Source organism: Nipponia nippon, unplaced genomic scaffold, assembly GCF_047370975.1.
Source record: "Nipponia nippon isolate SJK-2023a ecotype South Korea unplaced genomic scaffold, ASM4737097v1 scaffold_4, whole genome shotgun sequence".
Lineage (NCBI taxonomy): Eukaryota > Metazoa > Chordata > Aves > Pelecaniformes > Threskiornithidae > Nipponia > Nipponia nippon.
The window spans coordinates 35526826-35776401 of record NW_028262358.1 but is presented as its reverse complement, the minus strand read 5'-3'; the positions used below and the strand labels follow the sequence as shown (position 1 = coordinate 35776401).

The window sequence follows — 249576 nt, the reverse complement described above, 5'->3', positions numbered from 1 at the left end:
TATCTGTTGATTGCTGAAATAAGGCCCCTGATTATCTTTGGAAAAAGCTACTTGATTGCTCTTTCAGGATAAAATCAAAGTTAAGTAATTTAAAAAATTCTTTGTACTGTCTTACAATGAATGCATAAAACCAGGGTTGCATCTAAAGTAGGCAAAAATAGTAGTTTAAGCAGATCTTTTGGGGAAAGTTTTGTTTTGTTGTTTGACCCCCCCCCAAAAAAAAAAAAAAAAGTCAGGAAAATAAAAAGTGGAGCAAAGAGTAAAAAACAGGAGCATGTTTCCAAAAGTATAATTTTTTTTTAATCTGAAAACAATAGATTGGAGAATTCTTCCAGGTGTCTTAGTGGCACTCTGATCAGAGGTCAAAGAACTGGTAGGTTTTAAAGCCAGGAGGCGTTATTAATATCCATCTCTTTCAGCTTTCCTTTCAGGACAAACCATAGAATTTCACCCTGCAGTTCTTGGTTTGTGCCCAGAACATTTGAGCCAGGTGTGAAAAAATTCAATATTGACACAGACTTGAAGTCATGGAGAATTTACTGCATCCTTTCATAAGCTGTTTAACTGCTTAATTTCCTCACAGTAGAAATTTGTGTGCTTTACCATTTGAACTTATCTAAATTCATCTTCTAGCCATGGGATCTTGTTATGTCATTATGCACAGCATTAAAGCATCTGTTTTTGTAATGTGAACACCAGTGCCTGCACTGAGGCAGGGATGTCTGCTCAGCAAAATGAGGTTAACACTAAAACGTGTGTCACAGCTCTGAGTGCATGAACATTTTCCCCAAAGTGAGAGTAGCTCATCAAGCACGGAAATGTTGAGTTACCAGCAACAGAGGTGAAAGACCAGGCAATTTTAGTACCAATTACTAGTTTCCCATGTGCCTCTCCTTAGTGGTGATATCCTATGAGACACTGTGATTTAACACAGCCACCACACTGACACATAAGATGGCAGAGCTACATCTAAGAGGGAGAAGACACTGGTTCAACTGTTTGTCTCATTGTCTTTCCAGAGCTGAGAGTATGTTGCCTGACAGAGACCAAATATTGGTCTGGTCGCTTCTGTCAGCCAGCTGAATATGAGCCAGCAGTGTGCTCAGGTGGCCAAGAGGGCCAATGGCATTCTGGCTTGTATCAGGAATAGTGTGGCCAGCAGGACTAGGGAGGTGATCGTGCCCCTGTACTCGGCACTGGTGAGGCTGCACCTCGAGTACTGTGTTCAGTTTTAGGCCCCTCACTACAAGAAGGACATCGAGGGGCTGGAGCGCGTCCAGAGGAGGGCAACGAAGCTGATGAAGGGTCTGGAGCACAAGTCCTATGAGGAGCAGCTGAGGGGGTTGTGGTGGTTTAGTCTGGAGAAGAGGAGGCTGAGGGGAGACCTTATTGCTCTCTACAACTGCCTGAAAGGAGGCTGTAGCCAGGTGGGGGTCGGTCTCTTCTCCCTTGTAACAAGCGATAGGACAAGAGGAAACGGCCTCAAGCTGCGCTAGGGGAAGTTTAGGTTGGATATTAGGAAAAACTTCTTCACCGAAAGGGTAGTCAGGCACTGGACCAGGCTGCCCAGGGAAGTGGTTGAGTCTCCGTCCCTGGAGGTATTTAAAAGACGGGTAGAAGTGGTTCTTGAGAACATGGTTTAGTGGTGGACTTGGCAGTGCTAGGTTAACGGTTGGACTCGATGATCTTAAGGGCCTTTTCCAACCTTAATGATTCTATGATTCTATTACCAGAAGCACAATCTGTCATTTTTGCTGAAGTCATGAAGGTGACTAACTTGATTCTGTCTCTTCTATGCCTGGCAATACATTTTGAAAAACATGCTTGATATTTCTTGTCTCGTTCTAGCATACAGAATCAGCATAAATATGAAGGCTTAAGCGAGCGACATATTTTGATGGAAATTCTCCATCTAGAGAGAGGGAAAAGGCAGAAAACTACTCAAGAAATTGTTATAGTGATGTTTTGATTTTGAAAACAATTTGGGAAAATATATTTACAGCATAATTCAGATAAAAGTATTTATCACAACAAAGATAGATGGTCGCATTTGAAGGAGAAGCATTCCTATCTGGTAACACGTGCAAGATACTACTGCAAACGTGGAGCTTCAGGCTCAACCCCACAAAGGGCATAGGCGCTGAACCTGGAAATACCAAAACAGAAAGCCAATAAGTCCTTACTTTGGTGCCTCCCAGTCCTATAATCATCAAGTCCCTCCCTTCTTGATGTGCCTGGATTTCTATACCACACCTCCAGTTGAAGCCTCAAGAGCACTTCCTTTTCTGGCTATGCTTGGGGTGGTCCTGCAGCCCTCAGAAAGGACCCAGTGCAATCAGCAAGCTGAGAACGTATTTAACACACAGACAGGTGGATCAGGCCTGTACAAACACAGATATGGTTCCCTCAAAATTTAAATAGTGCTCATTAGTACCATGTACCACTTACCACAATAAGCTGAGAGTACCCACCCTCAGCAAATGCTAGGCCAAAACTCAATTAGTTAAATATATATATATATGCCTATATATGTATATGTGTATATGCATATGTCTGTTGTTTGTTAAAAAGAAGCTACAAATGATCTCTGGTGCAGATACCAAGACTAGAACTCTTTCCTCCCAAATGAATGCCCTGTCCACTGAGATAGAGATAAGCTCTGTCCTGAGCTTACTGTACATGACTTGGCTTTCCTCAGCCTGAGGAAAAACTGAGCTTGTGTCTGACCTCCTTGGCCAGGTGCTCCCAGAAGGAGCATGGCAGGTGGCGTATACCAATGCAGCACTGCATGGACATCTGACGTCCTGCTGTCCCTGTTCCTCCAGGTTCATGGGTAAAAGCCTCTCTGGGAGCCAGGACGGCTGGAGGATGCCATTGGACATGTGGCTCTGAAGAGGTCAGGTCAAGTCATGCTGGGCTCAATAGCTCTCCTAGCATGCTGGTCCCACGGGGCAGCTCTGAATCACTGCCTAGACCTCACCAGCAGGCTCCCAGGACATGTTAGCTGGGGTATCTTGCTGTCCAGGGTCTGAACATGAGGAGGTGGGCAGCAGCTTTTCTTGCTGCCCTCAAGCATGAAAGCTCCTAATTTCCAAAAAGGAAAGATCAAATTGTGCAGTTCCAACATTTGAAAGTGGGGAAGAGGTGGAGCATAGTGAAAAATGGGGAAATTACAGCCTTGTGGCATGTGTGGGTCAATCTGCTTGTTTGTTTTCAACCACTTAATTAGAAAAGAAAAGGATACATTAAAATTGTTCAATCATTCCAAGACAATGTGTTCTTCCATTTTCAGTGGAAGTTTGGAGAAGTTCAGGTGACAAGTTAAGTTTAAATCATAGCCATGTGGATTGAAGTCCGAGGGTTTTGCCTCCTACAAGACATCTAGCATAGTGTCATTATTTTTTTAGTAGAAATGGGCCTGTTTACTTGGGGACCTTGGCTTTGTGTGTGTATCTGCAATGTATCTACGCATCTGGTGTTTGTCTCTGCAATCGCTTTTTGCTAGTTTTGGTCTAACACGTCTACTGATAGCTATGGTATCCACTGTCCTGTAGCAGGGAAACAGGTAATATTTTTCGGTTTGCTAAAGCTCTCTCCTCTTGTGCATATTGCTGCTTCCTTTGTTGCTCCTTTAGTGCAGCAGCATTCATGCCAATATAAAATAAGAAAGCATCAAAATTTCCTAGCACAGGCAGCTCTGCACACAATGACTAAACTGGATTTGTCCAAACTTTTGCCATTTCATTCTTTCTCAGATGTTTTGTGGGGAAGTTGTTTGTGCTCTGACAAGCAAACTATTGTGTTTGTTTGTTTGTTTGTTTGCTTTTTAAGCGTTAGATATTTTAAAAAGTTCATTTTTATGCTCCAATGACTACACAAATTGCTACTATCTATTAGTATTTGCCTGGAGGATTAGGCCTAACGTTTAGAATAATGTACCCGGTGTGTCTCTTTGATTATTACAGAACTGCCACATGAAGTATTATTTGGTGGCAATTTTATGATGTGCCCAAGTGGAATAAAATGTCTATTTTATTAAAAAAAGAATGTACCCAAGGACAGTGCAATGGGACCCCGATACAAATGTTTTGCAATAGGACACATTCTCATGAAGTGATTTAGTGTCTCAGCTGGGATTTAACTCCCAGGGAGAATTCCAGAATTGTCACTTACTGACACTGGTTTATTTTCAGTGGAGAATGCTGACTTCTCAGAAAAGGAGGAGGGGAGTGAAGAACCATCTCATTTGTTTTATCCCTGTGTTTGGTGGGTCAGGGCAAAGTTATTTGGGGGCAATTCTGCTGCATTCCTTGTCAGATACTCATTCCTCAAGTGCTGAGCAGGGAATTTTATTGCTTTCACTTGGGGTAGTTAAAAATAATAAATTGTATTTGAGAATAGGAGATGCATTTTATATGTCTCTCGTAAACTTTGCCCTCAAAGATCTCCATCAGCTGTGCAAATGCACCAGCAATCCTGTTAACATCTGGCAAGCAGCAAACAGGGGGAAAAAAAATCAGTTTTAAAAAACTTTAGTGTAATATTCCAAAGCAAGTTTTTAATTAGGTTTTTTTCCCTCTTATTTTGCATACTCCTAAAGTGATCAGCAATTTCTTAGTGAGAAAATATGCTGCTTCCACTGACAGTTCCAATTACGGTGTAATTGGTAACTGCAACTACTGGACCGTCTTGTTTGAACTGAATTGTCATTGCTGCATTTTGGAAAAATGAGTTCTTAAGCTTGAGAAGAGTGGTGCTTGCAGGACTGTGTGTGACTACATGTCTGCAGTCAGCATGTGCCAGTAGGAGACATAAAAGCTAAACGACTCCTTGAATTTTAACTGACATGGAATGTAAATTGGGTAAGTAATAGGCAGAAATACTCATTTCTTGAGAGCTGTGTTTATAACTGGAAATCATTTGAGTTCTAATTAACAAAATGGAAAAAACCATTTTCAGTATTATTTTCCCATCGGAGGAATTTTTTTAATGATAAAACATGTTACGACTGCCGTTCTTGTATGTAGGTGTGTCCATGTGTACACATACATAGGCACAGAGGAAACTGATCCATTTCTTCTGGTTTTAAGTCATGCCTGAGAAAAAGCCAAATTCTAACGTATAAAATAGACACACAAATGCAACAATGTGTATTTTGTTTTGGTCTGCTAGCAGTGGCTCTCAGTACTTCATGTCTTGACAAGAAATGCAACTTCGAGTTAAAACATACTTTGAAATTTTTCAGTATTTGTAACATTTTCTGAGAAGCTGTCCATGCTTCATGCTCAGCAAATTCAGAGATTATTTAAGTGTGCTTTCTCGCATGATAGAAAAACTTTTCAGATGGATTATCTGTTGCATCTCAGGGGCCCTGAAGATTGCTAGTATCTATTTTACTTATGTGTGTATGCCTCACTGGTACGCAGAACTATCCATTCCCTTCTTTTCAGTGAATTAATGTTTAACTTTAAGCCCAGCATGGGTATGGCAGGGCTCAAGCTGGACACTCGCCTGAGTGACACGCACACCCGTGCGTGAGGTAACACACTGCAGTGGTGCCGCTCTTTCTAACAGGAGTCACTGGCTGTGACACGCAGGTGGATATTTCTGGCAACCCTAATGTGCCATATCAAGTTGTAAAGTCTCTGACAATTTCTCTTTACATAGCAATACTTTCTCATGATTTTAAGGGAATTTACTGACAACATGAAGATCAATTAATAGCATTTTAAATGTAATATAATTGCCAAAAGCTATGGGCAAGATTCTCTCTTGCATCTGTCCTTGAAGGGGATCTACAGAAAGGGATGATTTTGGTTTCTCCATCTGCCTTGTCTTCCCTTTTCAGCCTTGCAGACAGACTCTCTTCTTCTGTCCCTCTTGTATGGCTGCAGAGGGATGGCAGAACCAGCAACTGCATGGTGGAGCGCAGAGAGGGTTGGGCAGAAGGGCAAAAGAAGAAGGGGGGCAGACTGAAGGAAAGTGAGCGTTACTTCCACTGCCTGCAGCCCTCTGTGAGACAGGAAGCATTTTGAGAGGACCCCAGCTCCTTGAAGGTGTTTGACTTCTCTGAAGGCTCCTGAGAGAGAAAGGGAGAAATGGAGACGACCTGCACATCCCTACCTAAGGGAAGGTCTGACCTCGATCTTGGGGGATGTCTCAGTTTCGAGTGTCCCTTGGGCAGCTTAAAGATGCTGGGAACTCCAGTGCACAGGCATTAGGGTTTATGGCTTTTGGGTTTTGGAGTAGGTAAACTCCAAACTAAGTAAATTCCAACTAAGCAAGCCGCTTGTGTACATGTGTGGTATCCTTCTTCCTTGAAGGTGAACATGTACCTAAACACTCTGATTAATCAGGAGCTAAATTGTCACAAAATTAGTCAGTGATGCTCTTGTTTCACTGAAATGGAATGTGGTATGACCAGTTCAATGTATATTGTGATACACTGAGTAACTGATGGACTGGAACCACATAGAGTCTAGTGCTTAAAGTAGCAGAATGCAACAGAAGTATTTGGGAGCTGCAGTTCTTGGAAGAAAACACTCTCCAGTGTGTCTGTGTTTAGGCAATTTCTTCTTCCTTTTCTCTCATCATCCACAAGTTTCTGCTGTGATAACTGTGAGGCATATGCTTCCTTCGTTGGCTGCTGCCTCTGCAGAGCCTTCTGAGCATCCAGATCGGGCAGGTATATCTGTGTCAAGTCACAAAATATGGGGGAGTTTAATCAGGACATTCTAAAGGTCTTAGCAGATGCCAACCAGCCATATTCAGAATTGCCAACACCTTTATTTTTATCTTACTGAGTTTGTTTTCATGCTTGAACATGTGTGTACCCTAAGATTAGAATTATTTGCATGCCAGGTTTCAGAGTTCAGTTATTTTTGAGTTAACCCCATAAAAATAAAATTAAAAAAAAAAGAAAGTGGGTGGCATTTGATCAGGAGGAGAAGGGGAGAGGATTTTATTTAAGGCAGAAATAAAAGACAATTTTTCTTTCAAATCAGTTAATAAAACAAAGAGAAGGCAAGGCTATGCGGGGAGATCAAGCACAGGAAAATCTGATTTCCTGAAGAAAGTATTCTGTCTTCCTCCCTTCTCCAAAGGTAAAAATTAATCGCGTTTCTGGATCCATGAAAGCTGGTCCTTATAGCCATGTATGGGAGGTCTGCTGCACAAGGAATCTGCGGCACTTCAAGGGAAGTTATGGCCAATTGCACTAATGTCCCATGCTTCTACACCAGCACTTACTTTTTTTTTTTTATTTATTTTTCCAGTTCCCAGCTAGATTGAAGTGCATTTGAATTAAATATCCAGGCAAACTTTTCTGATACATAAGATATTTAAGGGGTAGATTCCATATGCCTTACCATTAACATCTGCTTGCAGACGTAGGTTGTATGTTTGTGCATGTAAGAACAGGGCCTTCCAGACAACTAATAGATTGCTTAATAGGTCTACTGATGGCATAATCTAGCTTTATAAAGTCCAGTGGCTATTAATTCTCCTTAGTGCTAATCCGGAATCTGTGGCATTTTTATGTGTGAAGGTCAGAAACAGTAAGAAATCTTCTCCGAATTCAGAGAAGCAGTAAAGCTGGTCTCTGCGGCTGCTGCTGCATTAGCCACACTGCAGTTACAGCCAAGGCCCTGTATCTTTCTCTTGGTAGAAAGGGGTCTCAATTTCTATTTAGCTATTAAAAGCAGTGGTCCAGATGCAACATCTGGCTCAGGAAATCCCTAAACTGCTGATTGTCGGAAACAGGGAGGATATTTGGGGGGGGTGGAGAGGGAATCACTCTGCACACACCCTGTTCTTATATTCTTTTCCTAAGCATCTGCCTCTGCTGCCAAAGGCAGGATATTGGGCTGGATGGATCTTTCATCTGACCCAGGATGGCAGTTCCTGTGTCTCTGGGGGGTGGAGTGGGGTGTGGCTGTGAACCTCCATCTTCCAGGATCTGAGGATCCCAAAGATGACTTTCCCCTCCGGCCTAAAGCTTTATGGCTGTGTATCTATCATCCGTTTACCCTAAATCCTGCTCACAGCAGAAGTGCAGCATAGGGGGAGAGCTGGCTCCCTCCTCAAGGGCTGTGTATTTTTATGTGTTTATGTATTTATTTTGGCTTGGATGGAGATTGGTGGGGTTTTTTTTTCCCCCCCTCTGAATATGGAATTCAGAAAAATGACAGCATTTTTAATCCTTGACAGTTTATGGACTTTGAAAGAGATTCTGGATAACACTGAGCAATTAAGATGCCATTTTAATAGTTCTTTCAAGTGAAATCAAGTGAGTAATTAAATAAAATTGAACGAGGACCATGTCAGGCCACCCACAAGCTCTCATATCCGCTACAAATAGATGAGTAAGTCAGGGTGGGGGACAAATGCTGTGTGCCTAAGTGGTCCTATTTATGTATTACTGGGTGACTCTAGGAATGAGGCTTTCAGCTGGAAGATCTGTTTTCTTTGTACAATGTTTCCAAGCAAGAACATGCAAGATTGTCAATTGCTATTCAAGCAGCAGTAACTTTCCTGTCTTTTAAAATTCTGTATGGTGGTGGTAATGTCATTGTTTTGTATAGATGGCCTACTGTAAAAGTCACAGAACATAAACGGGATTTTTTACATTAAATGCTGGATTAGAATTTCTGCTGCCTTGTTATTTCTATGATTATATATGGATGCTTGTCGAAAGTTGTGTAAAGACCGCAAGCATGGGGTATGGTATTACACATTTTGCATTCATTTTACACAGATAAAAAAAGCAAAGTGCAGGCAAAGGAAAAACAAGTGCTTTTGAGATTTACAGTACAGTAACTAAGTAGATATTGATGAAAAGTGATATCTCTCTGTTGTATATCGGTTCATTTTCTTAGGGGAATAAACCCTTTTTTTTTTTTCTTTAAGCTTTTCCACTCTTATATGTTAAATTTTGTGCCAGGAATTCTCACTATAATTAGAAGTATTAACTGGAAACTGTATTTCTGAAGTGTGTTCTTTGTATTGTAGCTGGGATGCCTAACCCTGTCTTAGATCTATGCAAAATGTCGATAAAAAATTGACAATTGAAAAATGTCCCATTTGAAATTAAAACAGAGATAGTCATATGATGACACTCGATAACAGTTTTGACATCTTGACTTGCATCTACAGCATTACTTTTCCTGAAATGAACATGGGGGGAGGCAGTGGTTCAATACAACAGCCAAAATAATCTCATTGTATTTCACATACAGATTCACAGAAAAACTCGTATTATTTCTCAAGAATTTTCTCTGTAGGATACTTTCTGTGCACAGCTGATAGAGTGGGTACCAGGCAGCACTCCCTGCTCACCCCACATAAACTTGTTTTCCCTTCATCTCATCGGTGTGTTGCAATCAGCTGATCATCGCTCAGTGCCTGTAGGTGCTACCCTAGTACAAATGGATTTGCTGTTTTCTTCCTCTTCTAAAACATGATTTTCTGTTTTTACTGTGAATCTGGGACAATGCAGGCCCCCTCTGGTGGTCAAAGCAACATCTGTACATTTCTACAGGCTTTCACTCTGAAACTATTTTGCTGAGGGGCCAAAATGTCTGCTTTACGTTTTAAAGTCATATGACCGTAGTTTGTTCATTTTTCTAAGAAAACCACCAGAATGAGCCAAAACTGGAGGAGAAAAATGCGTAGGAGAGGTGTTCCAGCGTGTGTCAGGTCCCAGGAATGTGGTCGGTGACACTGACGGGTGCACACAGAGAGCGGCTGCAAAATTCATTGCCCTGATTCTCCCTGCCCGGCTGGCACACGGGAGGAGGGATGGCGCTTGGGATGCCAGGACTGGGCCCGCTGCTGGAGACAGGACAGAGCATTAGGGAGAAATAGGAAACAAATTCTTACTGCTGAGAAAAAATACGTGCCTAATGTCACAGGCTGCTCTTTCTCTGATCACTGGAAACTACAGGGCTACTGGATGTAGCATATTGAGGTACAGAAAGCAAGTATAGGTTGATTTACTGGTTTCTATGGCTCCCTTTTAATTTGGTAGAGTTGGGATCATGATAACAAAAACATTTGGACTCACACAGAGGATTATGATATGCAACTCTTAAATTTAGAGGAAGACTCTCCTAATCGCTTTTCCTTTTCCTCTGTTAGCGTGTGAAAAAGTGGCATTTCCCTTCGCTGTTGTGAGGATGTTTGTTGTCCTCTCTGGCAAGTTATTTCAACATCATCTGACTTCCTGGAGGTTGAGATGGTTTCTGAAACTGCTGGGAAAACCAAACAATGTTTGAAATCACTATGGCATCTTTAAAAGCAACTATCAGCCATGTCATCAGGAAGATAACACAAATGGCTGTCCAAAATCAGTCTTACAGTCACTAGCCGGGACCTCTCCTTGCCTTCTGAATCTGGCTGATTCTCACACATTGCACAAGCTTCCACTGGCATTTCTTAGCCTGTCCCCTAAGCCCTCAACTTGACTTTCTGTCTGCTGCCTCCCAGCAGCAACACATACCATCTGCCACTCAAAGGATAAAAGAGTCCTGTCAACACAACAGCTGACCAAGAAAAAGAGTATTTCACCAATGTGTTTATTCACAGAAGAGCACGCGATCAATTCTATCAATGGTGACAAAGAGGATTTAATTGTAACGTACAATAATTCTGTTGTTGTTTTAAAACCCCACTAGCCACAATAATGGCTACTGAAGTGCTCATCATTGTCATGTGATTCTTATTAGCCTATTCTTAGGGAAGCTGAGAAAGAAGGATTATGATGTTTCATAAAAATACATTTAATGTTATTTAAGGGTTTGTAATTGAGAGGGTTGGTTTCCCAGAATCATCTGCTTTTCTTCATCTCCTAGTAGCTCTACTGCATACCTGTAGACTGGCTGTATGCCATAATACACTGTGAAGTTTTAAAACTCTGCTAGTAAGGGTCATCCTGGCCAAGGGCTTCTGAAATGTTTTTTTTTTTTTTCTGTAGTAAGTCTGAAAGCCCTGCACAATTTGCTGGTAAGTGTACACTGTGGCAGCTACACACCGCCATCAGAAAAGAGGTGAGCTGCCAGAGTAGCTGGACTGCTTAGAGTTTAGGGTATATTTTTTTTATTCAAGTTTATGAATTCCTATGTCATAAATAGATATTTCTAAAGTAGAAAGTTAGAAATGGGTATGAGGATTTTTATTTGTTCTTTTCAATACAGCAAAAAAAAAGAACAATTTTTATGAGATTTCTTTTAGGTGTATGACTACAGTCATTCACCATGTGAATAAGCAATACTTGTGCACAGGGTTGTGCAGAGGAGAATGGCTTTAAGAAGAGGAGTTTATGGCTGCCTCAAGCTTTCTTTTTCAAAATGCCGAATGCTGGATTACATTCAAAAAGAGTTTGTTCACCTTAAGAAACGAGGATACTATTCATAAGCAACCTGCAGAGTCCTCTTCCTTTGCTGAATTGAACAGTGGTTATCAAAGTCTTGCTACTCATGTGTCAGTCTCTGAACATGTCAGTCCTTAACCTTCTTTTTGATGAGCTAAGTAGTCTGAATTCATGCTCTTTCTCATATATGATGTTTATTTTCCAGGTGGCTAACCAGCAGCACTTGAGCTACATGAAATGCAAGAAGTTAAGGTGCAATCTCATGCCAGAACCACAGCATGGCTATGGAAGAAGGTGAGTCACCAGCTCATTTTCTATCACGGCCTCGTCTCATCTTTCATGCAGTGAGCAGTGGGACTCCTGGGGGACCAATGTTGTCTTCTACCGATTGTTCATGGAGTTTCCCTTTCCTGGCTTTTGAACAAACAAAGATTTTTGGTACAGGGCTTATAGGACAAGGAAGATTGGTCATGTCCATGTTAATCACTGTTGTGGCTTTTCTCTGAACTTTCTATAATTTATCAACATCCCTTTTGAACTGCAGGCACTAAGCCTGGACAGTGTTCTAGCAGTAATTGCTCAGGACTGCATGCAGACATACGATAGCCATCCTACTTGATATACACTTGGGTATATGCTTGTGTATCCAAGAGCAGCATTGTCTCTTTTAGCAGTGTGTCACATTGGGAGCTCCTGTTCAGCTGACAAAGCAGCATGACTCCAGTATGTTTCCAGCGACCTAAAGCTCATGAAAGAGATCCCTTTTTTTTCCTAGCTGCAGTTAATCATGAAGGGAAACAAGATTACACTGAGGTCTTTTTAACCACTTCTTTTTTCCTGGGGACCAGCTTCATTCCTGTGCCCCAGAAACAAAGACCTTAGGTATGAATTGCTAAATGGCTGAAAGGACCCATTCTCTTTCTTTGTTCAGGCAATATACAACAGATGCCAGCAAAGGTATTGAAAGAACTTTTGGTATGGGCATGCATTCCTTTGACGGGGTGCTTGCATGCAAGAAAGTTTATATAATTATAATAGTAAGAGCTGATATTTGAATACTATCCTTGGCACAAACTACAAATTAAAGTTGAACGGGACTACCTTATTCACGCTGCTGCTGATACTGAGAGCCGCTCCAGAATGCTATTCAAAAGATCAGGAAAAAAAATGCTAAGAAAAATACAGTATGCAAGTGAGTTGTGGGCAGGTGTAAAGGGCATGTATATCCAAGCTGCTAGGAGGTCCCTAATTACTCTAAGATATTATATTCATGTGACAGCATCTGGCTAAGATTCTCCATCCCTCTTCCTCATTACTACTGCTGGCAGCTCCCCAGGCTCCTGCCAGGGAAATCCAGCCTCAAGCTGCTGTGTGCTGTACGCCCAGCAGCCTGAATATCAGAGGCTGATAAAGACGGCAGGTCATGATCAAGGGACAGAAAGAACTAAGTGAGGAATTTCACAGCCACACACAAGGGTAGTGCTGAGGAAGACGAGATAGAGGCAAACAGGATTTTTCAGCAGGAAGAGCCCAGTTTACCTGCAAGATCAGCTGAGGACAGAAAAGGAAGATGAGCTGGTAGATCTAAACAAAACAAGCCAGGAGCTGGGCCATAACATAAGGATGCTCCTCCATAGCAGCAAGAAAACGGAGGCAAAGAAGCATGTGCAGGCTTCATTGCTTCATTACAAACTCCCTCGTAGTGCTCTGTACTTGGCAGGCTCCTGGCTCGCCCTGTGTGCCAGAGGATTTTCCTGGCTAAAGAAGTCTGCTAGCAGATGCTCCCCCACCTCAGACCCAGAGATACCATCTCCCAAACAGCCTGTGTGACGAAGAGGAGGCTGACTATATTATCATTATGGTATCCTGAAAAATATAGATAGGGGCAATGGTTACAGGAAAAACTTCAAACATTGCCGTGCTTGCAGGAACAGAGTGCTTTATTGTGTGAGGTTACTTACAGTCAGATTTTCCCTTAAACTGAGGCTAAAAGAAGAGGCTTACTTCAAACCATTGATCTGTAAGATAAAAGTAGGAAAAAGTAAAACAAAACCCCCTATTAAAACTACATTTGGTAAGCATCCTGTCTAGGGTCTCCATGGGCTCAAGAGGCTGCAGGCCACTGTGTACTGTGTGTACCCAGCCATGGTGTGCGCTGGCGGGCGCTCAGAGATGTTATATGTGGCTTTTAGGCCCAGGCAGAGCCGCTGCCTCAGTGGAGACAGCTTTTCCCAGCCAGGATGGCAGGACTACTCTCTTCCTGTCTGTCTGTCCGTCCCATTTTTCAGGGCACTGGAATATAACATGGTTAAGGGGATTATGTCATGTCTTCCCCCTTCCTCCTGCCTCCTTCCAACCCCTAAGGTCACTTGGTTAATATTTCTATTGTATAGTTTAATTAGCACATTCCTGGCTGCAGGCTACCTTCTCCTGTTCCTGGCCTCTTTAATACACAGCAGTTTATATAATATTTTTAAAATGTTAATTGTGCAAGGACCTTTTAGGATTTGTAATGTTTAGCTTGCTGTGACCTTTGCACAGGATCTGCCCATGACATACACACAGCAAACACTGGCTTGCGGCGGCAGGCTGCCAAAACTCCCCGGCCTCTTGTCACCTTGTCCCCCGCTTACAGTTTGTTAGATTTCTGGGGAACCCTGCCACATGTGTTAATGCAGCGAAATCCTACCTGTATCTGTTCTTTAACACCTATTCTGTGGTGTGCCAAACTGAGACTAAAAGGTTGCCTTTGATCGGCATCTGAGGGAGTCTGCATTTATGGCACAGCAGAGTCTGAGAATAAGGACTAGCCCAGCGAACTGGAGTAGGTTTCCATTTCTCAGGAGGGCTGCTCAAGAGGGGCTCACGTACCCAGAGGGGCTCGCTAGCCCTCGAGGCAAGACGTGCCTCTGATGACTTTCTGCTGCTATAAACTCCGGACTCCTACAGCAGCCTTGGCCACACTGGTGGGTGCAGGCGTCAGCAAGCCCACTGACCCAGCTCACTCCAGTTCGGGTACCACCCATGAAAAACTACAAAGCCAATGACTATCCCTGACCTGAGAGAGATACAGGTGGGATCTTATCTGTAAAGTGAGTACCTTTTGAGAAGTATCAATGATAAAGCAATCATGACGATGACAACTACATAATTTCACAAGGTCAACCTAACCATGCAGTGACAGAAGTAGATCTCAGAGGAGGGTAACCTCTGGCAGAGGAAAAAAGAAAAAGCAATAGTGAGCAGCTGGGAGAGTGCCCAGGAGCTTCAGTCTCTGACCGCATTCAGCTGCAGATAGAGCAACACACCCAGGCGAAGCCCCATTAACAGCTTTCTAAATTTCTGCAATATCTGGGTGTTGTCTGAAGGTTTCCCTTGAGCATGCCCATGCGATCTGAGCCTCAGTCAGTACAGCTATAGAATATACAGGAAAAAGTAACAACGCTTCTTTTGAAGAAACAGATATCAGCATCTGAAATAAGTCACTGTGCTTGACTTAGCCAAACCAAATTCCTGATGTCTGGAGTTTTGTCTATCTAGCGATAGCAGGATTAGATGCAATATGCATGAATATACTGCGCGACCATGCAAAACCAAATAGTGCTGCAAAGATAATTGTGGTTTAATTAATACAGTCTGCTGCTCCATGCTCCACCAAGTTTTTGATTATTTGTCCATCTTTAAATTTCAACAAAGCATTCCTGCACAGTCGGATGCCTTCAGAAAAAGAAGGCAAAAATGTATCTTCCTTTCCATTTTGGAAGTTTGGCTTGTTTTCAAGCCATTTCATTCAATAAAATATATTTTTTGGTTTATTAACAACATATTTGGCATGTCCATTTTTCAAAACTTTTTGAGATTCTAAATTTCTGTGGATTTCATAAGTGAAGAACATGAAATATTTTTACATATGGCATAAAAAACTAAAGCAATTTGGAAAACATGTTTTAGTTAAGGACATAAACATGTTTCTGAAATACTAAGCTTACTTGTTAACTTTGTTCAACAATTTCACTTTCATGTCTTAAACTCCAGCTTTTAAAAACCTATCTCTCTCAACTACAAGATGGTACTTTCGCCCACTCACAGCAGTTGACACTGAGGATTTTTTTCATGGTTATTTGGTGTAAAAGTCTAAAAATAAAAACATATTGTTCTGAGCATTGTGGACAACTTTTCCAGACAGGGAAAACAGAGGTTTTTATGACTTAGGAAAGCAGTGTTCCCAGAGGGCTGGTCTGCTTTTCTTCCACTCTTCCCTTTAGGATTTTCTGAAAACATTTCACTTACTTTTGACTCTGAAGTACATTTATAGCCTCTTATTTTTAGGGTTTTGTGCGTACCTCCCGTGTGCATGTTCCAGCCCTGCCTTCTGCCTTGTTTTCCCATGCGCACAGAGGTATCATGGCACACTTGTTTACATTCACTCGCTCAAATGTGACCAAAGATTCAAAGTGGTGGGGGTGCCTGGTTTTGGTTTTCCCCTTCCCAGCTGCTAGGCAGAAATTTGCTCTCTGCTTATAATGGGTTAGGCTGGATGTTCAGCTTCCAGGAGGGAGCAGCCCTGGTGATGAGGGGAGTCCTTGGAGGGGCCCGCTCCAGCCCAGAGTGTTCCCTCATGCAGCAGGAGGAGGAGGGGCAGCGAAGCTGGCCTGCAGCCCCCAGCTTCCTCGCCCCACACTGCGTTTCTGTCCTAGTCTGTGCCCATGTGGACGAGTGGGCAGGAGCTTCAAGGAAACGGATATCTCTGCCCATCAGCTCGCAGGGGTATCCCCCAGCCAGCAGCCCGTGCCCTCCCTTCATTTCCCAAAGCAAAAGCTAAGCAGTAGCAGTGCAGCAAGGTCTGAAAGGGCGAAACATGCCTTTGTCTGCTCCCTGGCTATCCTGAACAGCTGGGTTAGAGCCACACACAACCCACGGCTGTGAATGGCAATATTAACTTTAAAAAGAAAATCCTGGTTTTGATTGGCTGTGCCAGCTGTTTGACAGCACAGCCTTCCAGCAACTCAGAATTTCTTTGTAAATAGCGAATTGTTACAAAATGGGGAACAACGTTATGTGAAGACTGAGATTTAAACTGGGATGGCCAAATTTACCTTCTAGTTGCGCCTAAATTAAGAATCTAATTTTGAAAGGAAATCAGAACCTAGCAGCTGCTGGTAACTTTCTTTAAATTGTTTTAGAAAGAGTCAGAATATGTTTTTTCTGAGTATTTGGATGCATATGCTATAAAAAATTGATAGCCTATTCTTAGAATATATTTCTGTTCATTGTTGATGTTTTTTTGACCTAGCAATCTAACTGCTAAATGTACAAATGCCTTAAAACTTAAACCACATAAAAAGCATTTGTACTCAATAGAGGGGCCCACTGTGAATTCTTGTTCAACACATGAGCTATGATGAGATTAATTGTCAAGTAACTATGCTTCCCAATATTTCATGTTTTTTAAGCTGATAAGCTTCACCGTCAGACCAAACTCTGTGTTATTTGGTGTTCTCTAAAAAGTTATTTAGAAGTGTGCTGTCTCTAATGTCTCTAATTATTTAAGCCTTAATTCCATGCTATTTAAATGTTTTGTTACAGCTGTGTTATTTAAACGTTTTGTTAAGGCTAAAGCTTAGTTATTTAACTGATAAATTTGTTAGTTTGCTTAATAATTCTTAAACATCACACGTTTGTTAGTGATTTAAGTCAAGAAGATTGTCTACATCTCTGTAAAGGAAATTAATGTTTTATATTAACAATTGCAAGGTGTGAGGAAGTACACTAGTTATATAGTCTTTCTCTTACATCCAGAACTGCGATCTTCTAATACAAAGTCCGGTATTAACATAGCAGTTGTTACTAATCCGTAGGTGATGTGCCAATAGACTTGCAGTTAACTCGACATACCTGTTATCCACTCAGAAAAAGCCCCAAACTTTGCTAAGATCAAAAGAAAATTCTCACACCAAAAGCAGGGAGTCGATATAAAGTGGTGATGGATAAATAGAGGCTGGAAATTAAAAGAGGGTGTCAGCCTTACAAAGAAGTGGTGGGGCAAAAACTGTACAGGCTGTGAAAATGAAGCTTGATATACCTCTGCACCACGGATGATGGGGTTGCTCCTAACAACGAGGACTGCACTGTTGGCCCATCTAACCCTGGGATCTTGCCTTATGGTCCATTTTGTTCTCGTGTGATGATAGGGGCTTGGCTTCCTGTTCTGTTAAGCTTTCATTTACCTGGGCATGGTAATCAGGAGAACTGGACTATAAATCTGTGAATGTTTCCAGTACAGAGCAGGAACATGGACAGATGTCTACGTGGAAAAATGTTAAGACTGCAAAAGTCATACACCCAAAATAGGGAACTCCAGGCTTAAATCTGCCTGCACACCCTTAATTCACATCTTGCCAGGTGCAGGTGCACACTGTACCTCATTTGTATTCCAGCTCCCCAAATTCAAAGGACACTTAAGCGATGCTTAGGTTTTTTGCTGGATCAAAACTTGAGTGTACGAGGTGGAGAGTGTCCCCCCTCTCCTCCTTCCCTGAATGCTCTTTCCCTCACCGTCCTGGAAGTTTCTGTAGTGTGTCCTCTCCTCCTTACACAGTCTCCCTCTCCCCTTCACCTTCCCTCTGACCCCATGCACTGGCCTTTCCAAGGTTGTGTGTCTCCCTCCTCTTTATTTCTGCTGATCATTGTAATGTGGGAGCAGGCTGTGTTTGGGTGTAGCGGATGTGCTGTGCCCCGGGGCTGCGGCGGGAGGGTGCTGCCACACTTTTGGGCTGAGCCCCCCGCACCCAAAGCACAACCAGCTGCGCCTGCAGGACGTGTGGCAACCCTGCAGGGCCTTCAGCCCCATAAATGGCTGCATGCTTTAAGTCCACTGTGGCTAATTAAACCTTTTTCCAGCACACCAGAGGAAAAAACCAGTATCTGTCAGCTTCTTGCCACCCAAACTGCAACACGCGTTAGAAAGTCCAGTGTTGTCCTTGCTTTCCTTGACTTTACCCCTGTATAAAACAGGGGTGCAGCTGTACCTGTGTGCTGTAGTCTATAAATGAAAAGCATTGCATAGGTGTGAGTATTATCAGCTGCTTAACAGAACTAGACAGCATTAGAAATGAACCTGAGGCAGACAGTGAGCCACAGCAGTGTCAGTTTAAACCCAGACAGCTGAAGTTTTTGCTGAGAACTACTAAAGTGCAGGGGAAAAAAAAATTGCTATAGCATTCCTGTAACTGTCAAATGCTTCTGTCTAGCTGAGTCAAATGCAGCAGAGACCACGGAAGTCCTACAAGGCTATAAAGATCACTTTTTGGCTCACAATTTTCAATGTCTCTCAAAAAAATGTCATTTTGACCAGCTGAGCTGCCTTCTTCTCCTCTTAGAGCCTTGCAGAGAGATTTCCTGACAGGTCAGCACGTCCTCTCATACTGCTGGCAGCTCAGTGCTCAGTGCAATCGCCCCACACAGGTGCTTTCCTTGAGTCAAGATGACAAGGTCAGTTTTGGACACCAGGAAAAGAGAGGGATGACTTCCCATCAACAAATATGCTTCGAATGAACATGTCACCAAAATCTTTCTGTCTTACAACTGCTCACTGAGGAGTGGCCGTATGCAGAGGTGGCTGGACTGTGATCCCTGCACTGTTATGGAGGGAAAACCTGGGAGACTAAGCTGGGAATACCTTTGGGGTTTTCTGAGTGAACATCTCTGGGCTGAGGAGCACCAGCATATGTGCAGTTATACAGCATATATTGCAACTGCACCCAGCACAGGAATTGTCTTCTAACAGGGACAAATGTGGGTTTTTTTCTCCCCTACCTTGCACTGTTACTTTTTGATACAGTCCCCCAACCCCTTTTCCTCTGACTCTGTAACACCTCATAAAACAAACTGCTTGGTTGACTTGGTGGTTTGTAACAATGAAAGTGGTATATATAACTCAGAGATTTTATTAGAAAGCCTATGTATTTGTTTGTTTGTGTTTTAGTGTTCCACCTGCAGTTTCTGAATCCACAGGCTACCACAGTGTTTCCACTGAATTTCAGGTTTGGCCCCAGGTGCTAGCAGGTAAGTTGTGCCTAAGCTTTAATTTGAAGATTTTTTTTTTTACAGTATTATAAGTAACAGCTATATTCAGAAATAATACACTGAATACTTTTCTACAGTACCTAGAGAGGTAATATCGTACCAAAAAATCTGTACTGATTTTTCATAAAGAACTTGGAAACAAAACAGTGTGGCTATTGTATTTCAAACATTAGAGCAATTGTTCAGTACACGTGGTGCAACCCCAAATTTCTATGTCAGAACACTGTGCCAACTCTGAGTCTCTGTAAATTATGGTACTGTGGGCATGTGCATGTTTAAACAAGTGCTTTCCTATCTCCAGGTTATATAGTCATATTTATGTGTATGGTTTGGAAAAGCCAGACAACACTCTAAAGCAATAAAAGGGAACCTAAAACGTGCTTATTTTTCACACCATTGTACTTTTAAAACAAAGCAAAACCTGTTATGGGGCTAGGATTTTTCCTCTAAGTACACTGGCATTTGTTATATATAAATCCTAATGATGTTTATTCTTGTATATCATAAAACCTGTAGGTAGAAAAAAGAGACCTAGTAACACAAATACAGATAAACAAAAAATAATTAATTGCCTGCAGTTGAAAGTGTTTTGCGTTACAGTTTGTGTTACTCCAGTATACTCATAAACCTGTGACTCTAAACATCTTTCAATTACAGGTTTAGGCAGCCAAAATATTAGTGTAAAACTCCTTTTGGATTCAACAGGCTACCTAGTGGCTTAACCTACTACTGAAGGTCAGGAGAATATAATTCATCTTGCACAATGCCTAGACATCACCAGCTACACTTCTGGAGATATCCTGGAAAATGAAACTGTGAAAACATTCCAAGCGCTTCAGTGGGATTATTGTCTATGACAAGATCCTCTTGGACAATACACAGACCATTGTGCACGTATTGCCATAATACCAAATAAAAATCAAAGCTCCCCCTCAGGACTGCTCTGCTTGCTGTGCACGGTATTTCAAATGGGCTGGTTATATGTGGAATCAGCACTATCAGTGACGAAAACTAACTCACGGCTTCTCACCCACATTCTCAGTTTAAGCATTCATTGTTCTTTTGAATATGTTATTTTCTTACTTTTGAAGAAAGGTTTCCCATGTACCAATCATAACACCTAGCCCTGGAAGAGGCTAATCACTGTGCTATATTTCCCTGTTTGGACAAAACAGGTTATTCTCTGAGACACTATTTCTGTTTTTTTAAGTCACTAAAGTAAAAACATTTTCTTATTTATTGTTCTTACTGGAATTACCCTGTGGAAACAATGGTTGTATAGAATAGTTGACACTGTGCAAGATTAATTGATTACAGGATCAGCCAGTATGCTTAAAGAGCATTAGCTTTTCCCAAGATAAGAATCTTATTACAAATTAGAAGTGGACTGTAACAGGCGGTGCTAGCCCTTGAACCCAGGCTCGGTGTCCACCCCCACATTGCTGTTGATTTCAGTCTAAGGCTTATGCAGTGGAGCGCTGCAAGAATGATCGCATGCGAACAACATAATTTCCTAATGCAGATACTATCAGATAGTATAAGAAGAGAAGAGCATCTCCCTGACCAAAAAACATTAGGAAGACTGGTGGCTGCTTTAGAAATAATCAATATGGGAAACCTAAAAGGTAAGCATGTTGTTTTGATTAGAGCGCCAGACCTAGGAAAACAGCAAGAGGAATGGGAAAGTGAAGAAAACTGCAGAAGGAAAGGAGGCAAAAAGTTTGGTTTGTAACTGCAGAGGGCTTTTATTCTTGTTAGTATTAGAGGTTAGTATTCTTTTCAGCTATAAAGGATAATTTGGGCTACGCTGATATCGCTAAGACAAGGAGCTGGACAGATTCTGCAGAAGAGAAGCGTGTGACTCATGGAAAGAGTAAATAGTGAAGAACTTGCTCGACTTGAACTCTTGCTTATAGGGATTTTATTCACCCCTGGGGAAGGGTGAAATTTTCCAGTCTGGCATAGAGCTAAACTACTTTACCAGTGAGAGAGAACTTGAAGTGTCCTTTTCTGAGAAGATAAGCTTTCATGATACAGGATAAAGGCTGACATGTACTGAAGATTACTGCACAGCAAGAGAGGAAAAAGATGCCTTAAAGCATGTTTCTTTCAACTGTGAAAACTAGCTAATGGAGTATTCAACACATATGTCGTACTTAACTAGATGGTCACATTAACTCTTTTTCAATACACAAAATAAACTATCATAGATTTCTTTACAGCAGACACACTTACCAAAAATAAAGAAGAATGCTGCTTCGAGGAACTGAGAATCCCTAGTAGCTCTTTCAACAATATGATACCCATATTCTCATTCACAAAAAACTCCATTAGAGAATTCAGTCAAAACTCTCTTTTGATTTTTATTCCTAATGTGAATAATAAGCCACCCGCCTGGTGACAACATTATGGGCACTTAAAATTTGCTGTGGAAACATTTGGAAAGAGTTACATCCAAGAAAATTACTTGCTGAAGAGGTTTAGTTTAAATGCACATTCAGCCTCAGCTCATCTGTACAAACATGTTTTAAACGAAAGGGGAAAAAAACCCCACTTCCCTAATGTACTGATCGGAGCTCTTAATAGCAGTCTAAAACATGCATAAGTTAAGCAAAACTCCCCGGTTTCTCCAGAACAGGGCAGAACTTAGTCCTCAGGCGCTGTCTGCCTGAAAACTGGAAGATCAGAGAGAGGAAGAGAGATGAGATGAGATTTGGATGCAGATTCCAAACAAACACTTCTAACACATGAGTTATGAATATGGATCCTCTTTTTTATTTTTTTTTTTATAAACTTATGAGGAAACATTTAAACTGCAGTTGTGAATCGTTTGTTCAAAGTAACTAACTATTTGTATAGTTTTGTAAAAAGACTTTGTTCTACCTAATTGTGTTGTCAAATCATCTAGATCCTCTCTGCAATAAAAACAAATCTTAAGTTCTTTCAGAAGGAAAAAACCCACCTCATTTTAAAAATAATAAAACATAATAACACATAGTAGGAGTGAAAGTTCAATTTATCAGCCCTATCTTTGAGCAGAGCTAAATCATTTAGTAGAAATCTATTCTAGTCTTCGAAAGATAGATGATAACGTAGATGACAAGAGAAGACTGAAGAACTGTACGTGGCTTGCAAAGGCTGCTTTAAATTATGAAACACTGAAGTTGAAAACGTCGGTATTCGATGAACTGAACTGTAAAGAATCACAAGAGATTCCCGCAGACCCTGAGAATGTTATGTAATGTATCTTAAGCAAAACTGGCAAACACTCAAAAAACCCACTGGTGTTTTTGCCAGTCAATGCTAAGGACTTACTTACACACGGTCTTTGTTCCGGTTCTCTCAACTGGAGAGGGTTTCTCTCCATTTACATAGTTGGCAGTCATCATTTCTAATTTTCATAATTGCAGTTGCCTTTAAATCAACTCTGCTTGAAAAACTCCTCCAAGGGACCTTGCTGGAAACCATCAAACTTACCGTCCTGGAGAAGAATCCCGATCCTTGTCAGCCACGGCTACAGCCCCACAGAAAATGAGGGGCAACACAGATGAATTCAGCTTAGAAGGAGTATAAGAATTACTTGATCTTAGGTGAGAGATGGCCATCGATGTGCACTGAATAGGAATAGACGAGAACCTTCTGTACAGAGGTAGATCATTCTTTTTGTCTTCAGATTACATCTTTTCAGTTCAAGATGGTACATACTCTGATAGGTCAAAACTGTGGTCCTTGAAAATGCCATGCTTGTCTTGAAAGGAAAGGATAGAAATCTGCATTTTTTTTCTGAAAATTTTAAATTTGAATATGAACAAATCTAGCAAATTCACCTGTGCGTGGATCCTGAATCTAGAGAATTTTCCAGATTTTCTGTATGCTGCTGGCTAAAAGTCAACACAAGTAAAATGAGAAAAAGAAAAAAAGGGCTATCTGAGCTGAAACTTCTTGCTACAAATGCTTGCTTTCCCAGATGACCCTAGTGTGGACAGATAATGGCTCTACTCTTTACACCCCAACTACATATGATTCAGACAAGAATCTAACGCACAGACAGACTATTTAGCACTGAGGCACATCTTCGGGTTATTTCCAGGTAGGAATACAGATGTGTGTAGCTAAGACTCTGTGCATGCTGCTCCTATCTGCTGCACGTAATATTATATTGCCCTGCAAATCTGTGTATTCTAATAAATCTGCCTGCAGATTTGTAGCGGGAGTGCCTGCTTTTGTGTGCAAAAGGCTTCTGAAGAGTCCATCAGGACGCCTCTGCGGAGACGCTGCCTACGCTGGAGACTGGAGCCCCACTGGGAGAAGTGAGCGAGCACCTGAACGAAGGAAGGAGTGAAAGGCTGCCCCTCAGGTGGGCTCCCCTTGCCGGCAATGAGGAGCTGCGGTTGTGTGACTCACCAGCTGGCCATCACGGGAATGTCTGTGAGCAGGATGATGTCGTGGGCATGCTGTGGACAGACCACAAGCCGTGCACTGTTTAGATTCATCTGCTACTGCTTTAGGGAAGCACGGTAAATTATGATGGCAAGCTTAAAACAATCTGACAATTATAGAGACTTATTTTAAACACAGCTGCTAAGGGAGAATACAAATTTATAATTTTCATAATCATGCTTTGTTTAGGCTCAGTGCCCTGAGCCCCACAGGCGAACACTGCAAAACTGACTCTAACCAACAGGAACGGAAAAAGATCTGGTGATCTGACAGACTCTGAGGCAGGTTAAAGCCATTGCACAAAATACTCTACCCTCCACATATGGGCTTCAATCCAGACACCAGCAAAATCAGTAGGAAGTCTTTCCATTGATTGCAGCTCACTGAGATTGAAGCCTTTTGAGAAAAATACCGTATCTGTTTGTTTATGCCCCTGCTCCACTCCTTTGTGGAGGGTGGTGGTCCACTGCACACAATTTAGGATCACAGTCCTTGCTGAGAACTGCTAGGCAGGTCCTTCCCCCATTCTCCTTCTTGTGTCCCAGGAAGACCACTCTGGAGCAGGGCTTCTCATTGCTGTCCCTTTGCACAGGAGTATGGCAGCATCTGAACTACTTCAGGGCATATTTAGCCTACCTCAGAAAAAAAGCTCTTACTTAGGAATCATACGTGAGGCTAGTGTGGTAAGGACAAATCAAGTCACTGGCTTTCCCTGACCTCTACACGCCTGTTTTGCTCAGGACCTTGCAGGCTATTTGGGACAGCTGCAGTTCATCTGCTTTGGAAGTAGTCACTCACATCACTTTGATTTGGCTGTTTACAAACCATGTTTTAATTATCTGGTGTTGTCAGCCCCTACCAGGCCCTTCTTGGCTAAGCCCCTTTGCTATAAGGCCAGACTGAATTTCTGTTCTCTAAACACAGGTGAGGCTCTGTGCTGGGCTAGCGTGTCTCTACGGTACTCTTCTGTTACAACCTGCCTGGTGGCACGATCAGTTCAGGCTGTGCCTGGCATCGTGTTTGAGCCCAGGTGTTTAGCCTTTTTCTGGGGTCTGCTTCATCGCTTCTGGCATGTCCTAGCTCTTCCAGCCTTCACGCTCCTTCCCACCTGCAGCCTACACCAGGAAGCCTTGTACATTATTACCCTGCAGGCTTAGTTTCTTGAAACTGGTTTCTGTCCCACCCAAAATTGGGCACAAACTGTGCCTATTTCCACCTGAGGCTGCTTGTTGGGCACGATGCCAAACCTCATCACAGACTCACATGATAACTGAGGGTGGAGGGAACCCTCAGAGGTCCTCCTGCTCAGACCAAGGTCAGTGTTCAAGCATCCTGATGCAAAGCACAGACAGACACACTGCAGACTGACATTAAACACCTCTGCAGACACCTTTTGCTATTGGAGAAAAAGTGATGGAAATGAAAGCCCAGCATTTTGCTCCCTACCTACTTTAAAAAAAAAAAGCTTGTAATTTTCATTTCATCACCTTCCACCACAAACCTTGAAAGAGCAGCAGACAGAGGACCTATACACATACTCCCAACCTCTAACATTGGTGTGGCTGGGAGCTGCTCCAAATGCATCATTAGAAGTAGTATTCTGCCCTTTTTTTAATCCAGAGAGCCAGGATCTGCTGCTCTGTGTGCCCAGCTGGTCTTTAAACAATTGTTTACCCTGACAGTCAAGCTCAGGTACTAGTTTCTAGCACAGCAGTCTAAGCGGGGCTGGGTTTCTCTCTTTGTGACATGGAGAGCAAGGTTAAAGTGGACAGCAGATGCCCAAGCCTCCCACCTGGCATCATCCCAAGCTGTCAGAGGGGGAGACCAAGCACAGACAAGGAGGTGAAAACATTACCTTTCAGGTTATTAAGCAGTTGCTGCAGGGGTAATTATGGCTGGTGTTCCCACGAGCCGTGGCTCCTCTTTCCATAGTCTCATAGCACTTCTGTCTGCTTCTCTTCCACTTATGCTGATGGGCTGGTCTGCCTGGATTATATATAATTATGAAATCTTTAAGACATTCTTCGATTCTAATTCAAGTCAGGAGGGGCTTTATTTTACACAGACGCTTTTTCCTTCAGCTTTCGTAAGTCTGAGCAGCACACAGTGCAACAGTGAAAAATCCAGATCCACCACTGAAGTTTATTTTTGTAGAGGTTAGTGTTCTTGGCATATGACATAGCCATGCTGTGAGAGTTTTCAAATATTAGTTATAATATTTACTTTGCTTTTGAGAAGAATGTGTTAGTTTAAACACATCTTCTCCTAAGGTGAAGTGAAATAATTAAAAGTATTTTCTCATTTTTGTGGTCCTTTCCACCTAATTTCCTCTGCAGTTTACTTATTTTCAGTGTACACGGGGTTGTACAAAGAAACAAACAATTGCAAGGAATAGTATAATAAAAAAGCTCAATGGATATTTTAATTGTTTTGTAGACAAGAGATATTTATTTCCTTGAGGGGAAGAATAATTGCAACAGCACAGTGTGGAGATTTTCATATCTTCACAAAAATCTTGTATTTCTGAATTGGTTATTTTATGGATGTGAGGATAACTGTGAAACTGCCAAATATTCTAGTAGAGATTTCTGCTACTTCAGGAAAGTGGAATTCAAGATCATGCAAATCCACACAACTTCTTTTACTACGACAGTTATGTCAGCAGCTTGAAAAGAAGCCAACTCCTACTTACCTTAAGCATGTATTTTGTTGGATATGGTGGTGGTCAGTAGTAATAGACTGGCATTAGACTTTTGCCAAATGGATCCAACTTTCAGTGTGACTTAATGCAAAAAAAAAAAGTCCTTATGGCAATCTCTTTTGGTAGTAGTTCGAGGGGGAGCGGTGACCGTTCCCCTGGCTATCATTAGTCTGTCTTCTTTACCCATCTAGACTTGTAGCTCTGGACTATCTGTATGCTAATCTGACTGCTTCAGACACCCAGTGCCACACAGGACCCGTATTGCTCCAAGATACGAATTCATATACAGACCAAGCTCTAAGTCTCATCATAAAAGTTCCTTCATCCCTGAAAAGCTAGTCTGCTTCAGGACTGTGTGACTCCCAGTTAGAAAAGCCGGTATGATTTACCTGCTGGCACGTGTGTCTAATGCAACAGAGCCCTGATCGCAGTGGCAATAACGATGCCTTGGGAGACGATGACTTCTTTCAGAGGTGCTGGGGAAGGCGCTACAAAGATGCATTCATGGCAGCAAACCCAAGGAGGGGGAGGGAGAAGGTTGTTTACCCAAGGTAATGTAGTGTGAGTCTGGAAACACCGAGACGTGCCAGGGTTGATCATTACAGATCTCCAAGTCACAAAGGAAGGCCACTGGTAGCGAATGGCTTCAGCAAAGCTAAGCCACTTCCTTCCAAGTCTTACACATCTGTCCAGACCTAGTCTGACTCTCTGAGGTCCTTGGAAGTGAATGTAGGTGCCTACAGGAATAGAATGAGTAAGGCTTGTCTTTTTGTGAAATGTTATTAATGATATTTATACTGTGGTAACACTCAGGAACGGTTGAGGCCTCAGGATATTAGTTGCAAACCGTAGAGTAATTACAGTTTCTGCCTGAAGGAACAAACAACAGTCATGGTCGGAAGGTACAGTTCTGTTAAAAAAATAGCATGTAGAAATTATATTAACATCGACACAGTCTTACTCTGCAAATCTACTTCATGTATGTATTTAGAGTCACGTGTGCCATATACTTTAGTGACATAATAAAGGTCAATTACTTCTTTTCCCTACTCTGATGACAATGCGACTAAGCTGTTCTCTTTTGTTCAAAAGAAATACCTTTTAAATTAGAGTCATGTTACCTGTACAAAGCTGTGGCTAAAGGTATAATTTAGCGTGCAAAGTACTGGGGTTTTTTGCAGATACTTGTATAGTATGGAAAAGGAAAAGAGCAGATACAGGTCTCCAGCTGATTCTCACCTTACAAGAAATTATAGAGACTGCTTTTCCTCCTTTAGCTCAGAAGTCTGAAGTCATATTACTGAAGATAATGGTGCTACACTACTGTAAAAGTGCTCTTCTATAGCCAAAATTGGGGCTGGACACAGCATTCAGCCTTGCCAGACTTCAATATTGTTAACTGTGAGCTCCCAACCCAGCGTTCCTTGCCGGCTGAGGCTTGCTGCCTGGTGGATCTACAAGAGCACCAGGGCCACTTGCTGGCCCTGTAGCCCGACACATCGGGCATTGCCGATCATTCAACTTGCTGCCTGGCTAACCTGGACATCGGGCGACAGGGAGACACTGTGGCACTGTGCTGCATAAGGAAGGCTGAGTGATCACCTCAGATGACTTCACCCTCAACATAATGTGCATCTTCCCTGAAGCATCCTGCGAAGGTCCCTGCTTTGCCCTGCGAGCCTACGCACCAGACACATCCTCCATGAGACACGCAGCCACAGTCCTGTCTCCTTCATTTGCTGAAAAAGAGCTGTGGAGGTGTGAGTGCTGCCAACTTTGATGGCTCAAAACCAATTGTCCTTCCTCAACTCATGAGACTTGGAAAAAAACCCATATACAGCAGTTTAGTTCTTGCTTTCATTTTGGTTTGAATAATGCTATTTTGGTTCTTGTTGCAGATACTCACACTGTCAAAGTGGCTTGTCCCCTGTCCATTAAGCCTTTAATGCTTGAAGCAATCCTGTCATCTCATCAGGCAGCAATTCTGCCTCCTGCTCCCAATCTTACAGCCACTTCTGCCCTTCCCAGCCTCAGCTACGCCCTTACAGCAGAGCACCCAGAGGGCTGCCCCTCTGGCGGGAGGCGTACAGCCTAAGGACCTTTCTGTACGTTTCCCTATGTTCGCCCTTTAGTCACAAACCACGGGGGAAAGGAACAGAAACAGCGTGAACTGCTTTCCCAACTCTTAAAGAGTGGTGTGCCTGGTCGGTGGTGTGAGGTACTAACTCCTGCTTCTGACTGCAAGCTCAGCTGGTGCCTTTTCCACAGGAGCTGGGGAGGCAGCCAAAGGAGGTTTCTTACGAGCAGTGATACCATTTACTAGAAGATCCTCAGGAACTTTAGTAGCCACTTGGCTTGTTTTTGAAAGGCCAGCATCTAGCTGTTTGGTGCTAGACAGGTGCACTTTTTGTCCTTTGGAAGCAGGGACTCTACATGTGAAGAAAGTTTGAGCTGAGCTTTAGACCACAGTGGCGGTTCACTGAAATTCTCTCTCTCTTAGCTGCTAAAACTTCTACAGCCAACCCAACGTGTTACTGCAGCCACACTAGGTCCCTAACACCCAAGACCCTCCAGACCTGGGGAGGAGAGGAGAAAAAAAAAAAAAAAAAAAGTGACCAAACCCAGACAAACAGAGAAGAAAAGTGTGGATTTCCTTGCTAGAGGAAAAAAAGAGAACACTGAAAGTCAGATCTGCCATGTAAATTTGTGAGGAGTGCTTGACCTCAACCAATTAATCTCAGCTAATACTTAACATTTTTTTCAGGAATGTTTTTGAACCTAGATCATTTTATGCAAGGCATCCACCTTTCTGGATATATTTCCCTTGAGGTCCCTTACCATTTGCTGTACAGTAGCCAGTAATGCCCCGCATTTGCCCCCTGCTTGACATGACTTAAACTCCACATTTCTTAAAAACAACTGGCTTCTGCTGTGGAATGATGCAGTTTTTGCCCTCCGTTCAACAAACCCAGCCACACACGTAGCTGTGATCTCATCCTGGAAAACTTCTGAAGGACAGCGGCCTTGTGCAGAGCAACAATCCTGAGTACCACATCAGTTTCTCTCGACTTACTCAGTCCTCACCCCACTTCTCTGGTTGCAAGGTATTTTTTGTTCCCTAAACACAGCAAAAACATTCAGCGTACTCAGGATTGACAATAATTAGCCTTCGGAAGACGGAACAGTTCAGTTGCTGAGAATGTCTTCCAAGGTAAAAAAGCAACAGATGTATACGTTTTCTAAGAGAGGAGGGAGCGGTCTCACAGTTAACTTCTTAGTTATCTTCAAGCTGGAGCTACTTTCAGGCTTTATCTCAGGTTTTTTTCTGAACCACCACAGAGTTTCATTCTAGTTTAACCCAGTGTGGATTTACAAGCCCCCAGCGCTAGCGGCATTTTCTTTTCAACACTGGGTTTCGATTCAGAGCGCTGGAGGCACAGGAGCAGAAGCCTTTAATGCCAGCGTGGCTCCCTTACGCTCTGACTAAAGCAAGCTCCAAACTCTCATCTATTTAAAACATCTATTTATTTTTGAGCAGTTTTAAATAGCTGAGAACTAAGGAGGAAGGGACCGTTGTGCTCGTAACACTGGCTCTTGCCTGGAATCCTGTCAATGTAAAACCCTCCTGCTCCCCGTGCCGGCTGCCCAGCTGCGCCAAGAGCATTTAAGAACAAAATCTCACCGGTCTGGAGCCAGGGTCAGTGTCCTTAAAGCTCTGGAAAAGAGCAGAGGAGAACCCAGGGAGGAGGACCTGGATTCCAAGCTATTGGATCTGCAAACTCTTTGATTCTCCGCAAAGTTTCTTGGAAAGAACTCGGACACATCAGCTTCTGAGTATTTTAAAAGATGTAACCTCTGGGTTATTTTGTGAACTTTGTTTTTTTTTCTTTATTTATGATGCTGAAGGGTGACATCAGTTAAGACACACTGGAGAAAAATGTAGGCAGTTTTGCTTATATATTGATTCCAAGTGTACAACTGCGGTTTGTATTTTGTTCTTTAGGAATACATACTGCTTTACAAACATAAAGAAAAACAAGAAAGAATATGGTCCCTCCTAATCCTGCTAGGCTTTCTGCTAAGAGCAATCTCAAATCTATGGCTCTCACCAGGAAGGGACTGAGGGATGTGCTTACCTTTAAGGTAAGTGCTTTCATTGAGTTCCTACCTACAAAGTGAAGCCGGTATACAAAGCTTTTGGGGCTTTAAAGCCTTACCTCATCTGACATCACTGCGCTACCCAGGCGGACCCTTCATCTGTTGCAGTGAGCCCCACAGCACGACGCGGGCAGCGAGTAGGGCGCTACCCTTTTATTCTTCAGCTCCCCCACGTCCAAGGGCAGAGAAACGCTCCGCTGCTGCAAGCGCCCCGGTGCGCTCCCCCAGCGGCGCCCGTGCCCGAGGCCGGCTGAGCGGCGCGGGGTCCGCCGCAGGCACCGACGGCCCCGCGCGGCGCCGGGACCCCTCGGCCGCCCCGGCCCCGTCACCTGGCCCCGGCCCCACGCCGCGGCCCCCCGCGCCCCGGGAGCGCCGCCTGACGTCACGGCGGCCCCAGATTGGCTGCGCGGGGCCGGCACCGGGGCAGGGGCGCCCCCGCCCCCTCCCCTCCCCTCCCCTCCCGCACACGCTCACTCGCGGAGAAACTCTTAAAAAGAGTTTTGGTGGTGGGTTTTGGGGTTTTTTTATTTCCAGCCCGGAGTGGCTTAAGGACCGTTCCTTACACGCGCACGCAGACCCCTGGCAGCTCCGGCAACCGAAACATCTGCTCTCCATTGCGACCACCCCCCTCCAGCAAACACCCGTCCCCTGCGGCTGCTGCTCCTCCTCCCTTCCCGCTCCCGCTCCGGCTCCGGCTCCGGCTCGCAGCTCGGCTCGCGCCCGCCGCTTCCTTTCTTCCAACAATGTTTTCCTGCTCCACGGGGCGACGTGTTTGCTGAACTTTTCTAACAGTTTGGGGGGCGGGTGGGGGAACCTGAGGCTTTTTTCCTTTCCCCCCCCTGGAGCAGGTTGGGGGGCAGCGGGCGGAGGAAGGATCCGCACCGGGGGCGCAGGCAGCGGGTCGCACGCTCACGCGTCCCTTGGAGGAGAGGAAAGCCGTGCACCGGGGGTCCGCGAAACTCGGCGGCCGCAGGGACTCCCGCTGTGGAAATGGCTCGGATCAGATGGGGCTCCCTCCTCCTCCTCCTCCTCGCTGCCTGCGCGCTTTTGTCACCGGCGCTCGCTGCCTCCGAAAAGGGCAGGCTGAGGAGGATCACGTACGTCCTGCAGCCCGGCCGGGCGGGCTCCTCCGGCAGCCGGCATCAGCGCCCGACCCTCCTCGGGGGGGGGGAGCAGCAGCAGCAGCAGCAGCAGCAGCGCACGTTTAACGTACAGCTGAACACGCGGTACAGCGGCGGCGGCGGCGGCACCCTGGAGCGGACCCGGCGGATGAGCAAAGCGGGCGGCGCGGGCGTCCAGCTCCGCTTGAGCCCCGCCGGGCAGATCCACCCCAACTCCGCCGCTCACGCCTCCTTTGCCAAGCCGGCCCGCTTCGGACCGCGGCCCAAGCCGCCGCCGGGCCCCCACGGCAACAGCAGCGCCGGCCTGCCCCTCCGCCAGAAGCACCAGCTGCCGCCGCTGCCGGGGTAAGGCGCCCTCCCGCCCGCCGTGCCCCGCACGTCCCCCGCTCCCCGGCACGGCTGAGGCGACGGCGGTGCAGCCTCCCGCCCGCCCTGAGAACCTTTGTCGCGGCCCTTGTCGCCTCCCCTCGGGGCGGGGGATAGGGGCAGGGGGAGCCTGCGGCGGCGTTACCTGCCCGCCGCCGGTGCCCCCCTCGCCGTTTCTTTCCCGCCAGCTCCCCCCGCCAGGAGCCCGCGGCGGGTCCCGCGCCCGGGCTGAGGCGTCGAGTGCGCGAGGAGCCCCGCAGCCGCCCTCCTCCCGGCCCTCCGGCCCTGCCAGGGGCGAGCCGCGGCCTCCGCCTTTGTCGTTCGCGTCCCTGAGGGCAGTGCTCGGGGTGCCCGTGTCCCCGGCCCTCTCTGGGAGGCGCCGGCCGCCTTTCCAGTCAGAGCCCGCGCCGGGCCAGGAGTTTCCTCAGACGCTCCTCGGGACGTTCAATTCTTCCCGCCTTTTCTCGCCCCGGCCCAGCGCCCGCCCCGCGGCCCGGCTGGGATGGGGAGCGGGGCCGGCCGCCGCCGCGGCGCCGGAGGGGGCCCCGCCGGACCCTCGCCCCTCTTTGCTGTTCCCGCAGGGTCAATGTCTGCGGGGGGCAGTGCTGCCACGGCTGGAGCAAGGCCACGGGCTCCCAGAGGTGCATCAAACGTGAGTAGCCCTGCGGGTCTGGGGGCTGCGGGGACGCCGCTGCGGTCAGTGCCGGGGGGGACCTGTGGGGACCGCGCTAGCATCTGGTGAGGTGGTGGATCCCGCATCGACATGGGCTGTGGGCAGAGAGGTGCCAGCTGAGCTACAGGTCCCGCCTGTGCTGCACTGGCTAGGTTAACCAGCGCGCTTGCCCAAGCCCTTCTCCCACAGCATCGTGGTGCGCGGCAGTTGTAACCCTCCGCTTTTCATCTCTAAATCCCGGCTTGCTAACCTTCAGCTTTGCTAAAGGATGAGCAGCAGGTGCTTCTTGTGTTTATTCTCAGCATAGATAGTGGCATTTTTGGAGAGAGCTTTGCAAAGGTTATTTTTTGTGGAAAAGAAACCCCCCACACATTAATGCTTGGGTGTTAGGAGGTTTTTTTGAACAGAGGGGCTTAATAGGGTAAAGAACCTGCCAGAGGAGCACAGGTGGGGAGCAAGGAATTGCTGTCTACCCGCGCTGTCCCTTCACCAGCAGCACAAGTGATGCTTCCGTGCCTAGGGCGTGGAATTTTTGAAGCGTTGAACAAGGCAAAAGAAATGGGTTTGGAGAAGCACCTGTACAGGGAAGTACCTTTACTGGGATATCTAGAAACACAAAATATGTGCAAAAAATAATACTGATCAAGTCAATACTATTATACTCAGGTTGTCCTTTCTAATGTGAAACAAGAAGTAACTCTGCTAATTTAGGTAGGATTCAGGATGACTGCAAATGTCTAAACTGGAGTGATGTTGCCATGAGGTCATGGAAGGCTGATGTGACAGGCCTCTTCAGGAAACCCCTTTAGGTGTCAGCGAGACTGGGCAGATCTTGGAGCATCGCTTTCGTTCTGCAGGACAGACTTCTGTCCCTGAGAGAGCTGAAGTAAACAATGCTTTCAAGATGCAAACTCTGTTTTTTTTGGTTGTTTTTTTTTTTTTTTTAATAGTGGCTTTTGTCCCTGTGGGGGATTTTTCACAATAGGGAGCAATCACATTTGTAATCCCCAGTAAGGTCAAGTACCTTTGACCTGTATGGAGCTGTTGCTAAGAAGCAAAAACTTTATTACAGTAGGCTGTTAAAACTTCACAATTTCCCAGACCAACTTAGGCATGCATTTAAGGCAGTCTTCTAAATTAACATTTTCAGCTTAAAATACATGCTGCTGTGTTAGGTTAGTCACCTTTTTTGCTTAACACACATTACAAGTACTAGAATGATTTCCTTCAGCTTACATTGTTTGAGGTGGTATTTTGAGGCTAATTGCAGAGCTTAATAAACACCTACCTTAGCTGAAACACTAATCAAAATGAAAAAAACTCCTAATAATTTCAGGAGATTAGAAGTCAAAAACTATTTCAACTGCAATGCTATTGTCAACCAATTTTATTTTCGCTATTTTGAACAAAACCCAAACAATTTTCTTTTTTGTGGCTCTTTGTCTTCTAGTAACTTTTATTTCCAGATAACTTCATCCTTTTTAACTTTTGTTTATAAATTAAGTAGTTTGCTTTCTGTCCTTTAAGTTTCATCTTTTTGACTTCGCCCGTTATCATCCGACTGTTCTCTCTTTTTTGTCTTCTCTTTTTTTACTCCTGTTTTTAGGGCCTTCAATAAGGACTAAGTCAGCAAATTAGATTTTTATGGGATAACTGTGTAGAATCTCATTTAAATCCATGAATTACTTGGTTCATTCATATAGTTATTGTAGGAATGGAGTAGCACAGAAAGAGTTAAAAGAAAGGTGTGTGTGGGATTTTCTCTTTGACTTTTCTTTCTCATTTTGTGTCTCTGATATTGGGCTCTCCTTCGCATTAAATATGTTTGCTGCCTGCTCTGATGCCTCTTAGCAGTGGTATAATACACTTGGCTTGGATCTTCTCAGTTTTACCCCTCTCTTGGCAAGCCAAGGGAAGCACTAAATGTACTAAAGTCATCTGTTTTGTAACTTAGGTGAACCATGAGATAGCGTTGACTTGATTTAGCTGTGGAAGATTAGTCTCACAGTCATAAAAGCCAGATATCTCCTTTTCTTGAACCTCCCAATGTTCCTTTCAGAAGAACAGAAACCCTACAACTGAACAAAAGTTAACCCCTTTGTTTCCTGTGAAAATAAGTGATTTTTAAATTCAGACAGTAGACTCTCAGTTGTTTTTGAGTGGATTATTCCAGTTGTGGATTAATTGTGCCACGGATGCAGGCACACCTGAACTGACTTCATGCAGAGTCAGTTTGGATCTGTCAGGGTTTATTAGCTCAGGCTCAGTATCGCTTTAATAAGCTATTTGGCCTCTAGGGCCAGTTTATATTCTTTTGCGTGGTGCAAAGCCTAAGCTAATAAACCCCAGACCCATACTGGCTCTTTCCAGAGCCAGCTTCCATTTGTCTGCATCGTGCTTCCAGAACCAGAGTGCTGAGAGCCAGCTCTGATCAGCAAGGCTTATTAGCTCAGGTGTAATCCCAGGCTGGAACAAGTACCATGTGTTTCTGCTCTGCTGCACCTGTGTGAAAAAGCCTGCCTGTAACCCACAGAAAGAGGGGTCGAAGGGAAGATGTACGGTCTTGCAGTCCAGGCTTTGTTAATCTGCCCCTCTCCCTTTCTCTTGCATGGTGGTGTTTGCTAGCCCTACTTTCCCACGCATGGGGCTATGGCTGAGGCTGCCATTCCCTTGGGTGACTTCCATCCCAGGCGGGTGGCAGTCTGGCTGTGAGCAGTGGCAGCTGCGTGTCATTTCCCTTGGTAGCAGCAATAGGGGGTATTTGAAATGTTTCTGTGCAGGTCAGAGGGCAGCGTCTGTATGGAGGAGGCAAGTGGACTTTTCAAGTCTTTTTTCTAAATTTTAGTTTGAAGCTGAACTGCCTGTTGTGTTTACAGTATGCATGTTCTGTTGGAAGCCTTACTGTGTGTCCTCAGAAGGCAAGCTTCTGTTTTCCTGTTAACTACCTGTATGAGAATGCCTACTGTATCTGACTTTAGGCATATAGGTTTTCCTCCTCTGTGCCTAATACTTAAGTTTTACATTGTAAAGCTTTATCTTAAGAACTTTCTCAAACTTGGTGTGACTTTGCTTATGAAGAGCTGCATCATTCGAATTAAAAAGATGAAATCATAAAGCTCAGCGTTGAAAGTATTCAGAATTGCTTTACGTTGGGAGAATGATATCTAACAATCAAAAACAACCTTTTTGAAGCGTTCAGAACATCCACCTTTGGGTAAAGACAAAGCTGGGAAAAATTCAACCACAGCAGTAAACACCTTGGAAAGTTATAGGCATGTGAAAGTTTATGACAAAGATTGTTTTCCAGTCATAGTTATCATAGGTTATAATCTGTGTAAGCGCAATAAGATACCACCAAGGCTGGAGACATCGTGTTTTGTTAGTACTTGTTGCATTACCAGCGCATTATACAAACATTAATTAGCTCTATTACATGGCTGTAAGGCAAGTAAAACCTAGAGTGTGGGTTTTTTGTTATTTATTTCATTTATGGAAATTGAACCATAGGTTAAATGCAGCCTTGGACAAGTTATAACAACTGAGTAGAAGGCCAAAGCTGGAAATTAGGAGTTCTTGCCTCTGAAATGCATGTTTATCCTATTGAAACCTGTTGTCTCCTACTTTGTTACTTGCTACTAAATTTCTATTAGTTAATAATACTTCCTACAAAATGCGCTCTTCTATTTTTGTTTTATTTTTCTTAATGATTACAAGGAGCTGTTTTTCATGTTGGGAAGTCAAGAAAGAAATTACCTATTGTGTGCAGGGTCTGATATCTAAAAAAAATAATTAACAGAGCCACCTTATTGTAATAGTAGACTCCTAAAATGTATAATAATATATTTTGTCTGCAGTATTAATATAAATTGTTTGTGAGTGTTCTCAACGTAAACTGGATAGGTCAAAAAATAGCATTGCCTGGAGGAATTCTAAATTTCACTAACATAATGATGAGAATTAACAAATGCTGGTGGGAAGGAGAGAGTTGGATGTTAATGGAGTACTGAAGTATGAGCTCCTTATTGCAGAGGTGTAAGGAAGGCTCATAGGGGAAACAGGTGAGGAAGTGGATTTTGCAGGATTATGCTTAGAAGTTTCTTATAGGGAGAGGAATTAATGTCTGTGTCAATGTAGAACCCATGTACACCATTCTTGTCAATTGAGAGAAAAACGATCTTGCATCTTTGTCAGCTGAAGGTGTTGTATGTGTGCAGGCATCTATTCCATGCATGGGCATAAGGTGAGGATTTTGGAGTTGGAACTGGACTAGAGTCTTTGAGTTTGGTCATGAAGTTTTATCCTGTCTGTTGTGTGCTCAGGCACCTTGGAAAGGTCATCAGAAAATAAGACAAACTGTCTGTTGTCTTTTTTGTATTAAAAGATGATCCTGTTTATTCTCTTCTCTTCTATTTTGAAAGACTTCCTGACTCAACATTAAATAGATGTGCTATAGATAAACAAGGTTTAATTTATTTTTCAGAATAAGAAGATATACAACAGTAGAGTCTTCCTGCTGGACAAGAAGGAGCCTAGAAAGTTGTCTTAAGACTTGCCCAGAGGAAGGTCCCTTTTGTTCAGTTCCCAAAATTGCACGGCCTCTGCTTGTGTATTGCTATTCAGTTTGAGACATCTGATCCCTAAACCTCCAGAGCTATACTTCTCACTGTTGCTGACTTTGCATGCTACAACTTTGTGTCTCCTTCAGGACAAGGGCACTTCACAATGTGACCAGTGGTTCTAGAGCCCCAGTCATCCAAGACCGGGATGGAGCACATCCTAGGTTGCTTCTAGCTTGTGCTCCTGAATTTTCTTGGGGGAGGTGAGGGAAAGGTTGCATGCTTAGGTCTTGTTCTGATATAGGGTTAGGATTTAGACCTGGAAAGTTAGAAGCATACATGGGTCCCCCAGTTTAGATATAAAACTCTGTACCACTAAATACTTCAATATTGGTTGCTCTGAATCTACTTTGTCTTCAGTTCAGCTCTTAAAAATGGTGGTATCCAGGAGAGCTGTAATTCTCATCATTGGAACTGAGTACTTCAAATGTTTGCAGCTGTGCTTCATGGAGATTTTCTGGTCATAAGCGGTTCCTGAGGCTTGTGCTTAATCAGTTTTGTGGCTTTGAGTTTTACCAAGTTATGTTTTTTTACGTTGTGTATACAAAGCCTAACTATAACATACTCTCCCCAAATGTTGTCTGTTCTCATTCTAAGACCATCAGCTCAGTAGAAGCAGTATCAATCTCCTTAAAATTATGCCTAAATCAAAATTAAATGTCTCAGTTTTAAAGAGACATAACTACTTTGACCTCATGTAACTGACCTATACATTAGTCCTTTTTAATCTATTCTCTGATGTTGTTTTTAAACACTTCAAAATTGAAAAAACTGAAAGCCATTACTTGAGTAGCTTGGTTTTGCCTCTGCTATGCTTGCTACTGTAATATGTAAATAAAACTTTTGAATTTCATATACAAGGAATAGATTGGCTTTTGTAGTGGGAAAGCTCTTGTTAGCCCTCAGTGGTAGTTCCACTCTGCTATATTTTCACTTACTGTCCTTGGGAAGGGGGAAGAATGAGAGGACCCAGGTTCTTATAAACTTTGGCTTTGTCTACATTAGCAAGCAGCATGGACTAATGGGAGCAGATCTATAGACCAAAGCCTTTGGTTTTGATGACCTGAGGTATGTGTGTTTCAGGGCTTAGTGTTTTATTTTGGACTAGGTGTAGTCTGGTCTCATGGAATGAATGCCAATATGAGGCTGAAATACATTAGGTGCATTCTTGGAGTGTTCACGTTTTGGTTTGGTTTTTTTTTTAAGTTTTTTTTAAGTGTTTTTTTTTTTTTTTCTCTGCATCTAAAAGAAATACAGTGCTTGTGCATTAAGATGGCCCCACAACACGAACCAAACCTTGGTGAGTGTGATTGATAAGATTTGCTTCAGGTGAGAATCCTGACCCAAGCTAAAGCAGTAATGCAGGCTTTGAGCACAGTGGCTGTCTCCTGGCCATTGATGGCAGCCAGCCTCCCTCCTGCAGGAGGAGGCAGTAAGAGCTGTGAGAAGATGGGGAGCTGTTAGCTGCTCTTTGCTGTGCAGATGTGACCATGCCATGTGCTGTTGCCACATTTCGGTGAGGAAACATAAGTCTACAATTAGTATGAGGTGAAACCTACCCAGACTTTTCTTTGTGAGCCATTTGGGACTTTACTGGAAACAAGTAAGGTTATAATGATACATAGTCTCTATTTTACACAAATACTACATGTGTGTCTAGATTTAAAAGAAAACAAAAAAAAGAACATTAAAAGAAACTTCTCAAGATGTTGTGCTCCTGCACTGAAGCAGATGACAGATCAATAGTGAGCCTGTTCAGCTCACTGCAGCAGTTAGTGTTAACAAAAGAAGCAGGACATGTAGTAAAGTTGTAAATCTACAGTGGATAAAAAGTCCTGAGCACTTCCACTGTTAATATAGTATCAGAACGAATCTCGAAAACTGTGGGGTTTTTTTTTTCCTTCCCCTTCCCCCTTTCAATGTGTAACTTGGAAGTGGTGTAGAAAGCTGTGTAGGTGCTGGGGGGACCTGTGGTTCATTCAGTGATTGTGCAGTGTTCTCCTGGTTCTGCACATGCCAAGGAACAAAATGATGCGTTGGTGGTGAAGTGATACTTTGATACTTACAATACTAGTCTTACACTTCTCTTCTGTAGGGCTGCTATGCCTGAGTGTGGAAAAGGGAAGAGCTGGAAGCAGGGCGTGGTCCCCTCTCCTTCCTCTCCAGCAAAGTGAGAGAGCAGGGCAAAGTATCTCTGTGTCCAAGATCGGCAAGCTTCCCGGCCTTTGGGAAAGTGGGGATGTAGTGAGGGGTGGGGTCTGCACTCTGCAGGGCCTTGAGAAGAAGTTGGGTGCAGCACCTCTAACGATACCCTTCTTTGCAGCCTTCAACATGAAGGGCTGCTTGTGCCAACTGATCCTGCCTTAAAGCAAGCTTTGATTGCCTGGGAGCTATGGGGTTAGTGTAGGGTGGATGGAGAGGGGCACACACCTCCCTTAAATGGCTCCGTGTTCAAATACTGCAGTACTGGTTGTTAGAAGATTGTGGGTGGTTCGGGTTGTCCGGTGAGTCTGTGTTCTGTAACTAAGGTGGACTGCTACTGGGTTGGGTTTGAGGTTTTTGCTTTAGTTCTTTTGTTCTGCCTTTAAAAGCACCAGTACTTGACTTGCGTAGCCTAATTTATTCCTAGAAAACAGATCCTCTCCACTGACTGCAGGAAGAAAGCAAAGCTTTAGCATCTCTCTGCGTTTCTGGCTCCACACAGAACAGGAACAAGGGTTTTACATGTTAGCCAGGCAAGATGTTCATTTAAATACAGAGCTAAAAATAGTTCTGCTTGGCCATGTTCTTTTTTGTGAAATGCAGATAGCAATCCGTGCATATAAACCTAGCGTTTGGGAGAGCTGCTTCCTGATAAAGGAGGATTGTTTTTTGTCCTGTGGCAAGATTTCTTTTTTCATGATTCAAATAATTTTTTTTTTTATTATCTCTAGATGGCAGTTTAGGCCTGGATTTTTGGAGAAGCTTGACTAAAGGGTGATCTCTTACTGAGAGTTGGTTGGATTTAGGAAAAACTTTATTGTTCTTAGCATTTTAATTACTCTGTTATGATTAATGGTCTTTTCTCTGGTATTTCTTCTCTGTAATGCTTTGGTTGTCTGATTCCTGCATCCAGTTAAAATTTTTCAATTGTCTTTTTATTGAGTTTCTCTTCATTTGTTCAGTTTCCTGCGTATTTCTTACACAGTATTTTGTAACAAAATGAATAAGCACTGTAATGAGAAAGGTTAAGAGAATGAAAAGGATTGCAGACTGGAGTGTTAACCACTCCAGCAAGCAGGAACAGCGTGTAACATGTGAATTCGCTGGTTTCCTTGGCTTAGTCCATTCTATAGTGAATGATTTTTTTTCCTGATACTGAAATGATAGAAGGATCTATAGCATGTGAAATGTTTATACTGTCAGAGTATGTATAATTATGATCTCATATAATTAAATACTTTAAAATGTCTCCCAGATTGTACAGTCTAACTTAAGTATTTATACTATATAAACTCCAGTAAACACAACATTAATGAAAATGCCAAGTATCAAGCAGCATGTTATATTCTTATGACTGATAAAATAATGTGTCCTTTTGCTGAAGTTAGGCTTTTGAAGTATTTGAGTATAGCTGCTATTAAATTCTAATAAATCTTAGCATTTAGAGATAATACTATGAAGATAAATAGAAAATAATCTTAATAAAGTACATTGTGTTGTCATTAGGTCAGGAGAGAAACTCTGTGATTTTTGTTCGTTTGTTTTAAAAGAAATATGTATGCCAAAAGCATTGTTTTTTGTTTCCCTCCTTACTTGGAGGTCATGTTTACGTAGCCATCCACACCAGTGTGGGAATGTATCAGATGTTTTGAAGTGGACCAGTGAAGAATTTCAAGAGTGACGCATGCTTTTATTTGAAGTATATTTAGGGAAAGAATTCCCGAAGACCATATAATTATGATTAAAAAAAAGTTCCTGTGTAGGAAGACAGAGGTGGTCGTAATACTTCCTCCATTAGTAGTGTAGAGGCTATACAGGTTTTCTGCAGTTAATGCCATTTCTTCTGATTATTTAAGTAATTTCAACTTTTTTTATAGAATGGTCTTACAACATGGTTGTCTCACTCTTGGTCACAAATTCCTCTCTCCCCCATTCTCAATGACTGTGTAGCATTGTTGGATACACTTCTGCTAAAATTGAACTTTTGAAAACTGTTTTGAGAGAGATACTCAGATGGAGAACTAGATCCCCAGAAAAGCATTAGATGGTGAGCACCAAGTGTTCCTTCAGTTTCCTTTTGAGTTACTAGTCTCCATTAAAAGACTCAAAATGGTATCCATAATAAAAGGGTAAAAATAAGTGGCGAGCTAATCAATAATGCAATTCAGAGAACGGGAAATGATTATAAACTTTGCTGTTCTCCAGGATGTTGGCACCATATTCAGATTTTTCTGAGGGAAACTGGAATATGCCTCTTTCCTTTCAGAACCCGCAGCTTGTTCCTCTCCAGAGAAAGTGCTTTACCGCTTTTCTTTTGAAATCGGTGGGGGTTCATCACACTGTCTTTCAACGCAGCAGGAGTTAAAGGTGCCTTTGTATCACAACTTTTTGTTTAGGATGCGCACTCAACCAAGATGAGCTTTGGTTTGATTTCCTTGTGTGCTTGAGGAATAGAAATCTTGAATTAATTAAATAAGAAAGACAGTATTCCTACATTGCATGTAAAGGAACTTGAAGTTTCTGCTCTAGCACAAATACATTCCTGTCGCTGTGTCGGTTTTTCCCATTTCTGTAACCTCGATGCATGCATCACTTCTTGACTGTTTTATGCTGGAATCTGAACGAGCCCTACACTTCTAATCCTCCTTCCAATGACTATATTTTCTATTATTTGCCCTCAGGCATGTATTTTACCTGGCAGGATTTATGCACTCCTATGGGAGAAGTTGATATATACTGTGCCAATGTGCGCAGTGATGAAATTTGTTAGAAGGCAGTGCATTCTGCTTAAACCTATGCTTGACTATGTGTGATTAAAAGGAGGGAAAAAAGATACGCTCTGTTTTTTGTGGAAATGGAAAGGAAGAATCTAGTGGATGGGCTGACTAGAAATAACAGAAAACTCACAACACTTTGTTGTAGTGTAATGATTGTATCAAAGTATTAGAAATTCAGGAATGACATCGAAAAATTTTTGTGGTCATTTAAGTACTAACCAACAGCAGTTGCTTGATAAAGGAGATGCTTAAAGGTGGAGCTGAGGCTAAAAGATGAGAAACTTTTAGGTGCAGGAAACTTTTGGGATATAAAATGTTTATTGTGAGTTTCTCACTGAAAATTATGCTTTTGTGAATTTCAATTCACAAAGGAAATAAACAGACACAAGGAAATAAACTTGTAAATGAGGTGTTACAGTCTGAAGAAGGTAATTGTGAATCAAGGTAAAATCAATATGATTAGCGTGGGAATCGGATCTTAATGATCATATTTAAAGAATTATCAGGAATTTAATATAAAAGTTTTTTTGGGACAAGTGGAGTTAGTTATACCTGTATTTTGATTCTTTCAAAAGGTCTGAAAAAGCAAGTTTTACCTAAATTTCTTCAATATATTATAATATTTTATGCTTACTGATTTAATATAATGAATTACGCTTAATTTAGTATGTATTAAAGCAGAAATACATTCTGTATATGTAGAAGTTCTAAAATATGTAAATATTTTAAAACTGTTATAAGCCTTATATGTTAGGTCTTGCTCCTGCAAATATTTATATACCCTTTAAGCAAAATAAGATGAACACACGGACTGAAAAGTGTGTGTGTTTAGATCAGTCCCAAACCAACATACAGGTGTGTTGGAAGGGGTCTGTTTAAACCTAATGGTAATGTTATTATTTTATACTTGCTTTTCTGAAAGAATGTCGTAAATACAACCATACCAGGCCTGATAAGTGTCCCTGTAACATAGTATTCTGTCTGTGACGGTGGTGAGCAGTAGTTGATTAGGGAAAGATGCATAAAAAAAGATGAATGTGTTGGGATACAGCCAGAGGAAATGCTTTCAGCTTTTTGTGATTTAGGGACTTCCAAAGCAAATGTGGCACTCTGGCTTTATTTTTTAGTAGATACAGATTGCGTGGTCTTAAAACACAAAAACCAACCCAGAAGAACCCCGTGTTCCTTCACCACACTTCTGGAAAGTGAGGGGAGGTTGGTTATGTTGTCTACGCCTGGCCTTCCAACGTGGCTAACTTCCTTGGCATAGCAGGTTTTGGATGCTGAAACTAACAGGTTCAAAAAGCAGATCAGTGAACTCCTGACAGAAAAATCTGTTGAGGGTTATTAAACACAAAAACAGCACTCTTGCTCAGGAATTTGCTGAGCCTCCAGTTCTTGAAGGCTGTAGTGGTACAAACTTCTGCTGCTTCTCATCCTGTCCTTATACATCCACCTTAGTAATGGGGAGAGGAGACTGGACTAAGTGGATCTTTGATCTGACCCACTAAGCCTAGTCTTGTTATTTGCATCTCTCTGAAGCTCCATTTTGAATTTCCAGTCATGACCTCCTTGAAATGGATAGGACCAAGCCTATTGCCTTTAACAGGAGTATACTGGCCTGCTTTTCGGTTTTAAACTTAATACTTCCACACTCCAGTTTTTGGAATCTTAGCTGTGTGGAAAATAATGGTGTTTTCAGTTAGATGAGCCATTATTGTTGTCTTTAAACGAAATAATTAGGTCATACATTTGGCATGCTGCAGCGGTCTTGAACATTTTTAAAACTAAACTGCTGTATTATGTCAATTAAAATGTTCATTTTAATTCTTTCCTAAAAATGTGATCTTTCATCCTATTTTGTGATCTTCTATTACACAACATTAATGAAGAACTTCAATCAAAGGGTGCATTACTGTGAAGATCTAATGAATCAGATTTTTAACCTGTTGTCACTGTTCACACGATTTGAGACAAACTGGGTCTTTTGTAACATAGTTGCTGGAACTACTGATGCTTGTTTCGTTATAAGGCCCGCTAGAGTAATGCAGTTTGTTCTGCAGAGCTTCGTATGCTTTATGTATATGCAAAGGTGAGAAACTTTCAGGGTTTACATTGCTGTCAGTGAAGTAAGAATCTTCACGTCTGTCTGGGTGAAAAAGATAAGGTCATTTCAAAACAGGTATTTTCAGCTGCATAGTTTTAAAGTCATTGCAGCCTTATTGGGTTCACTTTAAGTGGAAACTTAAGCTTTCTTAGGCTTCTGAAGCACAGCTTTGGTTCTTGACTACAGGAAAGAGAGTTGCAGTTTTCTCAGGGTTGTCTTTTGTGTGTGCATAAATTGTTATTTCACTTTGGAGAGTTAGCAGATACAGTGGTCAATGTCCTAGCAGAGTGGATATTTTGTTATATTGACTTTTGGGGTGGTCTTGTTACTTTTGTGTTTGATTTTTGTTTTTTAAATAATTGGTTGAGAAGCCTGGAGGTTAATATAGATGCATGTCCATAAATCTCCAGAAATATATGTTCAGTATGAATGTTTTTTTTAATGTTGTAAAAATGGAACTTTTGAAAATCCTGATTTTTTTTTTTTTTAAACAAATTTTTATGTGATGTTTTTCTAAAGCATTCCCAACTGTGCCCAAACTGTACCTCTGTGACCTTTGCACATTTTCTACAGACGACCTGGATGATGGGGTCACTGTTCTGGTCTTAGTCTCTCCAAGGCCAATGAAACTTAATTAGAATTTAAGGCTCCTTAATTTATTTTCCAAAGATTTGCTTGTATGCACATGACTGAAATTAAGTATATTTTTACTGTTCATAGCAAAATCTAGGTCTTTAAAGCAAGGTGCAAGAAAGAGTTGGCTTGTATATTACAACATATGCTTGTTGTAAATCCCTTCTCAAGTTTACAGTGAAAGTGGTCTTAAGTCTTCCAGCAGTCAAAGACAAAATATAGACTCAAAACCAAACAGAAATATAAGTAAGCAGATGATTACTTCTTTGTTGCCAGGGAGATGCATAATATGCAATTAAGGTAGCTCAGCTAAGTAGTCTTGAAAAGGAGATATGTTGCTGAACACCATATGGAAGGGGGAAGTATATGTGAGAAGAACCCCATGCAAAGCTCAAGTTAAAGTCGTAGGGCAATTCTGGTGTCGTGTACAGGTGGTATACGTGACACACCCATATCAGATGGTATTATCAGTTGACAAATTAGTCCTCCAAATTAACACAGTCCCATCCTAATAAGTTATTTCATATGTATGCTTGCGTGTTTATTTTTATATATTAATCTATGTATTAAAACTTGATTGAAGTGCCAAGTACTCCAATTTATTTGGACCAGGGCTGTGGACTGGCTTTTTTTTTTTTAATAAAATAATTGTGCCATTGGATATACCTGAATATGGTGCAGAATCACATGTCATGGTTTAAGATATGATCTTACCTATTTTAGTAAAACCTGTAGACTTTATGATCTGGCATATCATTTTGTCTATGTTAAAAGATCTTTAACAATATTAGAAGTATGCTTAGTTTGAAGGAGCGAAGTAGCTCAGCAGTGATTCTTCTTATAAATGCTTCATCGTATGCTATCTCTAATGGACTAATGAAGAAATTATTTTGATAGCTGTTTTAATTAGAATTATATTTTACTGATAAATTTTATCCTCTGGATAAGAGAATTAATTTGTTTTACCATCTTTATGCTATTTTAACATTTTCTAAATACAATAGCATTGTAAGTTTAAGCATCCAAAATAAATCCTCAAATTAGACATACCTTTGCAGTATTATGTATACAGATGATCAGCAACTGCTTTTGCTTTTTTTCACTTTTTTGGTGGGATTTGCTTCTTCTCAAAGCTTCTTGCTTGTTCAGAACGGAATTGATTCTGTGTTAACTAGGTCCACAAGCTGGGTGTCGATTCTAGGCTGATTATTCAGACTCCCTCTATAGTCAGTGGACAGAGCGACACAAACAGTGTAATGAATCCTATCTGAAGGCAGGTAGCTGAAAGTGAATTGTCTTTTGAAGAATCTGATCCCTTTTCACTGGTGGTATAAAGAATGTATAGAAGCTAGTTCAGGATAATCACAAGCACCTGTCTGTTTCTTCAAAGCATGCAACCCCTAGCTGTAGCTATGTCTTTGTAGCAGCAGTTTATGCATCTCCTTTTTTATGTTATTACAGTGATAATATCGGAGGGAATTTCATTTGGGCTTTAGAGGGGGAAGGGTTGAATAATTTCATGCTTCTCTGCATCATTTTTGTCATCTATAAAGTGACTGTAAGGATTCCTTCTAGGTACCTACAGAGGATCTGTGATTTTTAAATAGCAATAGAATGAATCCAAGCCTGGATCAGTAGTAAAATTCTGTAATCTGCATAATATTATTTCATTGGATGCAGTTTGGTTGTTAAAGTATCAGGAGGGAGGATGCAGGGAAGGAGAGTATAAAAGGCCACTAAGAGGAAGATTTGAAATAATGCTATATTTCTTGATTTAACTTGCGCATTTCCTCTTTTTTGGTTCACCAGCATTTTACTTTTTGAAGTTGTTCAAATGTTGTGCATGTCTTGCGTAGGAAAGCAGTAAAAGCTATACCAACTTACATACTATCTTGTGGAGCTTAGCCATGTTGCTCTCTCCTACTCCAATTAACATCAGCAATTAACGTCTTTTTTTTTTTTTATTGTGGGGAGGATTTGCATTTTCTTTCATGCTTTGTTTCACGGGTACTTATTTTAAAATGTCTTTTCTTAGCTAACTGTGCACCACCATGCCAAAATGGAGGGATGTGCCTGCGACCTCAACTTTGTGTGTGTAAACCAGGAACAAAAGGTAATTCCTGTGAGGATACAGTCATTCAAGACACCTCTTCCACTGGAGGCCGGAGCCCTGTTGTTCCCCCATGGCCCATACCCCAGCAGGCTGCCCAGCAGACCTTCTCTCAGAAAGTGCAGGTCCCACCGAAGGCTGGCCCTATGACTCAGAGGGCATTCACCATCAAGCAGAAGCCTCCTGTTGGGTTACCTCAGCAAATGCAACCACAGTAAGTGCTTTCTTTGCTTTCAAAGAAGTCCAGTATGTTAGATTTATAAAACATTGTTCCTTGCAAGTGTTTTCAAATACTTGGAAACTTACACAAATTTTTTTTTAAGAGGTTTTTATTTTAACTCTCAGACTTCAGTGGATTTTTAAACTTCTATTACTTATGAGCCAGATTTCCTCACCTGAACAGAATATCCCTTAATATCAGTCAACTTTATTTTCCTTAGAGTGACAATGCTGTACTAATTTCAGAAGAGTTATTCTTAATTTACACTAGTGACTTTTTGCGTTTAGCCTAGAACAGAGTCTGGCATGGAATTTCAACACCTCACATAACTGAAAAGAGGAAGATTTGGTGCTTGTGTTGCATTATGGTTTCTTTCTTCTATTTGCATTATGTTTTCTCTTTTAAAATAAGTGTGTATGACTTCAGTACAATGGATACTTCTGCTCACTTGCGTTTGAGGTTCAGGATTGTATCTGCCTGTCATAGGTACCAAGGAAACACCCTCTTGTTTGAGAATTTTTTTCTCTGCCTCTTTAGTGGCTGGTGACTTAGCCAGACTTTGATATTGGTTTCATTAGTTTAAATACTTCAAGCGAGTCTGAAATTTCTCCAATTCTAATGTTGTTTTTACTAATGTGTCTGACCTTAACTTGTTTCAGGGCTGCATTTGATATGGGGGGAGGATGGTGCACAGGAGGGTGGCAATGAGATTGAATGTGGACAGTTTCAGGTGTCTGCAGCAACTACTGTCCTTCCAGTTTCAGGTGAAGTCAGTGACAGAAAGTGGTTCTGTCCTATAACAGTTGTTGCTTTTGGTTAGCTGTAAGCAGGGTGCAGTCTGTCTTGCTTCTAGCTTCCAGAGCAAGATAATCAGGACTGGGAAATAAACTGTGTTTTCCTGTGCCCAAAACTATAAAAATGAACCCAGAAGGGCTGTGTGTGATTATAGAAGTCTGCACCTGAGTAGTTATATGCTCCTTACAACAAAGTACATCCTGCCAGCCCTCTCCAAAGCTGCATCTGAGAATAGAGATCACTGGGCACTGCCAATGACATTTAATGTTTTCTGGTAATGTCTTTATCATTTTCATTCCTCCTGAACCCTTCCAATTCCTTTTACTGTTGTCCTAGTTCATCTAATTGTGGAGCCACAAGTAAAACTGGGTTCATACATGTCTTGTGTAATAGGAAGAGGAATTTGCCTGAATTCCCTTGGAATTCTAAACCCTAAGCCAGTATGCTCTTTGAGGAAAAGTAGAAGGTGGGGCAGAGTGGGCTTTAGGAACAATGCATCCACAGTCTTAAAGGACAGAGAAATTGCTACCCAATTTTAATGTTTTATAGTACTCTGAGCCCAGTTTCATTCCTACCAGTGAAGCAAGGGTTATTGAAGTGACTAATATGAAGGGGGAAATTACTGGTAAAATCAGCAGGCTTTTTTTGTGCTCCCTCCCATTCAGACCAGCAGGACTGCTAATCCTCAGCACCTGGCTTCTCTGCTTAGCCTCACAAAGTGTTATAGCAAATCAGTACAAAGAGGCCAGACAATTCCTGTCTTATCAGTACTAATTCCTGTAGAGTGTACTGTGTGTCTTTTTCTTTCTTTCTTCCTCCCCACAGAAGCATTCTCAAGGAATTCTTCTTCCTGTTGTGAGAAAGGCCAGTTGTCCAAATTGGGTAGTGAAATATATTTCAAAAAAGGAAAAGAAAAAAAAAAAAAGAATGGGGTTCATTCTCGCCTGGAAAAAAAAAATCTGTCTTCTTCCAAGCACTCTGAAACTGTGCTTAGAAGGCTCGTGGATGCCTCTAGAGAAAACTTATTTTCCATTATTCCTGGAATAATGTCATGCTTCACCAAAATCCCTGTTCTTGCTTGCATGAGACAACCTCCCAGATGTAGAGGAAGCAACTTCAGACTAACAAAACCAGTCATCTGCTATCCAAAGTGCCTCTGCATGCTTCCATAAGCAGTGTTAACCCAGGTGGGCTTTGTTGTTCATGTGACCCTTCTCAACCTAAGGATTTTCTCCTAGATGTAGAGACCTTTTCAGGTAGATAGGACTGTTAGTCTTTGAGATCACATGAAGATAAATCTATTTCAGCCAGCTTAATAATAGAGTGGGAAGATGGAAAACTGAGTCTTTGAAGTCATGAGAAAGCCAGCCTACAACCTTGGCAGGAGCCAGACATGGGAGCATGAGATGGAGAGGGAATGGGCTGTTTCACAAACCAAAGCAGTCGTATGAAGTGCAGCAGGACGAGGTGGGTGTTTAGATACAACTGTTGAAATGAGTGCTAGCAGTAGTTCTGGTGTAGACTATTAGGACAATTTACGGGCCTGAAAGGTCCTTCTGAGGTCAGGTCTCTACCATTGGTGGAGAGCAAATGGGATAGTTCCTGCTTCAGTTCTTCTTTGAATGTCTTGTGATCTCGTGTGTTATGTGAGGCTCCCTAGGTATTTTTGGAATGGCTTTTTTCTGTTCCCACTCCTAGAAACTTAGGGAAGGCTATCGCAGGAGTGGAATCATCCATTGTCAGTGCAGCTGGTATGCTGATCTGGACGCTCTGCTATGCAGAGCTGTCAAGGACTGGTGAGATTCAGGGCAGAGCCCAACCTAGAACACCAAAATAAGCTCCTAGAGGAGGCTTGTCTCTACAGCGCTTCTGTTTTGCCATCCTCTGTCAATTTTTTTCCGTTTTGTATATGAACGCAACCTTTCCAACTTCAGTCATTGAGATGTGTTCTTGCATGTTTTCTTAGGGTCATGGTGGCAATGATATTTAGAGAAGCAGGGAATTCATTTATTTCTTCCCAGAAATCTTTTTTTGAAGAATATGGTGCTGAACAGAAGGAAAACTGGAGAGCGATTAATTTCCTGGAATATCCTGGATTTAGACCACAGGCACTTAGCACTAGCAAAGTCTGTCATAGCCCTGGGCTGAAGATGGATATTATCAGGTACAAGGTCTCATCTCAGAAGAATGTTAGCAGAAGATGTAGATGGCTGTAATTGAAAACAAGTGGTGTCTCAGAAACAAAAATCTGCTTCTTATTGGAACCTGTTGGGAATTCTGATCTCAATAACAGACATGCTTTGTGGTCCTGAATTCCTGTGATAGCTCTCCAGTAACTCTGGGTGTCCCTTTCACATCTCATTCTCTCACTTGTTGGCAACAGTGTAGCTCAAACAGCTTGATTTTCTGCATGTACCAGCTGTGCGAGCAAAATTTTTTTTTTTAAAAGGAACTTTCTAGTACAGTTTTGGAAATGGTCACCAGAAGGAGTTACAGGATCAACCAGCTGGAGCTCAATAATACACTGAAGTGTCACAGCATTGCTCCTTCAGCCTCTTTTGGACGCAGTTGATGAAATTTGAAAGTTTGCTTTTGTGTTGGGCAAAGCAAAGCTCATCAAAGGAGAGGTAGATGCACAGACTTTAGGTGACAGATATGGACTTACTGGTATGTCTGCACCTAGAAATGGTTTCTAAGAGGTCCCCTCTGAACCTGTATTCCTGGATCACTGGGTCTAGTCCCATGCTATTACAGGCAGGCATATCACCTACTAATTTTAGTGAACCTATCAACCTGTGTCTTAAAACTGTTTCTTCCTTCTGTTCAAGGATGTAGTATTTTTTCCAATAGTTCCCCAATTTTTACTAATTGATGTGAGATTAGTGTGAATTTAGATGGAAAAAAAAAATGAGAGAACTGGGCATGCTGTTTTGACCCTACTGAAATCAGCAATGTAACGCAATCAGTTGTAACTGAAAATGGAATATATTCTTTATATAATCTATAATTGTAAGTTATAGATTTACCTATCTATGTAAAATAATCTGTAAACTGACTTTGTGTTGTACAAATTCTTTGCTGAGGTTTACTGCAAAATATAAGAGACCTCTCTTTTAGCTCTTTCCTGTCCTGCATACTGGTTCATTTTTGTATCTTTGACGGTATATAATTTAGTTTTTAGAACATGGGGTTCTAAGATGCGTTGACTGACCAGGTGATGGTTTAAAAAAAGAGGAGAGAAATGTTTTTTGATGGTTAATAGCTAGTGTGAGAGTAAATATTTCTGGATGACATCCATTTTCATCATCATTATGACAGATTTTTGTACTAAAGATGTACAGAGCAAGTGAAACTTCACTACTTCTTAGTTAGAAGAGCCCTACACTTGAACTTAACTGTGAGGTCTGTTTAAAAATACTTTATGGAGGCTCTTTGTGATGGAAGATTGGGTTTCTGTCCAAAAAGACCTTAACTTTTTTTTTTTAAAGGAAACTTTTGTAAGGAAAGCAAGGACTTAGGGGTAGTGTTGGTGTTAGAAAAATTTAGGTTGGAAGTAGAGGCAATCTGGTCCAACCTTCTGCTTAAAGTGGGATCACCTGTAAGAGGTTGCTCGGTGCTTTGTGCGGTTGAGCTTTGAAGATTTTCAAGGCTGCAAGGCTGGAGATCTCACAATATCTTTGGGCTCCTGTTGCAGTGTTTGACCACCCTCAGAAAAAAAAAAATTCTTCTTATCTGGTTGAAATTTTCATTGTTGCACATTGATTGTTACCCTTTGTCTTTTTGCTGTATGTCTCTAAGAAGTCTGGGTCAGTCGTCTGGCTCAGTCTTCTCTATATATTCTCAAGAAGCAATTGTAGGTTGCAGTATCATCCCCTTGAGCTGCCTTTGCTTGGAGCTGAACAAACTCGCTTCCCTCAGTCTCTCCCCGTATGCTGTGTGCTCCAGCCCCTGACAGTCTCGGTGGCCCCCTGCTGGACTCGCTCCACTGTGGCACTGTCTGTCTTGATTTGGGGAGACCATAACTGGACACAGTACTCGAGATGCAGTCTGACAAGTGCCGGACAGAGGGAATAATCATTCCTTTGACCTGCTTGGCTCTGCTGTTGCTAATGCAGCCCAATATATGATTGGCATTCTTCACGTGGGGGCACGCTGCTGACTCAGTTTCAGCTTGTCCACCAGGACCCCCAGATCACTTTTTGCAGGGCTGCTTCCCAGCTATTTCAGTGCCAAACCTGCACGGTTGCACAGAGTTGCTGTATGTGAGATACAGGACTTTGTGTTTGCCTTTGAACTTTGTGAGCCCATTTCTCCAGCCTGTCAAAATCCCTCAGCCCTTCAGTGTAACAACCACTCCTCCAAATTGGAATTGTCTGTATAATTGCTGAGACTGCATTTTTCCCCTTCTCTGGGTCATTAATAAACTTGTTGAACAATATTGGTCCCAATACTGATCTCTAAGGAAAGCAGATAGTTACCCACTTAACCTCCTGTGAGTTGGATTTTGTATCACCAAATGCCACCTATTCAGCCAGGCAGTTTTTGCACCCACTTTATAATCCAGTTATTCGTATTTCACCTGTTTTTTTACGTAAGGAGACAACTTTGTCAAATGCCTTGCTAAAGTCCAGGTTAAAAAGATTCATCATGTTCCTTTCATGCGCTGAGCTAGTCATCTCATCATAGAAGTCAAACAAAATCCAAGCAAACAAAACAAAAAAACCTGTAATCCAAGCTAAAACTAGAAAGTCTGTGATGACTTCTTAACTTCTGAAAGTTGTAGTTCAGTTGTTTTCATTCTCTGTTGGTGATACTCTTTCCCTTCAAAGCTAGGAACTTGTATCATACGCTGCCTTCTTTCTTCAGGAGTGGAGACCATCTCTTCTCTTGGGCTACACAGGGGAGCTGGAAGCAACTGAACTATAATTCCAGTGATGGTATCTTGGAAAATTAATATTTTTTATTCTAGGCAAAATATTCCATATTAATATTCTTAAATCTGATTTTTTGCGGTTCTTGGTGCAAGTTGGGGTTTAATCTGTGTTCTGAGGCACATGGATGTATGCGTGCTCAGGGCTGATGCACCTAAGCACGTACTTGAGGATATTGAGTGTATAGAGGAGTCTGAAGAAATCCTCGTTTGAGTGAGCCATGACTACACTGTTAAGATACAAACACAGACCATTACCTTGGACTTCAGAGCTTTTGTCTGTAAGTCATGGGCTACTAGGTTCTGCCCTCCTAGAAACTGGTGCCATGGCTGTTTGATTTATTCTAAGAAAAGAACATCTAAATCCTGTGAGCTTTTATCAGCACCATGTGCTTTGCAACATCAGGATGTTACTGCTTCTCAGGCTTCAAAATTTAACTCCAGTGGTCAGAGGTGAGGTTTTTGCAGCAGTTCTTCAGCCCACTGGTTTGTATCAGAGAGGTGGAAAACTGGCAGTCTGTCTGCAGTGTTAAGCTGATGACGGTATCCCTTCAGTGTAGTCTTCTAACATGTAATGAACTCATGGTGTACTTGTTACAGGTTCACTAATGCAAGGTGGCTCCAGGAAGAATCAGGAAAGTTAATTTTGCATTGTGAGCTATTTGGGGTGGATTCTGAGGTGCCTTTGCACAATGCTTTTAACAAGAGACCTGCTGCAAGGAACTGTTGTGTACCCTATTATCCCTCATGTTGTTGATTTCTTCCTGATTGACTTGAAAACCATTTATTCAGGGCAGTTATCCATATTGTCCTGTAAGGCACTTTCCTTTTGAGAATGTCAATGTAGCCTTGCCTCCCACAATCGCAGGAAATTGAACACACTCCACAAGGTAAACTCAACTTTTTAATTTACTTGCCATCAAGTTATTTGCTTTGAGTGGTACTGGAATATGTTCATGCTAATGTATGTTAATAATAGCAAAATAGAGACATAACAATTTAGACATACTCCACGTGTGTAGAAATCATTGCCTCTGCTTTTGAGGAACTGCTTTTCAGGAAAGTAGATTACTTCTAAAACTATACCGATGCTTTCAGCTTAGTTGAAAAGAGGATTGATTGTAAGCCACCATTTCAAACCATAGTGTTTTAATTTTTTTTTTCTAGCTTAAAAAAACATGTTCCTGGCCATCCATTGTTTGCATGGAGATGTGTAGTGATGGCTTTAATGAGGAGTTTTCAGTGTTATTTGTTACTGTGTTGTGAACTGGTATGTTTTCTTCCATTGTGGCTTTTCCAGGGTTTTTTTGGTTTTTTTTATGTTTGTTTGTTTTTTGTTTTTTAAATTGTACTACTATTGAAACTTTTACCATTTATCATCAAGGAATTATTTCAGGAGATGTTGGGAAACAATCAGAAGAACTTTACTTCTTTCCAGTGGCTTGCTGGGGACTGAGGGAGCACAGGTTTTCATGGATAGCATGACAGTGTGTTCTCAGTTTTAGAAAGGAGTATTTGTATTGTTAAAACTTGGTTTGACATAACGCTGTTGTCATGTGGCAGAAAGTCTTTCTAGGCATTCAGAACATTTACTTCTAAAAAAGGGTTGCTGTATTAGCAAATGTTTGTGATACCAAAACAACTATGCAACAATTTTATACTTGACTGAGACTTTTTACCCAAACAGGTAAAAGTAACCCACTCAGGTTAAAGTTAGTTCCTCTAAGCAAATTACTGTGTGACAGTAGTGATTATAGGATGTGGCTGAAATAAAAACAACATTGCAAGTAGCCATGTCACTTGGAGCATGTATGATCAATAAGCTAATGGAAATAATTTTCATGTCATTTTCATTCCCCCCCCTCTTTAGAGCCGTGGGAATAGATCTCAGTAGATTGATCTGGAAAACTAATGTCTATTGTGAAAATACATCTGCACCTTTAACTTCCAAAGGAAGAAAACCAAAGTAAGAATAGGGTTTATTACTGATTTGGGGTATAGAAATATGATATAACAGTATTCTGTCTTTAGAAAAACCTAGGTGTTTTTGTTTAGTGTTGTAATGATCGCTGAACCAGGGACATTTTCCTTTGTTTTAGATACGTTGAACTTGGAGAAAAGGCTTACTGTTTGTAGATGTGTCTGCCTTTGGTCTTTGTATCAGAAATCTTGTTTAATATTTCATCTTCAGCCCTTTAAAAATAAAATTAGCTGCAACTATTAGCTGATTTGTATGTCCAAAGTATTAGTATAACTTTTGGTATTGTCTTAACATTCCCAGTCTATATTGAGAATTCATTCTTAATAACCTTATTATATAGATAACAAAGATCCAAAGAGCCCCTCTTCAGGGGATTTACTTAGCAGATAACTAGATGCTTCAAGAATCTTCATTCAGAGAATGATGTGGGCTGGCCTTCAACAAAGGCAGATGTATTTTCAGGATTCAGCCTGTTTGATTAATTACAAATGCCTTATTGATTCCTCATCTATGAAGAGCCTGTTCTGCTCATGATTTAGGAACCCCGAGAGACATATACTTCATCTCCAGTAAACTTATTTTCTTCTTCAGTGCTAGAGTCTGAATACTTCACTGAGAAGCAGACTTTTTCCTATTGAGAAGCGGTTTCCACTTTACCTAAGCTCCATAAGGGTTACATATGACATGTATCCTTGTACTTTGACAAATTCCTCCCAGGAATCCAAAATTATTGTTTTACACAATGTCTACTCAGTCGCTAATCTAACCACTAACAAGGAGATTTATTACTCGTGTCTTCTTATGTTGAAGTTTGGGTGTTATTTTTCATCAGTATCTGGTGAGCGACACGTGTGGGGATTTTTTTGTTTTGTTTTGTTTTTTTGTATGACTGGATTTAAGACATGAGTGTAAATGGTGAAGAACACTGGGCAGTTGGAGAAAGCTGGATCTTCCTCTGATGCTGTTGTTCAAATATTGAGCCTTTGTAACCAGCCAGTAGTCTATTAGAGGGACTCTGCAGTAAATCCTTGTCAATTTCCTTCTTTAGCAAACTTTTGCTGAATTATCTCATAGGGCCTTAGAGAGAGGTGTTGACTAATTTGAAGTGTCTAGCCCAGATAGCACTGTATGTGAAGATAAGTCTGCTAGTGTGCTCAGAAGTTATATAGGCAATTGAATCGTGACTACTTGACTTTGTAAAGCAACTTCCTACACTAAGCAAAGGACCTACTCTTATTCAGAAAGGACTCTTTACATGTAGTATGTTAGGAAAATAAATACGTCCAGGCTAATGGCTCACTGAAGCTTTGTAATTATTGAAGAGAATTTCTCCATGCTGGAAAACAAAAAGAAGCATTGTTTCTGCTGTTAAGACATGGAATTTCCAGGACAAAGGAAGTATTTGCAATAAACCAGCCTTCATTGCGGCCCTGTTTTGTTACTAATGCAATCTATAGCTTTAAACATATCTCCTCCAGACATGTGTACAGGGGAAAAAATATTTTCTAATAGGCTTTATCTATTGTAATAATTTTTTTTTAGCTTAAAGTACTTTCTATACAGAAAACTGATGCTGCAGCTGAGGACAGACTTTATTAAAGCCCATAGCACCACTGGAGGATATTAAAAGGAATTCCTTGTCAGTTTGGATGCTATGATAAATGATCTTTCAAGCTTGCCAGGGATTTTATAAGCAGTTTAAAACTGGTTTAAAGGAAAATACTGCTTTTGGATATTCTGTGCATTGGCTTTGTGTTTTCTGGTTTATTAAAAAGACAATTGAAGGTGCAATTCTGCACATTCTATGTCAGGGAAATGAGTTTCAAAGGCAAGATAGTCTGTTAAAAGGAGATAGACAATACTACTACATACTATTATGTCATTGGGCAGTAGGTGGCAAGCTTTGCTTTTTCTTCTACTTAGGGTTTATTTTCATATTGCAGAATGTCAGAATTTTGAAAAGGGTGGTTTGAATTCACTGGAATATGTCATTTATTGGCAGCACATTTTTTTGAATCATCTATTTTGTTCATTGTGCATAATTCTCTCTCTACTGAATGCTGAAGTGAAGCCCCTCTTCCTCAAATGACAGAGGGACACAAATCAATGCATGTGAGCTCTGTTGTATTCTCTTACGGCTTCAGTAGGCAGATTACTAATACACAAATTAAAAACAAATGAGTTGCAGCCGCAGTCAATCCCTATTTGGGACCCTCCTGTTCAACTTTTATTGTGGAGCACAGTACAGTTGGGGGGAGCAGCCACAACACCCTCTTTAAACACAACATTTTCCCAAAATGGGACTTACACTTCTAGCTTTGTAACTAATAACTGAAAAGGAAAAATAACAGAATGTTTATTTTGCCTGTCTCCTGGTGTGTTGTGCCCCATCTTGTGTCCCAGTCTGTCTGTTCCTGCCTTCCCCCCCACTTCCCCCATGAATTGCTAGTCTGGTATAGCTCTCCTCACAAACCCAGCCTGCTCTGCTGATGTGTAGGGTCAGGCACGGGGACAGTAAAGCAGCAACAAATTGCCTAGCTAAAACTAAGGGTGTGTAGAAAGGGCAATGCTTGAGTGCTTGTCCTTAGGCACTTTCTGTTGTGGGTGATTGTTAATACCCTTTCTCTGCTCAGACTTCTTGAGTAGAGCCAATCACCTGACATCCGATGAATTAGCAGCCAGCTGTATATCTGTACCAAGGATACAGGGGGCACAGCACCTCTCCGCCCGTGCAGTTCCTCTCAGCTGTTGTCCGGCTTAGACATCCTCAACTGTTCCCCAGAACACATTTTTACCTGTTAGCTAAGTTAATTCTTTGTTGAGTTTCCTCACAGTGAGTGAGAGTTCTTCTTGCTTTGCTATTAAAGTTTTTTTTCTGGATTAAAAAAATGACACTCCTCTCATTCTCTCTCACTCTGTCCTGCATGTACTTTATAATAATTGTTCTGAGGAAGATCAGTTATCTTGGATCTTCTTGATCCCAAACTTAAACATATTAATATTGATAGCTATTTAATTATGTCATCCTAGAAATTCTAAAACTGTAATTAACATTTTTTTTTCTTACTGTGGCAGGGCATTCCGCACAGGGGTCTCCTTATGTAAATAGAGGCTGCATATGAGTTTACATTTTCACTGCTGAGGCTTTGTGTCCTCACACCTAATGAAGGTCAGAAGCATTTTGGGACTAGTAGTGCGGTTCTCAGCTGTCAGTTGAGGGCATGGTTAACTTAATTGCTGCAGCAGCGCTAGGCATACGTAAAGGATCTTTGGCATCAACTATTGGTAAGCTGAGACCAGTGTTTTGAGATTCTGATACTGCAGCTATTCTCACTTCTGTAGTCTTTGGCAGTGCTATTGATGTATGTGCGCTAGAACAAAAACTGGTTCAAAGGTAGTTACTCATCTCTTTGTGCTGCCAGGCACTGAGTCAGCCCTCAAGAACACCTCTATTCATCATTCTAGGGGAATGTAGTCATCGGGCTGAAGGAGCTGAAGTCACTGTTTAGTTGAAATGACTGGTCTCCCTCAGGACTGGGATCATTTGTGTTGGCGGAGAACATGGAGATGACTTTGATGACAATGATATCAGTCTCAGTCCTGGTGTCCTTTTTGAGCAGTGCTGGTGCACACTTCAGTGCTAGTCCATAAGCTAACAGATAATTTGTAGTTACCCCTGTTGGATTGAGTATTCTTGCTGTTAATTGGGTTCTAACAGACCTGGGCCTAAAGACCATGGCTTACTTAAGGTGGTGTCAGAGGTAGGAAAACATTAATTTATTACAAAATAGGCTAGTCATTTGATACTATTGTGAGCTAACAGGATCCGAGAAGTGGGCAGATTGTTGTGGCAAACTGCCTTGAGGGAAGCCTTGGGTGTTTTGGTGGACAAAGTCCAGTCTGCTGTTACGACTTGTTTATAAGACCTTTTGGATGTGAACATTTGTGATTTTTACCACACCTGTTTTGATTGAAATCTTTGGGGCTGCAAGTATCCACTTTACTTGGGTTGAGACTTCAGCAGAGACTTCTTTCAATGGACTGGAGCTAGATAGCATCTGGCCACGTCAAGTGCTGTGCATATGCAGTGAACTCTCAGCAGTACGTTGACTTCTATCCACCAGAAAAGTAGAGATATCTTGGAAAGAATTTTGAAAATATGAAGTATTGCCATTGCACTGCCACACAAGACATTCATGAGATTCAGCTGCGGTGTCCTATACTTTGGATTATTGAAGTTCCTGAAATGACGCAGCCTACCTTTGCTTGAACATCTCGTTTTATCCACATCTGACCTATCACCTAGTGAAGGTTTCACAAACAGGTGTTAGAGGATGTTCAGTGTTTTCATTAGTATCTTTGACAGGAAAAGGATTCTCAGAAATAGAATCTCCTTTTGATACAGAGGCTTAAATTATATGTAGCCAACTGGGATCTGAAGCCAGCCAGAGCTTATTCCAGACAGGAGGAGGAAGCTAATCTGTGTGATGGCAACAGCCAGTTGGCTTATGGTTTTATGAGGCTAAGTAACACCACTTGCCTGAGTAAAGCTTTGGTGCAAGAAAAGGGTGGTCAGTGTTGGAGTAATATTGGGGAAATTGTTGCCTGTCTCTACTATTGTACAATTTCCTCTACTAATCCCATCTTTAATGTGATGGAAGGATCAACTAAATATGTGTAGGAGAGTCCTCCACTCCCTCTCCTATCATTCAGCTATAACTCAGCTATGTTAGGAAGCCAACACAGACAACCCTCATTACAGTGAGAGATAAAACAACTTGGTCAAGATTCTGGTCAGTCTCTAAGAGCTCACTGTGTTTGATTCACCTCTCCAGGCACTGTGCTTGGATTGTAACAAACTGTATCAAAAACATGTTCCACATCAACAGTAAGGCAAGTAAAACCCATTGTTTTTGGATGAAAGTTACTGTATTCTTCGTTGAATTCTTTTGTGCCCAGAGTACTACATAATAGACAGGTGTGGAATCTTGCTTAACTTTTAGAAGTTTTGGGTGAGAATTATCTGGTCTAATGACCTGTGGTGTTGACTGACTGACTGTTCTGTCACCTTCTCTGTCCTTCAATTTGAAACATATCATGAGAATCCCTCATAGAGAAAGGCATACGAACCTTTCTAAGCTCCTTCATGATGAACACAGATGGGAAGAACTAACCGAGACTTTGTTCTCTGGCCTTTTCTTCTCTGTGTGTTCCTTTAATATGTTGCTTAATTGGTTCTCAAGGCTTTTGGACAGTTTTTCAGCTCATTAACTTTTTTTCAGCTAGCTTCCATTTTATGTTCATTCTCCTGTTCTGAAACTATGAACTGCTGTAGTGAATCTTTGATTTTTGTTCCCCCTTCAAGGATGTTAACTCTAAGTAAGTTTTACTCACTCTTGCAGCGTCTCTTCAGTGGTAACATTTGAATTGGATCCTGTACACAGGTTAGGCCAAAACAAGATTTTATTCTTTTCTTCTAGGTTCCTGATGAGCTGATCCATGAAGATGATGTTGATTGCATCTAAAAATTTTGTTTTACTGTTTTGCTGTTGTTTGGGGGTAATTGAAATTACATATTATTATTGTTTCCTGTCTTTGTAGCTTCAGTGATATGGTAGCTGTTACCATCTTAGGCAGCCAGTAATATAGTCCTAATGCTGTTTCCTCTACTTTGCATGGAAATTACAGTTCGCAGAGATGCTCTGTTAATGATTGATATGGTTAATTTGCTGATTTAACTTGAGAGGCTACTCTTTGAGAAGTAGCATCACTCCTCCACCAGGTGGTCTGTTTCATATCCAGGATATTCCTTGGATTTTTCCCAATCCTGCCATTGGTTTTCCTTTCCCAAGGTAGGAATGATTCCTTCCTAATGGTCATTCTTTCTCCATTCTATTTCTTGAACTTGTAATGTTTCATGTAGAAGCACAGATACTTCTGGTTTGGTTGCCTACTCTGTTAAAAAGCATACTGTTTAAAAAGCATACAGTTTGTTCTCTTTCTCACTGTTACCTGTTTAAGTGTTACCAGCTTTTGCTTTCTTCTTTACTTGAGCGTGCTGCCTTTGCTAAGAGTGACTGCATCATTCAGAGCTGTATACGTTCTTTCCCAGTCTCCAATTTAAAAATTCTTCTACGATATTTGTAAGTGCCGTTCAACCTAGTTCCATTAAGCTTTAAATGGGGTTGTGTCTTCCATAGAGCTTTCTGTGTTCCAGTTTCTGACAACTCTGAAGTCCCCTATGTTTATACCATTTTCTGAGCCATGCACTGGAACTGTTGACCTCTCTGGCACCTTGTTTGTGCAAACTGTTAGCAAAAAGTATGAAGTTTTATAGCATGAGACAAATGCGCTGTCATTTGGTACTTCCACAAAATCACAGAATGGTTTAGGTTGGAAGGGAACTTTAAAAATCATCTAGTCCCACCGCCCAGCCATGGGCAGGGACATCTTTCACTAGACCAGGTTGCTCAAAGCCCCATCCAACCTGGCCTTGAACACTTCCAGGGATGGGGCATCCACAGCTTCTCTGGGCAACCTGTTCCAGTGCCCCACCACCCTCATAGTGAAGAATTTCTTCCTTACGTCCCTCTTTCAGTTTAAAACCATTGCCCCTTGTCTTTTCAATAGTTAAGGTTGTGATAACACAGAAAAACTAAATACCTTTATATAATATACGCGATTCCAAAATATTTTTATAACACAAAGAATGCTAAGTTCTTAAGAATTAGTCTAATTAAAGTTGTGGTACAGGAAACAGTCAACCAAGATCTAAACTTGCAGTCTGTAGGCAGTACTCTTGTCTTTACATCAGCTTCACAGTTAGAAAATTTACAATCTTAATACTTTTTTTTTTTTTAAATCTCACTGTGATTCCACACACCCCCAGGATGCTTCTCAACTACTTTCTGAACCACACTCCCAGATCACCTTGAAGCAAAGCTAATACTTTTGTAATCATCTTCAGTGATAACCTCTGGACAGCAATATCTAAGTCTACAATCCCTTTAGCTTTAAGTACTTTTTAAAGCGCTTTTAGAATGTGACAATTTTGGGGAGCATAAAGTTAGACTGACTTACCTTTGTATGGGTTTTACACTGGGAGAGCTCTTTCCTTGGACCATTTTACATTTATAGCCTGTATATGCTTCTGGAAAAGGTAGCAATTAGATGTAAACCCTGTACAATTGATGGATACTCTGATCTTAATTACTACTTTGATATAGATTCTGTTCTGATTTCTGCATGGTGGAGAAGGTTGGTTGTAGAACTGATGCCGCTGTCAAATTAATAATTATGGTGAAGCAGAAATATATTTATATATTTATTTACTGGAGCAAAAGCTCTGGTGTCTCTCTTGCTTCCTGCACTAGAACCTCGAAGCTCTAAAGTGGAGGACAACTGCTGGTCACCACAGTCCCAGCTGTTCCTCCTTACTGCTTTGAGCAGCTTTTGTTGTTCTTATATAATGCCTGTTTGGGAATTCCAGCTGTTGCACACATGCAGATCCTTAACAAGAAGCCAACTCCCCCTCATCCCCCCTTTCACTATTCCAGCAGCTTTTCACCACAGGGTATGTTTTGCATCCTGAAGTATTTTCCTTCTGTTGCACCCTGGAGGGCTGTATCTATAAATTTTTTTTTTGATGGACTATTTAGGAATCCAGTGAATTCCTAAATTGGATTGTCTTTTGATGTGCTTCTGGAAGTGAGATGAGAAAGAGATGTAACCCGCAGCTGTACACTCAGAACATTTCTAGTGGGAATTCAGGTGATGAAGATTGAAGAGAATGAGGTTGTAAAAGGAAAAAGAGGTGTATAATTCAGTGGAGGGTTTTTTGGTTTTGTTGGGGTTTTTTGGTTTTTTTTTGTTTGGTTGGGTTTTTTTGTGTTTTTTTGTTTGTTTTGGGTTGGGTTTTTTTTTTTTTTTTTTGCTAATGTTTCCCCCTCTTTCCTCCCATTCATTGCCAAATTCTGCTATTATTGGAAGAGTAGAGGGGGAACTGCTAATTCTGTGTGCAGTGCTCCTGGTAAGGAGATCATTCGGGGGTGACTCCAGAGCAGTCAGTCTGTCAGGCCTTTCTGTAATAGCTAGTCTGTTCAGAGGGATGGCATGTCACCCCCTTTCCAGGTTCCTGCTGGAGAAGGGAGACACGCACACCTCCTAGCTTCCTATTCCTATAGCTGGGATGCCATTTTTTCGGAGGGAGCAGGTTTTACTTCTGGCTGCTTTGGCTGGTCAAGGTTCAATGGTTTATTTAAAAATCTTTTTGCCCTGTAAATACGCAATTATTGTCCTGCGTCTACTCCGTATATTTCCATGATTTGGAAGTGAAAGCAGCCAAACCCCAATGTTATCACTTGCTGGATACATCAGAAGATTAACAACACTCATCATACCCTGGTCCTGTTTAATATCTTTATCAATGATCTGGATGAGGGGATTGAGTGCACCCTCAGTAAGTTTGCAGATGACACCAAGATGGGTGGAAGTGTCGATCTGCTGGAGGGCAGGAAGGCTCTACAGAGGGATCTGGACAGGCTGGATCGATGGGCCGAGGCCAATTGTATGAGATTCAACAAGGCTCAGTGCCAGGTCCTGCACTTGGGTCACAACAACCCCATGCAACGCCACAGACTTGGGGAAGAGTGGCTGGAGAGCTGCCTGGCAGAAAGGGACCTGGGGCTGCTGGTTGACAGCCAGCTGAACATGAGCCAGCAGTGTGCTCAGGTGGCCAAGAAGGCCAATGGCATCCTGGCCTGTATCAGGAATAGTGTGGCCAGCAGGACCAGGGAAGTGATCGTGCCCCTGTACTCGGCATTGGTGAGGCCGCACCTCGAGTACTGTGTTCAGTTTTGGGCCCCTCACTACAAGAAGGACATCAAGGGGCTGGAGCGCGTCCAGAGGAGGGCAACGAAGTTGGTGAAGGGTCTAGAGCACAAGTCTTATGAGGAGCGGCTGAGGGAGCTGGGGTTGTTTAGTCTGGAGAAAAGGAGGCTGAGGAGACACCTCATTGCTCTCTACAACTACCTGAAAGGAGGTTGTAGCGAGGTGGGGGTTGGTCTCTTCTCCCTAGTAACAAGCGATAGACAAGAGGAAATGGCCTCAAGCTGCGCCAGGGAAGGTTTAGATTGGATATTAGGAAAACCTTCTTCACCAAAAGGGTAGCCAGGCATTGGAATAGGCTGCCCAGGGAAGTGGTTGAGTCCCCATCCCTGGAGGTATTTAAAAGACGGGTAGATGTGTTGCTTAGGGACATGGTTTAGTGGTGGACTTGGCAGTGCTAGGTTAATGGTTGGACTCGATGATCTTAAGGGTCTTTTCCAACCTTAACGATTCTATGATAGGTCTTAAAAGAAGAGGACATAGGCAGTTTTTTCATAGTCTTCCTGCCATTTTGCCTTCACGCACTTAACACATCTGTGGAGAACTGTTTTGGGTGGATATTGCCATTTCTTCTTGAGTGCTATGCTATTAGTGCTCTTAACTCCACCTGCATGTGGAGTCCTTCAATCAAGTGAGAGGAAAGTCCTGGCTTCACTGTTATGAATGCAGCTTTTCCTGAAATGTTTGCATGTTTTATGGCAAAGCTCCTTTTGGACATGTCATAGGGGTTAATCTTCAGCCTACTGGATTCTCTGGTGGAATATGAAGTGAAACAGGGTAACTGCATAAACACTATATAGATTCTGTACAGACTGCTTTAACTTTATCCAAAGGTGAGATAGAGCGAGGCCTGCTAAGTGCGGATGGAGACCTAAAGTCCTTTAATTTACACACCATCCAGGTTGCTCTGTACAGGGTAGAGCTGCTAGCAGGATGTTGTCGTGTTGTCATGTCACATGAACTGCAGCTGCTTTTTCTACATGACACGTAGTCTTTTCATAGCAGGATGAGATGTTATAGCTGCTGTCTACTTAGTTGATATTTAATTGTGTTGTCATTGTTGAAAATGAAACAAATTATTTATAAAAATGACCTGGGGGAGGTCTGGTGACTGATTCTTTTACTCATCCTCTCTTTCACTGTGGGAAGTCTGTTCCTCTCTCTTGGAGCTCCTCTTTCATTCCTACTACTTGCAGTGTGTATTTAGCCTGTAGGATCCTTGCACTGTAATTTCTGCCTTGCTGTCTGTTTTTGAAGTGTTTCACGTGGCAAGATTGGAATCCTGGTTCACATATCTAAGGCTTACCTTTTTCGTAGTATTATTACTAGTAATATAGTGTGAATGTATTATCTGCTATTTGTTTGCATTTTAACACTACCTATTTGTCTTTTAAAAAGTTTAAAACAGCAGCCACTATTAATTATTGTACTTTTTTTGTAAATGGTTTCACGTAGCTTTTTCTGAGAACAGACATTTGTAAGTTATTCATAGTAAACAAGGTTGTTCTAAGAAACGATAGAGCTTACAATTGTTTAAAAAGTAGCTATGGAAACTAGCAGATGATTCTCAATTTAAAATGAGCATTCTTTGCTTTCATTGGCTGTGCTCCCTTCATGAAAACGTCATGCTTCATAGGCACTCTACAACATTTTCAATTAATTTAATTTTCTTTAAATAGGCAAAATATTCATCCTCGTTAAGATATGTTAGAGTTTTAAAACATAAAGCTGCTCTTTGCTTGTTTTTTTCTGTTTTTCTTTGGGGGGGTGTTTTGTTTTGGTTTGTTGTGGGTTTTGGTTTTTTTTTTTGCTTGTTTTTTTTGTTGTTGTTTTTGTTGGTTTTTTTGTTGTTGTTGTTATGCGATCATAAAAAGAATCTTTTTTCTCTTCCAAGCTGGAAATGCTAAAATCCACTCCTTTTCAAGTCTGGCAAAAGAAAGTTTCCTTCTTGAAACAAGACCAAGTATGCCAAGTTTCAGCTTTAGTCTTTTAAGCCGAAAGATTCTTCTCAGCAAATGTTACAAAACATGTCCTGAACGCTGTGAGAGTTGTGTACCTGGGCTTTGAGGTGCAGAGTTTAGTAGGCATAACTTTCAGTTTGTTAGATTCCACTGTAGACAATGCATCTCTAACACAAAAGGTTACACATTGCCATTTTACTTAGATCATGGCATTTAAAAAAATACTTGAATAGTCTGTTATTTTCTCTTTAAAGAGAAAAAGGGGAGGGGAGATTCCTCCGGCCTAAAAGAATGAAACCAGAGAGGCAATAAAAGCTGGTGATTGCTACACATTTCTTTCTATTCAGTCTTTGGTGGCTGTACTGTTGTAGATACAAAATTCTGTGGGAAGGCTTGTTAAATGTTTCTCTTCCCACAAGTACAGTTCAGAGGCAAAGTTCCTTTTTGATGCTGAGGGGAGTAGATGATAAGCTCTGTGCATAATAGTTGTCAAGTTGCTTCACCTATTGAACTTGGTATGGATTTACTAAGTTTGCATCTCTTGATAATATTCACGAAGTTCTAAAATACCAGTGACTCATATCGGAAGTAGTTGCTATTCTGATTCAACATTCTCCTGGTACACAGAATATAATGCAGTTATAGTAATTGAAAATAGTTTGAAAACTTTCCTACCTGTATGGAAAACAGTATGCGTGTGTTCTTAAAATCTTTAGCTTCTTAACATGATAGTGCTTGCTAGAAAAGACTTACTTTTAGAGACTTTCAGCATGCTTGGCACAAGCTTTCAGAATGACTTTTTCAGCTGTACCCTTAAACACATGCTGTGGGGAGCCATAGCTGGTTTTGACTGTGGTTATGTAACTCAGGTAAATAATTAGTGTCAGATTCAGTTAAACTATGAATTGCAGTGATTGTCTTCTGAAAACATATAATTTTAATTGTAAAACTTGTTACAGAGAATTGACGAAGTAATATGGGCCTATGTTATAAAATTCAAGTGTCAGCTCTTGGCTTTTCTGTTGCTTCCTGCTTCTCTTCCTCCCATCCCTCCTATGTTATTGGGGGGAAAAAACAAACCAAACCAAAAAAACCCTATCCTGTATAGTTTAAGTCAGTTGTGATTGTTGTGCAGTATGTGTAATGTAATTGTTTTCTAATGGATTTAAGATTTGGTAAAATGAAATGATCGCAGTTTGCATGCAGTTCTGTGTGTGTCAGTTTCATACAAAATGTTTTGGCATTCGTAGCAGCTGTAGTTAAGAACTCAGTGATCAGTAGGCAGGAAAAATAGTTATGGCTGGAAATGCAGCCCAAATTTTACCCTTTAGTATATTGTTTTGAAATATTGCTCCTTTTTATCATTATGCATTATTTCACAATTCATAATAAAGCACTTGGAACGGCGAAACTGCAGAGCCTCATACAGTACAGAGCGGCGCTAGGAACTACAGCAGCTCATGCAGTAAGCTACAGAACAGAGAATGCAAAAAAAATTTAAAGGTACTTTTAAAGTTAAAATATTCTCAACATCCTGCTGATTAACTTTAATTTTAGTAGGATATCGCTGCGTGCCCTGTACATCTGAAATTGGGTATTATTTTTCAGGTGCTTGTGGGTTTTTGTCTTCAGTTCTGTCAAGGAAGATACTTGGGATGTTTCTTAGCTAAGTGTTAAGTGCATTTGTGCTGCATCAGGGGTTAAGCTGAACTGGAAAAAAGCTGCTCTTTAAGAACAAATATGCACAGGAGGTATTATTTTGGTGTAACTAGATTGTTTTAATTGTGAAAACAAGCCTCTCTACTATACCAGTTTCTATCTCCACGTATGTAGAAGTCTGTTTATGAGAAAAAGCTCCTTATAAGCTAAGAAGCAGCAGGCTGTAAGGATTATAAAAGGCCTGCCAGTCAGTTCTGCTCATCACCATCCTAGGCCCGATAACATAGTCATACTGTGGCTCCTGTGTGGGGGCTTTTTTCTTTTCTTTTTTTTTTTTCCTCTTCCAACCTTTTGTCTCATCCCCCCCCCCTCCCATTTGTTCAGTTGTGGAGTTAATATTGGCAGCAGAGGATCATCATCTGCCTACTAATAGTATCAGTACAGTCACCTGTCATCCTCCTGAGCAGGGGTACTTGGGCAAACTATCTCTGTGGGTAGGATACTCACTGTATCTCCCCATTGCTGATTGTTACAGAAAGGGAGTGGAGTGTTAACACCAATCCAACTTTATATATCTCCCCTGGAAGGCAGGCTGCAGATTTAGAAAGCACCTATGGATGATTCAGCCATTTCCTGCAGAAGAACAGGAACCGATCTCAAGATGGCGGGCTGCCTGGCCAACAAGTACCAAGGAGAGAATGCAGGACTTCTGTATTCTCTAGTCAGCTGAAAGGGCAGAACCAAGACTTTCATCACTCAAACCTGTTGCCTGTGGGTGTGCATAGTGGAGCTTACAGCGTTTGCTCATTGCACACGTTGTACGTGATCAGGTGTACCTATAAACTTGGATCCGACAAGAGAGGACGGAGGCATTTGAGCAAGCTAAGCCCAAAGTAGTGTTTAAAGAAGTGGAGATGAGCAGCGACTGCTCCATCTTTCACTCTTTGTTCAGAAGTAATGTGTTAAGCCCAGGGGTTCCAAACAGCTGTGCCTTTTCATCATTAAGTGATGTGTAAGGGTAGGTACCTACGGTAGCTGTTGCTGGAGTTTCTAAAAATAGCACTGAGCAGCAAGTCCTGCCAAAGGTCTCAAAAAGTGCCAAGAAATACCAGGCAATTACAGGAACATTTAAGTGCTGGAAAGAGGATGAATGTGCTCAGCATCATCATGATTCAAGGTAGTGAAGTGACCTGGAAATGTGTAATGATGTCGGTTTCACAGTAGTATCCACAGCTTTCTGAAATCCTTGTTGCTTTACTAAGGTAGAGGTGGATTTGCTTCATGTAGAACCAAGGACTCCAAAGTTTCTACAAGCTATTTGGATGGAGGGGCTAAACACAAGCCTCAAAAAGGTCTGTTTGGCAGGAATGCCAGTTTCCAAAAGTTCAGTGGAACAAGTTCTGCTGGGCTGCTGAGGATGTGTAATTCACAAACCAGCTGGCACCACAGAATAGGATGTTTTCAAAATACATGCTTTTATCAGTGGTCCTGAGACAGTATTGAGTTATTTTGCTTATATTCCTACCATGAAAAATTATCTCAGTAGATTTTGTTTGCAAGATGTATATGTTTTAGTATGTGCATAAGGTGGTTTGATCTGTTTTGTGATTCAACATGTATTAACCTATGCAAATATTGTGAAAAATCAGTTTTGTGTTGGTTTTGGCAGTAAGTTGTCACTGTCAATCATCTGATTTGAAAATACAAATTTTGATTTAGTTTATAATTGATACCTATTTTAGTACAGAATAATTTTGTCTTTTTTGTTCTTTAAAGCCCAAAATATAGCTACATTAAGGATGGTTTTTCAGTTCTGCATATGCTTTTTAAAAAATTGAAATCTGGTTTTAATTTTCAAAAATTCTGTAATAGAACTCATCCCTGTAGAGGGAAGCGCTGTACTCTAGATTTTTGTTTTTTTCATTAAGTTAACAAACCTAGATATATCAGATGCTAGTTAAAATGGTACCATCAACTGATGAGTCTGTAGATTTGAATTGCACATCTGAATTGCTTCATTGTGGAAGGTGCATAAATGTTTGCTTTTGTCTTTTTTTTTTTTTTTTTTTTTCCCCACCAGGAAATAAAGAGCATAAATGGTATGCCATGAAAACCTTTTTTAAAATAAAAATTTTAAAAAATTAGGTACTTTTAGGAGTTTTTTTGATTTATGTTTCTGGGTTACTGTGATGCTTTAGCAACTTTAACAAACTCAAATTATATGTATATGTGTATTGCTGGTAGTCTTTAATTAGATGTGTTTATTTTTTTAATTGATTGTGTGTGCAGTTCACTAACTAAATAGCCTGTTATTTCCAGAAGCACAGTCTGCTTTTTCTGGTTTGCTGAGCAGTCACTGGGTGTTTTAAGATAATTTAAATTAGTTTGATATACTTAGGAGTTCAAGCATGTATTTCTTTGAAGTCATTAATGAGGAAAGAAAAAGAACTCCAGCAGACATTTCAATAACAAAGGACGCAAATCAAAAGAATGTGAGGAGAAGCTTCTAAATTGAGCCCTAAGGATATAATTTCAAACACCTTATAACCTGTCCTTTTTATAGTTTAGACTTGTTGGAATGACAGTATTCAGCTTATGTTTAGACGAAATCCCTTATGCAACAGAGGAAAAAAATTTAAGTACTGTGAAATGTGGTTTACTGTTTTGCCTGTGTATAACACAAACCTGTAAGTCACAAACCTCAGTGACTTAGAATGTATGCATAATATATTGTACCAAAACCAAGGACTGGGATAGTATCAGAAAGAAGGCATGTGTAGCAACTGCATTTTCTCAAAATTCAATCTGAAAAATATTTCTTACAACAAAGCTTGTAGTTCTAGGGAAAGCAAAATTTTACATGTAGAGAACGAAGCAAAGTGAATTTTTGAGGAGAAATCGGAGACATCCTTAAAAACCGGAGGAATGCCTCACAGACTTCAAATTTACCTACTGCAAATAGGAAAACAAGCTATTCCTAGACCTCTGGAATGCAGTCTGGGCTTTTGGTCACAGTATTTTTTTTTTTTTTTTTTAAAGTAGGCAAAGTGGTTTGGAATAGGAGATCCAAGCTCTTCCAGACATTGTTGGTTCAGCCGTATGTCAGAAATTCTTCATAGCTGCTTTCTTGCAAGCGGAATTGAACTGTAGTTGGACTTACTTTTATAATAAGGAATTAGATTACTTTCACATACTTTATCCCTGTGTTGATCATAGGCTGAAGTCAGGGATACAGTGTTCTTTAAGTTTGTTTGCATTTCACTGCCTTCTAGGGTGACAAATGTGGGTTTCAGGAAGTAGAGTCAGGAACCAAGAGGAATCTCTACTTTGGCATTCGAAGGCAGGGTAAAGGCTACTGAACATCTACGGGTTTTAAGTCCAAAGGTGCAAAGCTGTGTTTGACAAGTAACTTAAGTCCTGGGATGAAACCATGGCCAGCAATGAAATAAATGAGAGTTCTGCTGTTGACTTCAGTGGAATCAGGATTTTATGCTAGTGTCTGGGCAAACAGATTGTATTAAAACCAATTTAACCGTTTCAGTATTCTTTTGCATGTGCACTGAGCACTGTACAATCTTAAAACCTTTCACTGTTAAATACTTTGCAGCGTCTTATTAGATTGTGATGTCAGTCATTGTTTTAAAGATACAAGTGGAGAGGAGAAAAAGTATATGCCTATTCTATCCTTTTTGTGCTAACTTCTCTGTCCCTGGAGTAAACTGTATTGCTCAGTATGGCAAGATCAGTAGTAAAATTGAGGTTTCAAACAGTTCAACTTTCATTATTGGCCTCAGTGCACTATATAAGCTTACTTTCTACCTAATTAACAACAGTGCATCATTGTAATATTAATTATAATTATAGCATTCGTTGGGCTCATTAGCAGTGGAATGGTGAGTCACTATTTAGTTGAAATCTACGCTTACCTTTAGCCCTGTAATTTTTGCTGAAAATCATGAACCTTTCTCATACAAAAATATTACTGTCTTTATATTATCTGCATTTGCTTTCTGAAAGGTTATTTTAACACTCAGTTTTCAAGCAACCAATCCTTTACTGGTAGGATTAAGTTAAGCAAGTAAATGAGAAAAAGACAGCCTATTTTTAAATCCAGATTCTTTGCGTGCTCTTTTTAGATTTACTTGCTCTATGAAATGTTGTAGTGATCTATATATATGCAAAGAGTTAGTGTTGATGTACTAAACTTACTTTTTCTTCCTTTAATGTCCGAAGTTAAAAGGTATGTATTGTACCTCTTCTGATTCTGGGACACTAAGCCAATAGACATACTCCTAAAGTGCTGCTCCTGTTAAGCCTTAAAGCAATTAGTCAAGTAGGTAAAATCAGCTATATCTGGTCTCCATTATTTGATAAGCTGATAAATAGTGTTTTGCTGGGGTGTAATTATTTTTTTTGTGGTATTTGTAATAGAAGTATAAATAAAGCATGTTGATTTTTGTTAATCTGTTGTCAGGGTTCTTTGTCAAGGTTCTTTCTGCAGAGGAATTTCCCAGTCACGAGAGTGAAAAAATGCTTTATTAGTTCTGTTAGCTTTAGTTGGTTCTTTAGCTCTGCTGAAGTGACTTTTTTACATCAGGGATCTTATACCAACACAAACAGGATTAGAGCTACATTCTATCTATCTTTTTAAGACATTATACCACATAGACACAAACACGCAATTTCCCTGAATGTTATTTACCTGAAAATCCATGATGATGAAAACATAGTTATACTGCATCGTATGTATGCAGTTTTAATGAACAAAAAGTTCAAGAAACAACTAAAATGCACTAATAACGTTTGGAAAGTGCTGTCCTCTGATCCTGCATGAATTTACTACCTTAATTACTTAGAAAATGGTTTTTGTGTGATGTTATGTTCAAACTATTTGTAGATGTATGTCACGAGGCTGGGGAAGCTCCTGACCTCCAAAGTTAGACTCCTGGTAAGTGTCACTGCTTGCTATTGTCCCCCCTTTCCCTGGTTCTGCCCGCAAATGGAAACATTCCATTTTTTTGTGATGACTTAAAACAAAGGTTAATCTTTATTACTCAATGTTGTGGTATGAAAAAATAGATCTTATGAGTTGTTTATGTAGTTCAGCTAAGAAAGAAGTTGTACATTTTAAAACGTAGATGTTAAAAGTGTTCTTGACCTAATAAAAATATTATTTCTACCTCCAACTTTTCACCACTTATCTTTTCACCATGGGGGTACAGCACAACATGTACTTCTGTTTTTGTCTTGCATCACTTCCAGGCTTCCCAGATGTGGCAGGGAGCATGCTGTTGTTGCATCACTTGCGTTTAGGTGGCCACTGTGGAGGAGGACTTGGATAAACTTTTTGGTTTTGCTTTTTTTCCTGACCTCTCCATCTTTAGGATTGCTAAATTCTGTGGCATAATTTAGTAAGAGCAGTCCCTGGGGCGTTTCAGGGAGTGTATCTTCTAGCCAGGACAGTCTGTCAGAGCTGCTTGCTGCTGATTTAGTATACCAAAAAGAGCTTCTGCTGAGAAATACACATACTGAAGATGGAGTCTGGATTTAATCTTGAAATTTTCTAGGCTTGCCTTTCATAAAGTACTATGTATTTTATGCTTCTTGTCAAATAAATTTAGAAAGCCTTCAGTAAATATGGTTGATGGTTATTGTGCAATAACCATCTCCCCATTCAAACACATGAAGACATAGTTTATTCTCATATAATGAGCACATGGGACTTTTTGTGTATAATACTTGGGCAAAGCCAATATCATACTACATCTGCTAGTAGTTGCTTACGTATGAAATCAGTGTGTATTACAGAGGGATAAAGTGCTCTGACTTGCACACTTGGCACTTCCTTATGAGGAGAAAATTAAGGTTTGTTTATGTTGTTTATTATGTAGAAACTGATATCCTCAAGCACAGGGATTTCTGATTTTTTTTTTTCTATGATCTCATAATTGAATTTGAGGTGTGCTCATCATCCATTTACATTGGCATCCTTGGAAACAATTATGATCCATAATATCTTGTGATAGTTCTTTCCATAAACTGATTCTGCAGTATGTAGAAAAAGTATTTCCTTTTTAGTCTAGAATTTATTGCCTTTCATTTTGAATTAAGGCTTATTTTGTATCTTTCTGTCATACATTCCCTAAAAAATTTTCTCTGGAACCAAATGGAGTCTGGCTTTTCCCTTCCTGGGCACTTCATGGACTCTTCTAGCTTTGTGGGTATCAGTGCCTCTAAAAGCCTTCCTTGTTATTTTCCCGCAGCTCTTTACACTCAGTAATGCTTTGAGTTTTATCTTTTAATCCAATTTTGTATGCTGGAAACTTTCACTAAGCTGATGCTAGAGTCTCTTGGTTGGTCGGCTGCAGTCAGTGTAGACATCAGTAATGGTGTGACAAGTTCTGGTTGCTTCTGATGCATGTTGCCATGTTCATCAGTGCTTGATTTCATCTACAGTCCAGGTACTCTGAGTCCTTCTCTTTTCCTGTCTGGCCATTATTAATTGTCTTTGTCTTTTTTTGTGCCTTTTTCTACTTGTACATAAGTCTAATTTATAAACAGGTTATAAACCTGTTTGCATTCCCTATTTCTGTATGCATTCCCTATTTCTGACCCCTTCTGAGAAACTCTGCTTATACCAGCAAGGTCATGCTTTAAAACATTTCCTAGACATAACAAGCTGTAGTGACAAAACATTTTTGCTAATCCATCTGCATCTACACAAAAACTTGATGGTGTAGTTACTTGCTCATTGTGTTATTTTTTTCATAATCATGAGTTAATCTGTCAGAATCTCAAGGGTAGACCAAGGTTTTAGGTTCTTTACTGGCATATTTACTTTAATTTAGTCATTAGATTCCTAAATTAGACTTCTGCTTAATTCAGACACGGCCGTAAGTGTATTCTCAGAATGAATTTATTTTGTGTAAATATATGCTTGTTAGTCTGGAAGACCAAATTAGATTTGAGGGTTTTCCGAATTACTGTAACAGAATTTCATATAATTCTAAGTTACTTATGTAACTGAAGTGAGGTATTACCAAACCACGTATGTTTTGGTAGACTTTAAAAGGACATACCATAAGTAATATATGTCCGAGAAAAAAAAAATCTATCTGTTCTGTTCCATATCTTTGCCCATTTTAAGCTTGCAACACTTTTATAATTCAGAGTTTCTTAGTAGCCTCTTCTAAGATAAGTCTTCAAAGTCTTTTTTGAATTTCAAATAAATTATATCAACCAACTGGGCTCTGTCTGCTGTTTTGTTTAACATGCTCAAGAATTTGAGTAGATTAGTGATGCATGGTTTTCCTTTGCAGCAGCTGTGCTCATTTGCCTTTATCTTTAACATCCATCATGGGAGTTTGTTTCTATTTTTTAATTGTCATTTCAGCATACTTTTCTAATACCAAAGTCTGTCTCATGGGTGGACAGATTAGAAATTATCACTAGTTAATGTGTCTTTGTCAGAGTAATTTTTTTATTACACAGTGTCAGTGTAATATACAGTAACATGCCACTAGCCCTATGAAAACAAGTGATTTTTCTGTAGAAAATGTAATGTGAAACAGGGAAGGGATATCATATGTTAATTCTACTAATGCTTATGTATTGAACTTGCTCAGTGCTCTGGTTAAGTAAGTTTGCCGTTAACTAGCGAATTTCATCTTGACTCACTGTTGCAACATAGTGAATGCCTGAAGGCCAAATTTTTAATGCAAATATTTGTGATACTGGCAGCCACTCATGAAAGCTGAATTATTAATGAGTTTGATACCCTCCCTCATTTCCAAAAGACACTCACAAAGTATCATACGTGAATGTAGTATTATCAAATGTGGTGCCCTGGAAAAAAACCAACAAAATCGACAAGAGCAGGTCAACAAGAACAAGTCAGCAACACATCTAGATTTTTTGGTTTGGCTTTTTTTTTTTTTTCTTTTTGCCTCCTTGAACTTTGCTGGTAAGAGGTGCCTGACAAGTTGAAGGCATATGTATGTCTGAGAACCTGTATAAAATAATCTGGATATCGAATTAATTCATCTGGATTCATGACGAGCTTCACTGGTTAGGTGTTGGTGAAGGTATGCATAAGATAATGAATCATTTGTAGCTTCTAGTTGTTCGTTTGATGCATGGTGAAAAGAGGTTTGTAAGTTCCTGTTACTGTGAAACTACAGACTTGTATCCATTTCTTGTTCATTGTTGTCTCGTATTGGATTTTCCTAGCCTTCATGCATACTGTTTCCTTAAGTGTTGGTTTACTTTGAGGATAGTTAAGACTTAATACGCTAAGAAGATTTTTTTTTTTTAGATTTGCATCTTGATGGCAATTTGGGAGAGGGGTGGAACAAACTTTCTGTGCACATTCTAATGAAAAGATCTAGTAGGCAAGCTTTCCTTTTTCTCACTCATAGAATTACCATTTATATAATTGAATTCCTTTTCAGGAGGAGTATTCTTCAAATTTAATCTCTAAATGCTCTATTATATGAGAAATGCTTGTCTGCTGTTGCATAACTTGCAAGAACTGTAGCTTCCATCAAGTTGTGTGAGTGAGCATCTGTATTTTTGCTCTGTATCTGAACATTCAACTAACAGATACATTTCTTTTGCCTTAAGATCTTTTTCTGCTTTTTGACATCTAGGAAATGAATCATTGCTTGTGATTCTGGAAAACTCAGTGTACCTCTTCTCTTTAGAAACCTGGAAGAACGTTTGTAAATCTACACACTTCAGTTTATTGTTTTGTATGCAGAAGATGGAATGAGTCAATGGAGTCATAGTTGCGCTTAGTTTGGAAACACTGTTGTTTCACAGAGCTTTAGTTCAGCTATTACACCAGCTTATGCTGGCAACGAGCAATTCAGTTGAGTCTGCAAATACAGGGCTAGCTTTATTAGCAAACGCTTCAGAGCAGATAATCCCTGAAAGTGTCTTCAACCAAGGATTTTACCACAGAAATTATATTTAAATTGGGCAAAACTGGTAGTTGTGGATAAAAGTTAATGCTTTACATTTCTGTGGGAAACTTTATAAACAATTTTGATTCACTGTTTACCTTTTTTTAAGCTTGGTGTAGATTAAATATCTTTATTAAGATTTGTAGTATTACTTCCTTTACAAATCAAATCAACTTGATTATGATCAAGTAAGATCTTGTCTATGGTATAAATAACATCTTAACCTTTTAAAAGGGTAGAAAAAGTAAAAATTAATAACTTGAAGGTATTGTTTGAAAACAAATTAGTCGTATCCAAATCATGATCTTTGCAAATTTTTGCCTGAGGAAAAAATGTATCACAAAAATACAAAGTCAAAGCAGCTTTATAATGAAAATACTAATGCAACCCTAGTTATTCTAGGGCAGGCAGGTCTCAGTGCTTGTTTTGCAGTGTTTGCACTGTATTTCAGGGACAGGATTTTTAATTATGCATTAAAAATACATTTTTGTACACAAAATCAATTTTGTGCAGAATTTTTGCAATGATGAAAAGAAAGAAAAGCTCGAACACTTCCTCTCTTTCATCTCTTGTGACTGGTAGGACATTGTGAAATAGGCCATGCTTGATTAATGTTGGGTATGATAATGTAAAGGGCTTTGAAGACATCCCATCTGTTCATCATCAGCTGGGAAGTTAAACTTTTTCATGTATCTTAAAAAAATCAGAGAAGCAATGTAAGGAGGAAACAGCTGGCAAAGGTCAGGCTGAACTAGCAACTGAATTTTAATAATTTACAGGGTGGGGGGGATTTAGTTCTATTTTCATGCCTTTTAAACTGCATGTTTTCTTTATTATCTCATGATTTTAGAGAATGATGGATTTTCTTCTCCTTTTGACTATTCATTGTGAGTTTGAGAGGAGGTAGTGAAGAAGGAATTAATTTGTAGGTTTGTATAAAACGATCATGTAGCAATTTAGAAATTTTTTTTTATTTTAAGTATTACTAGCTAGGAGCCAAGCATGGGAGCATCAGACTTACAGTAAATAAAATGAAGAAAGCAGCCTGAGTCAGGCTAGTCTTATTTAGTCTAGACAGTACTTTTTATGCCAAATGTTGCTGGTCTCATTTCTGCTTGCCAGAGTTACTCTGATACATTGCATTCCTGGTTTGCTTTTATCAAGCAAGAGAGCATTCTTTTGCATGATAGTTAGCTGCAAATGTTTGTTCTCCCTCTGCAGTGCCGTTGTAGCCTTATTAGTATTTATCATATTGTTTGTTTGTTGAAAATGCAATCAGGTGTTTGTTTATCTGCCTAGTGTACACTTAAGCAATGGAAAGTTTTTGTCAAGTTTACTAAGTTAATGTCAGTTTTGAGAATCTAATTACAAACTACCAGATAAATTAGTGACATAAGCCTGTGTAATGCAAAAATCTTGTGTAGTCTTGGCTGTTTCATGCAAAATCTAAAGATTGGAACTAACAATTTGCATCTTTTTAACTAGAGTTACAGGGAGCATTAGTAGTGCTTGAATATTTTGTATTGCAACAATGCCCAGGGGTTCCACTGAGTTGTGCAGTGTTCAAATGTGCAGTAAGCAACATGCTAAAGTTGGAAGCAATAAAATACCTTCAGCTGCAGTGATGGTTGTTACTAAGAGATAAGAATTATTTATCTCTTAATATTAAGTATAGTGGCCATGAGTTGTTGAGTATGCCTTTTGTTTCTTTGTTTTAAATTATAACCACCTGGTTTAGAGTGTCTGTGACCTACTTCGAGTATCCTCTTGTGAGCTCTGGTAGCAACATGGCACCAACTATTCCTCGTGGCCTTGAAGCTTGAGTAGTGTTGTGAAGAAATCAGTCTGTCCTGCTACTTATTTATTAATTTGGATATTCCAGCACCAGGAATAGATGAAAACACTCTGTTCAGTGCTGAGCATTGCTACCCTAGTGTACTCTGAATAGAGATTAAACTACCTGAATGATTTGCCTTGGGACAGCTAAATGAATCTGAGCATAATAGCAGGCTTGGCTTTTGCTTTCTGCCAGGGGCCCCTGGCACAGGTGATGTGACTGTGGATACGGCACCTGGGTCCCCATGCAAAGACAGGACCAGCGTGAGGGGCTCAGGCAGAGCTCCAGAACAGGGAAGGGAAGAAGCAGTAGTACTCCAGGACTGGTGGGAGGATTGTTTGGCATGCTGACACCCACAGTCATAGCAACAACCACTGCTTTTTAGAGAATTGGGAATACACTGTTAGAGCTGTTAAGATAATTTCCAAAGGCTCAATAGGGACTGGGGTGATGCTTGTTACCAAACTAAGCCTGAAATATTTTCTTGTAACATCTTACATTTGTATTAATCATTTTCAGTGCTGACATATTACTTGCCTTCTCTCTGAGTCTCAGGCTGTCCTCTGTCTTCTGAGGTCAATTAGAAGGGATAGTTCTGAAGATTTCTTTCACACGGATCAATACAAGGAGAAAAAAATACCCCTCACCGTGTTGCTGAGCCCACCAGAAATCATCTCCCTATTTAGAAGTCACGCAGTACTGAAGGACTCTCTATGTGCTGGTCTAGGAAGAAAAAACCGGGATCCCTCACTAGTGTTTATGCCCAAGCCGTTGATAGAGCTACGTGACTGGTCTCGTACAGGTCCCATGATGTAGCTAGGGGAGTATCCTTGATTCTAGTGGAAGATGTAGCATTGCAGTTAGCTATGCAATATCCTTTTGATTATGGTCTAACATCTTTAAGAACTAATTCATGTTGAGAAGAATCTGAATATCAAAAGAACAGTCAGAGCAGAAGGATCTCATAAATGCTTTGATGTTTGACCATATTAGCTCCTACTGCAACTGCACTTCTTGTAAGCAAGATCAGTTGAGCTGGTCGGATGGCTGGCAAAAACCTGCTGCCAGTTAGCTCACATCCACATTAGCAGTGGATGTTCAATACTGGGCAACTTTTAAACATTTGGAGTACTTTAGTGCATACCTATACTCAAGATCTTTGGAAGTTACACACGAAGATCATAAAATCAGGGTAAATGTGCAAGAAAGAGGGTCTAGACAACTCTGAACTTTGGTCTCCTGCAACTATTGTAAGCATACACCTTGATATAGATGATTTACTCTATTGAAGCTAAGATTAACAACTCGCACATCAGGTGAAGGTGTTTCCTTTTAAAGAACTGGAGCTTCTAGAGTAAAGATTACAGCTTTCCTGTGTACTACTGAGTAAACCACTCTGTTACAAAACAAAGCTTACTCTTATACTGCCTTAACAATAATTAAGTAACATTAATACTTAATGCAAGCTAAATTAAGGAAGAAAATTACATTACCTGAGAAGGAAGGAAGAGGAAACTTCTATAAATTCTAGTGGTAAAACTTTCAGCCTCCAGCGTATGGCGTTCCTGTCTTTGGTGTGGTGCGGTGGTGTTTTTTTAATGATTTTTAAAATTTTATTTCAACTTCAAGTGTTATGATGGACTCTATTGTAGGTTGACAGGATTGGGCTACAGTGTGGCTGGATATGTGGCAATGTAAAAGGTAATACTTTACAACATGTTATAGCCTCAACAAAAAACAGACAGGCACTTAAATGGCAGCATCTGCCTGTGTCCAGTCAAAGAAGATAACACCATTAAACTTAAATATATTTAACTTCTAATAGATCGCTGTAGTGTCAACTTCTGTAGCATTTTGACCTCTGTTGTCATGACCTGCTAACACATAAGACAGGAAGAATTCAGTATAGACCCTCTTATGTCCAGGTACAGAAATGGATGTCCTCATACATAGGTGTGAAATGAGATCTGTAGAAAAAACAGATTGTGCAGGAAGGATTGTAGTGACTCTTCAAAGAAATGAAATTCATATGTAAGCAGTACTGAAGGCAGTGACTTCAGCTTCATCGCAGGCTGGGGTCTTCCTGGTGATACTTCTTATCAGACTGTGCTGAATTCTGAGCCTGACCTCCAACATCCCTGAAGCCTCTCTTTTGATCTGCTGGTAGGCAACCTAAAGACAACATAGAAAGTACAGTATTCTCTCTTAATCTGGGGAAGGGGCTTTTACTGAATGTAATGAGACTGTGTAAGCACTGTATTAGAAAAATTTGACTTGGAGGTAGTCTGAGGAATTATGTTTCTGTTGTGTGTAAGAGTCATAGAATGCCTCTGTTAATGAATGCACTTTTTCTCAAACTGATCCAAGTTAATAAGAGCATCTGTGTAGGACAAAAACCCATTGTCTGTTCTAACCACAAATCCATTGGCTACAGCAGTTACTAAGCATCCTCGAATAACATGACTAAGGAATCAGGCATTGCTTTGGAGATAGGGGCTGGCTCAGGCTCCACATGTCAGAAAACAATACAATAATCGTCTGACTTCTCACTCAGCTGAAACTCTTCAGTCCCACCACTGTGGTGAAGTGCTGCTCAGCTGTCCTCTGTGATACAGGGCCCATGCCTTATCCTCTGAGGACAGTTATTTACTCTGCAGAACTGTGGCTCTTTGAGGGATGGTTGTTACAAATCCCATGACTTTCCCATTTTTCCACTTTTGCAGACCGAGCTTGTTACAGACCCTTAGTTGAGAAGAAAGTGAGGGAGGCTTACAGCATCCCACTCTTAATGCCTTCATTTGAGCAAAGGACAATGTAGTCCTAGTAGCCACTGTTATCAGGTTAGTAACTGATACTACTCTCTGAGGAACGTGTATCTCTACAGTGTGATCTACACTAGCTACAACTTCTTGAAGACTTGCTATTAGTAGGTTTGTTACTTGAAGGTGTGCTATTACTTTCTATTCTAGGAGGTGGAACTCTGCAGCCCAGGGCCCCAAAGCAGCTCGCAGTTTCATTGCATGTGGCTAACAGCTGCACGATTTGCTCCCTTGCTTGTTTATTGCTGGGTAGAACTGCAGAAGAGTGAAGGCCAGTTTGTCTGTTCATAAAGAAATGGTTCCTAATGCTGACGGTGGCTAAATAACCATGTTTGAGAGAGGGAGAAGGGAATTTCTATGGAAAGTTGGCAAGGTCTTGTGCAATGAGAAGCTGAGGTCTTAGGGAGCAATCTAACAATGCAAGTAAGGAATTGGCAGCGAGAGAATCAGTGAGCTTGAAGGAATCATCTCGTTTAACAGGAAGAGGAAATAGTTTTGCTGTGAAAGGAAGCCATATTGTTGTGGGACATTTGTTAGTGATGTTCAATAGTGCAGGCAAAGAGAAGATAGATGGGGAAAGTAATATGCAGCTGGGAAACAGAGGTAGACCTTCTGATGAGATGGGAGACAGGCTGAAAAAGGGGAAGAGGAGCAGTGATCTGCTCTGTGGCTAAAGGAGTATGGTGGGGAAGGGAACAGGGTTTCTGGGAGCAGAGAGGGAAAGTCAGCTGGGCTGAGGTTCCACTCAGCATACCTAATGTGAAATGGCAGTTGTAAGAAATAGAGAGAGGTTTAAATGCACTGCTGCTTCTCTGACCAGTCTGAAAAGCTCTGTGTGCCAACAAATTTGAGCTCCAACTCAGGATTTTGAGGAAGGCTTTTTCCCATTCCTCCTTGTTTACTGAGCTGTCCATGATACTTCTCTTGCTATGTCGTAAAGGAAGCGTTATAATCCCTGTAGTCTTTATTTGTTAGGTGTTTGTTGAGCTGACAAGACAATGGGAATGCTAAATGCATGGAAAATCAGGTGCTTAATTGGAAGCTAGTAAGTTTCCCAAACTGTATTTTGAGAACTTGAAGTACAGATGAATTTGTCTTTAATTTTCTACCGGTAGTTTCTAGGTGTAATTTATTAATTCTGACATCATTCTGTCTCTTCTTTTTTTTTTTTTCTTTTCTTCCCCTAAAACAGGATGATACCCCTTTCGTCTCAGACTCTGATGATGAATCTTCATCATGGCCAAACACAGGAATATGTGATCAAACCCAAATATTATCCAGTAAAAAAAGTGATTTCAGGAGAACAGTCCACCGAGGGCTCATTGCCACTGAGACTGGGCCAGGATCAACTTGCATCACCTTTTCAATGTGAGTACAACTGCAAAAAGTGTACTCCCTTCTTCCCCTCCCAAAAGCCCCCCCCCTCCTTTTTTTTTTTTTTTTAAGATCTTGAAATTTCTTTTGTTCACCTAAATTGCAGTAACACTTCAAGACAGAAAAAGGTTAAAATAATTAAACACGAGATAATTCTTAGATTAGCAAATGCTCCAACATTCTGCATCCTGTTGAGAGGCAAAACAGATTTCCTGGATGAAGAAAAAAATGGAACCTGATTCGCTACTGGAATCTCATCATGCTATTTCTAGATGATAGTTTTTCCTTCAGATAAAAGGTGCTTTGTGAGCGTTTGCTAGAGTAGGCATAACCCTGAATGTAGTCAGCGTAAGACGACAGTTCCCTTTACTTCAGTATGATGGATACCCTTCTTGGAAAGCTGGACTCCGGGGTTGTGGTCTCATTGGTGACTATTTTTCTCTATATTTAATTTATTATGTGTTTATGAACTTCTGCACAGTATGGAGGCTGTATGAGAGTTTCTGCTTCATACTTATAAAAAAAGGATTGTGTAGGTGCCCAGCTTGTGGCCTTGGCTCATGCCCCATTGTGTGCGGAGCTTGAGGACAAGTTTTGGCTTAAAAGATGAAGAGCTTGATGAAGTATGGGTTAGGTATTACAGAGTGTCTGCTGGCTTGATTTGGAGAAAAGTTCCTGCAGTTAAATAATGGACTGATTAACATGGAGACCTAAGGTACTTGCAGTCTCCTGACAGACTTCCTTTGCTGTAGCAGAGAGAAATATATTCTGCTGAGGATTTAGGGAAGAGCCTTTCCTTCTAAATCTGTAAATATGGTTTCTCTGTGTAAGTATCTTTGTATTTCTGCATTGCACATCTTTATGGTCTGTCCGTTTATACTTAAATGCAACCCCCTGCTTCCTTTTCCTCAAGTGTGGAAGTTCATCGATGGTTAATTAGAATTTTGGCCCTAATGGGAAGAACAGGGGGCAGCCAGAGGTCTTTCAATTAACATTTTCAGAGTGGTGAAGTATACTGCTTGCAAAGCACTACGTCCCTTTCTTAGAAGCTTCAAAAAGATATTTAATCACATTGTCAACATCAACCAATAGTCCCTTTTACAAATAAGATACCATTGCTTTTCTTTCAGCCTTCTGTAATTTTCCTCCAGATAAGATATTAGTGGCCACTGGGATTGGATTGTGTCCCTCTCCTCTGACAAAGAGTATACAAATCCCAGATTGTATAGTTCTCCCAGTACTTGGAGTGACTGTTGCTGGTTGGATTCTGGCCAAAAAATCTTCACCTTTGCCCCCTTCTTTCAGGCTGTTTGAGTTAGTCTACCTTATATACACTTAGTGTTACTTTCAAGTACCAAGCTGCCACTAAACGAATGGGTTGTGTGAGATTTTTTTTCTCCTATCATAATATAAGGAAATAACTCCATGCAACTCTAAGACAAAGAAGCCAGTGCTTCTAGCTCTTTCTAGCTTATTGGAGCTCCTCCATTAGCTACAGGACTCTGAGGGACATGACTGGGAGAAGGAAGCCAGGAGCTGAAGACATAGAGTATTTGTTATCAAATCCTAAGCAGTCCCTCAGTGAGAGATGCATTAGTAAAACATTCTACCTTTATTGGAAAGCCTATGATTCTTAAAACATCCAAAGGACAGATAGTTAAAACAGGTTTTGTGGCCTGATGAGTCATGACTTAAGTGTTGGCTCAGAAGTAAAACGCAGGACTAAGTCTGAGGCTATTTGTATGGTGTTGAAATTTCTGATACTGGGCTTTTGAGCAGCGTAAAAAAGGTCACTTTACCCGTTTTGCATCCACTTCTACATTTGTGAGGTGGGAGTCAGTGATTGCAACTTCTGATGAAGCGGTTTAGGTATCTGCTAGTACAGAGTGCTGTTTGAGCTTGAGTTCAAGATTATATATACCTGGCCTGAACAGGAGACCTGGAACATGGCCACCTATGTGTATTTAGGGTGGCTTCTGGTTTCTCGAGGTGCTGGAATGGACTCCAAGTATAGAAGACTACTTGTTTCCATAAAAATTGCTTGTTAAACTTCAACTGTCAGTATTTTAATGTTAGGGGTGTTTGAATTAATTACAGTGAGGTAAGATTAGGATGTGAAATTTCATGTCAGGTGTTCTGTGATAACCACCGATATGCAGTTCCTAGCCCTGTTGTGAACTGAGGGATGAGCTCCTGTGAATTATTTCATGCTTATAGCAGGGCTGACATTCGTTGTCTAGTTAATATGAGGAAATTTATGAGAGTGGCTGATGATCTCATGGTATTTTGTCACTGCTGTTAAATGTATAATCTTGTTTCATGGCAGAGCCTCTTATTTCATTGAGCAAAGGAATCAGTAAAGGCAATGTGGAGATACTTAAAAAGGAAGAGGGGAAAATGTAATAATTTTATTCAAAAGCAAAAGCCTGAAAGTTAGTACTGAATACTTCAAGACCTTTCCTTTTTCCTTGTTATTAAATATTTGTTTCAGAGAAGAGAAGAAATAGTAGCCATATAATACTTGGTGGCATCGCCTAAGAGTTGATAGTTATCAGTTAACATGGGGTGCAAAGCAAGTCATTCTGTCATGTCTGTGACATGAAATGGATAGACTTGAAACTGAAACAGGTGTCAGTCCTGAGATACCTTAGGAGCCAGGTCTGTCATGGCAGAAGCAAATGAGATGTGGGCTAATGGTGCTTCGGGAGGAAAACTGCCAACCCTGCGTAGGTGCTTCTGGGCATCTGCTGATTTATAGACAGTCAGTTGTGTTTGAATGTCCCATTATAGTGGTGCTTTTGGAGATACTAGGGAAAACATGTTAAAGATTAGTCACATTAAACATTTTTCAATTAAAATTAATTTAAGGTTCCTCCTGGAACGTTTACTGTGGTGTATTTATGAGCAGTTTCATTTCTCTGATAGCTTTCAGAACATGCAGTTCTTCATGCAGTCTTATTAAAGATAGCAAAATGGTCTGTTCTTTTCTTGCCTTTTAAACTGAATTTTACTGTAAAGTTATATATCACATCAACAGAGCTTGAAAATTCAGTAAGCCATTGGGGTTACAATAATAACATTTGTATGGCTATATATTGCTTTTTTCAAAGGGTTCGTACTACATTCAGTACAGAAAGAGAGAGAAAAATCAGGACCCATAAATATGGCATTGTATAATTCTAAAGTGCTTGTCTTCAGAGCTGAAATGCTATTCTGTTTGCATGCTTCTAAATCATCTGTTGTTAAAGTTATTACACTGTAAAGCATCTATCTGATCCTATTTAATCAGTATGCTGGTATATTTAAGCTACTGCAAATTAATCTTCAGATATCTTTGTGCAGAATTAGCAAATACTTAAGGATGAGGCTTTGGAAATTCAGAGCCTTCTCAAGCAAATGAAAATAGCTCATGTTGGATAGACTGACAGCTGCAGAGAAAGTATAAATATGGTTTAGCATGAGTAGGAAGATTGAATATATAGTGATGAAAATAAGCTTGCAGTGGAATTGATATGATCAGCAAAGAATAACTGAAAAGGATTCGATCATGTGGATCTCAACAATTGTAATGTAAACATCAGAAATACTCTGACATGTAGCTGAGGCCAGCCAAATAGCCTATCTTATATAAGCTCACTGTGAACTCTGAGTAGTTCTCAAGGGATGCATTGATTTCTTAAAAGTACATACTGGCACACTTGTCTTATAATCTGCCTGAATATTTGAAACCTCAGGGTTAAAAATCCTCTAAGAATAGAACAGTAGCAATAGCATCAGCACAGGAACTTCAACTGTAAAATTCTATTTGCAACCTAGTAGTGTACAAAACAGTAGGAAGATGATACTTTTAGTAACTCAGGTACATCTACCTCAGACATTTTCCACTGCTCTTTTAATGGCACTGTTAAATAGTAACTACTAGTCAGCATGAGCTGAGCATGGATCCTCTAAATATCAGTGCTGATCTCCCTGGCTTTATAAATGTAATGCAAAAGAGAGTTAGTTAAGAGACTTCTGTGCTGTTTCTATTGGTCTAAAATGTATAAATATATCATAATAAGCAAATTAAACTGAACGTGCGCTTTCTGGAATTCCTTTCCGCACAGTTATTGTGAGAACTGCTTATTACAGCAGGAAGAGGCTAGGAAGTTCAGTTTCACTCTATCCAGTTCTGGTGTTAAATGATTCTTCAGAAAATGCTTTTAAATATACACCTCATTTTCCAGCCCGAGGTGGTTGAGGGTTAGTGGCATTGTGCATTTTGCCCATTGAGCTGAAAAAAGTGGAATTTCTGCTTCTGAAATCAGTTGTCTGGTGGTGTTGGAGTTTGTGTTGCCTGCATGTGTAGGATACTTTCACACACCCCTCACTGGGCTACAATTCCCCATGTGTTCAATGATCATAGAATTGTTTAGGTTGGAAAATACCTTCAAGATCAACAAGTCCAACGGTTAACCTAATACTGCCAAGTCCTCCACTAAACCATGTCCCTAAGCAACACATCTACCCGTCTTTTGAATTCCTCCAGGGATAGGGACTCAACCACTGCCCTCGGCAGCCTGTTCCAGTGCTTCACAACCCTTTCCGTGAAGAAATTTTTCCTAATATGCACTCTAAACCTCCCCTGGCACAACTTGAGGCCATTTCCTCTTGTCCTATCACTTACTAGGACTGACCTCCACCTTGCCACAACCTCCTTTCAGGTAGTTGTAGAGACCAATAAGGTTTCCCCTCAGCCTCCTCTTCTCCAGACTAAACCACCACAGCTCCCTCAGCTGTCCCTCATAAGACTTGTTCTCTAGACCCTTCACCAACTTCGTTGCCCTTCTCTGGACACGCTCCAGCCCCTCGATGTCCTTCTTGTAGTGAGGGGCCCAAAACTGAACACAGTATCGAGGTGCGGCCTCACCAGTGCCGAGTACAGGGGCACTATCACCTCCCTGGTCCTGCTGGCCACACTATTCTTGATACAGGCCAGGATGCCATTGGCCTTCTTGGCCACCTCAGCACACTGCTGGCTCATGTTCAGCCGGCTGTCAACCAGCAGCCCCAGGTCCTTTTCTGCCAGGCAGCTCTCCAGCCACTCTTCCCCAAGCCTGTGGCGTTGCATGGGGTTGTTGTGACCCAAGTGCAGGACCTGGCACTGAGCCATGATGACACCACTACTTCCCTGTCTTAGAGCCATGTTGTGAAAATGTATTAATTAGTAGCTGAGGCGATCAGAAATCACGCTAAAAGCAAAAGGAAAACTGAAGAGTAGGTATAGGTTACCTTACCCACAGCTGGAGTGGCATTGTGTGAAGTAAATAAAGCGTGTGTTTATATAACAAAGTTATCCCAAGGATAAATATATGTTTAAGAAGGAAAATGAGCCTAATCTGTTTATTCAGGAAGACAATATGAAATGTACGTGAATTTTGCAATTGAAGTTATGTGTTAAGTTTATACAATTAAATAGTATGGAAGACTTTTTTCCTTTCTTTTACATAGATGGGGGTTTTTTGGTCTTCCACTAAAATTCCTTATAAAATGTATTAAGGAGACTTGTCTCCTTTCTCTTTTAGGTACAAAATGAAAACATGTCTCGAATTTAAGTAGTGCAGGTCACATAATGGTTAGTGAATGCAGGCGTGCAGCACCCTACTATGGGTTCGTTGTGTTTGTTGTGGTTTGAGGTTGGGCAACTACGGGTGTATGGATATGAGACTTTTAGAATCTGCGCATGGTTCTGTGGGCAGTACTTAAATCCTTGTGTAAAGATGAAGCTGAAACAATCATATGAAAGTGTGTAACTGTTCTAACTAGAGATACATTATATTGTGTCATGTTTTACAGCATAATTTTATGTATGTTTATATACATAAGATTAATGTGGAAGAAAATGTACCACCACTTAGAACTGTGATGTGCAGAATACTCTGTTACAATTTTGGCATAACAATCGCTTTCCTACTATTGGAAGCATAATACACTGATAACTTAAAGAAGCTCTTTTTTAAGCTCATATATAGTTTACTCATGCTGGTTTCACTGATGACTTCATAGGTTGATTTAAGCAAAAACAGGTGTGGCTTTGAAATTCCAATTTAAACTATTTTTGTGAAATTGCACCATTCTGACTTCACTATGTGACACTTACATCATAATAATAGTATTTCCCCATCAGTAAGTATGGGTAAATAGCTGTAAAATACATAAATGTTTTACTGTTTAAAACAACCCCACATACCGAGATATGACACGTGCTCCATGTAAATGCATCTGTATGATTTGACATTCTACCACAATTCAGTGTCTGTTGACTTAAGGCGAAAAGCTCCCTCAGGTCTTCAGTGGGTCAGATATTCTTTCCACCCTTCTTGGTATTTGTTTGCGGAACGGCTCTGCATAAACAGCAAAATGATTCTCTCACTGGTTTGTCTTAACTAGAGCATTGCGTTATATTCCTTGTAACTTCTGCCTACATATGTATGTATGGATATTAGAGTTGAACACTGGTAACTTCTCTAAATAGAAGTTTTAGGAAATTTGGAGGTAAGGGGGGGATGTTAAGGCTATACTCTGATTAAACAAGGTATAGCCAGCAGAATGGGGTGGTAAAAATAGAATGAACAGTTAGAAGACTAACAAGCAGAAATAACTGAAACTTCACAACACAGTCTGCTTGGAGGGGATGTAGAGTCAAATTCACTGCTGTCGCTCATGGGAACTGACATTCATGTCTTGCTCCTGAGGTTGTACATAAGAATACAAATAATGTTATGTGGTAATTGCATAAATGTCAGGGACTTTTTTGTTTTATTTTCTCAAATGCAAAACACTTGCATGTGTATTCAAAGCCTTTGCTCCCCTCCAAGAGGCGAAGGGGATTTTTCAGGGACATTCTAAAAGGTTTTAAGAAAAAATTCTGGTGCAGTCAGTATCAGGGTCAAACAACAGTGTGGCTTTTTTGATTACAAAGCCTGAACAATTTTAGTAAAGCGTCCTTTTCCCATTTAAGAGCATTACCCATACTGCTATTGAAAGGCATGACAGTTCGTAACAGACATTTAAAGTTTGTATTTGATTCCAGTGGGACTTGGAAACAAGAGGCTAAACTCGCACTAATGCAGTTAACTCTATCAAATCAAGCAGCCCATTTACTTTGCTTTTGCTTTAAAAAGTAGAGTGACAAATTCTGAAAAAGTAACAAATGGACATAGTTTATGTAGCAATTATAAGAGACTATGGAATTCTTTGAAATCCTTGGAGACAGAACAGCTCTGTATAAATAGAAACTACTTCTCTCAATATACTATAGCTGCAGGCATTTTAACAATACCCTTTCTAAGCCATCTTTGTGATTGTTTGTGTATCCGTAAAGGGTTCACAACTGAGGAGGCCAGTAAATCAGCACCCCCAAAAAAGTACTGTATTTTTCTCTTTGGACTCTAAAAAGATTTTATGGCCCTGAGCTCACCAGTAATTGAATGTCTGCGTGACAGGCAAAGGGTGCTGGTGCTTTTATAGGAACTAATTTAAATGTTACATTCACCCAAAAATGATATATCATCTCTCTATGCTTTAAAATATGGACGCCAAGACTGATAAAGAGCAGTGTGGGGAAAAATGTTGGAAAAACAGATTGGTGATCTGGCAAATGGAATTAAAATCAGTTCAAAACGTGTTACAGCTAGGGGAAAACACAGACTGAGACAAATGCATCTCAACTGCTGTGATGAAAGAGAATTGGCTCCAAACCCAAAGATTTCTCAAGAAGAAAAAGAGGAGGCTTTCCAGAAAATTCTGTAGGGGAAAACCTCCATGACGTGTTTGAAAAATAGTAATTTAGCTGGATATAGATACCAATTGAACCCACACAAATAAACATTAAAAGTCCCTTAGCCAAGCTAACTCCAGAGTTGCTGTGATACAAGTCTTGGACACCAAGAATTGGTTCTGACTGTAGCAAGTAGCTAAGTCTGGTTTTACTCATAGGAGATGTGAAAGTGCTCTTCTCTGATGTCAGTGTTGTCGCCCATGCCAGAAGGAGCGAATGAACAAATGTTGACAAAAAACGTACTGCAAGAAGAAGAAGGTCCTTTCATACCCAGTGAAAGTGAGATTTCAGAATCAGTGACATCCTTATTTCTGTCGTCATTTTTTCCCCCTTCAGAAAATTAAAGGAAAAAAAGATCTTGGCTTCACGCAGTGCTGAGAGAGAAGATTTTTAATGGTGATTCAGCATGCAGAGAGGGCTATGTTCATTTATAACTTGATTCCATGACGTTCTGTCCTTTGTCACTGTTTACAGTTTGTTGACTTCCTTAGTGCTTTTCAGTTGCTTCCTTTCAGGAAATGGAACGTTAAGTGAATATACTTAGTAATATTCATTTAATTTATATTCCCTGTTCTTCCTGGAAATGGTAAACACATTCAGAGTGTTGCACCTAAGACTTGGTTTCTCATTTAAGGGAGTCACGTACCCTGGGAGGGGGGAAACCGTGTCTATCTCAAGAACTTATTTTCTAAAGAAAGAACACTCTTCCAACTCAAAACTTGTAATGCTATCATAGGGCAGGGTAAAGTCTGTTGTCTTGATAGTGAAAGTAGCTTAGATAATTACCTTAGGCAAAATGCTTCATTTCAGATGAGTGAGATCAGGTGGGAATGGGTCTCATTCCCAGTGTATAAAGGCCTAATTCAGACCTTCTTGAAAGAGTCCTGTTGATAAAGTGGTCAGTAATGGTTGTATTTAGCTGATAATACTAAAGTGTCAATGACACTAATAACGTGTGTTCATCTGTGCCCACCTGAGGTCCTGTATGGCTGTACGTTTATGTGTAAAGATGCTGACTTCACTATCTGAGCGTGCAATTCCTGCAGTAGTACCTGCAGCAGCCACCATTGGAAAATTGCTTGTGGTGGGCTGTGAAGTCATTGCTGCTTCGTTACAGCTGAGATGAGCATTGTGTAGAATGGCTTTCTGTCCTAGATGTAAAGACAATTGTCTGTGTCTAAAAGTAGCTTTTTGGCTTTTGTTCCCTTATCCCTCAAGTGAAAACCTTTTGGGTCCAGATGCGCTTTAGGTACATAAGAATCTGGATAACCTGAATGGGAGTTAAAAAAGGTTTGTGGGCCTGAATCCTGTGCTGGGTTGCCTACAGCTGGAGTTGTCTCCAACCCCAAACCTGAAGCATGGATGTGAACTTTCAAGCATGTGACTCTTGAAGAGCTTGAAGTTCTGTTTCAGGAAAATTACTTTGCTCTGAAGAAGACAGGCCATCTAGGTGCTAATATTTTGCTTAATTCCCACCTGAGCCTGCAGCTGAAGCACTCTTCTGCTTGCCTGTCCTTAGAAGTGCAGTCAGCTAAGCCTTGTTAACCTCTCCTGCAGGATTAAGATCCCTAGGGAGCGCTATAGTGTAGTCATGGTGGGTGTTTGGAACCCAGCTGTAGTGAAGAGTCACCGAGTTCCTCAACGAAATGTGTCTGAGCCCTAATTTGATTTAAGCGCTGGTTTGAACCAAGCACCTTTATGTCCTCAGCATTTCCTGTTTAATGCGTTGGGGACATTCCTGTTCAGTGTCCTGGTTAGGCTGCTTGCTCCATGCAATTAATTTCTCTCATCCCTTGTACAAGAGACCTGAGACTGATTAGTGGTATAACTCAAGGCTAAAATTTAAGCTTTTTAACATCATATCCATTTGTGGATCTAGTCTACATGTAATACCTTTAAAACAAATAAACAAAAAACGGATTAAAAGAATTATCCCTCAATAAATTTAATTGGACAGAGTTGAGGCCATTCTGTCAGACATCTCAAACCACATTGCAGTCTCTGTTAATTTATTTGGGTTGGTATATTCTTCTGGAACATCCTAAACTATGTAAAGGGAAATGATAATTATATTTCTCACTACCAACTATTGATAAGGGTTTTTAAAATTGCTTTAAGCATGGAAAATGGCTGTAGTTCAAGATAGGATGTTCATTGCCTGAGGACTGCGTGTAGAGAATCTTTGTAGTGGTAAAAAAGACAAAGATCACAAAAGGTGATTCATAAAGCCTGCTGACAGAGATCCCAGATTTCAGATCTGTGTGATTTGTATGTTATGCACTTGCACAGGACAAAAATGATTGTAATTACTGTGAATTCCTCTGACTTGCTCTAAAAAGGCTGTGTCAGTAAGAGAATTTGTCAGCAAAGGGCTCCTGGGGGGCATGTAAATACAATTATGAATGTCTTTGAAAACAATCTCAGCACTTGTGCCTGCATGTCCTCCTTTGATACTTAAGTGACAGCTATCCATATAAAAGAAAACACACCAAGCCTGGGTTGTAGAAAGCAGAGAGTTTGTCAGAATCTGCCAAAATTAATGAAGAAAACCTAATTGAATGGAGCAAGTTTTGCTGTAGAAAATTGCTTCAAACAGTACACTGTTTACTTTCATCTCTATCTTAAACTGACATTAAGAGAACTGAAGAGTGGGTTCCTTGCCTCTCCTAGAATAGTTTTTTTGGGGGGTGTGGTGGGGATGGTGATGAGGAAAACAGCAGAAGTCCCTCTTGTCTCTGCTGTGGCAGGGATCAAGGAAGAGATGGTATCCCTGTGATAATCGGGAAGGAAAAAGGCTTTTCCAGATAGCTCTTTTCAGTTATCTTCCTTACCTTGGAAGCATTGAGTCTTCTGGATGATTTCTTTGCCTGTCTTTCAAGGATGCTGAAGAAGCAAGCAGGGCTTAAAAAGAGGGTAAAGAAACAAGAGTGCAATAGAAGCAAGAAGTCTGAGAGCTCGTTTCTGACTGGAGGGAGAAGATTGTGGTAGGAACATCTAAATAAGACAGAAGTAGGAAATGATGAGAAGACGTAGTGACTTGGCTAGTCAGAAATAGGTATACAGAAGTGTGTACAACAGCAATGGTGGCAGTAAAAATGGCAACAAAAAGCAGCCATGGAGATCACTGTTCAGTTACTGTCATCATAGGTAGCTGGTCGTGTTTTGCTCTTTGAAGCCCCACTGGCTTGCATAAAGGCAATAGAACTGAATACTTTAAAAGTGACAAAATATCAAAGGTTAAGCTGTATTAACTAATGAAACACCTGTAAGATATGTAAGATCATACAAATGCAACAAAAATAAGGAGTTACAGAAATAACAATAAGTAAAAGGAATGCTGGCATTAATTACATGTCAATAATGTCTGGCTATAGCTGTCTAGACATGGTAAATAAAGTACAGCTTGACATACTGCCTTCTTGTTCAAAATGTTTGGCTGGGTGGGTACGCACACATACACCTCACCTCATGCATAACTGTAGGGAGTACTTTTAAGCATTAAAGAAGGCATTGGATCTTGGATGAAATAAAGCTAGGTCATCTTATTTTTAATTTCATTGCCATGTCTAATTTCTCCCAATGCTTATGAAAAGAAAACCAGGTGTGAGGTGTGCAAGTGTACTGTAATAAAGTTTCTGGAAAGAGTGAAGATGCACTGCCCTACCTGAAGATAGGCATAGTATATTGAAGCAAAAAATGAAATTACCCAGCAACTGTGCCTTGCCTTTTTGAATCCATGTGGTTTTCAGACTTGTTTGTGCTTGTGACTGTTACAGAAAGAATAAGGCTCACATTCTGCCTGGTTTTCAGATGGGTGAGGCTTAAATGCAGGAGGTTTGAATGCAGAAGGTTTTACTCAGAGCAGAATAAGGGCTGGGTTCAGTCCTACCAAGGTCATGTAAGGAATGTTCCACATTCACTTTGCTGGGGTGAAATCCATATCAACAGATCAGAAAGGAATTTGGGAGATCTGTGCCCCTTTGGCCTAGCCTGCAGACTGGGTCTGAGTATGAAGTATCAATAGTGTACTGCTGGGGGAGAAAATAAGTTATACCAACAGAAGCATTTTATGTAAGCTGTATTAAGTAATCCTGCTGTTCTCCCCAACACTGATCAGACCTCAGCTGCAGTATTGTCTAGTTTTGGATAACATATTTGAAGAAAGATGAGGACCAAGTGAGTGGTAGCAAAAGCAAAACAAGAAGGAATGGAGGTCTGTGAAATACAGCCCTTTAGACTGAAAAAGTTCAGGTGGCTTTGGTCTGGAGAAAATTGAGACTGAGGGAGATTCACGGTAGCAGTCTTCAAGTATGTTAGAAATTGATCCACAGAGGCATAAGGTTTTGTCAGAGTTTGCTCTAGATAAGGCAGGGGCAATAAGACACTTGAATTGCAATAGGGGAAATGTGGGTTAGGTATTAGGAATACCTTTGTAATAAGAGACGCTGAAGCACTGGAATACGTTCCTTAGGGACGCTGTAGAATCTGCATAATGGAAAGGTTCTGAGAATAGGCCAGACAAACTTATTGTGTAATGCTGCTGTTTCATCCTGTGTTGGGAAAAAGAAGAGAGGGGAGATCAGGTGATCTCTTTAGGGTCTCTTTCAGTCCTTTCTATGCCTAGCAAGGGCTGTATTCCTCTCAATGTGTCATCTGAAATTTAGGGAAGATCTGCCTCTGGTCTGTATGTGGATCTAGTGTGTCTTTATCTTTCTTCTCTCCCCCCCACTTAGCTCTTAGCATTAGTAAATCTTCCAGACTCTGTGATAGACCTAAGATGTATGATAGCCGAGTTTCAACTTGTTCTGATCTTTGGGAACTAGGTTTTTGGGGGTTTTTTGTTTGTTTTAAATTGATGACTAAGTAGTGATAAGATAGAACTTCCTCATATATTGTCAACAGTGTAAAAAGGTCATTCGACAATAGTTCTAGAAGCTTAATTATTTTACTTATGTGGTTGATTTTTATACAATGTCAGCTTTCCTTTTGGCTGAACAAGCATATCTAGTAGTAAGGATTAAACCAGGTGGACTGGTGAAATAATTGGGAGACACCTGTTTTAGGAAATAAGTCATTTCCTTCTGCTGCTTTATTTTTTTTCTGTCAGCATTTAATTAAGAAAAAAGAGAGGGAGTTGGTCATCTGAGAATTTAAAACGTTGAATCTATTTGCTGTTTAAAAGCTTACCAGCTTTGATTTGAGAAGATAGATTTTTCATTCCAAAGTTCTCCTCATGCATCATGGTTACCATTTGAAAACATGAAATTGCTTGAGCTAATCTATTGTCTTTGGGAAGAGAATGTAATTTTAAGATAGAATCTTCATGTCTGATGAGATTCTGTGTAGATACACATATGAAAACATACTGGGTTCAGTGCAGAAGTAGGATGTCATGAAAACAGAGTAGTACATGTCGTTGTTGGAGGTACTAATGGAAAGCCTACAGTTTGCTTAGTTCTGTTTCGTCAGAAGATTTGCCTCAGGATATTTGTCATAAGTGAAGGTATTAAAAAAAACACAAACCCCTCTAAAAGTAGAATCAGACAGAATTTTTGTGCAAGGATTATGGGAGAGGTATGTGTAAGCTCTACCAGCCAAGTCCACAGTATAAGCCACTGCTTGTGATTTTTGTTGTGAATCCTTTTGATTAGATCACTGTGAAGCACAAAAACATCATACACACAATAACATAATAATTTTTCAACACATTAAAATATTTTCTTCTCTTTGCCCCACTTGACCTATGAGACACAGTACAGTGTAGTCATCTTTTTAACTGAATACTAGTTGTGCTTTCACTGGTGCTGCTAGCCCATTGTCTTCCTGCAAAACAGGGACGTGCCACAAATCTGAGATCCGCTACAGCTATTGAATGCTGTCTCGTTAAATCTTTGCAGAATGCTGGAGCTGTAAGGGCAGCCATAAAACCAAGGAAAAAAATGTGTTTATAGAAATTCTTCTAGAAAGAAATGAAGAGTGAGTAGCATTACAGACAAAGGGACCCAGGAGGTTGAGGAGGAATCCTTCCCCTTATACAACTCTGCCCAGGCATGGCTGTGTGAGCCGTTGTGACCACCTGGACCTAAAACCTGCCACCTGCCTTGTCTTAACTCATTCACCTTTTCTGCTAATGCAGAAAAAAAAAATCAGTTTGTCATGATGGACAGTGGGGGCAGAAGGGAGTCTATGAAGAAATCCTTTTGCTTATATTTTCCATTTCTCCTGCAGTTGTTGTTAAATCATAAATTTATCACAGCAGGAGCTTGCCGTGTTCATAATATTATATCATAGTGACTTACAGAGATGGAAAGAAAATTACATACATGTGGTGCCAATTTTCAACTAAAATCTCATCACTTTACCCAGGCATCTTTCTTTTTTGAATCTGGCTCAAGAGAGTTTCACAGATTTTGGAAATTACGGGTACGTTCTTCCACTGATCTCCTTTGACAAATGTATCTAAGAGTTCTTAGGTATCGGTGAGCCTGGACTACGAGGCAGGATGATGGCGCAGTTGGCTGAGCCTCCTTGTGAATTTGCTGCCTAGCTCAGGGATGAAGCTTTAGCCAGTATTAGCAATCCTGATTGTCTTATCTTTATTAAAACAACAGTATGAGTTTATCTCTAGTTCTGCCACTTTTTCAGTAGCTTTGCTGTTTATTTGGTGTTTGTATCTTCTGCTTTTGTTGTCTTTCATTAGGCTCATTTATATATCTGGTCTCACATTTGTATTTCTTCAGTCTGGTGTTCTACTTCAGAGCAGAGTGAGGTGTTTCATTTCCACATGTTTAAAATTGGTTTTGAAGAGTTTATGATACATTTCTGTCTCTCTCTATATATATTTAAAAAAAAAAAAAAATCCAGATATGTTGCAGTGCTGTAGCACCGTCATTTTTTTCCAGAAATGAATTTGACATAATCTATGTTGCAGATCTTGTCATGTCTGTCACAGTGGCATCATGAGTAAAGCGTCTGGAGTTTAAAGAGGAAAATAATCTGTATGCTACCTTAAAAATGTACTGTCCTTCTTTAATATGAACTAGCCCAAAACCAAAAGAGGTCAAGGCTATAGCAGTAATGGGCTTTTTCTAGTTTGAAATTGTGGCTTTTAACATTAATACTGCCAAACCAGCCAAGAGATATCGAAGGATATAGTTTCTCATTTAGAATTAAATCATCCCCTCTTTGGAGAAGAGAAGAGAAGAAAGGGAGAGGATTCAAGGAAGTCCAGGAGTCTAACCTTGCACAGTTTCTGCCAAAAGCTTCCTTTCAGGAGAAGGGTTTCTGATCTGTTTTCAATTTAAATCTGCATGTATTATACTCACTGTTAAGGTCCCTAAACCTTAGGATGTGTGAGGCTAGTACTGTCTACTTAGGTACAACTACAGAGAAGGATGAAGATAATGTCTCTGCCTTGAATCATCTCCTCATACACTGGTCAATTTTCAGCTCAGAGGTCATTATTAGCTTTGTATCCTTCCTGAATGTCTCCAGAAGAATGGAGGAGGTTAAAAACTGTGGCCTGCTAGGCAAGGAGAAGAAAATAATAGTTTCATTATAGCTTTCGTAAATCTGAGAAAGAAGGAGAAAATCTTCCCATGTCAAAAGAATATGCAGCTGTCTTTATTTCTGGCTCTTTGCAACTAGTAAAACAGGAATATTTGTGAGAAATGAATTTGTTTTATAGCAAAAGCATTGCTGAATAATGATTTGAATACTTGTAGGGGCTAGGGCCTACATCATGCTGCTTTTCAGACTTCTTACTTCCCTGAAAAGCTGCATTTAAATATTCTTTCATGGATACTCTTTACCTCTGTAGATACTGGACTGTGTTTTTGAAGGTGTTGTTCAGCTGCCGTTCCTATGTTGCTACTCTCAAACTTACGTGCTAATATTTTCTTACTCAAAAGGGGTGAGAGGCAAATTTACAATTTCCATTCAGTCTCATACTAAGGTGTCTCTTCTACCAAAAATTCTGCTACAGAATTTTTCTAATAAAATCTGAACTAGGTGATAAAAATTATTTTTAAAATATGATGGTTTTTTTTTGTTATAAACATTATGCCCAAATTTTGCTACGGCTCAGCACTCAACAACATACTGCAGAATACTATGAAGGAGAATTAAATCATGGTTTACTTCCATCTATACCGGCAAAGCCAATTTTTTTTTCTTTTTTAGCTAAGATGGAAAACTTGTGTGGGTCCCCCAATACTGGTTTTTACAGTGTAGGCAGGACTGACTTTTGTGACTCAACTAACCATGTTTTTTTAATTAGATCACATCCTAAAGGAAAAATGTTACTAAAACATCTGAAAATATAAAATATAAAATGGTTGGGCTTTTCTAGGAAAAGGTATATATAAAATTACATAAATGCAGTATTGCTTGTGAAGCTGTGCTTAACAAAAGGAAAGCTTAGAAGTTCTAGCCTCAGCGGTTCACAAGCCACTTATATCCGTTCATTGGGAAAGGTGTATTGATAATTTTCCGAAGAAATGCTTGGCATCCAAGAATCCAGGGTGTCGTTTAAATCGACTAAAATCACAATACCAGCCTTTAATTGAAGTATTTTATTGGTGCGTCTGTCTGGGCTGTGCTTTTTCTAGCTATTGTTTAGGGAGAATAAGGTGGGAGCATCTGTACTACAGCTGCTGTTCAAGTAGAGCAATGCCTTTACTGTAGACAAAACAGTTGGCACAATTGTCTTAATTTATTTGTTTATGAAGAGCCAGAAATAAGAAGGCTTTATATTCTTTTGAAGTGGGAAGATTTTCTTCATTTTCTTGAGATTTTCAAAAAATTTTTGTCCAGAGGGTATTGCATAAACTAGGTTAGACAACTATCCAGCAACTTTTTTATTTCTGTGACATGAGGAAGAAGGAGATTCTTCTCTTTCTGTGCGTCATTTCTTGGGATTGTTAGGTTTGATATGGAAATATTTATTAATAGTTTCCACAAAGATGCTGTGATATATATACAAGAACTTGCTGAATTTATTAGTAAGTGTGCAGAGGACAAACTGTTTTCTTTTTAAATAATTGCAAGTGGAATCTGTTCTTTTTCCTTAATTTTCCTAATGAGTAGTTTTAATCTCTTTTTTTGTCCTCAGCTGTTAGATGTGGAATCAAATACATCTGTTTTTAAATCAAATTCTGTAACAAGAAGTTCATCTAGTTTGCTTAATTTAAAATTAGTATTCGCTCAGTCTTAATTACATTCAAGTTTTTAAAATGACTGTATGGAAGTATATAAAAAAAGAGAATCTCGCCATTTTTTGTCTTTGAGCTCAGAACCAGTATTTTCAAGCATTGATATTTACCCTTTTCTCTGAGCTATTTATTACTTAAACAAAACCTGACAGCAAAGCTCAGTCTATAATATATAAATCCTTGTGGAAAAATAGTGCCAAAAAACTGTGAAAAAATGGGTCCAGGCAGCTGCGTCACAAGGTTTGACCACTTCAGGCTGGGGTGCCAGGAGATTTGAGACAGATGTTTTCAGACATGCCGCATGCCTAAAACATTTCCAGGGGTCGAGCTACAAATAGTGACTTAATAAGTGCAGAAACAGGAAAAGTATGCAGGAGGACACAAGAGTTTATTCACCCCTAGGTGCACAGCCAGCCTCTTTACATTACATCTGCCTGTCAGGGTTGGCTATTTAAGCTGTCATGCCCTTGGTATTGCTCTTTGTCTGCCTGTGAATAAAGTGCAGCATTGTGATTACTAATCCCACTCCAGTGACTTGACTTTAAATGTGGTTTTGGAGCGGATCCCGGAGTTCTGTTTGCTAAGCTTCCTACTCCTGTTTCAGAGACACCACTGGAGATCTATGAGAGAGCGCACTGCAGACTGCCCTCCTCCTGTAGACCTGTCGCCTTTTTCTTCCCCCTGCCTTTTTTTTTTCCTAAAACTTTTTGAAGGAAATCAATGGATACCAAAGTGATCTGTTTATTTTTCTTTTTTTCTTTGCCTCCGCTGACAGTGGGAAATCACACTGGTCGCATCAAGGTGGTCTTTACACCCAGCATCTGTAAAGTGACTTGTACCAAAGGCAACTGTCAGAACAACTGTGAGAAGGGAAATACCACCACCCTCATTAGTGAGAACGGCCATGCTGCTGACACTCTGACAGCCACTAACTTCCGAGTAGGTAAGTACCCTGAAACTGTATTTGTCCTTAGCTGTCCTCTCTTGACTAACAGAGGGAGGAGATGTTTTGTTATTAATACCAGTTGTGCATCTGTTACTCTTTGTTTGGAGGGCTGTGCTGAGTAGGAACCATTGTATGTTAGACAAGCTTTCTGGTATCCTTCGGAAATGTTCCCAAAAGTTCCTTTTGTGTCATAGAAAAAACCTCCCATGTTTTTCATCTGAGTTTTCAGCTGCAGGGCTATAACATGCAAAGCTGAAGCTTTTGGTAAAATTCATCCCTCTGAGTTTGTGTTGGTAAATAGAGAAAATGTCAGATTCCACAAAAAGTTCTGTTTCCTCTTTTTGCTTGTTGAATAGGTATCAAACGCACATAAAATCTAGCTAACACAGTGAATCTGTCTTAAAAAAATTGTTCAGGAGTTCCTTAAAACTACAGTCCTTTTTAAAAATACATCAGCTTAAAACTTTTTCTTACTGCTGAGAGCAAATCAGATTTCATATTTGTCATTTTTAGAAACTGAAATAACGTTAAGTCCAATTGAAGTTATTGAAACCAGTCATTTCTCTGTTAATGTTTGTTCTTTCTGCTTGTTCAATAAGACTATCACCAGTATGCCAGTCTAAACCCTACAACTGCTTGACCGTGTTGAAACAAATCCTGAAAGCTATCTAGGATAATGATTAGCTTATTTAAACTGTACACTATATGATGTTGGTAGGAATTTGTGTGCAAGTATCAGTCTTGTAAGCTGAGAGAAATACAGATATATGGATACATAGCTAACCACTTTTAAATTTGTTGTTTCACATTATGATATCCTTAACTGCTCTTGTTGTTATCCTGAAAATATTATAGTATCATTTTCTCAAAAAGAAAAACAAAAAAAACACTTTAAAAATTAATTATTTTGCCAATTTATACTCAAAGAATGCCAGATATGAACATTGTAATCTTAGTCTCTGTCTAGTATAAACATAATGTCAGGCAGTGCTGAGCCTGGCCAATACTGCCCTTTTTAAAGTGCACTATGTTTCAGGCTCTCAGGGGGGAAAAAGCTATTCCAAATTATTCTTCTTTTCATCCAGACAGACGATACAAAGAGCAGTTCCCTCTATTAACGCTCCTACTAGACTATCAGACTGTGAAATTAATAACACATTCCTTGATAATGTATATGTTTGTAAAAATATATATGTTTTGGACTAATGGATTTTGCAAAGGAAGGGTAAATCAAATACTTCAAACTTGCATTTACTGTCAATACGGATTTTTACCCGTGTTTTGGCAAGACTCACAGCTAAGTTTTTTGTTTAATTTTCTGACTACTGTGAAAAGTTAGGGTTATTCTCCCCCCCCTTTTCGTTTGACCTAATTTTTTATTGAAATTATGAAATGCTGAGAACAGGCAGTCATGTAATTTGTCTGCTATGTAAATCTGTGCTGTAACATGACCTTCTCTCAAATACTTGAAAACTTGGAGAGTGGAAATCGACCTGTGAAGACGTGTTCCACACCTTCCTTCCTGGCCTCAGGCCATGCAGCTCGTGATGCACTGTGTACAATAGGCTGCTAGAAATATTCAACCAAAGCAGCTCATAATAGTATTTGATGGAAAGATAGGGGAGCGTAATGTTTAAAAATGTATAAAAACAAGTCGCTACACATGTATGGGGATTTTTAACCTGCCTGTAGCTATCTATCTACCCTATTACCTTTAAAAGACCAAAAGCATTCATCACATCTCTAAGTATCATCATTTTTACAGAAGAGGAATAAGAAAGAGGTCTAAACTGTGACTTCAAGGCTCTCCAGTTAAAAATAAAAATGCTATGTGAACTTAACTTCTTAATAGCCAGAGAGGAGAGATCCTACACCTGTAGATTGAGTTCTTTCACTGATCGCAGATTTTCAAGAGCTTTTGAATCAGGATTTAAAATATATACTACTGAAATAACTTTTATATCTGTGCTCCAACTAGTGCCTCTCATTAGCTTAGGCTTGTCCTGATACAGATGTCTCCTGATACATAAAGCAGAAGTAATTTGGGTCTTCTGAGATCATTTATTTTTGTTATATTTTTAACATCTGTATTATGTTTTGCTTGTGCTCTTTGCTTTTAAGTCCCTGTTCTAAACTTGTTTACTTACCATTTATCCAAAATGCATGGAAGTTCTTACTCTGATCATTTGACATTTTAAAAGTGCAACCATGAAACAGAATGTCACGTTAGAAAATACATCCTTAAAGCAGCGAACAGCACTTTTTCAGTATGTTTTTTTTTTTTTAAGTATTTGTTCTTCTTAAAGTCAGAAAAGATAAATTCACATGCCCTATTTGGAAAAATAACTCTTATTACTAATAATAGATACCTACTATGAGTGGGGAAATTAGGAAACTGCTTTAGGTTGTTAGATCTAAATGTATTTCTGTAGCAGGAGCAGCATTCTAGTAGACAAGATTGAATTTAGATTCTCTGATGACAGATTGCAGTTAGCCATCACTTTGCTGTGTTCTTAATAATCCATTCTTTCTAATAATGAACCAGAGTAAAATCTTGTGTGTACGTTTTAAACTTTGTGCTGAACTTTGTAAACACTTTTTATTTTCAGAGAATGAGTTGCAGTGCCTGTACTAAAGCTACTCAAGTTTTTCCATGGATTATTTCAGATTCTTAAAATTTGCTCAGTTTGTCATTTCAGCTGAAACTTGGTACCAGTAAGTCCAGGCAAGGAACAAATCCTGTTTCATGAAAATTTTATTAGATATGGATAAGCCGTTAAAAACAAAAACCCACAACAAGAAACGGATTGGGGGAAATGTAGCTTTTCAGGTAGCTGAGATTTTGGCTATTCTCATGAAGAGCTCTAGCATTTCAATTCGAGGTGATGAAAGCTTGTTTTTTAAAAGGAAGGATCTCCTTGATTGCCAGTCTGCTTCAGTGAAACTTTGGGGTTTTTTTGCAGTTTCATTTTGTGAATGGGATATGTTGCACAGTTAAACTAACCAACCTCTGGTATTTCATTGGCTTGGAGAATGAAAGCATTTAATCTGAGTGGAAGCTTCTGCTGAATAGATGATTCTCATTACTCTGTTGGATTGATGCATGTGCAGTTGGTATGGTATTTCAGTCCTGATACATCTACAGAGGATTGTAAAACAGGGTTGATACATGTGCATAGGAAAGGATGTGTATAGAATAACATATGAGGTTTCTGTCTCATTCACTGTTGAAGTTACTCAGTGATGTGTCCTGTTTCTCCTCAGAATTATTCCACATTCCAAAATACCTATTTTTGAAATGAATTTTCTCTCTGTAAGGAGTGGGAGGACAGCAACTAATTTGTAACTGTAAGATCAATCAGTAAGGAATTAGGAAATGCCCAAATTAATTTTCTTCATGGTCTTTAATTTTTCCCCTATTGTGCGTATGTATTTAATTATAAATTTACATTCTATTTTTTTCCACAGGATTCCCCACCTCATTCATTGCACAAGAATGACAGAACTTAGTAAAGGAAGCAGTCATTTAATACTTAGGTTTATGTTCACTGTTCATTTGCAGCCCTGCATCTCATTTAAAGCAGTTCATTCAAACTGTTATAAACGAGAAATTAGAGAGTTGCGTGCTGTTTAGTGGAAGTGCATATCTTTCTGTAGAAATTTCGTGACTGAGCACTTGGAAGTATCTGTGTCAAACAGGGAAATAGCAGCATTCTGCAGATGGAGACCAAGGAGAGTTTAAGAATTTTTTCCCAAGACCGTAGGAGACGATTGTGGCAGAGGTGATGATAGAATTCTTGCTCTGCTACTCCCCTTTATGTAACTCTTTAATGCTCATCAGTATCTCTTCTTTTAACATTCCTTTCCCCTTTTTTTCTGATCCCTTTTCATATAGCCTGCACAGTTGTTCTTCCTCCTGGCTTTGCTGTGCACAACCATAGTTTACTTAGGCCGTTATTGGGGATGAGGGAATATTTTGTTGTGTGCTTTCCCTTGGAAGAAGGACAGAATTTTAGGAACCCTTTATTTCTCGTTTCATTGAATTTGAGTTAAGTTGAAAGTTAGTGTTTCTCCTACAGCTTCCCTAGTCTTTGTAGGGAATTGTTGTGAGGTTGAGAATGATGTCAGATGTGTGTGTTGGGGCCTGCAGTCCATGTGAGCCATTCTTCCTTGTGAGAACAGAAGAGAATGAGAGGATGTTTATCCATCCTCCTTTCTTCTCAACTATAAAAGGTCCATTTGTCTCTGGTCCTATATTAACATGTTAATAAGGATCTGCCGGACATCATTTGGTGACGTGGTGTCATGGTGTCCAAAGTGAAAATGTATCTGGTCCTTTGTATTTTGAAGGACCGGATACATTTATTTAATCATAAGACTTTAATGATATTGAAATTATAAATGACTATTTAATCATATTTAAGACTTTCAGCATGGATCACAGTGATCTGCATATCCTGTGCCCTGTTGCAATAATGCTCAAATTATATTGCCTATTGCATTTTGGCACTTTCCCTACTGGAATTTTGTATCAAAAAAATGTACTGTTTTACTATGTTGACTCTGTACAAGTGTTTTTGGATAATTGAGGTTGTCCAGAAGTTTCCAATTATGTATAGACAGAAACTTCCAAGAAGCAGCATAAACATTTTGCTCAGATTTTATTTGGTCTTCTGTTGAAAGTAATGAAAGAAAATTTGACCAGTGTATTTTAAAACAATAAGTTAGTCAAAGGGAATTTAGTAAAAAGACTCCGTATGTAATTATTATTCTAACAGAATTTCCTATCTGGGAAAGAGTCTAGAGAGCATAATTATTTAGAACTGGGGAAATCTAAAGCCGTTATTTTACAAAAAGTTGACAGAATTTCTGAATTTTATTCAGACATACATGATCATGAATTTCTATCAATGCTGTAGAAGTGAACATTGCTTGTTATTCAAGCATTTCTGGTCTCATCAAAAAATTGTGTTGGTTAAAAATGGCAATGACCTGTAAGCAAGCCAGCACATTTTTCTGTAGTTTGCGTATGACAGGACATCCAAGAGCAATGAATGGCTTTTTCTTGGTGCCATTTGCTGTGTAATGAAGTTTTGTTTCTTTGCTCCATATGATACATACTACACATACCCTACTACACTTAAGAGGTACTGTAAGACTATGACATTTGAGAACGATTTGTCAATATCGTTTGGTATGAAAAGGCATTTATTGTAAGTAATATTGGAGGGCAAATCTGATGACATATAAAGGCATATACTTCTACGAGCTGTTGGTCTTTTATTTGTGTAGATTTGTGAGATTTTACAGACTCTTCTGGCAGCTTGTGAGGCGTACACTGTTCAGTTTTCTACCCATTGTATTTTATTCCTTGTTTTGTTGTACTGGGTTTAGTGAGTTGCTAGAATGGCAATGTGTTAGAAGGGATGCTTTCTTCTCTATTATGAAGTGGTGTTTAGTACTCAGTGAATGGTGTCAGCCTGGGTAGATGAGCCATCATGTCTGATCTATGTAATTTGTGCCCCAGCAAAACACTATTCCTATGGCTTCAGCTGAGACTTAGCAGATGTACATGTAGCTTCTCAAATGGAGGACTTAAAATAATTGATAACAAATGTCATGCAGAGATTTTTGAATTCCTTTTGGTAACATAACTGAGGAGAATTGATTTTTTTAAATGCTTTGGTTTTCAACTTGATTACGTTCCATCAGACAGCCTAATTGATGAGGGGCTTATTTCTGGAATAACTGCTTAACTCAAGAACAGCGTATGATAATTCATAGTCTGGTTTTAGTAGTGTATTCTCTGTGGGTAAAAGTGAAGTGTTACTTTGAAATATCCTTGGTTTTTGCACTTGAACTTGCCATAGTATCCTTTTCTGCAATAGTTATGATGTAAGAACCTTGCTATTCCCCCAGTATTATCAGTTTAGTCCTTTTACTGTCTCTATAGTGGCTACCTTGTAGCCTTATTTGGTAAAGGTTTTGTTTCTGCTCTTCCTGCAATAATTATCATTTCTGCTCTGTCAGGCTTTATTGTTTTATGCTCTTTTTGCTGCCAGATTAAATATTTTTTCTTTTAATAGACACTGGCAAACACTCAAATTTCAGAATTCTCGGACAACTTGGTTAAAAGATTAACTTTTTAAACTTTCTGCAACAATAGTCAAGAAAGTTGGTCAGTCTGTCGGAGTGTGCCTGTCTCTCTCTCTCTCTCTCTCTCTCTCTCAGAAAAAAAGAAAAGGATCAGGACATTAGAGTTTATTCACTGTGTTAGCTGGTAATTTGAAATTTAATCTGTATAAATGATGACCATGCTTGAAATATTTATTCATGCAGCAGCATTGTAACAGCTGTAGCAAAATGAAGGCCAAGTATTTTTCCTCAGACACTGGATTGAGTGGCTAAAATAGAAAGAAGGACAAGTAATGGTGGAACTATTTTATTAATTATTTACGTCTTCCGCCTTATAGAAGATACTAGGAAAAAGGTATTTCCCATCCTGGAGAGCCAATGTAAAACAATTTTGGAGGAACCACTTATGAGCATCAGTTTAACAGATATTCCTTTTTTCCAATCTCCCTTTGTTCTGTAAAGTAAATTTGAGCAGACAAGAGAGTGAATTCATTGGCTTACAATCCAGGTAGTGTCATGTAGGCTTTCCTAATCTGAACCACTAGTAGACTAAAGGTTTACCCTGTAATGTGAATGTATCACTCTGTAGTCTGAGCAGCACTCAGGATTTTAATGCATTTTTAATTATTGGCCACCTATACTCAAATTACAAAGAAAAATTATATCTTAAGGATTTTGTTGTTATTGATATCCATATATGTTCAGAAGGAATGCTTTCTTTCCCCCATGTATTTATCAGTACTTGTCATCAACAAATAGTTCTGGTTTTTACCATGCAGCTTACAGCATCTGTGAGCTCTTTCTTCATAATCTTAAAATAATTATTCAAATTTGACATCGTTCCCTGTGATTCTAATGGAGGCCAGATGCTAATTTAAAGAAAATGCATCATTCAGCCAGATGATTTTAATGAGGTTGAACTTAGACAAGCCTGTTAGCAACTCATTTCCACTCCCTTGCTCACCTTAAGGACTTCAGACCATCACTGTGAAGCAAAAGTCCATCTGCTCTCAAAGCACTCACCAAACTGTATATTATAGACAACACAGTTTTTGGATGTGCAGTCATAGGAAAAACCACAAATGGAAATGGTACAAAATCCACACCTGCAGCCATTCAAAAACACATGGAGTATGTTTCCCTCAAAGTTAAAGCAAAACAGAATACAAAGTTAAAATGCATAATGCTTTATTTTACTGTATGTGGTTTTAATTTCTAGGGATTAGTTTATGTACATCTGACTTGAAGTACTGTAAAAAGAGAACTAAGAGTGCATTTATTTGAATGATTACATTGTTGCATATTCAAATAAACACACTACCTTCTACAGCTATAATTTTGTTATTGCTAAACCAAATGTCTTTGCACATACCTCACTGAAGATCAAGTATATGCCAACCTTGGCTTGAAAAAAAAGAAAGTTGCCTTTGAATTATGCAAGCACAGAAGAGTGACAAATTTCTTTAATGGTTAAAATATGGCATTTATCATGGGTAGATTTCTTAGCAAACTGGTTTGTATTTAATGTGTCCTGTTGGACATAAGACAATTGGAAGGAAGCAGGCAGCTAGCATGGCTCCACTGATTGCAGTCTTTCCCCATTCAGCCTCCCTACTGTCTATTCTACTTTTGTTTATTCTGCTCCAGATGATTACTCTGTCTCTGGACAGGGTAGCCTGTATAACTTTCACCTATCCATTCCACCTACAATTAGTTCTTAGATTTGAGTATCGCTCTAATTGAGAGGCCTGTTTTGTAGCATAGAGGCACAGAGATTTCTGGATCTTTCTTTTGGAACATGAACTCTATCTTCATTACGCACACATTTAAATTCTTTGAGTTTTCTATCTATCCATAAAAAATCTGAACTGTTAAAAGGGAACTGTGAACTTTTAACCAGGGATTTACAAATGTGAATCAAGCTGAAGTCCATGGGAATTGTAAATTTTTTTACAAACCTCTTACAAGGTCTTGAAGGACGCCAGTCAATGAATAGAAGGAAAATTGGGTATTTGCTGCTTGCACAGGAAGGGGGTTGAGTTTTAAGAAACCCAGTCACATAGAGTATTTCTCATATGTATTTTTATACAGCCAAAAACTTTGTTATTTTGTCATGTTGTATTTTTAGTTTAATTTAAAGATGATAAGCTGAGCTATGAAGTAAAATTTTTATACTTTATATTATTCAGATACTTCAAGTTTAGGGGAACTTTCACCAACTTTTCATGTCATAATTTAGGAACATGAGTTCTCTGACTTCTCCCTGAGAGGGACTGGCTCTGTCCATAGACTGTAGAGGACAGCGGTCTCCAAACTTCTTTGATTGCACATCCCTATCAGTAAAAAATTTTTGAGCGTGCACCCCCAATATATGTATATTTTATTTACAAATTATGTATATGTACTACTGTATATATCATATATATGTACATTATAAAACATATACAAAATAGAAATTTAAAATGGATGATAAAGAGAGGAAGATTAAGTAAACTCTTTCTTAAAAACATTTTATTTATTAATTGTACAAAATATATTTCTTTCCAGCATCCCAGTAGATTGTCTTGCACACCGCCTGGGGTCAGCACACCATGCTTTGGAGACGGCTGGTATAGGGAACCAAAGGAGACCAGCTTCATAACATAAGCTGTAATATTATCTTCCTGCAGTTAGTATGTGTCCATTGTGTCTCTCTTACTTATTGTTTGATTATATTAAATTCAGCCTGTTATGTTAGATGCTATATATGTAGGGGCTAGAACACCTTTTTTCAATCTGATCAGAAGTTACATGGATCCAAGAATCCCTATTGCGACAATGGGGGCAAAGGGATTTTTTGTACTTGCGCACATTTCGGCACACAGGGTCAGGTACAACATCGTGGCATGAAGCTTGTCAGTGGGGTCGTACACAGCTCAGGGGAGTTGGGTGCACGGTTTAATTGCTTGGAACTGGACATGACCAGTCAGAGTGCTGACTGTATTTTAGATTTACGCAGCTTGTGCAACAATTTATACAGGTATTATGTGTTGTTAAAAGAACCACAATAAGAAGTGTTGAAGTTGTGTGTTTTTAAATGAATTTCCAACTGTACACTCTCTGCAGAGTAACCTTTATCCTTCCTACTCATTAGAACTGACTCTGTTCCTTTCCTCCTTCAGAACTCCAGGATTTGAGTCTCTTGCTTTTCACTGGTCTCCTATGACCTAATTTATTACTCAAACTTTGAATACTGTCCTTCCCAATATTCTCATATTGTGTCACCTCCTCGCGGTCAACTCCCTAGAAAACTTTCCAATTTCTTGTGATCTGGCCAGTGCCAGAAAATCTTAGATAACTTGTGTTTTTCATGGTTTTTAACTAGTCCAGGAAGGTCTGGATTACGAGCCATTATTTGTATGTTAATGGGTATCCACTTGAAATAATCTATTCATGCTTTATTCTTCTTGTAAACTTTTTCCCACAAAAATGAGCACTGTGGTAATGTTACAGTAATCAGAGAGCAGTTTCCTGATGTTTGGAAATGATGGAAATTTTTGTAATGACTACAGTTTTTGTGGCTTTTCTTTTTCTATTCTAAACATAATTTTGTTATTGGAGAATGTCTTGTGGTATGGGATACAGTGGATCAGTGTTCATAGACCCTTTGGATCTAAGGTTGAGTGTTCATCCCACTCACCGAATCTCACTGAGGTGCCTGAACCAGGAACCTAGTAGGCGGTGATGAGAGACACCTTTATGGCAGGATGGCCGGAATGGCCTGCTGGGTGAGCCTCCCTTCACTGACAGAGTGGGAAACCTCTGGTAACAACACTCCTAATTTAGATGGCTCAAGAAGGCACAAAAGCTTAAATGGGATGAATCTCAGCTTAAATATCTATTATTCAGTTGCCAGAAATGGTAAGGATGCTGATGTCCCTGGCCAGCGTCAGCTTTGCTGCTTCTGTGGTCTTCAGAGCCTTTGCATAACAGAGGCGTGACCACATTGCTTAAATGTTTCTCAGGACGTTTTGCCATTTTGTCTGATGGTAACCAAGTAGTTTGATGTCTAAGAGCAGCTCTTTTCTCTGCCTTACACTACTGGGTGTTACTACTTTTTTACTCCGTGCAAGAGTCCGGTACGTTTTTTTTTTTTTTTGAAAGAGCCTAATAAGAGAATGGTGTCAGAGCAGAGGATCAGTTCAGTGACTTCATCACATTGTAGCAGTGCATGAGCAATAACAGCTTAGTGTCATTATGGTCAAGTTACTCATTAATCCTGTAGTCCTTAAAGGTGGGTAATGCTGCTCAGCTGACACCAGAAAGGAGGAGTACAGCCTGGAAGGATCCTGTAGCAATAAAGATGCTTGTTGTTCGTTGTTATCTGTCCTTCTGTTGAATTCTTTCTCTGTCTGTTGGAAACAGGTACATTACAGTGTTAATGAATGCATGTTAGTATTGTGCATGCTCAGGCACTCGTGTGCTATGCAGAGGAGTAAGACCCTTAAATGCACTGGGAACATAGGAAGGATTAGTTTTCATCAGACTCTGGGAACCTTGATTTCAGTGTTCCCACTTTGACAATGGCAATTAATAAGTTATTCAGCACTGCTTAAAGTTGATACCTATAAAGTCTTTATACTGCAACATGCTATTTTGCAGTCTGTTTACATTTTTCATTTTGCAGGAAATTGTTTTAAGAATGATGGTTTTAAAGTGTTGCTAACTTGCTACACTTTCAAACCTGGCCTTCCCTTGAGATTTTATTTCAGTTGCATGTGTCTTGCAGAGAGGAAAATTAATATCAACACATTGTAGAAATCTGAAGAAATGCCTGGAGTAGCTTTTCTGTATGTGTTAGCATCATTGTCAAAGGTCTGACACTGACCATTTGTAATGCATTAATTCCTGATAAACAGCAACTAGTGAGGTGGGTTTTTTTGCTTAGTGTACTGGTTCTAGGTCTAACCCTTATGTTATACTCAGTATATCAGGATCAGCTCTAATAAAATCAATAGATTCACCAAATATGATCAGGATAGGAGTGAGTCATCCCTTAACAGCATCTATCTGCTTGCCTCTAAAAATACTGTCTGAATTGTCTCAGATATTGACAATATTAGAAGCAGATGTAGCAAAGAGTGGCTGTGAGCATCATGGCTGTTAGTGAGCCAGAATCTTCCTGTCAATCACTTCTCAGCTACCATAACTTTTGCTATACCCTTTTTATGTTGAGTAACCACCGCTTTAGGCCATTTTTCCATGACAGAGCATGCCTTTTATTTTTCTGATGGCATTTGAATATTGTGATATTGTTTTTCAGCCATCCCATTCTTTCCACACTGTAACACTTTAATAGTTTTTTGGCAGCTGTTGGTCAGAAGGTGCTCAGTTCAGTAACCTACACACAGGCCTACGGTTGCATTTGACATGTCTGAGGATAGCTGGCTTATCACAGGAGCTTGGAAGGATGTCATACAGGTCCTATTAGACTCCCATGCCCTTTGAACCCACATTGAGGGATGAATGAAACACCTGGGGGCATATCAGATGTCTCTTGGTTGACTTCATGTACACATCTTCAAGTTGCTAACATCCAGCTCTTCTTCCTGAGGTGTTTTAAAGTACTGAGTTTAAAACTGTGGAAGACGTGAGTAGTACAGTGACATTATCTTGTGCATATTCATTCTGGATTTCTTGCTGATCACGATGCTCGCTCAACAAATGAATATTTCTCTAAAATGTATTGCAGCCTTGTCCTTGTCCTGAACCTGCTCCCCGGTTTTCAGTATCAGGATCTCCCCTAGTTGACAATGTAGCCTCCATTAAAGAATGACTGATACCACACTATTGATACACTTTTATAATGAAAAGCTGAGACATAGTGGGACAAGCATGTAGACTGAGACAGCTTAAATGTCAGCATCTACATATGAGGTGCATGTTGAAACTTACGTCACAGTCAGTGGAGATTTAGAAATTTGTTCAGCTCACTCTAATATAGGCACAGAGAATTAAGGCAATACCTATTTGATTCTGTTTTTCCTTGGATAGGATCTCGCAGCTTTCTGTCACCAGTGAAGACAGCATCCCTTGCCCTTTTTCATAAGTAGACAGTTCTTCTTTTCTAGTATATACCTAATTTGTTACACTTACTGCACCTTATTTACAGTGAGTTGACACTACCATTAAGTGATGCTAGTAACTAGACAGCCTTTCAGTAGCTCAAATAAAGCTCAGTTACTCCTGGAGATAATGATCATCCCAGAAGCTGAGCCTGTACTTACCAGCTGAGTTAGAGAATGAATTTTAAATGGAGGGTTTGGTGTTGGGAGATATGAAAATACAAAATGCTTGAAGATGTAGGTGATCTGATTTTGTGATGTTTTCTTTTACTTACCTTCCTTGGTAATTGCCATGTAGTAGATCAAGTGATGAAGTAGAATCACAGACGTTCATCCAATTAGGCTTTAAGGTACTACATTATTTGTTAAAGCTTGGTGCTGATAGTGGTACATGGAGGAGTTTGAAAAGAACTAGTGAAGTACAGCTTCATTTAAAGAGATGCATCTTCCAGAATTGTGAGAGCAACAGTGAAAACATTAAGTGAATAGCTAGACTGCATTCCAGCAGTGGGCTTTCTTTTTTTAGTGTTTTCTTTCTGCTTATTTTAAATGTGTTATTCTAGATCTGTAATAAAGCTAAAAAACCACAACTGCTTTAATTCCTGATTTTGGAACTATGTTGTCAATGTGTATAGTGCGAAGAAAATCCATGTTTGCCTATGAAAAAGTGTAGAAAGAGTTTATTTTGTAGAATGCTATGACTGCAGCCTGAAAATGGTCATGGCTACAACAGACACGTAGTAGATCTGTAAGGTTTTTCTTCACAAATGTAAACATGCAAAATCATCAAATAGCATAGGTATGATGACAGCTATTGACCTTCCCTAGTGCAATGTATCTTTTTTTAAAAAATGTTTAATATGTGCAGTATGGCATTTCATGGAGTAGGGAGAGTGACAGAAAGAGAAAGCTGTTTGGGAATTTCTTTATTTTTTTTCTGTTGAGAGGAAGAATCCTTCTAGAGCAAGAGCAGCTCCCTAGGATTCTTGGCAGCATATTTTAAAGTGTAAAATTATGCCTGCCCAGATGGCTTTAGTGACTACTACTTGCTCTTCTACTCAGTGATTCTCAACTCTACTGAGTTTAGTCATGAGACTAAATTCGAGCTAAGAACAGTGCTTTGAATCCAATCCTCAAAGCTACCTGCATTTTTCCCTAAATCTTCATATACGATTTTTCTTCAGTAAGGTTTCCTTGACAAGAGAAAATTAAAAGTAGAATTGATGAGGAGAAAAAAAAAAAAGGAAAAGCATGAAAAGATTGGAATTACTTTTGGAAGGGTTCAGTCATGAAGGAAAGAAGAAGGAAGACACCAATCGGATTTTGTAACGATGAGTGGGACAGGGGGCTAATCTGATGACAAATGGAAGGGGGGAAAATAGCGATAAGCACAAATTAAAAGTTATGAAATATAGAAAGTTGGTAAGGATAGCTAAAGAAATCACAGAAAAATATTCCAGGGTAGATATTAAATATTATAGGAGAAGAAGCCCCGTAGTGGTACAGGAGATAACATACAACAGACACATTTATAGAATTGTTACTGCTGATAAAATAAAAGCAGAAGGATTCAATAACTATTTGCTTTGTGGGTGGAAACAATCTCTCCAACATACGTGCATCATACAGAAATGCCTGGTTACTTTCTGGAATGTTAGTAACTGGAAATACTGGTTAGAGATGGTTTCAAAATAGACGTAGGTGCCATCTAGTACATAAGAGCTGTTAAATTCAAGATAGTCATCTTAATAACGGGGCTGAAAGGATGAAATCTCATACTTTGTGAGAAGGATACAATAGTCTTTCCTCTTCAAAAATGTAGGTCCATGTTGGATCAACAAAAAATAGATTTCAAAAATATTTATCAGTTTCACAGTGTAAGAGATATCTCTAAGTAGCCTTCTGGTTACATTAGTGAGCCTTTTAAGTAGAGGAAAAGAGAATCTCATCCTCGACAACGTTTAGTCCATCTCAGAAAGGGCCCAGGCATACCATTTTTACAGCATGTCCTTAGAAATTGGCAAACAGGTGCTGTGTTACACCATTGGCAGGAGATGGAGGCTAAAACTCTTTTCTCCTTTATTGGTCTGCCTGGATTCCTCACACTTAAATATGGGTATTTCATCTGTTTTGTCATAATATGATACAATGTCCTACATTTCTAGGACAGCTTATCTTCTCCCTAAAGCAGTCAATTCTTAAGAGCCTCGTGTTTTCATAATGTTTAGAAGTTGAGGGTGCTCTTTGCAGCAAAAAATCATTCAAAGGCTCATGCATCCTTGTTAGTAGCTTCTGGATAAAGAAGAAGTTTTATATAAAAGGATGGTGTGTACATCTGTATGTGGCATGTACACAGATCTCCTTACTCTGGGATTTTTAGAGGCAGCATGCTGCTTTGGTCTTCTTGACAGAGTCAATGTGGTTGCAGTTGGGTTAGAGTGGAGTAAAGACAGTTGTCATTACTTGAATGCAATTTGTTCTCTTGCTCAAGAATAGTGTATTAGTTGGGTTCATCCTTGGACTCTGATGTTTGCTTACATCTTTAACAGTCTTGAAATGTCACGTGCACTCAACTGCAAACCAGTGAAATGACCCCTGCAATGCAGCTTAGCATTAACATTATTTTGTGGGAGGGGGAGATGCTAAAGATAAGTGATTATATATAATTCCTGAGAGATGTCATCATTCTGAATTTATCCCTACTGGGGGGGGGGGGGGGAGGGAAGGTTTATAATTTTAACAGTGCAAATGTAAGAAAATAATTTTACCTACAGAAAATAATATTTATATGCAGAAAGGATTGTTTGTATTTTGGAAGTGTTAAAGGACTGTTTCAGGACTTTTGTTTGTGGCTAACTCTTGATTTTCTTTGAGACTTCCCCCCCCCCCCCTCCAAATGTGCATGATCCAGACAGGAATAACATCACAAAGCTTGTTTATTTTGGCAATAATTTGGTTTCCTTGTCTGGATAAACAGCAGTACTTATGATTCCATTCCCAAGTGGGGCTGCATTACTTTGTTAAAAATCCCTTGGTAATAAATATGATACAAATTCTAATGAAGTCAGTGACCATGTTAATTCACAATAGCTGAGAACTCAGTTTAGTAGCTGCATATTTTTTCTTATCATACCATTAGGTTTGAGGTAGGTTCCTGTTTGAAATCTTTCCCTGCAGTGTTGCAGATCTTATTTCTTTCCAGAGGAAACATCTGGAGTGCCTTCAGTGTCATGTTCAGCCTTTTAGGATGATCTCTATTAATTTATTGCAGCATTCAGAGTACAAATTTGTTTGATAAGATCCTTGTTATAATATTTACACATCTACTGATAAGCAGTGTGAAGGTGACAGTATAAGGGACCACATTCGATATAATTCCTCTGTATTGCTTTCTGGTCAGAAGTCTGGCATAATGGAACATACTACTTTGAATGACATAAAGCATTTTTTTTCCACTTGTGAACATTTTTACTTGTTTTATTTCTTTCCCACTGAACAAAGGTGAATGTTAATGCACCCACTGACTACTGCATTTTTTTTCTCAAGTAGGTGGTTTTTTTTTCCACAAGAGTTAAGACTTGAGAGTTCAGATATGAAGGAATATGCATAACAGCTTTGAATACATTATGTTGATGATAATTATAACTACAGAAGCACAGAACAAAAAGAAGCAAAATCTTGGGACTGTATAAACAAACTAGATTTTGGTGGTGGTGTTCATAAATTGTGTCCATGAAGTCTGACAACAGTCTCCGATAATAAAGAAATGTACTTCATCAGGGATGTTCTTTGAAGTACGCCCCTTACCTATACTGTTGTCTGTCATTCCTACTAATTTACAGTTATTCATTGTAAAAATACTACATGTTTAAATTCATGCCATTTTGGGGGAATCTATATTTGTGTAAGCTAATTTAAAACTAATTAAACTAGTAGTAAATGAAATGAAACTATTTACTAGAGAGATTTCTATATGACAACTCTTTCATTGTATTTTTTACTGTGTATCTTTTTGGTGTACCCAACTGAGAAGGTGTGCACTTTTGTTCTACCCACCTTTCCTGCACTAATTTTCCAGCAACGCTCTTACTTTTACAAGCATCTTTCAAAATATAGTTGCATGTTATTGTGCATATTAGAGCATTAATCTACCTGAGTCCATGCCTTATACTTAAGCCATTGTTTAGGCACAAGATTGCATTCAACAAAGAAAACTAGAGGAGAGCCTCAAAACATTTTTTCCTTCTTGTTGAATACTAGAGATTTCATTAAAAAGTGCTGTGACGGGGAGGCTCATCCCCCATACCATACTGCCATTTGTCACATACCCAGACTCCTCTCTCAGCAGTAGCAGAGAGTAGCCATTTCTACAGGACTGCTTGTGTCTGGAACCAAATCTGGTGCTGTCATCACTGTTTGGATCAGTGAATAGCAGTGGTATGTAACCCGGGATTTGTGGGTGGTAACTAGGCTATTCACATGGGCAGGGCATCACTTTCCTGTTTTCAGTGGTGAGAAGAAAAGAGCATTTTTCATCTGCTGTTGGAGCTCTCACCATCAGATTTACTTTTTAAAATTGTGTTTGGTTGTTGCAATAGAATGTTTCTCTTACAAGTTATCAAAATACGGACAATAGGATAAATTCAGAGGTGAATATAAAGGTGTTATACTATTAAATCAAGGCCACTTAAAGCTTCGTTTCTTTTCTCCCTCTGCTTCCCAAAGCACAAGCTTGTAATATCAAGATTTTCTTAATCTTACTTAAAAAAGAAACTAATTATTTGATTACTTAACTTGTAATACCTTATATAACACCTCTGAGTTATAGCCAGGAATCTGAAGAGAAAACAGTTTTGGATTAAGCAGTTAGAAAATTGAGGGACAACAAGTAAGAAGTGGCAAAAAACCCCTAGGGGAATAGGGAAGAGTCTAAACTGAAGGACGGCATCATTACTGTAGCTCATACCTCTGTGCCTTTTGTGGGTTACTCTTAGAGTTTCTGCAATGAGAAAGTAGAAATAAGTTTGGAGCGATTGCACAGATCTATAACACCTCTGGGTTTCAATTTTGACCTAAAGTGCACGGTGTTTAGAGGCACTACATTATAAGAACGTTGTATATGGCAGTGCTTCCCCTCAGTGAATGCCATGTCGTCTTTTATAGAATCGTAGAATTGTTAAGGTTGGAAAAGACCCTTAAGATCATTGAGTCCAACCATTAACCTAACACTGCCAAGTCCACCACTAAACCCTGTCCCTAGGGATGACATCTGCCCGTCTCTTAAATACCTCCAGGGATGGAGACTCAACCACCTCCCTGGGCAGCCTGTTCCAGTGCCTGACTACCCTTTCGGTGAAGAAGTTTTTCCTAGTATCCAACCTACACCTCCCCTGGTGCAACTTGAAGTCATTTCCTCTTGTCCTATTGCTTGTTACTTGGGAGAAGAGACCAACCCCCACCTCGCTACAACCTCCTTTCAGGTAGTTGTAGAGAGTGATAAGGTCTCCCCTCAGCCTTCTTTTCTCCAGGCTAAACAACCCCAGCTCCCTCAGCCGTTCCTCGTAATACTTGTGCTCCAGACCCTTCACCAGCTTCATTGCCCTCCTCTGGACACGCTCCAGCCCCTCGATGTCCTTCTTGTAGTGAGGGGCCCAAAACTGAACACAGTATCGAGGTGCGGCCTCACCAGTGCCGAGTACAGGGGCACGATCACCTCCCTGGCCCTGCTGGCCACACTATTCCTGATACAGGCCAGGATGCCATTGGCCTTCTTGGCCACCTGAGCACACTGTTGGCTCATGTTCAGCCGGCTGTCAACCAGCAGCCTCAGGTCCTTTTCCGCCAGGCAGCTCTTCAGCCACTCTTTCCCAAGCCTGTGGCGTTGCATGGGGTTGTTGTGACCCAACACACGTTTTTGCTGTGAAAACTTGTGTTTTGTAGGTCTGTGTGCTAGTCCCTGCAGTTTCTGTATGCTTAGTAACAGCATGGAAGAAAGATGCCCAAACAGCTGTGGCGCATGTAGTAATGCTGGATGACCGTGTAGTACTCAGAGACAAAATTAATCTGCTGATTTGTGATGCATCTAGTGGAAATACTGTAATCTAATGAGCAGTTTAAGGTTTTCCTTGGAGAGCCTGTTGATGTAATTGAGTAGTGCTTACACTTGAACAGTTGATAGCATGTAAATAGAAAAGCCAAAGAGTGATGAGGGAAAGCGAGACAGAAACTCTTATGTTCCCTGAGCCGTAGAAGAAGAGGCATTTGGAGAGTCAGATGAGGAACATTTCAAAACGTATCTTCGTTTTCTTCAGCATTGGTTACAGGAAGGAAGTTTCCATCCATCCCAAGGGCTTGTTTAGGTAAGCATGGGCTATTTTTTAAGGATTAGGAGGATTTAAGTCCTTGGAGTTTGTTTTGTTACACATTATTTTGATTAAATTAAAACATTCGTACTTTGATTAAATTAGTTTATCTGGAGCTGTTCAAGGTTGTTTGAGTATCTTGAAAACATATTAGATGATGTAATTACATGGACAAACTGTATATAAGTGGTTTCCTAGCTTCTTTGTTGATGATTCCATGCCCTATTTTTGTGTTTCCAACCCATAGCTGTGGCAGCTTTATCTGGATTCACATTGCAAATATTCTCCTTTTTCTGTACATTCAGCCTTTCACAGACTCCCTGTGGGGGCATCTCAACGCACCTTCTCTGCTTGGCTCATTTTGAACAGTGATACCCACCAAGCTGTGCCAGGCTGGGGGGAATTAAGGCCTTTGGATGCCAGAGAAATCAAAAATTCTTATTACCAATTAATTGCACAAAGATGAGAAGAATACTTAAAATGTTTGTAGTTCCTTAAACCTGTCTGTACATTTCTAAAGGCTGGATGTTCATTTATATTAAGAAATTGTTAAATTTTTTCAGTCATATGTTGGCTGATCCTTAAGAGGTCTGGCTTACAGCAGATCTGAGTGAAGAATTTGTTGCCTTTCTTAGGTCCATTAATACTTTCTTTGTTTTGTTTGTGAGATACCCACATGTGAACTGAAATTTCTTGTCATCTTGTGCAGACCTATCTCCACATTTTTATCAGGCTCTGAGCAGCTAGAGGATTTCACACCATAACGGATATTTTTATTTCCTTTTTTTTTTTTTTTCCTTTTCAGAGGAAATGGCAACAGCCCAGTGAGAATCAGGCGCCAGTGCACCCTTTGTCTGAATGCCAGTCGTGAACATATGTACAAACCCAGCATCTTCTAATGGTCTCTCCCAGCACACGGGTCTGGGTTTTGTCAGGAGTATCCCCTACGCCTCTGGCAACGTTCAGCCATTCTGTTTGTTTAAGTTCTTTAACCTCAGTGACAAAACAAAACAAAGCGAAAAACTTTCATCAGAAGTTGAGCTGTTCAAACATACCCTGGCTTTATATGCTGTTCCTATCTTAAGTGGTCCTTTCCCCAGAGCTCTTTGGTCTTTGTTAACCTGAGATTCCCAGAGCCTTGTCAAGGAAAAGTAGTGTTTCCTTCCTCTGCCTTTTTGGAGACTTACCCCCCTTCAGCTCACTTTTCTCGAATGGTCTGTGTGTAATTCCAGCTCTGGTGAAGTTGTGTGCCTGTGATTTGCAGCAGCAGTGTCATAATCAAATGCAGCTCTTTCTCCTGGCCATAAAAACTACCTGAGGAAAGATCACAATTAGTGTGTGTGTGCGCTTATTATGCCTATTTAAAATTATGAGATATTTTATTTCAACGTTCCATTCTTTTTTTTTTTTTAAGTTCTCATAATGTTTGCCATTTTACGTGACTGAGTATAACTTACAATTGTATATTTCAGAATATTTTAATTTAATTACAGAATTTTATATTCTTAGAATAGATTTAATGTATTCTCATTTAAAGTTCATTCTTCATACATTAGGCCAGACCTTCAAGAGATGTAAATCAATGTATCTGTACATAAATCAGTTGAGTGATTTGCACCACATGATAATGTGAGCAGCTTGGAATTTTTATCTTCTGTTATATGTAAATACTGAGAAATTAAACATTCTTTATTATTTACCTCATACTAGACCTTTCAGTGGCATTTATTTGCACAAGTTATTTGTATGAATACCTACAGCAAACAGTTAGGAAAAGGAACATGAATGAACTCTTTTCTATTGGTATCTTCCTTCCCAGTATTTTTAACACAAACTGTTGTTTGCTTGAAAGCAAAGCTTTTCATGTGCCTGTTCGCTACTGGGCGGGCTCCTGCAGGAGAGGAAGGCCTGAAGAGTGCCCTATAATGCAGAGGTGTCCGCACAACGTGGCCTTCCAGATGCTGACTGCTTTATAGGAACAGGAGCTTGGAAGAAAGTAATTTATTTTGGTGGAAATACCGGGTATATTTATATTGTTTAAAAGCTGTGTTTTGTACATTGCCTTGTTGCCTCGAGGCCGGCAAGAGTGGGAAGAAAACCTTCTTGCACTCAAGGAATTCCTCAGTGAGACTATTTCTGTTTGCCTTTGTTTCGCTGTACTTCTTTCAAACACCAAATTGCTGTCCCCTTAACACTACTTTACATTATTTCATTGTGTGATGTTACTTTTGCAGGAAAACCACCTTAGCTTTCAACCTTGCTCAGGCAGATCTTTACAAGTACTTAAAATTCTTTGCATGTTGTTGCTATTGCAGTAAACCTGCTCGTTTGTGGCTCTACCAGAGAGAGAGCTGTCATGTGTTAATTACTGCTGGGGTCAAAAAGCCTTCATTTTGCCCTGAAGTAACAGCTGTTCTGTAAGGACGTCTTTTATACATTCGGATAAAGTCCCAACAGCGCTGGGACCCAAAAAAGTGAGGCCTGCGCTGGCGTCTTCCGAAGTCAAGTAGGCCTTTTAGCACAATGCTACAGCTTGAAGTACTTTCAGTCAGTTTATGTGAAATGAAAATATGAGATAAGACGAGGAAAATATTAAATACGTATTTGCAGAACAGAGTGGAAAAACAATTCTGGCTGTTTACATTTGTGTGTGGACCTATCTGGTGATCAGGCAGCACCGTTCTGGACCCTGTCAATACGATGTGAGGGTGCTCTGTGATGAGCCGGGCTGATCGCGCTGTTTCTTGAGCACTCTTCCTGGGCCAAATGAGTTACGCAGCTGGGCTGGAACTCCTTGGGCTGCTGAATGTCCTACTTTGTCTTCTTGCGACGCAAAACATGCAGGTTCCTTTTCCAATACTGACGTTTTATGGTATTAATAGTAGTAATAGGCTGCAGTTGTCCAGAGATTACACCACTTGGAATAATAAGCCCTAGGTTCCTAATTACCTTATATTATCTACACTTTCTCATTTTTATTGTAATTCAATATAGACTGAGCAATACCACTCAAGCAAAATGCCATAGTTACTGTAAAGTCTAGATTTTTATTTATTTATTTTCACAGTCAGAATCTTATCTTAAAGCTGACAAATGGATACTGTATGCTATTTCTCCAAAAATCTTGGATTTCTGAACAAATGACCTTAGTTTGTCTTGAACAAAAACTTTACGGTATTTTCCCTGTTGTTTTTATATCATTTAGTTCTTGAAAATGTTGACAGCTCAGCTAGATTATGGTTGATTAAGTCCCACATCATATTTTTAGAAAGTGCTGAACCATGCCTATTACTGTTTGTATCTCCAAGTTAAGAAATATTTTTCATTTGATGTTGACATTTTTCATGTTTCGTCTGATAATTTATATTGCTGTAAATGTGCAAGTATTAGCTGGCACAGAAGTAATTACCCTTGTCTTTATATCGGAGTTAAAATATTTTAACACTGTAGAATTTGTCTCTGAAATCATTTGAGTAGAATCTCTCGATATTTTTATGATCTTCATGGGCGGGTATACAAATTAGCTTCTTCTAGCTGAGAGAGAAATGTTAAGCAAAAATCTAGATACTCAGTAAGACATGGTTTTCCAAAGAACAGCCAAGGCTTACAGTGAAAATGGAAAATTTATTCCCGGTACTGTCTACTCTCCAGTGAGTTTTTCCCCAGTCTTCCAGGGAAGTGTAGGTGGCCCAGGATTTTCAGAAATAGGAGGCTGACTAAATAAGAATACCTGTACCAAAGTGTGAGTGAGAGATGCAGCCAGACACCGTATTAATTTACCATCTTGCTTAATAGCATAATGAACTAAAATAGCTGGGATTTCTAAGGGAATAATGTGCTCGCTCTGTTTGTCATGGAGAGAAGATACGAACCAGGCAGAGGCTGAAAGGAGGGTTTGTCATGGAGAGAAGGTGGGAACCAGGCAGAGGTCACAAAGAGGGGAAGGGAAGTGGTTCTACCACAAGGCAATTAAAAGTGCATGTCAGATGGGTAGTCATTCTTCAGATGTCACAAGAACAAAGGGCCCCAGGCCTATTCCTTTCTTTCTCGACTTCTGTGTGATATGTGGTCAGATAATACTGAAGCTAAAGTCATTAACAAAATTTTTCTTTCTGTTTTCATTTCAGTTATTTGTCACCTTCCATGCATGAATGGAGGCCAGTGCAGTTCTAGAGATAAATGCCAGTGCCCTCCTAATTACACCGGTAAACTTTGTCAGATCCCTGTGCAGACTGCCAATACTCCAAAACTGTACCATCATCCACAACAGGTGAACAAGGCTGTAGGATCACAAATTATCCACTCTACTCATACTCTACCACTGACGATGTCAGGACAGCAAGGTGTAAAAGGTAACTTTTTTCTTGATAGATATATTTTCCTTTGGAATTGATTTTATTAACTAATTTTGGGTATCCAACCAGTAACGATAGTGATCTGTCTACGTAGTTTGAATCTTGATACCGCAACTTGAATCGTGAGCTCACCAGAATGACTGGAAAGTATTGTGCTCAATGACTGAAATAGTAAGAAATAACAGTGCTATTGCAAAGAGTTTATAAGTAAATTTACTTTGCTTTATGGTGGAATTTAATGCAGATTGCAGAGTCAAAGGGTAATGCAGGGGGCTTTTTCCAGGAATGTTGACCTGTTCAAAAAGAGAATGATTATGGCTGAACAGAGTCCATAAATTGCCGTATACCTAGATAGAAAGTTGCAGGTGATTCCATGGTTACTAGTGGAGGGAAGAGACAATGTTTTTCAACATAAGAGAATTTAAATCCAATGTAAAGCTAAAAATACAATCCATGTTTATCTTTGTTATGTCATTTGGTAGCGTCTTGTAAGTTAATTTTTGGGTGAACTTTTTAATGTAGATAGGCCATGATGTGATTCAGTTATATGACCTGGAAAGAATGTTCCATTTAACAATATCATAGAAAAAAATGGTAAGGATTTCCTGCTGGTAATGCTGTGAAGAAGGCAGAGGACCAGAAACAAGAAAAGCTCTGATGTTAATCAAATTTTGCCCAGTCAAAGGAAGGTTCAGTCAAGTTTCAGGTTTCCGTTTCCCCTAACACTTTTTTGTGAGGTGACAAGTTCTGATGACCTTGAAGAGGACTGTTGAAATTTTTTTCCTGTGTGTCCTATGACTCTATGTAGCATTTTATCTGGGTGAGATCCTGTCCATATAGAGAGACCCCTGCAATTTCACAACAGATGAATTAGTGTGAAGTTTGTTTGTTTGTTTGAATTGCCAGATTGATTTTTTTTTTTTTTTTTTTTTCTTGTCAAGGGTAATTTTCACAATTACCTCTCCAAGATTGCTGCCTCTGAATAAAAACAAAATATACGGGGGAAAGATGTAAGGAGGCTCAGTTGTTGGCAACTAGTTCCTGGATAATTTTGCTAAAAGAGGCCAAACTATTTGTATGTTTGTGATAAATATAATTTAATGTAGTAATTCTGTTTTCAGACAGGGACATAGCTGTGAAGGAAGTGTTGACAGTATCCTTCGGGAAACACGATATTTTATTCATGCTTTTAAGTATCTGCTCCATCTTTTCAATGGATTTGTTCTCTAGGGACTGCTATGCAGTCCATTGGGAAATAGTTTCCACTGACATGTTGGAGTATTAGTCCCTAAAGCTCCCCAGAACTTTTCTGACTCAAAAAAAAAGGAGGGAGGAGTGAGAGAATAAAAGAATATAATAACCTAAATATTTAGCAGAGCAGAAATTTGTTTCTATGACTGTTTAATTCCAGATCAAATTATTTTAGACAATGTGATGGACCATAAAAGAATTTTTTTTAATACATAGTTGTTTTTCAGATTTAGAGTTGCTGTCTTAAAAGACACAGTAGGTTTATCATTGCTAAAGAGTCTGACCTCTTGAATATTTTTTTTCCTGACCCTTAAGTCCTCATCAGAACCATCAGCCGTACCAATGCCTTTTCTTCCCTTTCCATGCCCAAATGAGGATGTTGAATTGTGGAGAAAAGAATGTTTCATTTCTTTCAAGGAAAGAATAAAACAATTCATCCTGAAATGGCTGGCAGAAATAAAAATTAATCAGCACATCTAGGCAGTGATCCAAGACCTGGAGAGGACTGTGGTGATAATACTACATGGGAGGAACTAGCCTAAATTTGATGTTTTCAGCATCTGAACATCTCTAGGTGGATTGATAGATTAAAGTAGAGCAATTCAGTGATTTCTTTTGAGGGCTGATATATTCTTTAGATTTATCAGCTGGAGAAACTAGTTGAAGGGATTCTTCTTCATACATAAAAATGTATGATAGTAAGTTGGGATGAGTTTTGTTCTTTTCACAGCTGGACTATGCTGTCTTGTCTTACCCTGCAAAACCAGTCTTACAGCCTAAGAAGGGCCTTACTGCTGCTCCTTGTAACACTGAATCTTTTCCTTGTGGGTTTACCTGTAACAGAACTCAGGTGGCATAAATTATGCTTGAAGGTTGTTTTCTGCTACAGGCAAGATCTGAAGAGCCATTAAGGCCCTGCGGCCATATTTTGCTGACTTTCTGCTACCTTGTTCCTGATGTTTCTGTCTGCAGTATGTTGAAAATTTTCATAAATGAAACAATGCAGGGCAGAGTGAAAATAAGTTTGTTTGTTTAATTAAGACCAATTAATACTGAAAATGTGCCTAGAGAAATGAAAATAATGTGAAAAAACAAAAGTAATTTCTACAAAATAATAAAATTTTAAAGCAGCTAAAATAAATGAAATATGCTTCCTGGGAAGTGGAGCTGTGAGATTGAAATTTGTAAATAAGAACTGAAAATGCCTACTCAAGTTCCAAAGAACAATCTGGCCTCCTGGAGGCAAGGAGACAATTCGGAAGACTCAACAATCCAGTATGCATTATAGAGAAAGTATGTCAAATGGTATTTGTTGGTTCTTGATGTTTGGAAGGGGTGTTACATCTAATGGATTGGCTGACCTCGAGTAGTCTGCGCAATACTTGCTGATGAGAGAGACCCAGCCAGACACAGTAAATGCTAACTTTGTTATGCAGCTGACAAACTATAAAGCTTTTCACACACCTCTCCTCCCTGCCCCTCCCTAATAAGAATTTGAGTTACATGTTTAAAGGGCATTTTGTGTTTCAATGAAAAGAAGCTTGAGGGTCATCAAACGGTTCTGTGCACATTAAGTCAACTGCAGGGTCTCAATCTGTGTACCCAGACTTAAAACTACAACTGTATTTAAAAACAGAAGTATCTGAAAAACATTTCCTCCCTCTTTATCTGCCAAATCCTGAATTCAAAGTTCAGTGAAGGGAGTGGTGGTTTTAGATGGTTGAGATGCTGGCAAGTGTTGCAGGGGCAAATTCAGGACTTGGCAGGTATATAAAGGTGAAGGGATGAAATCTGAAGCTTTTTCTGTGTTCCAGAGAAAGATGATGGATCTGAAAAAGAAAATAAAGCTTACTATATATCCAAAAATAACCCAGTGGAGTTTGAATTCTGGAACTTTGAATGGGATTCTTATTACACAGTATGACCACAAATATTAATGTCACACCAGCCAATTTGGACATCCCTGTTTATGTAGCAGTCTTTACAATGCTATAATGTCGTTCTTTCCTGTGTGAAGACTTTTCATTTTCTGCTTTGTAAATGAGACTCTCTGCGTTCTTTCAGCCTTCTCTCTAACCCCCAAATTTGGGCTTTGTTTATATTTTGGTCACTTCAAGGCACTCTATAAAAATTCTAATGTACAAAAAAGGGGTGTCTTAGAGGTGCCTAAGATCTCTTTTTTTACATATTTTATTACCAATTTTTTTAATCTGTTTTTCCTTCAATTATTTTAGTGAAGTTCCCTCCTAACATAGTGAATATCCATGTGAAACATCCCCCTGAAGCCTCAGTTCAGATCCATCAAGTTTCAAGAATTGACAGCACATCAACAGGACAAAAAGCAAAAGTACCTCAGCCCGGACATCCACAGGTCTCTTACCAAGGTCTTCCGTATCAGAAGACCCAGAAAGGACATACTACTTACACAAATCAACAACCCATTCCTCATATGTTTCCTGTTTCAGTTAAAACTCAGCTTGGGCGCTGCTTCCAGGAGACTATTGGGACGCAGGTAAGAAATGTTTGCTAAGGCTTTTGAGACAGGTAGCTTTAAAACAATATCATAAAAGAATGAAAAAATTCTTCACCAATCACAGGGAAAGGATGCATTCGACATTCTTTTCCAAAAGAAAATTCTTGTGAGAATGGACTGTAAAATGTTTTACAAAGTAACATTTTTCTGAACCTCCTTCTCCTTCAAGCTAATGTCTTCCTTTTCTGCAGACTTGGGTCCCTGACATTCTCATTTCAGTTATTCTAGCCATAACTTCTCCATTTAGAAGCTATTTCTCCAAATTAAAAAACATGACTTAAGTCCTAGCTCCATCTCTCCTGATTGAACAACTAAGGTTACACCATCTTCCACAGCTTGTACTGTCGTTTGGTTTAATGAGCCTTTTGGCACGTGTATCTCAACAGCCAGTGTTTTTCAAAGAGTTGCAGTTTTCATTGAAATTCATATTCAACAGCTCCATGTGTTTTACAATATTGTAGGCTAATGTTTTGAATCTGTTGAAATGTGATCATCGAATGGGGTAGAAAAAGCATGAAAGCCAATTGAGTGTGTGCTAGAGCATTAAAACCTTAGTTCAGTTTAAAATAATATGTTCACATCAGTTTTTACATATGACTATTCAAAATTACATATCTTCTTTCAGCTCTTGAAAGCACTTTAATAAGCAACACAGCGTTATCATTTTTGCATATTTGCATATATATGTGAAGCATATGTGAAAAGACTGTAAAAAAAAAGTTAGTAAGACACTGTTATTTATTGCTTATCACCTTGCCAAAATTTAACTTTTCAGATCAATATTTTTTTTACGCTGAATGCATGCCTCAGACTGAAATTTTGTGGGAAGTTTCTGAAAACTCACTCACTTGTTTTGAGGGAGGATATTAGAGAATGAATGTGTTGCTTTACTCAGGCTAAAAGAATAATTTACAACTGTTTCAATGAAGATTTGGATTGTCTTTAGGCTTTGAAGTAGAAACTTAAATTTATCACAAAGGTCACCTGCTTTTGGTCCTTCCAGTAACATGCACCCAAAGTTAGCCAATTTTCAAGCATCTAAAAATATATCTATTTCCAATATATTCCACAAACATTTGCTAGATATTGGCAACAAAATTCTCCAAAGATTTCACCTGCACAGAGCGTGGTCTGCCTTCCCCTCAAAGGGACAGCACCCATCATCCCTGAAATGCAGGACTGGAGCAAAACGTCCTTTACAAGTGTTTCTTCTAGCTGTCAGTGAATGCTGTGGTGCCAAGCGTTAGAACTGACAGCATGGAAATCTTCTGATGGCTCCCAAGCAGTGCGCATGCACGCGCACACACACACACACGAACACACACAAAGAAAAGAAAAAAAGGAGGGAAGAGACCTCACTCACAGAGGGGCAAGGAGCTTTGGAGAGGATCAGTGATGGGAAACAGACAGGAGCAGAAGCAGGATGCAGTCAGAAGCAGCGTGAGGGTAATGTAGGTGGCAGGTCCCAAGGTAGTGATAGCAATTACCTTCTGGAACCTCAAACTGAAATCACAGTTCCTTAGTCTCGGTCATCCTCTGCCCGCTCCAAAGAACTGACTTTTTTCCTGTAAAATATTTTTCTCTTTTCCTTCCAGTAACTGGCTTCTGCAGAGTATTGTAGCATTCCTACTAGTGACATAATTAACTCTAATTTCAGAAGTCATTGCTGTGGAAGTAAAGATCCCAAAACCTACTCACGCTAGGCCATCATGTGAGGTTGTTTAAAAATAATTCATTCTGAAAAATGCTATGGAAGAAGTAAATTTAAATATCATGCCCCAAAAATGTTTCTAGATGACCAGAGTTAAGTTTGCGTATGGAATATTAAGGGCTGATATTCACTAATTGTTGAATACTTGATTTGGGATCCACAGTGTTAATTTACACTGATAAGGTCTTCATGCTTGTCCGTTTCAGGAATAGTAAAAGCTTGAATTTGTTCTTTGACAGGTATTGAAGCACATGTTCAAATGGAAGTTCATGGATTTTACATGACAAAATGAAGCAGGGCCTGTGTCAAACAACCATTTCTCTGTATTTCCTAAGAATGAGAGATCTAACAAACATGGCATTATAATGTGCAATCATAAAATACTGGAAATAATTATGATAATTAATAGTTGTTTATTATTTATTTGTATTTCTATTTGCACTCATATAAGGGAAGACAAAATTCCTTCCTCAATCTTAGACATGGCAGGGGCTGCTGCATCTTTTATCTCTTACCTCTTATGCGTGATAAATTTCCTGTCTGTTCTTTCTGCCGCGTGCATGAGTGAGGTATTTCGAATGACATATCCAAAGCTTTCGGTGTCCTATGCATGCCCCTCACATTACAGTGATTTTAAAACTAAAGCCTACTCATCACCCACCAGAAGACAGTAACGTGCCCCTTTTAAAGGGGGAGAAAAGGGGAAATATGCTTGCGTCACCCCCATGCCTGACTTGGAATCCTACTAAATGCTCAGTCTCTGAGTTTTATAATGTTGTTTCAGTATTCTCCTGGAAAAATGTGTCTTTGCAGTGTTCTCAAGAAAGGGTAGTGCCTCCTAGTTTAGAATAACACATACTTCTTATTTTTACAAATTTCATTGATTCTTTCAGTGTCAGCCTTGGAGAAGAGCGTAGTGAGGATTTCAGAGGCCTTTTGTTATTTAATCATAGAATCATAGAATCGTCAAGGTTGGAAAAGACCCTCAAGATCATCGAGTCCAACCATTAACCTATCACTGCCAAGTCCATCTATACCATGTCTTCAAGCACCGTATCTATCCGTTCTTTAAATACCTCCAGGGATGGAGACTCAACCACTTCCCTGAGCAGCCTGTTCCAATGCTTGACCACCCTCTCGGTGAAGAAGTTTTTCCTAATATCTAACCTAAACCTCCCCTGGCGCAACTTGAGGCCGTTTCCTCTCGTTCTATCACTCGTTACTAGGGAGAAGAGACCGACCCGCACCTCGCTACAACCTCCTTTCAGGTAGTTGTAGAGAGCAATGAGGTGTCTCCTCAGGCTCCTCTTCTCCAAACTAAACAACCCCAGCTCCCTCAGCCGTTCCTCATAAGACTTGTTCTCTAGACCCTTCACCAACTTCGTTGCCGTCCTCTGGACGCGCTCCAGCCCCTCAATGTCCTTCTTGTAGTGAGGGGCCCAAAACTGAACACAGTACTCGAGGTGTGGCCTCACCAGTGCCGAGTACAGGGGCACGACCACCTCCCTGGTCCTGCTGGCCACACTATTCTTGATACAGGCCAGGATGCCATTGGCCCTCTTGGCCACCTGAGCACACCGCTGGCTCATATTCAGCCAGCTGTCAACCAGCACCCCCAGGTCCTTTTCTGCCAGGCAGCTCTCCAGCCACTCTTCCCCAAGTCTGTGGCGTTGCATGGGGTTGTTGTGACCCAAGTGCAGGACCCGGCACTGAGCCTTGTTGAATCTCATGCAGTTGGCCCCGGCCCATGGATCCAGCCTGTCCAGGTCCCTCTGTAGAGCCTTCCTACCCTCCAGCAGATCGACACTTCCACCCAACTTGGTGTCATCTGCAAACTTACTGAGGGTGCACTCGATCCCCTCATCCAGATCATTGATAAAGATATTGAACAGGACTGGCCCCAGTACTGAGCCCTGGGAAACACCACTCGTGACCGGCCGCCAACTGGATTTGACTCCATTCACCACCACTCTCTGGGCTCGGCCGTCCAGCCAGTTTTTAACCCAGCGTAGAGTGCACCCATCCAAGCCGTGAGCAGCCAGCTTCTCCAGGAGAATGCTGTGGGAGACAGTGTGAAAGGCCTTACTAAAGTCCAAGTGGACAACATCCCACAGCCTTCCCCTCATCCACTAAGCGGGTCATCTTGTCATAGAAGGAGATCAGGTCAATCAAGCAGGACCTGCCTTTCATAAACCCATGCTGAGTGGGCCTGATCCACCAGTTGTCCCGTACATGCCACATAATGGCACTCAAGATGACCTGCTCCATGACCTTCCCCGGCACTGAGGTCAGGCTGACAGGCCTGTAGTGCCCGGGATCCTCCTTCCGACCCTTCTTGTAGAGGGGCATCGTGTTTGCTAGCTCCCAGTCATCCGGGACCTCCCTGGTTGACCAGGACTGCTGATAAATAATGGAGAGTGGCTTGGCCAGCTCCTCTGCCAGCTCCCTCATTATCCTCAGGTGGATCCCATTTGGGCCCATGGACTTGTGCGCATTGAGGTGGAGGAGCAGGTCAGTGACTGCCACCTCTTCAACAACTGGGACTTCACTCTCCGTCCTATCTCCGTCTCCCAGCTCAGGGGCCTGAAAAACCTGAGGATGACTAGCTTGACTATTAAAGACTGAGGCAAAGAAGGCATTAAGTACCTCTGCCTTCTCCTCATCCTTTGTGGCAAGGTTACCTTCTGTATCCAACAAAGGAGGGAGATTCTCCCTGGCCCTCCTTTTGTCACTGACATATTTATAAAAACTTTTTTTGTTGTCTTTAACTGCGGTGGCCAGTTTAAGTTCAATATTAATGTAATGGTTCAATTTAGAATTGGAGTTGTATGGTAGCATTTTGTAGAGCATCCATTTAAGACCTTGCCATAAATACAGATTTGAGTGTCTCATTCACCTTTCAAATTTGAACCTAAAACATTAATATGTTTTTCCTGCAGTCAGGCAATGCATATTATTTATTTGCATGTTAAATAGACCTTGAACAGGGAAAGACATTTAATTTTTTTTTTTACTCTGAAATAGATCTATTCTAAAAGAATTTGGTTTTCTATTTCTTTGATAATTGCTTTGCTAAATATGAGGGTTCTCTTTATTTGTTCAGATGAGCTGCTAAACTGTGCTTTCCCTATTAGTAGCAATGTGTTACAAGTCCTTTCTGGAATTTATGCTGGATAATTTTGATATCCGTACTTTTTTCAACAATCATCAGTGTTTATAAATTTTTTTGCAGGGTGGATTGTATATTTGGCTTCCGAAATGTTTTATTAAATATCCTGGGATCAGAGGTGACTTTACTGTCTATAGAGCAGATTGATGGAAGGATATGTGTGTGGCCTCTTGTAGGCAAATCAACCAAGTTAATAAAGACTTTGAACTTACTTTTGGTCCAGGCTAAAAGCACAGGATAAAAGCAGCATCAGGATCTCTACTGTGGTTTTCTCTGTGTGTAACCTCTACCATTCTGTGTTTCTCTCCATGTCTTGTTCTCTCCTTCTTCCTTGAATTTCAGCTGGTCCTCAATTACAGGTCCTCTAATTTTAATGCTTTGGTTTTTTCACAACCTTCTGTGGAATATTTTTCATCTCCCAACACATTCTCCGTCACCCCACCTTAGTTAAATGACTTTAATGTATCTCATTCAGGAACAGTAGTCCTGCAAAAACAGTAGGATAGTTGCTATACTCAAATCCCCAGACAACCAGAGCATATTTTCTGCAGTTTATTAACAGTATGCGCTCTGTTGGAAATGTTAGCAACTGGAGCCACCCTGAACTGAAGCTTGGAGGGCATTATGGCACAGATAGTTGAAGAATCTGGTTGTTTTCTCAGGCCTTCAATCACTCCTAATTAACAACGTAGAAATTCTTCTAGACCTCCTATTTGCTTAGTTGTTTATAGTATCATAAGCGACTATAACCAAAGGCAGCAACCATGAGAAAAGGATAGTAAAAGATGTGTGAAAAGATGTCAGTCTAGAAGCTTAGAAGGACAGGAGGAGAGAGAGGGGCTAGAGGAATGAAATTTCCTGGTTTAATTAGAATAGGTAAATAAAGATGTATGTTTTCATAAATACTTATATACCTATATGTATGTGTTGCTTAATTGTGATTGTTTTCTGAAGTGTCCTCAGCATTGGGAAATAAAGTGGAAAGAGCAACTATAAAAGTAGTATTAATATTTCAATTTTTAAAAGGTAATATAGGAAGCAGATAGTGTTCTGGATGGTTCTCTTTTCTGCTCAAGTCAATTCACTTTTCCTGGCTGCCTCTCTTTTCTGTCAGTGGAACACTTAGCAGTTATATCTCCTCTGGGAGATGTTAATGATGATTGCTCCGGGATAGTTTACCATGTTACATGATAGCTTATTATGATATGTCGTATACAAAAGCTGTGGTTCATCAAATGCTTTCCTAGTACCAAAAAGATTTTTGCAGGGTATATCATAAACTAGCAGTTAAGCTGCAGGCCAGAAACTTGTTGTCATGAAAATATAGGAAACGAACCTTTACCTAAACTTGCACCTTGTTATATAGAAAACGATGTTAAGAAAATAGAGACTTGAAGTTGTGAAACAGATACAATGGAAGCAGTAGGACAAAAATCCCACTTAAGATGGAGAACAGTAGATTTGTGGATTTGTATGTAACGGTGCCTTCAAAAGCTGGAGAGTGGACATGGTGTCCCGCAAGGTCCTTTACAGCCATGTAGTCCTGTGTTTCTGAAATCCAAAGAGTTGGTCATCTTAGACCACTGGTTCACCAAGTCCTATTTAAAAAGCAAGCAAATAAGGAAGATTATGTTTCTCTTCTTTAATCTTCCTCTTCAGCTGCTTTTCATTTTAATTCTAGTAAAAATGCCTTTATTATGACACAGAATATCTTGTTATTTCCCAAAATACTTCTACAGTGTCAGCGGTGCACCTAGTAAAGATTGTGTTGGTAATCTTGAGTCTTGTTAATTTTGCATATGATTACTTTGCCTTTAAATCGAGATAAGAACACAGATGCCTACTATCTGTCAAAATTCATATAAAGACAATTAAGTACTGCTTTTTTTTCCCCCCTTAAGATCACTTTGAAGTGTCTTCTAAGTATATTCATGTGTTTTCTTATGGTTACTGCATTTCAGTATTTTGGCTAAAAAAGTCTTTTTTCTCAAAATTGATTTGGTCTCTTTTTTTGCTTAACTGTAAAGAGGGAGGTGTTTTTTGCAAAGCAGCAAGAAATTGGAGAAGCTGGTATTTCCAAATTTCTCTAAAGCACGCTCTTTCTGACTACATTCACAAGTAATGCTGTTCTCTTCAGCAGATATTTTCGAGTATCAGTTTTACTGAAGGAGACTTCTGGTCATCTCAGCATCCGCAATTTAAAAACAAAATAAAAAAGAGTTGTTATTCTAAAGAGAGACAGATATTGAGGTTACTTACCTGGCTGAAGGCAACATATGCCAAAATGTCCAGAAGAGAAGCTGGCTAAGAAGTCACGTCTGCCCATGCTTGTTCATTGCTCCTCACTGTCCCTCAGTTGTGCTGGTGTAACTGCTGAGAGGAGCTGGACTGCTCTCTAAACTGGTCACTGAAAGAATTTTAAAAATATTATCTTCTGATGCCCCCTTTTTTTGTCGGGGTGTTTTAAACTCGGGTCAGTTCCAGTGTTTGGGCGATATGTTCCACTACTCGCTTGTCAGTTGTTTGCTGAATGATGCTTTGTGCTTCCCTTGTGAAGTACTTTGAAAGGTGTTGTGGAAAAGATCCATACTTGTTACAGCTCTGTTGAGAAGGATGCCTGAATTAGAGTTGTTCTGGTATTAGGAAGTGAAATTTTGTGTGTTATAATAATACTTTGGAAAATTATATTAAAGAAAAACAAAATGTACCACCTATAGCAGACAATAGAAGCATATTTTGATAGATTTTTTTTTCATAAATTAAGCTAAATAACATTAATGGTGAACACTAGTAAGACTGTTGAAAATTATAAGGACTGTCCATTTGTCAGTGTGATCGAAACACTCACATATGCATTCAAATGTGTTTCAAATGCTGCTTAGTTCTGATAAATAACAAGTATGTCTGATAAACAGATGTTAGTTGATCAGCATCTTTAGTGGGATAAATATCTATGGAAACAGTTTATATAATACTGTGTTTCAGTAATGTCTTTTACAGGAAACATTTGTTTTGGTTTGAGCAACACCCTTCTCTCTGCTGTCAGACTTGGTAGAATACAAAAAAAGCCAAGGGATAGGTGGCAGCTGTAAAAGGTCAGAGATTGTCAGCATCATACCATGATAAAGATTCTGACTGCAAATCATTAAGCATTTACTTAACTTGATTCACACAAGGGCATACACTGATCATGTACTTAACTGAGAAAACACATAAAGTTTTTAGGAGCTGGGCTTAGATCACTGATGAGTTTTTCATGATGGGAAATACTAAACAAAGGCAGCAAAGTTTTTGAGTTAGAAATCAGAGCAGCAAAATGTGTTGATAGGTCTTAATGTATAACCTAACGTATCGATACTACTGTATGCAATATGATCGTAGTGTATGTAGCCTGGAGGCGATGACAGCAGTAAAATGCCAGTTGAAGTTATTCATTCAACTGCATAAATATCCCTGTTGAACTTCAGGTTTAACAACACATTTCCTATGGAGGTAAATTTCAGGTATTTTCATTTTTTGACAGCTGTATGAAATGAATTTCCTTATTTGTATTCTTTAGGCAGGAAAAACAATACAAGTAAAATTCTGTGCTTCATACTGGTACGTTTTCTCTTAGAGCACTTTTAAAACCTTTTTTCTTTAGAATAGTCTTAAAAATACCATCTCATAAAATAAAATAACTGTCTGGAATTCCTTGAAGCTCATGGTTTGGCTTCTGAAGTTTTTAAACAAATAGACTGTCAGAAATCAGTGTGGATTCATTTCCAGGATTAATGCTTCATTCGCAATAGATTCTTTGCAAAATCAGTACCCTGAAATATCAGAAGATTAAAGATGTATCAGATACCAAAAACACCGAACATTGTTTTAATTACTCAATAGAAGAAAGCTGGATAATTTTTACTTGCCTATGAAGAATGTTCTGCTTAAGCCAAAACAAATTCTTTACCAGTTCTTTTAGAAAGTCTGGAAGTATTTAAGTTTCTCTCCTCTGCTTATGAGACAATGCCTGTTAGTGAGCCAGTGCTACATGGGATAATACTCTTCATTTGTAACAACGTGTCATTCAGCTGGTCAGTAAGCTAATTAAGTATGTTTGCTAATTGTTTCAGTAATACGGCTTATTAAGCTTGAGGTTTCTTACTCTGTTTGTCATGCCTATAGCAAAAGAAAGGAGCAACAATCCAAGGTCTGTGCCTGTTGAATAGTTTACAGAAAGTTAAACAGTGTATCCATTCACTTCTGCTATTGTGGTATGTGAAATGCAGTCTTTTGAGCTGAATCCCGGAGTCATTAGCTATTAACTCAGGCAAAGCACCTATCGATTACAGTCATAGTTAATAATGTGACACTCCTTTATTTATGGCTGTATTGTGGTTTTAACTAACAGCTTGTGACAGGGATTTGTAGGTGGGTCACGCAGGAGCGGGAGTCCCAGCAAATGTCGTGGTCCCTCGGCCAGAATCCTCTGCGGTTGCCCTGAGACTAATTGCCAGACTGGGCTCTCTACCGCACTTTACAAGGAGCTGAATAAATTCCTTCTGCTGCCTTAGCAGAGGGATTTCGAGGATATAATCCTTCCTTTTCCCTGGCATTGTAAAACACATGAAACCCTGGTGGCAGTGCACAACTCAAGTACTATTGGTGCTCTGAGACTGTGGAGATGGGACACAGGCTGGAGTCTGGACAGAGGAACAAAGAGGTGATGTGGCTTGGGGTGGCCTTTGTGCACCAGCACAGGGTCAGCCAGAATTTCAGTCTACCAGTGGGAATATTCAGTACTTCCTTCAGTTATATAAAATATTGGCATAGAAGCCCAGGCACACATGGGGAAAAATATGTGGATTTGAAACAATACTTTCAGTGTCTGAGCGCTTTACCCAGGAAGAGCTTTGTTTTATAGCAGTACCATGTGTGCCTCATACTGCTTCTACTGCTGAGCCTCTTTCAGCACAGTTGAGCTCTTTTATACCAATCCTTCATGACTTCTTTGCCTTCTGAACCAGTAAGAATTATCTCCAAATCATAAGCTTGTGACAGATGTATCATTCATGAAAATCTATTCTCTGCCTATGAGGCGTTTTCCAGAAGCCCTCAGGAATACAGGCTAGATTAGTTTAAAATGTGTGTGGATGATAGGTAGAGAAGTGTAAGCCTAAGCTTAGGGAACGGCATCATCTTCATGCATAGCGCAAGCTGTGTGCTTGTGTTTAGCTTCCCTGCTTATTTTAGGCTCATGCTTATGTGTTGGAGTTGTGGTGAATGGTGAGACAAACTAAAAATAGTTATGGATTCCCCCAAGTGACTTTTCCAGTCACTTGTGACTCAGAGACTGGAACAGACCGTCTGAAGAACTAATGAGGAGTTCTCAGCAGTAGGAAGTGGATAAGGCTTTTGAAGTGGATAGAAATTACCTAAAAGTTTTTTGAGACTTGTGAAAACAGAGCTTCAGTTCATTGATGCTTAGTGTTTGTGAAAGGGAGGAGCATCTTAAGAAATTGTAGCTGGCTAGGAAACAGTTTGTGTAGCGCCATGAGTGTTGAAAGTATCTGAAGCACTATTAGATGTACCAGAGAAATCAGGGTTTATTAGCCATAGAAGGACTCTCTGTTTCTGCTTGGCTTAGGACTTTGCAGAGCAGTCATTTTTTCTGATGCATAGCTCCAAAATTACACAGATCTCACACCACTAGGAGCCTCGTGTGGCAGTTGCTTTTCCTTGCTGGCCAGTTTCTACAATGATCTGGACGTTAACCAAATTATCATTGATTCTTCAAGCTTTAATTCACCATAGAGGCAGTGGGAGCAGCAGCTTTAATCATTGCCAGTTTTTACTGAGAGGACTACAAGCCACAGTTGCCAGATGACTCAGACTTTGGCATCCTTATTTTTGCTCATGGTTTTTATATGGAAATTTAAAAAAGTTATGACCACAGAGATCATGATTTTCAGTAGAGTGCAAATGCTGTAGCACCACACCTAAACTAAAAGTGGGCTTTAGTCCATCTTCCTCCTCCTTTCTTTTTTATTTTTTTTTTATTCTTTGTTATATGGTTTTAATTTACTACTGTTAAATGACACCTTTTCTATTCCGGGGAAGAAGAAAAAAAAAAAAGGGCCAGTTCATGATGGCATATTGGCTCTCATGTCAGTGGAGTCTTGCCTTGACACACATGAGCTGCTAGGATGCGTCCTTGAGGCTTGTGACCTTGCAGAGGAACACTGGGTGTTAGGTAATGTGTCTCGCTGCCCAAATGCTCCATTTCTGAGATCATGAGGGGAGGTGCAGCACCAGCCTTGATTCCTCCCACTTCTTTTCGGAGAGATGAGAGTTGTAAACCTGAGGCACAAGGGGAGGGGAGAAGAGTCGAGTGCAAATTGGTTTAGCTGACTCACTAACAGCCACAGTATACGACTCTAGTAAGTGGCTTCTCTTTCTTTGAAGAAGCAGTACCAGCTCTACAAAAAGAGTTGAGCAGCTGTAATTATAAAGTAAAACTGAGTAGCTGTGATTATAAAGTAAATTGGTCTTTCCTAGAGCATGCACACCTGGGATGCGGGTTGAGAAACCAGCATGGTGTAAAGACATAACATGAATTCTCTAAGGTTTTAGGGCAGCCACTTGGAGAAGGCATTATGAGTACTCTCCAGTTGAAAGATTTTTGAGTTTCTGGGAACTGCAACAAGGTCTGTATTTCGTCTAGCTAGAGGCAGCTGAAAGAGCTAGTTTCAGTTTTGAAAACAGTCGAGCTGCTGTAGTAGAGGGAGTTGTGCAGAATTCCCTGCTTGTGCATCTTGACAGCCTTTGTGAAGTGCCAGGCCAAGAGTTGCTTCTGGAAACAGAGCGGACTCTGATCAGGAATGGTCAATCCTGTACTAGTCCTGCCAGTGCCCCAGCCAGGGGAGCACAAGCCAGCCTGAAAGATGCGGGTTCGTGGTAAGCCTGGGTCTGCATCTGAAAGACGGGACTTGCTTTGATACTTTACTGTTTTAACACGTCCAAATACCATCCAGGCCAGGACTATTTCTCACCGCTTGGAACATGGGAAAATTTGTCACAAGACCCTCTGCAAATGGTAGTGTGAAAATAGACTCCTAAAGTTACACAATAACTGAGCAGTCTCTTTTAACCTGTTTGGCCACTCTGTTCTTTATGTGGTTCATGTGTCACCCTAAAATGTGGCTCAGAGCACAAGTGGTGCTACCCCATATAGGGATGATGTGCAGAGGCGAACTGTAACTTTGCTCAGTTGCCCTGGTGCTAAAAGCTCTGTTTCATGAGAGAGGCTGGGACAGAGGATGCTCCTGGCTGCTCACACATCCCTTACTTGACAGACATCTAAGCTTCACAAGCAGCCAGTGCAGAGCTGCTGCATGTTGTACATTACAGTCTGGTGTTTAAATGGTGAATTGGTGCCGCTTTCAGTTTGTGGCTGAGGTATTTCAGGAGGCTCCTGGGGAGTATCTGTGAAAAAGGGGCAGAGAAGATGGCTGGGATGATACCTTGCCAACCCTCACCATGCAAAGATGGGACCCTCTGATGAGTCAGAGCCCTGATGTTGTGGGTTAGCCTGCTATCCTGTTAGCGGTCACACTATGAAGCTACACAGAGTAGCTCTGTACTTTGAAAACATCATTGACTCATGGGTGTCAGTATAATTAAGAGCACACTGAAAAAATTTGGGAAGGTTGGAGGAAGCCATCAGTGCCTATGCATTCAGCATGCATCCCCTACTGCGGAGTGACTGGGTTACCAGCCAAAGTGAAAGCAACCACAAGGCCACAGCCTGTGTCGTAGGATGAGCCAGCTCGCTTGAGCTGAAACCGAAGCAGCAGTGAGCATTTGGGTCAGAGGTTTATATGCTGTCAGGAAGGGAAGTTAGATCAGGGAAGGTCTATTCGTTGCATACTGAGGATTCATACTTCAGCACATTTGAATTGTTTGCTGCAGTGCCTATTTATATCAGCATTTGCTTTGAAAGTGTTACTAAGTGCAGCTGTTGTGCACCTCTCTTGTGCTTTGTGCACTTCTCTTTTATACCTAATTGATGGATTTAGATGCATTTTTGTCTGCATCTCAGAAATACATTTAAGCTTTCTTTACCATGCAAAACGGAAGAAAATTGCAAAAGTCAAGAACATAACTAAGTATTTTGTAAGATTGTGAAAATTAGTATTCTTATTAATAAAAAGCATAAGAATATTCTTGGTCAGAAAAAAAAGGAGTATTGGCCTCAGAAATTATTGCAAGATTAACTTAAATATTTGCATGGGGAAAGACTTGTTTGGAATAACACAGACATCACTAACTTCAGTTTCAGTCATTGTATCTGTGTTACCTTCTTTAGTATCTGGGCAGCAGAATCTGTCATTGTAGTTTGTCAGTTTTCAGTAAGTGGTCATAAACATTAAACATAAGTTGGCAGGAAGTTGAGGCTTTTTAATAGGGAATAACATTATAGAAATCAGTCTCATATGTTTTATCTTTCTTTAAGAGAGTAATTAGACAGGTGTTTGAGATAATTTATACAGCTTTTGAAAAAGTGGACGAGCACATTTTAATGAGGAAAAATGCAGGGAATAGGTGCCAATGGCGAGTTACTACCTTGGAAATAGACTCACTCATTCCTATGACATACTGTTCTCTTCTGATTTTTTCTCCTTTTCAGGTTGACACAGGGGAAGATAATAATGTCACCTAATTTGCTCATGCCTGTGTAGAGAGCCATTGCAATGTAGGGACACTATTTAAGTTCAGCTAAAAGCTCCAGAGAATCTTGAGTGTATCAGCAAGATGTTGACCCAAGCTGACTAAAAAAAAACATTGTACTAGAAGTGAGCATCATATAGTATCACTAACCGGAGTATTCTTTACCTGATATTCCAGTGTGGCAAAGCACTTCCTGGCCTTTCCAAGCAAGAAGACTGCTGTGGAACCGTGGGTACTTCCTGGGGTTTTAACAAATGCCAGAAATGTCCCAAGAAGCCATGTAAGTGCTATTTTGTTGTTATTCTCTGGATCAGTTTATGGCTTTTTTTTTTCCCCCTCAAGTAGTATTTTTCCTTTTTTGAAAAGAAAAAGAAGGAACCTAGTAGAAAGTATATGCTATGGTTTGATTAGGGACAGGTTGCAGAAACTGGAATTCTCCTGCATGCCAGCAGAGTTACAATATGCAGGCACTCAGTGCAGCCAGCAAAGTTAACGTCATTGGGTTTTTTTCTCCTTCCTCCTTCTTTAAGTCGGTGATGCACTGTTGCGTTTTCTCAGTGCAGGAAGGATAATGACACTGAATCATCTTGCTTCTTCCAGCTGGATTTATTTTTTTAAAAGTGTGCACAGAAATGTTAAATTATAGAGGCGCCAGTTACTGCTTGGAGAGAATGCAGTGACCTCTTGGGACTGCAGATGAACTTTCAAGTTTGAAGCCAAAGTTTTCCAGGCTCTAAATTGGCAGTTACTTTTTTTTTTTCTTCTCTGTTTTTGAAATATCTTCCTCAACAATTAGGCTTTCTTCACTGTTTCCTTATGATTATTATAATGAGAAAGAAATTTCAAATTATTCACATGATAGGTGAACCTAGTCTCTTAAACTTTTTGTGAATGACATTGTTGCACAGGAATAGTAGTACTTCTCTGTCATGTCATATTTTCATCACTAAATGAAAGATGAGAAAAGATAATGTAATACCTGTTTTGCAGACGGAGTGGACCTGCGTTTAGTGGGCCAAAAGTAGTGCAAGGAGTTGCAGTCATTCTTATCTAGGTCTTCTAGGCCCCTGTTATTTGTACAGATAGCAACGCTGGAAACATGTTCAGTGTTTGATTTTTTTGGAAGCGTATTTTTGTCCGCAAGCCTTAATGTGGACATAAGTACAATTCCAGCAGAAAATCTACTGTTACTCCTACTTCTCTGACTCCTCCTTCCACAGAAGAGTCTGATATAAATTTCTACTGACTCAGTCTGATCTGCTAGCTTATGAAGCATTTAAATTTTGTGTTTTGGAGTATGTTTATCTTCTGATTTGCTTCCAAAAGAGAGCTTCCTTGGGATCTTTGAGGTCCATGGTTAATAAAAGACTCAGGTATCTAAATTTTTATTCCTGTAACACATCAATACAGTTTCTAACAGAGACACGAATGCTGTATTGGTATATGAATTGTGAAATGTGTCATGATTTTGTAGCTTTCTCTAAAGAAGTAGGAATTTATTTATAGCTTTCTCCAAAGAAGTAGCAATTTAACTACAATTGGAAGTTTTGTTCATCAAAAGCATGTGGGCATGCGGAATGTTGCTTAGTGGATAGAGGTGTGCCATAGGAAAATCACAAAAGCCTGAAATGTGCTTCAACCAAAACCAAGGTGGAACTACTAATACAAATTTTTGGTGCCTGGTTCAAAGGGAAGCCCATGTGCTAGTTCTTCATAGCTCAGGTAAAACGCTGGTCATCTCAGCTTGGAATCTGCAACAGACAATGGGTTGATCAGGCAGCTGCTTAATGCTAACACGGTGTTAAGAGCAAGCAAACAGGGAAACGCTGGGACGAACCATGTCTGAAATCCTGGTCCTCAGATGCTTCCTAGGTGGGTACAGAGAAGTGCCTGAACTCACCCTAAAGCTCTCCTGAAGGGAAGTCTACCACCCTTTTTTCAAAGCACTGACTAAGACTAATTTTTTTGAAATGCTAATGAGATGAGCACTATCCTTTATAATAAAAGCTTGATGGCTAGCACACTTGCTCAAGATGGGGCAATTCAGAGTTCCTTTATCTGCCAGAAGAATTGCTAATCTACATTTTATACCTATGAGGAGATACCCTAACCCGTAAAATGTAGAAATAATTCTTGGAACAGGACTGGGAACCCAGTCTCTTTCCCAGTGTCCTTAATTACTTATGGTATGAGTCATGCTCACTCCTGCTTTCTGGCTCAATCTGGAATTGTTTTTTTGAATGTAATTGTATGATTTCAAGAGGAGACAGAGAATGTTGCCACTTGGAATAATCCTGTCCTTGTGATTAAAGCATTCCTGGAAAGTAAGGTTTGTGTCTCCTAGACATAATGGGATACATTTCTCATCTTTCTAGGTGGGAGCTCTTGCTGTACAGTAGTGTTTTAAAAAGGAAGGAGGAGATGGGTGCACTCTCTGGTTTTTCCAGATTAAAATACAGTGTCATCTACTACTACATTATATCAAGAGTATGATTTGGCAGGTGTATGCTTCAAGAATACTCACTGAATCTGTCAGGAAGCTTTGGTAGAGGTATATGTAGTTTCTTAGTCTAGATTTGATTTAGGAATGAGTTAAGCATGATGCTATTCAATCATGCCATGACTTATGGCAATTCTGCATGAGTGTAAATGGTGACTTTTCAGATTTCTGAGAACTTAAGTTGATAATTTTGGAGTGTTGCAGGAGTTTAAGTGATCTTACAGCATCTTAGAGTTTTATAGATGTTCAAATTGAACTTAGGCACACAACTTCTTTTGGATCTGGGCCTAAGTGTCCTTTGGGCATAGGTGTCAAATTAAGCCTTATGTCAGTATCAAAGTGTTATGCTTCTGTAGAGGAAACAATTTCCACAGATAAATGTAAATTTATGATAAGATTTAATGAAAGTGTGGATTGCCTGCTTAAGGATTTATATTTCATCAAGTTTGGCTGGTTTTGGTGGTTTGTTTTTTTTTTTTTTTACAATAACGAGAATGTTTCAGTGGTAAAAAGAGTATGTATATATATATTTATATGTATGTATATATGATATTGGATGGAAAAACTTGGGAGTCAAGTAAATTATTAGTAAGTTATCAGTTAAGCGGTGTCTGTGGTATTGTCTCAGCAGGCAAAGTTAGTCCTACATTAGTCCTATGTCATTATGACCTGTTCTGATACTTCACTAAATTGGTATTACCTTTTTTATTGTAGACATTTTGGAAGCAAACAGACTTCCTTTTGCTTTTATGGTTTTGTGTTTCATAAACTTCATTTAAGATTGACCTGTTTTTATAACAATATGTAATCAGGTTGCATTTAATGTGATCTTCTGCAAAACCCACTTCAGCAAAATATTTAAGCATATACTTCAGTCTCATTAGCAGGCACTTTTCTTCTCTCTTCAGTCAGCTACTTAAGGATGTACTTAAGTTTGCATGTGTCTTGTTTCCATGAACTTAAGTAGGGCTTTGTCACTTTGTAAAGAAGTACTTGCGTATTTTGGGTAATAGCCACTGCTCAGTCAGGGCTTCTGTCTTGTTGCAAAGTGAAGTGCCTTGGCCTGAGACAGGTCCTGTGTCTGTAAGTTTACAGGTTATTCAGTATTACTGAAAAATAAAAGAAGAAATTTTGGAACAGATCTCCATTTTTGAAGGCTTCTACAAAAGACAACTTTTAAGACAAAGTGCATTTCTGTGTTACATGGGGAATGTTATGATTGTTCAGGCTTCTTGCTAACCGTTAATAATTACAAGCAGGTTGTCTAAGTGAGTAAAGGGTAAATAACGTAGGACTCCATCCAGCTCCCACATGGATCACTAGTCATCACTGAATAGGCTCCTTACTCTACTGCAACCTGCTTGCCTTGCTGCTCTTTGTAGAAGGAAGAAGACAGCTGCTAGTAAGCTGCTATTTCCTGTTCAGCGTGGGAGTAGGAGGATGAGGAGGGCAGGAGAGGTTAAAATCTCTGACCTCACTCCACCACTGCACTTTCTAGAGCAGCTGAGTCACCTTGGAAGAGAAAAGGCATTGCAGTGCTGGAAAGGGCCTGGCATAGTTTATGGGCTGGTCTCCATCTACAACTGCAAGAGCTCTGCTCTTCTTCTGTTTTCCTCCGCCAGGCTGTACTGCAGGGTACTGTTCCTGCCCACAAAAAGTTAGAGGGATCCTATGACTCTGCCAATATGAGCATTAGGAGTTTCACTGACATTTTTGGGGACCAGCAATAGGCCAATGCGTTGCGCTTTTGAAAATCTCACCTTAAATTTCAGCTTAATATTAACATTGTGAAAAGATTGGAACTGCCTTGAAAATAAATGTGTAGCTTCCCCTTTTTTGGCGAGAGACAGAATTTTCAAATTTTAATTTGTGTTAAAATGGTTATAGCCAATGTAATGATGGAAAAGTATGTGTTCAAAACTGTAAGAACACGGTTGCTGTATTTTTACCCATACTATGTTTGTCTTTAACCGTTTTATCACTTTAATCAATCTCTAAAGAGGATCTTAATGTTCTAATTAAGCAATTTTTTTAAATAATTCACAGCAATTTGAAATAAAACTATCTCGCTCCAAAAGCTGCTACTCAAGATCATCACTTAGATTTTTCCAAAGAATAGGACAAGCTTTAGAACTAACAAAGCCAGTTACCAGTTTTAAAATAAGCTGCAGGGATAAATGTGCAGTTCAGACATTATATATGAAGTGAAGCCAATTGAAAACATTATCTCACTCAGTTGTTCTGTCTTATGTGACAGTTTATATACAATAAAGATGGAAAGTAATATGTTTGGGGTTTTTTTGGGGGGCCTGCTGAACATTTAGAACACTTTTAAAAGAAAAGATCTGACCAAATGTAAGGTATCTCTGTTGTAGCATTCAAATTATGAAAAACTCTCTTGACTCTTATTAAATGCACTTGTGTGATCATAGTGCCAAAAGTTTAGTCCTATATGTTTAATAAAGTATTGGCCTTTGCCAAGAGGTTAGCTTTTAGTGCATAACCATACAAAGAAGTTACTGCTCTCATTTATGATGTTATAACAGTTTAAGAATCAATAAACAGCTTTCTGTAGTCTCAAAGGCAACCTTAAGTGGAGTAAAGAAACAATAAATAGAAATAAAAATCTAGTTACCCGAACACTTTCTATTTTGGCAAAATTGAATTCAGTCTGTATTTTGCAGTGTTGTTATGCCCTTGACGGTTTACACTGATCAGCCAATAAGTCACACAGTCTTCTAAAACTCAGCAACTTTGTTAGGTAAATCATAAATGTGCTTTTTTCTTCTTTTTGCCTTGCTTTAAAAGTTCATTTGCTTCTATTTCCTGTGTATTTCAAAGATTTTTTAATTCATTGTGGCAGCAGAAATGGTACCCAACAATTTTGCTTAACAGTGAAGATACTTCTGCTTTCTAAAGCTGCTTTCAGTTTTAAAACCATTGCGTTTCCATCATGAATCTTCAACTTTATCTTTTCCCAACATGATATTTGTAGCTGGTTTGGGGAAAGTAATTATTTGAATATTTGAGAACAATTAGGATGAAAGATAATGTCCTGATTTCAAAGATTTCTCTTTTAAAAATATAAAAATACAAAAAATATGAAATACAAATTATATAAATAAAATATAAAAATATAAAAAAATATAAATTTGGCTGGATAACTGAAGACTTAAGTGGTATATGTGTGGAAAGAGATGGAATTAAAGTTACCTGTACAACCTTTAATTTAAATTTCTTGACGTTTTATGCTTAACGATACATCATAAAATCTTACAATGATTTTTTTTTTTTTATAGTTACATAATAATGTGGCTGTCAGGCTCTCTAAATAAGCATATAAATCAGCAGTAGTTAACTGATGCAATTTTTTTCCTCAGCTTACCATGGATACAGTCCTATGATGGAATGCCCACAAGGCTACAAGAGGATCAATGCCACATTTTGTCAAGGTACGATAGCGGCCACGATTGATTGTGTTTATTTTGAGTACCAGTTTTTCTGTGACAGATTCTTTGATATTTATGACTTAGATGAAGGGATCCAGTCCATTGATTTGTATTTGGGAAAAAATGTTGAGGCTACTTTCAACTCTCCAAATATTGGCAACTCCATAGAGTGGGGTTTTTTTTGCTCCGGGGCAAAAAACTTTTAAAACCTTTACGTGTACTCTCGTTTTCTTTGATGATGTATAAAGATGACTTCATAAGGATTTATTTACTTTCTTTTTCAGTAGAAACACATTGTTCTGTCAGTTCTTTTGCTAAACAGTGAACCTGCAGACTCAGTTAAGTCAGATGAAACTAGCAATAGAGAATAATTTCTATAAACATGCAAGTATAGAGTAATCAGAGAACAATTCTTTTGGACTTAAGAGTTTAGACATAACAGTACTGAGAACAGCCAGATAATGTTACTGGCAAGTGGAAATGAAAAACCATACATACCTGGCTGCCATGTAAAGCAGTGACTGACATACTTCAGGAACGTGCATAGTGCAGGTGAGGATGTATGGAGTTAGATACTGCGTAAGTTGTGTTACTCCAAGGTTATGCCCTATGTCTCCTGGCTGTAAACATAGAAGGTATCAAAACATACAGGGTTGTGGGGTCTGCATGATCATGCAGCTCCACAGAAAGGCTTGGGACATTTAGAGTCTCCTGGCCTACGGCGTCTCCGTCTGACGAAGCTGAACAGACGACCATAGACCTACGCCCTGTTCTTTCTGTGTATCTTGGAGTGTTGAACAGAGCTGCCAGATGAGGATGTAGGAAAAAGCTTAATTGCTTGTCCGACTTGTTTGGCACAGCTCAAGTAAACAAGAGAAAGGAGCTCTGAGAATATGTGAGCAATCCTGCAGTGGTGCTCTGGAGAGAGATTTGGGAAGGAAGGGAAGCATGAGTTCAAGTGAAGCTGACACTAACCTGTGGTCAGGGTTGTTAGTTGTTGACACTGCAAGGGTAAAAGAGGTCCCAACAAATAGTAATGGTGGTTGAGAGAAGGAGAAAATTAAAGAGTAATTGGCATTAAAGAATATATGTAGGCACTGTGGAGATGAAGTTAATTTTATTTAACTGAAAGCTTTCAGTTAGCTCATTGATGAAGGAACGTACAGCAGCTAGCCACATAAAGAAATGATTTTATCAACCAAAAAAATCCAGTTTGTAGGGCACTAAACACAAACATAACACTGTTTCCACTGCTGAGGAAGATGTGAGCTGCTACCTGAAAGTTAGGCACTTGAGCCTATCTGCTGCGCAGTCCTCTACCTTGTGGTTTACCAGCTTGCAGGGTAGGGACATTTGGAGGATTGTGAGATAAAATTGGGTTGGGTCAAAATAGTAAAAAGGTAAATGGAGGAGAGCTGCAAATTGCATTTCAAGAGCTTGTTGCCTGATCAGCAGTGAAAGACTGTAGAGTCCTCTTAATAAATAAAAGGGATGGGGAGATGTTGACGACAATTTACTGATGAGAACTGCAAAGTGAAGGAGGTGAGTGTAAGGCATAGATGGGCCACCTTTTCATGTCTGAAATTAAGCATGTAGGTGGTGCATATATTTCAGCAAGATGTTTCCAGCCATTTCGAAAGAGATTGTCTTATTCCGCATATTAGTTACAAGGTTTTTCAGAGCCTGCAAAAGAGAGGCTTTCTTCTAACTTTGAGCACAGAAAGTGTCTGGAAGATGCCATGATGCATTAGTACCATCATGCATCTTTCTGAACATGGTCCAGGAGAGACAGGAGCTTTTGATATCTCCAGTAGTTGTGTGCAAACCCCGCTGTATACACAATGGTTTCCTGGACAGCAGCAACCCAGCAGGCATTTAAAGGTGAGTAGGGCATTCAGTTTGTTTCAAGGGGTTGTACCTAGGTGTTGGCAAACCTTATTTCATGCAAACTAAGATCCTTAATCAGGGGCTACAGACAGTTAAAAAATGGTCTGGTGCTTGTGAAGGTTGCCAGAAGCAGGCCAGGAAGTTGTTTTGCTGAGCAGTGACAGGCTGATAGAGAGGGAGAACGTATGTCTCTGGGTAGGAGAATAAGAGGGAGCTAAGTCCTGCCATGGTAGTATGCAGAAATAGATCTGTACCTGGTAGGCTAGTCATTGTTTGTTGTACCGGGGTTTGATAGTTTTTCCTCTGATGCATTTTTGTACTACATAACTAATACTGCAAGAAATATGAGGCTTTAAATAGTTTGGCTTTTTACTGATATCATTATCCCAGAAGAGAAGCAAGCTGTAGACTCTAAATATAACTTGTAGTTGATACATGGAAACTTATAACCTAGAGTTTAATCAGACAATGGGAGTCAGATTATCCCACCAGGAAGTAGACTGTTGATGAATTGAGCATGGGGACAATCTCTTAACTTTCTGGAGAGGACAGAGGTGGTCACTGCTGCAGGTTCCCCTTACTGCCTTATCGAGGCTTGGGTGGCTTCTCTGTAATTTACTTACCAGCACACTCCAAAAAGGAGGTACAAATAAGGAAGGAACTGGGAGAAGGAATACCCATGAAACAAAGCCAGGATGAAATTTAGTCCTGTTGAAGTACGTAACATGATTACAATTTTCTTTCAGAGGGTCAGAATTTTGGTCGTCAGGAAAGCTAGCTTCATATGTGAAAGCTGCTGGCAGGGTGTATTTCAGTCCTGAAATGGTCATTAGCATGTGCTTCTCCGTGGGTCAGGCAAAATGTCCTGTTTGTGTTTATCTGAATCAGACATGCTTTTCTATAAGAGAAGAGGACAGGGCTAATGAAGAAACAGCTGTCCATTTCACAAACACGGAGCAAAGCAACAGCAATAGCTGTGAGGAGAAAACTGTTTAAGCTGCTGGCCAAGGAGTATTCGTATTCTTGTAATAATCCTTACAATTACATTGGAAACGAGTGGCACAGCATGTCCATATGCAAGTATACATTTTAATTAGATTATTCTTTGCTGAAAGAGTCCGCATGCTGTGTCCATGCTTAGAAAGTGCCAGCATTGCCAGACCAAATAGTAATGGGTATATATTTCTGAATCCCTGCCTGCAGCTAAAAGAGGTTGCTGTTTGCACCTAGATATCGTCCAACTTTCACTGCCTTTGAAAACTCAGGCCTAAAAGCCTAATTAACCTTTTGTTCTACATTGTTTTTGCAGTCAAAAGCCTCCTTAGTTTACAAAGCCTGTGTAGTATTAGTGGTTAATAACCAGGTCCTGATTTTTTTCCTTTCAAGTGAGTGAACTAATGCAATCAAACATTCTTCTCTCTAATGTGTATGTAGAACAACAAAGAACCATCTGTGGGTATGCTAATTCGAACAGTGTAGTGTAATTGCTATCAAGAAAGCTTTTCCCCCCCCCTCAGTAATTATCTTTTCAATGGGATGATTTATTACATGTACACGCATGGATGCCCTAAGGCTGTCATTAAAGCCAAAATACAGCTTATCAGAGTTGCAACTCCTTTGTCAGAATCCACAGGCAATGCTAATTTCTGGTTCCCTGTTTAGAATTACACTTAATGTTTCCTCCTTCTGCTAATGGTTTTCTTGGAAAACTGAAACAGAATGAAAAAAACAGCTGGTGAAAAGGTTGGATTCCTTTTTCAGGAAACTAACATATTGCCAATAGAGCACTTTAAAAATCTTATCTTGAAGAACTGGAAAAATACCTGAACACTTGTTGTTTTTCAGTGAAGTAAAAAGTTGCGCATGGAAGTTCTTGAAAAGTCCCCATATGCTTAAAATTAAATGTATATGAGCTTGCAGAAACTAGTACTTGTATGTTGATGGATCAAATTCTGTAATCATGTGCTCTGGGGACTTCAAGCTTTTTTCCCTTGGCTTCATCATGATTTAAAATAAGTTCTTAAGGTATATTCTGCCCTCCTACATTTGTCCCTAAAATACAGTAATAAATTTGTTTTCTCTGCATGTTGTATATATATTTTATTACTTTTAAGTAATAAAAGAGCTTCGCTTCATAAGAAATGCTATTTAATGTTACTTAGCTACTAAGTTAACAGTGTTCTTTCGAAGAAGTTCTTTTATGATGATCATACTGAGAAATAAATATATCTCCAGAAACTGGGCTGGGTTGCTGTTTGGACGTTGATTATGTGTTTGAAAAGTGTGGCTCTGCAAACTTGCGTTCCAGTAAATTCCACGCAGAAGCACAAAACGAGTTGGATCTGTTTTCTCCTGCTGCTACTCTGTTAGCTCAGAAGAAATCAGTGGGTCATTTCTTAGAATAAGCAACTGGTTTTTTCTATCATTTTTAAAAATATATATTGCAATAGTTTCATTAGCAACCAAACCTTGTTTGTTTCTTTTACCCCTTGTTGTTCTCACTAATCCGGTTATTATTGAAACAATCAACTATAATGGAGGCAGTAAAATCTGGATATTAAATTTTTCTTAGAACTGAGGATATTAATAGTGGTTAACAATATAGCTATAGCAGAAACAGTTGGAACAGTATTTTCAGTGGTGTTAGTAGATACAGTTGTAATTGATTTTCATAAAAAGAATAAAAATTAATGCCTGCATGTTGAGCCAATTTGCAGGTCATTCAGTCAAGTGGCATTCCAAGTGAAGCCTAGCGTATACCTACCAGAATGAGTCAAATTTTCATAAATTCTGTCTTCCAGTCTTAATTTGCAACATGAGATATTGTGCTTATTAAAGCACTTGCTGTCAAGGCAGATACTACTAAATAACTTTTAATGACTGACCACTAGGTCATTTCTAATTAAGAAGTTGCCCGGTACTTTGACAAATTCTAATTAGTATATAATTGATCTAGAAGGCTTGCTTTGCTTAAGTGTGTGTGGTTCTTATTGAAAGGCAAGTTGCTCACTTTGCATCAAAAGGAGATAAACATTTTCCCTTCAGTTTTATTACTTAGTCATTTAAACAAAGTCAGTCACCTTCTGAAAAGCATAGAAATCTGATTTCAGAGCTAAGTGCAGAAGTCCCCCTTCAGAAATTTACCTTTCCATGCTGCTTAGGCCTGGAATCAGCTGTGGGCTGCTGATGTTGAGATTGCTTGCATCCTCCTGCACCAGCCACTTCGGACAGAGGGGATAAGAAGGGCTGCAGTACTTTCTAGCCACAAGTTTATTCTGAATATTTCAGTGCAGCTACCAGGACTGTGGTGGTCTGACTAGGCTTTCTGCTTCTACAAGTTACCTTTCGTGGTCCAATTTTTGTAAGAACCTTCTGGATGTCATGACTGTCGTAGCTGGAGGCTGTTGCGTATTTAGTTTTTATGCCTTGACATGTGTCATGTGTTGCCTTAAAAATTGTGAAATTTTAAGTTGTTTTGTTCTGTTTATGCATGTGATGTGACTTGGAGAATCTGAATTTTTCATTGTCTATTGAGACAGATTTATTCATATTATCAAAGATCACCCACCAAATGTGTAAAATAGAAAACACATTGTATACAAATAAGATCTATTGTTTCAAAAGAGGGATTATTATTTTAATTAATATCAAATCACATCTTAGTTCTTCAGTCTTGTTTATGAAAATTTTAAATGTCTTTTATTTACTTCAACATAACATAGTAAAAAAAACAAACCCTGATCCAATTTTGATAGTTGGCACTGTCATTTCAAAGTTATCGGTGCTCCTGAAAAGAAATTTGACTACATTCTTTACATGAATGGTGGCAATGATTTCTTTCAAAAAACAAATTAAAGACTATTTTTGTTTACATTTGCATTGTTCAGAATTCTTGTAGTGACCCCGACTTTTTGAACTCATAGACTGTTTCTCTTGAGAAAAAATATTTTCTTTAAAATCAGTAGATAGATTTAAATAAGATACTGTCAGAAGATTGCGGCTTTGACCAGAACACATTAATAAACATGTATGTTCTGTTCTAGAATTTTCTAAGTTAAATGTTTAAATGTGGTTAAATGGTCCAAGCTGTGATGATTTTGATGAGCATAAATTCAATGCGTTAAGGATGGAGATGAAAGAATAAATTTCATTTTATAGGAATGTTTCAAATTCCAGTATGTCTGTGACCAAATATGGGCCTCACTCGCTATCTGAAAAGGGTGGAGGGTGGACTTGATTCATGTGTCCAAATGAGCTACAAGGCTGAGGGGAGGGAAGACAGCTTTACACCACCTTAGTGTTTCCTGCGATTCTGTGTTAGGCCAGCTGGGCCTGGGTGGTCTGAAGAGCTGTTATAATGGTTAATACAGCCAAAACACAGTGAACTTTTCTTCCTAAATACTCTTCCAGCTGGAGGCTGCCAAAGGGAAACTCTACATGGCTGATATTCCAACAGTCAGCTTCTGTAGGTTGGTCTATAGCAGACCAGCTCTCTGCCGATCAACTAGTCCTTCTGCACTACTTCACCTGGCTATAGCAGGCATCAAGCTCTTCAGGTTGTGTTGACCTGTTAATGTGTGGAAGACCAGTAGGCTGTGAAGCATTTTCATATTTGCTTGCTGAGGAATCTAAGTAAAGTATTTCGGTAAATGGGCAAATTAAAGGAGGTTACAGTAGCTTTATGATGCACCCAGGAAATCGCTCAGCATGCTTTACAGTAACCAAGTAAAGTATATTCTTTCGGCAGTAAGTGACAGGTACAGATCTCGTTATAAGTAGGTACAAAAATTTTTCCTAGCAATGGATGTTTACACTTGACATGGTTTGTTATCCTTGGAGAAGGGATACTCAGGCTACGTTATAGTGTCATTAATCCTGGAATAAAGCTGAAATGATTCACTTCCTGAATGTGATTGAATTAGGCATGCCATTGCTCAAGGAAGGGTAGGAGAATGTGGCATGTAGGTTTGCAGTAGAGAACCAAAGGAGTGTTGAACAGCAGCTAATGCAGCCTCAGAGACTGTTTTAATCTACTTTAAAAGCCATTATAGAATTGGAGAATGCAGGCAGAACATTGGAAGATAATACCTTCTGCAGCATGTCCTGCCCTCCAGCAGAGTTCTTCCATACATCATCATACATGTCCTGGTTTCAGCTGGGATAGAGTTAGTTTTCTTCTTAGTAGCTGGCAGAGCGCTGTGTTTTGGATTTAGGATGAGAATAATGTTGATAACACACTGATGTTTTGATTCTTGCTGAGCAGAGTTTACACTAGTCAAGGACTTTTCAGCTTCTCGTGCTCTGCCAGGTGCATAAGAAGCTGGGAGGGAGCATAGCTAGGACAGCTGACCCAGACTGGCCAAAGGGCTATGCCATACCGTATGACGTCATGCTCAGTATATAAGCTGGGGGAAGAGGGAAGGGGGGGGACGTTCAGAGTGATGGTGTTTGTCTTCCCAAGTAACCGTTATGCGTGATGGAGCCCTGCTTTCCTGAGGATGCCTGAACACCTGCGTGCCGATGGGAAGTAGTGAATGAATTCCTTGCTTTGCTTTGCTTGCACGCACGGCTTTTGCTTTACCTATTAAACTGTCTTTATCTCAACCCATGAGTTTTCTCACTTTTACTCTTCTGATTCTCTTCCCCATCCCACTCGGGGGGAGTGAGCGAGCAGCTCTGTGGTGCTTAGTTGCCGGCTGGGGTTAAACCACAATACAGTGGAGAAGGAAAGAGATTCTACTACATTGTACCCTTCTGTGCACAAATACCTACACAATAGCCAGAGGGAAACCTTCCATTAGGTGTATAAGTGCTTTGTCACTTAAGTACCTTAGAACAGAATTTGATCCCATATCTAACTTTTCTCCTTTTAAAGTTTTGATCCATGTATTTCTTTTTCAGTCATCACAATTCCCTAGTCTGCAATGCATGTAAGAGAGCTGAACATGTAAATCAATACCTGAGTAAAAGAGCCCGACTCTCATAGTATATATTGGGATGTTGAAAAGCTGCTGGGGTTTTGGATCTTTAAGCAAGGAAGAACTGTTTAGAGAAACATAACAAATAAGGGTTGTTTTTCAAAAGTTTTATGTTTTTTTTATTTGTTCTGTACTGTTCAATCACAGTTATTAGAAGAAAACAGGTTGTTGTATTAACTGTTGCCTGCACTTACACTTAATGAAATTTAATTTAGTATTGTGTAATTCACCACATGTAATTGGAAATGTGTGTATGTGTGGTCATGAGTAAAAATGGAGGTCAGTTCTTCACCTGATTCTGTTAACTATTTGTGGAACAAGATTCTTATAAAGTGCTTTCAAAACACAATTGTGTTTTGGGGTATTTCTAATGTGAAATTTTGAAGATTGTCTTACCCTAGACAAAAATCCAAATAAAATTTCTTTGTGAATGTTCTTAGAAAGCAAGGAGAAAAAGCCATGACTAAAGTAAATTTTCATTTTGATACTGGAGTCATCCATTTATTTCCATCTTCTGTCTACTAATCAACGTATGTAAAGTTCTTTGAAGATGAAGTTGGTTTTGGACTTAGTAAAACTATATATAATTATCATCGTTTATAACAAGTTCAATGTTAGCATGTGCTTTCTTGTTTAAATGAATACCATTTTACGTTGTCCCCATCTTCCTCCTTTGCTTCTCTTTGGTTTTGGAGGCTTTATTTTGTTCTGCTTTTTAGGTCATGACGATTACTTCATTTGTAGTCACACTCTTCACATGAGCAGACAAGCATTCAGTTAGGAAATGGTTGGTTTAGCTTGTTTTTTTCCCCAGGAAATTCAGTGGCAGTGAGTCATTAACACATTGCATTTTCTGCAAGCAGGTTGACCTGACACCCAGTAGACCTATACAAATCTGTGGGAAGGTATCAAACACTGTTGTTGTTAAGAGAGCCTGTTGTAAGTTCTCTTTAGTGGGGAAGGTTGTGGGATACACTAGCAGCAGTTTGGTTACAGCGTCTGGGTTGTTCAAAGCTGGGAGCACTGTGGTGGCTCTAGAGGAGAGCGTGGTGGCTGACCTCACCATATATCAAGCTGCGTGCTTAGAAGAGGGTACAGGAGAAGCTGAGACACAGCAGCCTCATCTGTACAGTACTGCAGCACTTCTGTCAAGACCCTGGTTATGGCAAAGCTTCCGTGCAATTGGATGAACTTGTGAGAGTGGAATCACCAACAGGGCTTCTGGGATGTCGTGTGGCTTCCACTGCCATCTCAACAGATCCAAAGCAAGAGTAAAGCTTTCATTTCTTGTCAAACTTTCATGGAGACTGACTGCCAAATCTAGGAGCACAGTGTGTCAAGGACCAGTTCCATGTGTTTGGCATGTATAATACTAAAGAGTAACAGCAAAGGGTCAGGCTGTCAGTCAGTGCAGAATGACAACGCTTCTTTCATGCCAGGGGGGTTACACCAGTTTATTACCACTGGGAAGGGTCAAGTCACTCACATTATCAAACACCAACTATTACAAAGTCAATGCGTTATTTACCAGTTCTTTATAAAGCATAAATAACAGCACCTACTGCAAGAGTCTGCTGTGGAGCCGTGCAGGTGCTGTGTGGAAAAGCTCCTTGCTTAACCGTTTTTTTCCTGTATCACTAACGTAGAGGCTTTTTACCAGTGGAACTTCATTACTCTCTTTTCCTCGGAAACTGAAAATTAAGAAAGCTTTATTTACTTATGTATGGTTTAATAGTACTGCTATTTAGCCCTTTAAAATATTTCCTCTGTGTAGATGAAAGTGATCAAATCACTCTACAAGAACATTGCCAGTTCGTACTTCTGCACAACAAAAGATGATTCAGGCAACTTCAAAGTAGCTTTTTCTCTGTTTTTACAACGGACCAAATGAATTCTCATTGCTATACTAATTTAAAACTGAAATATTTTTTATGTCCATATACAAGAAATAGAGGGCTAAAAAGAGAAAAAACCAAATGTGTTAATCTTGAATCAGATTTCTTTCCCAGCTGCCTGAACAAGTTGATTCCAGTGCAATTTGCGCAGCTGGGCAGGCTGGCAGGTGGCAGGAAACATTGTGGGTAGGTGGCCTTTTACCACAGTCTGAAATAAAGTGAAGTAGATAGTAAATCTGGAAGGAGTTTTTTGTTTATTTTTTAACCCTAAGTTGTCTAATAAACACTATTCTTACATGTATGTATGTTTCTTTTGAAAAATTGAAAGTTTTTTTGATCAATTTGTGCCTTGTTTCTGTTGAATCCCTAGATAGGCTTGTGTAATTCAGCATAGAGCATCAGCTCAGTAATTCTATGAGCTCATTGAGAAGACATGACTTGGAAAAGAGGCATTAAAAATACACTATAATTAAGTTATGCTGAGGCATCAGAACACGCACAATAAAGTTAACTTTAAAAATTGGACAAATTTAGCAAGAGAAATATCCATATCAGGAACTCTAGAAGGAACATTCATTGGTATTTACACACATATAAGCCAGTACTTAACTGTAGCAGTGCCCACGTTAAATAGCAATAACAGAGTACATGTGAATGGGGTGTTATATTTTTAAATACTAGACATACAGGAACAGTTCATCTGGGAATAGATTTAATACAGAAGCAGTAATGACAGCATCTGTGAATGATTCCTGCAGAACAGTTGAATCATTTGGAAAGAAGGATGACTGTGTATTGATGAATTATAGGAAGATCCCATCTATCTGCAAATTAGCCACTTCAGTAAATAATGCCACGAAACCGTCACTATTAGTAGGCAAAACTCTGAAACAGATTTCTCCCAGTATCACCAAATATGTCCAATACGTTCCTATGCCAGTTTTTCTCAGCAGTGACATGAAATAAAGTTTAGATCTGTAAAAATGTGCATAATTTCTATTTAGATTATATTTAAATTTAATTTACTTTAAAATTCACAATTACAGTTTATCCATATAAAGACTTAAATATAAGCTATGTTAAAAAAAAATCATTATAAAATTCAAATAGCACGGTTTTGCTACTAGGTATTCAAGATCATAGAATCATAGAATAGTTTGGGTTGGAAGGGACCTTTAAAGGTCATGTAGTCCAACCCCCCTGCAATGAGCAGGAACATCTTCAACTAGATCAGGTTGCTTAGAGCCCTGTCCAGCCTGACCTTGAATGTTTCCAGCTCAGCTAGTTGAAGTCTGTAACCTGTAACTAGAATTTGTGTAAGTGCAAAGCCAGATTTTGTACCCCCTTTTGCAGAACAGAATTTTTTTTCTTCATTTCCCTGTAAATATATATATATATATATGCATTTCAGTTCAGTGGTTAAGTTATTCAAAGTTGAAAAACTGACTGAGAATTATAACAACAGACACCATTTTTTCCTTCTACAACATACAGATATAGTTACACAAACTTAAAAGATACGGTTCATTTGAGTAGTACAGATAATACTAGCGTTGTGAATAAAATGATTCAAATTCAAATTAGAAAACAGGTTTCATGAATGTTTTTTTCTTCTGTTCTTATCTATCTGTGTCTTAGCAGGATTTTACTTTTTGTTTTTTACATGCCTATGTACTTTCAGTATTCAAATAATAAAGTTTATCCATATGTAGATTTTTAACATTCCTTAAAATGAAGCTTGATGCAAACAATGAGTAAAATCATCATCTAATAAATGAAAAATGCATCCTTAACATTTTAAACATTGAAAGTATGAATGCACTTATGTTAAGCTATGTAATTACTTACCTTGCCTAAATACATGTAGAATGGTAGAGTTATCCTCCTAGATAGGAAGGAAAAGTGCCAAATTTTTCGTAATGATGACATATAAGCAAAGAGCAATGTATTTTAATGAGACAAACAAGAGACTTGGTCTTTCCTTGAAAATAAGAACTTTAAAATCAAAGTCAATATTATTTAAAATAAGTTGTCTTTTTCACTGGTTTAAAATGTAGACAAAGCATTTCTGCTAATTCTACATGGATATATATTCCAAAAAAAGTGACAAGAAAAAGCGGTATGTTATGTATGTCCCCTGGGAGATATCTTCCATTTTTTTTCCCAGTAGTATAGGTTAATTTTCTTATAAATAAAAATGTATACTTAGAATTTGTAAAGGGAGAAAGTTGTTTAAAATGTCTGGCTATTACAATGTAGAAAGTGAGCAATTATTTTCACTATATGTACCAACGTCAACACCAACAAGTAACTAATACTAAATGATAAAAAACAAATGTCAGGTAAGAATAAAAGAGCACAGTCCTTGTTAAAAATATGTATCTTAATTTTTAATTTTTTCATATTATCTTTCTTCCATCTCTTAATTTCTCCTATGTTTTTCCTCTTCCTCCAAAATCTATATGTGCTTTTTGCACATGTATGTGTGTAATTTGTGTATTTGTGTAACTGTATGGAAGATTTTCATTTTGAAATGAACCCGGATATTGAGATTTTTCCTGTATTCAGAGTAAAGCATACTGTCTCTTCCTCTAACTTGTTTCCAATGACAGAGTCAGTGCTTTGGCAAAGCGAGTAGAATTGTTCCATGGTTTGAGGACTGATCTGACAACCCAAATTGAAAACAGGTAGAAAATTCAATACTGGGTTCTTGAGTGTTCCAGTATTTGCTCTGCATTAGCTTCTAGGTACTTCATAGTCTTCTCTTCCATTATGTTCCTTGTCATGCCTGATGTTTGAAAGTGGAGGGTTAGCAATATGTCCTTTCCTCCCGACGACTTTACAACAGCATCAATAAGTTTCTATTTAGGGACGTTTCAGTAATGTCTTTAGCTTGCTAGCTGTTAAGATTTAAGTTCATTCCTCGCAATGGTCACAAAAGATAATGGTATTGAAACAATGATGATCTTCCTTTTGGGATCAGCTGGCACTCTGTAGATGCCATCAATCGTATTTTGAGATTTCAGGGCAAAAGAAAGGACCTAGTCAGACTAAGCAACTGAAGAATCAGTCTAAAAAATTTTCATTGAGTGCATCAGAACAAGTCTAGCTTACTAAATATTCTGTATTAGTGCAATCCTTGAATAAGATACTCCTGTGCTTATATGGGACATCTTCCTGCTCAAAGATTGGATGGACCAAAAGGTAGACTGCTGTAGGAGAATATTTCAGTGGGTTTTTGTGCTTTTTTCTTATACCATTCTCCTTTATAAATAGTCCACTCCCTCTGAGGTCAGAAAGTCATGTAGTCTGGGAATTTCCCTTGAAAATTCCTTTGAGGCAGAGCTGATCCTTTGTAATTCATGTGGTTTCCATCACATTTCATCCAAAGTTCTAGAATATAAATTATCGCTCTTTGTCACATGTGGCTAAGTGCATAGAGGTGAAGTTGATCCAGGTGGTGTCAAGATACTAAATTAGGTATAGCATTGGAAGAGCGGAGGGATAAGCTCAACAGTGAATATTTGGAAAAAATTGCAGCTGACATGGCAACTGCTAGAGTCTGCTGTACTGTGAGCTTAAGTCGTGCGCTCCTGTGTAGTGGGACAGGTAGCCAAACTTGTGGAGAAAAATGAAGAAGAAGGTAGGAAGGTGAAAGATTCTTTCTGTAGGTTTCCAAAAGCAAACTCCAGCACATCTGTTATATTTTACTTATTCAATTTCCTTACCCTCATTGATTGTGTTGAATCAGACAGCAACATACCATGAGGTCAAATAAAATGGTGAAGGTTTTATAAAAACTAATAGGAAAGGTAATAAATATTATATATTTTAGATAAAATTATCACAAGTACCTGATTTCCAAGGAGCTAGCTAGAATAGCTGACTTCCACTTGAAGCTTGTTTACCCAGCAAGGTAGGCATTTTTTCCTAGCTTAGGGATAGGGAGGGAAAGTCTTATGTAGAAATTATGCACAAAACATTTTCAAGTAGGTTTGTTTCAATGTGCTGTCTATTTTTCTGAAAGAGGAGGCGTGACAATTTATGACAGAGACAATTACGGGTTGGGTTTTGGGGTTTTTTTATTATTATTTTAAGGTTTTGATTATCAGTGCAAGCTACATTGTTACTGTCTTCTGAAATAAAATCCTAGTTTGGCTGACTTAGTGACAGATGGTATCCAGATGATTGTCAGACAGGTCCTATTCTGAAAGTGAATTATAGATACAACCCCAAGTGTGATAAAGGCCTGAGGCCCGATGCTCAGGCCCAATGCTGAGGCCCAATGCGGGAGAATTATTCAGTGGGACTGTGAACGGGACACTGATGCAGGTAGCCTTGTAACAGCAAACTTTATCAAAGCAGTTGTTAATTACTACAAAGTTGTGTTCCCACAGATGCAATTCTTTCCATCCCACATCACATATGTTCTGTGCTTCCTGAAGCATATTCTTGCTAAGACGGTCAGCTCTTTAGGCTAGAGATGGTATTTTTGCGTTGTGCTTCTTCTAGCACAATGAACCTTCAGGCACTTCAATGTACAAATACTGATAAAAACTGTCAAGCAGCGTTCCATCCTGTATAAAATATACTCCATCACTTAAAACTTGCCTCTGTGAGTGTTCTTGTGAGTTGTGTTTGACTGCCCAAGCAATCATCTAGTTAGGAAAAGGGGGCTGGTAAGCCAGTCAAAGTGTATTTGGTTTTTTTAATTCAGAGTACTTGAGAATGATGTATAAATGTAATTGTTTTTCTGTTAATTCTCAGCAGTGTTTTAAAAGGTCATAAATCAAATGTTGTCAGTATGGGAAAAAATGTTGATTGGAGTGTTAATTCGTAACAGTTCTCCTGCACATATTTAAAAAAAGATAACTTCTGAAGAAAGAAGAATATTAATACATGTTTCAGTATCTGATTATTTTCAATTTTCCCACAGATATCAATGAGTGTCAGTTACAGGGAGTATGCCCTAATGGTGAGTGCTTGAATACCATGGGCAGCTACAGATGTACCTGCAAAATGGGATTTGTGCCAGATCCTACCCTCTCAAGATGCATACGTAAGTAATAGTGTTAATCAAAGTACCAAAATAGATACTTAGTTGCACTTTAGGTGAGGGTTTATTTGACTGGCCCCAACTCTTCTAAACTGTCTCCATCTTTTTTGCTGTCTCTGCCACCTCTTCTCAGATTATTCACTTTATTTAGTCAGTCTCGGTGCTCGTGCCTTTTTTCTGTCTCTCTGTCCTGGAAGCCTTGGTCTCCACCAGTGGCTGTTCAGGATCCTTGCCATCTTTTCCTGGTTTTCTTGTCGCAAAACCTTCAAGGCCACATTCAGCCTCCTCGTACACTCAGTCTTTCTCACCAGCCTGGAGTAGTTCTTCCCACAATTTTTTTTCCCCTTGCTGCTAGTTCCCCAGCCAAAATAATCTGTGTCCTGCCCTTCCCTCTTCCACCTCTGCAGCTCTGACCTGGGTAGTTTCCATTCAGCCCAGGATGATCTCTGGCACATTTTCCTTCTGATTAAGAAGGATTAAAAATTAAGAAAGAATTAGGAAAAAGTTGTGAACAGCATGAATGCAAATATTTTCCTCTGTTAATCAGCTTTTACTTCGTTTGAGACCAACTACCTCTGCAAGAAGAAAAGAAGGCATAGAGAACTACTCAATTTCTCACTTTAAGTTTTTTGGAAAGCATATTTATAAGTGAAAAATACCTCATTTCCTAAGCTCCTTATCTGAGCTATCTTTAAATTTATAAAATAAAGTATAGTCTAGAGCTGTAGGTGAATTCTTTCATTTTTTCAGCATAATTATGTTGTGCTACTAGTTAATGACACTCAATTACTGAGAAAGATTTTCAGCATTTTGAAGAATTTCTTATCACTTTTCAGTTTAATACCAGAAAAAAGGAGTTGGCTTTCATTTTTGCTTTTACGTGTCATGTTGAAAATCAGATAGTCTTTGTAATTTTTGAGTTAAGTGAAACTATTACCCAGAACTGTTAACTGTACGTGAATGTGGATGCATGAATTAGAAAGCTGGATGGATCTGTTACCTCATAGTAGTCATAGCTTATGGCCTTTGGCTCTTCCACATTAAAACTAAGCGTAACAAAATGTAAATATATAATTGTTTCTTTTATTAAAAAAAGTCATGTATGATACTTAATCCTTTTGCAGTTTTATTTATATAGCCTACTTATAGCTGAATGGTCCAGTGGCTATGTAGCTTGACACAACTGTATATTGCTAGTGATTGACCTTAACCTTCAGCAGTTGGACTTGTGTACAAGAGAGAGAGCTGATTCTGACTCTTTATTTTGGCAGCATGGCAACTGCTGGTTTGGAATTTTTTTTTCTTTAAAATACTTTTTATCCTTGGTCTAGGATGAGTTGGAGTTCAGGAGTGTTTGATGCGAAATAAGAATTTTCTTTTATGCTGTGATTATGGCTTGAGATAGGTATTTGAAATAAAACTTGTGCAGATGGTAGTATTAATCTGTTTAACTGGTGTTGCGAATCTAGTGGTGTTTCTCTGTTTTGCTTTTCATGTGAACAGTACCATCCTCTCTTCCACTTTCATTGCAGCTGATAATCCTATAGTTGCTGAAGAGAAAGGACCTTGCTACCGGTTTGTTAGTGCAGGAAAGCAATGCATGCATCCTCTTTCTGTTCAGCTCAGCAAGCAGCTTTGCTGTTGCAGTGTTGGCAAAGCCTGGGGCCCGCACTGTGAGAAGTGTCCACTTCCAGGAACAGGTAAGAACTGCTCATTAAAAATTCAAGCTCTTGCCCCCACTCTATGTTTGTTATGCATGCTTTAAAAAAAAAAAATCCAAGAATTGATTTTAAGCAAGAAGTGTCCATCAGTAAATTATGACAGTTCTCTACATGATAGTAGAATAATCACATATATAGTAGTTTTGTTCATAGGGATTTGTGATTAAAACAAAGGAGTTATCTTTGATATGTTGTGATAGAATTCCAGATTAACAATATTTGCATCTCAGAATATGTCCTTGAGCTTTGATTCTCCATCACATGAAGATAAATTTATTGTACATTGTATTCTGACTATACAGGCAGATTAACCCAAAATCTAATTAATACTCTTCAGTTGTTAAAGGCACCAGTGAAAGGATGGCAGCTTCTGAGAATTACATTAGAGAACTATATGTGTTGTAGTTTACACTACAGTTAGTAGGATATGTATTGGAGTATCTCTGCTTTCTAACCTTCCTTCATATCTTTACCACCCGTTTTGAGGAACATGCGAAGTACGGTGTTGGCCGCCTTAACGATAAACTGGTAGTTAAACATTTCATGCCACCTTTCACTTAAACAATTCCTTACTTGATACATAAAGCTCACTTGTATTATCAGTGTTCACTTGGAGTCCTGCTGGTTTTTAAATATATAAGGACTTGGAAAATACCAGTTTGGTTGGTCACCACCCTCATTTAGGCTGCTCATAGATGAAGATACCACGTATTATAGATAATGATCACTGCTTTCGAGTACCTTCTATTCCCCAATTTTGCTTAGAACTTAAATGACCAAAGTTGGAGTCTTGAGTCAAAATCAATTGAATATTATTTTTTTGTCTAAATGTATGATCAAATTCGTCTTTTTTAAAAACATCATTGCTTATTGTAATATACGTGATGTATAGCCTGTTCAGTATTTTAGCATAGGTATTTGTAATGGTAATCTACTGTTCTTGCTGAAGTTGCTGCTGCAGATGTCACTGTTATGATACAGGTCGTGTATTTCTCCAGAGTATTTTATGAAGATTCAGATTTTCAAAATGAGCTAGCTGCTTTAGGAAGTCCATAGCTATCTTCAGAGACATGATGAGAGCAGCAGATTCCTTACTTGTTTAAGTAGGACTTAGAGAAATGGAAGTGAACAACGTTTTTGAGCATTTCAATTGATTTCTAAAGCCATGGTTTCCTGCATGACCATTGGGTTGCTACATCACTGATTAGGATTTTAAAACTCCAGTTCACTTTCAGATAAATAATATTTCTATGGCTTTTTAATGGAGAAAAAAATATATTCTCATCAGATGACTCGCAATTTAAATGCAGATGTTTTACATCTATGAGAATATTACATGAGGCTTTATGCCCAATTGTGTGTATTCTAGAGCAGAGAATATATCTTTTTGCAAAGTTGACTGCTCTCTAGTCATAAAAAGTACATTGTTGAATATTATGGGGAATAGGTTATTTTAGTGATTTTTCTTAATTAAAAGACTTCAGAGGGAAAATCTGTGAAGACAAAATTCTGATGAGCTGTGTGGGAAACACTTTTCCCATTTCATGACAACTTTCATGGTTTAAAAACATGTTCCTTTCTATAACAGGTTAAATTCATAATCTTTCAGAGTTTTATATGAAAAATGTGTGAAAGTGGGATACACCAGAATGGGGTAATGTATTTACTGCAGCATCCCATGTTAATTTAAGAGTAATTGAATTAAAAAGTTATGATCTCACTCTCAGATAGCTTTTAAAATATTTGTACAAAGCAGACCAGCTCCAAAAGAGAGACTGAGAGAGGCCAGCTTTGTGTACCCAGGTGTTGAGAGCACTTATCAGAGCTGTGGTAGAATAAGGCTCACATTTCTATTCTGCATTTGAGAGAATATGACCTGAAACAAGATTTCCTGCATCCTGAGTATGCATCTGAAGGGACAGGCATCAAATTTTCTCTGTCGTCCTCCTTTGACCAGAATTCCCACCCTCAGTTGGGTGTTTTTGTGGCAAGTTTTGATATTAGCATTTCCCAACAAAAACTATTTCACTCAATCAATTTGACCCTTTGTCTTTTCTATTACTAAGACACCATCAGAACACAGCATGCAATTAATGCATACTGCAATTTAATGTATAATTTAATGAATTCATCTGTGGAGTACCTATAGCTAGTATTTTGTGTTTTTATTTTAGATGCTAATTCATTGTAAAACCCTGATGTGTTCAAAGCAGAATTTGTGAACTTACCAATGCCTGACTCCGCATATCTGTTAAGAAGCTGCAAGAAATCACATTGGGCACATGGGAGACTAAATCTTAGGTGTTTCATCCCAACATAGCTTTACCTAGAGCAACGAGGATAATGAAGCACTGCCCCGTCAAGACTCCTGAAGGTCTCCCTGTCCCTGACAGGAGCATAGCTATTACCTTTGATGGGGAGGAAGGCTGACCTGTATTTCTTTTTCATTCTAGTCTTCCACTAGGATTGCAAAACCTGATGCTTATGTAGAGCAGCTGCAGAGATCAGAGCAGGTGCTGCTGCCTTACTTTCATTACCTTTTTCTTAGCAGCTTCATAAATGAGATTATCTCCCCTCTCTTCCAGTGGTGATTTGGCTTTTTATGATCCCCAACTTGTTTTTATCCAGCCCACTGAGTCAGTGGAAAGACTTCAGTGGAATTTGGATCAGGGGTGGTATGAGACCTCTGATGTAGTCAAATGGGATCCTGTGAATGAATGTTGTTACCAGTTGATATTCTTCTGCTTCTCTAATACAGGGTGGTGAGCTTTTTTCCTTTGGTTTCAGCAAAAAGAGAATGATAGAAATAGTGATCTTCGTTCCTTATGCATTGTGGATGATGATGACAATTTGCATATTCAAATTCATATTTGGAAAGGATAGACTGTTTGAAGAGGATTAATACAAAAAATTATCTTGATATAATGATAGATTAAACATAACTGAAGAAAGATGGTAAACTGGACTGGAAACCTCCTGGGAGTAACAGCCAGAACATGCTTTTGGGGGAATCCTCAGTCATAATAGCATGCAATGCATAGCTTGTCTTTAAATATTTTTTTGTAAAAATGTATATACAATATGAGATTAAATTTATTACTAGTAATCATTATATTTTCCATTATGTCAACATATTGCACTTTTAGACTCCTAAAAGGAATATTTTCCCATCCCAAATCTAGCTGCTTTTAAGGAAATCTGCCCTGGTGGAATGGGTTATACGGTTTCTGGCCCTCACAGAAACAAGCTATATCATCACCCTGCAGTTAGAGTACAGCCACCTGTCATTGGCAAGACCCCGATTACTCAACCTGTTGCTAAAGGTACTTCTCCTCCACCTCTCCCAGCAAAGGAAGAGCCAGTGGAGGCACTGACCTTCTCACAGAAAAGTGAGACTGAGATGGCTGTGCAAGAAGGTGAGAGTGGGAAAATTCAGTCTTTCTATATTTCTATGCATGTGTCTTCAATGGTATGTTTCTTCATGGAGTAGCTGTGTACAGTGCAGGACAAAGAGGCATCACTTCCTTCAGCAGAGCATTCCGTGTTGTGGAGTGTATTGTGTTACATGATTTACTTCTGAAATTTTATGTATAGCTCCTACCAGATGCTGAGAACACCATGGAGAGAGAGAGAGAGACTGCTTTAATCTCATTAATTTTTATGATAACAAGTAGTAAATATTTGGCTTAAGACTTCTTTATAAAGCTACTTATAATCTCTAACATATAACAAAGGACTCAACGCAGGCTTTGATTTACTAGTATTTGGGGTGGCAGAAGCTAAGGGGTTTTCATCATCTTCCTTCTATACACTCCTGTAGATTGGCACCACCTGATGTGGGCATGCATCTTCCTTGTGTGGTCTGCTCTCACCCCTGCAGCTGTGCACTCCCTTGGCATGACCATGTTGGATCAGCCCCTCTCTGCTGGGCTGTTTAACGATTAGTTAACTCCTCTAAGATATTTTTTCTCAGGCTTTGTTTTCTGCAAGCTCCTCTAAGAACTTGTAGCAGCCAAAATTTTCCTGAGTCTAAAACAAATGCAGAAGCAAAGAAATGCAGAAAGCAGCACTATTATAAATACATTGCCAGCAAACTTGGCATGAACTAACTGTAGACAAGAAGAAATACATTGCTGAAGAACCTTCTCATGATACTGAGTACTTAATACGTTATTTCCAAGTAGCAGTTATGTATCTGTATGTCAGACCATTATTAGAAAGAGTTTTAGTCAGCTGACTTTGCAAAATTCTGTGTGAAATGGGTTACTTTCCAGTTAAAATCACTGCTCTAGTTTTGCTTTCAAAAGGAAAATGGAGCTAAACTGAATCTGGAGAGAAAAATAAGCCGTTCAAATATACTTACAGACTGTCCTGGATTATAAAATCTCACATAAACTTCTGGGTTTTTCTGTGCTACAAAGTGGAAAAATGTGGTGTATCATTTGCTAAAATATTACTTCAGCAATTAGAAAGATTGCTACGGTCTAGTAAACTTTAAAACACAGACTCTGGAGAAAAAAGGAGTATTGGTTTTTTTAAATAAAAAACTTTAAAAAATATGCTTACTTGAAGTCAGTAATGACACATACACATGTTTGAATTTTGTATTCCATTTTTGGATGTGTTTGCATTTGGAATTTTTGAGATTTTATTAGAAGTTCTGCCAGTTCTGATAATCAGCCTCCCTGCTAAAACTGAAGAAACTAGAGCAAGAAGAGCGATTTAAAAAAAAAAAAAAAATCTATCCTGTGGAAAATGTTGATTGTGAAAAGAAAAATATTGTTTCAGTTTTTTACAGAAGCATATAGATTTTCATCAGTAAAAGACATTCAAAAAACGCAAACTGCAATGGAAAATAAAAACTTATATGAAATGTTTACCTCTCCTTCCCAGAAAAAAGTCGCTTTTGTGGAGGAAAAAAAACTCAAACCACTTTTGCTTTCTTAAAGAAACGGCAAATTTCAAAACTTGGGGTGGGGTTTTTTTGGGTTTTGGAGGTTTTTTACAATAAATTATAAATAAATTATTGCAAATTTGTTAATGGTTAGTTATATACCATTATGATATTAATTTACCTTTAAAATAATTACAGATGTTGATGTTCCTTGGAAGGAGTTTTAAAAGTTTGATCAGTGAGTTAATAACCCGTTAGTTTCTTGGATTGTTTCTAAGGGAACAACTGAGAAACCTGTAAGGCAGCTGAATACTGAGTAAATAATTATAAGCATTGGTCACGCTGTAGAATCTTATTCTGGTTTCAGGTTAGTTTTTACACTTGCTTCAGGAACATTACTTCAAGTTTGCACCATTTTGGAATGAGGTTAGAGTCTGAAATTTTTCTCCGATGGCAACAACCACTTTCAAATGTTCTAATAGTTTTCAGTAGAATGTGTAAGTAAATGTTATGTGAAGATTGATTAATTTTCTTTTTTCTTTCTGGTTTTAGTGGCAACTGCAGCCCCTGATCAGGTAAAACATGATGTGATTTATCTAGGAATTAGAATGCAGACCATGTGTACGAGATGTGATATGATAACTCTGAAAAGGATTTAGGATTTATGAGGAACAAACAACTCACTGTGGACTTACAGTGCAAACCCTGAGGCAAAAAAAGCTCATGTTATTATTATGTACAGCAACAGGCAGGTAGTGAGGTCCAGGAAAGAGATTACTTTAACCTCTCTTTAGGGCATTGGTGGAGGGTCTAGTACTATATTGTTCTATCCCATTCTGGAGCCTGTATTTTAAAGAGGATATTGAAAAATGCAGTGACTGTGAAGGAGAGTCGTAGATGCTGACAGCTAGAGAAAATGAGTTGGAGAGAAATAGTATGAAGCTTTGAGAAGCGTTTGTGACACCTGCTTAAGAGACATATTAATGCCTAAGTTAGTTTCCTAGTTTTTTTAGGGTTGCTCTGTATTCAGTGGAGAAGAGCAGGTGCGTATCAGTGTTAAGTCCCCCGTTCTGGAGGTTCCAGGTTCTCTATGCTGAAGATAATGGGATTCGTTAGGAATAACTGCTGCTGTACTTCATTTCATTTTCCTAAAGACTTACAAGCATTTAACACTTTTATGAAAATAAGATGGTCAGTGCAATAGCTAAGAGAGAACGTTTCACAGTGGTCAAAGACTTAGAGACATATGTGATTGTATACTTTTGTGTGATGCTGAACTGCAATTAAATAGTATTCATAAGCATTTAAAGACCAGAGGATGGGAGAACTATGGCGAGACAAAGCCAAAGATACAATTAGAAGCTCCATGAAATGGCTGCTTCAAATAAAATCAATGTTAAATTGTATGCCATTGTGTAAACATAGTATTCCATGTTTTTTCAGGCTTAAATTGGTGGTAATTAATGATCTGCTATCAAAAGCCACTCGTGAGAATGTTAGCAGTTTCTCAGGGCAGGATTTTGTGGGTTGATAGCTGAATTAAGAGAATGTTTTCAGAATGTAAATTTTTAATCATTCTTTTAGGAATTAGCTTCTCTTGATCAAGAAAAGCAGCCTTATCTAGAACCTGGGCAGCCTCAGCTTTCTCCTGGAATTTCAACAATTAACCTGCATCCACAGTTTCCAGGTAACTTGTTTTGACTTGCCTTTTAGTATGAGAGAGTGCTTACAATTCTTCAAAGAATGGGAAGGTAGCAGTTGTAACAGAGGTTAATGAAAAACTAATTGCAGCTTCACAAGCAATTTTTCCATGATCAAAATACAGAAAAAAAAAAAATCACAGAAGCTGAAGTGGGAGGAATTGAGAGGTAACTTATTAGGAGGCAAAGACATATTTTTGGCAAAAGTGATATCCTGGGTTACATACATGAGCATTTTAATGTCAGCAGAGTTGAGGCCTTGTACCCCTTTCATGAGGAAACTTTATTTAGGTGCCTCCTTGTAGATTTATGCATAACTTCCGCTGCAAAAATTTTACTATTGTGCTTGCTTTCTTTAGCACCTCAGTTTTTTTCACAAGCAGTAGAATGATTGAAAACGTAATTATACTATTTTTTCTACTCCAGATCTAAGCAGAATAAACTAATGAAAAGCTCCATAGTGTCTGGCTCATTCAGTATCGTTTGTGTGAATTCTTTAAGGGTTTTTTTTTTTTTGAATGCTTTAAGGGGTTTTTTTTGGATGTGATTGATTTCCATTCCATGTCACACAGTAGTGATTGAGAAAACATCTCCTCCTCTGCCTGTTGAAGTTGCTCCTGAAGTCTCTACTTCGAGTGCAAGTCAAGTAATTGCACCTACTCAAGTTACAGGTATTGTACTTCCTTTTTAGAACTAAAATAAATTAAGAAATGACTGTGAGTTCATGACACTATAACTTGTCCCATGCTACTTCTGAATTATAATAGCAAAGAGAATGTAGCTGTAGAACAGAAAGGAATACTCTGGGGAGAAATAGAAAGCACAGAACAGCACAGCAGTGAGGGTACCGTCAAGAGAGCTAGGACTGGACCCTCCCAGGATGTACCCACTGTTTTTGTGCCCACAAATAAATGATAGAAGGAAAAATTAATAATTCCACCTCAGGTTACATGATCTGCAACCCAAGTCCAGAACTGAAGACTTTTTGGCTGCAAGTCAGGTCTTTAGACAGTCTGCACGTGTTCGTGAAGTATACGTTATCGTGTTCTTTGAGGGATGTAGACTTCATGGGATGTAAATTAGTGTGTTCTACAAAAAGCATATGAGGAGTTATTGTAAGATCTATTTTGAAATGTTCTTTTGATGTTTGTGCTTCTTCCTTTCTTGATGTATTAAAGTTGCCTTTTCTACATCCATGTGTCAAGAAGTGAAAGTAACAGAAATGCAAGTAATGCTCCTGTCATAGCTGAAACTTGTCTAAGTGATGGCTGTGTCCAAAAGGCATGAAAATTTCACTTGCTGTACATTTGGAAGCAAAAAGGTGAATGTACTATGTATGTATACATGAGAGCATTACAATGTCACATTGGCTAGTCTCTCAGAATTAACACAGGCTTTGAAGTAATTGCAATATCCAGGTAAATAATTTGAGATGCAGTATTGTATGGTAGAGATGTCTAGGCCTACCAAGAGGTTTCCCAATTTGCATTCACAGGGAGAAATTGCACATGCTTTAATAAAAGTTTAGTTCTTCAAAGATGGCTTTCCTTCATGCAGGAATGGATTTTTGAGTTGCATGCAACATGTGCAGGGTCTAAATCACCCAGTTGCTTGAAGTACGATTCTGTCTGCAGTTAAATCCTCCTGAATCTACTGTAAGAGTAGAGAAAGTATCCTGTCCTTCTGTAAGCATTCAGCTGCCTTCTTCAATTACCTATAATTACAGTTCGTCAGTCCCATATGAAAGTTCTACTAATGGTGATTGTCAAACCAGAATTTGGGAGTCAGCTCTGCTGTGATTGTGCCCCTTCTGCGAGCCAGCTCCCTGCTTCCTTGCAGGGAGAGGAAGTTACCTTGCTGGGAACTGACTAGTTAGAAAAAAAATGATACTTTTCCATGTTCTGCTGTTTTTTGTTTCCTCAGGAAAAGGAGTGGAACTAGAAATTGCTGTGTGCTTTAAACAACTAAATCCATCTGTTGTTCAGATACAGCTCCAAGTGTTGTTCAGATATTTAAGAGATCATAAAGTGCAAGTGAAGTAAGATTTGTAGGACAAAATCCTAAATTGGATTTAAAAAACTGAATGCAGTTAGAGTTGAGATGTTTTTGAGTGCCTTAATTCTATACTTTAAGATTTAGTTAAATTTAAATGTAATCTATTTCTAAATAGTCTGGATAAATGATTCTTCTTTACAGACGGTAACTTTTTCAGGGATTACAATTCCATGCTGCTGTATAACCTTAGTTTAAATTGCAACTAAATGCAGTCATTAGTATTGTTTGCAGTAACGCATATACTTTGAAAATTTCTGAAACTACTGTAAGGGTTTAGCATCCAGTGCTGCCCATATCTAAATCTCCTTATCTTTCAAAATACATCCAAGCCATTAACAGATGAGTATTCTGTAAAAATAATGAGAAACCCACTACAGTTATTTTCTTAACCTTCAATGCAAAGGTTAAATAGTATACATTTTTATTTTATATTATCTTCATTTTGCTTTATTTTTTATGTACCCATTTATAGATCTTGGATGGGACATGAGAATATGTCACTAGGAAAAGGCTAGATGGTTTCTAGATTCTTCCAGATAAGGTATCCATTACAGAAACTCAGAACTTACAAACTTGATTTATAGTTGTTTTCAGGCCTAATCTTTCTACTTGGATTACAGAATATTGTACACTTACTGAACTATGTGGGAGAGTTTAACATGAAACTTTTTTTTTGTTTGCTTAGAAATCAACGAATGTACAGTTAATCCTGATATCTGTGGAGCAGGACACTGTGTTAATTTGCCTGTGGGATATACTTGCATCTGCTACGAGGGGTACAAACTTAACGATCAGCAGACAAAGTGCTCTGGTATGAATGGACGCTTTCAAAAATCTGAAATAACCATGCTGTGAAATGCTTGAAATGTAGAGTCTGGTCAGGGGAAATATGCTACAGTGCAGTCAGGAGTTGCTTCCTCTACTGAATGCTTCCAAACTACACAGAAACTAGTTTTTGTATGTCAAATAAAATTTGCCGGCTAGTCTCTGATATAGCCTTTCAGCCACTCAGAACTGAATGTGAATTTAATTAAATTGAATGAAAGCCTTTCCCTTTGTGAGATGAGAGAAAAAGTGATTAGACAGACCATCTCTTCTCAGCTTTATATCAGGTATCTACAATCGTCAGGCTGCTAGGAAGAAATACACTTACGTTTGGACAAAGAATAACCGAGTTGGTGCCTGATTCTCAGAATGGCTTGCCCAGCTACCAGCTCTGCAGCTGGACTAAATCCAGTCATTCTGTTAGGTCTTTCCTTTCAACCTTCTGCTGAAAAGCGAAAGTATATTGTAAATATTACAGAGGCAAATTAGGAGATCTGCAAAGTGAGGTCTTCATCCCCTGCAAAGCTAGTAAGTTCTGGAAGAGAGGGCTCTGGTGAACATGAGGCAGAGCTCAGACTGACTCTACATGAGCCGTTTCAGATTTGGAAGTAGCTGTATCAGTATCTTTCCTTCATTCAGAGTGTGCTGGTTCCTCTGTGACTTGGATCAGAAAGAGTTTATTGTATCATGTTGCCGGATTATATACTATCAACTTTTCATGCTACCAAAAGTTCAGTAACTTCACACTGATACGCATGCTATCAGGTGCAACTACAGTATTAAAAAATAATTTTCACACATAGACAGCCAAATGGCAACTTAAAATCCTTCTGTTTCATCCAAATTGTGTTTATGTTCCATGCTTGCAGCTTGTGCTCTGCTTGCTCTCAGTGTAGTGATTTGAATAGTAATTGTGTGGCATCCTTCAGGCCAATGCGATATTGTTATAGTCTAAGCCAATAAGAGCATTTTTTTCCAACCAAAACTATTTAATGCGTCTTTTTTGCAGCTCTGAGGGAGAGGAAAACATGCTTTTTCAAATAGTTAAAATAATTACAAGATCATTCTTTCCAAAACCATGGCATAGAATGCACAAAAAGAATCATAACTAAATATGTTATTCTATAGTCTTCTGTTTTTATTTCTTTTACAGATATTAATGAGTGTAATCAGGCACCCCATCTCTGCTCCCTTGGACGCTGTGAAAATACAGAAGGAAGTTTCCTATGTATTTGCCAAGCTGGATTCATGGCCAGTGAAGATGGAACTGACTGCGTTGGTAATTACTGGTCTCCTTTATAGGAAATAAAAATACAAAAATGAATCAAGAAGCTTATCTAAAACACCCTGAAGTCCCCTTTTCAGCTTTTTTGCTCAGTGTCATTGATACTGGACTGATGTCTGGAAGAGTATTTAACTGTCTCTCACCACATATTGTGGTGAGGAAAATATTGGAGCAGCTCCTACTGGTTTTCAAAATTATTATTTGTTGAAAAACAAGAATTTATTCAGTATCGTGCTTGTTTAGGAAAATTACCATTTAGTAAAAACACCTTCTCTGGTGGAAAATACAAATAGTCAAAATTTTCATCACTAGCTGCTGTAACAAACAATATTTTTAAATACAGAATCATAGAATCGTTTAGGTTGGAAAAGACCTTTAAGATCATCAAGTCCAACTGTTAACCTAGCACTGCCAAGTCCTCCACTAAACCATGTCCCTAAGCACCACACCTACAACTCTTTTAAATACCTCTAGGGATGGTGACTCAACCACTTCCCTGGGCAGCCTGTTCCAATGCCTGACTACCCTTTCAGTGAAGGAGTTTTTCCTAATATAGAATCTAAATGGGAGAAGAGACTGACCCCCACCTCACTACAACCTCCTTTCAGGTAGTTGTAGAGAGCAATTAGGTTTCCCCTCAGGCTCCTCTTCTCCAGACTAAACAACCCCAGCTCCCTCAGCCGTTCCTCGTAGGACTTGTGCTCCAGACCCTTCACTGGTTTCATTGCCCTTCTTTGGACACGCTCCAGCACCTCGATGTCCTTCCTGCAGTGAGGGGCCCAAAACTGAACACAGGATTGGAGGTGCGGCCTCACCAGTGCCGAGTACAGGGGGACGATCACTTCCCTGGTCCTGCTGGCCACACTGTTCCTAATACAAGCCAGGATGCCATTGGCCCTCTTGGCTGCCTGAGCACACTGCTGGCTCATGTTCAGCCAGCTGTCAACGAGCACCCCCAGGTCCTTTTCCACCGAGCAGCTTTCCAGCCACTCCTTCCCAAGCCTGTGGCATGGCATGGGGTTGTTGTGACCCAAGTGCAGGACCCAGCACTCAGCCTTGTTGAGCCTCATACAGTTGGCCTCGGCCCATCGATCCAGCCTGTCCAGGTCCCTCTGTAGGGCCTTCCTGCCCTCAAGCAGATCAACACTCCAGCCCATCTTGGTGTCATTTGCAAACTTACTGAGGGTGCACTCGATCCCCTCATCCAGATCATTGATAAAGATATTAAACAGAACTGGCCCCAATACTGAGCCCTGGGAAACACCACTTGTGACCGGCCGCCAACTGGATTTGACTCCATTCACTACCACTCTTTGGGCTTGGCCATCCTGCCAGTTTTCTACCCAGTGAAGAGTATTCCCATCCAAGCCATGACCAGCCAGTTTCTCCAGGAGAATGCTGTGGGAAACTGTGTCAAAGGCTTTACTAAAGTCCAGGTAGACAACACCCACAGCCTTTCCCACTAAGTGGGTCACCTTGTCATAGAAGGAGATCAGGTCAGTCAAGCAGGACCTGCCTTTCATAAACCCACGCTGAGTGGGCCTGATCCGCCAGTTGTCCCATACATGCCACATGATGGCACTCAAGACGATCTGCTCCATAACCTTCCCCGGCACTGAGGTCAGGCTGACAAGCCTGCAGTTCCCTGGGTCCTCCTTCTGGTCCTTCTTGTAGATGAGCGTCACATTTGTTAACTTCCAGTCAACTGGGACCTCCCTGGTTAGCCAGGACTGCTGATAGGTGATGGAAGGTGGCTTGGTGAGCACCTCTGCCAGCTCCCTCAGTACCCTAGGGTGGATCCCATCTGGCCCCATAGACTTGTGTGTGTCTACGTGGTGTAGCAGGTTGCTAACCATTTCCCCTTCAATTATGAGGGCTTCATTCTGCTCCCTGTTCCTGTCTTCCAGCTCAGGGGGCTGGGTACCCTGAGAACTGGTCTGACTGTTAAAGAGTGAGGCAAAGAAGGCGTTACGTACTTCAGCCTTTTCCTCATCCTTTGTCACTATATTTTCCCCCACATCCAATAAAGGATGGAGATTCTCCTTAGCTCTCCTTTTGTTGCTAGTTTATCTGTAGAAACGTTTTTTGTTGTCTTTTGCGGCAGTAGCCAGATTAAATTCCAGCTGGCCCTTCTGATCTTCTCCCTGCATAACCTCATGACACCCTTGTAGTCCTTCTGAGTTGCCTGCTCCTTCTTCCAAAGGTCGTAAACTCTCCTTTTTTTCCTGAGTTCCAGCCAAAGCTCTCTGTTCAGCCAGGTCTCCTTCCCTGCCGGCTTGTCTTTCAGCACATGGGGACAGCCTGCTCCTGCACCTGTAAGATTTCCTTAATATATATAATATTATATATAATTATATTATATAATATCATATATATATTTCCTTAATATATAGCTGCAAATAGCCATGGACTTTGCAGAGCAATACAAACAGCCTGAATTGGCTGTGATTTTCCTCAAGTTAGCACTGCCTTGGGCACCATATACACACAGAGACATGCATTGAGTTTGCAACCACAGGGCTGCTCACTGGCCTTCTTCCTGCAGCCTGGTTGTTTCTAGATCTCATTCTCTCTGTGATTACAAGCAGTAAAGATGGAACTGCTCAGTAAGAACAGCTGTAGGGCTGTGGCTTGCAAACAGCGTGAAAATCCAAACTTACTTACTTAGGTTTAATTAAAACAGAGTTTAGGGGAGATGAAGCATTGAGTAATTTCATGGTGAAGCAAAGTTTCTCATCTCTTTTTCATCTGCAGATTTTGATGAATGTTCAAGACCTCATACTTGCGGGGAAGGCTTTTGTATAAATACTGTTGGCTCATACAGATGTGAATATTGTGATAGTGGATACCAAATGAACAGGAGAGGTGAATGTGAAGGTAGGTTTGGACTCTTCACCAGTAGTAATACAGTAACAGTTGCCAAGCCAAACAGCTGCAGTAGGAAGAGCCATTTGTTCGCATTGACTGCTCTTTCTGATCTCAACAGAAAACTTTGCATCTATTTCTTTATTTTTGAAGAAATCTGGCTGTTAGATGGAAACATTAAAATAACTCAACACAGTTTTCGTTCATATTTAACTTAAAATAATAATTCCTTTCAATCTCCATTTGCTGTTTGATTTCAGATGGAATGTCATGGCACAGTGGTTTTATATCTGTTTGTGTTCAGAGTTCCCTTTCCTCATCCCACTTTGTGCTTATTTCCATGGGTAATTTCTCTAGCTTAATCTTACTGGTGGATTCTCTCGCTGCTACTTTCTTCATTTAATTTGCCTTCAGATCATTTAACTTTCCCCTGTACACCAGCTGAGAATGGCAGAATGTTTGAAAGGACATTGCTTGTTTTATCTACAGTATGTCCTGGATGATGAAGTGCAGTTACCATTTATTCATATCACAAAAACAATACCAAATGTTACCGCTGTTTGGAATGATTAACATTGCCTGCTGTTCAAGGGAGGCTTAGCACTGTGGCTTGAGCTGCAAAGGGAGAATTCTCAGAGGGTGCAATCTTAAACAAGAAACCTTTTTGAGTACTCTCCAGTCTTTTCAGTTATTTGATGTCTGGAACTGTAATTCAATTCCTATTATTTAGATTTAAAACGCTGCAAAGGAGTTCCCCCGCTACTGTTGGAACTATCTCAGGACAGCTATTTTAACAGCTCTTGCCATGGAATCTCTTAACTTCATTGTTAGTCCTTCCCTGCATAGTTTACCAAGTTTCTGTTGGGAAAAAAAAAACCAAAAATCAATTTTTCCTGTATTTTAACAGGTAGCAAATGATAAGTTGACTTTTTTTTAATTTGGAAATATATTATCTAGCAGGTATTTCATGTTACAGGAGATCCTAGGGCAACTGACCTTCAAAACTTCACATTATTTTTCAGTGTGATATTTTTGCCTTTTTTGCTGTTCTTTTTTCTTTTTTCGTTTTCAACTTGAATTGTGAACTAAAAACCACAAGCAGCCATTTCATTTTAAACATAGTTTTGTTCATGCTTTAGTCTAAGTTACTTAGGACAGAATAAAATTGCTAACATGTTACGTTGCTTAGCAAATAAGCAACTTAAAGCTGCTGTGGATATATTTGCTGCTCTGAGCATTGCTAAAAGATTCCTCTTTCTATTCAGACTTTTTTTTTTTAAATTTAAATAAATGTTTCATGCACTCCACTCTTAAAACAGCTTTTTCCAAATCTTCTCTGTCAGTAGGGAATCTGTGATTAAAACAGGCTAGAAATCAGAATATCACAGTGCGTCAAATTTCTTACTAACTTGTATTTTAAGTAGTGTAGTGGTAGTCCTCTATCATTTAACTTAACAATATGTATTTTCTGGAACCAGTTTCTCTGTTGAAAGTTATTTAAGGTTGCTTAAGGGAAAACCCCTCCTACACTAAATCCATCAAACCAAGGAAATGACACATTCGGGGAATCATTTCACCATGTCATTACACCTACACATTATAGTTACCCTATTGACAGATTCCAGACAAATAACTCCTTTCCACCTCCTCCACACTTCAAAAACAAAGGCAAGAATCATCAAAGCTGCACACAATACACACTTACACTTCCTCAGCCCATCTTCATTCTGCCTTCAAGCTATACTCATGCAAGCTCTGTCATGGGCATAGCCCAAGAATGCATGTATGCTGTTGTTGCAGAGTCTGTTGTGTATGTAGAACAGTGTTATAGGCATAGCTGGACATCATTGTGTACGGTTAAGTATTCCTATAAAATCTTCATGTGATTTCTTTAAGCTTTGCAGCATTTGGACTTTATTTTGACTGAAAATTTCTGTTCCAAATACATCACGTTGTGTGTTTTGAGGGCAGATACAGGCCAGGCAGTTCTGAGAACAGGTTTCAGTAGAAGTGGATTTTTTTGTTAATTAAATAAAAGAAAAAAGTCACAGCAGCTTCACTAAGAAATGTTTGTAGGTCTGCATCATAGCAGCTGAAGAGGCCTGTTGCTTCTTTTATGAGAAAGCATTCTCAGCTGGGCAGTCATGCTTCTATGAAAAATAGTGATTTGCCCACATCCAGTCAGTTGTTTGGAGCTGGGTTGTTCAATTCTCTTAAGGTTGGAGCATTGTCCAGTTAAATTACAAGTGTTGGAGGCTACATTCCTTCTGTGAGCTTGTTCTCAAAACTAGGAGTAAATTGCCTCCCTACTATCTGTCCTGGAGTAGCAGTCCTTAATTGCAGAAGACACAACCACTAGGCTTGGGGCAGAGAAGGGACAGGAGCTTAGGAAGCTGGGTTTAGACTGACTTTGACGATTTCATTAGTTCTGTGCACTGCATGAAGCAAATATTTGGTAGGAAAGATAATAATTATTTTGTAATTAAAGACCATATTATAAAATTATATTCAAGTATGGGAGCAGACTGGAATGGGGCTGCCCACACAGTTTTAATTCCAGCATCTTCTGATCATTGGTCACTTGATGGCAACTTGTCTTTGAATGTCATTTTTGCATGCAGTCTCTTTTAGATTGCATATATTGCATGTACTGTGGGTTTCTTTGCTGCAGGATGGGAATTTCCAGGCTCAGAGCCTGGACATGAGATCCATGAGTTTTTCAGGACCTGTCTCTTGTTTTGTCGTGGGTAAACTAAGACCTCTTCTGATGCAACAAGTCCCTCTGTCATCCTAAACATTGCCGGCCTCAGGGATGTGTGTGTTGCTTGTGCCTTCTTTCAGGCATAATTAACTCCCTACCCCCTGTAAACATCTTTGATTACCATTCACACAATTAAATTTGTAGTCCACATAATACTTACATGCTGCATAACCCTAGGACACTGGAGAATACCAAATTCGTCTTTGCTTTGAGAAGTCAGAGTTATAATACTATTGTTGCAATGCACTTCCAAAGTCTCTTAAGACTGACTATAGGAAGAACCTCAGGACACTTCAATATGGTAAAGGGGTGACATGAGCAAAGTGATTCTTACCTATCTAAGCCAGAAATCTGATCTGCTGTACGTTATGGAGGGCCTACCAAAGATTCATAGTATAACAGAAAATTCAGATTCAGTTGCATGTACTATGATCTAATTTATTTCTCAGAGATGCCCCTTTGCTGGTACAAATCTGTGCGAACTTGTACCTTCCTGGGTCTCTAACAGATAAAGTATGCAACTCTTTAAATGTATTAGTATAACATGAGCATAGTTAGAATAACCAGATTAGTTTATTGTTCAGTGTTTTGTTATGGCTTTGACCAGTATTTCCTTTTATCTTCTCTTTTGAAGACATTGATGAATGCCTGACTCCAACTACTTGTCCAGATGCACAGTGCGTTAATGCTCCTGGCTCTTACCAGTGCATTCCTTGCAGAGTGGGATTCAGAGGCTGGAATGGACAGTGCCATGGTACGTTCAGTACTCTTTGTATCTCCGGTTATAGTTCTTGTTCCGAGATGCTGTATTTCTTATGCCATCAACGTTACAGCCTGATGACAGCACTGTGCCCTGGGTCCCCATTTCATTCAATAATAATTGAAAATACAAGAGTTTTGAAATGACTTTATGTTCTCAGACACAGTATATATATGAGGAAATAGTGTTTTAGTGTAGATAAATGAACATTGAATCTAGATTGCAAACAATACAATTATGATTACAAAACAAAATTCTTGAAATAGAAAATATGGAACTGAAAGGGATGTATTATCAGTGAAGTGCTAGTAGGCTATTGTTTGGGGATATTAATGAATGGAAAAAACATGACAGTGCTAACACATCAGTGTGACTGGCAGGCTTTTCAGTAGGATGTGGGAGTTTGCTCACAAAGCATATTAATAAAACTTCTGAATTATCTGTACTCCAGCAAAATGTTCAGCACATCTTAAAACAGCTTGTCTCACTTTAGGTTAGGTTTTTAGGACAGATTTCTCACATTATAGTTTTGTTGATTTGTTTTTAAATGTTAGATTTATTTTTTTTTCCAAATCAGTTTTGGCTATTTGAGATATAGGTAAGAAAGAGCAAATGAATCCATTGTGCAAAAAGAAATAATCTTTTGCAGTTTTGAGTGCCACTTCCTGGGGCACTAGCAGAAACTTAAATTTTACCTCAGCTGTGAAGGATCTGCTGCCTGTTTTGAATCCTTCTGTCCACTCTGTGTGTAACACATGCCCTATAATTTGTGATGGCCAGAGTAACCATTTTACCTAAACATAGGTGCATAATAACCTACATAGGAGGTGTTTGCATTATTGTTGTAGGTCAGATTGGCAGTGTACTTCCATAGCTTATTTGCTAATTGCTCCCAATTGCTGTGATTTGGTTCAGTTCATGAAGCAGTCTGAGTATTGTTTTGGTAGAAATAGCACTGGAAGGTGGGCATCTGCTGTGCTTCAGCTGCTAATGGGCTTTTGATGTGGAGCAAAACTAGAACCAGGTTCCGCCTGAAAAATGTATTGTGTAGCTGTCAGAGCCTCACCACTAATTTTGCTGTACAGATGATACCTTTTTCAACCACCCTGTTTTCTAATGAAGGCATATTTTAGCAAATTATTTCTGTCTGAACATCTGCCTGTTACAATTTATCAGCATGTCATAGCCACATTATTTGGTCTTGTCATTTGACTTACTGTGGAGGAATGTGTATCTCAGGTAATTTGATTGATTTTAACAGAGTTACAACAAGCTATGGAATATTTACAGCAGACTGATGTGGTTCACGTAGCACACGTTCATGTTCATCTTTGTTTTGCTCCTTCCCACCTGCTTGGATTCCTGCTACCCTCGCAAAGAATGTGGCACATGCACTCTGTTAAGAAAGGTTTCCTCTTATTTAATTCCTTATTCAGAAAATGTAAAGTTGATTTAATTCTGCATTCTTTCACGATATCAAGCTTGATTTCTTTACTTATTTGTGAAAATAGCCTGGTTGAAAATGCCATGGCATAACTTTCACCTGTTTCATTCTTGCTAACCAGGTTAGTAGAAGTAGAATGAGAGAAGTCACCGCTGTGCTCAGATTTACAAGCAAAACTAAGTCATGTAAGGGATAAGTCTTGGTTCCAAGTTGCTGATACTTTTTTTCCTTGTATTACTGCATGTAGTTTCCCTTTTTCCTTTGCTTTATGAAATGTTCTAAGCCCAGACATCTCACTCACATCATTAGTGATGTGGTCAGTCTTCATTTTCTGTTTATCCTAGACTTACGTCATGTTGGAAATAAGCCATACACATTTTAGAAAATGCAATGCAGACAAAGTTTGTCTTAAATCTGTAGCTTTGCAATATGGTACAATTTAAATACACCGGAAAGGAAAATTTTTCCCAAGTTATCTATGAAGGGTATTGAAGTCCATTGTTCCATGAATTAATTTGTTTCTGCTGTTATTTTAGGTCAGTTGCAGCTCTGCTAGTTTTCCTCAGTGCTGTTTTCAGTAATTTTTTTTTTACCTCAGCTCATTCCTCTGGCTGTACTTGATGCCCTAGAAAGTCTAGTGTAACAAATCTACAGTTCTTTGATGCTATTGGTATTGTAATCTTCCAGGATTTAAAGCCAGGAACATAGCTACTTTTGTTTAATAAAGGCAAGTCAATTGGTTCACTTCAGACTTATGTAGAATAGATTTAACTGCAGTTTAGGTGGGAATATCCAATGTGAGACCATAGAAAGGGACCTTTAAAGATCATCTAGTCCAACCCCCCTGCAATAAGCAGGGACATCTTCAACTAGATCGAGTTGCTCAGAGCCCAGTCCAACCTGACCTCGAATGTTTCCAGGGATGGGGCATCTACTACCTCTCTGGACAATCTGTTCCAATGTTTCACCACCCTCATTGTAAAAAATTTCTTCCTTACATCTACTCTCTTTCAGTTCAAAGCCATCACCCCTTGTCCTATCACTGCATGCCCTTGTAAAAAGTCCCTCTCCAGCTTTCTTGTAGGCCCCCTTCAGGTGCTGGAAGGCTGCTGTAAGGTCTCCCCGGAGCCTTCTCTTCTCCAAACTGGACAACCCCAATTTTATCAACCTGTTTTCATAGGAGAGGTGCTCCAGCCTTCTGATCATCTTCCTGGCCCTCCTCTGGACCCGCTCCAACAGGTCCATGTCCTTCTTATGTTGGGGGCTGCACAGCTGGACGCAGCACTCCAGGTGGGGTCTCATGAGAATGGAGTAGAGGGGCAGAATCGCCTCCCTTGACCTGCTGGCCACACTGCTTTTGACGCAGCCCAGGATATGGTTGGCTTTCTGGTCTGCGAGCGCACATTGCCAGGTCATGTCCAGCTTTTAACCCACCCCAAGTGCCTTCTCTGCAGGGCTACTCTCAATCCCTTCATCCCCCAGCCTGTGTTGATACCAGGGGTTGCCCCAGCCCATGTGCAGGACCCTGTGCTTGGCCTTGTTGAACCTCATGAGGTTCATACAGACCCACTTTTCAAGCTTGTCCAGGTCCTTCCGGATGGCATCCCGTCCCTCAGGCACGTCAACTGCACCGCTCATCTTGGTGTTATCTGCAAACTTGCTGATGGTGCACTCGATCCCACTATGTCATTGATTAAGATATTAAACAGTACTGGTCCCAGTATGGACCCCTGAGGGACACCACTTGTCACTGATCTCCACCTGGACATTGAGCTGTTGTCCACTACCCTCTGAATGTGACCATCCAACCAATTCCTCATCCACCAAACAGTCAACCCATCAAATCCCTGTCTCTCCAATTTAGAGAGAAGGGGGGGACCGTGTCAAAGGCCTTCCAGAAGTCCAGATAGACGACACCCGTAGCTCTTCCAATGCATATCGGAAGAAATTAAAAATGGCACCTGCACACCCTGCCACCTCATTGTCTTGAAATTGCTACTGTCCCAGGTCCCTCAGTGTGTTTGTGTCATACAGGGACTATTTGAAATAATGTTTTTAAAAGGTTATTTGCAATCACGGTTTTTTTTCATCTTTCCACATTTGCACATTCAAATAAAGTGATATATCATGATATATAATGACAATAAAGTAGTATGTGAATCTAGAGCACAATTCTGTGTATTGATGAATAAATGAGAAAAATTAGGTTGACGGAACTTTCTAGACCGATTCATCCTCGTGGTTATCACTGTGGTGGATTTTGCAGCTATGTTGTTAACTGACAATATGCAGCTTGTACAGCATTAGTGACCGCATCAGAAGGTTTCAAAACTAATGCAGAGGTCAGCAGAGCTGATTCATATACCTCTAGCCCTACTGTGGGGAGCCTCAAGAGAATCAGTTACAGCTCTGGACTTCATTCACAAGATTTAGGTTCTGTTCCTGGCTTTTCTGCTGGCTTTATGGGAAAGTCTCTTGATCTTCGAGTCCCATCCAAATATCAGAAATAATATTGCAGGCTTTGTTTTCATGTAGCTTGGAGATAAGTAGATGAAAATGAATCTCTAAGAAGCAGATTTGTTATTCAGTTGGAAATTTGCATGCCTGACTGCTGAATTAGGTTCTCTGTGTCTTAACAAATTCTTGAATTTGAGCATTGATCATACACATTGAGAGTAAAGGTTGTGTTTTGTTGAGCAAGCACATTTTGCAGCAGTAGGGAGCTGAGAAATTAGTCTTGCAGAAGCATGTAAGTAGTATTGCTTACTGAACTGCCATAGTAGAGCACCTGTGGATCTGTGCTGTCATCTCTTGGGAGGACGCCACTCTGTGTTCTTGGCCAGGCTGCAACAGGGCATCTTATACACAGAGTTAGAGGCTCAAGTGAGGAAACAAGAATTGTAGGTCATTTGAAATCTGGACAATAATGGTGATCTCATTTGTGTCTGGGGAGAGATGGGCTTTGTCAAAGTCAGATTGTACAGGAGCTTGTAAAGAGCCAAGAATGATATATATGAGGAAAATAATTACTACAGATATTCACAATAGATAATAAGAGCTATGATGATGATTTAAAGACGGCTAATCGTTTTCCAGCTCTTCCTGTGCTACAGCTGCCTAAATAGCTCAAGTGTCTCAAATAATCAGTAGTTTTACTCTTTTATGTTGACAGATTTTGTGTGCTATGTGGTGGTAAAAGACAGGATCATTGGGAGTAATATGATTTCAGGCACATAAAAGCAAATAAGGTGTAATTCTTTTTCTGCATCAATGAAGCTAAAAAATACATTTTTTTTTCCATACAAACAGGGACACCTACTTGCTGTTAACTACATCCCCAAAATAAATAAAATTTGAAAATTAACCTTTTATTTTTTTAAGTGAAAACCACTCCTAGGAAAAAGACAATATTGATTATTTTAGAAAACTGAATTAATTCTGGCTGGGTTTATAATGAAAGATGTTATTTATTAATATGTTTGCTTTTTTCTTTGTTGATTTATACAAATTGCATTCAGAAGGAATTCTTGAAAATCATTCTTAAGTAGTAACATAGCAATTTTCATGTTGGCTAAAGAGAGTGGCTCATCTAGTTAATACCCTTCTTTCGGAGAGCGATGAAACTAGATATCTATGGGATATCTTATAGAAAAAAAGTTTCTTTCAAGTCCTTCTGTAAATAAAGGATGGTTTGTGACCAGGAAGAGAGATTTTGCTTCTAAAACTTTTGTTATAAAGGCATAATTCAATGGAGTTCCTTGTTGCCTATATAGAGTAGCCTTACAAAGGGACCTGTGTGAAGTGCAGAAATCCCCTTGAAATTCCTCAGGTGTCAGCTAAGTCCTTTAGAACCTGCCTCCTTTAAGTCCATTTGAAAAATGTCATCTATGAAGGTCTCACATGTACATGTGTTTTGGATAGAGTCTTTAGTTATGCACTGGAGAACTCCTCTAAATCCTGTGCATTAATCGACCTAGCTTTAAAAAACAGCAAAAACTCAACAGCCGAAAATGTGAAGTCTGCTCTAGCTTCCGAGAGGAGCTGCCTGTTCCCTCGCACCTGTAGGTAAGCTCCAGGTAAACAAGCAGAGGCAGCAGGTTGGGGGATTCTGACCAGAGCACATGTTTTAAAAGTGTTTTCAGAGAGAACAGCTTCTAACACAGCCTTGCCAGCCTGAGCCATGACTGCTTTTCTGGACTGTTCTTTGCAATAGCAGAAGTATTACTGATAATGGGTACAAGGTATTGGCAGCTGCTAGTGCTGTTATCACAGGTACATATCCTAAGAGTAAATCTGTGTGATACAAGAATGAATGTGCCAGCACTTGCTGACCTCTTCTCTATACTAAAGCTGCACTGGTTTAAGCTACTGTGCGAAAATCACAGAGAAAATAATCTTATTCAGGTAAGGATGCTGTGGACACAGTTAGTTCATAGTGTAACCCCTATTTTAAAAAAGAAAAGGAAAGGAAGAAAAAGGTTTGTTAGCCTAAACTGCAGTCCTTGCAGTACTGGGATGAAAGCATTGTTTTAGTCATGTAGGCTCCGAGTATAGTTGAGTGTTTGAGCACAAGGCAGCTCAAGTTCAAATCCTTTTTTTCAATCAGAACTGCTGCAGAATTGTCAAGGTCAAAATATACAGGAAAACTGATTATAAACATGCTCATGGCAGAATTTGAATACATTCCCAAGCTCAACTGAAAGATGGTTGTACCCAAGTTAATTATACACTGACGCTTTCTTTGTATTCACAGATATAGATGAATGTCAGTATGGCAATCTCTGTACGAATGGTCGTTGTGAAAATATGGAGGGGTCTTTCAGATGTATTTGTGGCCAAGGTTTCAAACTTTCTGCGTCGGAGGATCAGTGTGAAGGTAGGAAAGAATATGATTAAAATCCGTAAGGTTGCACTTACCTTTTAGATAATATTTTTCATCTAACAGTATTCCTTTTAATGGAGAAACAACAAATGAACGACACTGAAGCTAAATAACCAAAAATGTAAGAATATGTATTTCCATTTTATGGCTTCCATGGTCACATTGTAGATTTTTACCTTTGTTATAAAGCCAATCAAGAACGTGTAGTAATATTTATATTGCTAAATTGGAATTTCTGCAAAGTCCTTGGCATTTGTGGCATTTTGGAGGTTTGGGGACAGTGGCTTTTGCTGCCTTAATTGGTTTTCTTTCTATCTTTTTTTTTTCTTTCATGTGGGTGAGTGGAATCAAAAAACCCAGGCTGCACCCTCTTGGAACCCAGCAGTGTCAGTTATCACTGAGTTGATGCCTGCATTGGTGTCACTGCATTTCAAGTAGTACATTTAGCAGAGAGAGAGAGTTTGGTGTCATATTTCTAAGAACAGTACCTGTACCTCCGAAGTGTCAGGTTCTACATTTCTTCCACATCTGTAAGTCCCACCAGGACTGCTCCAGTGGAACAAAATTAGGTCTGAAGTCAGAGCGGAGTAGTCTGAGAGAACACCTAGCGTGTGTACAGGAGGTATGAACATCCCTCTCATTAGGGAGAGGGGACTTCTCGAAACCTCTCCCCAAAGGTGAAAATCTGGGAGAATGTCTCCAAGCTGCGGCAGCACGCAGAAACCCGAATGTTTCTTGTCCGATGTTTTTCCTTCTTTTCCCTTCCCCCTACCCTTCCCTAAGTGTCTGTGTATAGCACCAAACACTTTCAGACTTTGAGTGCTAAAAATAATACAGTAAAACTAAATGATCGTTCATGTAAATTTGTCAGGAAGTTTGAAACAAAACATCAGTGTAAGTTAAGTGTCTTGAGTGAGTTAAATGTGCTGTCCAGGACGCACAGCAGACTGGTCTTGGGGAAAGTATGTAGACAAAGTTTGACTGCTTCCTCTGAGCCTTTCATGGAAAAGGGCCCTTGCCAAGCTGAGCTGGCATGTGCAGACTGTTCTTCTTAAAGTGCACCCTTCTAAAGTAAGGACCTGTACACGTGCCCAGATGCTTCATGCAGCCCCACAGATTTCAGTGATCCTTAAATTCAAAACTTCTGTGGTTGCAAGGGACCATTACTCAAGAGGTCAGACTACATAGCCATAACACAGACCTGAAAAACCTCATTGAGTAACTTTCTCCTGTTTGAATTGGAGTATATTTTCAGAAAGATATTCAGCCATGCCTAAATCCTAGAAATGACTAAGAACTACCGTATCAATTTAATTACTGTTCCTTAATGAGTATTTTATAAATACGGGAGAGAAAACAAGTTTCCTAACTCAAACAAGACGTGCTATATTCTAAATTCAAAGTGCCACTCCCCTCCAATATTTTGAGGTTTTCATAGGAAAATTTAAGTTTGATGTTCAAGTCCATCGGTTAACCCAGACTGACCCCAGTATATGAGAACTGAAGCGCTGAGGGATTAGCAGTGGTTGTGGAAGCAAAGAGACATTTCCCCATACTTAGAGGATTAATACTGTTACAAGGCAAGTATTTAAAGGAGCCTAAAGATACAACTTAATAGGGGAACAGCCTGTCAGTGTGCATCTGAAAACCACACCCTGTTAAAAGGTGGTGATCCTGCTGGAAAGTATTTTGTGGGTTTTGCTGACTCACTGGACCGGCTGGCCTGTTACCTTTGCCAGATACAAAAGAAACAAAAGCAGCTCTCAAGCAGCATATGTGTGTATTTGTGTATCTGTGTGTACCTGTTTATGCATTGAGGGATATATTGACACTACAGGAGGGAATGCTGAATGCAGTCACCTCCAGGAAAACATCCAATCTGCAATTTTATATATTTTTATACATTATATTGACTGGCTGCATTTGTTAGTAAATAAGATCAAAAGAAGCAGTACTGGATATTGACACTGCTTTGCTGTTTTGTTCAGAATTGGTTATTGCACCATTTGATTAGTAATTGTTATTTTCAGATATGTTACGTTTTCACTGTCTCTTCTGCTACAGATATAGACGAATGCCAGCACCGATCACTCTGTACGAATGGACGCTGCAGGAACACAGAAGGATCTTTCAGGTGTATTTGTAGCCAAGGCTACACATTATCATCTACTGGAGATCAGTGTGAAGGTAAGCTTGTGGACTTAAACTAGTGATTCATTTCTTTCAATAAGATCTTGAGTATTTCAGCTATAGGCATGAACTCTTTTGAGAATGGGGCAGAAGGATATGTTGCTCCTCTTTCTTTCTCAATGCTTTACTGTTAGCCATTCAACAGTCCCCACCTACACAGCCACACATTTAATGGATTCTTAGAAATAGTCCCTGTCATCTTTCCACATACAAGAAATCAGCAGATGTGTTTCCAACAGTAAGATTGGAAGAGCAGTTGACATTGTTACCAAAAACAATTAATGCTTTCCAAACCTTGTTGCTCAAATTCTGACACAGAGGTTCTGTATTACAAAAGCTTCTGCCAGCATACACCGTTCGCATGGGGGCCTGCTAAGTTAAAACTTCTTCTCCAGCTGGTTTTGGGAACCTGTAGCCAGCCACCACAATCCCACATGGCAGGAGAAAATATGTAGTATAGGATGAGCTCCAGGGGGATCTGCTGGACCTCACAGCTTTCACTGTCTCAGAAGGCAGCCTACATACTGAGCTTGTAAAAACAAAAATAAGAGGTGAGAGACGTTCAGTAAATGTAGGGAGAAATGCTGTGTTAGAGAAAACAGAAACATTCTATTATCTCTCAAGTAGAACAATTTAATTGTCCAGTAATTGGCAAACAGATTTTTTTCTAATGAATTCAAAACTACTTGCTCTTCTCCATTGTTGGCTATACCACCTGATGTGGTACATCTGCTGCACTACTCGTGGTCGCCTTAAGCATGTGAGATTACTTACTAGCGAGCTCCAGAAAAGATTGTACCTCAGTTGCCTCCTTATCTCACCCTGGGGGGGGGAACCTCTCAGCTAAGGTCTCACCATACATGTGGTATTATGGTATTAGCACTTAAAAACTTTCCAGTCTCCCATGTGCTTTCTGTAGCTGCTGATGCCGTGGAAGACACAGCTCCTTACTGCTGTTCTACCTAGTAGTGTTCTGCTGCTAGGTTATCCTCCACACAGCACTCTAGGAGGCAGTTCCCACCTTCTCACCCACAGCAATACATCAGGAATCCTCTTCTTCAAGTGATCCAGGCAGAAGAGCAGTTCTGCCTCAGCCAACCAAATGCCGTGTTCTCAAGACAAACCTGTTACATCAGACCAGACTTCATCAGCAATGATGATACTGGATTGTCCACATTTAATGAGTGACCGCATCTCTTGAAGTTCTCACCAACAAGGAATAAGGATATCTTATAAAATCTCCTCAGCACGCTAATACTCTTTAATACTGACCTGTTTGGAGAATCTGGTCATAAAATAACTTAAACATGATCTTCTCAAAGTTCCTGGTGAATACTAGCATCACTTGCATCAGCTTCAAGAAATGTGGGCTGATGATGCAAGGCACTAGAAACTTGTGTCAAAGAATTTTGCTCTCACCTGGCTTCAAGATCTTCATGAGTTGCAACAGATGCGGAGATACGGTGGTACTGTATCAAGAATCAAAGAAAAATGTGGTGGAAGGGATCACTGGCCTACTCCTTCTCCCAAAGGCAGAACAGACCATATGGTGTCGTTCCTGACAGGTATTCATCTGACCTGCTCTGAGGAGGCTTCAACACATGAGATTCCAAACATCTCTTCAAGCAGCCTGTGCCAGTGCTTTGCTGTCCTTGTCTTTTTTCCCCAAGTGTGTGATAGTAATCTTCTATTGCTGCAGTTTAATTTCTGAGTCCTTACCTTGTCCACCTTAAACAAGAAAAGGTTCTTTCTTTCCTCTGCATAGCAGGGAGGGAGATGGTGAGAGAGTGGGATGCGTAATCGTTTCAAAGCATTTTGCTTACTTCAGCAAGAAGCCTTAGAAACCATCAAGTCTGCAGAGAGACATTTTGAATTAGTAAACGGTGATAGCATGTGTGAGCATATGAAATGGTGAGTTAAACCATCTTGTAGTGAAGAAGAGCAAATGAAATATAGAAATGTATTTAAAGCCATTGTAGTTGAAGACCAAATGTTTTCCAGAACTTCTCTTCAGACCGCTTTGGTGGATTTCATACAGCCCAAGAAGTCGTGGTAACTGTTGCTGCTCTTCATCGCTGTGCAACGGCCTGTCAGGACAGGTCCGTGCTTTATCTTCATCTCTTCCTTGATCCTGTTCAAGGGCAATTTTCAAGAAAAAAATCATTTCAGAAGCTCTCAAGGCAAAAGAAGAGGAATTGGATCATACAAAGAAAAAGCGTAAAGCTGTTCCCTCACCTCAGGGTCTTCATCTAATTCCCAAGAGTCTGTAACCAAACGTACAGCCTCTCCACCCAGTGACAGAGTGGTTATTTTCTGTAGAGACACTTTGTTCACTGAAGGTTTTAATAAATATTAAAAGTTCTGCACAGAATCTATTAATCTCTTGAAGTGGAAGAAATTCTTCTGTGCTTGCTTATCCCTTCAATATTTTCTGAAGTACAGGATGTTACAGACTGCTTTTTGCACCTTGGAAACTAAGTTTGAACAGACTGTGCTCGTTTTGCTGTCAGTAAGAACACTTTGTCCAACTGCTTTACCTGCCATACGTTCACCTCTCTTGTTTTTCCTCACCTTGTGATGTAATTATTTTTGAAGACTCCTTGAATTAGTCAGTGCACATTTAGGGAACTCAGTTGACTACAGGTTTAAATCTCACATTCTTTTCGTATCAACGGAGGTCCTCAGCCTCACAGCCACGTTCCCATCTTCATGAAAATGGCTTTCCTTCTGACTGTAAGTGCAGCCAGACGCGTGCATGGACTACAGGGCAGAACTTCCATAAAGACAAAATCCAGCGTTTCTCCACGTGATGGCCTCTGATTTTCTGATTAGCCTATTTATCTGAATGTTTCTAACACTTCACAGAGAAAGCAGGAAAGAGATGACAAACACTGTGGGTACAGCACAGCACAGTTATGTGAAAAGAAGAGAGTGGTTCAAATTCTGTCCAGTTTCTCAAAGACTTAGGGGTGTACGTTTGTCATGTCATAGGATATCCAAAAGTGTATCAGGCTGTGAAGCCAATGTGACTGGCAAATCACTTGCAAGAAATGTGCTTGTTTATTTAATAAGGATTTGTTCTACTTCAGCAGTTTTCTCAAAAGTGTAGCAGCTCAAGAAGCAGTTTTGCTGATCATTACACACTTGTGCAAACTTCTAGAGATATTGCAGAATTTGGCAGAATTGTGCTGTGCTCATTTTCAGCTGCGCTTTTAGCAACTCTGGCAGAATTTTTTGTCTGGAAGCCTTTGCACAGTATTTCACTTACTTAAGAATAAAGGTAATTTGCAAATAATTGTTCTATACATTGGTGTATACATGTATACATGCAGTATACATGCTCTGTGTGCATCCTTGTATTGAACTCTTCAGAAAATGAGAAAGCTGGACTGAGGCCTTCATACCTTCAGTTCTGTCTGAAAGCGATAATCCATTCATATTGTAAATGCCTGTATCCCTGTTATCCAAGGCTGAAGAACTTTTCCCTTCTGCAGTGCCTGTAGAGACTTGCTATTATTAGCTGCTTGGAAGTCAGTAGCCTGGAAGTATGTGACCATCCACAGGTGGGCTTGTATGCACAACCTTCCACTTGAAGACAGAAAAAGAGGTTACTTCCTAGTAGTCAGAAGTCTTCGAGATGCATGACCACATGCATGTTTATCTTCCTTCTGCCTTACCCTCTCATTCAGCATCTCCTGTTCTTGAGATGAAGTGACATTGAGACTTTCTGCTCTGTGTTGCTCTGAATATGAGGGAACACAAAGTGTGAGGCACCTGTGGGTAAAAAGTATTGGCCTTGTCTCAACGGACAGAAGTATGAAAGTGCACCAGCTGGACTTGCATGCAGCCTGTACATCTCAAAGAACTCGCGTTACTGGGGAAGAGTCTGTCTGAAGCGTAGGAGGCTCCAGTGTTCTCCTAGGAGCCTTCAGAGATTTTGCTAGCCAAAATGCTCTAGACATGCACCTGTAAAGGGTTGTAAAAAGCACTGAACGTCTCAAGCATGAGTTACTGTCTCTGTTTTTTCCAGAGATTCTTGTGCAGCAACGGTAGGACCTATGAAGAGTTGCATCAGAGAAAGGGAGGTTTGCACCCTATACGGAAAATAATGCATTTTGACTGCCTTTGGCAGAAGACGCCTTCTTGTTGTGCGACTTGGCATTAACTCAGCACGAGGGAGTTGTTAATTTTTTTCTCATGCTCCTAGTCAAAATTAATTGCTGTTTTAAATAAACCACAATTTATTTCTCAGTTGAAAATTATTATAAAACGTGGTTATCGAAAGGTCACAACTTTGTCAGCATTAAGTGCAGTTTTATCTGCAATAACATTCATTTATGTAAGAATACTATCCTAAAATATTTCTTATTTTATCAAATAGCTTAAATCCCAAGGATATCTGCACTCTGATATAGTGCGGGCTTTGCAGAGATAACTGTAGAAATGAGGCTGTAACCTCTTTTTTAATTACAATTGTTACGTATTCCTGCAACACAGGAAAAAGTTACAATTCTAATCGTCTAAAAGCCCTGCTTATGAAGTCAGAATAATCAAAGGCAGTGGAAAAACTCTTTGATAACTGTTTTTCAAAGGAAACTATCTGTATTATCAGAGCAATAGACTTGGTCAATTACAAGGTATGGCAATGTGGAGGCAAGGGAAAGTTGCTTATGAGATGATGCTTCTACTTACATCTCTTCTGTTTTCTTTTAAAACTAGAGGCACAGACATGAAATACTTTGTGATCTTTAGCTGTAGTGAAACAAAACTGTATAATATCGCTGGAATGTAGGCATTTGCTGAGTTGATCCTGTACCCACAGCAGCTGTGCTCTGTTTCCTCTGGGGAAGAAAAGACTTCAGGTGGAGACAGTGCCAGTGTCCTGTTCTTGAAATATTTCATTATTTCGTATCTAGTTTGTATCCTGAAACTTGCCCTGCTGTGTGTCAGCCAGCACATTTATCCCAGGGGTGTCAAGACGCTAGGGCAGAGCCTACAGGCCTGAGGCTTGGTGCTGGGAACGTGGTGTATAGGCAGCTGGGAGCTAGACCCTGCCTGCCCTAACTCCAGAGCTGGATTTATGGCTCGGGTGCAGCACTGTGCAAAAGCAGCTATTCAGCGTCATGACCAAGCTGCTAAGCCTACGAAATGGCTGTATTGTGTCACATGAACTGCCTCTGAAAAGCAACCATTAGCACAGCAGTACACGCGGCGTGGTCCCTGTCCTACAAGCCTCCTGTCCACGTGGTTGTTGTGTGAGTAGTCTCCGCAGACACGTCTCGTCTGGTGTGGCACACCAGCTGTGCTTGGGCTTGCCCATACTCTGGGGGACGTCTGAGTCAAGTCGCTTCCGGCTCAGGCATCTCTGTGTAGTGGTCTAAACATGCCCAAAGATGCGTACTGCAAACTACAGATTTGCATTAGTGGGCATTTTTTGTGTCTGTCTTCTAAATGTACAGCTGCTTGGATTTTCTTGTTAATTGTACTACTGTAACACCACAGTCACCATTAAAGTAGGGGAGAGTTTGGCATAAAGGTCTGTTACAATACCTTTCATTAGGCATGCAGGTGGCACACATTAGACATACTTGCTAAGAATAAATGACACAAACTCAAATTTTAAAGCTCTCTAGAAATACAAGAAGTTTGATAATAAGAGGAAAGAAATTAAAAGGACATTCTAAAGTGTAGTAAACTTGATTTCCCTCCCCACACACAGTTATTAAATGTCCTTGTAACTTCAAGTTGCTACATTAGTATCAAAAAGTTTATTAAAGTATTAAAAGTTTCATCAGTTTTTACATCATCTAATAATTTAGTTACATTTTTGTTTCAGATGTTGATGAATGTGTTCAAGACAGTGATATTTGCCTTGGAGGAAGCTGCATGAATACTGATGGGTCTTACAAATGCACTTGTCCAGATGGTTTCCAGCAGATAGCGAACAGGGGATGTCAAGGTATGAAATAGCTATAAAAAATATCTGGATCATTATTATAAATGTGCAATTTTGTAAGCGTAACTTGTGATAGTCGCAGATCATGCTAAGGAAGAGAAACTCATTTTATTTATCATTTGTAGTCCTTTCTTACTCTTCTCATTTTATATTACTCTGTCAAAATATTTGCTGAGAAATTATTTCAGCCTTCATAACTTGAAAGAGAACCTGTATTAGAAATAACAGAGAGACATTCCTGCATTTCCCCAAATCCTGGGAACATTTATTTTGACAGAACCTTCTGTGTTTGTGAATCAGTGATGTAACAGAAAGAGCAGTATAGTTAGTGTCAAGTCACATTAGATAAACCTCTCTCACCTCTAAAACACTTGCAGTGCTTTGTGGAGGATGGGTGGGGAGGAAGAGAATGTGTTATCTGAGGCTGAGACAGCACTGCCAAACCCAGAAAAATACTTCCCGGCTTTTAGTTCTGAACAATCTCAACTCCATGCTGGCGCAACACCCAGGCATGCCTCACAACTCCCTGTGCCATCTGTTTTTATGTGATGAGAACCATGGTATTAGAGCTGGAAAGTGATAGCGTGTTCGTGCTCTAAATGACTGGCGAACCAGGAGACTGAGCTTTGCTTTGGCTGCTCTCTTATGCACAGTTTAGACTTGAGCTGAGAGACTATTCCAGCTGATCTATGTTGAAGATCTTGTGCAACCATCAGTAAATTCCCTGTAGAAGTTCTGAGTATTATATGTGACTGCTTTCTGATTCAGAAGATGTTGCATTCAACATAGGGAAGTACTGTATTAGACCTTGCTGTAGCAGATAAAAGAGAATTGATCACAAGCTATAAATCAATGCCAGCTTTGATACCACTCTCTTCTCTTCACTCCACTATGTAAAGTAGTAATATATAGGCTTCATGCTTTAAATGGATAAATATAACAAAGCTGAAAGCACTTATGAGCCAACTAAGGGACAGACAGTATAGACAGTATTTTTAACAGAAAAATGTGAATGAAAATTGGAAATCATTTCAGGCAAGAGGACCACACTGAAAAATAACAACTTGCTGTAGAGGGGAGTGAAACTGCTTGAGAAATAGCCAGATCAATATCAAAACAAATGGAAGAAAGGGGGAGTTGATACAATGAATACTGACAAGTTAGAATAGCAAAGAACTGGACACAGCAAAAGATCATAAAGGGAGACCTTTGGCTAGCAGAATTAAGTATGGTTAGACTTTTTTTACTGTGTTGACTACTTGTTGTTAAGCTGTTATAGGATGCAATAGTAGAATTTTTATTTGTCATAGATGGAAATCTTTGGTATATTTTCTTGTCCTGTATTTTGTACTGGACAAAACTAGCCATACTTATATCATAAATGATGACTTCCTTGCATTTCAACAGTACTTTCAAAATATTTTAAGCGGCAGATAAACTGAGATATTTTCAAATGACTGAAAGTTCGTTTTATCAGAGTTCTGTAATAGCAAGAAAAAACATACAATTTTTGAGAGAATTTACCTGGAGAGATTAGGGCCATGGTAAAAGATCCAGATAACAGGCCACTAGTGCAGAGTGATCTTGATTGCACGGTATACTGGGCACGAGCAACCAATATGTGTTTCAATATATCTAGTTATATATTGAAGGAGGAATCTCAGTCGTGCTTGTAGGATAGCGGACCTCCTTCTGGGTCACAGTCACTGAGAAGGGTTTAGGAGTCAGAGACAGTCAGCTGAATATGAGCTTCCAGTGCAACCCTGTGGCCAGTAGGACTAATGCACTCCCCAGAAGACTGAAAAAGCAGAATATCCAGCAGGAGTAAGCAAGGTTTGTTTACCTCTATTTTGCACTGATACAACTGCTACTGGCCTATCGTTGTACACTGACATTCTGGTGCCCACAGTTCAAAATGGACACTGATCAGCTGAGGAGAGTTCAGAGATGAACTCAAAAAAGCTGATGGCCTGGGAGGAAAAGGAATGAATGCTTTTAAACTGTTTATTTTGTTGGAAAAAAATGAGGGGTGAGTGGATCATAGCCTTATTACCTTCAGAAGAAACCATAATTGAAAGTAGAGAGCTGCTGAATTAAACCGGCAGATTTATCACAGAATGCGGTGTCTGCAAGTTGAATCTGGCCTAGACTAGAAATTAGGAACATGCAATTTGGTAAGGAGCAAAGTTGAAGAGAGTTCAAAATATTAGAAAGTGTGCAGTTTGCTCTTTCAGATGAATTATACTCTTATTTCCCTAAGATTGTTAATTTTGTTTTCCTGTCTTTTAATACATCATTCTACCTTGTGTAAGCAGCTGTTTTCATTTCCAGTATTTTTCTGGCAGTTTTAAGAAACTGACAGCTTAGTCTTGAGAACAGTGTGGGTCCTGAGAAGGTACCGTACGGTCCTTGTCATTGCAGATCTCCCACCTTACCTGATTTTCAGAGAGCTTCAGGAAGTATGTCATTGGTCTGCATTTACTACGAATTCAGAGAACACTTGACACGTGTAGGTGTTGTGTGAAGCCCAGTGCACTGATTTTTCCCTGTGCACCTCATACGGATACTACCCTTCCCCAAGCTGCCTCTGTTCTTTCCACATATATGCCATTACTTTAGGACACTGGCCTAGAAGGTTTACACACAGGCTAGAATCAGTCTCTATCTAAAGAAAATTCTATAACGGGTGTCATGGGTCTTGAAATAATCGTACCGAAATCATAATTTCTCTAGTCTATTAAAATTATTGTCTACTTCGATGCATTTGGTATGGCTGTAACAACGGCCAGAATCTAAGCAATGAAAGATATGGTTAAGAATAAGAAATTCTAGTATCTGTGATGATGGATGAATGAGCCTTGTGTAAGTTTTGTTTTGAAATTTGTGTTTGATCTCAGCATGGTATTGAGAACTTCTTAAAAGGTTTCTGTAAAGCAAAATACAAAAGTACAATTACAATGTGAATGGTAATTCATGTAAAAGTGGTGCCTCTTTAATGAATGAATGAATGCAGTCCTTAAGTTCTGATGGCAGATCTGTTGGTAAGATGAGACATCAATCAGAAGGAAATGCTTATTTTTCAGATTCAAAAGCAAGTTTGAAAGGCAGTGTTTGAAAAATGCTTTCTAAGTTAAAAAAGGAAAAAAAGCAGTGATGACAGACTCTTTTGTAGTAACCTTTTGGGACTACTCCCATTCCCCATCAGCAAAAAAGAGCATTTGGCTTTAAATTATGTAAAATCAACTTACTGGGAAGGATGCAACTCCAGACCTGCTGGTAACACATGGAGCAGATGCACAAGTTGACCAGCATGCAGCAATCAAGCAATAATGAGATGGAGCCATCTGAGAATTCCCCTAACGCAGAAGAAATGTTGGCTAGTATGGAGCTTATACTGGTATCTCACAAATCACTCTCATCTGCTCATCCTCGTTGCAGAGTGATATAATGAGAGCGTGATGCAGCAGAACGTACTGATGCCTATACAGAGTTTAAGAATGATCCCAGAAGATTTGGTTACTCTGGAAAATGAACCCTGTTTACATAGCTGTTTACATAGCTGGTGGAAATCAAAGCTATTTTTAAGACTAATTGAACTTAGGCTTAATATTAAGCGTATGATGATTTGCAAAGCTGTTAATGTATCTGTGTTTTCAGATATCAATGAATGTGAGAGATCTGACCTCTGCTCACCTCATGGAGAGTGTCTAAACACGGATGGCTCCTACCAGTGCATATGCGAGCGGGGCTTTTCTGTGTCTGCGGATGGCCGAACATGTGAAGGTGAGACAGATCACCATTATGCATTCCCATTGATTTGCTGTTATTAGCTGGGTGAGGAAAGTAGTCAGTTTGGGTCTAATACCCCAAAACCACTATTAACTCCGCAATCTGCCACCTAAAGGCCCTTTGTTCTTTTTCTCATAAATGCACGGGGTGCTGTTGCTGTTTGAATCGTAAGTGTAACAGGAAATGTACAAAATGGGCAACGTAATGGAGTTAATGTTTGTTAGCAGCTGTGGTTTACTTTTTTTGGTTTTTAATAATTTTGTTATCTTAAAATTGGATTATATTTTTTTGAACAAAATAAATTAGTGAAAAAGAAGGAATACTAACATAACTATGGCAAATGATGGCAAAGGAGGGAATTACATTCTTATGTTAAGGTATATGAAACCAGTGGACATCTGTAATAATATGAAATCTGTGCATATATGGGAAGTTATTTCTATCTTGTAGCGAGGGCGGAAGGAATAAATATATGTAAAATGCAGGTAAAGTGAGTTTGGAACTTAGGCTTCTGATAAGTTTCAAGTGGGTAGCCCTTCTGCCATAAATTTTAAGGATTATTTAGTTTAAGTATTCTTAAGTGCATTAGCAGCAAGCCTGAGCTGCCTGAATGTTCTCAATGCTGTGTGTGACACAACAAAACCTTGCTTGTCAAGACTTTTTTTTTTAAAAAAAAAGATGCAGATAAAGCATCCATACAACAGAAGTAACTCCAGTGAGAAATTGTAGTAAAATGCTATCTATGATAGAACCTCAGACATTTTGAAAGGGCAGCAATGGAGTAAATAGCAGTAATTAGATCTTTACAGTGCTAAAGCCAGCTTACTCTTCCTAAGTGTGTGCAGGTATGCTTATACAGGTATTTTTCATATAAGCTGCTCCAGTAATAACGCTGGTGAGAAACATCAATCAGGAGCCTAGAATTTAGGTGTACCTAGGGTTTTTATTTTGTTATAGCATGAGAATATATCCTGTCGCTAATGGAACACGTGCACTAGCAGGAGAGCTAGTGATGCTGCTCTTCTGCAGTGAATTTAAAATAGGAGGCTTGTGCTCAATGCTACCAAGAAGATATGTGGCTTTGTGTAGTCAGTGATGCTGACAGAAAACAAAAATTCCCTTAACGGGAGGAAGAATGGCTGTTCTTACAGATGAGAAGACTGTTCAAGACAAGCAGCCTTGTGGGAAAAGTAATAATTCAGCAGGGGAAAAAATGATACGGTAGCAGTTCGGCAGGATGCATGCAGAGAAGCTCTGGGCAGATGATAGCTTGGTGTTAAAACCTATGGGTAGTGGATCTCAAGCATCCAAGAAGCACGCGAGCTGTTCTCTATCCCAAATTATAGGCCAGTAAATCCATTATGTGACTGACTTTCGTGGGCCAGCTCTTCTCATAGTTCACTTAAGGACAGTGAAAAGGTTCTTCCTTCAGTGGAGGAGGTGTATTAAAACTTCTGTCTGACTGTTGCATTTACTCCCCCTACTTTTACCAGAGGCAAAAAAAGCATTACAGCATTATTATTTGAGCTGGCATATAACCTGCCTTATCGTCAGTCATATAATATCTAATGAAATGAAATGCACTATTGGCAAGAATACTGTTATGCTGATGTAAGGGAATAAGTGCTGTATATTTAGATATACCACGACGTCAAATGCACTATTTGTGATTTAATTATAATTGATAACTTAAAAAATCCTGCAGTATTTTTGGTGCTGTTTCCTCTCTAAACGTTTACTTTACTTTGTCATCATGGCATAAGTTGAAAGAAACATTCTCTTACTGCCAAGACAAAAGCCTGGTCAAGAAGACTAGAGAGAACAAATCTGAATGACTCCAGTGACTGATGGACAAGGCAGTATTTTGTGATTTCAAGTAATGGGGATAATTCCAAAGCATCTTTGTGGACTCTTTTGGCAGCATGTATACATTTCACCCAGTATTTAGGAAGGATATGGTTAAATATCTTGGATTTCTCTGTAAGAAAAGTAGTAGCAGGTGTTTTGCCTCACTGTTGAGCACAGCTTAAAAAAAAGAAAAAAGTCGTCAGAGAAGAATGCAGCCTGCTCTTAGTAGAAACCACTTTATTCCAAACCAAAGTTAGAAGAAAACTTATTAACCTTGTGAAATCAAACTCTCAGAAATTAAAAAAGGCAGAACTGAATAGAAACAAAACTTGGGAAGAAAAAAAAAAAAAAAAGTTGGTGGCATCTGATTTTAGGGGGATGCACCAGAAACAGTGAGCCCCTCTGTCTGGATCTCTGACAGTTCATGAAGTAGCACAGTTCCCAGGGAAGGGTTACCATCACATATGATGAAGTAGCACAAAGCTAATCTCCATTAGAACGAAAAAGCCAAACTTTTACTAAATAGAAAAGGATGAAATCACAAGATCTTATTTCCAGGATTGTGTGTAGTTTTGGAACTTTTTAATGAAGAATAAAACAACAAGTACAAAACCAGTTGAGTGTGCTTCACAAGTAATTGGTGGTGTGTATGGAATACAGATCAGACTTTATATTCAGCACTTGGAAAAGTATTTTAATAACTTGGCGAAGCAAGGGTACTTCTAGTCTTCTGAAGCAGCAGCACTTCTTTTCTACCACGATTAGTTTCTCCATTCTGTCATTTTAATAAAAACAATTCTAGAGTTGAAAAAAATCATTTAAAGGGAGCACTGATGGTGTCAGCGTTAATATTTGTAGTGGTGTCAACTTCATGCGAAAAGGCAAGACGAAACAAAAGCATCAGAAACAAAAGGAACGTGTGACATTCCAGGTACTGAGAAAGGATGTGGCTTCCAGCCACAGGAGCTACTGTTCTTTACACTAAGTGCCTCTGTGAATTTACTTCTAGTTAAGTGAGTGAGAATAACTGTTTATACCATCAGAGAAAGAACCTGAGGAAATTTTGCTGGATTCAGACGCCTCTCTGTACCTGGGGAGCAGATTTTCCATATCTCCAGACTGGTTTTGTATGAGTTTGACTCGTTTTTTTGAAAAGTCAGAAACAACAACAACATAAAACATTTAAGAAGCCCGTGTGGTTCAGTTCTGGTGTGGAGTCTTTATGGCCATTGGCCAAAGTAAACTGAACAGCTGTGGAGACTGTGTCTTCTTCCAAGGTGTAGACAAACTTTTGTTGTAGTGGTAACATTCCACTGCCGCCTGGCCCCAGGCTCAACAATTTGGCTGCGCCAGGCTCTCTGAACAGGAAGCCCTGGGAGCACTCCCTAGCTCCCTGTTGAGCTCTCTGGGGTTCCTGTAAAGGCAGTGTTTTACCCAGCTGGCTGCTGGTCAACTGTCTTGGCAAAAACTCAAGTTAGAGGTTTGCCGATCCTTAAGTCAATACCATGCCCCAAGCGCCTCTTCTGTCTCCATGTCCAATCCCGTATGTCTCTCAGTGGCTCCCTCACTTTTCCCTCTCTCTGCTCCAAGCCCTGAGCTTCACTGCCGGCCTCAACAGGCACTCCAAAAAAACTTGCACATCCTACTAGAGCTCTCCAACTTCTGCTTCTTCCTTTCCCCTCACTTACTGTCTCCTATCCTGTTCTCCTTTTCTCGTCCACTGAAAAAGTCACCCGTCTGAGCCTTTTGGATGTTTGCACGGGGCATCCGCAGATCATTCTGTGATCAAAGAAGAATTTACAAATCTGTACACAAAGATGCTACATTGTCCATCATTTAAGATGACTGCAGACCTAAAAATCAAAGAGCAGAGCTGTGAACAGTGCGTGACTGTGACTTCTGCCACCAAAGACATTTCAAGAGAGTAGATGTTTGCTGTAACTGCACATCACAACCATAATTCTGCCCACATAGGGAAGACGAGGCAGCTTTAGGAAAAGGGTGTGGTAAATCTAGGACTCCTTTTGGGGCAGAGTATTATCTGTTATGTGGAGCAAATTTTATGCAGTAGACAACTTCACAGCTTCACCAAATCTCTGGTTACGTACTGAAGTAAGAAAGCTCAGGCTTCTGCCAAACATGGATGCAAGTACACATCTCCAGAGCGTGCCCCTGTGAGCTACCTTCTTGTTTCACAATGAGTAATCACAGACTTCACCAGCCTTTTCACATTGGTTGATAGAGATGTTTTAGGGCATCAGCTACTTCTTATCTGGATGCTGGCTAGAGAAGTAAGAACACAATGGGGAAAACAAGAATCTCTTTCTTACCCACATCATTGCGATGTTGGAATGAGCATCCAACATTATTGCCTCTGGACGGCCAAAGTCTCTATTCAAATATTCATTTTTCTAATTTTCTCAAGGCAGTGATTTTTATGTATGGGTGTTTTATGTATGGGTTTTTATGTATGGCAGCCCTGGAAGTCTCAGAATCGGAGCTCTGTTCCCCTAAGCCCTGTACAGAACTGTCCTAGGAAACAGTTCCTCTTCCAGGCACTTTGCCATATAAGCAGATTTCAGTGAGACTTAAATATCACACCTGAGGTTAAGTATGCCTTCATCTTGCTCAGGTTGGCAGAAAACAGGAACACGGTGTTGAGCGGAAGAGGAGCGTGCTTGAGCGCACACATGTTTTGCCTTTAGATCCTGATGATGTTAGATCAAAGGAGTTCTGATTAAAGCAGGCAGCACTGAGTCATGGATTCTAAAACAGGTCACAATTACAAAGAACTGCTTTAGTCACTTATAGACACATAGGATATATGAGTTTCATATTTAGTTTTTCCCCTTGCTTTGTCTCCATATAGCAAGAGAATCACCAATTACAAGCCTCATGCTTTACAGCGTGATTAAAGAAACAAATGCCCTTTCCGGCTGTAAAACAGGAGTCCTTTGAGTGAGCTGTCTAGACAAGGAAAAATATGTGGTGCTTGGACCTTCTCTGTAATTTCCCATACACTGAAAGACCCAGTCATGTTCAGACTGTGTACTCTTTCAAAACAAAACTGTCTTCTGTGGCCGTATTATATACTAAATTAGGACACCTGCTACAATCACAAGTTTTGTTTCTGCAGCTTTTCAGTCAATGACCTTAGTTTACCTTTAAAGAACAGCTGCATGATCGATCTATTCCCCTATCTGTTTCGTTTAACATTTAGCTATTAAAGAGAAATACTGTAATTTAGGTAGTTCTAAAATCCCCAGTTGTAGTCTCTTCTGTCTAGGCTTTTAACAGAGTAACTGTCCTGTGGCTCAGGAACTTTTGTTATTAAGCTATACTTGGCCACTGAAAATAGAAATGCTGCATTATTGTCTGTTGTCTTACATTCCTGGCTGTCAATCCACCATTGTTGACTCATTTTGAATTCCCTTTCTTAACTTAACAGGATTTTTTGGGTAAGAGAGAGAGTATTCAGATTTTATGACCAGATATGTGAAACTCTGATGATCATATGACAATAAAAATTAAAATAAGATATGTTATGCAGGTATAATGCACAGCAGCAAGAGGGAGGGACCAGAAAAGCAAAACTGTAAAGAATTTGTGTCTTCTTTCTCCCAGTACTCCATATGCATCTTTTTATAATTCTGTCGTTATGGTGACTGGAAAAGGAAAGGGTATCAAAGATTGTACTTGACCTGTCACCTTTGACAGTGTCTTTAATACAGATATATCTTTTGCTACTCTTATTGCTGAATTAATTCTACTAGGAAGAGTTTGTGGTAGATTTCAATAAGTTCAGTATGCAGAAAATTCAGTTCCTTGAGAACAAACATACTAACTATTGTATTCTTTGCCAAATATGAATAACCCTTTCTAAGATAAATTCCTTCAATATTTTTCTGTTGTTTAATAAATCAAGATATAAAGAGCATTAAAGCCTTTACTGACAAAACCAACAAACCAATAAATTATTCTGCCAATTCCATCTGCAAGTACTTTTTTTTTTTTACAATTATCAATTATACTCATGTCTCCTAGACTTTAGTGTATGTAGTATATACAGGTTTTGCATTAATTTTGTGTTTTAGCTGTTTTAGCTGAAGGTTGTTAACCAGTGGATCAGTTTAGTAGGAGAACAGGTGAGTTTTCCATCACTTAAACGTCCTAAAGTGAAATTAGATGCCTTCCTGAACAAAGATGTTAGGATTCCACAATTTAATCCCAAAATTTGCCAGAGACAGTTTTTTAACCTTTTTAAGAGGTCAGGCTCTATGATGTGGATAGTCACTTCTGGCCTTAAAAAATCTATATGCAGTTCTAAACCTGTTCAAACCCCCAAGCACAGCAAATAGGAAAAGCTGGTTTTCACGACCCCAAAAAAATCCTCTCCCTGAGTCAGACAGAAGCATGTGTGGATGAATTTGGGCACCTGGGGAGCAAGAGGGCCGTACAACAGGTAACCTGTTAGGGAATGTGTGAACGGCAATGATGTGCTGCCCAAATTTGAGTAGCTTGGGGAGCTGTGACCACATGGTTCAAAGACCAAGAATTCCCGTTCAGCTGAGCATAAGACACAATTTAAAAGTAAAAATGTCTTTGCTCGCTGAGCACTGTCGCGAGAAGAGCGAGGTGCATCTTTGCTGACTTGTCTAGGCCCTTGACACAGCTGCGGACAGCTGGAGTAGACAGGACTGTGTTTGAGCCCTACTCTGCCTTTCAGAAAGACACCAAGCAGCAGTGCTGCTCACCTGTTCAAAGCAGCCCTCTCTCTGGGCAATGCAGGATTCAGTCCCACCGGCCCTTCAGTTCAGTGAGTGCCCCAAGGCCTTCACTGAACGCAGAACGATGGTAGGCTCCATCACATCAAGGTCTACTCTAATGTGCAGAATTAATGATAGTTGATAGTACCCTGATAAATCAAAAACGAATCACTTTATTCACCATTTAAAATGTAATTTCCCCTGAGGCACAGTGCAGAAGGTAATTCCAAGCAGACAGCAACCTTACTTAACAGTCATAATGGTTTCTAGGGAAGAAGTATAGCAATAATTTCTCTCCTTCGAACTGCATCGGAATTGAGAAGGCAGAAGGTACTAATCCTACTATCCTGGCAGGTTCCCAGTTTCAGTTAATGTTCTTCCTCCTGAAAAACACACCATGACATCGTTAATGACCACAGATAGTCAGGGCCTTGGGTTTAGGTCTTACTTTGAGTGAAGATAAAAATAATACATTCCTAGCACTTGTAATACACTCACAAAAATAAACCACATTCTGCCACAAGCGGCTCTGCTTCATTATAGGCTGATGGGCAGCTGAGTCAGAGAGGAGACTTATTCATGCAAGTGACTCTTACTTGTAAGGCCAGCAAACCACAAATGGGAACTGCAAATGAAAGGGCCAGTACAGAAAGCATGCAGGCATTGTAATTTCTTCACCTACCTGAGTAAGATTATTTATATGTGTAAACTTACAGGATTAAAGCCACTTACACGTACACCATGAAATTCTCTTCTGTGCCGAGAGCCAGAATGAGATCTGTGCAGCGCTTCTGCCCAAGGAATACAACCATACCCTTGAACTCTTCTTGTAGGCACAGGGGGTTCAGTTTCACACACGTTGTTGACTGTATAATGCTACCCTGGCAGAATCTGTAAGCCAGTCAGAGAAATGGTCATACTTAAACTACGTCTTACTCTGTGGTATGTAGCATCGTGCCATGATTGGCAGGTTTGGTGAAACAGGTGGGAGACAGTTGACCAAAACCGTTGTCCAACATATTTTCTGTGAAGTTAACACTGAAACAATTTCTTAAATTGTACGTGTGCTTACACTGAATTTTTGTGTCTTGTCCTTTCTGTTTTCCTTTGCAATGTATAGAGGGGCATCACTGCATCTGTTTGCAAAAATGGCCCGTCTGTTGTTTTTCTGCACTCTTCATGAATGGCTGCCTTTGATTGTTTTGACATGGCCTGTCTGACGGTAAAATTCTTCCTTGCAGATGTTGATGAATGTGCAAACGGCACAATATGTGGCAGTCACGGGTTCTGTGAAAATATGGATGGCTCCTACCGCTGCCTCTGTTACCAAGGGTATCAGGACCCACAGGATGGGCAAGGGTGTACGGGTGAGTTCTTAGGAGCCAGTAGTCATTGCTGCAAGGTTCTAGTGAGCAAAAAGCAGCATATGAGCAAAATGCATTTCTTCACAAAAACATTTTTGTTTTCTGTCATTTTTTGTTAAAGTTGTACCACTTACTAGTAAAATAAGGTTGAGCTGTGCTTTACTCACTGAACTTTGTGCCAGATGGAAACTTAACTGTGTATCCATGTAATGAGAACCTTTTATTAGGATTGAATGGAAACCAACAGCAAATAAGCTGAGCCGCTCATTTTATCTCTTTAAAAAAAAACCAAGAAAACCCACTATTTCTGCACATCAGGACCATTCACAAATATTAATCATAATAGATTGAATTTAATACTTCAGCCTATTTAAATGGAACATCTGTTTAGTCTCTTAGCTGAATAACCAGAACTCTGTACTACCCCCTACAGGAAATAACGTCTGGCATGTGGTAGAGCCAGTCTGAATTAGATGGCACACCTCCCTAGGCACATCATATTTGAACAGATTTTAACATTGGCTTCGAGCTCCAGGAAAGACACCTATCACCATGAAAAGATGTGAGATTTTTGTAGATGTGTAAATACTGCACATTTCTCTTGTGAGTAATAGGTTTCCAGATCTGTTGTTAATAGTGATGCTTGGACCTGAGATCCATCTGAGGCAGCACAAGTTTCTAATACAAAATTAATACCAGATCAAGGAAAGGTATTCATTAAGCAATTTCTTCAAACCAGACTCAGGATGAAACACATTTACCAGGAACAGAGACCAAAACGGAATACCAAACAGAGAGGAGGAGTTAGAAGTTTTACAGAAGCGTTTGTATGTGTGTTCTAATGTATTAAATAGTTTTATTACAAAATTCTTTATGCCATTTGGCACTTAGTTTGCAACATACCGATGTATATTTTTGCATACAGTGACTTTTCATGGATGAAAACAAACGAAGCAAAGAAAAAAAGAAAAAAAAAAAAGAAAGCAAAAGCTGGTGTGAAACTAAATTTAATTTTGAGTTGCCAGTGAAGTGATTCTGCACCATAAAATAACATCTTGGGATTTTTTCTTTTATACACTGTATAATATAAAATAACCTTATAAGTTTTGATGCCAGTTATCTACCAAAACAATTTTAGGAAAAGGTAAGTCTCTTTAGCTCATGGCCGGGCAACATTCCCAGAAGACGACTTATTCCTTATGACAGGAATTCAGCAAAAAGATAAAGAAAAATCTAAGTAAATTTAAAAAGTGCCGAGCAAACCGTAAGTTAAAATGCATATTTTGTGCATTTAAAATGCACAAAAATCAACAGTCATTCTTCCTGGATAAGAGGTAAAAAGGATAAAACGTTGCCTCACAAGTTACACTTTAGACCACACTCAAGTATAGAAATGTTTGAATTGTGTTACACAAGTTATAATTTTCAGATTCTGTCATTAGTACACAAAGTAGATTTTCAAACATAAACTTTAGTAACTGAAAAGAGAGTAAATTTAAGTGATCCCAACAGTATTTGGTAACCCTTGTTTAAACAGCAGACAACTCTCCCGTCAATCAAAAAAGCATTTCAGGGTAGACTAGTTAGCAGGTATACGGAATCCAAGTTAAAAACATGTGGGGTTTTTTGGGGAGAGGAAATTTGCAGTGTTCGGCAGGGGCTCCTGGGTGACCTGAGCATAACCCTTGTGAGTTCCAGAGCAAGCCGTGCATAGGAGAGGCACGTGGTGGTTGTGGGGCTGGGGAATTCACTGTTCAGTGGATGTTCACAAGGAAAATGGGATTCTGAGGAGAAAAGGGAATTTTCTTTTTCATAGGGCAGTCTGAATCGCACCAAAACCTACTCATTTTGCTGCTTGAATTCAGTGGAAGTTTGATAATAAAGAAAGTAAAGAAAACAAATTAAATGAGTCTGAATCGTAAATCCCAAGAGAAGGGTACAAAGAAAAGCAAGTATTTAAAAATGAGAAAGAAACCCAAAAAAAACCTGAAGAAAATGAAAGCCAGTGTTCTGGTCTACAAGCAGCACCTAATCGGCACCAATAGTCTATAAACTGTACTGTGGCTTTCAGGGGCCTTTATTTCAAAGGACTGACTACTTGTTTATGAATCCACTTAGGTATTAGTGAGTTTTTAATCCTTCCCCAGAGATCACATCTGTAATCTGGCAGACAATATTGGCCCAGATACAGCAGATAAAAGAACAAACTGTCAGTAGTAGGTATGAATTGATTTATGGTTTGGATTTTTTCCCCAGATGTGAATGAATGTGAAATGCTGAGTGGAGTTTGTGGTGAAGCCCTCTGTGAAAATGTCGATGGTTCTTTCCTGTGCCTGTGCTCCGATGAAAACCAGGAGTATGATCCGATGACCGGACAGTGTCGCTTCCGTACCTCACCAGGTAAAACACTAGTGGATTTTTGCGTGCTTGGCATGATTTCCACTGCATATGTAACCAATGGAAAGGTAAAGTTGGTTTAAATGCTGGCATTACTTTAACTACAACAGAAAAATTTAAAACTTTGTGTTCTTGAAAGTCTGTGCATGAGAAGAGGCTTTTCTAGGATGGAATATGTTATCAGTGAATCATTAGCGGTGAAAATATAGCAGAAACACCTTCTAAATTTCATAAGTCAACAGACTTGGCAGTAATAATGAACAGTTACAGCAGTTGAGAGTAAACAGTCTCTCGTTTGCTGTACTGTAACAATGAAATGTGATATGGAATCAAGTCTGTGCCCTGAGTGATTTTATTTTTTGTTCAGATTTTTACAAACATCCACTAGTATGCTTGGACAATGTTTAAGGGAGCATATGATTAAAAACAAAATTTGTATATAGCAGTATCCACTTAGTATTGTCTAGTACTAACATATGTCCTCAAAAAAGGTAGTTGGGAAAGCAAAAAAACACCACACTGAATTGTTGTCAGTCTCTTTGAATGCCTTTTTGAGTGCCCTTGCCTATTTTATTCCATCTTTTGTCCTATTTTTCCTAGTAGTCCATTGTACTGGATTTGTGAGCTTTTGTTATCAGGTGTTTTGGGTGTTGCAAATACTACTGGAAATACGCTCATTAAAAATGAGTTTGAAACTCTTAAGTTGCCTCCACATTTCTGCACTGATCCACTTTGGAGAAAGGAACAAGCCCACAGTAAGGAGCGATGGAGTACAAGAAATGACGGGATTTACTTGCACAGCTTTTTTTCCCCCTCCAGAATGCAAATCTTGGTATTTTCCTTACTTTGTTCTTACTGCAGGCTGATGTAGCTTCCGGAAAGCTTTAGAATAACTGGCTGTAGTGCCAGGATACAGACTCTACAGCTTACAAGGCTGTGGCTGTTTTCTCCTATCACTCATGGTCTTTCCGACTTGTAAACAAGGTTGAAATATCTGTGACCTGATTGCAACGAGTATTTAGATCACTGAATGTAGCACTCAGCAGCACTCAAGAAGTTGCCTGTGAAATATCGTTAACAGCTGATTGACAATCTGAAACCTTTGCAAAATCTTGTGAGAAAGATTCAGGCTTACAGGAGCTTGTTTTATTATGAAGGAGGAATGAAACAAAGTAAGGTGGCTGAGGCAGCAGAGCAATGCCCAGTGGTACTGCCTCCATTCCTGTTTGCAAGGAAAAATACTGCAGTACCTTTCCACCATGAAGCAGATTAGCTTAAATACTTGCTGATGATAACTGAAGTAGCAGCATTTAAAATTCTTCCATGGATTTATGGAAGAAGAGCATTTAAATTATATTAACAAGATTTGCAGGAGGTGTGAACGCCATCTTCGTTTTGGTACTGTGAGGAGGTGATACCTGGGAGAATTCAGCTACTTCTCGAAACAAAACCAAAGCTAAAGAAATTAGCAGAGGACCTGAGCCCATGTAAAAAGAAGTCAAATCCAAGGAGCATTCAAGGACATACCCAAACATTACTGTGAGGAGGGAGGGGATGCAAAACCCAGTGTGGGTGATGGTACTGTCAACAGATGAATACTGTACTGTCAGTACTAACTCCATTTTGTTGTCACTGGTGAACATAGCTTTCCTGTGATCAGTTTGGAAAGAAGCCCTTCTTCCTTCCCCTCCAGCCTTCATCAGGCCCTAACAAAACATGTGCTTCACCTTTGTCTCTTCTCTGATAAGGTCACCAAGGAGGAAGATCTCACAAAGGAGACAGAAGACATGCAAATGAGGACCCATTACATCATATGCTCTTGAACTACAATAAGGAAAAGTGGCAGTACTAGGAACAGAGATCTTACTATTTATTCTCTTACTTTTCTTCCAAAGTAAAAGGAGGAAAGTACTGTCGTTAGTTCTCCTTAAAAAGGATTCTTGCTTTCCTGTACATCCTGCAGCCTTGCGCGTTTGGTTTTTTTGTTTCTCTTATCAGTTGGGTTCTGTTTCTCAAGACCTCAGAGACTGACCAGTCAAGTGGTGACACTGTCCCATGTACCTCTGGATTTGAAATTTCAGGAGCGGACAATGCACAGTTCATCCTTCTATATTTGCTCACTTTGCTTGTTCCTATTTTGTTCTGGGAACCAATGGGTGGCCCTTGTGTAGGTGTCAACTGACGAGGGAACAAAACCAGTCTTTTCCTCCCCGTTTGTAAGTGGCATAAGCCCCATGTGCGCGCTGCAGGATGAGCAAGTAACAGTTAGGTTGGTTTCCCCAACGACGAGTACTTCAGCCTCCCCCAAGACCAGCTGCAGCATGATCATATAGGAATAGCGTGCTATCTCCCTGCAAAGAGTGATGCAATAGCCACACATCCTCTGGCTTTGACGAGCCACGTGCTTAACCCAGGCGTGGTGAGAGCTTTGAGAGCTCCTGCGGTGCATGTGGACATCATCTGTCGGCATTAGCTTGCATCACGCCTGTTTTCAGAAAGGAAGAATTTAATCTGCATTATCCTGTTGCAGATATCTATAGTTCAGTGTGGTTTACTCAGCTTTTATTTATTCCTCATTTTGTGTTTTTGTGCATAAAGAAATGTTCATCCATCTCTTATCAAGTGGAAATAGGTGAAGATTGTTCAAATGTTACTTTAATTTGGGAACTTTTTTGCATGTGGTTCAAGGCTGTTAGCTCTGTGGAATGGGGTGTGTTCACACTTTACTTGCCATCAGGGCTCTCGAGACTTCCTTCTATTTAGATTTCACTTGGTGGAAATTCATCTATTGTTAGCTGTGTCCTGAAACAATCCTCTCAGTGTATGTATCAGGAGTTCTAGCCCATATTGTCACGTTCCAGTAAGAAACCAAAACCAAGCAGTTGTGCAAGGTTTGATTGTCCTGTTCCCCTCCTCTCTGCCCTGCCGTTCACAAAATGTAGCAAATGCTTCAGAAGGAAGAAAGTTCAGAGGAAAGAACTCTCTTTTGTATTAGATGAAACTTTGCTGTTATACATCTTTGTACCTAAGAGAGAAAAAAATGCCTGATTTGGGTTAAAGTCTTCTCATTTATTCTTTTAACAAGATATATAAAGCCATTTATGATTAATTTCTAGCAAGTACCAAGCTGAATGCAGTTTGACTAATAATCTGTATTAACATGGTTGTAGTTGTTTCTACATAAGAAAAAATGCATGTTCTAGTATGCTTCTAAATTACTAATATATACTAATACATTACTAATATGTCTCATTGCATTGAATCCAGAAGCTATAAAGGATAGTGTATGTATTTGAGGATTATAAAAGGTATGATTTAAAATGAGAATTGCAAACAAAAGCATGTGTGTAAACATAAGCATATCAGCAGGAATCTGGCTTACATATACGAAGGTCAGTAAGATCACAAGTTTGGGTTACAGCTCAGCCAATAAAACGAATCCCAGTGAGAGAACTCCACTAAGGTACCAGGGCCCGCTTAGGTACCGACAGCTAATTTAGACGATGCTTTCTCTTGGTTACATGAAATGTGACCAGTTATTTACGGCAAGACAGATAACAGTATTTACTAGGATTTATAAGTAAAAATCGCAGTTTTGGTGTCCAAACATGAGTCCCTCCTAGACTGATTTGTATTAAAAAAAAAAAAAAAATCCCCCCTGCATCTAACCAACCACCAGCACAAAAAAATTGAGGCTGCCAAGTTACATTTTATAAATCTGAACCAAAAGCTTCCTCAAGGCTAGAAATTTGGTGCCTGAGTACAAATTCTAAATTTCCTAAACTTTAAGGGCTTTCTAAATGTTAAGACTTTAAAGGAAACTCTTCATATTTGTATTATTTTTTTATGGCAATATGTGCATGGTTTTCTAAGATAAATAATGATCTGAATTTCAGTCATCTATGAACATAGTCTTAGACATCATTTTTAAATGTGCATCACTTGCACTAATGCCTGAATTGTACATGTGCACACCGCGCACACACACGCTAAGTGTTGTAGCTTGCCACATGTGGAGCCAATTGAGAAATCTAAACAAGGATACCCTGGCGATAGGCACATACCAATCTATTTTTACTGCCTTTTTGAAAATCAGGTTTTGAAAGTGTGTTAGTCACGGTGTTTGCTCAGAGTCACTGGAGTCTTTGCGGTTTTAGAAGTCATAAACTTGTAATGATGATTTTTCACTTTAGCAACCACCTTACTGATTCCACCTGTGAATAAGAGGCATCGGTACACAGTTGCAGTATTTAAGATCCCATCAGTTCTATGTGTTTTGGTTTTTTCAGACCACAGTTGTTAACAGGCTGCTATTTAGGCAAATATTTAAGCTGAATATTAGGCAAATATTTAAGCTGAATAAGGCAATATTATGGTGAAGTCTAAGCATCTGCTAATATCCTGATTGTCCACTGAATCCTGTATTACTAATGCACATTTTTGCATCAACCACATGCTGAAGCGTATTGTTGGGTCAAGGTTACGCTAAGGTATATAAATCTATTTCTAATAAATACTTCAGAGTTCAATCTAGCAGCAGCTATACAGAATCTCTCTGTAGGCTGTTAATAGAACAGTCCTATCAACGACCTGGTAAAATTATGTTCCTTTACCAGCGTGCCTTATGTAGAGAGATATTTTACGTTTTCTAACAACAAAAAACCTGAAATCATGATACAAAAAACTAAGTATCCATTTCCTGTCATATTTTGTCAACATACCTAGTGAAACCACTTTCAAAAACAACCTGTTTACTAAATGGTTAATAATGTATGAGAGAGAAATTACAAGTTTGTAGACACAGACTGGTCTTGGTTTAAAAAAAAAAAAAAATAAAAGATTTGTGTCTCATTTGCTTTCCAAACATTCATGAAGCCTGCTTGACTAACCCTCAGTCACAGCTGTGTAAACAACAGACTTTTAAGCTGCTGAACAGATAATGGGAGGAGAAACCAACACATCCTATGTAAAATGGGAATAAACAATGACATGATGAGACTGTCTCCCCTTCCTCCCAGGGCAGCTTCTCTGGTAAACAGCGTGAAAGCTGCCATGCTTTTTCTCCTGTTGAAGATTTGGCTTTGATTCAGTTAGACAGATGGCAAATGGCCAAGGAAAATGTATAATTTGTGGCTGAAGTACTGCTCTCTCACCTTGGAATAACAGATTTAGTTCAGTTGCGTTTCTGTGACACATGATAGTCTTAACGTAGTTCCTATTGGATAGCAGCTGATACCGCAAGCCCACCGCACTTTATGAAATTCAGCACATTATGGAAAATTGTAATTATCTGATGAGGGGAGACCACGGCTAAACTAACAAAGATGAAATAAGCACTCAGCTGGGTGTTTCCTTTAATGTATAACTTGGTTATATTGGCGGAACAGCAAAGGAAAGTTTGCCTTGTAGGTGGCAACATTGTACTAAATTTGAATAGAGGTGTCTGCCAGCCCCTCAACCTCCCAAAACAGAAACAGTCACTTTTCTGAGGAAAATAGAAATAAATCCAATTGTCTGTTTGGAATTAGAAGCCAAAAGAACTATTACACACGTTCATACCATTGAAGTGCAATAACGGGCAATCCATACTACCATTTTTAAACCTGCTTTTCTCAAAACAACTCTAATATTTGCATGTTTGGTAAAACTGCCTTGCCCCATCTGCTTGGGGGCATGTGGGTGGGCAGGGATAACAGGCTTGAGGTAACAAGAGCTGGAGTTCATTTAATACCGTCGGCATTTGTTGGACATCACTATCTTCAAGCTCCCACCTCGCAGCCGTTATTTTTTAAGTGGATGGGATTAGAAGAAAATCCATCCTGTAACTGGCATAAAGAGGCTGAGCTTGACCTCCAAGAGACAACCAGAGGCAGACAGATGCGGTGGTCAAGTGAACTTGGCTCTCCCAGGTATACCAGTACTTGTAAGTGGGCCAGCCTTAACGTCTTTCTTGAAAAGAGCTGCAAGGCAAACAAAGGTAGTTTATATGCCACAATTGTTTGGGTCTTACTGGTCTTCTAGCATTTTGAAACACGTTGTCACTCAGGTATAAAATGAAGTTTTGATTCCTGCCTGGATACATGCGTTGCTCGAGAAATGTCTCATGCCTGGCATATTGTGCGAGAGCCTGAGTACAAATTAATGAAATCTCAAACAATGGAAAATCAGCCAACATGCAATAATTTTTAGTAGGATTTTGTGAACTAAACATTTGTTGAGTGCTAAGCATAAAGAATTTCCTGAGATAAAAAGGAAATAAGCTAGGCGCCTCAAGATTTATCTGTCTTAAGTCCCTGGACAAAGTTTTGGTTTTGATTAATAAGTGTGAGTATTTCTAATTTTAGAACTCGGTTACCTTATGGATGGCCTATGAAAAGTTTTTCATATTGATCAAGCGTGAATAACCATTTTATGTGATAGTTCCCACTTCTGAGCTCTTGAAGAGAATTTTTATGGAAGTGCAACGTTAGATAGACAGAGTTCTGCAAACACAGAAGCTTTAACTAGGTATTTCTTTTCAAACTCGCTTCTTGGTGTACTTTAGGAATGCCTCGCTTTAGAAAGGTCTTTGACTATTAATAGGGTTTTTATTGGATCTATGGGAGAGTATTTTGCCTCCGGTGCTTATAAATATTGTGAGAGGACCCACTCAACTGCTAAAGGCAGAAAATCTGACTTCTTGGCTGGATGCCTACTTTAAAGTAAAGCACAGAGTCAGTTAACTTCACATCTGCATTATATTCCTCTGCTGACTGTGGAGTGAGTCAGTTACTTTTGCAAAAAATCATAAAGGACCTTGTTTTCAAGTGTGGAACGTGCTTTTTTCCCAGTCAGATTAAAAGGGGCTGGAAATGTTCATTCTTTTCAGTTTGTGCCTTAGCGCCTTTATCTTTAAAATTAGGTTGTAATGTTTACTCACCTCTGCGAAGAGCTTCAAGATTCGCCCATGAAAAGCACCATGTCAGTAGTTGGGCATGGTAGTTAGGTAGTTTAGCATGAGAGCAGGTAGTTCGTGCATTGCTTAAGAATGAAAGAAGTGCAAATGTGAAGAGTCCCTTTGAGGCCAAGTTGGAGAACAGATCTGAAAAAGTCAAAGGAAGGTTCTAAACTTCCATCATTCTTCCTAAGAATAAAAAAGTTAAACCGCAATTTGTACTTAACCATTTCCTTCCCTGCCTGACAATGCTGCTCTTCACTGTGGTGAAATTGAGGCACTGTGGCTCTCCTGATCTTCCTGCAAAACTGATTCACTTCACATGTCATCTTACGTGGTTTATATTTTCCTTTCGCCTTTAGAATTACCTATAGAGGCTGACCAACATGAAGATGGAAAGAAGGAGTGCTACTACAATCTGAACGATGCTAATTTCTGTGACAATGTGCTTACATCCAATGTAACCAAACAAGAATGCTGCTGTACCTTGGGTGCTGGCTGGGGTGATAACTGTGAAATCTTCCCATGCCCTGTCTTTGGAACTGGTAAGAGGAGGCCTTCGGTCCCTTTGCACGCTTTCGAAGCATTGTGTTTATGTTAACAGTAATCTGCTTTGCCTTCAGAGAAGGCTTGCCCATCACATCCCATATTCTGTAGTATGACTAAGTATGACTTATCCATGGGAGACTTCCACGGAGGAAAAGTTAATAGGAATAATTCATACCTGGTGTGAATCCATTGGCTTTACTGCAGTTACCCTAGGGATAAAAACAGCCTGTTACTGCACAGCATTATCTCCAACTGATTTTAAACAAAGATGGATTCTCACAGAAGCTTTTTCCAGGTGCTATGGTAACACGTTAGATTTTCCCACAAGCTGGGAAACAAAGGTAAGCGTTACCAGTGTTTTCGAGTCCGCAGCTATTCTTTGTAATGTTGTTTCCACAGCACTATGAATTACTGATCTATATTATGACATTAGTTTTACATTTTGCTACTTACTGAACAATTCAGTTAATCATGTTGTCTGCAGACCATTGTTTAACCTCTAAATGTTAAATTAGAAAAACACAGCCATATGATATTTGTCACAAATATTGAAAACAGCACTTGAAACATAAACAGCGATGGCTGAAATTCAGAATCCAGCTGGAAAAAATCACGTAAGAGAGAACATGTGTAAACTTCTTGAGATTAAACACTAAAGATTACTTTTCACACAAATGTATCATCATGTTTAATTCCTGTTTTAACTATACCTTAGAATCAGTGAAACTGAAATGAAATGCGTTACAAAAAGAGCCTTTGCTTGGATAGGTTTATTTGATTCTGTATAGTCTCCAAGACACTTTAAATAATTTCCCTCTGTAATCCACACCGTGTTCTCCTGTTGCAGTCAATTAGTGTTTTTCCTGTATAAAGACTAAAAAATGTGGACAGGGGTTTGTATCTCCGTTGGGGTATGTCTAGATTGCAGCTTGCAGTATAGCTCAGAGAGGCCCACGCTAGCTTTAATTAAGACAATTTGGCTACTGGTATTGTTGTAACTGCGGTGCACCATGAAACCCAGTAAGGACTATGTTTTCCTGCCAAGGAGCAAGAGAAATTAGTTTGCGTGGAGCTCTGTGATGCTGTGGGTACCCCAGCTCGGTTTTTCAAAGCTAGCTCTGCAAACTGAGAGCAGGGGAAAGTCTGGCTGTAGCATCAGCATCCCCCATTTAGCTACAGGTGTGCATGATTGCCTGATAGATGTGAATAGGGCAAAACGTTGCCTCAGATTTCTCAAAATACCCTGAAACGCATATGTAGCACGTACATATGTGAGTAACTTCTTTTTAACAACATAATTTTTTGTTTTCTCTCTCTCTCTCCTAGCTGAATTTACTGATTTGTGTCCTGAAGGAAAAGGTTTCATTCCCTCTGGAGAATCATCTTACGAGCTTCTTGCTCAGAATTACAAAGGTCAGTACTGACTTGTATTAAGTTTACTTCAGAAGTTCTGGTAGTTGACTGACTAGAAATGTGAGCCAGTAACGTAAACATACTAATTCAAATTTTATTAGGTGACAAAAACAGCTTGTGATATGAAACATTACTGAAAATCATCGTTTGACAGATTGTTAAGAATGTCAATTATACAGTCTCTGTAATATTCTGGTTTAATTTCTGCTGAGTGCTGTATACTGCCAGAGTAGGTGCTGAGACCACAGACCTCAAATACTCATTTACATATGAAATACAAAGCCACCTTAAGCTTGTAAATAAATGCATGGGGAGTTGAGAGAGAAAAAAAGTTTTGTTAAATATTACACTTACAAGTGAGAATGAATATAAAAACTGAAGATAAGCAATGATGTTTTTATTACAGAACTCCGTGAAATAAGTATTGAACAAAAGATTGTAGAGAAATGCAAGTGCCAGAAGAGGTGTGTGGGTGTGGGCGGGAGGGAGGAAGAGAAGAAGGAAGAGTGAGATCAGCGAAATTCCTTTTCAAGTTTCAGAAGTAGCCATCAATATTAATGATTTGTGAAATTAATTTTACTTGGCATAAACACACTGTATTTGTGTTAGCTAAAATGAAGTCAATGTATTATCTTTGGGTTACCTAGCAGCTACGGGATCTTTAGAAAAGCACACACATTTTATATATTTGTTCCTATTGGAGCTGCTGTTTTACAAATCAAGAACTAAATGTAGAAGGTACTGTGTGTTCATATCCCATAAAAATGCAGTAAAATTTACTATTTTTAAAAGACCTTAATAGAGCCATAGTATCACATGGTTGGTAGGTAAGTGTTTGCCAGAGTTGCTTCTAGCTAAATCACTAATCTGTCAGACCTAATTCTGAGAGATGACAAAAATTGGTGGGACTTAAAAGGGTTTTGGGGTTTTTCCTAATGGTTGTCACATGTACTTTTGCAAACTATCCTTCCTCACTGACTAGGACGCTACTAGGTTGGTTTTCCTATCGAGTTAGTGAGTAGACCGAGGTTGAGTTCGGTTCTCTGTCCTGTTAATATCTTTTTGTGTTATCCTCAGCAGGTGTTTCTTTGCACCTGGAAAGCGCATGAGACATGGAAAAGATACTAAAGATTATAAGGCACTAATACTCGGATTCATTCAGACTAATGTGGGCATTTAAATGGGGTAACTCATGTAAGACCTTCACTCTCTGGAGGTGTGGCTTTGTCCACCAACTTGGAGGAAAGAACAAAGCGCCATGGGATGAATCCAGACCTGAGACTGATGGTAGCAGGGACCAGGGTTGGACAGACTGACAATTCACATCTAGACAAGTCAGAACACTGTCACAGAGCTCATCTTAAAGGACCTAATACTCTCTGAGAGTATTTTTATCCAGGGATTGTTTAAGTGTGTTGTTTATCTTTGCAGATCTAAGATTTCTGTATATCTTTGCAATGTAGATTTGGGACATGCTGTGTGTACAGTACATCCAAATGTGTCTCAGAGAAAATCTGCATTGTTTTTGTTGTGCTGCCTCAGGGCTGATAATCTCTCTAGCTGCCATAGATATTGAAGTGTGGCAATAGTTCATCTCAAAATATCTTCCACAAATCCTTGCCATAGTAAGACTTTTTCTGTTTTCAGTAATTTTATGTTGTAGGAATGGCACAAAGGACAAACAATAAATGGACAAGTACTTTTAGTAATGCGATCTTTCTCTGTTACGCTAACTTACATGTTCCTGTTGCTTCTGTCCACAAGCCTCTGCCTGTAGGAGCAACTCCTATTTTTTTAACTGGAATTACCTGTCAGAAATCACTATGCTCAGCTAGCCTTCCTTGACTCTACTCCCAGTCTTTCCCATTTTTTCCCCAGACACAAATCCATGTTCCACAGGAAAAAGACAGATGTGTACATGACATTTCTTATTAATCTTTGCCTTGTTCTTGCTGCTAACAGTCAAATTTAAAATATTTAACATTTGAAGACACTTAGTGGCTGGAAGAGTGGCTGTAAAAATAAATAGCTTTATAGCCCTTTCAGTTCTTCTGGAAAAAGCAAGCATTTGAAGAATTCATCTTTAAAACTGCTGTACAGCTGGAAACAGCTGTGTGTGACACAGGACATACTCTGACAAGGGAAAGTCATGGTCCACCAGTTTTCCCTTTCCCATTCTGGCTACGAGCATATCGTAGCCTCTTCCACACCAGTTTTTTTTTTCCTGTGGGTATCTGTGCTCCTGGGCCCTCTGTTTAAAGTGAAGTTGGCTTGAACAGAGAAGTGCATAGGCTTTATTCCATCTTGCTCCTCTGCGTGGCCTCGTAATAATTATGGTAACACAGCCTTTAATGTTTTCTCCCCAGATGCTGATGAATGCCAACTCTTTGGGCAAGAAATCTGTAAAAATGGCTTCTGTTTGAATACGCAGCCAGGTTATGAGTGCTACTGCAAACAAGGCACATACTATGACCCTGTTAAGCTCCAGTGCTTTGGTAAGTTTATTTAAAGTGGTCTTGTCACTATAATGGTATGCAGATGGGCAAAACAAGCAGACTCGTACGGCAGGATTCCCGTCAGAACTGCGGTATTCCCAGCAAGGGGAGGAACACTGGGCCTCCGAACCCCTGTAGCAGCTTTTTAAGAGGCATTGGGTCATTTCCCTTCCCTTCTGCTTGGCTGGGCCGCAATACTGGCTGACACGGCGACGGCGTGTAGAGCAGGGTTTGCTTTATTTGCTTCCTTTCTCAGCAAATTGCTCCCAGGAGTTTGCATCTCCAAGGCAGCCCCTTGCGCTCCTTTGAGTGCGTAGTCGAGAGCTGGTACCAGCCTTTATGCAGGCAGCACAAAGTGATCGGAGGTGGCTCCCTCCTCACGTGCACACTGCTGCTTCGCTCTGCCAAGGTACAGTTTAGCCTTCTGTTCTTTGTACAGGGGGTGAGCAGTGAAAGCCTGTATATTCAAGCTCACCTTTCATTTGCTGAGCGTGCTGCTTTACTATAATAAATCAAATTCATGCAGATTTTTTTTTCAAGGACAGATATTTTCCACAAGGAGTTACTATGCAATATAAATTACAGTTCAGGTCATTGATAAGCCCACTTTAGTCTGCATAACCTTGTACTCCTTTGGTTCTGGTATTCAACTGAAAATTACTCACAACTGTGACCCTGGCTTTTGCTTTGTAAGCAGAAAACCATGTATAATGTGCAGAATAGCATAATGAAAGGAAGTAATTTTTGCAACCGCAATAAGAGAGCCTTTCACCTTGGGATTCTATGGTTGTTCTTTACAAAGGGTGGGGTTGTTGCTGATTTAATGTAACTTATTTGAAGTAAAATGGCCTGCTCTTCCCTTTGAGCTAAATTTCTGCCTTTCCCCTCCAAGACAAACTAAGGAATAGAACTACTGTGGCTAGATAAGGTGATCCCTTCTCCTGACCAGCTCATGAAGAGTCTCAGAGAGTATGCCCACCTCTAATGCCTGCTGGTACTGTCCGAAAGGGATAGGAACGTGGGAAGCAGCTGCAGCTGTGCTGGATGCAGGGTATGCCTGGCACTCCAGCCCCCCCAGCAAGCCTCCTCATCCAGATGCTCCCTGGTACTCGAGGTTTAGAGGTCAGCATCCTGCTGATCTGTCTGTCCTGCTCCATGGGCACAGGCAGGATTTTGCTGCCAGCAATTGGTATTTGTGGTAATTAACAGAAGGCATGCAGGAAAATCTGCTCCTAATATAGGAAAATATAAACATGGATTAACACAATGCGACTACTTTGTGCTGGCTCTCCTTGATACATTTCCTTCCATTTTAAAGACACGGATGAATGTCAGGACCCAAACAGCTGTATTGATGGCCAGTGCATTAACACAGAAGGATCTTACAACTGTTTCTGTACACACCCAATGGTTCTGGACGCAACAGAAAAGCGATGCATCAGACCAGCAGATTCGAGTGGTATGATCCATTATACGTATTACTGAAGTGAGTACACCTCTACGAGGTGGTGCTGACGTGGCTACAGGCCCCAGTAAGCTCAGCCTGGGTCATGCTTGGATGAGCCTGCTCTCTTGGAGGATTTTGGAAGGCAAGGCTTGGACCGTCATCTGTTGATCCAGAAGGCATCGTGATGTAGGACTCCACAGGGCTCCACTTTGCCAATGCAGACAGGAGATTGCTGGAAGTATTAATGAGATTAGGCTTGGGCTGGGGAGTCTTCAGCCCCTCGATGCACCAGCTCTGCCTCTGCCTTATGCAGCCTCGTAGGTAACGAGGCACAGCCCGCTTGCTGTCTCACTAAGGCTGGGGTTTGGCTGTGGGCCAACTCTGGAGATTCAGTTCGGAGTGAGTGACTGCTTCTAGCAAAACAAGGAATAAAAACAGGAATAACAGGATATAGGAGGAAATAGCTGAAATTGTATCTGTGCTTTCAATTGGTTAGTATTGAGGGTACATTGAGCTCACATTTTCAAGCTGTGGGCTGCAGCGTCACTGTTAAAGTAAGGTTTTTGCATGTTCTTTCGATTTCAGTAGACACAGGTTTCAGAAAAAATGTTAGATATTATGAGATTCTTAGAAACGTCTCGGAAATCCAGAGCATTATGCAGTCTGCACAGCTTTGTCTATGCCACCCGCATCTTTGAAAGAAATGTTACAATGGGTTTGATTAATACTGGCACTGTATGGCCATAAATCCAGACTTCTGGTCCCTGCAACTTGCAGTGAATTTTCCTAAGATGCTTCTGTGAAAGGAAATGGGAATACAGACTGAATGCCTGCTTTAGTCACTCCAAATTATAAGACTGATACTTTTGAGGAGTAATGTGGTCATCCTCTTGCCTGAAACTGTGACAGAACCATAGCACTTCTATTGTTCAATCTTCAGTTAAACAAAGCAAGAGCAGGATTGTCCTTTGGGTTCATCTAGGATGTGAAGTGAATGCAAGGGCCCAAAGGGTTTTCCGTCATGCGACCTTGGGGCTGATACAGCAATGATCTCACCCAGCACAAAGCACACAAGGCTGGTATCATTACTGGCAGTGTCCTCCCTAATGCGGAGGAGGAGGGGGCAGGCTGGTTCCTTTGCTGCCAGCAGAATTTGGAGTTGGTTGCAGAGACCCACTGCTGCTCTTCACTGCATATTCTGGCAAGTTCTTAGCAGAGTAGGTATCTAAATTCTGATCACCTTTGCACTTTCAGAACTCACCATTTTACTCTTGAGCTAGGTTTCAGTTCTATACTTACCCATGCACCAGCGCATCATGTAAAAATGCAGTTAATAGATACGCACAGACAAAACAGAACCTTGGTTTATGACAACAGTTACTCTTCCCGTTGTGTTGGAACAAAATCAAAACTTTGCAGATGTCTTTACAAAAGAATTGTGCTGAGGTTTTTACATTCCAAGTGGACGATTAAGTTTACAGTTCCTCTCCCTCCGATCAGCAGCGATCAGATTGCTAGGACTTGAAATTGTTCCTACCGAGATCTTTGTCAGAACTAGTATGCCTCTGAAATATTCCAGCTTTGACAAAAATACTTGGTTTTGTTAATGTCCATAAGAATGTGACAGTAGTTCACAGCAGTATTCTGTCTCTAACAATAGCTGTAAGTGGGTGATTAGGGACCAGAAGAGCAGATAAACAATACTTCTCCTCACCCTCCCCAGCACTCTCCCAGCCTCCAGCTATTTTCAGCTCAGGGGATTTCCTGAGCTGATGTAGTTTGTCTGTTTAGTTAATGGGGCTCTCTTCCAAGTATTTGTCCAGTCCCCCATTGAGCCCATGTAAAAGTTTTGTTCAGCTCTGCCCTAGCTGTAGAAGTTCTTTCAGATGCCATTGACGGCAATATAAGAAAAGCAAAATAACAGCTTGTAAAGATTCATTCCATGGATGGAGTTCCCCAAATATTCACCTCTGCCCTAACACTGGTTTTTGTCAAGCTCTGTTAACTTCCATGAGAGCAGAGCTGAGTCAGTGTTAAGTGTTCAGCCATGACTACTGAAGTTTTATTTCGTGGGTGTCCAACCCAATGTGCTTTTAAATTGGCCTAATAGTGCCAAATCAGGACCTTTTAAGATTTTTGCAAAGCTGATCACTCAAGGGATGAGCCACCTCAGGCACTTAAAAATGGTCATGACTTCTAAGCTTAAATTTGTATTCAGCTAACTCTGTAAAGCGAGGTTATTTTTCTAATCTAAGTTTAGAAAATTCTGCATTGTGCAAGTACCGTTTTGAAATAACAGTGCTGTGATGATGATGATGATCTAATACTGTCTTCTCCATCAGAACAAACTGAAGAAACTGAGGTCTACCAGGATCTTTGCTGGCAGCATCTAAGTGATGATTTTGTTTGTAGTCGACCTCTGGTTGGAAAGCAGACTACATATACTGAGTGCTGTTGCCTATACGGTGAAGCCTGGGGCATGCAGTGCGCACTGTGTCCTATGAAGGAGTCAGGTGAGGAAACGTACATGTCAATTCTCGGAATGAAATCTGAAATACTTAATCAGTTTAATCCCTTGTATTTATACTAGGGCTACTAACATAAGAAAGAACAAAAAACCTAACCCTTCAAGAACTAATGGAAGTTTTTCTCATTAACTAAGGGGAAATCATTACAGTCTGGATTTTGAAAATGTAGCTGCTTTTATTTTTTGGCACTTGCAGGACCCGTGTCCTTCAGGTGGAACTATCAGTGACTGGCAATTTAGAACCTTGGTGGAAACAGGAGGGCATTTTAAGAGTAGCAGAGTTCCTTAACATGACTGACAGATTAAAAACCATGTATGAAAATACAGATACGGTTCATGTGCACACACACGCATGATACTCAACAGGCTACGTAACTGTTTTGGATTTTTGCTGCTGGTATTATACACTCAGATGCATTTTTCAGTGTGATATTCTGCCAGGCTGGCTGCAATTAGATGTGTTTGCTTGATAAGGATCTGGTAAGTTGTGGTTTAGAATCACTAAACTGATCAAAGAATGAGTTGTTATTATATGGCTATATGCTCAGATATTATGAAATGTATAGATGAGCAATTTAAGATAGATAAGGGAAAGGGAGTACCAATAAGGACTGAAGAATTTCCAGGGAATATAACTTAATGTTAAAGAAAGCTGGCTGACAGCCGTATTTGGGGACAGACTTTTTAGCAGGGCCATTAGCAATAAGACAAGGGGGAATGGTTTTAAACTAAAAGAGGGTAGATTCAGACTGGATATAAGGAAGCAATTTTTTACAATGAGGGTGGTGAAACACTGGAAGAGGTTGCCCAGAGAGGCGGTAGATGCCCCATCCCTGGAAACATTCAAGGCCAGGCTGGATGGGGCTCTGAGCAACCTGATCCAGTTGAAGATGTCCCTGCCCATTGCAGGGGGGTTGGACTAGGTGACCTTTAAAGGTCCCTTCCATCCCAAAGCATTCTATGATTCTATGATTTTTAAAAGACTATATTTTGGTTACGTGTTTAGAAATTAGACATTGTTCCAAGATATTTCAGGTAGAAGCTGCTTCTTGCGGTGACTACAAAAGCTAAATGGATATAGAAAGAAATGTTGTCATCGACACACAGACTTATTTCTGGGGACTAGGGACTGGAGAAGAGACCAGGTATATGTCATGCTGTGCCTGAGATATGTCAGCCCTGCTATATACGGCCTGGTACCATCCTAACTTCTTCCCCCGTATAAACCATTCCAAGGCCTAGTTTGGATGTAGCTTTCTTACTACAAATGTGTCTTTCAGTAAGGTGGTTTTCCATGTAGGAATACCATGCTACACTAGTAAAGCATTTTATTCATATCATACCTGGATTTTTCCTTGGGCTTGTGTTACTCTAACCGTAATGTTGTGGCTAAAGCCGTACACGTTTTACTTGTAGCGAGAACCCTGGAGTTAAAACTACATAGAGAAGCTCAGTGAAGCATTAATGTGGTTGTTTGTGTCTGCTTGGGTTTTATGTTTTTATAATTTACTTGCAAGGTCCCTGAGCCTGTTCTTATATATCTTTACTTGTTTGAGTTTGCTTTGGAAGCGCAGCAACTGAAAAAAGTACCTGATTTTGATGATGTTGGCTAAAGTAAGTGCTGGCTGATGCTTACCCCAGAAAGAAACTGAAGAAGAAAAACGGGGCATAACAGCAGTTTGATTTATAAGATATGGGAATCTCTGAAATGTCTTTGTCAGAACAAATCCTATAGGATAACATTCCCAGGCGTTGAATTACTATACCTGCTAGAATAACAATTGCAATGGAATGAAATGTAATAGTAAAAAAAATACAGGGCGATAGCTAACAGCAAGAATTGTTGCTATGAGCTGGAGCTCCTCAAGTGGAAAGATAAAGCAGAATAAATTTTTTCTTTGTACAAAGTTCATTACATGGTGACAGTGACCCATCTGTGTCATGCAAGCATGCAATCCTGAGAGAAGGAAGGAAAGCTGCTCCTGGTAGAGAGAGTTGAGGCAGGTATGAGACTTGCTTCTGAAGACTTCTAGCTAGTTACATTTAAAGCAGGATAAATCTGAAAAGGAACAGAGAAGGACTACCAAGATGGTCAGGGAAGGGAGAACCTGTCTTAGAGGGGACGATGAAAAAAGCCAAACCTAGATGCAGAACAAAGGCTGCAAATGGTAAGATTCTCCACTACAGCATGATCATGGAGGATTCCCACAAGCTTTTAAGTTAAATAGCAGCGCTGATGTGAGAAAAAAAATTGGAACAAGTTCAGTCTGGACATATTTAGGCTTGAAATTAGACAGGGTTTGGTCATTAGGACCACAGGATTCTGGAGCAGCAATCCTGTGACAACAGTGGGGTGAGGATCCCAACTAGTTCTGGGAAGAAACTTGAGAAAGTCATTTGAAAAATGACATAAAGGTTCCTGATGGATAACATGATGCTAAGTGTCACTTGGATGACCCTCACTCAAAGCTGAAGAGCATTATGTTGGATCATAATATCTTTCTTCCTCCAGACATAAGATACTTTTCAATGTATATTAAACTTCACATAAAAATTATCTGCTTTAACTGAAACTACGAGGCATACTTTGATCCCAAATACTTTAAATCATCATTATAGATTGGAACATAGATGGTTAAAAAAATTAAAGCATATCGAATCTTTATTATGTCAGAACAAACATGCAAGCTTGCGTTTCTTAGTGGAGGTGGTATACGCTCGTGTGTCCTTGCACACATGTGCACGCACACACACAGAAACCTGGAAGCCTTTCTCTGTTTTCAGGAACATTTACCAAGAAAAATTTAAAGCTGACTGAACTGAATAAATGATTCATTTGACATGTCTTCAGTTTGTAGCATTTAAAGTGATATCATTGGCTCGAGAGAGTGCTTTCACACCTCTGGGCCAGCAGGTCACAGGTTCAAGTCCTGGCTGGGGAACCTGGAATGTCTCCATTTTTAAATACTTGTGTATTGTGTTGGCCGGATTTACTACTGAAGGTGTTTGCTTATTTCCCAAGTTAGGGGCATTCTGAAGATTTGTAACACATGTTAAAGAAGACCTGGGGACGTGAAAAGCGTTATCACCGGAAGACTTTCACCATGAAATGGGTTGGATAATAGAACAGATCATTCACTGATCTGTGGTCTCCTTTTACCTTGCTTATACTCCCCTTGTATTTGAGGATCTCGATGCTGCCCTTAGAAGGAAATACAGGCCTACCACCATAAGTGATACATTTGAAGTCCCTTCTGAAACAAAGTCACGCTTTAATAAAAATAACCCTTACCTTTTGTGTCCCAGCTTTTCTTGAAAGCACTTCCATTTTTCACGACAAGATTTAAATGTCCTTTTTAAGTAGCATCCAGCATAAAACCAGCAGGAAGATAGAGAACTTCTGTAAGTATTGATCCATATAAATGAAAAAGAAATCCAGCCTTTCATCAGCATGAAAACAGAATTTACATAGTTGCTGAGATTTCTAAAAACTACTAATGGGTGCTTGATCAAACAAACCCCACTGAAAATGACACTAAACATCAGAGCCTGAGACAAAAATAAGTAGCACCTGTTGAAGTATTGCAACTGAACAGCAACATCTTAACAACAATAACACTGATAAGTATTTTGATGACAACATCAAGGAACAAACTCAAAATACTAGTTCAAAATCCTGATCAAAATTAGTGCGAACATGAACTGTAGTGATGTGACTGTGAGTACATCTTACTTGTACCAACCATTTTGTGGGGCAGGCCTTCTTGTCATTAAACAACGGAAGCAAAGACAAATTGTTTTCAATTACATTGGTTGTAACATTATGATCTTATGATATCATCGTAGCACAGATAAAGGCTTGCACAGATTGCATCCAATACCAAAATGTTAACTGAACTGTATTCCCTCTGGGCTCATGGTGGTGTTAAGCTGTACTTGCCCAAAGAACTTTTAGTAATTATCCTTAAGAAACCTCTGTGTTATTTGAGGTTTGTCATTTGCAATCTGCAATAATTGACCAATTGAGGAAAATTAGACAATTGGATACCTTTGTTTTAGACAACAAAAGCAAAACATCATTTCTTCATTGCGCCCACCCCCCAAAAAAAAATGGCAGACGACCTTCCTTCGGAAGTTCTGCTTCCTTGGTCAATTTACTGTTAGTGCCGTAAGACCCAGCTGTCTCCATCCGGAGTCCATGCTCAGTAACTGGCAGCAGGACAGGCACCGATGGGTTTAGCAGCAGGGTCAAAGCATCCATGTCAGAAAACAGAGCAACTGGCCAAGACTGAAAAAATCTGGCATCTAAAATAAGGCCGTACATATCTCATGTTAACCTGAACATGGAACACCTGAATTACAAACCTGCTGAGCCTCCAGAAGGTCCTGTGAGACCCTTATGGGACTGGAGTGGATTTTACACAAGGTGGTGTATTGTTACAGGGTACAGGAAATTGGAAGGGAGGAGATACAAGTAACAGCTAGAAAACGTTGAGTATGGTGGCGTGCTGGGGTCAGTGTTTAATTTAAGGAGACTGCCTATTTTTGTATGTGTAAAATGATCTCCGGAAACCTGTCCTGGAGTTTGTTATCGCAGTGCAGTACCACCTTTGCTTCCATAACAGCTTAGGATGCTAGGAAGGTGGAATTAGGTGCCCTTGAACTAAAGATATGCCGGTCTGTTAAGGAGGGTGCTTTCTCCTCCTTCTTCTGTACGTGGCTGCCTGGAGAAGTTTTAATACAGAAAAAGGAGTAAGGCAGGACTGGGACTCTGCAGTTTTAACAGATGTTTTAATAACTATTTATTGAGCGTGGGGGTACATTACTACCTCTATAACTAAGAACTTGTTGGTAGTCCGACTACTAAAATAACGTCATGAACACATTCTTAGGCAACAGTAAAGGACACCAGCATTCAGTTTATCAGTGTGCTTATTTGTGTAACCTCATACATACCTTGTACTCTTTTACTGTAAGTTTTAAATTCTGGTAGTTTGTGGGTTTTTATGGAACCACTGTATGCTTAGAAGAGCTGCAGAAAGGACAACGGTAGAACTCCAGTCAGTAGACGTTACAGATGTTCTGTGGGACTAGGAGTCGTATAAAGAACTGCTGAAGACTCATGTTGTACTTGAAGTTTCTCTTTATCTCCACCTTAGCATTTGCAAAGCCCAGCCTAGGAGGACACTGAGGTAGGTAGTGGGTGATGTGAATCATCTGGGGTGTTGTCTCATGTAGGATTTCTCTTGGCCAATTTCACAGTTTTTTTTTACACAGAAACCCACATCTGTGCTGGTCCTACCAGTTTCCCCTTCCATCAAGAAAGAGAAATAGGCACCCTGAGCGTTAGATTCCTCTGACCTGTTCTAAACATCAATTTTAGGATGAGATGGTGTCCTAGAAGTGGTTACGTCTTTCCATGGACTGAAAAGGGACACTGGATGACTAATTCCGGTGCAGACCCTTGGAGATGCCTACACGTAGTTGTTGAATTCTACCCCTTCTGGCAGGACAGATTGTCTGGATTGCATTTTTGTTGCAAGGAACTCAGTGTATCCTTTGTAAACATTATGAGTTAGTTCTGGGCTGAGCTTTCATGTTATGAGAACATGGTGTTCCCTTCAAGTTCTGGCTAACGTCACTCATGAAGATCTGGAAGTACAGGGAAGACCGATGTGTGTACAGGATGAGTTTCCATCTGTCCTCTTTTGCAATGGTAAAGATCAGCAGGGAGGCACTGGATTAATTCCTAGAGACCATGCTTCATCTTTCCATTTCGGATGGCGTTGAGCCTCCTTCCTTTCTGGTAAGGACTCTGGACAAATGGATTATCTTTTGGGCTCAAAATATTACAGTGATTGGGCCTTGAGTATTTGAAGTCAGTTGCGCAGATTTTTGGCTGCTCTCATTTCTGTTAATGAAGATTTTCAGTGCTTTTTCTGAAGTTTAGGAGAGACGTGCAGAATGGCCTTGGAAGGGTTTTCCTTACGGAACCTCACATTCCAAGTGTACATGGGAGTCAGCAAGGAGTCAGAAAGCCATTTCCAAGGTTGTGGCAGAAACAACCTGACTCTTACTACAACTTTTAACAATCTACCTCGAGCAGTAGGAGACAGAAGATTGTTTTAGGAAATTTGAGCAGCCTCAGTTGAGGAACCAAAGGTGACTACCAAGAGGTTTTGAAATAATCAGTTGGTAATTACTTCAGTTTTAACAAGAGTTTTACATCCACTGTGAGCTTTTCCTCAGTGACTTCATTTAGAGTATCCCCATGGGAGGATATGAATATCCTTCTTAACTCATGAAAAAAATCCTTTAGGACTGGTACCCTTCCCTTTTTCTTTAGCACCAAGAGTTGTTGAATATATGTGGATGCTGCCCACCACAAACCTCAGCATCTGTTCATGGAGGATATCAAATGATCTAAATTCTCAAACAGCACAATCTACATGTAAAGCAGAAATATCTTCAGCTTTGGTTCACAGATGATGCAATCTCCTGAGAGAGCGTAAGTTTAACCAATTCAGACTGACGTCCAGAACCTCTGGTTGGGAAGGGACATGTATTACATGTCATAAATGCTTTCTTGGCTTTGTCATTCTCTCCAGTGATTTCTTCCACGGTGAAACTGTTGCATTCTTAAATAATTTTGAAGGAACTGCCTTGGTGTTGATAGCTTTGGCTCCTTTTTTTGTGTGTGTGATGGTGACAATTCTGAGGAGCTGGAACAGACATAAAGCTTGCTTTATGGGCAGGAGGTAGGATTGGCTGTGGTGCAGTTTTTTCACAGCTATATCAGGAAAAGCTTTTTTATATAATATTTTGGTTCACATACATGAAATACGGAGTATTTTTTGGACTAGAGAATACAAATAAGGCACACACAGGCTTGCTCAGTTACAACAACTGTATATGCAAATTAGATGCACATTTGCACAGCAGCACTTGTGCTAACAAGCACCCAAAAGCCAGTCAGTCCGTCCAATTTATGTTTGCTTGTCTCTGTCAGCTTAGCTTTCATCACCAATTACGGCTAACCTCTGTGCCGGTACGCATGTGCGTCTAGCTGTAATCCCCTAGCGCGCTTGTTTTATATGCACACATCTGATTTAAAAAAAGTTCTTTACATTTTTGGAAGCATACATCAGCTTCCTTTTATAATAGCTATCCTAAGTTACACAACAAGCTGTCTCAATGCTTCATTTGCAAGTTATGAGAAAAACATAGAAACACATGGAGCAATGTAGACTAGATTATATTAAAAACACAAGTCTTTTTTTCCTCTTGAACCAAAGTTGTATTGTCCCTGACCACAGCCAGGAGATGAGCGAGCAGAGAAAATAAATCCATATAGAAAAGGGGTTTTATTGTTGATTGTGAATTACAGAAAATGCATATTTTTTACTGTACATGAAAGATTATTTTGAAAGTGAGCGTTAATTTCTGTGACAACTACAATGTTTTGTCATTCGGGGTAGTTACAGATTTTCCCTTGCCCCCTTACCGGTTCCGTGACCTAAGTCTCCTACGGTCATCTCCCTCAGCAGTATCCTGCTGTTCTCTCATTTGTATACTTGCTGCAACTTTCTGTGCACCAGTCTTGCTTTTACCCACAAACCTTACGGCACTCTGTTCATTTAGTTCCCTTCCCTGGAAAGTTGTGACCAGCATAGAGCACAGTGACCCAAAATATACTGTTTTCAATTTGAACTGTAGGAACACAGCATAGCAAGGGGAAAAGTTTAAAACAACAGAAATTGTATGTACACATCTGTCTTGCTGTAACTTGTTCTGTCCTCCAGAGGGGGACTCTGATGGGTTCATTTTTCTCAGGCATCCAAGTCTCTAGTTTACCTTATTTCAAAATACCCTGGTCTCGTGATCTTTCCAGAATGTGGTCCCCCGAATGCTTTTCAGTCTTTGTACTCTCCTCTCTGCCTGCTCTTTTCTTCACCCTTTTCCCTGGGGGGAAAAAAAAAAAAAAAAAAAAAACCAAGCTCAGCAAGGTGGCATAGATAACTTGCCATTGTTATTGGTCCTGAATGTCTACCATTAGTTTCTTAGGTGGGTTGCTGTTGCTCTTCTTCAGCTTATCTCCTGAGCACCTACTAACTGAATCAACATATTACAAAAGACAAGAGGTAATGTCTACACTACTTGGGCAACTAAACAGAACATAGAGTATTGAAAGTATTATAGGTAATTCCAAATCATCACAGTATGCATCAAAACAGTGATATAAATTATATATAAGGAGGATAGGTGTACACATTCTAAAGTGACTTAAGACTATTCATGCTCTGTCAGCTTTTGTATTAAAGCTCTATATACAAATAATACATAAATTACTAAAATATTAAAGCGTATTAACAAATGGTTAATTAAGCGTAATAGATTTCAAGAGGTTAATAGATATTACAATTATATGTATAGCCTTGTAGAAAACCTTGATATAGTTACAACTCCTTGTAACAAATACCAAGTTTACAGTATGCCCTAAAACAGCTCTTCATCATTTTGTAGCCACTAATTTACTTATAATGAGACCTAAAATTGCAGGCATCCAGAACTTGACTGGCGAAGGACCAGCGTGGCAGGAAACAAGTTTCTATTGTCAACATTTCTTTATTCTTCTTTAGATAATAAGCAACTTTGCATTGGCAAATGTGCAATATAAAATAGTCTTGCACAATCTTCACACTACCCAACGCTCATGGACATGAGAGCTCCAGGGCTATGGATTTTCAAATGTTTTCACTGCTTCCTTCAGAAGAAAAACATTGTTTCTACTACCAGTATCACTAAGTGCAAAATGAGTACCAAGTCATCTGAGAAGCCAATGTCCAGGTTCTGTCCAATCCTTTCCATCAGATCACATTTATGTGGAAGAAGTAGCGATCCCTACTGCTTGCCTTGTCCCCTTGCCGTTCACTGACTGGTTTTGTGTGGTGGTTTCTTTCACACAGGCCAGATGGATTAGTATTTTGCGGTAGAGCCTGGATTTGCTTTGCCAAGGACATTTGTGTGCATCTGCGAGAAAGTGCTTCTATTTTTTACACTTCTGCACAGCTTTTCTCTGAGTACGTATCGGAGCCCTCGAGCTTAATGAGTAGCGCAACGCAAAACAATGAAAGGAGTCAGTCCGAGATGATAACCTGGCTGTCCCCATACGTGCCTGTTCTTGGGGGTTACGTGTGGGGAAGGAAGAATAGGGTGTTTCTGGTCCTATGACAGCTCTTAAAATTATGCTCATTATCATAGTATCTCAGTGGGAAGCTGTGCATTAAGGGATGTAAGTAATATTTGCTATATGGCGTTTATTTTCTCATGCTGGCTTTGTTTCATGTGCCATGGGATGTCTGTCTTGGGCAGTGTACTTTTTCATCTGGAAGAAGAGAGGGTTGTTTGAATATAATTATTACTGTGTATAAATATATTCTGGAGGATGCACATTGCTGGAAGGATGCACATTGCTGGAAATCACCTTGCACTTGAAGCAGAAGGTGGTGAGATTTACAGTAATTTGTAAGTTCTCTGGGGACTTCATTCTGCAGACTCGGACTGGCACCCATGACAGTTCTGCGATGTGCACTCTTATGCTCTCAAAGAGCCAAGTTGTTGATCACAGAATTCAAACAGACTTTTTGAACGCTTTGTTGTTTTCAGTACAAAATAAAACCGTTCCAGGTGGAGGAGACGCTACCTGTGAAAATAAAATGACAATGCTGGGCAGCAAGCAGGGCTGTGCTCTGCACTGTCTAGAGGCAGTCTGGATTTATCCAACTATTTGCTGTCTGGGACAGTTCTACACAGCATGAGGTTTCTGGCTCTGTAACCATCTGCAGTTCTTGGATTTTGTATCTGCTTAGGGCTTTTTTTCCTCTCTCTCTTTTGGTGGTTTTCTTTCCCGTCCTTACTCTGCCTGATTCTCAGAACACCAGGCAATCTTCACAGAAACAGATGCTAAATAGTCTGTAGCAACAGTAAAGGCGCACCTGGATTGCTGTAGTTTAACAACGTTTCTATTTTCAAATAAATTGTCTTGTATATATTTTAGTAAAGGGTAATGGAAACAGAGGTGACACAATAAATCAAATGAAAAATCAAACTCTGTATCAGCGTTTCAGACACGGACTCTGACACCTAAAAGGAAGAGTTGCTTTCGTCTGCTTCAACTTGTGTAGTCTAGCTATTGGAGAGAGGCAGAAATTTCTCCTGTGTATTTCCCCTTGCCCTTTGAGGCTCACGGCCAGGGAGACTTTGAACAGCACTCATACTTAAGCCTGTGGTTTGAAGATACAGTTTGCAGATGAGCGTGTGCTATTTCAGAAGGATTTTTCGTTCTGTGATTTCTGCACGTTGACCAACGGTGCCAGATACCTGGCCCCACCTGCTCCAGTTTGCTTCCTTCGGGGTGGCTTCTGCTAGCAGCCGCAGTGGTCTGGGGTAGCCTTTGTTCCACCAGAACGAGGAGTGTAGCCATAGCTAGCCCTGGAGAGGGGTGCGCTGGCAGCGGGATACACGGCGTCCCTCTGCTCTTCCTTCCCATGCAGGCCAGAAGAACCTGGCCCATAACTTTTTGGACAGTTATTGACTCAAATCTATCCCTGGTGTTATCCCTATTATGACTTAATAGTCTGTGTTTGGCTCATTAATGTTTTAATGACACTCTTCTTGAAGAGAGAATGCTTTGTGGAAATTGCAGATTTATGGTGTTTCTAGGAAGATAAGTTTATTTCCAGCTAATACGAACCACAGCTCACTGGGACTAATGTAATGCAGCCTGTGTTACAAGTGTGATTAGTTTTATATCCTATTTTCTTTCCCCCCTCAGAGGACTATGCCCAGCTGTGCAACATTCCTGTTCCAGGATCTCGACGGCCATATGGGCAAGATGCTTTGGTTGACTTTGAGGAGCACTACACTCCAGAAACTAATCCATACTTTGTTGAAGACCGTAAGCAAGTTTCTCTGTTATGTAAAATACTTGAAATGAGGGTTGTAACTTGGATTATTTCCCTGTAGCTGGCTTCATTCTTCTGTTTGCTTCTGAGTAATGTGGCCTATTTATGTTTTAGTTATTCCTATGACACTAGCTTTCAGTCAGGTGTTCTGGTTCAAGAGCCAGTGTTGTATAAGAGTCCAGTTGGGCTCAGAGCACAATATTAATTTTTAATATAGTGAAATAGTTTTTGCCAAGTGTACTGAATTTGTATTTACCAACAGATTTACAGCTAAAGGTCAAAAGGATTGCCAGTTTTCCTTCTCACAAATTAATTTTCCTTTGGAGCATGGGACAGATTTCTTCGGAGTGCATTTAGTTTAAAAGAAAAAAAAAAAAAAATCCCTTCACGCCAGCTTTCCATGATTTTCCAGCAGAATTTATATGGGGGAAATGGAGAGCATGCAAGTCGTTCTCGCTCAACGGAGAAAATGTACAGCACAGTATGATCAGAGAGTATGCATGCGTATAGCCTTCAGGCTAGATGGAACGGCCTGCCAAGTGGGGTGTGGGGGATTGTGTACAGCATCTCAGTTGTACTTCAGGAATATCAGGGTTTGTTACGGGTCTGGCCCAGCTCACTGTTAAGACTTGCGGGAGAGGAATTCTTACAGATCTCAGCATCTGCCACAAAATGAGCCACCTTGTACAGGTCCAGCATATTTCGTCACAGTTTTAGAGAAGAAAAGTGGAGGTATCGGAAGTAACTGGTAACTCCCCGTGCTTTATACACATGGCCTACAAGTTGCCGCTATGCTCTTCCCGAAGTGCTTCTCCTGTACCAGGAGTTCTTTTTAAAGTAACAGTAATAGGTCAAAACAGGGCAGGAGGATTACAGCACACTATTAGAAGGGTGATATGCATTTCTTGGGCACATTGCACTTTATACAGAACTACACAAATCAGGTTAATGAGTTCATTTCTATTTAGCACCTAAATGACCTTCTAGCTCTACACAGAATTGTAAAATGTCTTATTTCTTTATATCCAGATGATTTCAATTAAACAGAACTGAGTGTTGATGTCTAATTGAAATGTCACACAGATGATAACTACCCAACACAATGAAAAGCCCAGAAAGATGACTGAGTAACCAGTGTGATAGATAAAATACTGAGTGGGAAAGAAGCACTTTGCAACTTATAAGCAGTGGTGAATAAATACAGTACAACTGTGGACAGTTTTGAATCCACAGCTAAGTCCACTGTCTTAGGGACAGAGGCTTAATAGCTCATCTCTTGCTCCCATCCTATCACTGAGTCGGATACAGTGGCAAGCAAATGCATAAGGAGCTCCAAACCACACAGCTGTATGACTCTGTCCTGATCAGAGGCATATTCCCTGACAGATATAGTTGCCACATGTTTAAGGCACAAAGATTTCAAAGTCACAATCCTGCTGTGGTCTGTATAAGGAACATGACAATACATCTCATCCCGTGGCAGGCCATGTACTTAAATGTAATATTGGTCACCTAGGTGTAATCAACTTCTACAGAAGCAAATACACATTAGAATTACAACCCAGGTCTCATCCAGCTGTTTTGAAGTGGAACGTTTTGTGAAGTAGAACTTGCTCTGAGTGATAAATATATTGGGTTTAGCTAGTTAAAATTACAACATACTGTATTTATGAGAGAGAGAGAAAAAAATATGTGTTTGTGTGTACATATGCCTACGTACATGCATATATGTATGTACATATATTCTACATGTCAAATAAATTATGCCTTTTCTTAAAAGGCATCCTATTAAAAAATATCTGTGTATTTAGGGGAGCACTTTTCCCTTTCTTGGCACTGTTTGTTTTCTAAATTAGCAAAGATCTTCACTTTAAAGGACCCTCATGAGCCCTCTGCAAGCTCTATTAGAGGACTTGACCAATTTCCATTATGTTCTCGTTTCTTACTACATTGTAACCATACATCATGACAAGTCTGCTCAGTATCCTCTGTACTGTTGCACTGCGATGTGATTTACTAGGTTTGTGGAAAAGGTTGTAATGTTTCCCACTTAATGTACACATGTATACGTCCTATATATTGTATATGTTCTTAAGATGTGGCATATGTCAGCAGGTACTTATGTCACATTATGTGTTCAGTGTCTCCCGAATTTATTCAGTGTATGACTGACCAGCATGAACCTTACTAAGAATTCCCACACGCAAGAGAAAATCCAGGATAATAGAAACAATGTATATAGTCAAAGGGGGGGGGGGAGGGGGCGGAGGAAATGACAGTACAGACGTTAAGTGGAGGACGATACGGAAAAGGCAGAGTAGGAAAGGCAAAGCAGAACAAGAGAAAAGAGAAGCCTCAAGAACCAAGACAGGATGGAGTAAATATAAAAAGGCAAGAGGACAGGCACGAGGAAGGGGAGAAATTCATATTCCTAGGTAGCACTGCAAATCTATGTATCACAACTGCTGCAACAATATAAATCAGCAAACAGATTTTAGATAAACCAATTGTTTGTTTGTGGAGTCAGTATATTAATTATATTTGTTATGGGGCAGACGGGGAGATGTATCCTACTCTACTTCGCTCCAGCTCCAATTTCCCCTCCATTTCTATGCTATATATCCATTATGCTGGTAAACCTCCAACTCCCAAATGCTCTTGAGTTTTTCCTCAAAAGTCTTTTTGATGTGATGGGCTGCCATCTGCAGTCCTGTTACATCGCTGCTTCACAAATAGAAAGCTAGTTAAAAAACTCATGCAGGACTAAGAGGAGCAATTCAGTCCTAGAGAGAACCTCTGAACATGGAAAAATGTCAAACAATATTTTAAGTATAAATCCTTCCATATACATAGAAGCATAACTGTCAGAAAAGCCCTAAGACAGGGAGCACAAAAGGCATTGTACAAACCACTGAATACAAAGACAACTCTTTGGCTTTGACTGCTCACCATCTAGAATTATGACAAGGAGCAATTGGTAGATTATAGGTATTTGTACTGGCACCAGTTGCTGAAGTACCAGCCAAAGGGTTGTTAACCAAAACCACAACAGGAAAGCAGTCTCGGATTTCTTCTTACTTTTCTTAAGGCAGTTGAGATTGATTTTTTTTTTTAAATACATTTTCTTCTAGGTAAATTAGAATGCATCTCTTCCCTCCTACACACACCTTGTTTTTCTAGAATACTGATTTAAGGAACTTTTACTCCAAACTGCACTACCACTTCTTACCTTTGTTTCCGTAAAGGTTGATACACATACCAATTCAAATAAAAGGTGCTATTTAGAAAACACTGATTTATCCTTTAAAAAAATCCACTGTCAAATTATGCAGTTTCCTTTACCAAAAAAGCATAGATTTTTAACACAACTTAAAAATTTAAGACTTCACAAAGTTAGTCAGTTTTCATCTTGAAACGTATCACAGCACTTTTCTAGTGCATTTAAAACTCCAGATGGTGCAGATCTGCTAAAGCTGACCTATTTTCTGCAAAGTCAAGTCACATTCCAGTAAACGTATAGTGAGAGTCTGACTTTCTCTCAGACATTTGGGTATACTGATTCAACAGCTCTGTTACTTACTTGTCTGCAATTCTTTCTCCACCCAGGTTTTCTGAACAGCTTTGAGGAGTTACAAGCAGAGGAATGTGGTATTCTGAATGGATGTGAAAATGGCCGATGCGTAAGAGTCCAGGAAGGCTACACCTGTGACTGCTTTGACGGTTATCACCTGGACATGGCCAAAATGACTTGTGTTGGTGAGGACAGCGTATTACTTCATCTTCTTCTGTTAGTCTGTCAGTCTCCTCAGTCACTTGCTCTAAGGAGGGGCTAGAACAAAGGGGTTACAGATGATCACCTGAATTATATTAAAGATGCCAACTTTGTCTGATTTACTGCTGAGGCCACTAAATATTGTTACAGAAATAACTATGTTGGTGTTCCTCAGTTCATCTTAAGTCATTACAGCTGTGTTCCATTAAGAGCCTAGAAATGAGCAGACACACATTTATGTAATGAAGCCTAAATTTATATCAATAATTTAACACCAATATACAGAACAAATGTTTTTCAAAGGCTTTAGTGAGCTAAGAGAATGGAACTGGATCCAGAGCAGAAGAGTAATTTTAGGAGCAGATTTTTAGACTGACTGAATCCCCTAAGTATGCAGATAACCCCTTGGTGGGGTTTGGCCCCTGATTCTCACTGATTTCAACAGTCAACAGCCCAGACTATTCCTCTCGCTCTCAAACTAGCAAATCTGCACAGCTACTGACCGGAACATCTAATGACTATATCTTCAATTAAAACAACAAAACACAGGAACGGCAAGTGTCAGTGAGAAGATGAAGCAAAACAACACCCCTTAGTGTAGAAGCCTAGTAGAGACCGTGCGCGGGTATTTCAGTTTAAGGTCTGTACTAACCTTGCTTAGCATTACGCTTCGTAACCACAGCTGTGGTCTCCCAGTTGTATCTTGATAAGCTGCCTGCGTGCCTTGTAATCTTTGGGACTTTATGGCAAGCTGACCTCCTTAGCGAGAAAAGATGTAGCTCCTGTGTATTTCAGGCCAGTGCTGCACAATATTGAGTGCAGGTAGTTTGCTGTTCACAACTACTTAGTTGACAACACCAACAGCTCCTAAAGTATTTGAGTTTTTAAAATACAGATATTATGCTAAGGACTTGGAGCTTCTTATAAGCCACTTTTCCATCGTCCTGTAAAAACCTGTAAGTGGTTATTAAATTTTTGTTTTGCAGCTTAGGCTGAATTTGGACTTGGTGATCTAACAGTTTCAGGCCATTTAATACACTATTGATGTCCTGTGATCACTTCCACCTCTTGCCAATAAAATACTCATCTGTAACAGCTTTTGACCCAGCCTAATTCCACCTGATCTGAACTGAAAATATAGTTCTCAGTGTACTCATACAGCATATTCTACCCCTGACAATGCTGGAAATAAATGAGTGCTACCGAGACACCAGACTTAAGTGCATGTGTTTTGATGTCCCCTTTTTGCAGACGTGAATGAGTGCAACGAGCTGAACAACAGGATGTCTCTCTGCAAGAATGCCAAATGCATTAACACAGAAGGTTCGTACAAGTGTTTGTGTCTCCCAGGGTACATACCTTCAGACAAGCCAAACTACTGCACACCACTGAACTCAGAACTAGACAGTGAACTGGAGTAGAGGAAAACCTCCATATCCTAAGCCCATATATTCTGCACTGTATAAAGAAAAGGAAGAAAAGTATTTAACTTGAGAAGAGAAGGCACCGGAGTAGCGAACGTAAGGGGAGAAAAGCATTAAAATGTGTCAAAGGTGAGACGTGATGGGCTGATTGTATATCAGCATCACTGAAGTGACAGACCAAATGGACACATTACTCTGTATTAAAGAAACAATCAACTATCCTAGTGTGTTCATAAGAAAAAAAGGATCTTTGAAAACAAGCAAAACAGTGCTGTTATTTTAAACAGAAGAGCTTTGGTTTTTTGGTTTGGTTTTTTTTTTTTACTATTGCTTGATTAATTTGGCATTTAAATAGTGATGGAAATATTTTATATTACTATGTCATTTTTTGATTGTTCCGTTCCTTGCCTACTGTTTCTTTTCAGACCTTTTTTCTGATCAGTACAAATTCTATGATACAGATATTCTTAGGACATTTTATAAGAACTGTTACACAGGGTAATGCTCCTCCTTCTCTGGAACATTGGTCAGTGACTTTTTTTTAATTTGCTAGTTGTCTGCCCTGTGGAGCAGGCACCATTTGTTTTCAAATGTTTATATACCTTGGCGAAAAGTCCTTATATTCATTTTGTATTCTGTATGGTTGTTACTGCACTTAAAGTCTTTAGAACCTTTCTTGCCAAGTTCAAAGCTGCTAGTGGACAACATTGGATTCCTTTTGTACATTAAAACAAAAGATTTTAGCTCACGTCTGTATTGTAATGTGTAAATTGAACACAAGAGAGATCTTGTATGATTACCCTAACATATTAAAGCTGTATATTAAAACTCAATAAAATCACCTTTTTTTTAGAAAAAAGCTATTTACTAATTGTAGGCATTTTTTTCTTTTATTGGTGTTTGTTACAAGAATCAACCCCTCAGGTGTTTACAGTACTAGAATTAATTTACATTACAATAGTTGTCTGGCTGGTTTTTCCTTCTCATGCTGTTTTAATAAGACCAGAATCTGAATTAGTTGATGCCTGAAGTTAGGCTTCCAGAGGGAAGATTTCAAACACAGACCTACAGAAACTGTTTGACTTGGAAGCTGATTCCCATGGAATTTTTCTTCTTTCCTGGTTTAGGCATGTTTCCCACTAAATCTGCAAATAAGGCTCTTCAGTATGATGGCCTGGTTTTCAGAAAATACTGAAGAGGAGGGGGAGAATTTCCTTTTCTTGATGAACTGTACCTTCCCATCAGCTCTGTTTTTCAGTGGAAGGAGAGAAGGAGATTAGGAGACTGACAGATGTTTCACTTTGACCTTCTTCAGAGTGAAAGAGTTTGCTTTGGAAATCCCGAAACAGGTCCTTTTGACATTTTCCAAATGAAACATTTTTGCTGTGTCTTTTAGACCTGCCCAGCATTAAAAGGAAAGGATAACATGAGACTTTAAAAAGTGGGTCAAATTGGGTCCAATTGTCCGAAAATTAGATTTTTTTATTTCTCATTTCACCAAAAAAAGAAATACTTGTTTTGGTTCTGAATCAAATTTCTTTTCCAATATTTAGGTCAGCCACTGAACCAAAAATATCGTAAGTTGTATTCCTTTCAGTGCTGCGCACTCAGTAGATCTCATTAACGCCCATGTGCCTGTTAACGTGCAGAAGCATCTGTCCTTCCCAAGGCACCTCCTCTCTATCTGCTGGAATTTGACACTAGGACTAGTGAAGATATCGTGCATTTCAGATCTGATGGTGTGTTAAAATGCAAGAAAAATTTCTGAATAAAACGGTGGGGGGAGGGATCTTTAAGGAAGAGACTCTTTGTAAAGTGCCCAACTCCCTTGACTTTTCTAGAATTAAGCAGGAGAGGGGTGGAGGGCCAGTCGCTCAGTCAAAAGAGGTAGACTACAAACACTGCAGCTGGTGTGTAATTGCAAAAAAAAAAAATTAACTCTTGCTTACCTGCAGTGGTTAAGGCGGAAGGAAAGGAAGGTCTGGTCTTACTAGGGAATTCTGTGACTAAAGAGCTCTTAGTTGTCCTGCTTAAGGTTAATTCTATGATCTTAATTAAAACCAAAGTCGCGGTTATAACCTTTCACTGGATTCAAGATGAGCTCTGGTCTGCTTTCAGCTATCACGAAAATTCACAGACAAGAGGGTGCTCCCCGCCCCCCCACCTCCAGACGGCCTCCTCCTGCTTCAGAAACTGGCTATGTTCACCTCTGAAAGACAGCCTAGGCCCCAAAGCTGCCATTGCAATCAGCACCACAGCCTCAGATTTTCAACATCCCAGTACTCCTTCAATCCTTCCCCAGCTAGGGAGTTAAAATGGCAGTACAAGTCTCCGCCTTTCCTGGGAGTACACCAGTATGACAGCTGAGGAAATTACACTCAAACTTCAGTACCCTTAGAAGTCTTTGCTTGGGGACAGACACTGTACTGAGCATGTAATTCTGAGCCACAAGATTGGCTCCTTGCTGATTTATTACATCTTTTTAAAACAAGTTTAGAATAGCCTGGGACTTTGCCACTCTCAGACAATACACACTCCCACCCCCTCAACTTTGCGTCGTTTCAGACAAAAAAACCCAATCCAAACCCAAGCTATTCCGTGAGCAACAAAACTAAAGCGAAGCCTGAAATCCTCTAACCTTTCTTCGTATCTCTTTCCTCAGTGGACTAACTCCAGCTCCAGCTCCTTGCATCTCTGCCACTCTCAAGAAGCACAGGCAGCACCCATCTGCAGCTGTGGGTGCCAGGACAGGGTGACGGGTGCGCATGCGTTGACACAACTGCTGCCAAACCAAATGTTGTCCATCCTCTCAGCAGGGAGGGTTAGTTGGGTCACTTGTCTCTAGCTGTTCATCAAACTTCACAGACCTCAGACTATACTGGCCTTTTCGTCTCGTTTGCCTTGCCTTACACACATGGTCACAGGGTTAAAAGTTACCAGTGGGTTCAGAGAGATGGTGTACACTGGCTCTGGTTCCACAGAAAACAAACCAACCAGCAAACCTAAGCCTATGTGGCCTCTTGGCCTATCAATTTCTGTTACCAGCAATTCACAAAAGAGGTTTTGGTGTGTCCAGCCACCCTCCATCTCCCCCGCTGGATTCAAGAAGGCAGCAGTTGACCCAAGCCCTGAGTGAAGCCTGAAAACATTCTTCTGGTCCAATAGCCATGTCCTCATCACAGCCGCACTCTTCTATTACAGACACTATAAAAGCAAACAACATACTTCGTGCATGCTTCTACCTTTCCCTTTTGCCTCTTCTTACTCTAAATATGCCTTAAAACACACACAGGGAGCCAAAACCAGACCAAACAGCCTAAACTCCACTTACATCCCAGTGCTTAGTATTCCACGTTGCCTGGCTCCAGGCCTTCAGAAATGCTTTAACAAAGGAACCACAATTGAAGGAATTAAGTGAAATTCAGCCGATCTGACCTGAGCCTCTGGAGCCCACCTACTTTGCCCCAGTGTAGCAAGCCTGGTTCTGTCATTTCACCTGAAAAGCTGCAGGGCTCAGGAATACAATTTTGATTCATAGTTAAATAAACATTTTCTTAACATCATTAAGACGAGGGATTGGACACCATAGTTGTAGCCATTTACTTGTTACAAGAGCTGCGGTTTAGGTGAGAGCCCTAAAAATACAGAAACCACCACCTACAATTCCATGATTCAAGTTTCTGAGCGCAGCCGAGTCTGGAACTGATTACAGTTTATACCAAATGGCACCAATACTTTTTACATCCATATGGACCCTTTAAAAAAAAATATTAGTCCTTCTTCAGCCAGCCATTTCCTTGCTACAAAAAATAAAATCGCTGACATGGTAGAACTAAATTCTGCTAGTTCCCTTATAATGCTGCTGTGTTAATGAGAATGAAGTTAATACAGAACTGGAGTGACTGACACACATTTCAGCTAGAAAGACATTTGATGTGAATAGATACTTTCTTGTTGGGATGCTATTCAGTAAAAAATTAGCCAATGTTAAAACTATTCAAAGTGAGCGCTAACATTCCTTGAGAAAAAACAGTCACAGCTGGACAGATCATTTCAATCCAAGAGACAAAACTGGCAGTCATGACAAATATTCGGCTAGTCAGTGGCAACTGACACACTCAAATAAAATCCTGACTAAGAGAAGTCCTAAAACGCTAAAGGCACCAAAGTGGTTGTCATAACCTATTAGCTCCCAGTGATCCTCACCCTCATGGGGGTTTGAATCAGAGTTTTGGGTTCCTCACTGCCCCTTAAGTGATGTCCAAATGCCAGCAGAGGGGCTCCTGGCTTTGGCACTCTGTCCTAACTTCTCAAAAGGAAAGGTGACGATCCCATTACAGTGTGTCACGGGCCTGATCTGGCCAGCAATTGAACCACAGTGCATTCCTTCAAAGTGCACAGCAAACTTAAAAACCCCACTGCTGCCTCTAGAAGAGACTACAGTATTGTTCTTTTAATAATGCCACCCACTTTGAAGAGTAGTTTGTACTTGCTGGGGACTCTGCTAACACCAAGCAGGCCAAGGGAGCTATTAAGGAGCAATTCAAGCAAAGAGGTGAATTGCTGTGTGTCACAGAGGCTGTGGCTCACTTCCGAGATCATTATTTGGTATTTATACAGCTTTTTCTATCAGAAGATCTAAATTTACCTAGAGAAGCTAAGTAACGTGTCCAAAAGAGAAGCAGAATAACTAAGAGTGAGTGAATGAGGAAAATCAGCCATTTGCTGAAGGCTTCTCAATGAATGATGATGCCAGCTTGGGAGAGGGTAACAGCGTTCTTGGGGAGAATGCCAAGGACCAGGCTACAGTCACTGCATTCGCCTGCAGGAATAACCTCACATAGCAGCAGAACTAGAAAACTGGGACCCTCCTGGGGCACCACCTCCACAGCTGGCACACCGAGCTGTGAAAGATCTTGAACCCCAACACCAACCCATCCCTACCAACCTTTACCATTCAAGCGCCCACATACCAAAAAGAGGACGTGTTGAAACAGGATTAGCCTGTGATGACCTGCATTAGTAAGTGATTTTTACTATCTGGTGGGGAAAGAATGGCGTAAACCAAAGAAATGCAGGATGTCAGCCATGTCAGATTTTCTTCAAGGCCACTGAATCACCAGATACGTATTTTTGACTCAGAGACTCTTAATGGAAGTCTTCAGGCTGCATGCTCTTTCCCAGCTGTGTCTGGGGCCTGTGACTGCTCTGCTCTTCTCCCTCTCAAGCTGCAGGGCTGGGAAGATACCTCTGTGCCTCAGCAGCGGAGCAACCTTAACTTTCAAGTTTGCCCTGTCCGAAGCAGGAGATTGCACTAGGTGCCTCCAGGGGTCCCTTCCAAACTACATTTTTCCATGAGAAGAGGCTGCGACCTCACACAGCAGCCTCTGCTCCCTATGCTTATGTGAGACAGGGAACCTGACAGAGGGGACATGACCCCTTTTCCTTCTTCTCCCACACCTAAGCACATGCCAGGAGTGTGCCTTTCACTTTGGAGAAAACAGAACACCAATCTGCTCAGCCCACCTCAGGAGAATCCCATCCAGAAGGAGCATTACACACAATGTGCACTGTTGCTTGCTATTGACCAATATGTTCCTGAAGAGTTAAGTGACAACCTCAGGTAGAAGGGAAGTTCTGCAGTGAAGTTTTTGTCCTGACAAAAGACACAGAGGAGGGAGGAAATCAGGATATTCTTATTTCTTTCAACCCTGACTTTCCCTTCCCCTCAAGTCATGCTTTGTCACACACTGCTTTCCATTAGCTCTGAACCAAAGGGGATGGAGAGGATACTGCTAGCCAGCATGGAAAACTTCTACGTGACAATTTCAGCATCACCTCCAATCCCTATCTACTCACGCTGCCAGGATCCATTCTGGGCTGGATTTTCCAAAGCACTCCATATTGATTTAGCTCTCCTCTCATCGAAACCTGTGGCATCTCCGTGGATTCCAGTGGGAGCAGAGCAAAGGCTGTGCCGAGCTCTTTTGAAAAATCCCACCATGTGTGTTTAATGAGGAATGTCTCTGGCAGAAAAGTTTTGAGTACAGCTAAGCGGATTTTTTTTATTTCTGTCACATTAAAAGCTTAATTTCTGCCACTTCTCATCCAGGAGGTAACTGCCCGGAAGGGTGGGTAGGACGTGTTCCAAAATCCCCAGCAGGATAGTCTGTTTCCACCTAAAACTGAATTAAACTTTCCTGTCATCTAAATGGTTCCTGTCGCTTTGTCAGTGGGCATCATTCTCAGGATCCTCACCTCCCCTTCCTACTGCAGGCAGCCATCCAGCTCAGCTCTGGCCACAAGGGCATTCCCCACTTTCTGTCCCATTTCACACCCCTTTCCAGGGCCAGTCCTCACTGCAGTCCTGCTTCTGCTTTTTGCCTCCAGCACATCCTGTCATTTGCTCATGACCCAAAGCCTCAGCAGCCCATGCACCCATTCCTTCCTGTTCATTGGCACTGGACTCCACAGAGTAATTTTCAGTCTCTAAATACGGATTTGGCATGTGGTGAAACCGATAGCTACTATCCGGTACTAAGACAAATCTTCCGCTAAGGTAAACTGATCACATCTGTCACAGCAGTCTCTCCTCTCACAGAAATAGAAGGCACCACCACCAAGTCAACTTTGTATTCTTCCCAAAACTACCCAGAGAGATGTGGCATGTTCGTGTTCATTTCAAGTCTGCTTTTAGCAATGAATGTATTCTTCTTTGGCCTGCAGCATCAACTGAGCTAAACAGCAAACACAGAATAAGGAAGTTTCAAAAATAAAACAGGAAAGGGAAATCCTCTGATTTGCTCAACCGTGAGCTGAATGAACATGGAATTTTCATTCACATTTACTCATACTTAGATGTAATTTTCTTCCAAAAAATAAAGAAAAATAGAGAATTATTGTTTGAAAATTCCCTTAAGCTGAAAACAAAAAAAAAAAAAGGAACTACATATTAAGTATATTACTCGTTGCAATGTTAGTACATTTCACTACATTGAATATAAAACAAAGCAGATGACAGGGAGCTTTTGAGGGTTTCACTATTGAATGAAACAATACATAGTGCATCCAGACATATATATTAATTTCACATCTGGTAATAGTTCTGGTATTGGGTTATTCCACCAGAAGGCAGCAGTAACTATTTTTAGCCAGGCTGACCCTTACTTCATCCAGTAAAACTTGGTTTATGTTTGAGTGCTTGTTAAAAACATTACATCTACCACATACTTGCAAATGTGTACCACAAGGAAGATAAGATAGATAGTCTAACACTATAGGTATTTTCCCTGTCTAAGCACCTAACTCAAAACAGCTCCAAGAGACTCAGCAGCATACAGGGCTCAAGGGCAAGGACCTTGAGCAAGAGCCCCCTGCACAGGTCTACCAGCCTCCAGGGCAGACCAAACAAAAGGTCCCTGCAGCAGCTCTTTCTCACTATGATTCCCTTATACTTCTAATGTCTCTGTTTTAGTTCTCTGTGACTGCCACTGTCATCTCTTCATTCTTCTGTACAAGTGCAATTGACAGTATCTGTTAATATCACTATATTAACTTTTTCCCTCCCTATTTTTGGTGCAATTCCACGGACTTCAGAGACTCACAAAGAGAGTAACTATGTTCCCAATATATAAAGAACCACAGCAATTTTCTAATGCTTCAAAATTTCAAAAAATAAAACAATTCAAAACTGTGAGGAATAAAGTGTTTAAAGCCTTTTGAAAGAGACCTAGCAAGGCTGGAGAAATTTGCTATTACAAATTTTTTTCTATGTTTCAAAACAAGTAGTATCTCACTGAACCCTTCCAACGTCCCTGTTGGCAACACGAAACATGAACTAAAATGTACTTGTAATTAAAGGGCAAATAGTAAGAGTCGAACCAAACTTTTTGAACTCTGGGTTTTGGGGTTTAAAAGTTATCTTTATATAAAGTATTTTATTGTAGGATCATAAATGGGATGAACTATCAGCAGCTCGCAAAATTTTTCAATTTTATAATTGATAAATATTAATAAAATTAATAGAATTGCACAACCAGCAGAAGACCTGAATCCAGCACCAGCTGGTCAACAACTGGACAGAAATATAAGCAAATGTCATAAAGGGCTGGAGACTGAGCAGGAGAGATTAAGCTCTTATAACTTGTTTGGGCTGAAAACTGCAGAAAAGAGGAGGGCTCCGGGGAAGCCTGCCGTTCGTGGGTTTTAACAGCAAAGATATGCTTTTTCTCCTGCCTTTGTCACTAGAGGTCAGCACAGCATCTCAAGTGCCACACCGCTCACGTTTAAGGGACGATAAGAAAATGCACAACTCTTGGAGGGAAAGAGCGTTCTTAAGAAACAGCTCCAAGAAGACAGAATCTGTGTTTCTGCAATGGGAGAAATGTGAAACGTGAAGCCTCAGAAAAAGAACACAGCAGCAACTGAAAAGCCCGAACCCAAAATCAGAGTAAAAACAAACATGCTACAAGTTTAAAGGTTCCCACAGAGCAATTAGAGTCTGACAATGGCTATTTTAAAAGCACCCATTAGCCTAAAGTAAAAGCTGTCACCTAAAAAGCCCAGCTGACTAACACTTTGAGGACTCTTCCTGATGCATGAGAAGTAAAAACTATTTAATCTCCCTGTACAACACAATTCCTACCCCAGGCTGTGAGCAGCTGGTCTAGCTCATGTAAAGCTAGCTCATACACACA

At 39.9% G+C, this 249576-nt stretch overlaps 1 protein-coding gene across 7 annotated transcripts; it reads left to right on the top strand.

The window, feature by feature from the left end:
* Nucleotides 1-31275: 31275 nt before the first annotated feature.
* LTBP1 (latent transforming growth factor beta binding protein 1) lies at nucleotides 31276-241743 on the top strand. 7 transcript variants are annotated; one of them, XM_087776964.1, is made up of 33 exons: nucleotides 31277-32218; nucleotides 32821-32891; nucleotides 47283-47571; nucleotides 82601-82776; nucleotides 100589-100756; nucleotides 123488-123712; nucleotides 127201-127478; nucleotides 141266-141368; nucleotides 146969-147040; nucleotides 161734-161856; nucleotides 163386-163553; nucleotides 166922-166990; nucleotides 169021-169043; nucleotides 170053-170155; nucleotides 170741-170839; nucleotides 172909-173034; nucleotides 174202-174327; nucleotides 177088-177210; nucleotides 180594-180713; nucleotides 186917-187039; nucleotides 189110-189232; nucleotides 195072-195194; nucleotides 198849-198974; nucleotides 206836-206961; nucleotides 209215-209358; nucleotides 216652-216834; nucleotides 218165-218251; nucleotides 220618-220746; nucleotides 222065-222205; nucleotides 224536-224706; nucleotides 235555-235677; nucleotides 239291-239440; nucleotides 240708-241743. In XM_087776964.1, the coding sequence occupies exons 1-33, from the start codon at nucleotides 31743-31745 to the stop codon at nucleotides 240875-240877; spliced, it is 4857 nt and encodes a 1618-aa protein (XP_087633090.1). In that variant the 5' UTR covers nucleotides 31277-31742; the 3' UTR covers nucleotides 240878-241743. The 7 variants fall into 7 exon arrangements, with proteins under 7 accessions (XP_087633089.1, XP_087633090.1, XP_087633088.1 ...); XM_087776962.1 differs by having other exon boundaries at nucleotides 166757-166990; nucleotides 170744-170839; XM_087776961.1 differs by having other exon boundaries at nucleotides 166757-166990.
* Nucleotides 241744-249576: the final 7833 nt, after the last annotated feature.

Bases quoted from the DNA above. Each gene is read 5' to 3' on its own strand.
- LTBP1 (XM_087776961.1), top strand. From the start codon at position 31,743: ATGGCTCGGATCAGATGGGGCTCCCTCCTCCTCCTCCTCCTCGCTGCC. The intron at 32,892-47,282 runs GTGAGTAGCCCT...GTCTTTTCTTAG, and splicing joins CTCCCAGAGGTGCATCAAAC to CTAACTGTGCACCACCATGC. The intron at 239,441-240,707 runs GTGAGGACAGCG...CCCTTTTTGCAG, and splicing joins GGCCAAAATGACTTGTGTTG to ACGTGAATGAGTGCAACGAG.